The sequence below is a fragment of the Oncorhynchus masou genome, chromosome 6 (assembly GCF_036934945.1).
Source record: "Oncorhynchus masou masou isolate Uvic2021 chromosome 6, UVic_Omas_1.1, whole genome shotgun sequence".
Taxonomy (NCBI): domain Eukaryota; kingdom Metazoa; phylum Chordata; class Actinopteri; order Salmoniformes; family Salmonidae; genus Oncorhynchus; species Oncorhynchus masou.
In genome coordinates this window covers 17,045,011-17,333,368 of record NC_088217.1, presented here as the reverse complement: position 1 = coordinate 17,333,368, position 288,358 = coordinate 17,045,011, and the positions used below count along the sequence as shown (strand labels likewise).

At 42.5% G+C, this 288,358-nt stretch overlaps 4 protein-coding genes and 1 pseudogene across 7 annotated transcripts; 2 read left to right on the top strand and 3 right to left on the bottom strand.

The window, feature by feature from the left end:
• Positions 1-20,929: 20,929 nt before the first annotated feature.
• Positions 20,930-92,588, top strand: quo (quattro). 3 transcript variants are annotated; one of them, XM_064967683.1, is made up of 24 exons: positions 20,934-21,312; positions 49,988-50,185; positions 51,193-52,792; positions 54,705-54,911; positions 55,089-55,212; positions 57,496-57,589; positions 62,511-62,597; positions 62,857-62,973; positions 63,485-63,580; positions 63,664-63,812; positions 64,072-64,210; positions 66,403-66,525; positions 70,618-70,815; positions 71,265-72,274; positions 73,541-73,790; positions 77,572-77,661; positions 77,976-78,200; positions 83,376-83,546; positions 84,342-84,519; positions 87,769-87,885; positions 88,157-88,432; positions 91,481-91,695; positions 91,933-91,983; positions 92,177-92,588. In XM_064967683.1, the coding sequence occupies exons 1-23, from the start codon at positions 21,310-21,312 to the stop codon at positions 91,969-91,971; spliced, it is 5,706 nt and encodes a 1,901-aa protein (XP_064823755.1). In that variant the 5' UTR covers positions 20,934-21,309; the 3' UTR covers positions 91,972-91,983; positions 92,177-92,588. The 3 variants fall into 3 exon arrangements, with proteins under 3 accessions (XP_064823756.1, XP_064823755.1, XP_064823754.1); XM_064967682.1 differs by having other exon boundaries at positions 20,935-21,312; positions 63,482-63,580; XM_064967684.1 differs by lacking the exons at positions 87,769-87,885; positions 88,157-88,432; positions 91,481-91,695; positions 91,933-91,983; positions 92,177-92,588 and adding an exon at positions 84,654-85,690 and having other exon boundaries at positions 20,930-21,312; positions 63,482-63,580.
• Positions 92,589-99,715: 7,127 nt separating this feature from the next.
• LOC135541432 (protein-glutamine gamma-glutamyltransferase 2-like) lies at positions 99,716-124,320 on the top strand. The gene is made up of 13 exons (XM_064967681.1): positions 99,716-99,893; positions 106,717-106,896; positions 110,423-110,641; positions 112,311-112,429; positions 114,897-115,025; positions 115,214-115,391; positions 116,800-116,935; positions 117,144-117,247; positions 117,484-117,723; positions 118,033-118,308; positions 121,596-121,756; positions 122,285-122,421; positions 123,890-124,320. The coding sequence occupies exons 1-13, from the start codon at positions 99,884-99,886 to the stop codon at positions 124,038-124,040; spliced, it is 2,040 nt and encodes a 679-aa protein (XP_064823753.1). The 5' UTR covers positions 99,716-99,883; the 3' UTR covers positions 124,041-124,320.
• Positions 124,321-136,240: 11,920 nt separating this feature from the next.
• On the bottom strand, positions 136,241-251,028 carry LOC135541430 (V-set and transmembrane domain-containing protein 2-like protein). 2 transcript variants are annotated; one of them, XM_064967680.1, is made up of 4 exons: positions 250,792-251,028; positions 146,358-146,524; positions 138,373-138,414; positions 136,241-138,229 (listed from the first exon to the last, which is right to left on the bottom strand). In XM_064967680.1, the coding sequence occupies exons 2-4, from the start codon at positions 146,466-146,468 to the stop codon at positions 137,915-137,917; spliced, it is 468 nt and encodes a 155-aa protein (XP_064823752.1). In that variant the 5' UTR covers positions 146,469-146,524; positions 250,792-251,028; the 3' UTR covers positions 136,241-137,914. The 2 variants fall into 2 exon arrangements, with proteins under 2 accessions (XP_064823752.1, XP_064823751.1); XM_064967679.1 differs by lacking the exon at positions 250,792-251,028 and adding an exon at positions 181,496-181,831.
• LOC135541012 (CD209 antigen-like protein C) lies at positions 246,522-247,572 on the bottom strand. Its single transcript, XM_064967156.1, has one exon. The coding sequence runs from the start codon at positions 247,515-247,517 to the stop codon at positions 246,705-246,707; it is 813 nt and encodes a 270-aa protein (XP_064823228.1). The 5' UTR covers positions 247,518-247,572; the 3' UTR covers positions 246,522-246,704.
• On the bottom strand, positions 248,896-249,836 carry LOC135541011 (CD209 antigen-like protein E; annotated as a pseudogene).
• Positions 251,029-288,358: the final 37,330 nt, after the last annotated feature.

Sequence of the window (288,358 nt, the reverse complement as noted above, 5' to 3'; positions counted from 1 at the left end):
TAACTCTGTCGATCACCACATCCTCATTGGCAGACTCGATAGCCTTGGTTTCTCAAATTATTGCCTGGTTCACCAACTACTTCTCTGATAGAGTTCAGTGTGTCAAATCGGAGGGCCTGTTGTCCGGGTCTCTGGCAGTCTCTATGGGGGTGCCACAGGGTTAAATTATTGGACCAGACCAACTCTCTTCTCTGTATACATTAATGATGTCGCTCTTGCTGCTGGTGATTCTCTAATCCACCTCTACGCAGACGAACTCATTCTGTATTCTTCTGGTCCTTCTTTGGACACTGTGTTAACAACCCTCCAGACGAGCTTCAATGCCATACAACTCTCCTTCCGTGGCCTCCAATTGCTCTTAAGTAAAGTAAAACTAAATGCATGCTCTTCAACCCATCACTTCCTGCACCTGCCCGCCCGTCCAACATCACTACTCTGGACGGTTCTGACTTAGAAAATGTGGACAAATACAAATACCTTCATAATAGTGTGTTGTTGTACCCTTCATAATAGTATGTTGTTGTTCCCTTCATAATAGTATGTTGTTGTTCCCTTCATAATAGTATGTTGTTGTTCCCTTCATAATAGTATGTTGTTGTTCCCTTCATAATAGTATGTTGTTGTTCCCTTCATAATAGTATGTTGTTGTTCCCTTCATAATAGTATGTTATTGTTCCCTTCATAATAGTATGTTGTTGTTCCCTTCATAATAGTATGTTGTTGTACCCTTCATAATAGTATGTTGTTGTACCCTTCATAATAGTATGTTGTTGTTCCCTTCATAATAGTGTGTTGTTGTTCCCTTCATAATAGTATGTTGTTGTTCCCTTCATAATAGTATGTTGTTGTTCCCTTCATAATAGTATGTTGTTGTTCCCTTCATAATAGTATGTTGTTGTACCCTTCATAATAGTATGTTGTTGTACCCTTCATAATAGTATGTTGTTGTACCCTTCATAATAGTATGTTGTTGTACCCTTCATAATAGTATGTTGTTGTTCCCTTCATTCTAGTATGTTGTTTTTCCCTTGTAGGAGGAGGAGAACCCTACATACCTCAATTTATTTTGCCAATTGTAAAGGATGAGTAATGGTCTGAGGCTTTTTTTCCTGGTTCTGGCTAGGCCCGTTAGTCAGTGAAGGAAATCTTAATACTACAAAATACAATGACATCCGAGATGATTTTGTGCTTCCTACTTTGTGGCAACAGTTTGGGGAAGGCCCTTTCCTGTTTCAGCATGACGACGCCCCATTGCTAAAAAAACGAGGTCCATACAGAAATGGTTTGTCGAGATCTGTTTGGATCTGTTTGACTGGCCTGCCCAGGGCCCTGACCTCGACCACATCGAACATCTTTGGGATGAATTGGAAGGAAGACTGTGCCAGACCAAATTGCCCAATATCGGTGCCCGACCTCACTAATGCTCTTGTGACTGAATGAATTAAGTCCCCACAGCAATGTTTGATCATCTACCAGACAGCTTTCCCAGAAGAGTGGAGGCTGTTGTAGCAGCAAAGTGAGGACCAACTCCATATTAATGCCCATGATTTTGGAATGAGATGTTCAATGAGCAGGTGTCCAATGAACAAAAATACAATACTGTGTTTCTCAAATCCTATCCCTGCAAAACCTATCCGGCCTACTTTAACACAAAATACCAATAGGCCAATGTTCTAAATCTGTCTCTTCCCAGCTGTAGGACCCGTTTTGCAGGCTCGGGAAAAAAGTCTAATGTTTTTAGTCTTGTCCAGCCAGAGCATGCATGGTGCATTAATCTTAATGTCGGATTCACCAAGCTCACGCATATTTCAGATATTGTTGTATCTGTATTCTTTTCCACAGGATCGTAGATTGTCTTCGACCAGAGAACCGCTCCAAAATCAGTCTTAGGTATGTAACTGTGTGACGCTAACGTAGCCATCCTCTAAATGTTGCGTTCTCTTATACTTCCTAGCATATAATGACTTTCAGATACATTGGCATTGGAGTCTGTGTCCATAACATTACAAAGACATATTCAGGGATAAACCAGAGTTGTACATAAATGATGTGTCATTATGGAATCACAGATGGGACTGAGCAGATAAACCAGATGGAAAGCAATTTAGAGTGTTGTATAACTCTCAGTGGTCTCGTTTAGCACCTATAAAGATGTAACATAACTTCTGGAACTTGATAGATTTATGGATTTACAATTACAGACAGCATACATTTGGGAAACTTTAATGTCATGGTATATCATTCAAGTCTGGTTTTTAGATAGTTGACAGTCTACTTTACCATACTGCTTAACTTAGTACATGCACACAAGAGCGAGCAGACACACGCACACACAGGCACACACGCGCGCACACTCAGAGGCGCGCACACTCAGAGGCGCGCACACTCAGAGGCGCGCACACTCAGAGGCGCGCACACTCAGAGGCGCGCACACTCAGAGGCGCGCACACTCAGAGGCGCGCACACTCAGAGGCACGCACACAGAGGGACACACACCCACGCACACGGGGGCGTGCACACACAGAGGCACACAAGCAAACGGACACACACACACAGAGATACACACGGACAGTGGTGTAAAGTACTTAAGTAAAAATACTTTTAAGTACTACTTAAGTATTTTTTGGATTATCTGGTCATTACTTTACTATTTATATTTTTGACAACTTTTACTCCACTACATTCCTAAAGAAAACAATTTACTTTTTACTCCTTACATTTTCCCTGACACCTAAAAATATTCATTACATTTTGAATGCTTAGCAGGACAGGAAAATCTAATTCATGCACTTATAAAGAGAACATCCCTGGTCATTCCTGCTGCCTCTGATCTGGCAGACTCACTAAACACAAATGCTTCGTCTGTAAATTATGTCTGAGTGTTGGTGTGCCACTGGCTATCCATGACCTTAAAAAACAAGAATTGTGTTGTCTGGTTTACTTAATATAAGACATTTAAAATTATTTTTACTTTTGATACTTACGTACATTTTAAACCAAATACTTTTAGATTTTTACTCAAGTAGTATTTTACTGGGTGACTTTTACTTGAGTCATTTTCTTTTAAGGTAGATTTACTTTTACTCAGTTGTGAAAATTGGGTACTTTTTCCACCACTGCACAGGCACACAAGCACATGCACATACATAGAGACACACACAGTTGCACAGGCACACAAGCACACACACAGATGCACGCACACCCACACACAGAGACACACACACAGCTTTGTTTTCGTGACATTTTTGGACTTTTTGGAGTGTAAAAATGTTTGACCATTAAAAAACAGATTTTCCTTAACCACAAAACCCTTCAGCTTAAAATAGCAGTTGACAAATTCAGGACCTGAAAAAAGTCCTTACTTTTCAAAAAAGTTGTTTTCTTATCTTTTCAGGACATTGGGATGAATTGTTAGGACATTAAGGTCCTGATAATGTAGGAAAAGTAGTAAACACACAGTTCCAGGATGTTTCACTCACCCTTCAGGAATGCACTTTTTAGTGTTTCCCAATACCATCTGTATTAGCTAAAGGAACACAAGTAATGACACACTAGGAGTCAAAATGGATCTTTTAGTCCCCATAAGCCCTGCTTCAAAGAGAAATGCCCCATGTGAATATCTCACACAAACACACCCAGGGTGAGGACAGATGGTGGACGATGGTCTGCTATACTGCCTGCTGTCTGTTGAGAGAGAATGTAGGGTCGTATTCATTAGGCACCAAACGGAAGATAACAGACTGAAACAGGGAGGGACTACTGGAACTTATCCAATGAGAAGCGCCTGTTTTTGTATCCGTATGGCTACAGTGTGCCCTAATAAATACAACCGTAGAAAGTCTGTCTAAATCACCACGGCGACAACCCAGGCCAGGCAGGATATGATGTCGTAGTCTATATATCTGGAGATCTCCAGACAGAGATAACAAGGCACTCTGACTGGTGAAGGGAGGAGAGGAAACAGATAACATGTTGTCCTCAGTTTCCTCCTTTCATCCTCCCTGTGCCCAGATGAAACACTTCAAACATCAAGACTGGGATCGTTGTCATATAGACACATTTAATGACATCAATGTTCTATGAAATGTTATGATCATTGCTATATTTGAGATAGTGTCTATACACATGCACACACACACACACACACACACACACACACACACACACACACACACACACACACACACACACACACACACACACACAAAAGGGAAGTGGGAGGTTTTCATTCTTAACCCTAGGGGTCACCCACTCATTGAGAAGGAATGACCAACAGGAGGGTTGGGGGATTACATTTACATTTACATTTAAGTCATTTAGCAGACGCTCTTATCCAGAGCGACTTACAAATTGGTGAATTCACCTTCTGACATCCAGTGGAACAGCCACTTTACAATAGTGCATCTAAGTCATTAAGGGGGGGGGGGGGTGAGAAGGATTACTTATCCTATCCTAGGTATTCCTTGAAGAGGTGGGGTTTCAGGTGTCTCCGGAAGGTGGTGATTGACTCCGCTGTCCTGGCGTCGTGAGGGAGTTTGTTCCACCATTGGGGGGCCAGAGCAGCGAACAGTTTTGACTGGGCTGAGCGGGAACTGTACTTCCTCAATGGCAGGGAGGCGAGCAGGCCAGAGGAGGATGAACGCAGTGCCCTTGCTTGGGTGTAGGGCCTGATCAGAGCCTGGAGGTACTGCGGTGCCGTTCCCCTCACAGCTCCGTAGGCAAGCACCATGGTCTTGTAGCGGATGCGAGCTTCAACTGGAAGCCAGTGGAGAGAGCGGAGGAGCGGGGTGACGTGAGAGAACTTGGGAAGGTTGAACACCAGACGGGCTGCGGCGTTCTGGATGAGTTGTAGGGGTTTAATGGCACAGGCAGGGAGCCCAGCCAACAGCGAGTTGCAGTAATCCAGACGGGAGATGACAAGTGCCTGGATTAGGACCTGCGCCGCTTCCTGGGTGAGGCAGGGTCGTACTCTGCGGATGTTGTAGAGCATGAACCTACAGGAACGGGCCACCGCCATGATGTTGGTTGAGAACGACAGGGTGTTGTCCAGGATCACGCCAAGGTTCTTAGCGCTCTGGGAGGAGGACACAGTGGAGTTGTCAACCGTGATGGCGAGATCATGGAACGGGCAGTCCTTCCCCGGGAGGAAGAGCAGCTCCGTCTTGCCGAGGTTCAGCTTGAGGTGGTGATCCGTCATCCACACTGATATGTCTGCCAGACATGCAGAGATGCGATTCGCCACCTGGTCATCAGAAGGGGGAAAGGAGAAGATTAATTGTGTGTCGTCTGCATAGCAATGATAGGAGAGACCATGTGAGGTTATGACAGAGCCAAGTGACTTGGTGTATAGCGAGAATAGGAGAGGGCCTAGAACAGAGCCCTGGGGGACACCAGTGGTGAGAGCGCGTGGCGAGGAGAGACAGATTCTCGCCACGCCACCTGGTAGGAGCGACCTGTCAGGTAGGACGCAATCCAAGCGTGGGCCGCGCCGGAGATGCCCAACTCGGAGAGGGTGGAGAGGAGGATCTGATGGTTCACAGTGTCGAAGGCAGCCGATAGGTCTAGAAGGATGAGAGCAGAGGAGAGAGAGTTAGCTTTAGCAGTGCGGAGCGCCTCCGTGATGCAGAGAAGAGCAGTCTCAGTTGAATGACTAGTCTTGAAACCTGACTGATTTGGATCAAGAAGGTCATTCTGAGAGAGATAGAGGGAGAGCTGGCCAAGGACGGCACGTTCAAGAGTTTTGGAGAGAAAAGAAAGAAGGGATACTGGTCTGTAGTTGTTGACATCGGAGGGATCGAGTGTAGGTTTCTTCAGAAGGGGTGCAACTCTCGCTCTCTTGAAGATGGAAGGGACGTAGCCAGCGGTCAGGGATGAGTTGATGAGCGAGGTGAGGTAAGGGAGAAGGTCCCCGGAAATGGTCTGGAGGAGAGAGGAGGGGATAGGGTCGAGCGGGCAGGTTGTTGGGCGGCCGGCCGTCACAAGAAGCGAGATTTCATCTGGAGAGAGGGGAGAAAGAGGTCAGAGCACAGGGTAGGGCAGTGTGAGCAGAACCAGCGGTGTCGTTTGACTTAGCAAACGAGGATCGGATGTCGTCGACCTTCTTTTCAAAATGGTTGACGAAGTCATCTGCAGAGAGGGAGGAGGGGGGAGGGGGAGGAGGATTCAGAAGGGAGGAGAAGGTGGCAAAGAGCTTCCTAGGGTTAGAGGCAGATGCTTGGAATTTAGAGTGGTAGAAGGTGGCTTTAGCAGCAGAGACAGAGGAGGAAAATGTAGAGAGGAGGGAGTGAAAGGATGCCAGGTCCGCAGGGAGGCGGGTTTTCTTCCATTTCCGCTCGGCTGCCCGGAGCTCTGTTCTGTGAGCTCGCAATGAGTCATCGAGCCACGGAGCGGGAGGGGAGGACCGAGCCGGCCTGGAGGATAGGGGACATAGAGAGTCAAAGGATGCAGAAAGGGAAGAGAGGAGGGTTGAGGAGGCAGAGTCAGGAGAAAGGTTGGAGAAGGTATGAGCAGAGGGAAGAGATGAAAGGATGGAAGAGGAAAGAGTAGCGGGGGAGAGAGAGCGAAGGTTGGGACGGCGCGATACCATCCGAGTAGGGGCAGTGTGGGAAGTGTTGGATGAGAGCGAGAGGGAAAAGGATACAAGGTAGTGGTCGGAGACTTGGAGGGGAGTTGCAGTGAGGTTAGTGGAAGAACAGCATCTAGTAAAGATGAGGTCGAGCGTATTGCCTGCCTTGTGAGTAGGGGGAAGGTGAGAGGGTGAGGTCAAAAGAGGAGAGGAGTGGAAAGAAGGAGGCAGAGAGGAATGAGTCAAAGGTAGACGTGGGGAGGTTAAAGTCGCCCAGGACTGTGAGAGGTGAGCCGTCCTCAGGAAAGGAGCTTATCAAGGCATCAAGCTCATTGATGAACTCTCCGAGGGAACCTGGAGGGCGATAAATGATAAGAATGTTAAGCTTGAAAGGGCTGGTAACTGTGACAGCATGGAATTCAAAGGAGGCGATAGATAGATGGGTAAGGGGAGAGAGAGAATGACCACTTGGGAGAGATGAGGATCCCGTGCCACCACCCCGCTGACCAGAAGCTCTCGGGTGTGCGAGAACACGTGGGTGGACGAAGAGAGAGCAGTAGGAGTAGCAGTGTTATCTGTGGTGATCCATGTTTCCGTCAGTGCCAGGAAGTCGAGGGACTGGAGGGAGGCATAGGCTGAGATGAACTCTGCCTTGTTGGCCGCAGATCGGCAGTTCCAGAGGCTACCGGAGACCAGGAACTCCACGTGGGTCGTGCGCGCTGGGACCACCAGATTAGGGTGGCCGCGGCCACGCGGTGTGGAGCGTTTGTATGGTCTGTGCAGAGAGGAGAGAACAGGGATAGATAGACACATAGTTAACAGGGTACAGAAGAGGCTACGCTAATGCAAAGGAGATTGGAATGACAAGTGGACTACACGTCTCGAATGTTCAGAAAGTTAAGCTTACGTAGCAAGAATCTTATTGACTAAAATGATTGAAATGAAACAGTACTGCTGGAGTAGGCTAGCTGGTAGTGGCTGCGATGTTGACACTACACTAATCAAGTCGTTCCGTCGAGTGTAATAGTTTCTACAGTGGTGCTATTCGGGGCTAGCTGGCTAGCTAGCAAGGTTGATTGCGTTCCGTTACTTAAAAGAACGACAATAGCTGGCTGGCTAACCTAGAAAATCGCTCTAGGCTACACAATTGTCTTAGATACAAAGACGGCTATGTATCTAGCTAGCTACGATCAAACAAAACAAACCGTTGTACTGTAATAGTTACTACGGTGCTGCTATTCAAACAGTAGAAGAACGACAATAGCTGGCCAGCTAACCTAGAAAGCTAACCTAGAAAATCGCTCTAGACTACACAATTGTCTTAGATACAAAGACGGCTATGTAGCTGGCTAGCTACGATCAAACAAATCAAACCGTTGTACTGTAATGAAGTGAAATGAAAATGTGATACTACCTGTGGAACGACGCGGAATGTTGACCGGGTAGTTGGAGTTCAATTCGGTAGAGGTTGGCTAGCTGTTGGCTAGCTAGCTAGCAGCATTTCCTACGTTAAGGACGACAAATAGCTGGCTAGCTAACCTCGGTAAATTAAGATAATCACTCTAAGTCTACACACTCTAAACTGCACAATTATCTTGGATACGAAGACAACTATGTAGCTAGCTGACACTACGCTAATCGAGTCGTTCAGTTGAGTGTAATAGTTACTACAGTGCTAGTGGACAGTGGATGTTAGCTAGCTGCTTAGCTGCTTAGCTAGCTGCTGGGCAGATACGTTAGGACGACGAAATACGATAATTATGCAATTGTCGTTGATACAAGGACGGCTATGTAGCTGGCTAAGAAGAAATTGCTAAGATTAGACAAATCAAACCGTTGTACTATAACGAAATGTAATGAAAAGTTATAAAAAGTTATACTACCTGCGGACCGAAGTGTAGATGCGGCCGCTCGCTCCAACCGGAACCGATTAGGGGTCTCATCCTGCTGTGTGTGTGTGTGTGTCATCTGTATCTGGCTGCCATTATCTGTGTTCTTTTACATCTCTGTTTGTCTACATTACGTCTGTGTTTATGGTTGTATGTCTTGTCTATTTCCATGAGTGTCTGTGTGTAAAATGACTGGCCCAGATCTGCCTCATCCCTCGCTGCCATGACCATCCAACTAGCCCCCAGTCTTAGGGGAGATGGACACCACATCTGGTTTTAATGAATGGAGGGGGTTGAGATTAATGTCAGCCGCTGTGGCCTCTATGATCCAGCACAGCCTCACCAGACGAGCATGTTTCATACGGAGCACCAGGGATTGTCACAATAATGAATGAAACCTAAACCAGACTCAGAATTCTTCTCTCCACATGCACATTGACCAGAGGAAAATGAAGGCATATTCAGCGAGTTAGGGAAGTGTAGAGGAATGTTTCTTATAGAACTAGAATGTATGTAATGAAATGGAAAATGGTTATCTGCCAAATGGGAGGTTATGTACAGTATGCTAAATATATAAACATTACTTTTACATACGCAGAAAGCTGACAAAGAGAGAGAGGAAGAAAAGGGAGCGCGAGAGAGTATTGTCAAATGTGTTTTTCTTCAGAGAAAGAACCTTGAGGGAGAGAGAGAGCTATATTGTGAAAGAGAATAATGGGAGTCTGAGTAACTGCATCTTCTCTTACTGCCACCCCCCTGCCTGTCACGTTCTGACCTTTATTTCCTTTGTTTTGTCATTATTTAGTATGGTCAGGGCTTGAGTTGGGGTGGGCAGTCTATGTTTGTTTTTCTATGATTTGGGTATTTCTATGTTTCGGCCTAGTATGGTTCTCAATCAGAGGCAGGTGTCAATAGTTGTCTCTGATTGAGAATCATACTTAGGTAGCCTGGGTTTCACTGTGTGTTTGTTCCTGTCTCTGCACCAGATAGGACTGTTTGGGGGTATTCACAGTTCTTGTTTTTGTATTCAGTTGTTCATGTGTACATTTACGTATTAAAAGGAACCATGGACACTTACCACACCGCATATTGGTCCTCTGATCCTTTTCGCCTCTCCTCTTCGGAAGCAGAGAACCCCCGTGTGGTTCTGGGATTTTTGCTCACTGTTCTTGTGATCACTTTGACCCCACGGGGTGAGATCTTGCGTGGAGCCCCAGATCGAGGGAGATTATCAGTGGTCTTGTATGTCTTCCATTTCCTAATAATTGCTCCCACAGTTGATTTCTTCAAACCAAGCTGCTTACCTATTGCAGATTCAGTCTTCCCAGCCTGGTGTAGGTCTACAATTTTGTTTCTGGTGTCCTTTGACAGCTCTTTGGTCTTGACCATAGTGGAGTTTGGAGTGTGACTGTTTGAGGTTGTGGACAGGTGTCTTTTACACTGATAACAAGTTCAAACAGGTGCCAATAATACAGGTAACGAGTGGAGGACAGAGGAGCCTCTTAAAGAAGAAGTTACAGGTCTGTGAGAGCCAGAAATCTTGCTTGTTTGTAGGTGACCAAATACTTATTTTCCACCATAATTTGCAAATAAATTATTAAAAATCCTACAATGTGATTTTCTGGATTTTTTTTCTTCTCATTTTGTCTGTCATAGTTGAAATGTACCTATGATGAAAATTACAGGCCTCTCTCATCTTCTTAAGTGGGAGTACTTGCACAATTGGTGACTGACTAAATACTTTTTTGCCCCACTGTATGTCCATTTAAAGGCCGCTTCTCCCCCAGTGACACACATCTGTCCATTTAAAGGCCCCCACTCCCCCAGTGACACACATCTGTCCATTTAAAGGCCCCCTCTCCCCCAGTGACACACATCTGTCCATTTAAAGGCCCCCTCTCCCCCAGTGACACACATATATCCATTTAAAGGCCCCCTCTCCCCCAGTGACACACATATGTCCATTTAAATGCCCACTCTCCCCCAGTGACACACATATGTCCATTTAAAGGCCCCCTCTCCCCCAGTGACACACATCTGTCCATTTAAAGGCCCCCTCTCCCCCAGTGACACACATCTGTCCATCTGTGGCTCTTGAGAGAGAGAGTATAGGGAGAAAGGGAGAGAGAGGGGGTAGAGAGAGAGAGGGAAGGGAGAAAGAGAGAGGGAGGGTAGTGAGAGAGAGAGGGAAGGGAGAAAGAGAGAGAGGGTAGGGAGAAAGACAGAAAGAGAGGGTATGAAGAAAGAGAGAGGGTATGGAGAGAGAGACGGGGTAGGGAGAGAGAGAGAGGGGGTATGGAGAGAGGAGCAGAGAGCAGAGCAGAGCACAGTTCAGGATCAGATGAGCTCCTGCATTTTTCAGCATTTTCTTTAAAAAAGATAGATTAGGAGTTAGATAAACTTGGATTTTTTGTCAGGAACACATACTGGATTCTACCCTCTACAACATAACCCCTACTTCAAATCAAAACTTAAAACCTACAACCTGATTTTGGATGGAATTACGGAATCACCTGGAAGGTTCACAACTACCAAGATGTATTACTCTGTACAGGAAATTCTCTGGAAAACAACAGAAACCTGAAAACACCATCCAACCTGGAACTGAGTGAGTAATGTTTAGTCTGAAACTATATTTTATTTCCAAAAGCCAAGAAGAAAAATACACAACATTACTTTATAAGGACTGAATTCTAACATAATTCTGCCAAGCTTGATGCAGCTTCAACTAGCACTGACGTGTCAAGTGAGAGGTGTCAAAGCCCATTAGCCCAACAATGGCAGGAGAGTCACACAGTCTACCCCAACCAAATGGAGAGGGCTTAGAGGCTCCCTCCCGCTGTTCAGAGGTAATTAAATACAGTACCCTGTGCATGTAAAGAATGATAAGGCAAGAAAAGATTGCACAATGAAGCTCCTCATGGAAAATCAAGAGACACTTTTTGCTGACTATTACAAAAATGGGAACATCAGCAACCTTATCTTCCACACAAACCATCCCCTGGCATGGCACAGTGCTATATTAGCACACTACCCCTTTGTTAAGAGAGGGGGGGTTAACGAGGGGTGGAAACTCAGAATACTTGACAACGAGGACTCTGAGTCAGCTAATATAAACCTCTATAAGTCCGGAACAGTACTTGTACAGGGTAACCCCAAATAGTTTCAGCTGGACTTTCACCAAATTAAAGAATCAGCCCAGCAGGAGAAGCTCTCCCTTGATAAAGATACCCCACCCCGAGCGGGTCAGACCAGACCTCTTCATTATGTAACCCCACAGACGAGCAACCCCCAGCGGAGAGTCAACATCCCAGCACAGGTTACTACTCCCCATTGAAATGAAGGATAAATTCACCCAACTGGAGGTAAGGCAGTTGGAGCTGGAACAGCAGGTGATTACACTTCAGTCAGCACAGACCCAGACAACAGTCCAGCACAACAACACCCCCTTAACCAGACCCGGAATGCTGGAGATGGAGAGAGACATATCTGCACTCTGGACAGTGGTGAGACAACTTCAACAGGAGAAAGAGCAGGATCAGGAGAAGAACAGAGCACTCGAGGAGAGGATCAGACTGCTGGTGGAGGAGAGGTTGAGGGGGATGGAGGAGAGCGTGAGGGGATGGAGGAGAGGTTGAGGGGGACAGCGTGTGACAGAGAACAACCCACTAGAGAGGTGGCCACCCTCACAGAGAAGCTAGCAGAACAGCCCCCTCAGCACCCGACAAAAGTCTCGACACCACAGCAGAACAGTCCACACCAGACCCTGACCATAGAGTTGACATCACAGCAGAACAGACAAATAAAGAACCCCAAGCCCAGTGGCTCTCACCCCCTCTGAGCACCTCCCCTGTCAGCCACCCTGATAGCCCTTCTGACAACCCCCCCACACCCACTGAGGACAAACACAAGACACAGATTGTACTACTTATGGACTCAAATGGGAAATATATAGAAGAAAAAAAACTTTTTCCCACACACAGTGTGTCTAAACTCTGGTGTCCAAACACCCAGCGCGCCCTCGACCTTCTGTCTGAGGACCAACTAGGCTCACCCAGCCACATAATACTATACACAGGCACAAATGACCTGAGAGCACAGCAGGAAAGGGTGGCCACAGCACTGAAGGGAGTAATTGAAAAGGCTTCTTCTACTTTCCCCAACGCACAAGTGGTTATCTCCACCCTGCTACCACGAAAAGACTTCCACCCTGCCACAATACAGCGGGTAAACGCAAGTATTTCCCGTGACTGTGCCTCAAAACCAAATGTTTTCCTGGCCCACCACTCCACCCTGGACTTGAACAGCCTCTATGACCAGGTCCACCTCTACAAGGCAGCAGTGCCCACCTTTGCCCAAACTCTAAAGGACATCGCTCTCAAACGTGTCCCCAACACTTCACACAGGTGCAACAGATCAATAGACACCCCACCCAGACCTACAGGACCCCACCCTGGACCTACACATAGAGGACCCACCCCAAGAGGAATTACATCCAGAACACAGCACACCCAGACACATCCACACCCCCACCCCAACCAATCAACACCCCCCCACGTCAGCCATGCCCACACCCCATTTAGGCCCCCTCAGATCAGACCTATGCCACTCCTGCCCACCCCATGCACCCCACCCCCGCAAAGAGGGCCTCAACATGGAAGCCACACATACGCCCAGGTAGTGAGTGGGCAGACAGTCCCAACCCCCACTCTCACACTCGCCCAAGTCAATGGCATGTACCAGATGCTCAGCAGGCTCTGCTCACACTTACTGGCCTGAGACCAAACCACGACCAAAAACATTGGACACTCTATGGAACAAAAAGCCTTCACTATATCATCCTGGAATATCCAAGGCCTGAGGTCATCTGCCTTTGGCCTAAAGAGCAGAAACCCGGACTTCACCAAAGAAATTGGTAATACAGACATTGTCATCCTGCAAGAAACCTGGTATAGAGGAGACGGACCCACTGGTTGCCCTCTAGGTTACAGAGAGCTGGTAGTCCCAAACTACCAGGTGTGAAACATGGAAGGGACTCAGGGGGTATGCTAATTTGGTATAGAGCAGACCTAACTCACTCCATTAAATTAATCAAAACAGGAACATTCTACATTTGGCTAGAAATTCAAAAGGAAATGATCCTAACAGAGAAAAATGTTCTCCTGTGTGCTACCTATATCACCCCACTAGAATCCCCATATTTTAATGAAGACAGCTTCTCCATCCTGGAGGGGGAAATCAATCTTTTCCAGGCCCAGGGACATGCACTAGTCTGTGGCGACCTAAATGCCAGAACCGGACAAGAACCTGACACCCTCAGCACACAGGGGGACAAACACCTGCCTGGAGGTGACAGCATTCCCTCCCACATATGCCCACCTAGGCACAACTATGACAACATAACCAACAAAAAAGGGTCACATCACCTGCAGCTCTGTTACACGCTGGGTATGTACATAGTCAATGGTAGGCTTCGAGGGGACTCCTATGGTAGGTACACCTATAGCTCATCTCTTGGCAGTAGTACTATAGACTACTTCATCACTGACCTCAACCCAGAGTCTCTCAGAGCGTTCACAGTCAGCCCACTGACACCCCTATCAGACCACAGCAAAATCACAGTCTACTTAAACAGAGCAATACTCAATCATGAGGCATCAAAGCCAAAGGAACTGAGTAACATTAAGAAATGCTATAGATGGAAGGAATGCAGTTTGGAAACCTACCAAAAAACAATTAGGCAACAACAAATTCAATCTCTTTTAGACAATTTCCTGGGTAAAGCGTTCCACTGTAATAGTGAAGGTGCAAACTTGGCAGTCGAAAATCTTAACCTGTTGATGCTCTGGGGGCGCTATTTCATTTTTGGATGAAAAACGTTCCCGTTTTAAACAAGATATTTTGTCACAAAAAGATGCTCGACTATGCATATAATTGATAGCATTCGAAAGAAAACACTCTGACGTGTCCAGAACTACCAAGATATTTTCTGTGCGTGCCCTAGAACGTGAGCTTCAGGCAAAACCAAGATGAGACGGCATCCAGGAAATGAGCAGGATTTTTGAGGCTCTGTTTTCCATTGTCTCCTTATATGGCTGTGAATGCGAGAGGAATGAGCCTGCCCTTTCTGTCGTTTCCCCAAGGTGTCTGCAGCATTGTGACGTATTTGTAGGCAGATCATTGGAAGATTGACCATAAGAGACCACATTTACCAGGTGTCCGCCCGGTGTCCTGCGCCGAAATTGGTGCGCAAAGTCACCTGCCAGTATTTTTCCATGGGATACAGAGAGGAAAGCAAGCTTCCACGAACTGCATATCAATGAAGAGATATGTGAAAAAACACCTTGAGGATTGATTCCAAACAACGTTTGCCATGTTTCGGTCGATATTATGTAGTTAATCCGGAAAAAGTTTTACGTTGTAGGTGACTGAATTTTCGGTTCAAGACGCAATGTAGAAAACGGAACGATTTCTCCTACACACAGACGCTTTCAGGAAAAACTGCGCATTTGGTATGTAACTGAGAGTCTCCTCATTGAAAACATCAGAAGCTCTTCAAAGGTAAATGATTTCATTTATCTGTTTTTTGTGAAAATGTTGCGTGCTAAATGCTACTCAAAATGCTATGCTAGCTTTGCATACTCTTACACAAATTAGTCAATTTCTATGGTTCAAAAGCATATTTTGAAAATCTGAGATGACAGTGTTGTTAAGAAAAGGCTAAGCTTGAGAGCAGACGCATTATTTTCATTTTATTTGCGATTTTCAGAAATCGTTAACGTTGCGTTATGCTAATGAGCCTGAGGCTTTAGTCACAAACCCGGATCCGGGATGGGGAGTTTCAAAAAGTTAACAGTATATTTGACCTCTCAGCTTCCCTATCAAATCTAAAAATCTCAAAAAGAAAACCAAAGAAAATTAACAATAATGACAAATGGTTTGATGAAGAATGCAAAAATCTAAGAAAGAAATTGAGAAACCAAAAACATAGAGACCCGGAAAACCTGAGTCTACGCCTTCACTATGGTGAATCACTAAAACAATACAGAAATACACTACGGAAAAAGAAGGAACAGCACGTTAGCAATCAGCTCAATGTAATTGAAGAATCCATAGACTCTAACCACTTCTGGGAAAATTGGAAAACACTAAACAAACAACAACACAAACAATTATCTATCCAAAATGGAGATGTATGGGTAAACCACTTCTCCAATCTTTTTGGCTCTATAACAAAGAATAAAGAGCAAAAACATATACATGATCAAATACAAATCTTAGAATCAACTGTTAAAGACTACCAGAACCCACTGGACAAAATAAAAACCCTCCAACCCAAAAAGGCATGTGGTGCTGATGGTATCCTTAATGAAATGATCAAATATACAGACAAGAAATTCCAATTGGCTATACTAAAACTCTTCTTAGCTCTGGCATCTTCCCCAATATTTGGAACCAAGGATTGATCACCCCAATCCACAAAAGTGGAGACAAATTTGACCCCAATAACTAACAGTAACCTTGGGAAAATCCTCTGCATTATCATTAACAGCAGACTCGTACATTTCCTCAGTGAAAACAATGTACTGAGCAAATGTCAAATTGGCTTTTTACCATATTACCGTACAACAGACCATGTATTCACCCTACAAACCCTAATTGACAACCAAAAGTCTCCCCATGCTTTGTGGATTTCAAAAAAAGCCTTCGACTCAATTTGGCATGAGGGTCTGCTATACAAATTGATGGAAAGTGGTGTTGGGGGTAAAGCAAACAACATTATAAAATCCATGTACACAAACAACAAGTGTGCGGTTAAAATTGGCAAAAAACACACCCATTTCTTCACACAGGGTCGTGGAGTCAGACAGGGATGCAGCTTAAGCCCCACCATCTTCAACTTATATATCAATGAATTGGCACGGGCACTAGAAAAGTCTGCAGCACCCGGCCTCACCCTACTAGAATCCGAAGTCAAATGTCTACTGTTTGCTGATGATCTGGTGCGTCTGTCACCAACTAAGGAGGGCCTACAGCAGCACCTATATCTTCGGCACAGATTCTGTCAGACCTGGGCCCTGACAGTAAATCTCAGTAAGACCAAAATAAGGGTGTTCCAAAAAAGGTCCAGTTGCCAGGACCACAAATACAAATTCCATCTAGACCCTGTTGCCCTAGAGCACACAAAAAACTAAACATACCTTGGCCTAAACATCAGCGCCACAGGTAACTTCCACAAAGCTGTGAACGATCTGAGAGACAAGGCAAGAAGGGCATTCTATGCCAACAAAAGGAACATAAATTTCAACATACCAATTAGGATCTGGCTAAAAATATTTGAATCAGTCATAGAGCCCATTGCTCTTTATGGTTGTGAGGTCTGGGGTCCGCTCACCAACCAAGACTTGACAAAATGGGACAAACACCGAATTGAGACATGCAGAATTCTGCAAAAATATCCTCTGTGTACAACGTAGAACACCAAATAATGCATGCAGAGCAGAATTAGGCCGATACCCCCTAATTATCAAAATCCAGAAAGGAGCCATTAAATTCTACAACCACCTAAAAGGAAGCGATTCCCAAACCTTCCATAACAAAGCCATCACCTACAGAGAGATGAACCTGGAGAAGAGTCACCTAAGCAAGCTCGTCCTGGGGCTCTGTTCACAAACACAAACACACCACACAGAGCCCCAGGACAACAGCACAATTAGACCCAACCAAATCATAAGAAAACAAAAAGATAATTACTTGAGACAATGGAAAGAATTAACAAAAAAACAGAGCAAACTAGAATGCTATTTGGCCTTAAACAGAGAGTACACAGTGGCAGAATACCAGACCACTGTGATTGACCCAAACTTAAGGAAAGCTTTGACTATGTACAGACTCAGTGAGCATAGCCTTGCTATTGAGAAAAGCCGCCGTAGGCAGACATGGCTCTCAAGACTCAGATCCACTAAGAATTCGAAAACAAATCCAATTTTGATAAACTCCCATTTTTACTGGGGGAAATTCCACAGTGTGCCATCACAGCAGCAAGAATTGTGACCTGTTGCCACCAGAAAAGGGCAACCCGTGAAGAACAAACACAATTGTAAATACAACCCATATTTATGCTTTTTTATTTTAACTTGTGTTCTTTAACCATTTGTACATTGTTACAACACTGTATGTATATATATATATGTATATATATGGCATTTGTAATGTCTTTATTGTTTTGAGCATTTTTTATTTTACCTTAATTTAACTACGCAAGTCATTTAAGAACAAATTCTTATTTTCAATGACGGCCTAGGAACAGTGGGTTAACTGCCTTGTTCAGGGTTAGAACAATAGATTTTTACCTTATCAGCTCAGGGATTCAATCTTGCAACCTTTCTGTTACTAGTCCAACGCTCTAACCACTCGGCTACCTGCCTCACCATGCCCCCTAAGTATGGTTACGTGTACACAACAGTACGATTATTGTGAATAGTCAGATTAATATAATAGTTAGATTTAAACGTTTACATGCTTTGCAAGAAGTACGATTTCCTTAATAATAATTATAATAATAAGAGAACAGCTGAAATGCTCTCCATTCCAGTTACTTAATCTACATTATTCTTGTGCGGTTGGCTCAGAGAAGTAAAATCTTCTCTCTCCTTCTTCATGAAAATGTTTATAGGCTAAGTGCAGTCAAAAGCGTGATTTTCCTGTGTATCATATATACAGTGCATTTAGAGACTGTTCAGACCCTTTACTCAGTACTTTGTTGAAGCACCTTGGCAGCGATTACAACCTTGAGTCTTCTTGGGTATGACGCTACAAGCTTGGCACACCTGTATTTGGGGGTTTCTCACATTCTTCTATGCAGATCCTCTCAAGCTCTGTCAGGTTGGATGGACAGTGTCGCTAAACAGTGATTTTCAGGTCTCTCCAGAGATGTTAGATAGGGTTCAAGTCTGGGCTCTGGCTGGGCCACTCAAGGACATTCAGAGACTTGCCTGAAGCCACCCCTGCATTGTTTGGGCTAAGTGCTTAGGGTCATTGTCCTGTTGGAAGATGAACCTACACCCCAGTCTGAGAACCTGAGAGCTTTGGAGCAGGTTTTCATCAAGGATCTCTCTGTACTTTGCTCCGTTCATCTTTCCCTCGATCCTGACTGGTCTCCCAGTGGTTTTCATCAAGGATCTCTCTGTACTTTGCATTGTTCATCTTTCCCTCGATCCTGACTAGTCTCCCAGTCCCTGCCTCTGAAAAACTTCCCCAAAGCATGCTGCCACCACCACGCTTAACCATAGGGATGGTGCCAGGTTTCCTCCAGATGTGACACTTGGCATTCAGGCCAAATAGTTCAATCTTGGGGTTTTTCAGACCAGAGAATCTTGTATGTCATGGTCTGAGAGTCCTTTAGGTGCCTTTTGGCAAAGTCCAAGCGGGCTGTCATATGACTTTTATTGAAGAGTGGATTCCGTTTCCTTCTGGAAGGTTCTCCCATCTCCACAGAGGAACTCTGGAGCTCTGTCAGAGTGACCATCAAGGTATTGGTCACCTCCCTGACCAAGGCCCTTCTCACACGATTGCTCAGTTTGGCCAGGCAGCCAGATCTAAGAAGAGTCTTGATGGTTCCAAACTTCTTCCATTTAAGAATTAAATGAGGCCACTGAGTTCTTGGGGACCTTCAATGCTGCAGAAAATTTGTGGTACCCTTCCCCAGATCTGTGCCTCGAACACAATCCTGTCTCAGAGCTTTACATACAATTTATTCAATCTGATTGTTTGGTTTTTGCTCTGACATGCACTGTCAACTGTGGGACCTTATATAAACAGGTGTGTGCCTTTCCAAATCATGTCCAATCAATTGAATTTACCACAGGTGGACTCTAATCAAGTTGTAGAAACATCTCAAGGATGATCAATGGAAACAGGATGCGCCTGAGCTCAATTTCTAGTCTCATAGCAAAGGGTCTGAATACTTACGTAAATAATGTATTTCTGTTTTAGTTTTTTTAAATAAATTTGCTAAAAATGTCTAACAACCTGTTTTTGCTTTGTCATGACATGTTATTGTGTGTGGATTGATGAGGAAGAGAGATAATTTAATCAATTTTAGAATAAGGCTGTAACGTAACAAAATGTGGACAAAGGGAAGGGGTCTGAATACTTTCTGAATGCACTGTATTTCCACACTTTGAGGTTGGAATAATACTGTGAAATTGGGAAAACTATCCTAATGCCCTTTTAGTGTAAGAGCTGTTTGAAAAGACTACCTGACATTTTTGCCTGTTTTGCTGGAATTTAAGTTTTGGTCTGCCTGGTGACATCACCATTTTTATTGAAAACAATCACAGTGAGGTACTTAATTGTTACCCAGATTTGATTTGACATTGAGATAAAAATGGCTGCATTGGTCCATTGAGGAATGTTTAGTCAGTCCTGATGTTCATCGCTCTCGACGACTGGAGAGAGAGAGCAGCCATATAAAATTTTGCCATATTCAAAGTACTTCACTTCCATTCCTTGTAGCTTTAAGCTGCGAGAAATAAACACTATTCTCTTTCTCTGTCTGTCTCTCTCTCAACAAAAACACTCAAGGAATGTTCAAGCAACCGCCGCTCACACACAAGCTCTTGAGTTTCATTCACCATACCAGCAACCCCTCAGAAGTAGGCTACAGACCAGAGAGGGTGTAACCTTACATTCCCTCATTCTGCTGTGGAAGCAGCTAGCTGTAGCTAGCCTATCACTCTGCTAATGCCCTGCTGGTGCACTGGGCCATTTTCATTTGGCACTAAACGTAAGAAAAAAGGTTGGAAACATGGAGGTACGACCTGGTCCAAAAACGTTTTGCAAAGGTGTGCCATAATGAACTGGACCCTGGACGTCTCCTCTATGTCTTCTCTTCCAAGTGTTGTAACACTGGACAGTCTCTTAGAGCAGAGGCTCTGTGCAGAGGAAATTAAAGAGATTGCGTCCTAAAAAAATCACCCTATTCCCTATTTAGTGCACTACTTTTGTCTCTAACCCTATGGACCCTGGTAAAAAGTTATACATTATGTAGGGAATAAGGTGCCATTTGGCAGGCAGTTTAAGCCTGCAGCAGCCAATATCCAGTAAAAAGAGGATACTCTAAAGGGGACTAAGCTATGAAGCTACCCTCCCAAAGCGTGCGTGTGCGTGTGTGTGCGCGTGCGTGTGTGTGTGTGTGTGCATGTGTGTGTGCGTGTGTGTGTGCGTGTGTGTGTGCGTGCGTGTGTGCGTGTGTGCATGTGTGTGTGCGTGCGTGCTTGCGTGTGTGCGTGTGTGTGTGCGTGTGTGCGTGTGCGTGTGTGTGTGTGCGTGTGTGTGTGCGTGCGCCTGTGTGTGTGTGTGAGAAAGAGAGAGAGAGCGAGAGAGAAAGAGAATCCCACACTGGTCTGAAGCTACTGCTTCCTCTGAGAAAAAGCCTGAAAAGCCTTGAGGGATTTTCTTCTGAAAGGAAAAGCTTTTCTCCTCCCCCTTCTCAGGCATTTTCTTTTGCTCCCTCTTTCTCCTGCGCTCCCACTTGCTCCAAAAACACAGTGCTGCCAGAGAAGCTGAAACGTGGAGCCAGTGAAGCATAGGCAGCTAGACACTTCACAGCTCTGAGCTCAACTCACTGAAACGGGAAAGCCACTAACGAATGGGAGTTTTCCTTCTTATTCTGGGTCGCAGACTACTAACTGTCATGTGGACCTTCCTTTATTGAGGGCAGGAACTTAGCTATTGAGAAACATGGCAAGAAGACCCCTCTCTCTCTCGAGTCCAATGGAATTTATCTGGACTGGATTATAAAGAAAAATGTGAAGAAAAATTCTGCTGGATAGAAGAGATACTGTCAGAAAGATGGTAATGAAAGGCACTTTTTCTATTGGGCTGTCATGTGCTTTTGTTTCAGTTGTCTCATGTTACAGTACTTCTCCAGGTCTATGAGTTGTGGTGCTCCACTGACCTACTGAGTCAATAACCTGCGGGTTTGAACGAGTCCGTGTTGTCTTTCTCAGTGGCTTCTTCTCTAATGCATGAATGGAGAGTGTTCTGTATGCATTTTATTATTCAAAGCATACTGTTGGCAAACTAAGATAGAGTACAGTATGGATTTCATAGATGAATAGCAAAGCAAGTTAGCCTACTAACGCAGCAGGTGCTATGTTTTTGTATCGCCTTGATAATGTTGATTAAAAACGTATAATCTGAAAGAAATAAGTGAACGCTCACTAAGTATTTACCAATTTCGGTCTCCTAAAACAGTTGCACATATTACATGTATTGTCCCTAAAGCACAATGTACTGTATGTTGTTAGGGACACTATTTCATGCAGCTAACTGAACACATCATCTCAAGCCCCTCAGGTGTCCTCCACTACTTAAGAGAGAGAAAAGAAGCTGCAGTACCGTGTCTTTGTTATGTTGCGACGGCAAAACTTAAGCCCTTTGATTCAAATTGAATTGATATGAATTGCACTCATCAACGGGATAACCAATGACAGTATAGGGGCGAAGCAGGAGTATTTCTCACACTGGGCAGTATACAAGGCAGAGTGCTTTGCATTTTGGAATAATGTGATTCTTCAGTTCAGTGAGCTGCTTCTATAAACTCTGTCAAAGTCCGGCCCAGAACCCCACAGAGTCCTTTCTGTCTGTTAGGGACTAATCCTGGTAACAATGGGGACTAATTAATGACAGCGGTTCAACCACATGAAGAAGCCGAAAGTGGTGCGACCACTGAGACATGAATGGGGTTTTGGAAGGATGTGGCCTTTTTAAACTTTTCTGGAGATGTTTTTGGCTCTATAATGTTGGAAGGAGGAAGACATAGCGGATAGCTTTAGTGGACCAGCGCTGAGATTGGAGTCAATCAAACATGTGCCAAGATCCTGGAATCTGAGTAAACAAAAGCTGCAGACGATGATTGTTTTCAACGCATTATCAAAGCAAAAACATACTGTGCCTGTTCTGGTTTTCCATTTTCCATTTTTTTTAAAGCTCAATGCTGTTATACAGTAATACTGCATGTTAGTCATTCACTACTTACTTGTCTGTTTGTTCAATACATGACAAAATACCATGTCAAGTAAACGATTGACTAAGAAAATATAAAAATTCCTATCAAACTTCCTTGGGTCTAGATGCCACATCAGCATGTGTGCACCAGTCAAACACAACTTGGAGGTCTGATGCCGGACAGATTGGATTTGGGACGCCACGCCAAAAGGGTTTGTCATGGGATTCAAACTTTATTCAAACTTCATGTAAATGATCAACCCCAGGGCCTGAGCAGCTCTTTTGGACCAATTCTCAACAGTTCAAAGTCAACAAATGTTTATTGACAGCTGAACACGTCTCTCCATTGCTCATAAATGACTGTGACACAAACAACAGAGAGTACAACATACAGTATGAGAAGGTCATGAATTTGACAGGAATACAGGTCAATGATTTGGTTGAATCTCAAATTGTTGGCTATAGTATATCATACATTGTGGAACACTTTCTTGGCATGTGCCAACACCACTTGACTCACTGAATCAACCCTATTGATACAGTAAGTTATCTGAGAACTACTTTGTCCATTAAGGATATTTCACAATACCATGGCACAATACCACAACATGATGCTCATAAAGTATGAAGTTGTGGGAACGTATGTTTTTGTTTTTATATTGGTTGTGGGAACGGAGCCATATGTTTCCTTAATTAATCGGAGAGTGTTTTAAACACTCTGAGAACAGAAGTGAACATTTCACCTGTTCTGGAGACGTTTATTTTTAGGTTGCAGGGAGGTTTTTAGAACATTTTTACTCTGGTTCCTTGAAAGATTTCCTGGGATCTCTTTTATTAAGAGGTATTGGAATAACTTATTTAAAACTTTCACTGAACGTTTCAATAAAACACTATTAATAACACTGCTAGTTTATTTTGGATTCACTTTTTTGTACTTTTTTTACGTCAAGCACGTATAGGACACATAGAAATTCAGTTCCTTAGGCATTAATCCAGCCTGGTCAATAGAAACAGTCTTCTATTTCGGATGTTTGAAAAGGACTTGAGGACGTCGATATATGCCTTCCTTGGTGCTCAACCCCCAAAACAAACACAAACAAGAAAACAATGACACAACACTGGGCACCAACTCTTGAGACTTGGCACTGGAGCATGCTGCTTGGCACTAGAGCATGCTGCTTGGCACTAGAGCATGCTGCTTGGCACTAGAGCATGCTGCTTGGCACTAGAGCATGCTGCTTGGCACTAGAGCATGCTGCTTTGACCATTGCGCCACAGCAGTTCACAAGGCTCTAGCAAGCAGGAAGAGTACATGATGATACATGATGGAAACAGGGCATTGTTTTAAATATTTTGTCTTAAGACTTCCCAAACCATAGCCCTAACCTTAAACTTGAAATAAATGCCTAAATTTAACCCTTTGAGTTGTTTCTATTTTAACCCTGCAACCACACGGAATTAACCCTATAACCACGTGGAATTAATGCACCCAAAAATCGACTTTCATCCATAATAAAGCAAATTGCCTTGGTTTTTCTAATGACTGCCTCGCCTGGTTCACCAACTACTTTGCAGACAGAGTTCAGTGTGTCAAATCCGAGGGCATGTTGTCTGGGTCTCTGGCAGTCGCTAAGGGGGTACCACAGGGTTAAATTCTCGGGCCGACTCTTCTATATATATATATCAATGATGTCGCTCTTGCTGCAGGCGATTCCCTGATCCACCTCTACGCAGACGACACCATTCTGTAAACTTCTGGCCCTTCCTTGGACACTGTGCTAACTAACCACCAAATGAGCTTCAATGCCATACAACACTCCTTCCGTGGCCTCCAACTGCTCTTAAACGCTAGTAAAACAAAATGCATGCTTTTCAACCGTTCGCTGCCCACACCCGCCCGCCCGACTAGCATCACCACCCTGGATGGACTATCCTACCGATCCTCGACTTCGGCGATGTCATCTACAAAATAGCTTCCAATACTCTACTCAGCAAACTGGATGCAGTCTATCACAGTGCCATCCGTTTTGTTACCAAATCACTGTATACCACCCACCACTGCGACCTGTATGCTTTAGTCGGCTGGCCCTTGCTACATATTCGTCGCCAGACCCACTGTCTCCAGGTCATCTATAAGTCTATGCTAGGTAAAGCTCTGCCTTACCTCAGCTCAGTGGTCACGATAACGACACCCACCCATAGCACGCACTCTAGAAGGTATATCTCACTGGTCGTCCCCAAAGCTAGCACCTACTTTGGCCGCCTTTCCTTCCAGTTCTCTGCTGCAAGTGACTGGAACGAATTGTAAAAATTGCTGAAGTTGGAGATTTATATTTCCCTCACTAACTTTAAACATCAGCTATCTGAGCAGCTAACCGATAGCTGCAGCTGTACATAGTCCTGTAAATAGCCCACCCAATCTACCTACCTCATCCCCATACTGTTTATATTTGATTTACTTTTCTGCTCTTTTGCACACCAGTATCTTTACTTGCACATCGTCACCTTCTCATTTATCACTCCAATGTTAATCTGCTAAATTGTAACTATTCACTCCTATGGCCTATTTATTCCCTACCTCCTCATGCCTTTTGTACACACTGTATATAGACTTTATTTTTTCTACTGTGTCATTGACTTGTTTATTGTGTTATTGGCTTGTTTATTGTGTACTCCATGTGTAACTCTGTGTTGTTGTCTGTGCCACACTGCTTTGCTTTATCCCTAGCCAGGTCGCAGTTGCAAATGAGAACTTGTTCTCAATTAGCCTACCTGGTTAATTAAAGGTGAAAAAAAATCCGAAGTGAAACGATGAGACCAACACATGTATTGTGACTCGAAGTCTTCATAGATCTGGGTCCAAAATTCTAACTTTTCCATTGGGTCCAGGTCATGCCCTGTTTAAGTGTCATCTGGTCTCGGGTCTTCAGTATGTAACTACAGCTAATAGACTTGAGTGGACCTAAACACGTCTCTGCATAGCCTATAGCATATTTATTTTACAATAATAAGGTGAATTTATTGGCTTTTATAAGTCCTATTCAACATGCAGTACCAGTCAAAAGTTTGGACACACCTACTCATTCAAGGGTATTTCTTTATTTGTACTATTTTCTACATTGTAGAATAATAGTGAAGACATCAAAACTATGAAATAACACATATGGAATCATTAAGTAACCATAAAAGTGATAAACAAATCAAAATATATTTTATATTTTTTGATTATTCAAAGTAGCCACCCTTTGCCTTGATGACAGCTTTGCACACTCTTGGCATTCTCTCAACCAGCTTCTTGAGGTAATCACCTGGAATGCATTTAAAATAAGAGTGCCTAAATAAATGCTTCACAAGAGTTCAAGTAACAGGCACATGTCAATGTCAACTGTTCAGAGGAGACTTAGTGAATCAGGCCTTCATGGTCAAATTGCTGCAAAGAAACCACTACTAAAGGACACCAATTAGAAGAAGAGACTGGCTTGAGGCCAAGAAACACCAGCAATGGACATTAGACTGGTGGAAATCTGTCCTTTGGTCTAATGAGTCAAAATGTATGATTTTTGGTTACAACCGCCATGTCTCTGTGAGACGCAGAGTGGGTGAACGGATGATCTCCACATGTGTGGTTCTCACTGTGAACCATGGAGGGGAAGGTGTGATGGTGTGGGGGTGCTTTGCTAGTGGCACTGTCTGGGATTTATTTAGAATTCAAGGCACACTTAACCAGCATGGCTACCACAGCATTCTGTAGCAATACGCCATCCCATCTGGTTTGCGCTTAGTGGTACTATAATTTGTTTTTCAATAGGACAATGACCCAACACACCTCCAGGCTGTGTTAGGGCTATTTGACCAAGCAGGAGAGTGATGGAGTGCGGCATCAGATGACCTGGCCTCCACAATCACCTGACCTCAACCCAATTGAGATGTTTTGGGATGAGTTGGACCGCAGAGTGAAGGGAAAGCAGCCAACTAGTGCTCAGCATATATGGGAACTCCTTCAAGACTGTTGGAAAAGCATTCCTCGTGAATCTGTTTGAGAGAATGCCAAGAGTGTGAAAAGCTGTTACTGGTATACTTTCAGAGATTGTTGAATTATTGCTGTCTATCCCAGTTTTAAGTTAACGTGGCGTAATGGATCCCCATGAATCCTGTGCTCTCCGTCTTGTGATAATAGAAATGTTGTAGCCAGCCAAATGCACTTCACAGCTCGCCCACCTTTTAGCCGCAGAGAGATCTTGGCATTAGCAGAGAACAAGAAAAAAACACAGCAACTGTCAGTGCCGTTCACCCACATAAACATACACACACATACCACCCACCAGTGTCTCCACACTCAGTGTTTACTGAAGGCAAAATCATTCACTGTGATACCTGGAGTGTAAAGAGTAAATGGGATGCCTTACGGGCTAAGACTACCCCTATTAGCGCTGCGTCCAACACTTTGGCCTATTTAACTAGGTGAAGGGTACTCTGGGAACCATTACTTACAACTCCCCAAAAACAAAAAAAACAATTATTTTTCCTGATGTTTTTCTCAGAAAAAAAGCTCAGAGAATAGCTTGGAGATGAACAAAATACATAGTTTTTTCATGATAAGTGGGTCGTCAGTATTCAGCTGTCGAAAAAGTGCCCGGAAAAAAAACACATGAACAATTTCGTGGTAAAGGAATCGGAGTCTCAGAGTAATTCTGGTAGCGTGGAATTGCCCAGATATAAAAAAAACATATTTTTAAAAGCTGCCTGCTGTTCCTCTCACAATAGGATATTTTTCTTTGGGTTGGGTTGCCAGAATTGGCATGTGAACCAGTTCCACAGGTGTGCAACTTCGCCAGGCATTGGTGAAGGGGTTGAGGTGTAAGGATAATCCTTCCTCCCTTCAAATTATAAATCAATATGATTCGATAGATGAAAGCTAGGTTAAACTTGAACTTTTACCTATCAAAGCATTTCAAGATATTCAAGGAAAGGAGGAATTAACAATGCAATGTCAAACTATTAAGGATTTTTCATTTAAATCATAAGCATTGTTGCTTTTGGCCATTGTCCTCAGAGGCATGGCACAATACAGTATAGGGCTTCATGTATTTTATTCATCTGTAACTCCAGATTCAGATCATTTGTATTTTCCCTTGAATCCCAGCACACCCACAGGCACCTCCTTTTAATAGCGGCCCTTCCGAGGACAAAGACAAACAAAACATCAGACACCGCTAACACTACCGGAGAGTCTTAGAGGCTTGTTAATTAAAACTAGTGCTGTATACAGTAGGCCAAATCCATTTGCTAGCAACACAACATACAAGACTTCGGTAAAGCTAGATAGATGGATGGATGGGTGGGTGGATGCATGCAGGGACGTGTCTTGTTGGGGGCCTTCTTTATTAGGCGGGTTCAGCTTTAAAAGAATTTAAAATGGCTTAGTTCAATTGTGTGCCCCTTTGCCAAAGCCCTGAGCCGTGGTTTTACAACAGGGCCTCAGACAAAGACAGTACTGTCCCAACAACCAACGAGAGTAGCCCTCTCCTGAAGAAATAGAGGAAAAAGAGAAAGAAAGGAGGGGGTGGGGTAACCTGCTGGGAACAGGGAGCATGCTGGGAACAGAGAAAGAGTTGTTGCACATTGAAAGCTTGAAATACAGACCTTCTTATACCTTAAAGCAGTTTGTTCTTAGTTTATTTGCAAATGTGTTGCCCATGTATTATACATGTGTTCGCTAAAACAAGTATCTTGCCCTCTTTACAGCCCATTTACTGTATATCGTACTGTCCTAAGTTGCTCTAAATGCTCATACATGAGGGATACGGCACAAGTGACACAAAGTGCATAACTCAAAAATGAGCCATACACCCCGAGTAGGGCTCCAGAGTTGCGCAGCAGTCTAAAGCTAAGCATCTCAGTGCTAGAGGTGTCACTACAGACCCTGGTTCAATTCCAGGCTGTATCACAACTGGCTATGATTGGGAGTCCCATAGGGCAGTGCATGATTGGCCCAGCATCGGCCGGGGTAGGCCATCATTGTAAATAAGAATTTGTTTTTAACTGACTTGCCTGGTTAAAGAAATTAAATACATTGAAACTGAAATTGCGTTTCAGTTATATGATCTCTCTAAAGGTTATTTTATCTATCGCTTGTTTTGGGAACAATGTGGAATTGTCCTGCCCACCACCTTGTGTCCACACAGACATAATAATGTGGTTTTGGGTAGATGTGTCATCTGGGATTTGCTGTCTACCTGTCTGTCTGGCCAGACAAGCATGTTGAGTCACTAGAGTTTACAAATGGTTCACTGCTCTTTCTCTAAAACCACAAACCATCACTTCTAATCAAAAGTGACATTCCTTGGAGAATTGGAGAGTTTGTAGCCTACTTTCCCTGCGTAGTGGTTAGGGTTGTGGTCTTTACCCCAGAGGGGCTATTGACTTGCCTGTCCATCCCTCACGAGGGTTTGTGGAAAAATGTGATGATTAGTTCTTGAAATCATGAGCCCATGGCATGTCGCACAAAGGGATAGGGGGGTCATTTGGTTGGAGGTCAGAGATGATCTTTACGCTACGGACATTTGCATTTGTTTTACACGCCTTTAAGCTTTTGACCTTGCTGCTGATTACAGGGTTAAACACTGCCAGTCTACACATGGCGTGACACACACCTTGACAGGTTGTTTACATAGTCGATGAAATCCAAGAGCAGTCCTGCCTTCGTTGACCAGTGCCCAAGGCATTAGAAGGAGGGAGTGAGGGAGGGAGGGAGAGAGAGAGAGAGAGGTAGTCAGTGAGAGGGGGGGTATGTAGAGAGAAAGAAAGAGTAGGTAGAGTGAGGGGGTAGGTAGAGCAAGAGAGAGGGGTGTAGGTAGAGCGAGAATGAAAGAGGACTATAAACGAATGTCAAAGCTGACGCGCATACCTACAGTGCCTTGCGAAAGTATTCGGCCCCCTTGAACTTTGCGACCTTTTGCCACATTTCAGGCTTCAAACATAAAGATATAAAACTGTATTTTTTTGTGAAGAATCAACAACAAGTTGGACACAATCATGAAGTGGAACGACATTTATTGGATATTTCAAACTTTTTTAACAAATCAAAAACTGAAAAATTGGGCGTGCAAAATTATTCAGCCCCTTTACTTTCAGTGCAGCAAACTCTCTCCAGAAGTTCAGTGAGGATCTCTGAATGATCCAATGTTGACCTAAATGACTAATGATGATAAATACAATCCACCTGTGTGTAATCAAGTCTCCGTATAAATGCACTTGCACTGTGAGTCTCAGAGGTCCGTTAAAAGCGCAGAGAGCATCATGAAGAACAAGGAACACACCAGGCAGGTCCGAGATACTGTTGTGAAGACGTTTAAAGCCAGATTTGGATACAAAAAGATTTCCCAAGCTTTAAACATCCCAAGGAGCACTGTGCAAGCGATAATATTGAAATGGAAGGAGTATCAGACCACTGCAAATCTACCAAGACCTGGCCGTCCCTCTAAACTTTCAGCTCATACAAGGAGAAGACTGATCAGAGATGCAGCCAAGAGGCCCATGATCACTCTGGATGAACTGCAGAGATCTACAGCTGAGGTGGGAGACTCTGTCCATAGGACAACAATCAGTCGTATATTGCACAAACTGGCCTTTATGGAAGAGTGGCAAGAAGAAAGCCATTTCTTAAAGATATCCATAAAAAGTGTCGTTTAAAGTTTGCCACAAGCCACACCAAACATGTGGAAGAAGGTGCTCTGGTCAGATGAAAACAAAATTGAAGTTTTTGGCAACAATGCAAAACGTTATGTTTGGCGTAAAAGCAACACAGCTCATCACAATGAACACACCATCCCCACTGTCAAACATGGTGGTGGCAGCATCATGGTTTGGGCCTGCTTTTCTTCAGCAGGGACAGGGAAGATGGTTAAAATTGATGGGAAGATGGATGGAGCCAAATACAGGACCATTCTGGAAGAAAACCTGATGGAGTCTGCAAAAGACCTGAGACTGGGACGGAGATTTGTCTTCCAACAAGACAATGATCCAAAACATAAAGCAAAATCCACAATGGAATGGTTCAAAAATAAACATATCCAGGTGTTAGAATGGCCAAGTCAAAGTCTAGACCTGAATCCAATCGAGAATCTGTGGAAAGAACTGAAAACTGCTGTTCACAAATGCTCTCCATCCAACCTCACTGAGCTCGAGCTGTTTTGCAAGGAGGAATGGGAAATAATTTCAGTCTCTCGATGTACAAAACTGATAGAGACATACCCCAAGCGACTTACAGCTGTAATCGCTGCAAAAGGTGGCGCTACAAAGTATTAACTTAAGGGGGCTGAATAATTTTGCACGCCCAATTTTTCAGTTTTTGATTTGTTAAAAAAGTTTGAAATATCCAATAAATGTCGTTCCACTTCATGATTGTGTCCCAATTGTTGTTGATTCTTCACAAAAAATACAGTTTTATATCTTTATGTTTGAAGCCTGAAATGTGGCAAAAGGTCGCAAAGTTCAAGGGGGCCGAATACTTTCGCAAGGCACTGTATATAACGTAATATGACGTAAAGACGCCATGAAAAATATAGCGCTACACATGCAACACAGCATTCCTAACCTAGCCCACAATGTCTGCTGTGTGGATCGAGCAGTCAACAAGTCGAGCAGTCATTTTAAAGAGTAAGACAATTTCAGCGAGACAACTCAAAAGTGAAACTCATTAACGCCAAGATAATGGAATTCATTGCTGTTGACAATCAACCGTTCTCTGTCGTGGATGATGTTGGCTTTCACTGACTGGTCGAGCACCGGTACACACTACCAAGTAGGGGACATTTTTCAGATGTTGCCCTACCGGAGTTACACAGTATTGTTGAAACTCACATCCATGAGAGTCACTGCTATTAGCTTCACGACTGACATTTGGACCAGCGATATCAGCCCCATGAGCATTATGAGTCTGACAGCACAGTGGGTCAATGAGGATTTCATACTGAGGAAAGCCGTATTGCATGCTCAAGAATGTGCTGGTTCTCATACCACTGCTGCAATTTCAATGGCATTTGAGAACATATTTGAAACTTGGAAACATGAACAATCCTAGCTCCATTCGAATAACTGTCTCGAGAAATAAGCTCAACTGCATCTGTCATGGCTTTGAAATGCCTGCTCAACAAAAATGCTAACAAAGACCATCGGGTTAACTTTGAACAAGCGATTCGGTGGAATTCTCACTGTGGCGCCACCATGCTCGATGCTAGGTACAAGGACCGCTACATCGATGCAGAGAAGAAACAGGGTTTACGTTAAATGTTATAGACATAGCTGGACAAGATGGAAACGGGCACAGTGACAATGCGCACCGAGGAAGAGAGGCCACAGACAGACAGCTAAAATGTGACTGCTTGACAAGTACGATGAAATCCTGGTTGAAACTGAACAAATGAACAACGAAACAGCACAGCAAGTAAGTGAAAGAAAAAGGTTTTGATTATGTTTCACTGGAAATGGGGACATACGTAAATGCAAACCAAATAACTTGGTCAGTGTGTGTGTGTTTCAACTATTTAACTGTACTAGAAAAATGTAATGGTTGCAAGAATGTTATATATCGGTTATCGGTATCAGTATTGTTTTTATTGGGCAAGGAAAATATTGGATCATATTGGTCTGTCACGCCCTGGTCGAAGTATATTGTGTTTGTCTGCATTTATTTGGTTAGGCCAGGGTGTGACATGGGTTTTTTGTGGTGTGTTTTGTCTTGGGGGTGTCTAGCATAGTCTATGGCTGCCTGAGGCGGTTCTCAATCAGAGTCAGGTGATTATCGTTGTCTCTGATTGGGAACCATATTTAGGCAGCCATATTCTTTGAGTATTTCGTGGGTGATTGTTCCTGTCTCTGTGTTTGTTGTCACCAGATAGGCTGTATAGGTTTTCACGTTCCGTTTGTTGTTTTGTATTGTTAAGTTATTTCATGTCTAGTTCATTTTCATTAAAGAACATGAGTAACCACCACGCTGCATTTTGGTCCGCTTCTCCTTCGACAGACGAGAACCGTTACATGGTCATATCAGTGCATCCCTACTACATCATTTCAGTTGAGCGTACCAGAGCTTCGCCTGTCTATCGGAAGTTGATGCTGTTGCTTTGCAAACTACCAAGTAGCTTGTTAGCATAACAAATGACTAGCTAAACATTTTACGATTTCAGATGTGTTCGTAAATTCAATCTGTAGTGCCAGAGTGTGCTCTGTGCCTTCATAAATTTGGAGCATTGTCCGATTGAGTGCGTTTTGCTCTCGAAGCATTCAGTGCGCAAACTGGATGCTCTGGCCGAGGAGTAGGGTTGATCTGAGCGTTCAATGGCAATCAAGCACCCAAGCTAACTGGCTAACGTTGGCTAGCTATTTCCAGACACAATTGAGAGAACACCTCACTCTGACCATTTTACTCTCCCTAGCAGAGCTGGTTAGGCTGTTTTCATGTCATCCAGAGCATTGGTGACTGTACCTGTGCTGCTGGCAACAATTTAATTATGCTTTTTTTGCCAATGTTTACTGACACCGGCATTATTCAACGGGTGTTGTCGCGTGTTCGTAAATTCATTAGTTATTCTGCACGAGAGTGCTCTGAAATCGGAGTAGATTGATAGAATTAACAATGTTCCTTGATACGCACAATGACAATACCACTTAGCTAAGAATGATGTGAATAATCAAGTCAAAAAAGTTGGGTAGTTAGTTAGATATCTGATAGTTAATATACTGCCTGGCAAGTTAGATGTATTAGTAGCCAACTAACATTAAGTAACTAAAGTTAGCTAACATACCGGTAAAGTACATACTGTTGTAATGCTATGTGGTTTGTAAGGATAGCATAGCTAACAAATTGTCAGCAAACATAACGTGTAACATAACTTATTTGAAAAGTCATTACTTTATTACATTGCTTAACATTCTCTGAAATATTTGTCATAATTAGTTAAAGCAATGAATTTGTATCCTCTCTCGTCCGACATCGGTTGCCTATTTCATTTTCTTAAAATCTGAAAAGTTATGAAGCCACGCTCATTTTCTGAAGAATTGCATTGTGGGCCCTAAAAGAACGGAAATAGTGTCCACTGAATGTATACTTAGTATTTTGGCGAACTTAGTATGACATCCGGGAACTTTTGGCATACTAACCATTCCCATACTATCACCAATAAGCATACTATACTACTAAATTCACATCATAAATAGTACAGTTAGTGGGGTTAGTGTGAGTATTCAGCTTAACTCTTCAGTGCTTACCTCAGTGAAATACCCAGGGGTCATCCCTCTGATAGACAGGACAAAGACCCACCCATCACGACAGATGCCACAGCAGAGAACAGACAATCCATGTCAAACAATGACCTTTGATTGAAAGGCTTCAAGAGTGTGTTGAATAGGGTTAAACCTCTGGATGCACAGGACAATAGATGCCAGATGGAAAACCCCAGGATGTCTCACACACACACACACACACACACACACACACACACACACACACACACACACACACACACACACACACACACACACACAGCAGGGCTTACTTGAGTGGGCGGCAGGGTAGGCGGTACTGGAATGTTGCTGTCAGCTGGATTCAGAAGTAGTCTACTGTCTGTGTGGACTAGGGGGAATCCCAATAGTGTAATGTGCTTTCCTCTCCCTGTCTCCTCTCCTTCATTTGCACTGATCTGAAAGCATTAGATAGGTGAAAGTGATGTGGTAGATGCAAACGATTTGCTTACACCAGCTCAGTAACATCAGTGCAGGTAAAGGAGCCGAGAAGAGGAGGCTAATACTTCCTATTACATCCTCTGTTAAAATGCTTGTGGATTCAAGCTTGATTAAATATTTTGCTCTGAGTCTGTGATTCAAAAGCCTTTCAGGAAGGAGAGGTAACCCTATTCATTTGAGTTTTTTTTACATATGGAAATAGAGCTAGATACAACAATATACTGTAAAGCTGTTATGTGTTGTCGCAAGGATGTGGGGCAGTGATAGTGCAAGGGTGTAAATGGGAGTTTCCAAATTGTTATAAGCCAGAAGTCATGAGAAAGAGAAAGCGCTGAAATACAAAGCAATAGCATCAATAATATTGAAAACAATGCATCAAACAAATTCATCCTCACCCCCCTTTCCCCTACGCTATGGTATGGGGGTCATTGTTGTCAAACGGGTTTCCTATTTTCATAATCGTTTTTTGTTGCTGAGTTGCTTATACCATCGCATTTCATTTAATCACAAATCATCAGATATTAGATTAAGAGGGCTGACAAGTTGCTATGAGCCTGGCCAATGCTTAGCATGTAGTAGGAGGCCAAGAGCCCCATCTGAGACACGGCTCCTTTATGCAAATACCGGACCCATCAGCCATCAAAGACAGTGTTTTCCCTGGGAAGAAGTCATGCTGAACTGCGCACGGCTCCAGCCTGTTTGGCATGTCCTGCTGGCAGTTGGTCAAGTGTAATGGGATACAAAAGAACTCTTAACACCAAGCTCCCTTCCTCCACTCACTGCACTTGGCTTAAAGAGGCATTCTGAACTGGATCCAGCTGCGGAGCTATGTTTACTGTAGCTCAATGGGGTCTCACTCACCAGAATATATCACCAGCCAAGCCACCCATGAGGTGGAATGAGTCAGGGTGAGAGGCGAAATGTCCAATGAGTTCAGCCTGTCTGGATTGAAAATGTACCTTTTCAGGATTTGGTCATTTTAGCCAGGTGTGAAGTTAATGAAAAGAGGTAGCCATTTAAGGTTATATTTGATTTTTACCTTAATTAACTAGGCAAGTCAGTTAAGAATACATTCTTATTAATAATGGCGGTCTACCACGGCCAAACCTAGACGACTCTGAGCCAATTGTGCGCCTCCCTATGGGACTCACGGCCGGATGTGATACAGCCTGGATGTGGCGGTCAATGTGCCTGCTAGCTAGCTTCATTCATTGACAACACAGAGTTGGAACTTATGTAATATTATTTTATTTGTCCATAATAAACCATTTACAAGGTATTTTGGTAACACATTACTCAACACCCAGTGTCATAACACATTATGACACGGTCATAACCATGTCATAATGTCATAACAGCTGACATAACTTGTCATCACATCTCATAATATTGTCACAAGTCTCAACGTCAACAGTGAGGAGGCGACTCAGTGGATACTCAGCTGGAATGCGCACGGTGGAAACCTGGTCTGGACTCTCCACCGTTGTCGCACCGATGGAAACCCCTACACACCTGCCTGAACACTCATCAGACCACCCCTGGAGAGTTCCCTGTTTCCACAAAATCGTAGGATTATGAATAGCTAGCCAGAGAATCCCCAGCACCACTGGAAACGCAGGTGAATCGATAAGGAACAAACTAATTTGCTCCTTGTGATTCCCCTGCGTAATCATCTCCAACGAAATTGCGGCTTTCCTCACCAGCCCTGACCCAAATGGTCGACTATCTAAAGAGTGCACGGGAAAAGGGGGGTCTACTTTTACTAACGGAATCCTCAACCTCTGAGTTTCCAGCTGCGCCTGAATCTACCAGTGCCTTATGCTGGAGAGAAGGAGAATAATTAAGGAAACAAATTAATAAGAACATGTGACCAACAGGAAACTCTGGGAGAGTGTGGTGCTTACTCACCTGGGGTGACCGAGGAGTGTTCTGCCTACCTTCTCGATTCCCAGATGAATTCCTCCAGCACCGACCAGACGTGTGCACTCTCCGGCCACAACTGGTACAGGAGGAGCTTCCTCCTCCGATCTCCCGCGGTCCCTCCTAGCTCCATCGGGATAGGAGCAGGAGGGTCAGGAGGTAGAACTGACAGGAGCCTTTCAGAACGTCCGCGAGCAGCTAGCAGATGGTCCAACCGGATCGACAGGTCTATCAGTCCATCCAGGCTAAGTGTAGTGTCCCGACAGGCCAGCTCCCTGCGGACGTCCTCTCTCAGGCTACATCTGTAATGGTCTATCAGGGCCCTGTCGTTCCACCCTGCTCCAGCGGCCAAGGTCCGGAACTCCAGCGCGAAGTCCTGCACGCTCCTCGTCCCCTGTCTGAGATGGAACAGTCTCTCACCCGCCGCTCGACCTTCTGGAGGGTGATCGAACACGGCCCTGAACTCCGGGTAGTTGTTCTTCGCTGAGTCGGGCCCTTTCCAGACCGCATTAGCCCACTCTAGGGCTCTACCCGTAAGGCAGGTGATGAGGACCCACACTCTCTCCTCGTCCGAGGGAGCCGGCCGAACGGTGGCCAGGTAGAGGTCTATTTGAAGCAGGAATCCCTGGCACCCCGTCGCTACTCCATCGTACCCCCTCGGAGGCGTAATGCGCAGAGCGCTGGAACCGGATCCAGATGGGGGAGATGGTAGAGTTGCTGGTGGGAGGGTCGGTGGGGTAGTAGGGAGACCATTCCTCTCCCAACGATCCATCCTCTCCATCATTTGATCCATCGCTGATCCTAGGCGATGGAGGATGGACGTGTGATGAAGGACTCTCTCCTCCATAGTGGGAAGAGGAGTGGTCGCTGCTCCTGCTGACTCCATATCGTGGTGCGGGCTTCTGTTACGCATTATGAGTGAGGAGGTGTGGAGTCAGGCGCAGAGAGCAAAAGATGTGGGAAAAAACATGCTTTAATGTCCCGGAAAAATGACATGAACAAAAGTAGGAAAACAAATGATCAGAAATATAAACGGACTGCGCGAAACCCAAAATACAAACAAAATACACTCAAACATAGAACAGACGAACAAGCCTGCACGAAACGGAAGCGGGCTGAACAAACTATATATAACCCTACCCTAACAACCAAACAAGAAACAGGTGATACCAATCAGACAAAACCAAAGGAACACAGAACAACGGATCGGTGATAGCTAGTAGACCGGCGACGACGACCGCCCACCGAACAAGAAGGGGAGTCACCTTCGGTAATATTCGTGACAGTCTAAAGAAGACCAGTTTTATTGCTTCTTTAAAAATAACAACAGTTTTCAGCTCTTCTAACATAATTGAAAAAGGGTTTTCTAATGATCAATTAGCCTATTTAAATTATAAACTTTGATGAGCTAACACAACGTGCCACAGGAGTGATGGAGTGAAGTGACAGGAGTGATGTCACAGGAGTGATGGTTGCTGATAATGGGCCTCTGTAAGCATATGTAGATATTCCCTAAAAAAATCTCCTGTTTCCAGCTACTATATTAATTTACAACATGACAATGTCTACACTGTATTTCTGATCAATTTTATGTTATTTTAATGGACAAAAATGTAGATTTTCTTTCAAAAACAATGAAATTTCCAAGTGACCCTAATCTTTTGAACAGTAGTGCATGTCATTTTTAAATCAAATTTTAAATGACTTTTAGAAAACACACTTTATGACACGGTCAAGAAGCATTAAGATAATCCTGTGTCACTTTACTTAGACTAAGAAAATACACTTTATTATGCTGTTAAGAAGCATTTTGACCATCAAATCATATAAGCCAGATAGGCCTATCACATACATGCCCTTATGCCAGTCATCAGTCAAAAAGAGGGTGCCTTGTCCTGCTCCTGAAATCTGCTCCTGCATTCATCCCAGTCATCGGCAACAGAGCATTGGGGTAAGTACATGTCTGACATCAATGTGTGCAAAAATATAAATGCAATATGTAAAGTGTTGGTCCCATGTTTCATGAGCTGAAATAAAAAAATCCCAGAAATGTTCTGTATGCACAAATATCTGATTTCTCTCAAATTATGTGCAGAAATGTGTTTACATCCCTATAAGTGAGCAGTTCTTCTTTGCGAAGATAATTCATCCACCTGACAGGTGTGGCGTATCAAGAAGCTAATTAAACAGCATGATCATTACGCAGGTGCACCTTGTTCTGTGGACAATTAAGGATCACTTTAAAATGGGCCGTTTTGTCACAGATGTCTCAAGTTTTGAGGGAGCATGCAATTTGCATGCTGACTGCAGGAATGTCCACCAGAACTGTTGCCAGAGATTTTAATATTAATTTCTCTACCATAAGCTGCCTCCTATGTCATTTTAGAGAATTTGGCAGTACATCCAACCGGTCTCACAAACGCACCCCACGTGTAACCATGCCAGCACAGAACCTCCACATCCGGCTTCTTCACCTGCGGGTTCGATGAGGAGGGGTGCTGAGGTGTATTTTATTTTATTTATTTTTTATTCCACCTTGATATAACCAGGTAGGCTAGTTGAGAACAAGTTCTCATTTACAACTGCAACCTGACCAAGATAAAGCATAGCAGTGTGAACAGACAACAACACAGAGTTACACATGGTGTTATGCCCTGGTCTATATTTATTATATTTATCTTCATTTATTGGGTCAGGCCAGGGTGTGACATGGGTTTATTTGTGGTGTGTTTCGTCTTGGGGTTGTGTGGGGTGTATAGCATAGTCTATGGCTGCCTGAGGCGGTTCTCAATCAGAGTCAGGTGATTATCGTTGTCTCTGATTGGGAACCATATTTAGGTAGCCATATTCTTTGTGTGTTTCGTGGGTGATTGTCCTTAGTGTCCTTGTTCCTGTCTCTATGTTAGTTTACACTAGTATAGGCTGTTTCGGTTTTTGTTACGTTCTTTTTGTTTTGTAGTATTTGTATTGATGCGGGTTTTACGTTTTTTCATTAAACATGGATCGCAATCTACGCGCTGCATTTTGGTCCGACTCTCCTTCGCCTACAGAAAACCGTTACAGAATCACCCACCTTAAACGGAGCAAGCAGCGTGTCAGCAGGCAGGTGCAGCAAAGAGAGGAATGGACATGGGAGGATGAATTGTTCGGAGAAGGACCCTGGAATCAGCCTGGAGAATATCGCCGCCCCAAAGAAGAATTGGAGGCGGAGAGAGCTGAGAGGCGTTGGTATGAGGAGGCAGCGCGGCGACACGGATGGAAGTCCGAGAGTCAGCCCCAAAAATTTCTTGGGGGGGGCTCAGGGAAAGTGTGGCAGAGTCAGGAGTCAGACCTAAGCCCACTCTCCCTGTTTATCGTGAGGAGCCAAGGGGGACCCCAGAACCAGTGTTGGAGGTGAGCGAAGCAGAGACTGTGAAGGAGTTAATGGGGAAATTGGAGGAGAGAGAAATGAGGGAGTTGCTGTGTTGGTGCTTTTTGCATGGAATTCGCCCGACGGAACGTGTCAGGGATTTGATGGCACCTGGGTCAGCGCTCCATACTCGTCCTGAGGTGCGTGTTAGTCGGCTGGTGAAGTTGGTGCCAGCCTCACGCACCAGGCCTCCTGTGCACATCCCTAGCCTTGCACGTCCTGTGCCAACACTGCTCTCAAGATCTCCAGTACGCCTTCACGGTCTAGCCCATCCTGTGCCACCTCCACACACCAGCCCTCCGGTGGCAGCTCCCCGCACCAGGCTTCCTGTGCGTGTCCTCGGCCCAGTACCACCAGTGCCAGCACCACGCATCAGGCATACAGTGCGCCTCGCCTCTCCAGCGCTGTCGGAGCCTTTCTCCTCTCCTGCGCTGCTGGAGTCTCCCGTCTGTTTAGCGCAGCCAGAGCCTTCCTCCTCTCCTGCGCGGCCGGAGCCTCCCGCCTGTTCAGCGCTACCGGAGCCTTTCTTCTCTCCTGCGCTGCTGGAGTCTCCCGCCTGTTTAGCGCAGCCCGAGCTGTCAGTCTGCATGGAGCAGCCAGAGCTGTCAGTCTACATGGAGCAGCCAGAGCTGTCAGTCTACATGGAGCAGCCAGAGCTGTCAGTCTTCATGGAACAGCCGGAGCTGCAAGTCTGCATGGAGCTGTCAGTCTGCATGGAGCAGCCGGAGATGCCAGTCTGCATGGAGCTGTCAGTCTGCATGGAGCAGCCGGAGCTACCGGTCTGCATGGAGCTGTCAGTCTGCAAGGAGCTGCCAGTCTACAAGGAGCTGTCAGTCTGCAAGGAGCTGTCAGTCTGCAAGGAGCTGTCAGTCTGCATGGAGCTGCCAGTCTGCATGGAGCAGCCAGAGATGTCAGTCTGCAAGAAGCCGCCAGAGCTGTCAGTCTACATGGAGCAGCCAGAGCCGCCAGTCAGCATGGAGCAGCCAGATCCGTCAGTCAGCCAGACTCTTCCAGATCTGCCAGTCAGCCAGACTCTTCCAAATCTGCCAGTCAGCCAGACTCTTCCAGATCTGCCAGTCAGCCAGACTCTTCCAGATCTGCCAGTCAACCAGACTCTTCCAGATCTGCCAGTCAACCAGATTCTTCCAGATCTGCCAGTCAACCAGACTCGTCCAGATCTGCCAGTCAGCCAGGATCTGCCGGATCCAAATACCTGGCTGAGCTTCCTCTCAGTGCTGGGCTTCCTCTCAGTGCTGGGCTCCCTCTCAGTGCTGGGCTTCCTCTCAGTGCCGGGCGTCCTCTCAGTCCCGAGCTTCCCCCCAGTCCCGAGCTGCCCCTCTGCCCCGAGCTGCCCCTCTGTCCTGAGCTGCCCCTCTGTCCCGAGCTGCCCCTCAGTCCCTAGCTGCCCCTCAGTCCAGTGGGATTCTGGGTGAGGACTACTAGGCCATGGTCGGCGGCGAAGGTGGACTATCCTAGGACGCGAGGAGGGGGGACAAAGACATTTATAGAGTGGGTTCCACGTCCCGCTCCGGAGCCGGAGCCGCCACCATGGACAGAAGCCCACCCGGACCCTCCCTATTGTTTTGATGTGCGTCCGGGAGTCCGCACCTTAGGGGGGTTCTGTCACGCCCTGGTCTATATTTATTATGTTTATCTTCATTTATTGGGTCAGGCCAGGGTGTGACATGGGTTTATTTGTGGTGTGTTTCGTCTTGGGGTTGTGTGGGGTGTATAGCATAGTCTATGGCTGCCTGAGGCGGTTCTCAATCAGAGTCAGGTGATTATCGTTGTCTCTGATTGGGAACCATATTTAGGTAGCCATATTCTTTGTGTGTTTCGTGGGTGATTGTCCTTAGTGTCCTTGTTCCTGTCTCTATGTTAGTTTACACTAGTATAGGCTGTTTCGGTTTTCGTTACATTCTTTTTGTTTTGTAGTATTTGTATTGGTTCGTGTTTTACGTTTTTTCATTAAACATGGATCGCAATCTACACGCTGCATTTTGGTCCGACTCTCCTTCGCCTACAGAAAACCGTTACACATGGAGTAAACAATAAACAAGTCAATAACACAGTAGAAAAAAAGAGAGTCTATATACATTGTGTCCAAAAGGCATGAGGAGGTAGGCGAATAACTACAATTTAGCAGATTAACACTGGAGTGATAAATGATCAGATGGTCAGGTGCAGGTAGAGATACTGGTGTGCAAAAGAGCAGAAAAGTAAATAAATAAAAAGAGTATGGGAATGAGGTAGGTAAATTGGGATGGCTATTTGTCGATGGACTCTGTACAGCTGCAGCGATCGGTTAGCTGCTCAGATATCAGATGTTTAAAGTTGGTGAGGGAAATAAAAGTCTCCAACTTCAGCGATTTTTGCAATTTGTTCCAGTCACAGACAGCAGAGAACTGGAAGGAAAGGCTGCCAAATGAGGTGTTGGCTTTAGGGATGATCAGTGAGATACACCTGCTGGAGCGCGTGCTACGGGTGGGTGTTGCCATTGTGACCAGTGAACTGAGATAAGGCGGAGCTTTACCTAGCATGGACTTGTAGATGACCTGGAGCCAGTGGGTCTGGCGAAGAATATGTAGCGAGGACCAGCCGACTAGAGAATACAGGTCGCAGTGGTGGGTGGTGTAAGGTGCTTTAGTAACAAAACGGATGGCACTGTGATAAACTGCATCCAGTTTGCTGAGTAGAGAATTGAAAGCTATTTTGTAGATGACATTGCCGAAGTCGAGGATCGGTTGGATAGTCAGTTTTACTAGGGTAAGTTTGGCGGCGTGAGTGAAGGAGGCTTTGTTGCGGAATAGAAAGCCAACTCTAGATTTGATTTTGGATTGGAGATGTTTGATATGTATTTCTGTCTGTAATAAAGCCCTTTTCTTGTGAAAAACTCATTCTGATTGGCTGGGCCTGGTCCCCAGTTGGTTGGGACTGGCTGCCAATTGGGTGGGCCTATGAGCTCACAGGCACACCCATGGCTGCACCCCTGCCCAGTCATGTGAAATCCATAGATTAGGGCCGAAAGAATTTATGATTTCCTTTTCTGAATTGAAACTCAGTAAAATCTCAGTAAAATCTTAGAAATTGTTGAATGTAAACTTCCGACTTCAACTGTATATATACTGTACACAGTACCTGTCAAAGGTTTGGTCACACCTATTCATTCAAGGGGTTTTCCTTATTTTACTATTTTCTACTTTGTAAAACAATAGTGAAGACATCAAAACTATGAAATTACAGATATGGAATCATTAACATTTGTTAGCCAAAAAAGCGATAAACAAATCAAAATATATTTTATATTTGAGATTCTTCAAAGTAGCCACCCTTGGCCTTGATGACAGCTTTGCACACTCTTGGCATTCTCTCAACCAGCTTCACCTGGAATGCTTTTCCAACAGTCTTGAAGGAGTTCCCACATATGCTGAGCCCCGGTTTGCTGCTTTTCCTTCACTCTGCGGTCCAACTCATCCCAAAACATCTCAATTGGGTTGAGGTCAGGTGATTGTGGAGGCCAGGTCATCTGATGCCGCACTCCATCACTCTCCTGCTTGGTCAAATAGCCTTTACACAGCCTGGGGGTGTTTTGTGTCATTGTCCTGTTGAAAAACAAATGATAGTCCCACTAAGCTCAAACCAGATGGGATGGCGTATTGCTGCAGAACGCTGTGGTAGCCATGCTGGTTAAGTGTGCCTTGAATTCTAAATAAATCACAGAGAGTGTCACCAGCAAGGCACCCCCACACCATCACACCTCATCCTCCCTGCTTCATGGTGGGAACCACACATGTGGAGATCATCCGTTCACCTACTCTCCGTCTCACAAAGACACAGCAGTTGGAACCAAAAATCTCAAATTTGGACTCAAGGACAAATTTGACCAAAGGACAGATTTCCACAGGTCTAATGTCCATTGCTCATGTTTCTTGGCCCAAGCAAGTCTCTTCTCCTTATTGGTGCCTTTTAGTAGTGGGTTCTTTGCAGCATTTCGACCATGAAGGCCTGATTCACCCAGTATCCTCTGAACGGTTGACGATGAGATGTGTGTTTCTTGAACTATGTGAAGCATTTATTTGGGCTGCAATTTCTGTGGCTGGTAACACTAATGAACTTGTTCTCTGCAGCAGAGGTAACTCTGGGTCTTCCTTTCCCTTGGCGGTCCTCGTGAGAGCCAGTTTCATCATAGTGCTTGATGGTTGTTGTGACTACACTTGAAGTGTTCCAGATTGACTGACATTCAAGTCTTAAAGCAATGATGGACTGTTGTTTATCTTTGTTCTTGCCATAATATGGACTTGGTATTTTACCAAATAGGGCTGTCTTCTGTATACCACCCCTATCTTGTCACACGGGGTCCTGTGTGGCTCAGTCGGTAGAGCATGGCGCTTGCAACGCCAAGCGTCGTGGGTTCGATTCCCCGCTGGGGCCACCCATATGTAAAAGTAGTGGCCCCAGCCGACTTGTAAGTCGCTTTGGACAAAAGCGTCTGCTAAATGGGATATATTATTATTTATATATTATACAACTGATTGGCTCAAACGCATTAAGAAGGAAAGAAATTCCACAAATTAACTTTTAACAAGGCACACCTGTTATTAATTGAAATATATTCCAGGTCATGAAGCTGGTTGAGAGAATGCCAAGAGTGTGCAAAGCTGTCATCAAGGCAAAGGGTGGCTACTTTGAAGAATCTCAAATATAAAATATATTTAGATTTGTTTAACACTTTTTTGGTTACTACATGATTCCATATGTGTTATTTCATAGTTTTGATGTCTTCGCTATTATCCTACAATGTAGAAAATATTTAAATTAAAGAAAAACCCTTGAATGAGTTGATGAGTCCACATTTTGACTGGTACTGTATATATAACATAAATATACCATTGACACGTAGGCTATGGTGTAATGGAATGTTTTGCCTTGTGTGGTTGGTTTTGTGGGTTTCAACACTTATGTAGGTGTCATAACCAGCCACTACTACCGTAGTAGGTTTTGTTGGTTTTTCCACTCTATGTACAGTAGTTGTCATTAACAGCCATAAAATAACGCAATTTATGTCACAACAGGTCTAAATATATGTGTCATGACAGTGTTATGTCAGCTGTTCTGACATATTATGACATGCTTATGACTGATGCTTGGTGTCTAGTAAAGTGTTGCCAGTATTTATAAAGTCTGTGTTCACCATTTATGAATCATTACTCCCACATGTATAAACCATTTACTTATCATTAGTATACTTTTTGCAGCCCCAAATCTAAAGTGTGAGCTATTAATGCTTTAGAAATACTGTTTTGAGTGTCCAGTTTAATTTCTCATAAAAAGATGGGCATGCCATTGGTAGACATTCCAGCAGTACCTGGTACCCTTGTGGCGCAATGGTCTAAGGTACTGCATCTCAGTGCTAGAGGTGTCGCTACAGACCCCGTATCGATTCCAGGCTGTATCACAACTGGCCGTGATTGGGAGTCCCATAGGGCAGTGGATAATTGGCCCCGTGTCGCCCGGGTTAGGGTTTGGCCGGTGTAGGCCATCATTATAAATAAGAATTTGTTCTTAACTGACTTGCCTTGTTAAATAAAGGGTAAATAACATACACAGGATATTTAACCTCTTGGAACTACCTCTCCCGGATCCGGGAGAATTGTCATCAACTGACACTAATTAGCATAACGCAACGGATATTTAAGGAAAAAATACATTTTAACATTTACTAATATAAATGGTGAGCATTCTGTTTGTAAATGCCTTATTGTTGTTACAGACCCTTGTGGTTGTTACAGACCCTTAAAATAAATAAAGTGTTACCAGAACTTAACTAGCTAACAAGTGATTTTGGGCACTGATAAACAGTGTGTTGCTTGTGCGTTATTTACAATAGTTTGACAGTTGCAAATGATGATGTTTTAGACATGTTATTGTTCTCATTTTAGATTATTTCTGACTATTTTAAGGAAGTGACTACTTTGAAGAAGTGGCTATGTTGTTGCTACGGTGACCCAGGAGGGACCAACAACAGTACCTACCAGGGCATGATATGCAAACATAACACACCCACATCAAACTACACCCCCAAGACAGCTCTCGTTTGGCATCAGTCATAGCCACTAGCGTTTCTTAATGAGCAGTCTTAAAAACGAGGCCAAATCAGGAACTGCAGTGGCCGTTTAAAGCCGCAGTCTATAGTTTTATTTCTGGTAAAAAAGTATTGACCTCAGCAGGGTTGAATGGGAAGGCCTTTGCAAGAGTACTGATATACCGATTTGCTAATTGTTTTAAATGCATGTGTGTCTTGTTTGTCTAAATATTTGCTTAATTTTGTCCTGAGCCCATAGGGGACAAATAATGTATAGACTGTCTAGCAGCAAATATAGGACAATGTGTTGGCTCAGTCTGGTATAACTTCAGAGTACTTTTTATTGAACATGGTGCTAAGTCTCGGTCAGTGGACATATAGTAGAACTCATTATTGAATGATGACTCATTCACAGCTGTTATACATTAACATCTGATGACCGGCCTCAAAGGCAGTTCTGTTCTTCAACTCCTGATGTATTGTAACAGATGTGCACAATTAGCAGAAATAAGCATTCTTTTCAGTTGAGGACATAATCTTTCTAACAGACACAAAGATTTCATGTAATTAGTAAACTATCGATGGAGGTTCAATACAACCATAAGTGTTATTATTTTATTTTATTATCCACGTCCTGTTGGTGTAATGTACTAATAATGTGAGCACAACCGCAAAGCCATACCTCGACCTACATTAACATAATGGTTAAAGTAGAACAGTGTTTTTAGATGATTCCTGAGGGACAGACTCATGTTTGTTTGAGCCCAGCACTAACAAACCTAATCCACAGGTGTTAGTCCTAGGCTAGAACAAAACATTTGAGCACTGTGGCAAAAGGATTCTGAAATGCTGCTGTATAATGCACAGTGTTGTTAATTATTAGTTATTTAACCAGGCAAATCAGTTAGGAACAAACTCTTATTTTCAATGACAGCCTAGGAACAGTGGGTTAACTGCCTGTTCAGGGGAAGAACAACAGATTTGTACCTTGCCAGCACGGGGGCTTGAACTTTCAACCTTCTGGTTACTAGTCCAGCGTTCTAACCACTAGGATACCCTGCCTCCCTAGTGTGTTTTGCTCCAGAGGGAAGTTCATTAGCGGGTTATCATACATTAGCATTTAGCATATCTTTTGAGTCATCTGTCATATATTAGCATAGCATATGTTAGCGTGTCTCTCCCTCAGCCAGTGTGAGGCCTTTGAAGATGTTGGAGGCCTGTTTACCCTAGACCTCCCAGTGGCCTTGGCTAAGCCAGAGAGCTAAATCAGGTCAGGTCTAAAAACAGTCATTGCGGGATTGGAGATCAACACAGAGGGGATCTTTGAACCGACTGTGAGAGCGAGCGTGCTGAGATATCCTATCCAATCCAATATACAGTACACTGTGCAAGTCTGAAACGTGGACCAAAGCTGCCAACTGACTGTGCAAAACATGCAAGTTCTCTCTCAGTCCTAGACAAAGCCAATAGCATAATCAAGTCAAATACACATGACAGACCTACAGACCTAGAGCTCAGCTGCATTCAGATGAAATAGGAATCCAGTCTTGAAAATCCATGTAATTTCCAGGTAACTGTTTTCAGGTGGCGTGTTCACGAATCCTCACAAAAACCAACAATTAGGCTGCATTTACACAGGCAGCCCAATTCTAATACTTTTTTCAATAATTGGTATTTTAATCAATCAGATCAGCTCTGAAAAAGATCTGATGTGAAAAGATCTGATGTTATTGGTCAAAGAACCAATTAGTGGGAAAGAAGATCATAATTGGGCTGCATGTGTAAACGCAGCCATAGCAATCCAAATAGTAAACAAGCTAAGTAAATCTGACCAATTGTGTCCAATTGTCTGAAAACATTTGGTCAGATTTATGTAGCTCATCACCAATCACATCATGTTATTCTATATTCTGGTTGGTCCTTGAATCCATAGGAAGCCCATTTGTAAAGGTATAAAGCTTTTTGTCTGTAAAAAGGATATGGGCTACATGTTTGACAATGAAGAAGCATTTCTCCAATAGCAAGCATTTTGCTACACCCTCAAGAACATCTGCTAAATATGTGTATGAGACCAATAAAATGTGATTTAATTTGATTTAAATAGATGAATATCCTTCTCTTCAGTTTGCTCCTCTTCCTTGGTTGGAGAAGGAGTGTTCCTTTCACTATATTCAACAAAATGATCCGTCTTTGGCTTTTTGGATATGTCAAGGCTTCTAAAGGCTTAACAATATTAGGTTTAACAATATTCAAAGCTTCTGTCAACGATCTACACAAAATACTCTGTCAAAGTTGAAGAAAAATTCCAACATTTGTAAAATAAGAATGAAAAATAAAACACTAATATACTATATCTCGATTAGATATGTATTCAACCCGTGTAGTGGAGGGTATACACACGTATTTTTCAGTGGGCATTACATATACTCACTTCTTAATCCCCACGATGCGTATCAAAGTAGCCATATCATTTAATAAGGCTGGTAACAAAGTTTAGAATGTTTAGCTTAAAATGTTGATCAACTATTCTTTCTTCACATTTTAGGCGCAGCAATGTGCACACAGGCATTAGGCCTACACGCAAATGTTCCAAAAAACAGTTTGTGGATAAACACTGTTCTAAAATGCGCAACGCACATGCAAGCAGTTTCATGGACAGATATCAGAATATCCATTAGAAATTTAGAAAGAGGGGCGATCTAAAGATGCAACAACTATCATGGGTTGCTAATATGACATTTGTTGTCACAGGCCTACACATGATAACACATAATGTCAAAGTGGAATTATGTTTAGAATTTGTTTGGTTGAAATTTCGTCCCAAATTTCGACCAGCTGAAGGGCGAACTCCACAGAATATCGTCAGAGTAAGTTCAAAGATAATGTTATTCAACATTTGTGATAGAAAAACACTTAAACATTCCTTGTCTATCTAAATGTATATGGCTATCCAGTGCACCAGTTGTTCCCAACCTTTTTGAGTTAATGTACTGTACTGCAACTGAATTTTGCTCTGCCTGGAGTACCCCTGAAGTACCCCTAGTGTGCATTTTACCAGTATGCTGGTAAATGAGTCTTCTCAAGTACAGTCTGTGGATAGGCCAATACCCGCAGGGTTCCTAGTACCCCTGGTTGGGAACCACTGCTGTACACAATGGAAAGCATCACCACATTCAGGACTATTTGACAGTATACTACTTTCTCAGGTGGGACAATATCTAACAAACTTTGATTTTGGCGTGCAATATCCCTTTTAAACTCCCCCGATTGCTTCTGTGTGTTTAGTTTGTGCTATTCTCCACAGGTGGTCCAAGGAGCAGAATGCAGAGCACATCCCTGAATAAATATGGTCTAGTTCTTATTGCCGTGACTATCTAAAACAGACATATGTAGCATAGCATATACTGTATGTAGTAAAACTACCTTCATGCCTGACGCTAGTGCACAATGGTGTCCGTTTACACAACTTCTTCTCTATGGGGACCTGTGATGTGAAGGAGACCATACATTTCTTTGTTCTCTCACTCAGACCATGACTCTTCCCCTGCTTGAAGAGTACCAGCTTAAATTAGGTGCATTTTGGAAGGACATGAAACACAGAGCTAAGCATATCCAGAGCATGCCAAAGACTTTCTGATTAGTTTAGTTCCCCACTCAAACAAAATAAAACATTTCCCTGAAACTAAAAATGAAGTCAGAGAGTGAAATGATTACATTTTAGAGGAATGTTTTGGCTTTGGGGCATTGTTCCTTCTTTTCAGCGTTCCAATCACGTTTTGACGATGTTGATGATTATGCTGAATATGAAGACACAACTAGAGGCTACAATGCCCCTAAAATTATATCCATACAGTTTACTTCAAAGTTCAACATTCTTGTGTTGCTGACTCTCAAGTGATATTGCTTTGAGGCATTCCAGAGGGCCCAGAGCAGGGGTGAAAGCCAAGGAAGATATCGCTCCTGTGGCTTTACGTTAACAGATGATCTATCTTTTTGGACGTTCTATGGTTATAGGGACTTTCTTCAAACAAACCGGCGCTGTCAACACTAGTGGAGGTCAAAATATACACTCACCTCTGAAACTATTCACATACACACATACGCGCGCACACACAGGCACACACACACATATTTTGGAATTTGCACTCTGGCAAACATACCTGCATTGCATTCCAATGGCTGCAATGAAAAGGGTCAGGGTACAATTGCATTATCGTTCACTCTTTGGTCATGCGTTCCAATCTTATATGAATGTGAAATGAAATTAATTTGATGTTTGAACTTGTTGATGTGGAAGTTGACTTGACTTGAAACTAAAACATTCCTCTATCGCTCCCACTCACTTTCTTTCTTTCTTTCCTCACTAGAATCCAGAATCCCTGGACTCGTCCATTCAGAGTGCCCTGTCGGCCCTGTTCCCGCCCTTCGAGGCCACAGCGCCCACTGTCCTCAGCCAGCTGTTCAGGACCATCGAGGAGCGATACCGCGGTGATGCTCTGCACTGCCTGCTGGACTTTCTCATCCCGTCCAAACACCTCCTGGAGATCGTGCAGCAGGCGGCGTGTGTGAGTACACACACACACACACACACACACACACACACACACACACACACACACACACACACACACACACACACACACACACACACACACACACACACACACAGACACACAAAAACACACACCTCTCTATCTCTCTCAGACAGACACATACACACACATACACACACAGAGAGAGATAATAGATGGAGCAACTTGACAGTAACAGTAAAACCGCACAGGTTCTGAGGTTCTAACTGTATCTCAGCAAAAAGAGATCAACAAAAGGTGTACTTGTCCATCAGGGGTTACATCCAAGCTGTTCTTTATACTTCATCAATTCCGAATTCTATTATTTTCTGTGGTTGTAAGCCAGATACGCAAATGAGCTGACATCGCTCAGCAAAGTATTATATTTGATTGTTTTTATTGTACAAAAGAAAACAGTCTAGAATACCAGGCATTTGTCTTATTGGAGGCTCAATAAGAGTCTGGTTTAGGCCAGAATCAGTTTTCCATAACCACAGCTCAGTAGTGTACTGACATAAAGGTGAATTTGAGCTGAAATGAATGGTGAATCTATCCTTCCCTCATTGCATTCCAGTCTGTCAAATGCAATTTAAAGTAGACATAAGCCTGCTTTGTTTAGGATTCTAGTCTCCTCACATGGCACATGTTACATAGCTTATGTGCACCCCTAGTGGGCACCCCGGGAATTTAAATGATGGATAATTTAGTATTGTTTCTTCTAGTACAGCATTAACACACCTGATTAAACTAATCAAGGGTGTTGATAATTGGTTGCTGGGCAAAAAATAGTGCGGTACTACCGCAGGATTAATGCCGAAAAAACACTGACCTAAGAAAAATCGTAAATCCATGCAATTTAACCCCCTCTCCCTTCCTCTCCCTTCCTCTCCCTTCCTCTCCAACCCCTCCCTTCCTCTCCCTTCCTCTCCAACCCCTCCCTTCCTCTCCCTTCCTCTCCCTTCCTCTCCCTTCCTCTCCAACCCCTCCCTTCCTCTCCCCAGGCTGCGTACTCGGATGTGCTTTTCCTTTATGAGGGCTGGCCCCTATGCCTCCGCGACAGGACCGTGATCCAACTGGCCTCACTCAACCCTCTTCTGCTGCGCCCCGGAGACTTTTACCTGCAGGTGGAGCCCTTTGGAGAACAGGCAGCCCGCATCGTTCTCAAAAGTCTCTTGGAGGAGGGCTGCCGTGAGGTGGAGGAAACCCCCATCCCCGAGACCTCTTACCCGTGCATCTTCACCCTTGACTGGCTGAGGGAGGTGAACGACGGCCGCCATGGCACCCCACTCTCCCGCTGTCTGCTTTCCACCGACCAGGGAGTGATGAAGGTGCCCTGGGCACAAGTTGCCATTCCAGAGTTTCTGGACAAGCCCAAGACCATGACTACACCGAGTGTTATCCGTGACGTTCCGTTTGTGCCGAAGCCGTTGCAGATTCCCTCCTCTTCCGACTCTACTTCTTCCGCCCTTTCCCTAGAGACCATGATCCTTCCTGCCAGGGACGGGATCTCTGTGTCTTTGAGACTCATGGATGGTACCTCAAAACTAATCAAGGGGGACCATGAAAAACCCGTTCCCAAACCGCGTGCCAAACCACTAGTCAAGCCTGTGGGCTGGGTGTCGCCTAACACCTGGGACACCAGTCGGAACTACCGCGAGGTCGAAGGTGACTACGTGGATTTAGTGGATTTTGCAAAGGAGAAAGAGTCTCTTACGGGATGCAGTAAGACTCCCAACTCTTCTACTCCCCATTTGTTCAAACCAGTCAGGCCCCCTCCCCCTGTACCGCTCATGAACAGCACCCCCTGTGGGCGCAGCCTCAGATTTTCAGAAGAGCCTTGCATGCCATGCAGCCAGAGGAGGCTAGGTCAGGAGCCTAGTGGACAGGAACTAAAATGCAGGTACAGGGACTCCTACCTGGCAGCTCTGCGCAACCCAGTTCCCTTTGAAAGGGGGAGCATAGGTCTGCTCGCTGCTCTGGAGGAGTCTGGCCCCTGTGAAGGGGAGGAGATGGGCTTCAGGGGTCTCGCCAAAGGTCCGGGTCAGGACCCCGGGGAGTGCTGTAACCACTATAAGGAGCCTATTGTAGGTCACGAGCCACACCAACATGGACACTTCGGTAAAGAACCCCCATTGGACCTAAATCACATACCACACAAATCCATTGAACCTGCCATAACTCACAAACCAGGAAAAAATACTATAGAAACACAAATCATCCATAAACTGTGCCAAGGGGAACCCTATCTTCAGACACACCACGTGGCCCATCAATCGGGACCTGACTCAAAGGTAGTGTTACCTCCAGCAATCTCTCACCCGGTCATGGTTGATGCATGCGAGTGTGACTACACCTCCAAGCCAATTTGGAACCCTGAGGCGGTGAAAACCATAGGTAAACACAAAACCAAGCCCAGGTCACTGTCCACCGTGTCTGAGAAGGCCAGAGGAAGTCCTCTGGTCCATAAACTGAACAACAGGAGCCACAGTGACATCTGCCCAGAGATGATTCCCCCCAGTTCCCAGGTGGTGCAGTGTAAGAAAGGCAAGGCCTTTGGGCCGATGTCCCCCAAGCTGGACAGACAGCAGTCTGCCAAGAAAGGTAATGGTGACTATGTACAGCATCCATATTAGAACATCTCTCATTTGTCAGATGAAATTTCCTGAGTTATCAGTTTTCAGATGAAACAACTGGCAGTTTCGTCTGACAGCTGACTTCAACATATGAATGCCCTATCTGTTACCACTGTGAGAACTAACCGTTTAATAACATGTTTAAAGGGACGTTGATGTTGTTTGGGATAACAACAGATTTAGAATTCAATGAGCCTATACTTGCATTGAGTTGGCAATGAATTGAATCCTAGATACAGTGTCAGTAGATTTTTACTGCTCTGCTATTGTATGAGATTAATGTTTTGTATTTCCCGAGGGTCGAAATACCCCACAGACAGAATTGCAACATTTTGGCTATAGCATTGTTGTACCACATCCAGCGTACTGTCTTGCTTCATAAAAAGTGAATGTTTCAAATGGACATTGAAAGCATCTCTGTGTGCACCAACTAATTTAAACTCAACATTGACCCTTTCTACTGAAGAGAGTGTGCTGTGTCAAAGGCCAGAGGATGCCATAAAGAGGCTCCCTATGATGTAGGGGTCTGGGGGGGGGGGTACAATTTCCCCTCTCCTGCTCTCTGGTCTGTTCTCCTGGGCAGAATGGCTGCAATCACTTCACTCCAAATACCAAGGGAGAAGGACAGAAATAACTCTAATAAGGCTGTACTCTGAGAAGGGGCCATTAGGCCAGTGTCCATTGGCTATGGTAGTAAACATGGCATTCCTTTCATGGATTGAAACAGTTCCTGTTCCCTAAGCACTCACAAGGGCCCTAACAAGGACACTCAGAGGACTGTCAGTGAGCTAGGGAGGAAGGAGAGTGCACTGTCCCCATTTCTTATTACATACTTCCTCCCTACACCCTAACAAGGACACTCAGAGGACTGTCAGTGAGCTAGGGAGGAAGGAGAGTGCACTGTCCCCATTTCTTATTACATACTTCCTCCCTACACCCTAACAAGGACACTCAGAGGACTGTCAGTGAGCTAGGGAGGAAGTAGAGTGCACTGTCCCCATTTCTTATTACATACTTCCTCCCTACACCCTAACAAGGACACTCAGAGGACTGTCAGTGAGCTAGGGAGAAAGGAGAGTGCACTGTCCCCATTTCTTATTACATACTTCCTCCCTACACCCTAACAAGGACACTCAGAGGACTGTCAGTGAGCTAGGAAGAAAGGAGAGTGCACTGTCCCCATTTCTTATTACATACTTCCTCCCTACACCCTAACAAGGACACTCAGAGGACTGTCAGTGAGCTAGGGAGAAAGGAGAGTGCACTGTACCCATTTCTTATTACATACTTCCTCCCTACACCCTAACAAGGACACTCAGAGGACTGTCAGTGAGCTAGGGAGAAAGGAGAGTGCACTGTACCCATTTCTTATTACATACTTCCTCCCTACACCCTCACAGGGGCACTCAGAGGTCTGGAGACATGTTTGTCAGAGACTATTGGACTGGTGAGGGAGAGGGAGCACAGACAAGCCTTTGTTGGCTCTGGAAGAAGTTAGAATGCTAGAAATCAAAGCCAGGCTTAACAGCCTCAAAGTGTTTGGCTACAGGGAGAGAGCATGTCCAATGCAAGGCTGTGAATTGCGTAAATATGGTGCATAAGGATAAAGTTTGCATGAAAGACTCCATTGAGATTTATCTTGGAAAAACTAAATGCTCCCAGTGCTAAAAGACCAAAGGTCACTGAACAGGATATACAGTGAATACAGTACAGAATAGTGTCAGAATTGCTTTGAAAATGCTGATCTATTGTTTCTTCGAAACAGCAAGGAAGACTTTACAGTAGAGCATTGTTCTTCAACCCTGTGTGTTTCACAAACCGTGTCTATCTTCCTTGTTAAATTGAAATTCATATGATCTGTCATTTCTTTTCACCACAAGATCCCCAGCCTGGCAAAGTTGAAACGCTGGCTATTGCACCACCCAACAGACCTGACACCAAACCCCAGAGCCCAAAAACGAAGCCCTCAGCTCCCCTCATCCAACCCCCCTCCCCCGTATCCAGTTCTCCTCCATCTCCCTCCACCCAACACTCCATTTTCAGAAGCATCAGTGGCCTGCTTCACCTGGGCATTGTCAGTCTGCCAGGTACAGTGTTTGTTCTGCATTGCGTTTAGTGTTATCCAGAGTTGTCCAATAACAAACACTCATTTTCGTTTTCAGTTGCAAAGCGTGTTGCTACGGTCTGCCCTTATGAATACGACCCTGGTCCACACTTTTCTCCATCTAAACTCTCCATGACACCCTTGTCTCCTCAACCTCCAGGGAGCAGAGACAGGGTGGGCAGGGCCGTGCTGGAGGTCCATGGGGACAGGCAGGGCTGGACATCTCCTCTGCTGTACGCCCATGAGGTGTGCAAAGTGCTACTCTACCTCCACTCCATCCCCAGGTAATACCAATCAATCCCTAATCATCTTCGGTGATAATTCAAGGGAGTTTACTGTATGTGATTTGTATAGGGTTTAGGTGATCAACTAGTCTGGTCTGCCCTTACCTTACTATAATATCCAGTCATGCATGTGAAATTAATGACATGGAAATTAGTATTTCACATTGTTTGTAAATAATTTAAGTGACCCTCTCAGCACTTTCTAGTGCAAGTTGTCAAAACATTCCAGTCATGGATTTTTGGTTATATTTTTTAACCAAAGGGGGGCAGTAAAACATTACTGTACATGCCTCATACACAGGCCTTGTGCTTGAGCCCTATTTGAATACTCTATTAATGCATCCTTCCTTCTTTACCTCCTTCCTTCCTTCCTTCCTTGAAGTAATCACTGTCCTGACATGGTTTGTGGATTCTACATTTACATTTTTGCCATTTATAAGACGCTCTTATCCAGAGAGACTTACAGTGCATTCATCTAACAGTAAGCTAGCTTTTTACATTTATTTTAAATGTATTTAACCTTAAGTCAGTTAAGAACAAATTCTTATTTACAATGACTGCCTACCAAAAGGCAAAAGACCCCCTGCGGGGACGGTGGCTGGGATAAAATATATAACAAAATTTAAAAAAGAACATAGAAATATAGGACAAAACACACATCACGACAAGAGAGACAAAACAACAAAACAACACTACATAAAGAAAGATCTAAGACAACATAGCAAGGCAGCAACACATGACAAGACAGCATGGTAGCAACTATAGCTAGGTGAGACAACCACATATCACAGTCATAGTAAATACATTTTTCCTCAATAAAGAAGCTATCAGCAATGTCGGTGCTAGTAGTGCATGTTTTTATTTTTATTTTTTAAATCTTCTAGCTTTATCCCCAGCTGACATGGTCTTGGAGCTGGGACTGTTTAAAAGCCAAATGTCCTCATAATACACATATTACAGTCTAATCTGTTTACACAGCTTTAATAATGGACACACTTTGAAGTTCAAGGTGACGGCTGCCTGGTTAAACAGATAGGCCCTTTAATGTTGTTGCCTTTATGTCCCTCATTTAACCCTTTATGATTCATCCAATCCTGACAAACCACAATGACTGCCAACTGTCTGGTATGCATGCTTTAAAAGAACATACGGGAAGGTGGGGGCTTGAGTGGGGGGGTACTCTCTCTGTGTGTGAGAGCTAATTATCAAAATCCAGAAAAGAGCCGTTCAATTCTTCAACCACCTAAAAGGAAGCAATTCCCAAACCTTCCATAACAAAGCCATCAGCTACAGAGAAATAAACCTGGAGATAAACTTGCCCCCTAAGCAAGCTGGTCCTGGGTCTCTGTTCACAAACACAAACATGCCCCAGGACTGCAACAAAATTAGACCCAACCAAATCATGAGAAAAGAAAAATCTAATTACTTTAAACATTAGAAAGAATGTACTAAAAAAACAGAGCAAACTCGAATGCTATTTGGCCCTAAACAGAGAGTACACAGTGGCAGAATACCTGACCAATGTGACTGACCCAAAATTAAGGACATCTTTGATTATGTACAGGCTCAGTGAGCATAACCTTGCTATTGAGAAAGGCCTCTGAAGGCAGAGCTGGCTCTCAAGAGAAGACAGTCCATGTGCACACTGCCCACAATATGAGGTGGGAACTGAGCTGCATTTCCTAACCTCCTGCCAAATGTATGACCATATTAGAGAGAGAGATTTTCCTCAGATTACACAGACCCACAAAGAATTTGAAATTAAATCAAATTTTGATTAACCCCGATATCTATTGGTTGAAATACCAGTGTGCAATCACAGCAGCAACATTTGTGACCTGTTGCCACAAAAAAAGGGAAACCAGTGAAGAACAAACACCATTATAAATACAACCTATATTTATGTTTATTTATTTTCCCCTTTGCACTTTAACTATTTTCTAATCCTTACAACACTGTAGATACAAATAATATGACATTTGAAATCTATGTATTCTTTTGAATCTTTTGGAAGTGTAATGTTTACATTTATTTTGGTATTGCTTATTATCTATTTCACTTTCTTTGGCAATGTAAACATATGTTTCCCATGCCAATAAAGCCCTTAAATTGAATTGAGCAAAAGACCCTTTGAATTGAGGGGGGGGCAGAGGCAGAGGGAGAGGAGAGGTGAAACCACTAAAACCACTGAAATGACACCTCAATCAGGTAAAGTGAGAGAATGCCAAGATAGTGTGAACAACTTTCTAATATGCCCCAACTCACTTCCCTGTATTTCCCTAGAAAAGAGGTGCGGGACCTGGGAATGACAGTGGTGATCGATGCCAGGAAGAAACCTCCTCCCTCTTTCTTCTACAAAGCCCTACTGATGGTTCAGGTTAGGAAAATAAGAGCCATTCCTTTACATTAAGAGTCAACTGTCAAACTATAATCCATCTGCCGATCTAGATTCTGAGATAAAGAGTTGATAGTGGGGTGTCATACCATGAGTTATCTAGTTACAGGGTGTTAAAGGTCAGGAACAGTCTTGTGAAGGGAACCAGATTAAAGTATGATGACCAAAGTATGAAAAATGACAGTTGCTTCTACAGTATATTGATAAAGTTTGACCATAAAGTTACTTGTCCCTTCCCCCATGCCAAACACTTGGATTCATTTTAAAGAAGACAAGGTGACATCACCTTAACTGTCATTAATTAAGGTACACCAATGGCAAAATGATATTCGCTTACCTAATTGAAATAAGTACCGCCTTGTGAACAACATCAGAGAATTATTGGTTGCAGAGGGGTGTGGTTTATATAGCTAGATAGCTATTCTACTGGTGCAAAAATTTGACTGTAGGATGTCAGCCTTTGACTCGTTTCAGGAAACTAGGCGTATGTCGCGGGTTACTACTTCACAGGAGAGCCGTTTGAATGTAAATTTTTCTTTTAAATCAAAATGCGTTTTTTGGGGCAGAAATGCCTTCTGGAACATGTGAACTTTCATGTGCCTTAATAACAAACGTATATTTCATCTGTAAATACAAATACAATTGTTTAATTAAGAGCCTAGTTGGTTTTGCCACAGAAAAATAAAGAAACCTTCCTGCTACCCATGATTGGCTGAGTTAATTAGTGGGCTGGACATACCGAGAGATGAGTTTGGATTGGTCTGCCATATAGCATGCTTCTGTCTATTTGAGCTGGTCTGTATGTCTAGGTAATCCTCTCTAGCACAGCTTTTTTTTTAAATTGTATTGCGTAGTAAAACTGCATACGCCAAATGTGAAGTTAAAGTGTCCTGTTAGCTAACTAACGTTAGCTGGCTGGCTCACACGCTAACAGTACGTGTATGGTCTCCACTTTCTGGAGGACCGAGTTTTGAAATCAGTGGAATTTGAGTATGATAGCTAAGGAGATGGAGAAAACATGTCTCTGGATTACATCTCAAACTAAGGGCAACCATAGCATCCGACAGGAGATGCGTACATCAATGATGTACAAGGGTAAGATAGTCTAGCTAGCTACATTTTCAGATATTACACGTTTTTAATTTTGACAGAAAGTGGTTCAATTTCAAGTTAAAGTGTACTGTTAGAAAACTAACGTTAGCTGGCTGGCTCGCTAGCTAACGTTACTTGTAGGATCTTATTATTCATATCTCAGTCCTATTTACTTGACTAGTTATAGCCTAATGTTAGCTAGCTAACATGGAACCTGGTTGGTTAGCTACCTGCAGATTCTTGCAGGGTTGGGATTAGCGTTCATTGTTTACCTAGCTAGCTACATGTCTTAACAAAAGACTCTCGTCTGAGTGTGCCAGAGTGTAGAATAACTGATGAATTTACAAATGTTCAACACCTGTTGAATATGGCCGGTGTCAGTAAACGTCGGCAAAAAGGCGTAATTAAATTGTTGCAAGCAGCACAGTTACAGTCACCAATGCTCTGGATAACATGAAAACAGTCTAACCAGCTCTGCTAGGGCGAGTAAAATAGTCAGAGTGGGGTGTTCTCTCATTAAGTGTCTGGAAGTAGCTAGCAAACTACTATTAGCCAGTTAGCTTGGGTGCTTGACTGCCGTTGTGAAGTCAGAACGACCCTACTCCTCGGCCATAGCGTCCAGTGGTGGCTTGAATGCTCCGAAAGCAAAACACTGAATTTACGAACAGAAAATCTGATAGCACATTTGCAGTCACCAATGCTCTGGATAACACAACAGCCTAACCAGCTCTGGTAGGGTGAGTAATTTTCAGTGAGCTGTTTTCTCATTTGTGTCTGGAAGTAGCAAGCAAGTTTGGTTGCCTGACTACTTTTTATATTTAATTTTTAATTGTTGTATTATTATTATTATGAACAAAACAAATACAAAATCAAACTATATACAAACAAGAGATACATTTTGTTCAATTTGTTAGAAAGTTTTATGATACATATTGCTTTTTTGTTTTTACACTTACTGATCATTACAAAACAATATTTAAATTCTGTCTTAAACAATGCGAAGAGGGGTTTGTAAGTTGCCATCTTCATTTTATGGATAAAGAATCTGCCATGAAAAATAAACAAATTAACAATGAAAGTTAAATCAGGGTCCATATAATTTGGATCAAAATAAACATAATATTATAACAAACAAATATAATTAAAAGCTTACCCTGTTCATCTATGGCAAAGATACTTATATGCAATGTTCCCTCACATTTTCTGGGGCACTGAGCTAATTTCAGATATGCTGAGTGCAAACTTGAACATTGTAAAAATCTATGCAACTTCCAGCATGTGTTTCCTGTGAACACTGATGCTGTAACCGCTTTAAGTTACAGTTTTAACAGTGGTCAACTAGGCTCTGTGGCTATTTGATCATTATGTAAGCCTACCAGTGTAGCCTACCATCAAAAACAGTGGAGAAAATGCATTGCGTAACATTTTAACATGAAAATAGCTGTTCTATCATTCATCCTACAGTAGCAGCCAATGTGTGTTGTTCAATGTAGGCCTACATTCCATGAGACTTCTGGGGGAAAAATATGTAGGGTTTGACTTTAACCTGCTTATTCACTTGTCCCTCAGACAAGGAGGTGACTGAAAATGTTGTTGTGTTGTTTGAGAAAGAAACCACTTTGCAAAATAAAATGCATTATTATTCCCATACCATTATTACAAAGAATCAGACAAATTATGCTACCCTCTGCCTATTGGCTACTTAGCTTATTCGAGCCTGTCTCAAATTGACCCATTGAGACAAAAAAAGCTATTTACCTGACTAGCATTTCAAAGATAGAAATGCACACCTGTGGTGCTCTCGTAGGAAGCAATCATTCCCCAATTGATGACTATAAATTATGTATAGCTGGGCTAATAACTCGCCAACTAATTCAAATCAAATCAAATTGTATTTGTCACATGCACCGAATACAACAGTGAAATGCTAACTTACAAGCCCTTAACCAGCAATGCAGTTTTAAGAAAATACCTCAATTATGGTAAGAGATAAGAATAACAAATGATTAAAGAGCAGCAGTATATAATAATAGTGGGGCTATAAACAGGACGTACCGGTACAGAGTCAATGTGCGGGGGCAACGGTGTCGAGGTAATTGATGTAATATGTACACGTAGGTAGAGTTATTAAAGTGACTATGCATAGATAATAACAGAGAGTAGCAGCAGCTTTCCAGGGGGGGGGGGGGGCTTGGACCTAGACTTGGCGCTCCGGTACCGCATACCGTGCAGAAGCAGAGAGAACAGTCTATAACTAGGGTGGCTGGAGTCTTTGACAATTTTTGGGTCCTTCCTCTGACACCGCTTGGTATAGATGTTCTGGATAGCAGAAAGCTTGACCCCGGTGATGTACTGGGCCGTACGCACAACCCTCTGTAGTGCTTTGCGGTCGGAGACCGAGCAGTTGCCATACCTGGCGGTGATGCAACCCGTCAGGGTGCTCTCGATGGTGCAGCTGTAAAACCTTTTGAGGATCTGAGGACCCATGCCAAATCTTTTCAGTCGCCTGAGGGGGAATAGGTTTTGTCGTGCCCTCTTAACGACTGTCTTGGTGTGCTTGGACCATGTTTGTTGGTGATGGAGACACCAAGGAACTTGGAGCTCTCAACCTGCTCCACTACAGAATTTAGGTAGAACTGATTTAAGTTCCCTGCATTAAAGTCCCCGGCCACTAGGACTGGATGAGCGTTTTCCTGTTTGTTTATGACGTAATACAGCTCATTGAGTGTGGTTTTTGTGCCTAGCAAATGATATGAATAAAATGTGCACACGTGGCTACATGCAGCTCTCGCTTTGATCTCAAAACAAGCGCATCTACTCAGGACTGCTCATGCTGTAAACACAGTCCATTTCAAAGTGAATGGCACAGATCCATATGTGGCAATGGTCGAATTGCATATAAGCCTACTGCAGCTCTGATTGTTTATGCCGCATCGGTCTGTGTGTCAATACAATAGAATACTACTCTGAAGTGTTCTGCCTCCCACAAAATCTCTTGCATAGTTAGTTTGCATACTAAGTCTTGCATAGTTTGTTTTATTATATTGCATTGAAAGTGACTATTATTGCGTTCATTCGATCACAATTGTCCCAGTAAAGAGAAACGCTGATAGTTTTAACTGAAAGGGAAAAGTCTAGAAAGAGTGAAGTTCAATCTTGTGCTTCTCACTGGTCCTGATATTTTTTCTGTGCAGCTTAGAGGGAACATTGCTTATATGTTTCCCCTTTCATCTGTGTCTGGTGTAAGCTAGTTACTGCCTCGCTTGGTCTTCATGCAGCATGGAACAAAAGGGGGGGACTGGTCATTCAAAACTCTAACGCAGTTGTTAAATCAACACATCCATCAGTGCTGCTGTGAACAGCATTACTAGACATGCCAAACGGAAGATGTATAAACAATCTATATATAATTGATGCATTTCAATGTTTGAGTTGCTTTGTGTATCCCCAAATTTGCTTGAGATTACTTTACTGTGACAGTGTTCACTGCATCCAAGTTACTTGAAATAGTTGTTTCAAAGAGCTGTCAGTCAATATAAGCTCCCTGCCCGCTCAGCCTGTCTTTTCAAACTTCCTGGTAGTTAGCTTAGAGAGAAAAAGTACTTTTCATAATGACTGTTCAGGACCTTTAAAATGCAGTATGAAGTCATCTAGTTACCGGACGCTAAATTGCTAAACAACCAATCCGTCTGTACTGAAGAACAATCTATGCAAACATTTTTCAATGGACCCTATATTCATATTGCGTACATTGTGATGATCTGCAATGATGTCTTGTGCTGACATGTTTCCTTAATGGTCGTCTCCATAGGAACAAGCCCTGCATGCAGTCCGCATTGTGCTGATGCTAGTAGATAAAGAATCAAGCCCTCGCCCTGAAAGACACCCTGGACTACAGGTCAGAGGGCATACAGACACACATGCGCATGCACACACACCCATAATTCTGTTTTGCAAGACACCATGGATTTGTCTAAAGGGGGGGGGGGTCCTCCTCTTGTCTCCTCTCCTTCATATACACTATTCTGAAAGCAATACGAGGGATACTTCCTTTCCTCATTTTCAATCCTGCAATCTGGACTATTGAGACATGTCCACACAGAGTCCCTTGCTCTGTAATATGACTGACCCCTCCCCACATGCCTCCTGTCAATCAGATGGACATGGTGACTTCTCTGAAGGCCCTGCACAAGCTGGTGGAGGGACAACAGCTGACCTCTGATTTGGGCGGGACCTTCCCCTACAGCCACACTGATTGGCTGCAGTTTCATCAGGTGCAGTATAATATTTATAAATGGTTTCAACATATGTCATGGCCTCTTTAAATCATTTGTATGGTCAAGATTTCTAGTAGATTTCTAGTAAATCGGATATACAAGTGTCATCAAATTAATTTTAAATTGTTGTTGACAGATGTAGGATCTTATTTCGATCAACCTGTTGCAGGAGTACTGTCCTGCAAACCAGGAAATGTAAAACTTGTAGTGTCGTTGAGGTTTAAAAAGGCCTCTTAAGTTTATTAATTTCCACTAAGAAATTTCAGACTACGAAAATGTTTTAAATCAACCCCTACATGTCCATTAATTATAATCCACATAATAATTCAAATTTCCTGTTGTTGCAGGATTAGTCATCAAGGATCTTCTTAGGATAGTGGGCGAGTTTGGGCTTGTTTGCATAGCTGTTGTCATTGGTATTCCAAAGCATAAATCTCCCCCAATCTATTGCATTGATTTTGTTTTGAGTCTGGATCCTAAAATCTATTTTCTTAATCCGTTTCAGAAGCTAATTTCCTTTGTGACGGACTTGCAAGGGGCAGCCCATATACTACATAGAGCAATCAAGAAAATTGATGGCAATCCAAAAATGGACACCGCCCAGGTAGTTACAGTTTCATGAAGTAACTTAAATAAAACATTATTTTTTTTAGCTTTAGGTTGTTGTTGTTGTTGTTTTTTGTTCAGGACGTCCAGCTATCTATTCAAGATCAGAAGACCTCAATGAAAGAGGTACTGCAGGACATCCGATTGGTTACTTTACAGAGAGAAGGTGGGGCCATCCTGGCCAGAATGAGGAGGGAAGAGTTTCGATTTGCCAAGTCCGATGACTACAGGTATTGGTCTTCATCAAATTCATGATTTGTTGTGGATAACTGATGTGTAACACCCATACAATTGTGAAAGCCCTCCATGACACTGCCCAAGCTAAAACGGGCTATGTGGCAAGTGACCACAATTCATCCATCTCTATGGTATCAACCATCTAGGTGATGCCACGACAGCCATTTTGTGCCAGAACTCCATAAACCATCTATCATTGTGAAGTGGTGAGGACAGGAGTGAATGTTTGCTAACGTCCACCTCTTATTACAGTGACGCTTTGGAGTCAGTGACGGTCCTGTATAACCAGGTGGAGGAGAGTGTTCATACGCTGGTGATGAGGTCCAACGAGTCACTGCGGCACCTGGACTTCCTGCTCAAACTCAGGGAGGCGGAGTCAGATCTCGACACGGTAGGTCAGGAGGTTGCAACTTTACAGGACATTCAGATAGAAGTACAGTGTCTTCAGAAAGTATTCACACCCCTTCCCTTGACTTCTTCTACATTATTTTGTGTAATAGGCTTGATTTCAAAATGGACTAAATAGAGATTTTTCTGTCAACTGCCTACACATAATACCCCATAATGTCAAAGTGGAATTATGATTTTTTATATTTTTACAAATACGTTTAAAAATGAAAAGCTGAAATGTCTTGAGTCAATAAGTATTCAAACCCCTTTGTTATGATAAGCCTACATAATTTCAGGAGTAACAATTTGCATTTTGACATGTATTTTATTTAACCTTCATTTAACGAGGTTCTTATTTACAATGATGTCTTACCAAAAGGCAAAAGGCCTTCTGTGGGGACAAAACACATGGCAGCAACACATGACAACACAGTATATGTTGTGTTGCTACCATGCTGTCTTGTCATGTGCAGCTGCTATGCTATGTTATTGTCTTAGGTCTCTCTTTATGTAGTGTTGTGGTTTCTCTCTTGTCGTGATGTGAGTTTTTTCTTATAGATTTTATTTTATTTTATTTTTTTAAATCCCAGCCCTCGTCCCAAAGGAGGCCTTTTGCCTTTTGATATACCATCATTGTAAATAAGAGTTTGTTCTTAACTGACTTGCCTAGTTAAATAAAGGTTTAAATAAAATACAAATAAAAGCATGGCAACAACACCACATAACAACAACATGGTAGCAACACAACACAGCAGCAGCACAACATGGTAGCAGAACAAAACATGGTACGAACATTATTGGCACAGACAACAGCACAAAGGCAAGAAGGTAGAGACAACAATACATCACACGAAGCAGCCACAGCTGTCAGTTCCAGTCGCTAGCTGCGGCGAACGGAAAAGAGGAGCTCAACCAGTCACAAAATAATTTGCATGGACTCTGTGTGCAATAATAGTGTTTAACATGATTCTTGAATGACTACCTCATCTCTGAACCCCACACATGCAATTATCTGTAAGGTCCCTCAACATTGTAGTTACTCCACAATAGTAACCTAATTGATAGAGTAAGAAGAAGGAAGCCTGTACAGAATTAAAATATTCCAAAACATGCAATTTGACAGAGCTTGAAGAATAATTGGCAAATGTTGCACAATCCAGCTGTTAATCGCTGCCACAGGTGCTTCTACAAAGTATTGACTCGGGTGTGAATACTTATGTAAATTTCTGTATTTTATTTTCAATAGATCTTTACAAATGTCTAAAAACATGTTTTCACTTTGTCATTATGGGGTATTGTGTGTGGATTGGTGAGATTATATATATTTTCCATCCATTTTGAATTCACGCTGTAACACAACAAGATGTGGAATAAGTCAAGGGGTGTGAATTTGAAAGGAAACACTTTGAAGTTTGTGGAAATGTGAAATTAATGTAGGAGAATATAACACATTAGATTCCATCATCTTTGAAATGCAAGAGAATATAGAGGATTGCCACCAGACAGTAGCAGTGTGTGTGCCAAGTTTCAGATTGTTTCAGTGAAGCATTACATTACTACACTATATATATTGTATCAAGTCTGCCAGGAGTTTGTCCAATTAAGCCGAATTTGTCAATTTATACATTTTCAAGTACATAACTACAGAGAACATACATTTTTTATTACCATAGCATTTTTGTAAGTTTAGACACTCTAAGGAATGTCATACATGTTGGATAATTAGCTTCCCTACAGAAAAGACACTAACCTTCACACATCTAGATGGTCGGGCGGGGTGGGTGTGGAGCCAAAGACAGCAGGGCCTCAAACTGAAGAACCCAGTTCCTACATTTGAAAATAAAAATTGATTTTTATCAAACACAACCATGCTACCTGTTATCTCTGGCATAGCATGGCATTTTTCCAATGTAATAGCTACTGTAAATTGGACAAGGCAGTTAGATTAACATGCTCTCTGTAATATGCTTTCTGCCGATATAAGACATGTCTATGTCCTGGAAAGTTGGCTGTTACTTACAACGTCATTCTAGTCACATTAGCAACAACCTTCCCAGTTTAGGGAAACCAATCCCTTAGAGGTTAAATCAAGGGCACCTAAAATGATTGAAAGAAAACTAATACTCTATTCACGTAGGTCTGATTAGTATGCCTTATGATATATATTTTTCTATCTGAATGTGTACTTCATAGGCCAAGATGTGGTTTAATACAGAAGGAGAGCAACAGCTAAAGGTTTCCAACTCAACGGAGGACACCCTGGAGAGTGTGAGCAAAGCCCTTCAGCACTTTGGCTCCTTCCTCACTCAGGCCAAGGTACAGCTGGGTTGGGGTTAGACTGTTAATTAAGATTATGAGGTAAATTCAAGTCAATGATCGAAAATGTTTGTAAAACTCACAGAGTGGGCCTTTAAGGCCTTTAAGGGCTGATTCCTTCGTTGAGATCTATAGATGTGATTCACATTTCTCTGCTGACCCCCTATTGTCCTTAGTGGAGGCTATTCACAAAGGTCTGGTTTATATAGAAACAGTTTTACTAGTCGGAAGTTTACATACACCTTAGCCAAATACATTTAAACTCAGTTTTTCACAATTCTTGACATTTAATCCTAGTAAAAATGCCCTGTCTTAGGTCAGTTAGTTACACCACTTGATTTTAAGAATGAGAAATGTCAGAATAATAGCAGAGAAATGTCATGTTCTGACCTTAGTTCTTTTGTTATGTCTTTGTTTTAGTATGGTCAGGGCGTGAGTTGGGTGGGTTGCCTATGTTCGTTTTTCTACGATTTGGTATTTCTGTGTTTGGCCTGGTATGGTTCTCAGTCAGAGGCAGCTGTCAATTGTTGTCCCTGGTTGAGATCCATACTTAGGCAGCCTGTTTTCACCCTTGAGTTGTGGGTGATTATTTTCTGTTGAGTGTTTGTATTCTGCACCAGACAGAACTGTTTCGGTTTCGTTCGTTCACTTTGTTGTTTTTGTTCAGTGTTCAATTTCATTATTAAAAATTATGAACACTTACCACGCTGCGCATTGGTCCTCACCTTCTTCCACCAACAATGGTCGTTACAGGAAAATGATTTACTTCAGCATTGAATTATTTCATCATGTTCCCAGTTTGTCAGAGGTTTACATACACTCAATTAGTATTTTGTAGCATTGCCTTTAAATTGTTTTACTTGGGTCAAACGTTTCGGGTAGCCTTTCACAAGCTTCCCTCAATAAGTTGGGCGAATTTTGGCCCATTCGTCCTGACAGAGCTGGTGTAACTGAGTCAGGTTTATAGGCCTCCTTGCTCACACATGCCTTTTAAGTTCTGCCCACAAATTGTCTATAGGATTGAGGTCAAGGCTTTGATGTCCACTCCAATACCTTGACTTTGTTGACTTTGTTGCCGGATTATTTGCAAACTGTAGTCTGTATTTCTTTTGGCGGTTTTAGAGCAGTGGCTTCTTCCTTGCTGAGCGGCCTTTCAGGTTATGTCGATATAGGACTCGTTTTAATGTGGATATACAGTGGGGAGAACAAGAATTTGATACACTGACAATCAATTTTGCATGTTTTCCTACTTAAGTATGTAGAGGTCTGTAATTTGAAGGTACACTTCAACTGGGAGAGACAGAATCTAAAACAAAAATCCAGAAAATCACATTGTATGTTTTTTTAAAGTAATTGATTTGCATTTTATTGCATGGCATAAGTATTTGATACATCACAAAAGCAGAACTAAATATGTGGTACAGAAACCTTTGTTTGCAATTGCAGAGATCATACATTTCCTGTAGTTCTTGACCAGGTTTGCACACACTGCAGCAGGGATTTTGGCCAAGTCCTCCATGCAGACCTCCAGATCCTTCAGGTTTCGGGGCTGTCGCTGGGCAATACAGACTTTCAGCTCCCTCCAAAGATGTTCTATTGGCCACTCCAGGACCTTGAGATGCTTCTTAATAAGGAGGCACTCCTTAGTTGCTCTGGCTGTGTGTTACGGGTTGTTGTCATGCTGGAAGACCCAGCCACGACCCATCTTCAATGCTCTTACTGAGGGAAGGAGGTTGTTGGCCAAGATCTCGATATACATGGCCCCATCCATCCTCCCCTCAATACGGTGCAGTCGTCCTGTCCCCTTTGCAGAAAATAATCCTCAAAGAATGATCTTTCCACCTCCATTCTTCACGGTTGGGATAATGTTCTTTGGGGTTGTACTCATCCTTCTTCTTCCTCCAAACACAGCGAGTGGAGTTTAGACCAAATAGCTCTATTTGTGTCTCATCAGACCACAGGACCTTCTCCCATTCCTCCTCTGGATCATACAGATGGTCATTGGCAAACAGACAGGCCTGGACATGCGCTGGCTTGAGCAGGGGGACCTTGTGTGCGCTGCAGGATTTTAATCCATGACAGAGTAGTGTGTTACTAATGGTTTTCTTTGAGACTGTGGTCCCAGCTCTCTTCAGGTCATTGACCAGGTCCTGTCGTGTCGTTCTGGGCTGATCCCTCACCTTCCTCATGATCATTGATGCCCCACGAGGTGAGATCTTGCATGGAGCCCCAGACCGAGGGTGATTGTCCGTCATCTTGAACTTCTTCCATTTTCTAATAATTGCGCCAACAGTTGTTGCCTTCTCACCAAGCTGCTTGCCTATTGTCCTGTAGCCCATCCCAGCCTTGTGCAGGTCTACAATGTTTTCCCTGATGTCCTTACACAGCTCTCTAGTCTTGGCCATTGTGGAGAGGTTGGAGACTGTTTGATTGAGTGTGTGGACAGGAGTCTTTTATACAGGTAATGAATTCAAACAGGTGCAGTTAATATGGGTAATGAGTGGAGAACAGGAGGGCTTCTTAAAGAAAAACTAACAGGTCTGAGAGAGCCGGAATTCTTACTGGTTGGTAGGTAGGTGATCAAATACTTATGTCATGCAATAAAATGCACATTAATTACTTAGAAATCATACAATGTGATTTTCTGGATTTTTGTTTTATATTCCGTCTCTCAGAGTTGAAGTTTACCTATGATAAAAATGACAGACCTACATGCTTTGTAAGTAGGAAAACCTGCGAAATCGACAGTGTATCAAATACTTGTTCTCCCCACTGTAGATACCTTTGTACCTGTTTCCTCCATCATCTTCATGAGGTCCTTTGCTGTTGTTCTGGGATTGATTTGCACTTTTCACACCGAAATACATTAATCTCTCGGAGACAAAACACATCTCCTTCCTGAGTAGTATGACGGCTGCGTGGTCCCATTGTGTTTATACTTGCGTACTATTGTTTGTACTGATGAACATGGTACCTTCAGGTGTTTGGAAACTGCTCTGAAGGATGAACCAGACCAGTGGAGGTCTACAATTTGTTTTCTGAGGGCTTGGCTGATTTATTTAAATTTTCCCATGATGTCAAGCAAAGAGGCACTGAGTTTGAAGGTAGGCCTTGAAATACATCGACAGGTAAACCTCCAATTGTGTAAGGGGTGCGGAACTGGTGGCAGGGATGTCAGACGCAGGAGAGCAGAACTAGGTAATAGCCGGAGCAGTTTAATACAAAAACCCAACAGCATAAAGAAATAACCAATATGGGCACAAAATCCAACGCGCACCAGTAATCATGTGCACAAGCACTTACAACAAACAATTCAAAGACATGGGGGGAACAGAGGGTTAAATACACAACACTTAATGAGGGAAATGAGAACCAGATGTGTAGGAAAACAAGACAAAACAAATGGAAAATGAAAAGTGGATTATGGATGGCTAGATGACCAGTGACGCCGACCGCTGAATGCAGCCCGAACAAGGAGAGGAACGTCTACGGTGGAAGACATGACAAATTGACAAAATTATGTCAATTAGCCTATCAGAAGCTTCTAAAGCATGGCATCATTTTCTGGAATTTTCCAAAGCTGTTTAAAGGCACCGTCAACTTAGTGTATGTAAACTTTTGACCCACTGGAATTGTGATACAGTGAATTATAAGTGGAATAATCTGTCTATAAACAATTGTTGGAAAGATTACTTGTGTCATGCACAAAGTAGAGTTTTAATGACTCCAACCTAAGTATATATTAACTTCCGACTTCAACTGTATGTAGGCCTTATCTCAAGTTAAGATTTGACTCTGAAGAGAGGAAAAACTACATTCAATACATCCAGATGAGCCAGGTTAATAAATTCCATCTCTTTTTTCATAGATGTATGTTTCTTCGACCGGTTTATTTTGAGATATCCATTTCATAATTTATTTCCTCTTACACCACAGCTGCAAAGAAAAACACAGTTGGAGCATATTTCCTCAGAATAAATAATGAAAAACCTATTCATCACAATGAATTGCGCTTATCAGATCTTACTCAATGTGCAGATGGGGAGGAAAAGCAGGAGTTGAAGGAATTTAAATCTTTGTTATTCATCATAGGAGAAAAAACAGCAGACCTTGACACTGATGATGGAGGTTGAGAAGATTCTGGGTCCCAACAACTCTAACACTGAGATGGAGGTTTTTCGGACCGTGATGAACACTTTCAAATCCTATATGGCCGACTTTCTGTTACGAGCGGAGAAAAGGCATACCGAGCTTGACAACATGGTGTGTGTCTATCGCTTCTGTGAACAGGTTAGTCGAGCAATACCCTGGTTCTTTCAAAACCTCTTCTCTTTTTACTCTTTTATTGCTTCCTTTCAGCCTTCATTCTGGACCAAGTCCACTTACATTTCAGTCAGCTTCAGCATATGTATTACACTTTGATGGAGGACTGACAGGAATCAAAATTGAATTGATTCTAACTCCGTGTCATTTCTCCCACGATATTACTTTTACCATCACCACCACCATGTTTCTATGTTGTAAATCATATCATGTATGAACTGAAGGAAGGAAGGATAAATGCATTTATGGACATTTCCCCCTCTTTAACCCCTAGCCAGTCATCAATCCCTCCCATCAATCTTTTCTGAACTCCAACTTCTCATCCAAGTAATACACAACAAAAATACTTAACTTCTAACACTTCTGAAATAACACTATGACACTAACAAATCTGCTCTCTGTATTGTTTCCTGTAGGTTGCTTCCCTAGCCAAGGAATGCAGGCAATATCTTGAGCAGATAGAGACAGGGTGTTACCCTGCCAAAGCCAATCTAAGTACACTTAAGACCTACAAGGAGAGATTGGGTGACTGCTTCTCTGCTCGACACTTCCAGACTGTGAAAGCCAAAGCCTACAGTGCGAGGGGCTCTGGGGGGATGAGGCTGTGGAATGCAGCCTGGATCCAGTGCCAAGAAGTCAGCCAGCGGCTGGGGGAGAGATTGCAACGGCGCGGAGGAGCAGCCGACAAAGACCAGCAGCAGCCCACAGCTGGCGGAGCTCAAGTGAAGAGCAGGGAGCTAGAAGCGGGAAAGGAGAGTGAAGAGGAGAAGGAGGAGGGGGCCACTTGCTCCCTCGCTCCGGCCTCAACTTCCCCTCCAGGGGTGGCCGATAACTCGGGGAGGGCCTCTCAGGACCAGATGGAGAGCAATGAAAGCAATACTAGGGACAGCGCTCACATCACATGTTTTAACCTCCCTTTCAAAGCGGACTCGAAAGGGGGCAAAGGAGCCAAAGAAGTGTCCCAGTCACCGAAATCCCCAGGCAAAGAGGGGAAACTGATGCCAGTGGTGCCTCAAGATGGAGGAGGTGGACCAGGGAGGCGCCTCAGCGAGGCGGACCTCAAGAGGGGGGATCCGAAGTGTGAGGCGTTTCCATGGAAACACAGTGCCTTGGGGCGATCACTGAGTGAGGGTTCCTGTATGAGCTCTCTCCTGTACTCAGAGTGTGGCTCCTCCCCCTTATCGGCAAGGCACTCCCATAGCCGGCACCTAGTAGTGGCACTGCAGTCACCCCAAAACCCTTATGATATCTCCCGTAATGGAAGTTTCTGCTCTGGCCACTCCTGCTGTAAGTCAAATGGGGATAGGGAAGGTGGTGACCCCATACAGGTGTCTTCAGTGTCCTTGACTGACCCTAGTGGTGACAAGACACAAGAAGCCTCGTCATTAGCCGACACACAAGCTAAAGAAAATGACAGCAATGTCCTGTGAGTGATGCACCTCCTCCTTCTCAACAGCTATCAGAAAAATGTTTTCCCAGAAATACTCAGCATAGATGCGATACAGAGGTCAATGCAACGCAGTGGGGGATAGAAGAAGGATACCGGCTTGGCGCACGTCCAACAAATCTGCTCTTGCGCTCTTAAAATCCATCATGACGGATTTATTGTAACAGGCCCACAATGTGGTTACGAAAGTCTGATTTGGGTGTATTTGGCTATTTTTGCTGCATAACATTTAGAAGCAGTCCCTTTTCAGGTTTAGAAGAAGTGACTGCTAAATGCTAACTCCTGTTCGTATAATCTGGTAGCATAGAGAAATCAGAGGTGTTAGTCAAAGTCATTTTTAACTGTAATGGAGTTGATTGGTAATGTGGACATGAGCATGTATTCGGTTTGACATCCATACAAGCATTACACTCCGATTTTTACCTCAACATGGTGTGACATACACATTTTAACAATAGCCTAAATGTAGGCTAAATTTGCTGGTGGACAATGAGGAGATTCGGGATCTTTTCCTCACTGCATCATTCCCCTACGCGTTTCCATGGCATTTCCATTGTTTTGGTCGAGTTCCATTGACCTCTTTACAGCAGCTATGCCATTAGTCACACAAGCTATTATCAATCTGTAATTGTTATGGGAATGGGTTTATGGGAAATACGTCTTAAATAAACAAATGAGTGACAAAGGACATTTACAGCATCCAGTGTTAGTAGAAATGCATCATCGAGATGGTTTCTCTTTGGGTCTTTGTTAGATTTCAGATTAAGATTAGTTGCCTGTAATCTTTACAATAACTACATACTGCACAGCAAGCGGTACCGGAATGCCAAGTCTTGGTCCAAGAGGCTTCTAAACAGTTTTTACCCCCAAGCCATAAGACTCCTGAACATCTCATCAAATGGCTACCCATACTATTTGCTTTGCCCCCCCCCCCTCCCTTTACACTGCTCCTACTCTCTGTTATTATCTATGCATAGGCACTTTAATAACTCTACCTACATGTACGTATTACCTCAATTACCTCAACTAACCAGTGCCTCCGCACATTAACTCTGGACCGGTACCCCCTGTATATAGCCTATAATTTTACTGCTACTCTTTAATTATTTGTTACTTGTATTTCTTATTTGTTTAGGTATTTTTCTTAAAACTGCATTGGGTGAAGGTAAGGGGTCAATTAGAGAAAGCAGTGTCCAAATTCCTCCTCTATTAAAATTCCCAATTTCCTGTTTCCTGTGTGGACAGGAAGTTGCAGAGGATCATGGAGGAGCTGTTGTTGACTGAGAGGGAGTATGTACGATCTCTAGGCTACGTACGAGAGCACTACTTCCCTGAGCTGGAGAGGCTTGATGTGCCTCAGGACCTAAGGGGCCAGGGGGGGAACATTTTCGGCAACCTGGAGAAGCTCCATGACTTCCACCGCCATCACTTTCTGAAAGAGCTGGAGGGCTGCCTCCGAGAACCCTTCAGAGTCGGACGCTGCTTCCTACGACATGTGGGTTCACATGGTTACAAACCTTAACCGTGTAATAACTAAACCTAACTTGAAAGGGATATTTCAATATTTTGTTCATAAATCCACTGTTAATACAATCCCAAAAGTCAGCAGTCAAGTTTTCAAAAGCGTTTTTACTACAGAGCAAAAACTCTGAGGATGCACTGTATTTGGTATAACAGTATTTAGTAACACTCTATTTATTAACACTGGTATAACAGTATTTAGTAACACTGGTATAACAGTTTAAGTGAAGGATAACAGTATTTAGCACCCTTTCCAGGGTAGTGTCCTCATCACTTCACAGAGAAGTTCAAATAGACCGTTAGTAACACTGGTATAACAGTATTTATTAACACTGGTATAACAGTATTTAGTAACACTGGTATAACAGTATTTATTAACACTGGTATAACAGTATTTAGTAACACTGGTCTAACACTATTTAGTAACACTGGTATTACAGTATTTACTAACACTGGTATAGCAGTATTTAGTAACACTGGTATAACAGTATTTAGTATGACAGTATTTATTAACACTGGCATAACAGTATTTAGTAACACTGGTATAACAGTATTTAGTAACACTGGTATAACAGTATTTAGTAACACTGGTATAACAGTATTTAGTAACACTGGTATAACTATTTATTAACACTGGTATAAGAGTATTTAGTAACACTGGTATAACAGTATTTAGTAACACTGGTATAACAGTATTTAGTAACACTGGTATAACAGTATTTATTAACACTGGTATAACAGTATTTATTAACACTGGTAACAGTAAGTAACACTGTACACTTATAACAGTATTTAGTAACACTGGTATAACAGTATTTAACACTGTATACACACTGATATAACAGTATTTAGTAACACTGGTATAACAGTATTTAGTAACACTGGTATAACAGTATTTAGGTATAACAGTATTTAGTAACACTGGTATAACAGTATTTATTAACACTGGTATAACAGTATTTAGTAACACTGGTATAACAGTATTTAGTAACACTGGTATAACAGTATTTAACACTGGTAAACACTGATAACAGTATTTAGTAACACTGGTACACTGGTATAACAGAATTTATTAACACTGGTATAACAGTATTTAGTAACACTGGTACACTGGTATAACAGAATTTATTAACACTGGTATAACAGCATTTAGTAACACTGGTATAACAGTATTTAGTAACACTGGTATAACAGTATTTAGTAACACTGGTATAACAGTATTTAGTAACACTGGTATAACAGTATTTAGTAACACTGGTATAACAGTATTTAGTAACACTGGTATAACAGTATTTAGTAACACTGGTATAACAGTATTTAGTAACACTGGTATAACAGTATTTAGTAACACTGGTATAACAGTATTTAGTAACACTGGTATAACAGTATTTATAACACTGGTATAACAGTATTTAGTAACACTGGTATAACAGTATTTAACACTGGTATAACAGTATTTAGTAACACTGGTATAACAGTATTTATTAACACTGGTATAACAGTATTTATTAACACTGGTATAACAGTATTTAGTAACACTGGTATAACAGTATTTAGTAACACTGGTATAACAGTATTTAGTAACACTGGTATAACAGTATTTAGTAACACTACACTGGTATAACAGTATTTAGTAACACAGTATTTAGTAACATTAGTATAACAGTATTTAGTAACACTGGTATAACAGTATTTAGTAACACTGGTATAACAGTATTTAGGTAACAGTATTTAGTAACACTGGTACACTGGTATAACAGTATTTATTTAGTAACACTTATAACAGTATAACAGTATAACAGTTAGTAACACTGGTATAAACAGTATTTAAACATTCGTAACACTATAACAGTATTTAGTAACACTGGTATAACAGTATTTAGTAACACTGGTACACTGGTATAACAGTATTTAGTAACACTGGTATAACAGTATTTAGTAACACTGGTATAACAGTATTTAGTAACACTGGTACACTGGTATAACAGTATTTAGTAACACTGGTATAACAGTATTTAGTAACACTGGTACACTGGTATAACAGTATTTCGTAACACTGGTATAACAGTATTTAGTAACACTGGTACACTGGTATAACAGTATTTAGTAACACTGGTATAACAGTATTTAGTAACACTGGTATAACAGTATTTAGTAACATTAGTATAACAGTATTTAGTAACACTGGTATAACAGTATTTAGTAACACTGGTACACTGGTATAACAGTATTTAGTAACACTGGTATAACAGTATTTAGTAACACTGGTATAACAGTATTTAGTAACACTGGTATAACAGTATATAACACTGGTATAGTAACAGTATTTAGTATAACAGTATTTAGTAACACTGGTACACTGGTATAACAGTATTTAGTAACATGGTATAACAGTATTTAGTAACATTGTATAACAGTATTTAGTATAACAGTATTTAGTAACTGGTATAACAGTATTTCGTAACACTGGTATAACAGTATTTAGTAACACTGGTACACTGGTATAACAGTATTTAGTAACACTGGTACACTGGTATAACAGTATTTCGTATAACAGTATTTAGTAACACTGGTACACTGGTATAACAGTATTTCGTAACACTGGTATAACAGTATTTAGTAACATTAGTATAACAGTATTTAGTAACATTAGTATAACAGTATTTAGTAACATTAGTATAACAGTATTTAGTAACATTAGTATAACAGTATTTAGTAACACTGGTACACTGGTATAACAGTATTTCGTAACACTGGTATAACAGTATAAACAGAGTAAACATTGGTATAACAGTATTTAGTAACATTAACAGTATTTAGTAACATTAGTATAACAGTATTTAGTAACACTGGTATAACAGTATTTAGTAACACTGGTATAACAGTATTTAGTAACACTGGTATAACAGTATTTAGTAACACAGTATTTAGTAACATTATAACAGTATTTAGTAACATTAGTATAACAGTATTTAGTATAATAACAGTATTTAGTAACATTAGTATAACAGTATTTATTTAGTAACACTGGTATAACAGTATTTAGTAACACTGGTATAACAGTATTTAGTAACACTTATAACAGTATAACATTATTTAGTAAACACTGATATAACATTATTTATTTAGTAACACAGTATTTAGTAACACTGATATAACAGTATTTAGTAACACTGGTATAACAGTATTTAGTAACACTGGTATAACAGTATTTAGTATTTAGTAACACTGATATAACAGTATTTAGTAACACTGGTATAACAGTATTTAGTAACACTGATATAACAGTATTTAGTAACACTGGTATAACAGTATTTAGTAACACTGGTATAACAGTATTTAGTAACACTGGTATAACAGTATTTAGTAACACTGATATAACATTATTTAGTAACACTCGTATAACAGTATTTAGTAACACTGATATAACAGTATTTAGTAACACTGATATAACAGTATATTTGAATCCAACTGCTCTGAAACAAACAATCAACAAGTGTTTTACAATAACATTGCTTTACTTTTTGGGGTGAGAGACATTTCAGTCTTTTTATTATAACTTGTCTTTTCATCTGTTTGGCACTCACCCACAACGAGTGATGTGGACTGCATGCCACAAGTCAGGTCAATTATAATCTTGAGAAATCAACAGGCACGTAGGTTCTACAGCTGTGTAAAACAGAATACTATAAAAATACTTTAGATTTTATTTATTTGTATTTTCTATTGAATTCTTTACTTCTACCCCTATCCAGAGAGAGAGCTTTGGTCTTTACGCCCTCTTCAGCAAAAACAAACCCCAGTCAGACTGCTTACTCATCAACCACGGCCATGACTTTTTCAAGGTGAGGACGTCAAATAAACTGTCAGAGTACACTGATATTACAGCATATAATGCTATACTCATCCTTATGTGAAGTATTTGTAGTGCAAGTGCTCCCGGAACAATGTTGTTTGCAAAAAAAAAAAAATAAAAAAAAAACTTTATTATAAGTTGACTGAGTTTAAATAGAATTGACCACAACCCTGTTAGCACATGCATGTTAAACAATCAAATTCCAATTTTAGAAAAAAATGCAAATGGAATTTCAGTTTTTAATTTCTGATTTGAATGAATTGATATGGAATTGTCCCAAACTCTGTTTTCCTAACACTCCAGCAAAAACAGCTGCAGCTGGGGGACAAGATGGACCTGTCTTCTTACCTGCTGAAGCCGGTGCAGCGGATCAGCAAGTACAGCCTACTGCTGCAGGACATGGTGAGGGAGTGCGGGCCCCACAGGAGCCGTGAGGAGGCCGAGGTCCAGCACGCCCTGGAGGTCATCCAGTTCCAGCTAAGGCATGGCAACAACCTGCTGGCCATGGACGACATCCAGGACTGTGATGTGAGTGAGGAATGGGGAAGAGGGGATTGGAGGGAGAGGTATTAAAGGAGGACTGAAGAGTAACAATGTAAATAATGGCGCCGGAGGAGATGGCTGCCGTTTTACGGGCCCCGAACCAATTGTGCTATTTTGAGTGTTTTTTCACATCTTTTGTAACTTATTTTGTACATAATGTTTCTGCCACCGTCTCATATGATCAAAAAGAGCTTCTGGAAATCAGAACAGCAATTACTCACCTCAAACTGGACAAAGATTTTTTGTTTAACTAGTCGGACACGAAGGATTTACCGGACCAGGCCCAAATCCCTGTCATTCGCATGAAGAATAGATGCAGATACAGGGGACGCAAGTCTAGGTGCCTTGTGAGAATTAGTCAGCGAGTGGGTAACCCGCCTCTACCATACTGGCCAATGTGTAATCATTGGAGAATAAACTGGATGAGCTCCGTTCAAGACCTATCCTACCAATGGGACATTCAAAACTGTAATATCTTGTTTTTCACAAAGTCGTATCTGAACGACGACATGGATAATATACAGTTGGCTGGGTTTTCCGTGACAGAACAGCTGCCTCCGGTAAGACGAGGGGTGGTGGTCTGTGTTTAACTGATCAATAGCAGCTGGTGTGCAACATCTAATATTAAGGAAATCTCAAGGTTTTGCTCGCCTGAGGTGGAGTATCTGATGATAAGCTGTAGACCACAGTATTTACCAAGAGAATTTTCGTCTATATTTTTCATAGCCATCTATTTACCACCATAAACCGATGCTGGCACTAAGATCACACTCAATGAAAGGTACAAGGCCATAAGCAAACAATAAAATGCTAATGCAGAGGTGGTGCTTCGAGTGGCTAGGGACTTTCATGCAGGGAAACTTAAATCTGTTTGACCTCATTTCTACCAGCATGTCACGTGCAACCAGAGGAGAAAAACTCCAGACCACCTTTACTCCACACACAGACGCATACAAAGCTCTCCATTGAGCAAATCTGACCATAACTCTATCCCCCTGATTCCTGCTTACAAGGAAAAAAAAATAGAAAGTACCTGTGACTCTTTCAATACGGAAGTGGTCAGATGACGCGGATGGTACGCTACAGGACTGTTTTGCTAGCACAGACTGAAATGTGTTCCGTGATTTATCCAATGGCATTGAGGAGTATACCACCTCAACCATCAGCTTCATCAATAAATGCATCGACGGCATCGTCCCCATAGTGACCAAACGTACATATCCCAACAAGAAGCCATGGATTACAGGCAACATCCGAATTGAGCTAAAGGCTAGAGCTGCCGCTTTCAAGGAGCGAGACACTAATCCAGACGCTTATAAAAAATTCCGCTACACCCTCTGATGAACCATCAAACAGGCAAAGCGTCAATACAGAATTCAGATTGAATCCTACTATACCGGCTCTGGCGTTCGACAGATGTGGCAGGGCTTGAAAACTGTTACAGATTAAAAATGGAAACTCAGCCGCGAGCTGCCCAGTGACGTCAGCCTACCAGTCGAGCTAAATGCTTTCATGCTCACTTAGAGGCAAGCAACAATGAAACATGCTTGAGAGCACCAGCTGTTCCAGACGACTGTGTGATAACGCTCTCAGTAGCCGATGTGATCAGGTCAACATAAACAGGTCAATTATTCACAACCTCTCCCTGACCGATTCAGTAATACCTACATGTTTCAAGCAGACAACCATAGTCATTGTGCCCAAGGAAGTGAAAGTAACCTGCCAAAATGATTACTGCCCCGTAGCGCTCACATCGGTAGCCATAAAGTGCTTTGAAAGGCTGGTCATGGCTCACATCAACAGCATTATCCCGGATACCCTGGACCTACTCCAATTCGCATACCGCACCAACAGATCCACATGCGCAATCTCAATCACACTCCACACTGCCCTTTCACACCAGGACAAAAGGAACACCTATGTGAGAATGCTGTTCATTCACTACAGCTCAGAGTTCAACACCACAGTGCCCTCAAAGCTCATCACTAAGCTAAGGACCCTGGGAATAAACATCTCCCTCTGGAACTGGATCCCGGACTTCCTGACGGGCTGTCCCCAGGTGCTGAGGGTAGGCAACAGCATGTCTGCCATGCTGATCCTCAACGCTGGGGCCCCACAGGGGTGCGTGCTTCGTCCCCTCCTGTACTCCCTGTTCACCCAAAACTGTGTGGCCAAACACGACTCCAACACCAAGTATACTGACGACACACCAGTGGTAGGCCTGATTACCGACAACAATGAGACAGCCTATAGGGAGGAGGTCAGAGACCTGGCAGTGTGGTGCCAGGAAAACAATCTCTCCCTCAATGTGAGCAAGACAAAGGAGCTCATTGTGGACTACAGAAAAAGTCCCCATTAACATCGACGGGGCTGTAGTGGAGCGGGTCGAGAATTTCAAGTTCCTTGGTGTTCACATCACCAATTAACTATCATGTTCCAAAGACACCAAGACAGTCGAGAAGAGGGCACGACAACAACTTTTCCCAACCAGGAGCGTGAAAAGATTTGGCATGGGTCCCCAGATCCTCAATAAGTTCTACAGCTGCACCATGGAGAGCATCCTGACCGGTTGCATCACTGGGGCCAAGCTTCCTACCATCCAGGACCTACAGTAATATACTAGGTGGTGTTAGAGGAAAGCTCAAAACATTGTCAACGACTCCAGTCACCCAAGTCTTAGACTGTTCTCTCTGCTACCGCACGGCAAGCGGTAACGGAGCGCCAAGTCTAGGACCAAAAGGCTCCTTAACAGCTTCTACGCCCAAGCCATAAGACTGCAGAACATTGAATCAAATGGCCACCCGGATTATTTACATTGACCCAACCCCACATTTGTTTTTACACTGCTGCTCCTCGCTGTTTATTATCTATGCATACTTTACCCCTATCTACATGTACAAATTACCTCGACTAACCTGTACCCCCCCCCCCCCCGCACGTTGACTCAGTACCAGTACCCCTGTATACAGTGGGGAGAACAAGTATTTGATACACTGCCAATTTTGCAGGTTTTCCCTACTTACATAGCATGTAGAGGTCTGTAATTCTTATCATATCACACTTCAACTGTGAGAGACGGAATATAAAACAAAAATCCAGAAAATCACATTGTGTGATTTTTAAGTAATTAATTTGCATTTTATTGAATGACATAAGTATTTGATCACCTACCAACCAGTAAGAATTCCGGCTCTGACAGACCTGTTAGTTTTTATATAAGAAGCATTCAAATTCCCCACTCATTACCTGTATTAACTGCACCTGTTTGACCTCGTTACCTGTATAAAAGACACCTGTCCACACACTCAATCAAACAGACTACCACCACTCCACAATGGCCAAAGACCAGAGAGCTGTGTAAGGAAATCAGGGAAAACATTGTAGACCTGCACAAGGCTGGGATGGGCTACAGGACAATAGGCAAGCAGCTTGGTGAGAAGGCAACAACAGTTGGCGCAATTATTAGAAAATGGAAGAAGTTCAAGATGACGGACAATCAACCTCGGTCTGGGGCTCCATGCAAGATCTCACCTCGTGGGGCATCAATGATCATGAGGAAGGTGAGGGATCAGCCCAGAACTGCATGGCAGGGCCTGGTCAATGACCTGAAGAGAGCTGGGACCACAGTCTCAAAGAAAACCATTAGTAACACACTACACCGTCACAGATTAAAATCCTGCAGCGCATGCAAGGTCTCCCTGCTCAAGCCAACGCATGTCCAGGCCCATCTGAAGTTTGCCAATGACCATCTGGATGATCCAGAGGAGGAATGGGAGAAGGTCCTGTGGTCTGATGAGACAAAAATAGAGCTGTGTTTGGAGGAAGAAGAAGGATGAGTACAACCCCAAGAACACCATCCGTGAAGCATGGCGGTGGAAACATCATTCTTTGGGGATGCTTTTCTGCATAGGGGACAGGACGACTGCACCATATTGAGGGGAGGATGGATGGGGCCATGTATCTCAAGATCTTGGCCAACAACCTCCTTCCCTCAGTAAGAGCATTGAAGATTGGTCGTGGCTGGATCTTCCAGCATGACAACGACCCGAAACACAGCCAGGACAACTAAGGAGTGGCTCCCTAAGAAGCATCTCAAGGTCCTGGAGTGGCCTAGCCAGTCTCCAGACCTGTACCCAATAGAAAATCTTTGGAGGGAGCTGAAAGTACGTATTGCCCAGCGACAGCCCCGAAACCTGAAGGATCTGGAGGAGGTTTGTATGGAGGAGTGGGCCAAAATTCCTGCTGCAGTGTGTGCAAACCTGGTCAAGAACTACAGGAAACGTATGATCTCTATAATTGCAAACAAAGGTTTCTGTACCAAATATTAAGTTCTGCTTTTCTGATGTATCAAATACTTGTGTCATGCAATAAAAGGCAAATTAATTACTTAAAAATCTTACATTGTGATTTTCTGGATTTTTGTTTTAGATTGCATCTCTCACAATTGAAGTGTACCTATGATAAAAATTACAGACCTCTACATGCTTTGTAAGTGGGAAAACCTGCAAAATTGGCAGTGTATCAAATACTTGTTCTCCCCACTGTATAGCCTCGTTATTGTTATTTTATTGTGTTACTTTTTATTATTTTTTACTTTACTTTATTTGGTAAATATTTTCTTAACTCTTTCTTGAACTGTTTTGTTGGTTAATTAAGGGCTTGTAAGTAAGCATTTCGAGGTCTACACCTGTTGTATTCGACACGTGACAAATGAAGTTTGATTTGATTTCGTTCAGCCGATCCACATTGGAAAAATTGTCTAGACCCAAATCACCATCTGTAGCCTATACTGTAAACCACAATTGTGAATTTGTTCGGATATTAATATGTTCTCCCTTTTTGTGTTAACCTCCGTTGTCAAGTTTGTAAGATAAAGATACAAGTTTGACTCTTCCGGTCATACAGTACAGTGCAGGGGTTTTGAAACTTATTTTCGGGTGACCCACTTTGGCCAAATGATTTACCCACCTTACCCAAATAACATTGATCTACTACATTCGTGAGGTCGTTCGGAACCTATAACACTTCTTAGTTTGTTCCTATCAGGGGATGAATACAGTATAAGGTAAAATGTAAATTTACTAAAAAGGGTTCATCTTACCACAGATGCACCCTGACAGAATACAGCCTGCCCTCAATGTAATTTCTCTTCTCCTGTAGGTCAACTTGAAGGAGCAGGGGCAGCTGATTCGTCAGGACGAGTTCCTGGTGTCCTTCAGAAAGAAAAAGTGTTTCCGCCACATCTTCCTCTTCCAGGACCTTGTCCTCTTCAGCAAGACTAAGAGGACCGACGTGGGCAACGACACTTATGTATATAAACAGTCATTCAAGGTATGCAGGTATACAAAACACAGCACAATATACCTCAATGTAAAACTTGAGCCAAAGTTACCTGTCACGGATCCCTCCGGATCTTTCATTACCCACACCTGTCCCCTATTCCCACTGATTTGTATTTGTATATATGTGCCCTGTGGTTTCCATTGGGCGGTCAATTAATGTTACAATGTCCGTTGGTTGTGTGGGCACCTGTGCTGTCTGTTTTGTGCTTTCGTGTCATTGTGGATTGCACAGACAATTACGCGTCTCGTCCCGTGTCTTAATCATTGTGCGCTTGTGTTATTTATTCGAGGTACTCCTCACTCTTTTGTTTGGGTTTCACCCTGTGTTTTTGTCTAGTGTTTGTTTGGTCGTCATCCCTGTGCCTTTACATGGCCGTAACTTGGGGTAAAATAATAAACAACTATTGTGCATTCCTGTGGCTGTCTCACAGATCATTTATTCAGCATGACACTACCTTCCTGGGAAATCATTGGAACACATGCTTACGTCAAATAAGGGTCATGTGGAGGCCTTGAGCTACTGTAGCTACCCTCCAAAAGTTTCACTTCCAGGCCCACTTCCTCTATTGCATGGAGAACTGTATATGATTCACTGTACGTTAACACATACCCTGTTTGTAAATGGAGAAGGAAACCTGTCTGTCTAGGTTGATTACTTTCAAAATATAAATACACTGTTATATCCACGTATCGTCCTTTATAGGCCTTATAAAGTGTTTATGAACACTTCAAAACCTTTTACAAGCTGTAGTTTGTTTAAAGACCATGTTTTCTGTTCTGACAGACCTCTGACATTGGGATGACTCACAATTCAGGGGACAGCGGGCTGTGCTTTGAGATCTGGTTCCGAAGGAGGAAGTCCCAGGACACTTACACCCTGCAGGCTGGAAACAGAGAGGTGAAGGATGCCTGGACCAAAGACCTTGAGCGCATCCTCTGGGAGCAGGCTGAACACAACAGAGGTCAGAGTTACCCCTGAGACTAACCAACCAATCAGATCTCTCGTGTCCTAAAATTATCTGGTCTGTATCTGAAAACATTACTAGCAGTCAAATCCTTGCTTGCTCTGTTCTTATTTCCTCAATTCCTCTCAAAGGGCATTAGAGGTGACGGTCCCATGGAAAGACTATGAATCATCCCCTCCAATGCACTTTGAGAGGAATGGAAAACACAAGGACTGAAGAAGAAAGGATTTGCCAGCTTGGAAAGTATTCAGATACAGCCACAGAGGTCAACCTACTATATTTTCCCACACTACCACTGATCTGAAAAGAGTTGATGGATTAAAGCAATGACTTTTAAACCAACGCTTTCAACTGTAATCATGTGGAACAGACAATGTTATAAGCAATTTCAGGCTACTGGTATCTGGTATACAGCTCCCATCACTTGCCAATACTTGGCAAGCAACCAATCAGATTGTAGGACTAAGTGGAAGAAGGGAGGGTCTTGACGGGAAGCTCTTGCAGCAAAGATCTATATTAAGCACTGATATAATGTCCAAGACACACTGGTGGGATTGAGACGAGCACATACCCATAGATTTGTTGGTTCTATGTTTGAGTTTTCTTATTGTGTTCCTCCCGTAGTAGGTCAATTACTTGCTTACTAAATCCTTATTTTCGTCCCCTTTGGGACATAGGTAAGGCCATAATGAACTCTCTCTACTTCAGGGCTCTCCAACCCTGTTCCTGGAGAGCTTCCCTCCTGTAGTTTTTCAATCCAAACCTCAGTTGTAACTAACCTGATTCAATTTATTAACCAGCTAATTATTAGAATCAGAAAGTGTAGTGAGTGTAGTGAACTTGTTTATTTGCCCATTATTAAAGACCAAAATTGGCATAGCTTTATTTTATGTAAATACAAACTTATACCAGTTTTACTTCATGACCAAAATGTCGAAATCGGCACCATACAGGTTGAAAAATAGTTAGGAAGATATTTTTGATGTGCTGATTCTGTGGCGCATGGTTTATGAATTGATACGAAAAACAACTCTTGGTTAAAAGCATAGTATTGTACAAAATTCTTGCCACAAACAGAATGTTATGAATATGGGGAGTACAACCATCTCAGCTCTGCAGATTTTGCTACGAAGAGACAATCATTTGATCACTTATTTTGGTATTGCCCATTTGTGGTCACAGGTTCAAGAATGGCTGAAAAATCACAACATTTATCTAAAATGAACCCTACTGTTACGGCAAATGAGTGAGGAGGTGTGGAGTCAGGCGCAGAGAGCAAAAGATGTGGGAAAAAACACACTTTAATGTCCCAGAAAAATAACATGAACAAAAGTAGGAAAACAAATGATCAGAAATATTAACGGACAGCGCGAAACCCGAAATACAAACAAAATACACTCAAACATAGAACAGACGAACAAGCCCGCACGAAACAGAAGCGGGCTGAACAAACTATATATAACCCTACCCTAACAACCAAACAAGAAACAGGTGATACCAATCAGACAAAACCAAAGGAACACAGAACAACGGATCGGTGATAGCTAGTAGACCGGCGACGACGACCGGCCGAGCGCCACCCGAACAAGAAGGGGAGTCACCTTTGGTAACTGAGAGTAGCTGAGGGGTGGGTTTACAGAGATAGGTGGGATGGACTGAGAGTTACTAAGGGGTGGGTTTACAGAGATAGGTGGGATGGACTGAGAGTTGCTGAGGGGTGGGTTTACAGAGATAGGTGGGATGGACTGAGAGTAGCTGAGGGGTGGGTTTACAGAGATAGGTGGGATGGACTGAGAGTAGCTGAGCGTTGGGTTTACAGAGATAGGTGGGATGGACTGAGAGTAGCCGAGGGGTGGGTTTATAGAGATAGGTGGGATGGACTGAGAGTAGCTGAGGGGTGGGTTTACAGAGATAGGTGGGATGGACTGAGAGTTACTAAGGGGTGGGTTTACGGAGATAGGTGGGATGGACTGAGAGTAGCTGAGGGGTTGGGTTTACAGAGATAGGTGGGATAGACTGAGAGTTGCTGAGGGGTGGGTTTACAGAGATAGGTGGGATGGACTGAGAGTAGCTGAGGGGTGGGTTTACAGAGATAGGTGGGATGGACTGAGAGTAGCTGAGGGGTGGGTTTACAGAGATTGGTGGGATGGACTGAGAGTTGCTGAGGGGTGGGTTTACAGAGATAGGTGGGATGGACTGAGAGTAGCTGAGGGGTGGGTTTACAGAGATAGGTGGGATGGACTGAGAGTAGCCGAGGGGTGGGTTTATAGAGATAGGTGGGATGGACTGAGAGTTGCTGAGGGGTTGGGTTTACAGAGATAGGTGGGATGGACTGAGAGTAGCCGAGGGGTGGGTTTACAGAGATAGGTGGGATGGACTGAGAGTAGCTGAGGGGTTGGGTTTACAGAGATAGGTGGGATAGACTGAGAGTAGCTGAGGGGTTGGGTTTACAGAGATAGGTGGGATGGACTGAGAGTAACTGAGCGTTGGGTTTACAGAGATTGGTGGGATGGACTGAGAGTTGCTGAGGGGTGGGTTTACAGAGATAGGTGGGATGGACTGAGAGTAACTGAGCGTTGGGTTTACAGAGATTGGTGGGATGGACTGAGAGTAGCTGAGGGGTGGGTTTACAGAGATAGGTGGGATGGACTGAGAGTAGCCGAGGGGTGGGTTTACAGAGATAGGTGTGATGGACTGAGAGTAGCTGAGCGTTGGGTTTACAGAGAAAGGTGGGATGGACTGAGAGTAGCCGAGGGGTAGGTTTACGGAGATATGTGGAATGGACTGAGAGTAGCTGAGGGGTTGGTTTACAGAGATAGGTGGGATGGACTGAGAGTTGCTAAGGGGTGGGTTTAAAATCTCATGTTCTGTAATAGTTATGACTGAAAACACTATGTATAATGTATTAGTACTATCTATCTAGATGTAATGTATATCAAAGTATCAAATTACTTTATTCTTACTCTGTATCTACTGTAAAAAAAAAGTGACATTTAAAATGTCTGTAGAATGTCCATAAAATAAAATCAAAGTTGGGGGGAGGTGGTGTATGGGTAAATATTAATAATAATAATAATATTATAATCAGGAGCGCTAGATTAGGGTTGGAATAAAACCTACAGGGTTGGTGATCCCTGCAGTCTACTTATTTCTGTCTATGGTATCATATTGTGCCTCGCTCCAAGAATGGTTGACCTGTGACAGTTTATCTAGGTCAATGTTATTATTGTGGTTGCTTTATTCCAGAGATCCATATGCAGGAGAGGGTGTTCATGGGTATCGGGAACAAGCCCTTCATGGATATCCAGCCTAGCGACGCGGCCATCAATGACAGGGCAGTCAACTGTGCTCTGATGGGAAGAGGTACAAATCCATAGCATACTATAGAGATTACATTAGGACAAGTTTAATTCCATTGGTATTCAATTTATCCCATTATTATTACCCATTCATTCATCAAACTCATCTAATATTGTAATTAAATTCTGAATGGAATGGATATTCAGATTAAGAAATTCACACCACCATAGATGTTTTTGCCCAATCCTAGTTGTTCCTACTTTGGCAATTCTCTTGTTGTCTCAATCACGTCCAGTCCCATCTCATACAATTTGATCCTATCTGGCCCTCCCAGAATCCAAGGCGTTGGCCTCCTCGGGGACGTCTGGCTTGCAGGGCGGGTTTCCGGTGAGGCGGCCAAACTCCTTTGGCTCGGGGAGCTGTTTGTCAACCTCCGGCAGCCACTCCTCTTCCTCCTCGGGGAGAGGGTCCCTGTCCTCCCCTACGGGGGTGTACATGTGCGGCCCGAAGCTGAGGGGGGTTGCTGGGGGTCAAGGGGGGTATTCGGAGCGCCCTGGGGTCCTGGATGAGGATGACATGGACCAGGAGAGCGGGAGTCAGAATCTACTGAGTGAGTGGCTTTAATAAGGAAGGTAGCATGTTTGAAATGTAAAGCATGCCACTTTGAGGGATATTGACTTGTATTGGTCTTTTGATGGAAATGCTTATCATTTTGTGACACCAACCGGGTAAAGAAAACCAAAGCATGAATGGTTGTCTTTCCTTGTCCAAATCCTGTTTAAAGAGTAAGGAAACAAATGGAATTTTGTAATTTGGGTGGACTATCAGTTTAAGTCTCATATGTTAGACTCTCTTCCTCGCATCAAGCTGAGGCATCTGATGTCAACAGCGCAATATTTCTCTTAAAACAGAGGTGGAAGATGGCTGTAGATGCCTGGGTAACTGCTGTTTGACTTCACATGAAACTAAACTACGGTTTTTAATCCTAGTGCTAAACTTGTGCATAGCAGCTAATGTTTGTAGAATGATAAGTCTAATATCGACTCAGGGGAATGAAGCAAAAGCAGTGTCATAACTCTCCTGTGACGATCTGAAGGACCAGGTCACAGTGGGTCCGCTCTACAGCCGTGCTCTCTCTCGTAGAGGGGGATTTCATGACTCTCCTGTGACCATCTGAAGGACCAGGTTACAGTGGGTCTGCTCTACAGCCGTGCTCTCTCTCGTAGAGGGGGATGTCATGACTCTCCTGTGACCATCTGAAGGATCAGGTTACTGGGTCTCCTGTGACCATCTCCTGTGACCATTTGGACCAGGTTACAGTGGGTCTGCTCTACAGCCGTGCTCTCTCTCGTAGAGGGGGATGTCATGACTCTCCTGTGACCATCTGAAGGACCAGGTTACAGTGGGTCAGTGGGTCCGCTCTACAGTGGGTCTGCTCTACAGCCGTGCTCTCTCTCGTAGAGGGGGATGTCATGACTCTCCTGTGACCATCTGAAGGACCAGGTTACAGTGGGTCTGCTCTACAGCCGTGCTCTCTCTCGTAGAGGGGGATGTCATGACTCTCCTGTGACCATCTGAAGGACCAGGTTACAGTGGGTCCGCTCTACAGCCGTGCCGTGCTCTCTCTCCTGTGACGATCTGAAGGGGGATCCGTCATGACTCTCCTGTGACCATCTGAAGGACCAGGTTACAGTGGGTCCGCTCTACAGCCGTGCTCTCTCTCGTAGAGGGGGATGTCATGACTCTCCTGTGACCATCTGAAGGACCAGGTTACAGTGGGTCCGCTCTACAGCCGTGCTCTCTCTCGTAGAGGGGGATGTCATGACTCTCCTGTGACCATCTGAAGGACCAGGTTACAGTGGGTCCGCTCTACAGCCATGCTCTCTCTCTGAAGGACCAGGTTACGTCCGAGGGGGATGTCATGACTCTCCTGTGACGATCTGAAGGACCAGGTTACAGTGGGTCCGCTCTACAGCCGTGCTCTCTCTCATAGAGGGGGAGAGCGGGAAGTCAGCTGTTTTATGGTCAGTCATAACATACGCTGCTCCTACGCTCTGTAGTGCTGGAGATTGGAATGTAAACTGTGGAACACAGAGAGTCCCTTGGACATCAAAAGTTTGAATAAGTTAACAATATTTCTATGTTTGAGAATGTGGGAGTGGTCGGTGGACAATTAAAGGACAGTCATGACGAGTGTGTTTTATTTGGTGATCATTACTGTGTCTTTGGTTGTGTACACTTCTTAATTATGGGGTTTACATCTAAACATTGTGAAACGTATGTGATTAAACATGAAATTATTTGTGAAAAGATGTAATGTGATGTTAACCTTCTAAATGAGAAATTATGGGTTTTCATATAAAGTTAACCAAATCAGGGGCCATGCCCAAGTGAGCATAGACATTATGTCGGTGTCATGGACCGCCTTTTCCTCAGAATTGTATAAAACCCGCTCCTGATGAAATTTACATTAGACCAGAAAATATGGAGCTGACACTACATGTTGAAATGGTGATGAACTACAACTCTATAGGCCCAGGAGACCAGGTTACAGCCGGGGTCAACTCTGCTATCAATCACTACAGAATAAGAGTAAATCCTAGACGTGCTCTCTGGAAATTACTAAATCTAGTATGAGAATACTGACAACCGGAAGTGTATTCTATGACTCTGTCCTGTGACCATCTGACAGTATCCAGATCAGGTTACAACCACGTACATGGTCCGGGGAAGTTAACTAGAGACTTTGATGAACTGAATCTCCAGCAGACGGGTGATTCCAACAGACAACTCCTGTGTTAATATATACATTGCAATGAAGGATCAGGTTCATGTGCAAAGGATTAGCATTTCAATTCATATAATTATCAACTGTGTGTAGTGAATCAATTTTGTCTCTCCCACTCTTTCGCTGTCTCCATCCCTCTCCATTGTCTACCAAGCTGTCATCCGGTTTAGCCCACTACGGACTTATCAATGCATTGAGTTAGTAACCAATAACTATGTTTGTTTCTGTATTTCTGTGGTCATTTAGTTAGTTAGTAAATAAATAATTAAGCAAATTTGTATATCGCTGATTCATCATTTAGGCTAGGGTTCGTGCAGATATCCAAGGGTTTGCGTTCTTCAGTAATGACAACTGTTTACTCACGTAATAATAATTACACAGAGAATTGTATTTGATAATACAACAGTCTTCACATTAATGAATAGTCACAGACACGACAGCAGCAAAAGGTTATCATGGCTGTAGTCAATTTTGCTTGTTTTTGCTGTTTTCAAAATAGCATTTTAGTGTTTAAATTGTGAAGAAATGCATTAAATTAGCTTTAACTTGATTAAAATGAATTGGAACGGGGTTGTGGAGGGTCTGTCTGTTTTACTGTCTGGCTACTGTGGATGCCTCAACACAGACCAGATCTGGTCAAATGGGCTTTTGCCAGACAGGCAATAAATTCTGTGTGCTTTCTTATTAACATGGGAGGGGATCTATGTTCCACTATATGACGGAACTAAAGACAGAGAACTGCCAGGCACAAAGCGGATCAGTTAATTCTTTGAAATCAGAATGAGTAAGCACTCCTACTCTGAGATGGTTTATGATATGGACCCTGGTGTATACAGCCCCTCCATCCTTAAGTTTCCCTTCCTTTTCCAGTGGACAGCTCCGAGTCTTCGGGAGAGAGTGTGAGCGGCTTCAGCAGCTCTGCCTCCTCTGTGTGCGCCTCCATCGTCTGCCTGAAGGAGCCTCTAGCCCGCAGACCTGACGACAACGACCTCTATAAGGCTAAGAGTCCCATCTGGTCTACAGTAAAAACCACCTCACCCTCGCTCCCACCCAAACCACCTGGCCTGACTAAGGATCCTCCCAAGGTGTGTTGATACTAACCATGAGCTGTTCATTTTCCCATGAATATCATGCGATTAGGCTAAGTCATATGTTCACTGAACCATGCATTGATGTCTCCTGTGTCCCCCCTCTTCATCTCTATCCCCAACTACATCTGTACAGTTTAAATAAAGCATTAAAAAAAGTTGACCTTTAAAAAAGAATCATGCTGTGATGTCAATGGGAGGCATGAACTGATGTTCTGGTCATTTTCCCCACAGGTTCAAAATGCGGTCATTGGGAAGTCAACTGAGGTTTGAGCTCTGAGTTTGGTAAGTTTGTCTGTAACGATGACATCACTCTGCACCATCTACAGTTGGCCTGTATATATGTCTGGCTATTTTCTAATATGATTTTATGTATGTTTGTGTTGATTGTAACTATTTTACACATGGATGTTATTTGTTTTCTGTCATGTTCCATAGGTTATCAAATTCAATCTTATTCGTGTATTTTTTTTCACAGATTTGGAATTATCCAGAACAGAAGGAAAGCATGAACTGTGTTACTGTATAAAGAGGAGTGTTATATGACTCTGTTATATGACAGTTACTGCACTACTTGTACCATTCTGTTTTTTTGTTTTGTTTTTATTTAACCTTTATTTAACTAGGCAGGTCAGTTAAGAACAAATTCTTATTTACAAGGATTTGATCATTTCTCATTAACAGGAAGTTTTGTATTTTGTAAAAAAAGTTTTAAAAAATAAGCATTTCTGATTTGTTTCTGATGTCAACACTTTCACCCATGATCATGTTGTTGTGTGTCTTATTGGACCATTCAATATGTAGTTAATATTCTTAACACAGAAAACCTGTGTTGGTGTGCATTACTTGTACTTATGCTATGTTTCCATTAAAATGTATTTTTAAATCTTTGAGGACCAGAATGTCTGGATTACCAAAGTGTTTTAGTATGTAAGGGTTTGGAAGTGACTCCCAAATAATCTGTCACTGTTAAGTCAACATAAACCAGTCTGTGTCTTTCATATGAAGTTCAAAAATGATCTCCAAAAAGAATCTCTTTCATAATGTCAGGTCTGATGACTTGCATGTGTCACAGAGAAACAGGGAGGTTGTCTTCTATGGCTGTGGGTTTTGGCATAGATATGGAAATATAGCACACGTTCTATCCTGGCAAATGGTGTCTTCAGTTATACCATCGGGCAGAACCATCAGAGAGTAAGAAGCGAAGCGATATGGTTCTGTCCATTGCCATGTTAAGCAGATCATTCAATATTAAGCAAGTAAGGAGTTTTTGTATGGGAGGCAATGAGAGAGTGTTGAATATAGTCAAGATAATAATGTATTGCTGTTATGGTATGTGATGCTTATTTGATCTAATAGAAGTTTTGTAATGCTTAGGTTGTTACGAGTGTACTGATATAAGTGTGATGCACGTGACATATCAGCAGCTTTGAGAAAAAATGCTTTATATCGAAGTTTGAAATTAGAGACGGTCTATGCATATTCATAGCATCTCACTTTCCACTGATTACAGGCGGTTGACGTCAACGCCCCTCATCGAATATTCAAAAAAGTATTCAAATTACTAAATGTGTCCACCAATCCAAAGAGAGGGATAGGCAGGAGCATGACAGCTTGCTGTTCCCGCTATGTGGACAACGAATTCCGTTGTTAGGGTGGAGACACATGATTCTCATCATTCTATACAGTATCTCTTCCGCTTTTCATAATTTTAAAGTAGTAAATGTTTTCTTCTTCTACTTCTACTAGTGTATTGGCATTTCGTAAATAAACTGGAAAAGTGCATACCTAGTCTGCTGGAGTGTGTATAGTCTGAACAGGTATCTAGTCCACGCAAATCTGCAGTTATGGAATGTTTGCTCAGGGTTTCATTTAATTGGATGACCCCTCCTGCTGACCTCGATGGAATTTAACCCATAGCACTTTCCACCCAGTTGATGACACTATCCATGCTAAAATGGGCTCTATCTATCCAGAGCCCTCTTTCTCTATGGTTTAGGGAGAATTTATGATAGCGTCAGAGGAGATGGCTGCCGTTTTACGAGCTCCTAACCAATTCTGCTGTTGTGTGTGTTTTTTCGTGTTATTTGTAACTTATTTTGTACATACTGTTTCTGCCACCGTCTCGATCTCAGACGGACCTTCTAGGCAGAGTTATTCTGTCCAGTGTCTGTGTTCTTTTGCCCATCTTAATATTTTATTTTTATTGGCCAGTCAATATCAACAAAAAACTTGCATCATGGTCTACAAGGTAGACAGTGGCAGATCATTTAAAACAGCTTATCATGTTATGTTTTTGCTTCCTAAAATAAATACTTCCTTGCAGGACTGAGCCATATGCCAGAATATGTATCAAAATATTTGAAGCATTTAGAGGATTTCAATATTACCTTAAAAGGCTGGTGAACAATTGATTTGTTTAGAAAAAAAATCTCAAAACTAAAGAGCAAAGTAAAACCTGATCCATCCCTTCACTATGGACCAGGGTTTTCCAAACTGGTCCTCGGGAAACCCTGGGTGCACGTTTTGCTTTTTGACTCAGCACTACACAGATAGAGCTTGGGACACCCTGCTATGGACAAATTATGGCAAATAACTTACCGGTAGCTGTTTCTTTTACGCCTGCTACATTTGGTTAGGTTGATGACCTTATCCAGCGGTGTCAATCACAATTTGCCTGGGTGGCACATGTGCACAATTTTTTTAACATAGTTCCTCGCCATCAAAATTTACCCAAAATTGTTATTTTTCATTATTTTTGAAAAAATGTATTCTCCCTGGCTGTCTAGCTTTCATTGAGGTGATTATCAGCGAGCTGGACACAGGCAAGAAACTGTATGAATGTAGATCCATGATTCTTTCTACACAGTTTCAATTTGGTTTTAGTTATTTAAAGGTATATTGAGTTTTTTTATCCCTCAAAAAAAATATATATATATGTATATTCTACATAGCCAAAAGTATGTGGACACCTGCTCGTCGAACATGTCACTCCAAAGTCATGGGCATTCATATGGAGTTGCCCCCCCCCCTGCTGCTATAATAGCCTCTAATCTTCCGTGAAGGCTTTCCACGAGATGTTGGAACATTGCTGCGGTGACATGCTTCCATTCAGACACAAGAGCATTAGTGAGTTAGTGGTTTCCAATTAATCTCAAATGTGTTTGATGGAGTTGAGGTCAGGACTCTGTGCAGGCCAGTCAAGTTCTTCAACACCAATCTCGACAAACAATTTCTGTGTGGTCCTCGCTTTTTGCACGGGGGCATTGTCGTCATGCTGAAACAGGAAAGGGCCTTTCCCAAACTGTTGCCACAATGTTGGGAGCACAGAATCGTCTAGAATGTCCTGGCATCCGCCAAACTCCGATTCGTCCATCAGACTGCCAGATGCTGAAGTGTGAATCATCACTCCAGAGAATGCATTTCCACTGCTCCAGTCCAATGGCGGCGAGCTTTACACCACTCCAGCCAAAGCTTGGCATTGCGCATGGTGATCTAAGGCTTGTGTGCGACTACTCCGCCATGGAATCCCATTTTCATGAAGCTCTCGACGAACAGTTCTTAGGCTGATGCTGCTTCCAGAGGCAGTTTGTAACTCAGTAGTGAATGTTGCAAACAAGTACATACAATGTTTACTCGCAACGCACTTCAGCACTCGGCCGTCCCGTGCTGTGGGATTGTGTGGCCTACCACTTCACGGGTGAGTCGTTGTTGCTCCTAGATGTTTCCACTTCACAATAACAGCACTTACAGTTGACCTGGGCAGCTCTTGCAGTGCAGAAATTTGATGAACTGACTTGTTAGAAAGGTGGCATCCTATGACGGTGCCATGTTGAAAGTCACTGAGTTCTTCAGTAAGGCCATTCTGCTGTTTGTCTATGGAGAATGCATGGCTGTGTGCTTGATTTTATACACCTGTCAGCAACGGGTGGGGCTGAAATAGCTGAATCCACTAATTGTGATGCTTCTACCAAGTATTGACTCAGGAATAGTTATGTAAATTACTCTTTCTGTATTTCATTTTCTAAACATTAGCAAAAATGTATAAAAACGTGTTTTCACTTTGCCAGAATTGGGTATTGTGTGTGGATGAGTGAGATTCTATTTTATTTTAATCATTTTTGAATTCAGGCTGTAACACACAACATGTGGAATAAATCAAGGGGTATGAATACTTTCTGAAGGCACTGTATTCAGTAAAACCTGCAAAACGGCTAATGTAAACCAGGGGGACAATACACACTATCCTCGCCTGTGCCCAATAAAAAAACACACACCCCTCACCAAAGCAAAACAAAACGTTAGACAACGCTCTATTTTGGATGCTATGCTGTGATGCGTAAACACTTTGCCTAGCTGCCAACCTGATTGCACCAATCCGCTATAATTACAGTAAAATACTGAAATGTAAAACCTTCCCCTCAATGAATTTCAGGTGAGGTACACTGTAATATGACATACAGAATTTTCCTTGCCACTGAGCTGCCTGTAAGTTAAATTCACAGCAGCCTCTTTACAGTGCATGTTATAATGGTGTGAAAGTTCTAGTATCAAGTTTTAATGTCACATGCACAAATACAGTGAAATGCCTTTCTTGCAAGCTCTAAATCCGACAATGCAGTAATCAATAACAATGTAACAATGTACATTTAACAATGTACATTTAAAAATAACAATACATTTAAATAAGAAATAAGAACACAAGAAAGTAAGTAAGCATACTATGTATAGGGTTAGTCAGTTCCAGTAGCAAAATACAATGTGCAGGGATACTAGCGTGATAGAGGTATATACTGTATGACTAGGTGACTTGGGATCAGGATATATGATAAACAGAGTAGCAGCAGTGTATGTGATGATTGTATGTGAGTGTGTGTGTGTGCATAGTCAGTATAAAGGTGTGTGTGTGTGTGTGTGTGTGTGTGTGTGTGTGTGTGTGTGTGTGTGTGTGTGTGTGTGTGTGTGTGTGTGTGTGTGTGTGTGTGTGTGTGTGTGTGTTGGAGTGTTAGTGTGCGTGAATATGTAGGGTCCTGTGTGTGCATAGAGACAGTGCAAAAGTAAAGGGTCAACTCAGATAGTTCGTGTGGCCATTTTGTTAGCTATTTAGTTAGCTATTTAGCAGTCTTATGGCATGGGTATAGAAGCTTTTATTTGGCCTGTTGGTGTCAGACTCGATGCAGCGGTACCACTTGCCATGCGGAAGCAGACAGAACAGTCTATGACTTGGGTGGCTGGAGTCTAACAATTTTCCGGGCCTTCCTTACACACCGCCTGATATAGAGTTCCTGGATGGCAGGGAGCTCAGCCCCAGTGATGTATTGGGCTGTATGCACCACTCTTTGTAGTGCCATGCGATCGAGGGCGGTGCTGCTGCCATACCAGGCATTGATGCAGCCAGTTAAGATGCTCTCAGTGGTGCAGCTGTGTAACTTTTTGAGGATTTCAAGGCCCAAGCCAAACCTTTTTTGTCGCACCTTCTTCACAGCTGTGTGGCCTCCTAGTCATGTGTAAACAGTGAGTACAGAAGGGAGCTGTGCATGCACCCTTGTGGGGCCCCTGTGTTGAGGATCAGCGTAGTGAAGGTGGTAAGGGTAGGCAACAACAAGTCTGCCATGCTGATCATCAACACTGGGGCCCCTCAGGGGTGTGTACTTAGTCCCCTACTGTACTCCTTGTTCACCCACCACTGCGTGGCCAAATACAACTCCAACATCATCATTAAGTTTGCTGACAACACAACAGTGGTGGGCTTGATCACCGACAACGATGAGACAGCCTATAGGGAGAAGGTCAGAGAACTGGCAGTGTGGTGCCAGGACAACAACCTCTCCCTCAATGTGAGCAAGACAAAGGAGCTGATCGTGGACTACCCCAAGCCATTAGACTGCTGAACAATTAATCAAATTACCACAGGACTATTACATTCACCCCACCCTCCATTTGTTTTGTACACTGCTGCTACTCACTGTTTATTATCTGTGCATAGCCACTTCACCCTTACCAACATGAACAAATGACCTCTAACCTGTACCCTCGCACACTGACTCGGTACTGGTACCCCCTGTATATAGCCATGTTATTGTTATAGCCTAGTGGTAAGAGTGTTGGACTAGTAACTGAAAGGTTGCAAGATCAAATCCCCAAGCTGACACAGTAAAAATCTGTCCTTCTGCCCCTGAACAAGGTAGCTAATCCACTGTTCCTAAAATGTCATTGAAAATAAGAATTTGTTCTTAACTGACTTGCCTAGTTAAATAATGGTAAAATTAATATTATTGTGTTACTTTGAATAATTTTTAACTTTAGTTCATTTTCTTAACTCTTCTTGAACTGCCCTGTTGGTTAAGGGCTTGAATGTTGGCATTTCACGGTAAGGTCTACACTTGTATTCGGCGCAAGTGACAAAAAAAGTTTGATTAGATTTGATTTGATTAGTTGCCTACCTTCACCACCTGGGGGCGGCCCGTCGGGAAGTCCAAGACCCAGTTGCACAGGGCAGGGTTCAGACCCAGGGCTACAAACGTAATGATGAGCTTGTAGGGTACTGTGGTGTTGAAGGCTGAGCTGTAGTCAATGAACAGCATTCTTACACAGGTATTCCTGTTGTTCAGATGGCATAGATACAGTGCGATGGCGATTGCATCATCTATGGATATATTGGATTGGTATGCACATTGCAGTAAGTCTAAGGTGTCGGGTAAGGTGGAGGTGATATGATCCTTAACTAGCCTCTCAAATGACTTCATGATGACAGAAGTGAGTGCTACTGGGCGATAGTCATTAAGTTCAATTACTCTTGCTTTCTTGGGTACAGGAACAATGGTGGACATCTTGAAGCTAATGGGAATAGCGGCCTGGGATAGGGAGAGATTAAATATGTCCGTAAACACTCCAACCAGCTGGTCTGCACATGCTTAAAGGACGCTGCTAGCGATGCCGTCCGGGCCGGCAGTCTTGCGAAGATTAACACGCTTAAATGCCTCGGGAACGGCCCGTGTCGTTGGCGATATGTTCTCCTCAAAATGGGCGAAGAAGGTGTTTAGCTTGTCCGGGAGCAATACGTTGGTGTCCGCGACGTGGTTGACATTTCTCCTTTGCCAATGTAATCCATCCACCTGAGAAGTATGGCATATCAAGAAGCTGGTTAAACAGCAAGATTATTACACAGGTACACCTTGTGCTGGGTACAATTAAAGGCAACTCTTAAATGTGCAGTTTTGTCACACAATGCCAAAGATGTCTACATTTTGAAAGAGCACACAATTGGTATGCTGACTGCATTAATGTCCATCAGAGCTCTTGCCAGAGAATTGAATGTTAATTTCTCTACCTCCAAAGTCATTTTAGAGAATTTGACAGTACGTCCAACCAGCCTCACAACCGCAGACCACGTGTAACCTCGCCAGCCCTGGACATCCACATAGGGCTTCTCACCTGTGGGATCATCTGAGTTTAGCCACCCGGACAACTGATGAAACTGAGGAGTATTTATGTCTCTAATAAGTCCCTTTATGGGGAAAAACTTATTCTGATTGGCTGGGCCTTGCTCCCAAGTGAGTGGGCCGATACCCTTCCAGGCCCAGCCATGGCTGCACCCCTGCCCTGTCATGTCAAATCCATAGATTAGGGCCTAATTAATGTATTTCTATTGACTGATTTCCTTATATGAACTGGAACTCAGAAAAATTGTTAAAATTGTTGATTGTTGAGTTTAAATTTTTGTTCAGTATATTTCCTAGAAGTAAATTGTATTTTGACATTGATGTACATTTTATTCCTGACATGATGACTAAATGAAAATGTCTTCCCCATTCCCTATTGTCACACAAATGTATGCAGGAAATTGTGCAACTATTGTATAGGACGAGGTCGCTACAAGGTCAATAGAGTGTATGTGGATGTTTCTGTGTGAGTGCGTGCGTGCTTGCTCATGCATGTGAGCACGCGCACGTGGGCGGTCGACGGAAGAAAACCAACACGCCCAGATGACTTCCCAGCGCACATTATGCATTACACCGTCAGCCTCCGCAAAATTGTGAAAGGTGTCAACAACCAATGGATTTTGGTGACGCAAATGACCACTACAAATATCAACTTTCGTTCACAGTCAGAGTAGCTGCGCAGAGTAGAGAATACTTTCAACAGCCTAATACAGACTGTTACCCAGCAGTACGTCAACGCGATAATGGCTCACGGTAAGAATTTAATAACTGTTTGAAATGTGTTTTTTTTGCAATGTTTTATTGAATGTGTTGGATCTCTGTAAATCTTCTCTCTAGTACGTGCATAGCATTATTGAACATTTGAACATAACTGTGAATTACATTTTTGAGTTTCATCAGTAGTATAACAACTAATGCATTTTTTTCAATATCAACGATAAACTTGCATCATTGTCTACAAAGTAGACAGTGGCAGATAATTTAAAATAACTTAATCATGTTATGTTATTGCTTCCTAAAATAATTACTACCTTGCAAGACTGAGCCATATGCCAGAATATGTATCTAAATATTTGAAGCATTTAGAGGATTTCAATGTTACCTTAAAAGGCTGGTGAACAATTGATTTGTTTAGAAAAAAAAAATCTCAAAACTAAAGAGCAAAGTAAAACCTGATCCATCCCTTCATTATGGACCAGGGTTTTCCAAAATGGTCCTCAGGACACCCTGGGTGCACGTTTTGCTTTTTGACTCAGCACTACACAGATAGAGCTTGGGACACCCTGCTATGGACAAATGATGGCAAATAACTTACCTGTAGCTGGTTTCTTTTACGCCTGCTACATTAGGTTAGGTTGATGACCTTATCCAGCGGTGTCAATCACAATTTGCCTGAGGGCCACATGTGCACAATTTTTTAAATATATTTCCTCGCCATCAAAATTTACCCAAAATTGTTATTTTCCATTTTGAAAAATTGTTTTCTCCCTGGCTGTCTAGCTTTCATTGAGGTGATTATCAGCGAACTGGACACAGGCAAGAAACTGTATGAATGGAGATCCATGATTTTTTTTACACAGTTTCAATTTTGTTTTAGTTATTTTAAGGTATATTGAGGGTTTTTTATCCCTCAAAAAAATAATACAAAAATAAATATACTACATAGCCAAAAGTATGTGGACACCTGCTCGTCAAACATTTCATTCCAAAGTCATGGAGTTGTCCCCCCCCCCTTGCTGCTATAATAACCTCCAATCTTCTGTGAAGGCTTTCCACTAGACGTTGGAACAGATCATTTGGCCCAAGCCAAACCTTTTTAACCTTTTGAGAGGGCAGAGGTGCTGTCGCACCTTCTTCACAACTGTGTGTATGTGTGAACCATTTTAAGTCCTTAGTGATTTGGACACAGAGGAACTTGAAGCTCCACTGCATCCCTGTCGATGTGGATGGGGGCATTCAGTTCCTTGGTCTTACTGACGTTGAACGAGAGGTTGTTGTTCCGGCACCACACTGCCAGGTCACGGACCTCTTCCCTATAGGCTGTCTCATTGTTGCCAGTGATCAAGCCTACCACCGTCTTGTTGTCAGCAAACTTGATGATAGTGTTTGAGTCATGCGTGGCTACGTAGTCGTGGGTGAACAGGGACCACAAGACGAGACTAAGCACACACCCCTGTGGGGCCCCCATGTTGAAGGTCAGTGTGGCGGAGGTGATGTTGCCTACCCTCACCACCTGGGGTCGACCTTAAGGAAGTCCATGATCCAGGTGCAAAGGGAGGTGTTAAGTCCCAGGGTTCTCAGCTTGGTGAAAAGTTTAGAGGGGACAATGGTGTTGAACGCTGAGCTGTAGTCAATGAACAGCATTCTGACAACTGCACCAACCAAAACTGTCATCCAACATCCAACTGTCCAACATTCTCTGGCTCACTGATGACACAAGTGTTGTCTCCCAGCTTGCCAGCTAACCATAAGCTTTAGCCTAGTCGTATGCATCTTTAATGCATCTGAGGAATGTGTTTCAGAGGGAGTTAAATGTTGCTCAGGGAACTTTGGGCTTTTAATAGCAGACAGCAGCTGTAACTGCAACCAGAAACTGTGGCTAAATTAATTTGTCCTTGGAATGATTTTGCAAAGCCCCTATGAACCCTTTCAAACCTTTTACACCTTGCACACACACACACACACACACACACACACACACACACACACACACACACACACACACACACACACACACACACACACACACACACACACACACACACACACACACACACACACAAACCTTGCACACACACACACACGCACACACACAAACCTTGCACACACACACACGCACACACACACACACACACACACACACACACACACACACACACACACACACACACACATAAAAACACACACACACAAGCACACAGACACATACTGACAACGCTGAGAAGCACGCACACACATACAGACAGAGAAAGAGATGTTTATTGTTGTTTTGTTTATTATCTATTTCACTTGCTTTGGCAATGTAAACATGTTTCCCATGCCAATAAAGCCCCTTAAATTGAATTGAATTGAGAGAGAGAGAGAGAGAGCTCTTGCCTCTTCATTCGTGACTAGGCTGGATAGGTTGCTGTTAATAGCTGAGAGAACGTATCTATTTTTTCCTGGGATTTACTGTACCTGCTTCTGTGCATTTTTCCCTGACTAGGATCTTTCATTGCCCCAACCTTATTTGGTTTATTCTGGCCCAGTAATTCTGCTTGGCCTATAACAGGACACTTGATGTGGTGTTGTTCAAGTTTAGTAGACTGGAAGCAAAACAAGGGAGTGTAAGTCTAGAGTGATGGCATGGTGGAGATGGTGACCTCATGGTAGTAGCCTGCTCAATGGAAGACACCCCCCCTACACACATAGCTCACTTAGCTCTCTGTCCGTAAATGTATTTTTGCACTATTCATGTTTGTGACAGACTGTAATACATTGCTGTCTTCCCAGTGCAATAGAACAAAGAAAAACAACAATAACTACACCTTAATTACAGAAACCGTTCCGTGTAAATTCAGACTGCACATTATCTTACATCAGCTTTCATTCCGCAATGCGAGAGTGTCTAATAAAAATGCATTTTATTTGATACCAACTGTGTAGTTCAAGAATGAAACGCAGCAATAACTACACTTTACCATTACATTGATTGAGCATGCGTTGTTTGGACTGTGTTGTCGAAAACAACATTTTGGTTGTTTATCTGCTATGAATCTGCCTAATGGTCTCCAGATTCTAGGTTTGTAGTCCTGTTGCCTCTAGCTGTGGAAAAGCACAAGTTCCCAGACGCTTTATGACTGAGTAAAATAGGCTTATTGACAACTTAATTTATCTTTAGGATGAAAGAGCTGGACTGGAGACTTAAGTTTGTCTCCTTTGAAAGACCACTTTTCTTCAATTACAAGGTGTAAAACACATGCAAAATTCCCCATGGTTGGTCAAATGTAGAAGATACACTATCCAGATGTTCCTACAGAAATGGATTTGTGATACATGTAGTCAGGGTTGGGTAGGTTACTTTTTACATGTAATATGTTACAGTTACTAGTTACCTGTTAAATTATAATCAGTAATGTAACTTTTGGATTACCCAAACTCAGTAACATAATCTGATTACTTTCATGTACTTTCCATTTACTTTTCCCTTAAGAGGCATTAGAAGAAGACAAAGAATCTTTTTGTGTGCTATCATAGAGGTCTCTGACTTGTGGTCAGACTCACTCAGATGGAACAAATTTAAACACCTTTTTTCAATTCTGATTGGAATGTCATTGAGAAAACAGAACTGTGGCATAATGTATTTTTTCTCTCGCAAACATTTTTCTCTCGCAAACACATTATGAAATTAAAGTAATCCATTAAATACAAATTGAGTTTTTAAAAAGTATATGTAATCAGAGTTTTGTTGTTATAGTAACTGATTAGTTTGTTTTTTTGTAATCAGATTGCATGTAAGTGATTACATGTAATCAGGTACTCCCCAACCCTGCATGTAGTTCCAAGTAGCACTCTAACATTATTCAAGAAGTAGTACACTGGAAATAGGGTATATAAACACTCTAGGGCAAGCAACCTTTTAAAGCTTGAACAATATTCCTTTGATTGCGTAATATGGCAATCAGAGGTAACATAATTACATATAAGCCGTTTGATGTTAAATTCTTTCTGAAATATACGTCTTTTTGTCCTATAAGAAATTGGGATAAGTGAGTGTTGACAATGCAGCTCTAAAGTGATTGGTGAAACAAGATGGTGTACTACTTCTTGAATAATGTTAGAGTGCTACTTTTAACAACAACTTGTCGTGTCTTAAAGAAGCCAGATGACTGTAAATAGGAAATCAGGGGTGGGATCTTATTCACACACCGAGCCCTGGGGACAAGGAGGTGTACAGTATTTGCTTGCTCATTCACTGCTCATTCATGTTTTCTTGTTTTCTCTCTTGTGAAATACTTCCCTTTTTTTTATTAATCAATGAAAGAGTTCAAGTCTGTGTCTCAATGGATTAGTGTAGTATTTACCCACTAGTGGTACTTGAGTAAATATAGTTCCCAAGATAGTTATTTGCTAAGCAGCATTTCCTGTCTGAAGGATTCCTATGATTTTTACGGCAATACAAGTCTTTCTGTTACACAACAGGTAAGATTTTTTTCTCTTTCCACTCAACAACAGGAAGTGACCTCTTATGGTAAGTTTAAATAACAATGAATGTCCTTGTATTCATGCCTGCTGCCAGAGATAAGATGGCAGAAGGTCTGAAAATGTCTGGAAACAATTTGCAGCAGTCCTTTAACCATTTGTCTAAGGCCTATGTACCACAAGTTAATTCGACACCCTTAATGATTTAGCCATGCATACGTTTTATTCTATAGGCTATAACACTTATTAATATGATTAAGTATACCATAGCTTATGTACATTTTCTTTCAAACTAAAACCGCTAAAGCAGTCATTTTGACAGCTCATGTATAAGAAAAATGTAAAGTCATGCCCCCCTCCGTCCTTGACACTTGGTGCTTATAATGATGTTTAGGCTTTACTGAAGTTTTCATCATGTGACCGCACGTCTTGCGTCTTTGTGGTTGGGGTGTTTTATTTATTTTGTTGTTATAAAAATAAACTGTTGCCGTGTTCCAACATATATGCTTTTAGTTTCATAGTGGTAATAAAGGCATTCCCCAAACAAAATTGATTGAACATATGAAATGTTGTAAGGTACTGGGTGTCGTGAGTGGGAAGTCAGGCGCAGGAAAACAGAGAGTTCAATATAGTGCTCTTTTAATGCACGCACGGTGAACCACGGACATCCCACTAAACACTGGGTGCTCAAAACAAAACAGTCCAGCACTATACACGAACATAACCCAACACGTTCGTCTGTATCAAACACCAGGGTTACCATAAACAATCCCGCATAAAGAAACGGACGGGCCGGCTGACTAATAAAGCCCAACTAATACAACCAACTCAAAACAGGTATAATCAATAAACACATAAGGAGGGGGAGGAAAGACATCAGTGGCAGCTCGTAGGCCGGCGACGACGACCGCAGAGCGCCACCCGAACGGGAAGGGGAGTCACCTTCGTCGGACTCGTGACAAATGTTGTGTTTTTTGTGTGTTTATCAAATCAAATCAAATCAAATTTATTTATATAGCCCTTCGTACATCAGCTGATATCTCAAAGTGCTGTACAGAAACCCAGCCTAAAACCCCAAACAGCAAGCAATGCAGGTGTAGAAGCACGGTGGCTAGGAAAAACTCCCTAGAAAAGCCAAAACCTAGGAAGAAACCTAGAGAGGAACCAGGCTATGTGGGGTGGCCAGTCCTCTTCTGGCTGTGCCGGGTAGAGATTATAACAGAACATGGCCAAGATGTTCAAATGTTCATAAATGACCAGCATGGTCGAATAATAATAAGGCAGAACAGTTGAAACTGGAGCAGCAGCACGGCCAGGTGGACTGGGGACAGCAAGGAGTCATCATGTCAAGTAGTCCTGGGGCATGGTCCTAGGGCTCAGGTCAGTTGAAACTGGAGCAGCAGCACGGCCAGGTGGACTGGGGACAGCAAGGAGTCATCATGTCAGGTAGTCCTGGGGCATGGTCCTAGGGCTCAGGTCCTCCGAGAGAGAGAAGGAGAGAATTAGAGAACGCACACTTAGATTCACACAGGACACCGAATTGGACAGGAGAAGTACTCCAGATATAACAAACTGACTGTTTATGTATTTACATACAGTATATCCTATAGTTAAATAAACTAATGGAAATGCTATGGTGTTCAAATGTTTTACAATTATATTCCAACGTTACCTACGACCTTCATAAACACAACCAAATTATTGTTTTTGCAATAGCATATATGAAATGTTCTCAATTACACTGTTAGAATGTTGGAGTCAGAATGACTGCTCATTAGCTTGACGCCCAGTGGTTCTAGTGTTAACAGACATTTAGAAGATGCTCTTTCTGTAAAAGCACATAGTCAAAGAGCTAGACAGCTAGCATAAAAACAAGCAACTCTCTCTTTAGAGGTCAGTAGAATACTTCATTGTAGTGCTAAAAATATAATTAAGTACCAGAATTGAAATGCAACAATACAATGTAAAGCAACTATTATAGACATTTCCAGAGTAGTAGTGCCATTGGTGGTGAGAGGAAGGGGTGGTCTACTTGGAAGGAAACAGCGTTGAGAGTTGGGGAGACAGTTTGAAGAGGAAGGTCATCAGTCTATCTAAAAACAGGTATAGACACAATTGTCTTAATAAAAGCAATGGGGGAGTTTGGTCCACCACTGAGGCACCATGAAAGAGTAGACAATCAATCGATAAAATAATATTTGTATAGCACTTTTGACGAACACATTTGTCAGAAAGTGTTAAGCCTTATTATACTGAAGACTGGACTGACACCCCCAAAGAGCAAACAGAGGAACTGTGGAGCAGGATTGTATTCCCTTGTAACTGGCTGGGTAGATGGTCAATCCTGAGGTAATTCTACTCACTGTTTCCTTTCTCTCTCTCATCCATCTCCCAGCACTGGACATTGCCCGATGGGACCTGGAGTGTGAGTTCAACAACACAGACCACCGCACGGAGCTCAACGGGGTGGAGCGCCTCATCGTGAGAAGGGGCCAGTCGTTCACCATCAACCTGCACCTCCGCTCGGGCGTCTACCAGCCTGGTGGCAGCGCCCTCGACCTCATCGTAGAGACAGGTACTGTGTTATCCCTGGGTTGTCGACTAATCAATTCCATGTGAAAAGCACTAGATAAATGTTGTTGAATTTGTATTAAATCCTAAAGGTTAATCTTTATTAAAACACAAGATCATTTCAGTGTTTCCCCGAGATATTTCCAAAAGCATGACACAAAGGTTCCCAAAACAAACATCTATGGTTCCGGACAACAGAAACCGAAGCCTGAGCAGGGTGAGTAATGGTAAACGAGGCAGGGTAGAGTGTCAGCTAGCTAACTGTTCTGTAAGAGTCAATAGTCTTATCACTGATAATTGGAGCAAACAGTCTCCCTATCCTTTAAACAACATTAGACCTCAACATTATCTTTTCGTATCCCTATCTCCCTATCACTGGAAACAAGTTCCCTGTACCAATAGAAACACACAATTAGGCGTTGCCATGGTACTTTTAACATTTCCTAACAGACACGAACCAGTAAAATAATGCTTTCCATTCTCTACTCAAAATCGAAACAGAAACCCAGTTCCAAAATCTTTGCCATGAGCTCCAGTGAATACTTACTTCAATTATTCCTTGATTGAATGAAGACAGTCTATTGGGCTGTGACCGATAAATCTCAAGTCTAAATCTTAACTTCCCTGCAAGTTTGAAAATACCTCATGCATGTGCTGCTGCATAGTGTGTAACACTATAACAACATACTCTATGCTATATTTTTCTATTGTTTTAACCCATTTTTTTCACTACCTGTACATTTTTGGCTCCTACAAGCATTTCTGTAATAGGAAACATCCACATGTATTCACTGGAGCTATCCAATAAGTCGATTTTGGAACTGGCTTGCTGTTTAGATTTTGACCAGAGACCCAGTCTGTAATACCTACATGTTTCAAGCAGACCACCATAGTCCCGTGCCCAAGGACGCCAATGTAACCTGTCTAAATTACTATCGCACCGTAGCACTCACATCTGTAGCCATGAAATGCTTTGAAAGGCTGGTCATGGTTCACATCAACACCATCATCCAGGACATCCTGGACCCACTCCAAGGCACATACCGTCCCAACAGATCCACAGATGACACAATCTCTATTGCACCCCACACTGTCCTCTCCCACCTGGACAAGAGGAACACCTATGTGAGAATGCTGTTCCTCGACTACAGCTCAATGCTCAACACCATAATGCCCTCCAAGCGCATCACTAAGCTGAACACCTACCACTGCAACTGGATTCTGGACTTACTGACGGGCTGCCTCGAGGTGGTGAGGATAGGCAACAACACATCCACCACGCTAACCCTCAACACGGGGGCCCCTCAGGGGTGTAGTGGAGTAGGTCAAGACCTTCAAGTTCCTCCTTGTCCACATCACTAAGTAATTAACATGGACCAAACACACCAACACAGGCATAAAGAAGGCACGACAACGCCTCTTCCTCCTCAGAAGGCTGAAAAGATTTGGCATGGGCCCTCAGATCCTCAAAGTTCTACAACTGCACCATTGAGAGCATCTTGACTGGCTGCATCCATGCTCGGTATGGCAACTGCTTGGCATCCAACCACAAGGCGATACACAGGGTAGTGTGTACGGCCCATTACATCACTGGGGCTGAGCTCCCTGCCATCCAGGACCTCTATACCAGACGGTGTCAGAGGAAGGCCATGAAAATTGTCAAAGACTCCAGACACCCAAGTTATAGACTGTTGTCTCTGCTACCGCACAGCAAGCAGTACCGATGCACCAAGCCTGGAACTAACAAGACCCCGAACAGCTTTTACCCCCAAGCAATAAGACTGCAAAATAGTTACATGGAATATCTGTATTGGCACTTTTTGCACTGACTATTTTGACTCATCACATACGCCAGTGTTTCCTAACTCCAGTTCTCCAACAGCCCAAACACACCTCATTCAACTCATCGAGGGCTTGATGATTAGTTGGCAAGTTTAATCAAGTGTGCTTGTCCAGAGTTACAACAAAAATGTGTACTGTTGGGGTGTACTGGAGGACCAGGGCTGGGAACCACTGACATATGCTGCTGCTGCGGTTTGTCCTGATGCCTAGGCACTTTACCCCTACCTATATGTACATGCAGTGCATTCGGAAAGTATTCAGACCCCTTCCCCTTTTCCACATTTTGTTATGTTACATCCTTTTTCTAAAATGTATTACATTGTCATTCTAAACACAATACCCCATAATGACAAAACAAAAACAGTTTTCATTTTTTATTTAAATTGGGCCAATTTATATATATATATAAAAATGAAATATCACATTTACACAAGTATTCAGACCATTTACTCAGTACTTTGTTGAAGCACCTTTGGCAGCGATTACAGACTCAAATCTTCTTGGGTATGACGCTACAAGGTTGGTGCACTTGTATTTGGGGTAGGTATTATGGCAACGCCTACTTGAGTGTTTCTATTGGCATTGGGAACTTGTTTATTTTCCCCAATGGTCATTGTGATCTACGAAGTGATAAGGAGTAAGAAACGCTTATGGTGAGGTCAAATGTTGTTTCAAGGAAAGGGAAACCGTTTAAGCATGTTCAAATTTTCAGTGATAACGCTATTGACTCTTACAGAATAGTTAGCTGACACTCTACCCTGTCTCCTTTACCATTACTCACCCTGCCCAGGCTTTGGGCTTTGGTTCTGTTGTCAGGAACCATAAGTGTTGTGTTTGGGACACTTTCTGTCCCGCCTTTGGAAATATCTAGGGGAAAACACTGAAACGATCAGATGTTTTAATCAAGATGAATGTGTCAGATGTAAGTAACAGTCATAAGAGGGGTGGAGTGGCCATTGTACAGACCACAGCAGTTTGTACAGTATCCACCAGTTTGAGAACAGGAAGAGGATCATTCCACTCCACAGGAAAGCATGTGTCCTATCAAAGATAAGGCTATCACAGTGAAAGTTAAACTAGTTTTTCATGGGCTGTAATATAACCTTTAATACACAGAACAGCCAAGGAAGGAATCTAAGTTGTTTCAGCATGCTGCTGAAAGCAAAGGGATTAAAAGGGGTGATTATTTGGCGTTATGCCCAGTCTGAACACAATGGAATTTCAGTTCAAGCAGGTTATTTTAATGGAGGTCACTTGAAGGAAGTTTCCATCGTCTTTGATCCCTGTGGAATTGTCCACCATTTTCCAATGTTCTCGCTGAAGGGTTTGGGAATAGTATGTCAATTGTACAGTCTGAATTATGAAAATGTTTCATGTGTGACCTGAAAGCATCTGTGTGCTTCATATTTTTCATAATACAGTAAAGAACATAATTGTTATAAAGGACAGCAACTTCTGTCGAGGTCGTGACTTTTGTCAAGGCCTATTTAAAACCCCACTTTAGAGTATTGAGATCCATTGACACATCTCATGACAAAGAATGACAGAATAGCTATGGCCAATATTACTTTCCCTCCAATGGTAAAATAAGTAGGTAAGCTCTAGTGTTTTGGCATTGAAGTCCTTTACATCATCCCTAGTCAAGTGTTCCATTTTTAACCATTTCTCTTCTTCATGTCCTCTACTAGGTCCCCAGCCCTCTGACCAGTATGGTACACAGGCCTCCTTTGGGCTGACAGACCAAATTGATACCTCCCGCTGGAGCGCCGCCATCACCAGTCCCCCCGGGAACATGGTGTCCCTGTCCATCTGTTCCCCCCCGGACGCGCCCATCGGACGCTGGCGCCTGACTCTGGGTCAGGGGGGCAGGGTGGACTTTGTGCTGCTCTATAACCCCTGGTGCACCGGTAGGTAAACATTCCATACATCATTCTGTCTGCGAGTATAGTAGGGGCTATGCATAGTTGAGTGGAATGCCTTAAGAGTAAATCACAGACGCAGGCTTACAGGAAGGATCCCATAGTGGCATGGACAGGATGGCATGGATGGATGGTAGTTTGAGAGAATATGAAGATCATGCAATGGAGAATGGGATGGATTTTCCAGTATCTCTAAATGTTTAGCCCTATCATGTGCTGTATTTACAATACATCATACCTTAGACATTTTGTTACCTTAAACATCAAAGTAAATAGACAGCAGATGGTCTCATTAAAGATGTACTCTCAAACTTTTGTATAATTTCAGCCAGTAGATTTGAAAGTGGTGCTGACGAGCCAAAAGTGGTATCCATTTTTTTGTGTACTAATTCATCCAATTGCTTACTACATCCACTCCGTATGATATGTAACATCCTGAAAAAAACAATACGTTTTATTTTTTGGCAATTTGTATTATATGTTACAAATCCAAATGAATTTGTTGTACTGTGTTAGAAAAACAACAAATAACGAAACAACTAACCGTAACTAACTCAAAACAATATCCCATAAAACCTGAAACAAATGGGAGGGTAGGGGGGTGATTAGTGTCGGTGGCGGCTCTGTTGCAGGTCGTAGCCCCCACTCAGCTCGCGGATCCACCATCTTTGGTGGTGGCTCTGGTGCGGGCCGAAGAACCATCTCATCCCGTGGATTGCATGAAGCTCTGGACTGGGGACCGTCGCATGAAGCTCTGGACTGGGGACCGTCCCCTGAAGCTCTGGACTGGGGACCGTCCCCTGAAGCTCTGGACTGGGGACCGTCCCCTGAAGCTCTGGACTGGGGACCGTCGCCTGAAGCTCTGGACTGGGGACCGTCGCCTGAAGCTCTGGACTGGGGACCGTCGCCTGAAGCTCTGGACTGGGGACCGTCGCCTGAAGCTCTGGACTGGGGACCGAAGCCTCTGGACTGGGGACTCTGGACTGGGGACCGTCCCCTGAAGCTCTGGACTGGGGACCGTCGCCTGAAGCTCTGGACTGGGGACCGTCGCCTGAAGCTCTGGACTGGGGAAGCGCACTGTAGGCCTGATGCGTGTGGCCGGCACAGGTGGCACCGGACTGGTGACACGCACCTCAGGGCGAGTGCAAGGAGCAGGCACAGGACGTACCTGACTGGGAAGGCGCACTTGAGGGAGAGTGCGAGGAGCAGGCACAGGGCGTACCGGACTGGGGACACACACTTCAGGGAGAACAATATCCCATAAAACACAAGTGGAAAAAATGCTACTTAAATATGATCCCCAATTAGAGACAACGATAGCCAGCTGCCTCTAATTGGGAATCATACCAAATTCCAACATAGAAAAAGTAAACTCGAACCGCACATAGAAAATAATACTAGAAAACCCCCCAGTCACGCCCTGACCTACTATACCATAGAAAAACAAAGGCTCTCTATGGTCAGGGTGTGACAGTTTCATAGAAAGTTATATTGAAATGAAAATGTAATTTAATAAGCCCAATGCATTTTGAAATACTGTTGCCTACTGCAAGCAGATAATGAGGCATCCTTTATTCCATTCAGCCTTTTGAGACCTTGTCTTTTTCTATGGAGGACGATACTTTATCCCTGTATTATTTACGTCTCTCGTCAACAGGTGATGCGGTGTACATGGACAGTGAGGAGAAACTGAGGGAGTACATCTTGGCTCAAGATGGTATCATCTACCGAGGCGGCTGGAAATACCCCATCCCTACACCTTGGAACTATGGCCAGGTACCAACAACAGCACAGCTCTGATCGTTGTATAAACAACCAGAATTTGGCGGTGGCAGTGATAAAGTCCTGGCTTTTGAATTTGGCTTACGCTTACCTTGATAAGGGAGAAATAGCCATTCATCAAGAGATGTATGTTGAACTGCATTCCATTGTAACTACTGTACTGTGCACTTTCAAAGGTGAGATCATGCTGCCGCATAGTACTGTATATTTATAGATGTAGGATCTTAATTTGATCACCTTGTTGCAGGAGAACTTTCCTGCAATGCAGAACATTAAAAACTTGTAGTGTATTTGAGGTTTAAAAGGCTTCTGAAGTGTATAATTTCCATTTTATTCTTATGAAAGAAATGATCAACCCCTACAAAAATGTCCACTAATTATAATCCACATAATAATTCACATTTCCTGTTGCTGCAGGATTATTTTCCTTCTGTAGGAAACCGGCTCAAATTAAGATCCTACATTTGCATGAGTGGCCTGACAAGTTTGATAAAGTGAGAAGATAAATTATGGTTAAGAAGAACTTGTGATGAGTGAACTTGTCACGTCCTGACCTTAGATCCTTTTGTATGTTTCTATTTAAGGTTGGTCAGGGCGTGAGTTGGGGTGGGCATTCAATGTTTTTGTCCTATGGTATTTTTTTTGTTTGGTCTGGTATGGTTCCCAATCAGAGGCAGCTGTCAATCGTTGTCTCTGATTGAGAACCATACTTAGGTAGCCTGTTTTCCCACTCTTGTTTTTGGGTGATTATTTTCTGTGTCCGTGTTTTCCACACGGAATTGTTTTGCTTTCATTTTGTGTAGTGTTCAGTTTTAATAAAAAATATGACTAAAACTTACCACGCTGCGTATTGGTCCGATGGGGGGCACACGGGGAGTGTGGCTAAGTCAGGTAGGAGACCTGAGCCAACTCCCCGTGCTTACCGTGGCGAGAGGTGGACCGGGAACGCACCGTGTTATGCTGTGAGGCGCACGGAGTCCCCAGTGCGCAGGCAAGGCCCGGTGTGCTACATCGCAGCACCTCGTATCGGCCGGGCTAGAGTGGGCATCGAGACCAGAAGAAATGAAGCTGGCTCAGCGCATCTGGTCTCCAGTGCGTCTCCTCGGCCCGGGGTATATGACACCAGCCCTACGCAGTGTCCCCAGTTCGCCAGCACAGCCCAGTGTGGTCTATTCCACCCCGCCGCACTTGCCGGGCTACAGGGAGTATCCAGCCAGGACAGGTTGTGCTGGCTCGGTGCTCGAGACCTCCAGTGCACCTCCACGGTCCGGTCCATCCGATGCCTCCTCCACGCACCAGGCCTCCAGGATGTCTCTCCGTCTCCTCCCTCCAGGTGCTCCCTCCTGTCCAGCGCTGCCGGAGTCTCCCTCCTGTCCAACGCTGCCGGAGCCACCCGTCAGTCAGGAGCTGCCGGAGCCTCCCCTCAGTCAGGAGATGCCGGAGTCGCCCTTCATGCCGGCGCTGCCGGAGTCTCCCGCCTGTCCAGTGCTGCCTGAATCTCCCGTCTATTCGGGGCCCGCTGTAAGGGTCGCCAGTCCGAGGTCGGCGGCGAGGGTCGCCGCTCCAAAGGTGCCACTTAAGTAGGCCAAGACTATGGTGGAGTGGGGTCCACGTCCCGCGCCAGAGCCGCCACCGCGGCTCTGGCGTGGGACAGATGCCCACCCAGACCCTCCCCTGTGGGGTTAGGTTTTCCGCACCTTTGGGGGGGTAGTACTGTCACGTCCTGACCTTAGTTCCTTTTGTATGTTTCTATTTCAGGTTGGTCAGGGCATGAGTTGGGGTGGGCATTTAATGTTTTTGTTCTATGTTTGGTATTTCTATGTGTTTGGCCTGGTATGGTTCCCAATCAAAGGCAGCTGTCAATCGAACCATACTTAGGTAGCCTGTTTTCCCACTCTTGTTTGTGGATGGTTGTTTTCTGTTTAGTGTATGTCACCTTGCAGAACTGTTTTGTTTCTTCCATTCACTTCGTTATTTTGTTTTGTGTGTTCAGTTAATAAATTAACATGGACACTTACCACGCTGCGCATTGGTCCGATATTTCATACTCGTCGTCAGATGACGAAGAGATCCGTTACAGAACTGTTGACTGGTAAAATCCAATTTAGGCTATTTTCTTTCCACATCAAGATTCTTCCATTGGTTCAATCTGTGTATAATTTACAGATCTTGATAATCCTACTGAGATGGTGAGACCAAGGTTCAATTGTTGATACAGCTCATTATCTAATTGGTGTGTGTCATAGTTGCATATCGTGCACACTGTTTATGCATATGACTGGCATTCAGCTTTACTAAACGTTTGCACATGATATTTTCAGGAGAGAATCAAAGACGAGAAGCAAACTTCTAATCCTTTGATCTTTATTCGATCTTTTGCTCACCTTTGCATGCTTAGTTCCCTTTTGAAAATAAATAGCAGGTTGATTTGAACTTGTGTGGTTTTCTCTGTGTGATGTAGTTTGAGGATGGGATCCTGAATGCCTGTCTGAGAATCCTGGATATGAACCCGAAGTGTCTGCGTAACCCTGGGAAAGACGCTTCAGGGAGGAGAAACCCAATCTATGTATCCAGAGTTCTCAGTGCCATGGTGAGATCACATCAATCGGTTTCACATCCTGTCATGCACTGCATTACACAGCATTGCAGTTCATACAGTAGAATAGAATATAAAATATACACTTGAACATATAGTAGATGGCAAATAGCAAGTCTCAATATAACAACAAAGCTGAATGTGAAATGAAGAGCCTGACCATTGTTTTCCATGTCCCTCAGGTGAACTGCAATGACGACAAGGGAGTCTTGCTGGGCAGGTGGACTGATGACTATGACGGCGGGGTGAGCCCTCTCTCATGGAAGGGTAGTGTGGAGATCCTCCGGAACTGGGACACAAATGCCTGTCAGCCTGTGCGCTTTGGCCAATGCTGGGTGTTTGCAGCAGTGGCCTGCTCAGGTTAGACATGAATGCATAGACATTAAGACTGAGTTTTTTACATTCTGTATCGTTATATTATGTAAGAGACATTCTGTCCCCTTTTTGTATTGCACAAGACACCTTTAGTAACACATTCATCACTAAGATAAGGGCTCTGGGACTAAACACCTCCTTCTGCAACTGGATCCTGGACTTCCTGACGGGCCACCCCCAGGTGGTAAGAGTAGGCACCAAAACGTACGCCACGCTGATCCTTAACACTTGGGCTCCTCAGGTGTGTACTTAGTCCCCTCCTGTATTCCCAGTTCACCCACGACTGTGTGGCCAAACATGACTCCCAAAACCATCATTAAGTTTGCTGACGACACAACAGTGGTTGGCCTGATCACCAACAACGATGAGACAGCCTATAGAGAGGAGGTCAGCGACCTGGCAGTGTGGTGCCAGGACAACAACCTCTCCCTCAGTGTGAGCAAGACAAAGAAGCTGATCGTGGCCTACAAGAAAAGGCGGGCCGTACCGGCCCCCATTAACATCGACGGGGCTGTAGTGGAGCGGGTCGAGAGTTTCAAGTTCCTTGGTATCCACATCACCAATGAACTACCATGGTCCAAACATACCAAGACAGTCGTGAAGAGAGCACGACAAAACCTTTTCCCCCTCAGGAGACTGAAAAGATTTGGCTTGGGCTCCGAGATACTCAAAAGTTTCTAAAGCTGCACCATCGAGAGCATCCTGACCGGTTGCATCACCGCCTGGTATGGCAACTGCTCGGCATCTGACCGTAAGGCGCTACAGAGGGTAGTGCGAATGGCCCAGTACATTGGGGCCAAGCTTCCTGCCATCCAGGACCTATATAAATTATTAGGTGGTGTCTATCAATAGGCGAAAGCCCATAACATTGTCAGAGACTCTAGTCACCCAAGTTATGGACTGTTTTCCCTGCTATCGCACGGCAAGTGGGTACCGATGCCCCCTGTATATAGCATCGTTATTCTTATTGTGTTACTTTTTATTATTGATTTTTATTTTAGCCTACTTGGTAAATATTTTATTATTCTTGAACTGCGCTGTTGGTTAAGGGCTAAGGGCTTGTAAGTAAACATTTCACAGTAAAGTCTACACTTGCTATATTCGGCGCATGTGGCAAATAAAGTTTGATTTGTTTTGATCCTATGAATAGGGGGCAGGTAGCCTAGCATTTAAGAGCCTTGGGCCAGTAACCAAAAGGTTACTGGTTCAATCCCAAAGCCAACTAGGTGTCCCCTTGAGCAACTTTACCCAAATTGTTTCTGTACATGACTGGATAAGACTGTCTGCTAAATGACCTAACTGTAAAATATTTACAATGCCATATGTTAGACCTGTAGTAGAATAGTTGATGAGTAGTATTGGCTAACTGTACATGATTTATGTGCCCTCTCAGTTTCACGAGCCCTGGGCATTCCTTGTCGACTGGTCACCAACTACAATTCAGCCCACGACACCAACAGTAACCTGGTGATAGAGCGCTACGTGGATGAGAACGGACAACTTGTTCAGAAGTCCAGAGACATGATATGGTGAAACCTCAGGAGGACTATCAAATTGGTGGATTTCCACTCAGACAAATTCAATACAGAGCTAGCCATGTATTTGTTCATGATTTTTGCCAACAATCTGGAAATAGTCAAGGCATTCCGGAGGTTGGGTATATGAGCAAATGTCCTTCTCTTGTAGCAAACCGTCTGGAAATGGTTAAGGGGTTACTATGGTTGTATGTCTTTGTAGGAACTACCACTGCTGGGTCGAGAACTGGATGACCAGACCTGACCTCAAACCAGGTTTTGGAGGCTGGCAGGTCATGGACCCCACACCACAGGAGAAGAGTGAAGGTGAGGCCTAGATGGTATTGACAATAACCCAAACTACAAAAACCCTGACTACAATAATCCCAACAATTTCAGAATAGCCCATAAAATGGCATGACCCCAATTCAGATGTGTATTGATTCCAGAAAACTCCTGAATTGCTAATCATCGGATTTTACTAGAAGTGATGAGGATATGGCTTCAGATATGTCATAAAAACATGTAATTTTCAGTTCGCTCACAGATTGTCCTTCTTTCAGGGGTTTACTGCTGTGGCCCTATCCCACTGAAAGCCATCAAGGAGGGCGAGCTCACCGATAAATATGATGCCCCATTTGTGTTTGCGGAGGTCAATGCTGACGTGCACACCTTTATGAAGCGCAAAGATGGCAGCACGAAGAAGATCATCAGCTCCGTCCATGTGGGGCTGAAGATCAGCACTAAGAGCGTGGGCAGTGATAGGAGAGAGGACATCACACACCTGTACAAGTACCCTGAGGGTAGGGAGATTCACTATGACACCACTGTAACATGCCACCAGGACACACCAATGTCACATTACACCACAATATGCAACCAAGAGAGCAGATAGGAAAGTCACATATTCTTTCTTAAGTATTTGAAGTAGTCTGTTCATTATATGTACAATCAGATAAAGTATGGAGCTTCAAAATAAGAAATAAATGGTGAAGATCACTAAAGACTACTTTGGAAACAGGGTCTTATTCTTCCCTAAATGTGTCAGAATGTATCAGAGTTAATTTACAGTATATGAAAGCATGTATAACGTTTGCTTTCTGTGCCCCCAGGTTCTGATGAGGAAAGGGAGGCCTTTACAAAAGCCAACCACCAGAACAAACTACTGCAGCAGCAAGACAATGCTGGCCTGCTTATCGTCATCAAGGTTTCCACGGAGATGAGAAAGGGCTGTGACTTTGACGTGTTTGCCGTGATTACAAACAACACGCCCAATGAGAAGAAGTGCCGTCTGGTGTTCGGCTCCAGAGCTGTGTCCTACAACGGTATTCTGGGAGAGAACTGTGGGTTCAAAGACCTGCTCAATGTACAGTTGGCACCTGGAGAAGGTCAGTTGGCTTTGTATAATGGAAAGATTTGTGTATATATACACTGCCTTTGGAAAGTATTCAGACCCCTTGACTTTTTCCACATTTTGTTAGTTTACAGCCTTATTCTAAAATTGATTACATAGTTTTCCCCCCTCATCAATCTATACACAATACCCCATAATGACAAAAAAAAACTTAAACATCACATTTACACAAGTATTCAGACCCTTTACTCAGTACTTTGTGGAAGCACCTTTGGCAGTGATTACAGCTTAGTCTTCTTGGGTATGACCCTACAAGCTTGGCACACCTGTATCTGGGGAGTTTCTCCCATTCTTCTCTGCAGATCCACTCAAACTCTGTCAGGTTGGATCTGGAGCATTGCTGCACAGCTATTTTCAGGTCTCTCCAGAGATGTTCGATCGGGTTCAAGTCCGGGATTTGGCTGGGCCACTCAAGGACATTCAGAGACTTGTCCCAAAGCCACTTGTGCATTGTCTTGGCTGTGTGCTTAGGGTTGTTGTCCTGTTGGAAAGTGAACCTTTGCCCCAGTCTGAGGTCTTAAGCGCTCTGGATTAGGTTTTCATGAAGGATATATCTATACTTTGCTCCGTTAATCTTTACTTATATCCTGACTAGTCTCCCAGGCCCTGCCGCTGAAAAACACAGCATGATGCTGTCACCACCATGCTTCACCGTGAGGATGGTGCCAGGTTTCCTCCAGATGTGACGCTTGGCATTCAGGCCAAAGTGTTCAATCTTGGTTTCATCAGACCGGAGAATCTTGTTTCTCATGGTCTGAGAGTCTTTAGATTCATTTTGGGAAACTCCAAGCGGGCTGTCGTGCCTTTTACTGAGGAGTGGCATCCGTCTGGCCACTCTACCATAAAGGCCTGATTGGTGGAGTGCTGCAGAGATGGTTGTCCTTCTGAAAGATTTTCCCATCTCCACAGAGGAACTCTAGAACTCTAGTCAGAGTGACCATCGGGTTCTTGGTCACCTCCCTGACCAAGGCCCTTCTCCCCCAATTGCTCAGTTTGGTCGGGCGGCCAGCTCTAGGAAGAGTCTTGGTGGTTCCAAACTTCATCAATTTAAGAATGATGGAGGCCACTGTGTTCTTGGGGACTTTCAATGCTGCAGAAATGTTTTGGTACCCTTCCCCAGATCTGTGCCTCGACACAATCCTGTCTCAGAGCTCTACGGACAATTTCTTCAGCCATTCTGACATGCACTGTCAGCTGTGGGAACTCATATAGACAGGTATGTGCCTTTCCAAATCATGTCCAATCAATTGAATTTACCACAGGTGGCCTCCAGTCAAGTTGTGGAAACATCTCAAAGATGATCAATGGAAACAGGATGCACCTGAGCTCAATTTTGAGTCTCGTAGCAAAAGGTCTGAATACTTTTGTAAATACATTTGTTTTTAATAACATTTGCAAAATATTCTAAAAACCTGTTTTCGCTTCGTCATTATGGGGTATTGTGTGTAGATTGATAAGGAAATTGTTTTATTTAATCCATTTGAGAATAAGATTGTAACGTAACAAAATGTGTAAAAAGTCAGGGGTCTGAATACTTTCCAAAGGCACTGTATATGTGAGAGGGATATACTGTAGCTCATTTAGAGTTTAAGACCTTGTATGGAGTTATATTTTTATGTTATTTCATGTCTAATGCTAATTCGTGAATGTGTGTCTGTGTGCATTGAAATCATACTGTCCAGTGTTCTATGTACAGTGCCTTGCGAAAGTATTCGACCCCCTTTAACTTTGCGACCTTTTGCCACATTTCAGGCTTCAAACATAAAGATATAAAACTGTACGTGCAAAATTATTCAGCCCCCTTAAGTTAATACTTTGAAGTCGCTTAGTGTATGTCTCTATCAGTTTTGCACATCGAGAGACTGACATTTTTTCCCATTCCTCCTTGCAAAACAGCTCGAGCTCAGTGAGGTTGGATGGAGAGCATTTGTGAACAGCAGTTTTCAGTTCTTTCCACAGATTCTCGATTGGATTCAGGTCTGGACTTTGACTTGGCCATTCTAACACCTGGATATGTTTATTTTTGAACCATTCCATTGTAGATTTTGCTTTATGTTTTGGATCATTGTCTTGTTGGAAGACAAATCTCCGTCCCAGTCTCAGGTCTTTTGCAGACTCCATCAGGTTTTCTTCCAGAATGGTCCTGTATTTGGCTCCATCCATCTTCCCATCAATTTTAACCATCTTCCCTGTCCCTGCTGAAGAAAAGCAGGCCCAAACCTTGATGCTGCCACCACCATGTTTGACAGTGGGTATGGTGTGTTCAGGGTGATAAGCTATGTTGCTTTTACGCCAAACATAACGTTTTGCATTGTTGCCACAAGTTCAATTTTGGTTTCATCTGACCAGAGCACCTTCTTCCACATGTCTGGTGTGTCTCCCAGGTGGCTTGTGGAAAACTTTAAACAACACTTTTTATGGATATCTTTAAGAAATGGCTTTCTTCTTGCCACTCTTCCATAAAGGCCAGATTTGTGCAATATACGACTGATTGTTGTACTATGGACAGAGTCTCCCACCTCAGCTGTAGATCTCTGCAGTTCATCCAGAGTGATCATGGGCCTCTTGGCTGCATCTCTGATCAGTCTTCTCCTTGTATGAGCTGAAAGTTTAGAGGGACGGCCAGGTCTTGGTAGATTTGCAGTGGTCTGATACTCCTTCCATTTCAATATTATCGCTTGCACAGTGCTCCTTGGGATGTTTAAAGCTTGGGAAATCTTTTTGTATCCAAATCCGGCTTTAAACTTCTTCACAACAGTATCTCGGACCTGCCTGGTGTGTTCCTTGTTCTTCATGATGCTCTCTGCGCTTTTAACGGACCTCTGAGACTATCACAGTGCAGGTGCATTTATACAGAGACTTGATTACACACAGGTGGATTGTATTTATCATCATTAGTCATTTAGGTCAACATTGGATCATTCAGAGATCCTCACTGAACTTCTGGAGAGAGTTTGCTGCACTGAAAGTAAAGGGGCTGAATAATTTTGCACGCCCAATTTTTCAGTTTTTGATTTGTTAAAAAAGTTTGAAATATCCATTAAATGTCGTTCCACTTCATGATTGTGTCCCACTTGTTGATTCTTCACAAAAAAATACAGTTTTATATCTTTATGTTTGAAGCCTGAAATGTGGCAAAAGGTCGCAAAGTTCAAGGGGGCCGAATACTTTCGCAAGGCACTGTATCTGCTTATGTCAATGTATCAACATCCTGAGGAATTGGATGGTGTCTCACTTTCTCTGCTTTATGGCTCGCTCCAGAAAAGAGTGTTGCTCTTAGGATGAACTACTCCAAGTATGCAGAGAATCTCACTGAGGACAACCTGATCCGTCTGGCGGCTCTGCTCCTAGACTACGGTACCCAAGAGGCTTACCTCGCTGTGAGGAATGTCGTACTGGTTAACCCTGAGATCAAAGTCAGGGTATGCCCACTACTCTCACTACTTTAACACTTTACAAAACACAAGAATACATTGATTAACATGAGTAATAAGTATACTTATTGCAGCAACCTCAGTGGAGTACTCTGACTAGGGAATCAAAAACGTTCAAGCATTTGGTCCCCAGCCAAGGACGCTAACCACAGCTCCAAGAGAACTAAGTTGCTTGGAAGTACTCATGCCAGGACAGAGTTCACAATGTGAAAGAACAGTACCAGCTGGCATTGCAAGCTTGAGTGTGATTATCAGATATATCAAATTAAAATCCTACATCTGTTGCTAAAGACATCCATAGATAGTCAAGATATTTATCTAAACTTTCATAAAACAATTATCAACTGTCTTATGTCAACATGTGTCAACATCTGATAAATTGTTTGAAAGAACCGTTCCAGCTGGCATTGCAAGCTTGAGTGTGCTTATCAGAGATGGAGCGTTCTCCATGTTCGCCTAGCCGATGAAATGCAATATGTCAAAGCATTAAGAGAATTTATGTTCCCTGATATATAGATCCTTGGGGAACCCAAAGAGAACCGTAAGCTGGCGGCTGAGATCACCCTGCAGAACCCTCTCCCAGTACCGCTGCAGAACTGCTGCTTCACCGTGGAGGGGTCCAATCTCACTGGAGGACAGGTCGTCACTGAGAGGTAGGAGGGAACCAGGGTGACTTTTATTTCCAAACGGGACTGTTTACAGATCAAGTGCATTGACCACTAAAAGTAACAACAGGAGTGTAAATAGGACCTATTAGTGAGGATCAAAGCAACAATTTCATGTAATGTGTGTCAGGGATGTCTAAAAGGATATGCATAATTCATAGACCAATAATCAATCATGTTTTAGTCACCAAGTGGTGCATGTCCATGCCTTGGTGGAGTTGGAGGTGTTCATGACAAAGGAAATGTATGTTTTGTAGCAGACTCACAATGGTGCTTACATGTCAAAAGCAGACTAAAAGTCTTACTAATGTTAAGTGGGATACTGAATTCCCAGCCGTGTACAATTCAAGCACACTTAAACTATCCAAAGTTTTGCCAAGACCACAATTTCATGAATCTTCTCAAAAAATGTTTTGGATTTGGAAATTCACACTTTCACATCAAAGACTAGGAAGTTCGCTGGACGGAAGCTGACTGTTTCACCAGGTCGTGAATGTTTGTCTGGATTTATTCAGTATTTATAATTATCATTTGATGGTGAGAGTATCATTTTGTCAGAGTTGGTTTTCCAAGCATTCAGATGGTATAAGGGCACAAGGCGCGACCCAGATGCAGACTGTTGGCTTGAACATACTGGCACAGAGAGACAGGAAACACAGGGATAAATAAACCGGGGAAAATAAGCAACACCTGGAGAGGGTGGAGACAATCACAAGGATAGGTGAAACAGATCAGGGCGTGACAGATGATTGTGATGAGTTGTGGGTTTGGTTGGCATGTGACTCCTAGATGTTTGGCTCAATGTGGTGTTAAACAATCGAGACGAGAATATGAATGGATTTGTTCATAAAAACAGTTTTGAATGAGTTTGTCAAGCTTCTAAAACATAATTAAATATCCTATACTATAATATGGTTATTTAGCACATGCTTTAATCCAAAGTGTTTTCTGGTTCAGACATATATCTATGTAGAGAACTATGGCTGATGCAATACATACACAGTCCTTGCTAGTCAGCTCAGCAAAATCATTACAATCACACTATCACACTAGGATCTAAAATTTGAGCCAGTTTACTACAGAGGGAAAATAATCCTGCACCAACAGGAAATGTGAATTATTATGTGGTTTATAATTCATGGATATTTTTTGTAGGGGTTGATCCATTTTTCATTAGGGCAAATCAAGTCAAAAATTACAAAATGGACATTGCAAACTTTATAAGCCTTTTTAAAACTAAAATACACTACAGGTTTGCATTTCAAGGCTCAGAAACAAAAGAGTGATCAAATGAAGATCCTACATATGTAGCTAAAGACATCCATATATAGTCAAGTTATTTAACTAAACTTTCATTAAAAATAATCAACTGTCTAAATATGTATGCTGGGAATGTAGTGTGATAGTGTTACTGTAAATGTAGATAGAGTAACGTCTAAATATTTACCCTTCTTAGACTTAACTCCACGGTGGAACCTGGGCAGGATGCCAAGGTCAAAATCTACTTCACGCCCACCCACTCGGGCCTAAGGAAACTGGTGGTCGACTTCGATAGCAATAAGTTGTGTCACGTCAAGGGCTACAGGAACGTCATCATCGGAAAATAGAGGACCCACCCTGAGCCTACACTCCATAAAACCTGATGAGAACGAAGCCTTGTTACGAAATCTTTGCAAAGCAACATATTGCTGTTCTCATAGATATATCTCACTTATCACCTATAGTTTTATGCATTTATACATTTTATAGGATGTATAAATATTTTGCATGGAAAGCTTTGAGTTGTAATACTTTCACATTTTTGCATATTGGTGTCAACAAATGTATATTGTAAATGTACAATATAGTGCTACAGACCTTTTTAATAAATACATGGAAAATAACTTATTTATATTTTTCGGGCTCTTTTTTTGTCAAGAAAATCCACAATTTGTTGGGATTAGAAATCTGTTCAAGTAAAGCTTATTAATGTAAGATTTGTGTTATGGTTATTGATACAGTAAGTGGCCTATGTTCTAAATGATGTATTGACAATGCATACATTTTCCATTAGGGCAAATCAAGTCTGACATTTTATAGTGGAAACTACACATTTTAAAAGCCTAATTAAATCTTGAATACACTATCAATTTGCATTTTCTAATGTGCAGGAAAATTATCAGTAACAAAAGAGTGATCTTTTAAGACACTACATCTGTATGAAATGGCATCATGGTTACTATTTGTATACTTAGTTTTCGGTAACTGCAATCATTAACAGCTATTGGATTATACTATATACAAATATATTTGGATACCCATAAAAGGTATTTGATATGCCCCATTTATTATTTAGATAGACACAACTTTACAGAAGTTGCCCGCTCTAAGTTGCCCGCCAGCTCTAAGCCTATGAACCCTGTGTCAACAATTGTGCAAGGAGAAAAGTATTAAGCAACATGACCAAATAGGACTGATAAGTAATCTTTTGGCAAATACTTTCCTTGAGGACAAAATGTTCACCTCCATCTTCTTGCCAGCTCTGAAATATAAGAAGACCGTGTTCTGTATTAAGGAGGTAAATAGTTGGCAGTAGCTAGAGATACAAATTGGAACTTCCAAGATGCGAACGCATTGTAGCGTAAAGAGTAAAAACAAAGAGATTGCCAACACCCTTTATCTGGAAAATAGTCAAGTCTATCATGAATGGACAAGCCACAGGTACATCTTATCCAGCTTGCACATTTGGTTCCTTGGAAGTTGTGGGAACATATGTTTTTGGTTTCACATTCATTGTGGGAATGAAGCCATGTGTTTCCTAACCGGTAAAACGTAACATTTTTTAAATGTTCTGAGAACAGAAGTAAACATGTTGCCTGTTCTGGGAATGTTTATTTGTAGGTTTCAGAGAGGTTCTGAGTTGTTTTACTCTGTTTTACTCTCGTTCCTTGAAAGTTTGCCTAGGAGGATTTATTAACACACTGAAAAGGATTTTTGAATAACTTCTTAAAACTTTCACTGAATGTTTCAATAAGACTTTTCATAGCACTGCTGACTTATTTGGGGTTAACCTTTTTGAACTCCAAGCACAGATTCCAAGATGGTGTAGCAGTCGGACGTGTGTTTTGTCTTGTCCCGTCCTGTCCCGTGTAAATATTGTTTTTCCTTGGGTTTTTTCATATATATTTTAATATCACTTTCCCTCTACGGACTGAATATACTCTCCTGCAACCCGTCTCGCCCAATGTGGTATGGATCTGCTATTTTTATAAGAACCCGAACCCCCATCAAAAGCTACCAGCCAGTAGTCAGTAAGCCACTGCTAGCGGTCATCAGCTACCTTTAGCCCGGACAACTCTCGCCAGTCTGCACAGCGCGACTCAAACCAGAGCAAATCTGACATATTGTTCTCCATATCACCGGATTCCTAACGCAAGCTCTGAACCTTTTTTCACCTGGAACATCACAGCTAGCTAGCTGCTATCCGAGTGGCCACTCCTGGCTAACATATCTGTCCTGAGGCAAGAACCAATTAGCCTTGAGCTAACCTTGCTAGGCCCATCTGCTTGGCCCATCTCCCGGCTAGCCGAAGAGGTCCATCCGCCAGTCCTTGGGCTACAATACCTATTTTGCCAATTGGCCTGGACCCCCGCCGACCCATCACGACTGGGCTAACGACGTAATTCGCCCAAGGGGGTTTTTCAACTGGCTCCTTCATTGCGACGTCCCCTGAATGCCCATCGGCTATCCTGCTAGCCACGGCCTGCTAGCTGTCTAGAGGACATCAGACTGTTAGCTTAAGAGGCCCATTGGACAAATTCTTTGGCCACTATACCTATTTTGCCAATTGGCCTGGTTTTTCAGACGGAGCCCTGCTGATCCGTCTGCCGATGTGAAAGCATGAGGGGGCCACAACAAACTTTCTTCCGTCGCAACGTTCCTCTAAGGCCCTGATGCTAGCTTGCTAGCCCCGGCCCGCTAGCTGCCTGAAGCATTTCACTGGACTCCTATGATCACTCGGCTACGCATGCCTCTCCCTAACGTCAATATGCCTTGTCCATTGCTGTTTTGGTTAGTAAGTATTGCCTTATTTTACTGTAGAACCTCTAGCCCTGCTCAATACACCTTAGTTAACACTTTAGTTCCACCTCCCACACATGCGGTGACATCACCTGGTATAAATTATATTTCTAGAGACAATATCTCTTTCACTATGCACAGGTTTACCCCCACTGTATTCATATCCTACCATACCTTTGTCTGTACATTATGCCTTGAATCTATTCTACCATGCCCAGAAATCGGCTCCTTTTACTCTCTGTTCTGAACGTACTAGACGACCAGTTCTTTTAGCCTTTAGCCGTACCCTTATCCTACTCCTCCTCTGTTCCTCTGGTGATGTGAAGGTTAATCCAGGCCCTGCAGTGCCCAGCTCCACTCCCATTCCACCGGCACTCTCATTTGTTGACTTCTGTAACCGTAAAAGCCTTGGTTTCATGCATGTCAACATTGGAAGCCTCTTCCCTAAGTGTGTTTTATTCACTGTCCTAGTACACTCTGCCAAGCCGGATGTCCTAGCCGTGTCTGAATCCTGGCTTAGGAAGACCATCAAACACCCTGAAAATTCCATCCTTAACTATAACATTTTCCGACAAGATAGAACTGCCAAAGGGGGCGGAGTTGCAATCTACTGAAGAGATAGCCTGAAGAGTTCTGTCTTACTATCCAGGTCTGTACCCCAAAAATTTGAGCTTCAACTTTTAAAAATCCACCTCTCCAGAAACAAGTCTCTTACCGTTGCCGCATGCTATAGACCACCTTCTGCCCCCAGCTGTGCCCTGGACACCATATGCGAATTGATTTCCCCCCATCTATCTTCAGAGCTCGTGCTGTTAGGTGACCTAAACTGGGACATGCTTAACACCCCGGCCATCCTACAATCTAAGCTTGATGCTCTCAATCTCACAGAAATTATCAATGAACCCACCAGGTACAACCCCAAATCCGTAAACACGGGCACCCTCATAGATATCATCCTAACCAACCTGCCCACCAAATAGACCTCTGCTGTCTTCAACCAGGATCTCAGCGATCACTGACTCACTGCCTGCGTGCGTAATGGGTCTGCGGTCAAGCGACCACCCTTTATCACTGTCAAACGCTCCCTAAAACACTTCAGCGAACAGGCCTTTCTAGTCAACCTGGCCCGGGTATCCTGGAAGGATATTGAGCTCATTCCGTCATTCCGTCAGTAAAGTATGCCTGGTTATTCTATAAAAGAGCTTACCTCACCATCTTAAATAAGCATGCCCCCTTTCAACAAATTTAGAACCAGGAACAGATATGGCCCTTGGTTCACTCCAGACCCGACTGCCCTTGACCAGCACAAAAACAATCTGTGACGTACTGCATTAGCATCGAATAGCCCACGCGATATACAACTTTTCAGGGAAGTTAGTAACCAATATACACAGGCAGTTAGGAAAGCAAAGGCTAGCTTTTTCAAACAGAAATTTGCATCCTATAGCGCTAACTCCAAAAAGTTCTGGGACACTGTAAAGTCCATGGAGAATAACAGCACCTCCTCCCAGCTGCCCACTGCACTAGGAGACTAGGAAACACTGTCACCACCAATAAATCCGTGATATTTGAGAATTTCAATAAACCTGGCTACCCCTACCCCGGTCAACAGCCCTGCACCCCTCACTACAACTTGCCCAAGCCTCCCCTTTTCTCCTTCACCCAAATCCAGATGGCTGATGTTCTGAAAGAGCTGCAAAATCTGGACCCCTACAAATCAGCAGGGCTCGACAATCTGGACCCTCTCTTCCTAAAATTATCTGACAAAATTGTTGCAGACCCTATTACTAGCTTGTTCGACCTCTCTTTCGTATCGTCTGAGATTCCCAAAGATTGGAAAGTTGCCGCCGTCATTCCCCTCTTCAAAGGGGGAGACACGCCAGACCCAAACTGCTACAGAACTATATCTATCCTACCCTGCCTTTCTAAGGTCTTCGAAAGCCAAGTTAACAAACAGATCACCGACTATGTCGAATCCCACCGTACCTTCTCCGCAATGAAATCTGGTTTCAGAGCTGGTCATGGCTGCACCTCAGCCACGCTCAAGGTCCTAAACAATATCATAACCTCCATCGATAAGAGACAATACTGTGCAGCTGTATTCAACGACCTGGCCAAGACTTTCGACTGTCAATCACCACATTCTTATCGGCAGACTCAACAGCCTTGGTTTCTCAAATGACTTACTCGCCTGGTTCACCAACTAATTCTACAGTGAGTCAAAATAGAGGGCCCGTTGTCCGGACCTCTGGCAGTCTCTATGGGGGTGCCACAGGGTTCAATCCTTGGGCCAACTCTTTTCTCTGTATACAGCAATGATGTCGCTCTTGCTGCTGGTGATTCTCTGATCCACCTCTACGCTGACAACACCATTCCGTATACTTCTGGCTCTTCTTTGGACACTGTGTTAACAAACCTCCAGATGAGCATCAATGTCATGTAACTCTCCTTCCGTGGCCTCCAACTGCTCTTAAATGCAAGCAAAACTAAATGTATGCTCTTCAACCAATCGCTGCCCACACTTACCCACTCGTCCAGCATCACTACTCCGGACGGTTCTGACTTAGAATATGTGGACAACTACAAATACCTAGCTGTCTGGTTAGACTGTAAACTCTCCTTCCAGACTCACATTAAGCATCTCCAATCCATAATTAAATCTAGAACCTATTTCGCAAAAAAAAGCATCCTTCACTCATGCTGCCAAACATACCCTAGTAAAACTGACTATCCTACCGATCCTTGACTTAGGCAATGTCATTTACAAAATAGCGTCCAGCACTCTACTCAGCAAATTGGATGCAGTCTATCACAATGCCATCCGTTTTGTCACGAAAGCCCTGTATACTACCCATCACTGCGACCTGTATGCTCTCGTTGGCTGGCCCTCGCTTCATATCCGTCGCCAAACCCACTGGCTCCTGGTCATCTTTAAGTCGTTGCTAGGTAATGCCCCGCCTTATCTCAACTCACTGGTCACCATAGCAGCACCCACCCATAGCACACGCTCCAGCAGGTATATTTGACGTGTCATCCACAAAGCCAATTCCTCCTTCGGCCACCTTTCCTTCCAGTTCTCTGCTGCCAATGACTGGAACAAACTGCAAAAATCACTGAAGCTGGAGACTCATATCTCCCTCACTAGCTTTAAGCACCTGTACATAGCCAATCTGTAAATAGTCCATCCAACTACCTCATCACCATATTGTTATTTATTTTACTCCTTTGCACCCCAGTATCACGACTTGCACACTCATCTTCTGCACATCTATCACCCCAGTGTTTCATTTGCCATACTGTAATAATTTCGCCACTATGGCCTATTTATTGCCTCACCCCCTTATCCTACCTCATTTGCACACACTGTATATATACTTTATCTATGTATTATTGACTGTATGTTTGTTTATTCCATGTGTAACTCTGTGTTGTTGTTTGTGTCGCACTGCTTTGCTTTATCTTGGCCAGTTAGCAGTTGTAAATGAGAACTTGTTCTCAACTAGCCTACCTGGTTAAATAAAGGTGGAGTAAAAAAATAAAAAATGAAGATAGGACACGTGGAAATTCCTTTCCTTAGCCATTAATCATCCACTGAGTCCACTGAGCCACCAGGATGGAGCAAATGTGCCAGGTATTTTTACGCAAACAAACCTGTTAATTTCAGTCTATTCACACAGACTCCATTTCAAAGGAAACAAGAACTCATTAAAATCAGGTGTTGCCAATTAGTGGGCGTGGCCAACACACCTGAACACACTCAACAAGATAGAGGATATAGAGCATTTTGTAGACGCTGAGAATGGAATGTATATGTTTTTAAATAACATTCTTAAAACATTCTCTGAGTTCTTGTAGTTTTTATGGAATATGTTTACATTCTCAGAACAATTTGAGAACATGACTAGAATCATAATGAAACCTGTTGGAAATGTTATGCTGAAGTACTGAAATTCTTAACGTTCTTAACGTTCTCTGAACTATTTGAGAAAATTTCCAAAGTCAAACTAGAATGGAGAACGTTCCTAAAACATTACCAAAATTGAAATGAAATGTAACCATGTTTTAACTTTTAGGAAACGTTATGTTAAAGAAATGAAATACCAAGAATATTAAATTATTTTTGTAAAATTCGTTAAATGTGCTGAGAATGTTCCAATGCCAAGCTACTATTTTGCACGATTTCCAGAAAGTTTTGGAAAGGTTGTATGCAAAATAACCATATGATAACCACTCTCTCAAAAAGCTCTAAGAAACATATGGTTCTCAGAACATTATGTGCTAGCTGGATAATGTCCGTCATTGGATGATGTTGCCATAAAGAATAGGTGTGCCATTAAGTACATACAGTTGCAGCAAAGCACCCCCACAACATGATGCTGCCACCCCCATGCTTCATGATTGGGATGGTGTTCTTTGGCTTGCAATCATCCCTCTTTTCCTCCAAAAATAACGTTAGTCATTTTGTCCAAACAGTTATATTTTTGTTTTATCAGACCAGAGGACATTTCTCCAAAAAGTACGATCTTTGTCCCCATGTGCAGTTGCAAACCATAGTCTGGCTTTTTTATGGCAGTTTTGGAGCAGTGGCTTCTTCCTTGCTGAGCAGCCTTTCAGGTTCTGTCGATATAGGACTAGTTTAACTGTGGATACAGATACTTTTGTAGATGTTTCCTCCAGCATCTTCACAAGGTAATTTGCTGTTGTTCTGGGATTGATTTGCACTCCAGTATGTTCATCTCTAGGAGACAGAACGCGTCTCCTTCCTGAGCGGTATGACGGCTGCGTGGTCCCATGGTGTGTATACTTGCAGACTATTGTTTGTACAGATGAATGTGGTACCTTCAGGCGTTTGGAAATTGCTCCCAAGGATGTACCAGACTTGTGGTGGTACACCATTTTTTTCTGAGGTCTTGGCTGATTTCTTTTGATTTTCCCATGAGGTCAAGTAAAGAGGCACTGAGTTTGAAGGTAGGCCTTGAAATACATCCACAGGTACACCTCCAGTTGACTCAAAGGATGTCAATTAGCCTATCAGAAGCTTCTAAAGCCAATATATAATTTTCTGTAATTTTCCAAGCTGTTTAAAACTTCTTAGGGCTGCAATCCCGTTAACGGGATCAATATGACAACAGCCAGTGAAAGTGCAGGGCGCCAAATTGAAAACAACAGAAATCTCAGAATTAAATTTCCTCAAACATAGATGTATCTTATACCGTTTTAAAGGTAATCTTGTTGTTAATCCCACCACAGTGTCCGATTTCAAATCGGCTTTACAGCGAGAGCACCACAAACGATTATGTTAGGTCACCACCAAGTCACAGATAAACCCAGCCATTTTTCCAGCCAAAGATAGGAGTCACAAAAAGCACAAATAGAGAGAAAATGAATCAATAACCTTTGATGATCTTCATCAGATGACACTCATATGAATTCATGTTACACAATGCATGTATTTTTTGTTTGATAAAGTTCACTAGTTCCAAAACCATCCTGTGATATTGCATAGCCCCATCAATTTGACAGAAATACTCATCATACATGTTGATGAAAATACAAGTGTTACAAATGGAATTATAGATATACCTCTCCTTAATGCAACCGCTGTGTCAGATTTCAAAAAAAGCTGTACGGAAAAAGTAAACCATGCAATAATCTGAGAACGGCGCTCAGAAAAAGAAAAATTATCTGCCATGTTGGAGTCTACAGAAATCAGAAATAACATTATAAATATTCCCTTACGTTTGATCATCTTCATCAGAATGCACTCCCAGGAATCCTAGTTCCACAATTAATGTTTGATAATGTCCATTATTTATGTCCAAGTAGCTACTTTTGTTCGAGTTTACTACACAAATCCAAACGCTCGTGCAGGTCCAGCCGAACGTCTGACGAAAAGTTCAAAAGGTTATATTACAGGTCGTAGAAACATTTCAAACTAAGTATAGAATCAATCTTTAGGATGTTTTTATCATAAATCTTCAATAACGTTCCAACCGGAGAATTCCATTGTCTGTAGAAAAGCCATGGAACGCAGGTCGCTCTCATGTGAAGTGCGCGTGACCAGGAGCTGGCTCTCTGCTAGACCACTGACTCAAAGAGCTCTCATCCGGCCCCACATCACAGTAGATTCAAGTTTCTAAAGACGCTTGACATGTAGTGGAAGCCCTGGGAAGTGCAACTTGAAACATATCCCACTGTGTATTCGATAGGGCTGAGTTCAAAAACTCCATACCTCAGATTTCCCACTTCCTATTTAGATTTTTTCTCAGGTTTTTGCCTGCCATATGAGTTCTGTTATACTCACAGACATAATTCAAACAGTTTTAGAAACAGAGTGTTTTCTATTGTTTACTCTGGGCACCTTATTCATCCAAGCTACTCAATACTGCCCCTGCAGCCATAAGAAGTTTTAATTAAAGGCACAGTCAACTTAGTGTATGTACATTTCTGACCCACTGGAATTGTGATACAGTGAATTATAAGTGAAATGATCTGTCTGTAAACAATTGTTATAAAAATTACTTGTGTCATGCACAATGTAGATGTCCTAACTGACTTGCCAAAACTATAGTTTGTTAACAAGAAAATTGTGGAGTGGTTGAAAAACAAGTTTTAATGACTCCAACCTAAGTGTATGTAAACTTACGACTTCAACTGTATGTAGGACCTTATTTTGATCACCCTGTTGCTGGAGACCTTTCCTGCTAAAATGTGTATTTGTGGTTTAAAAAGGCTTCTGATGTTTGTATTTCCACTTTGACATTTTAGACTTGATTTTCCCTGACGAAAAATGTATCCATCAAATACATATGGGTTTCAGTTTGTGGTGGCACTGTGGTAACACTCAACCCACACACAATATCATAAAAAATATCCCCATGCTTCTGAACTTCTGTTCTACCAGACATCTCTAAGAAGAATTCGGGGAATTTTATCCCGGGAATATGCTATGTGGGGAAGGTTTGGTGATACTACCTGTTAAATACTACCACTAAACCTTTGCACTGGGTAGAATCCATTCACTTCCATTGATTCTACACCACCAATCTCCTACAGGACTCCAGCTAAAGAAACATTAAGAGCAGGTTAGAAGGCATAAGCAGGCTATGATGGGAAGTGTTGGTGAGGGGACCAAGGTGCAGTCCGAAGAAACAGGTCTCCAGTCTTGGCTGTAAAGCTCAGTTGACCTCAGTGAGAGGAGCTAGTAATCCATCGGTTTCATATAGTACCATGCAAAAAGCTGAGGGAAATCAAATCCATGGGGGAAATGCACAAACAAATTCCAAAATGTTGATGTAACGGTCTGGTTCTGGTTAGGTTCAGCTCTATGCTTTTTACGAGTGGACCTCCATTTTGTGGTGCACAGCCAAGTTAGCCACAAGAAAGATTCTATGCCCTGATTGTTCATTTTATTGTTAACTTTGACAAAACATTACGTTGTATTTATAAAATGTCAGATACCATAAAATCTACTGCTACCAAGAGATGGTGACAGGTTTACAAAACCACTCTCCCAAGAAATTCTGAATTATTTATCTCTTACTTTATGATTTCCTGTTTTTACGAGTGGACCTCCATTTTGTGGTGCACAGCCAAGTTAGCCACAAGGAAGATTCTATGCCCTGATTGTTCATTTTATTGTTAACTTTGACAAAACATTACGTTGTATTTATAAAATGTCAGATACCATAAAATCTACTGCTACCAAGAGATGGTGACAGGTTTACAAAACCACTCTCCCAAGAAATTCTGAATTATTTATCTCTTACTTTATGATTTCCTGTTAAATAATTTGATTGTTTGAAAACAAGCTAAACAAGTACAAGTATAAGTTGTAAAGCAAATGTGCAAACACAAACATACTATTATTCTGAAGGTAGTTTTACCAATGACCTCAGACAACTCTAACCTGGCCTTGGCATATTCTCAACATTGCAGCTGTTGTGTCATGTTGATGCATTGATCACTTCAGCGTGTTCATCTGGGCTGGAATTCCTACAGCATTTCCAGACACGCTTAAAGAGACAATCAGCAGTTGAAACAATAACAAAACATCCTCCCCTTCCATTTCAGTAAAAAACTGAGGGATGGAGCTGGAGAAATATAACCACTCTCAAATTCATATACAGAGTTATTGATGCAACGACTGACCATCCCTGGTAATAAAATTATAGTTTTAACCATGTTTTGACGCTATATGGTGCTTCTTTACATTGGCTTTGTTTACAAACATTGTAATAAACAAGCTTGTATTTTTGGTTCTGATGGGATATAATGGTTGGACTAAGCTCATGATTCTTCCAAGAATCAATGGCTACATGTAATTGATGTGGTAACTGCAGATTGCCTCTTTAAGAGCACTACAGTGAACTAGCTCTGCTGAAATGAAGCATGTTTCCAACCATCTGAAAATATCTGAACTGCCTCACATCCATGCGGGAATTACCTCACATGCAAACGAGAAGACAATATGGTTCCCCCTTATCTACGAGCATCAGCAGAACCTCATGAACATAACCATACTTTTCTAAGTTAGGAAGACAGAGAGTTGACTGCATGGTTCATGGTGCAACCTTTTGTTACTGTGGTCCATAATTGTAAAATCCCTCCACTGAAAACTGCACCAGAGTCGTTACTGAGAACTTACTTTTCAAAGGGATAAGTAGTCTCAGATACATGTAATGGCAGGTTAAGGTCCTGTTTTTGTTATGGTCAATATGGTCAGCAGGTGATAGGATGTGTAACACGGACCTCTATTGTTTAAACAAGGAAGTGCAATGAAGCAGGCTGAGGAGCACTGGTCATTGTAATCCAGTGTTAGGACTGTGTGTGGCAGTAGTGCACTGCAAATAGAGGATAAGAAGATAGGAAGAGTGAAAAAGGGGGATGTGTAACACTTTATGTTCTGTTGTTGTGTCCTCAAACCAACATAGACCAATTGAAGGGACCAAGTATATATATTAATAAATATGACAGGAATAGTTCCATATATTTCCTAAAATATTTCACAATGGCAGCATAACATTGATGATGTTGCATTCCACATCCCATCTTTCCTTTTAAATGTTCAGAGTATATAACCATCACCTTACCTTCCAATGATATGTAATGAATGGTTTAACTTTAAAAAAAACATAGAACTCTGTCCTTCAGTGTACAGTGACAACTTCATTGTACTCCAAAGCAACTTTTAAGAGAAGCGTAAAAAAACTATCAATTGATCCACACCTCGTATATTTGAATGCACTAATTGTAAGTCGCTCTGGGTAAGAGTGGGTGCTCATTGTAATTTTCAGGATTGTATAGTTAATATATCATTCATGGATTCTTCAGGGTTTTGTTAAATATATACCTGTCTGTTTATCTTGTAAATACTAACAGGTGGTACATCGTCTGTCCTAAAATCTCAAAACACTGCAATAATGAATTTCTATTCTCCTTACATGTAATTCATGACAACTATATCTGACAGATGCTTCAAAAGGTGTTTGCTGGTGTATTCCTGATCACAGCAAAGCAGATGAAGAATAATACAAGCATCCAGGGTCCTGTTGTGCATTTAAAACCTCTCTTTCCTTCGCACAGTTCAAACAGCGCACTCCGCCTATTGAGAATCAACTGTTTCATCAACCATCAAGTTCAAATGTTTTGATTTCTGTGAATTACTTTTTTTCCCTCTGACAGGAGATCATGCAGACATAACATTACTTAACTGAAACAATAAAATAAATAATCTAAAGACCAAAGGTTTCCCATCAAATTAATGTATTTAACAGAATAGATATCAAACAGCAGCATTTAGATTGAAGAACAAACACTGTCAAGAAGACGAACATGAAAAGAGTTGAAAAAAACATACCTTAACTGTCATTTTACCTCTACTGATGAAATAGTTGCACAAAAAAGCCCAACACTAGTTGGAAATAGAATGACAAAAAAGCAAGGATTAACATTCTCTGGGGAGGTTTCTCTGACACAGATTAAGCCTAGTCCAGGACTAAAAATCATTCTCAATGGGGAATTTCCATTGAAAGTGCATTTTCGTCCAGCACAGGCTTAATCTGGGTCCAGAAAGCCAACCCACTATGTGCCATATGATTCATTTGGTTACTTAGCACTGAATAAATTGTGTGGTGTTGATAGGAAAAGTGTGTGTGTGTGTGTGTATTGTGAAGACAATATTATACCATTTATTCCAAGTAATGAAGGCATACATGTATGTTTGGATTTCCATTAGACATTCTAGAAGTGGTTTAAATAGTTCCATTTTGCTTTATCGAAAGGGTGTAAGTACAAACCAAAAAACAACTCTCAAAAGTACTTACACGGACCTGATGAAATAAAAAGTGTAGTTTGCATGTAAATACTGTAGCTTTTTTTGGCATACATTTCCATAAAACACCACTGAGGAACGAGGCATTTCAATGTATACATCACTGAGAGCAAAATCTCCCTATCCAATCAATCTATCATGGGGTGTGTTTTTCACTCCTTGTCTCCTTTACTTTATAACTACAAATAGAAAAGATCTGGATTGGTTCCTACTATATTGCCTTGTCCCTTTCCAGTCATTTCATATCAGTGCTTAAGAAGGAAAGGAGACAAGGGAAGGAAGGAAATTCAGACTTTTGAGACACAGGCCTTACCTCCATCTCCTCTCCAGCCAACAATATCCTCATCTTCACCCATCACAACCCCAGAGTCAGAAATCATGGACAAAGCATTTAAAGGTCAAATACAGACATATTTATCTCAATGTCAAATCATTTTGGGGTAACAATTAAGTACCTTATTGTGATAGTTTCCAAATACAATTGTAAAAAATAAACAACAATAGGTTCTTAGCAAAGAGCAATTTCTAAACCAAGAATGTTGATAGGACTGTCTGGGAGTGGTCCGAGTGGGGAGGGGAAACTATCTGCCAGAGAGGTCTGGAACTCTCTTTCTTATTGGTCCATTATGATGTCACAAGGCAGGCCAAACTCCATCCCACCAAAACAGGCAGAAATTTCAGTCAATCTTTTCAAACAGCTATTACACTAAAAGGGCACAATCATCATTTTGACAATTTCACAGTATTAATCAAACCTCATGGTGTGGAAATATATATAAAACACAGGAAAACACGTTTTTGACTGCACTGGGGCTTTAACGAAAGCATTGAGAAATAACATTACATTGAGAACCAAGATAACATACGATCATGCCCTCTGGTGGTCTCTGACAATCCTAATCCAAACAATCATAAATAAATGTAAGACAAACAAACAAGCCAAACAAATCGATTCATAAATGAACATATAAATTAAGCAGAAAGAGTCCTGTTTTTGTCCAGGCCTCTCTGTGGGTGTTAAAACAATCATCCTTCTTATCATAATCGGGAACATGCACTCCTGTTCTTCCCATCTGGACACAATAACCTCTAGAGCACACAGCTCTCAGTGCAGTCCGTGGTGCTGTCATCGGCCGAACGCCTCTTCAGTTTCCGGCCCTCTGTTTGTTGTAGGTCCGCCTGGCTCCCCTGTCCCCTGTGCCGAGGCTCCTGAGGCAGGGTGTCTGCCGAGATGTGGCCCAGGCTTCGTTCAGCCTCCACCTGCAGGTAGGCCCGGACGCGGTGGTGTTGCGCCACGCTGCCGCTGAAGTCGATGACACGGCACTCGTACGTGCCCTCGTCCGACCGCTTGATGTTGGAGAGACGAAGCTTGTGGGAGATGTTGCTCCCGGCTACTTTTACCACCTGTGGCAGAAGATAATGTATTTGTAAATCTTAAGCATATTAATCCTATTCCTCGGTATCAATAGTATGTACGTTGACAATGAGTTTAGCTTACAGTCAATTTAGTTTCCAGTGCAGTACTGTACACTGATGTGTCTACTCACACTTATTTTGGCGGCATCTTTAGACATCTCCATGGGAACCACCTACAAGGAATTGATGGAAAGAAGTCAGGCACATGGCTGAAATAACAATAGCAAGTGACATACAGTATCAGTATAGATAAGAATCAAATATCACTTGAAATATGTCAACCCTTTCAAATATGTTACACGTCAGATCATCAACAAATGAAAAAGTGTTACAGTCCACCACCTAAAAATGGTATGTAGTACTGTGTACATATTCACACATCTGCAATTCATAACCTTTAGTACTGTGATTAAATAAACAATTTCCTATCCACACTGGGAAGTCTAATATCTTGGTTGTTATGTCACTGGGTAGCCTAATATCTTGGCTGTTATGTCACTGGGTAGCCTAATATATTGGTTGTTATGTCACTGGGTAGCCTAATATCTTGGTTGTTATGTCACTGGGTAGCCTAATATCTTGGTTGTTATGTCACTGGGTAGTCTTATATCTTGGTTGTTATGTCACTGGGTAGCATAATATCTTGGTTGTTATGTCACTGGGTAGTCTTATATCTTGGTTGTTATGTCACTGGGTAGTCTTATATCTTGGTTGTTATGTCACTGGGTAGCCTAATATCTTGGTTGTTATGTCACTGGGTAGTCTTATATCTTGGTTGTTATGTCACTGGGTAGCCTAATATCTTGGTTGTTATGTCACTGGGTAGACTAATATCTTGGTTGTTATGTCACTGGGTAGCCTAATATCTTGGTTGTTATGTCACTGGGTAGTCTTATATCTTGGTTGTTATGTCACTGGGTAGCCTAATATCTTGGTTGTTTTTATGTCACTGGGTAGTCTTATATCTTGGTTGTTATGTCACTGGGTAGCCTAATATCTTGGTTGTTATGTCACTGGGTAGACTAATATCTTGGTTGTTATGTCACTGGGTAGCCTAATATCTTGGTTGTTATGTCACTGGGTAGTCTTATATCTTGGTTGTTATGTCACTGGGTAGCCTAATATCTTGGCTGTTATGTCACTGGGTAGCCTAATATATTGGTTGTTATGTCACTGGGTAGCCTAATATCTTGGTTGTTATGTCACTGGGTAGCCTAATATCTTGGTTGTTATGTCACTGGGTAGTCTTATATCTTGGTTGTTATGTCACTGGGTAGCCTAATATCTTGGTTGTTATGTCACTGGGTAGTCTTATATCTTGGTTGTTATGTCACTGGGTAGTCTTATATCTTGGTTGTTATGTCACTGGGTAGCCTAATATCTTGGTTGTTATGTCACTGGGTAGTCTTATATCTTGGTTGTTATGTCACTGGGTAGCCTAATATCTTGGTTGTTATGTCACTGGGTAGACTAATATCTTGGTTGTTATGTCACTGGGTAGCCTAATATCTTGGTTGTTATGTCACTGGGTAGCCTAATATCTTGGTTGTTTTTTTGTCACTGGGTAGTCTTATATCTTGGTTGTTTTTATGTCACTGGGTAGCCTAATATCTTGGTTGTTATGTCACTGGGTAGCCTAATATCTTGGTTGTTATGTCACTGGGTAGCCTAATATCTTGGTTGTTATGTCACTGGGTAGCCTAATATCTTGGTTGTTATGTCACTGGGTAGTCTTATATCTTGGTTGTTATGTCACTGGGTAGCCTAATATCTTGGTTGTTATGTCACTGGGTAGTCTTATATCTTGGTTGTTATGTCACTGGGTAGTCTTATATCTTGGTTGTTATGTCACTGGGTAGCCTAATATCTTGGTTGTTATGTCACTGGGTAGTCTTATATCTTGGTTGTTATGTCACTGGGTAGCCTAATATCTTGGTTGTTATGTCACTGGGTAGACTAATATCTTGGTTGTTATGTCACTGGGTAGCCTAATATCTTGGTTGTTATGTCACTGGGTAGTCTTATATCTTGGTTGTTATGTCACTGGGTAGCCTAATATCTTGGTTGTTTTTATGTCACTGGGTAGTCTTATATCTTGGTTGTTTTTATGTCACTGGGTAGTCTTATATCTTGGTTGTTTTTATGTCACTGGGTAGCCTAATATCTTGGTTGTTATGTCACTGGGTAGCCTAATATCTTGGTTGTTATGTCACTGGGTAGCCTAATATCTTGGTTGTTTTTATGTCACTGGGTAGTCTAATATCTTGGTTGTTTTTATGTCACTGGGTAGTCTTAATATCTTGGTTGTTATGTCACTGGGTAGCCTAATATCTTGGTTGCTATGTCACTGGGTAGTCATATCTTGGTTGTTATGTCACTGGGTAGTCTTATATCTTGGTTGTTTTTATGTCACTGGGTAATCTTATATCTTGGTTGTTTTTATGTCACTGGGTAGTCTTATATCTTGGTTGTTTTTATGTCACTGGGTAGTCTTATATCTTGGTTGATATGTCACTGAGTAGTCTTATATCTTGGTTGTTATGTCACTGGGTAGCCTAATAACTTGGTTGTTTTTATGTCACTGGGTAGTCTTATATCTTGGTTGTTTTTATGTCACTGGGTAGTCTTATATCTTGGTTGTTTTTATGTCACTGGGTATCCTAATATCTTGGTTGTTTTTATGTCACTGGGTAGTCTTATATCTTGGTTGTTTTTATGTCACTGGGTAGCCTAATATCTTGGTTGTTTTTATGTCACTGGGTAGTCTTATATCTTGGTTGTTATGTCACTGGGTAGTCTTATATCTTGGTTGTTATGTCACTGGGTAGCCTAATATCTTGGTTGTTATGTCACTGGGTAGTCTTATATCTTGGTTGTTATGTCACTGGGTAGCCTAATATCTTGGTTGTTATGTCACTGGGTAGCCTAATATCTTGGTTGTTATGTCACTGGGTAGCCTAATACCTTGGTTGTTATGTCACTGGGTAGCCTAATATCTTGGTTGTTTTTATGTCACTGGGTAGTCTTATATCTTGGTTGTTTTTATGTCACTGGGTAGTCTTATATCTTGGTTGTTTTTATGTCACTGGGTAGTCTTATATGTTGGTTGTTTTTATGTCACTGGGTAGTCTTATATCTTGGTTGTTTTTACGTCACTGGGTAGTCTTATATCTTGGTTGTTTTTATGTCACTGGGTAGTCTTATATCTTGGTTGTTTTTATGTCACTGGGTAGTCTTATATCTTGGTTGTTTTTATGTCACTGGGTAGTCTTATATCTTGGTTGTTTTTATGTCACTGGGTAATCTTATATCTTGGTTGTTTTTATGTCACTGGGTAGTCTTATATCTTGGTTGTTTTTATGTCACTGGGTAGCTAAAATATCTTGGTTGTTATGTCACTGGGTAGCCTAATATCTTGGTTGTTATGTCACTGGGTAGCCTAATATCTTGGTTGTTATGTCACTGGGTAGCCTAATATCTTGGTTGTTATGTCACTGGGTAGCCTAATATCTTGGTTGTTATGTCACTGGATAGTCTTATATCTTGGTTGTTTTTATGTCACTGGGTAGCCTAATATCTTGGTTGTTATGTCACTGGGTAGCATAATATCTTGGTTGTTATGTCACTGGGTAGCCTAATATCTTGGTTGCTATGTCACTGGGTAGCCTAATATCTTGGTTGTTTTTATGTCACTGGGTAGCCTAATATCTTGGTTGTTTTTATGTCACTGGGTAGTCTTCTATCTTGGTTGTTTTTATGTCACAGGGTAGTCTTATATGTTGGTTGTTTTTATGTCACTGGGTAGTCTTATATCTTGGTTGTTTTTATGTCACTGGGTAGTCTTATATCTTGGTTGTTTTTACGTCACTGGGTATCCTAATATCTTGGTTGTTTTTATGTCACTGGGTAGTCTTATATCTTGGTTGTTATGTCACTGGGTAGTCTTATATCTTGGTTGTTTTTATGTCACTGGGTAGCCTAATATCTTGGTTGTTTTTATGTCACTGGGTAGTCTTATATCTTGGTTGTTTTTATGTCACTGGGTAGTCTTATATCTTGGTTGTTTTTATGTCACTGGGTAGTCTTATATCTTGGTTGTTATGTCACTGGGTAGTCTTATATCTTGGTTGTTATGTCACTGGGTATCCTAATATCTTGGTTGTTTTTATGTCACTGGGTAGTCTTATATCTTGGTTGTTTTTATGTCACTGGGTAGCCTAATATCTTGGTTGTTTTTATGTCACTGGGTAGTCTTATATCTTGGTTGTTATGTCACTGGGTAGTCTTATATCTTGGTTGTTATGTCACTGGGTAGCCTAATATCTTGGTTGTTATGTCACTGGATAGTCTTATATCTTTGTTGTTTTTATGTCACTGGGTAGCCTAATATCTTGGTTGTTATGTCACTGGGTAGCATAATATCTTGGTTGTTATGTCACTGGGTAGCCTAATATCTTGGTTGCTATGTCACTGGGTAGTCATATCTTGGTTGTTATGTCACTGGGTAGCCTAATATCTTGGTTGTTTTTATGTCACTGGGTAGTCTTATATCTTGGTTGTTTTTATGTCACTGGGTAGTCTTATATGTTGGTTGTTTTTACGTCACTGGGTAGTCTTATATCTTGGTTGTTTTTACGTCACTGGGTAGTCTTATATCTTGGTTGTTTTTACGTCACTGGGTATCCTAATATCTTGGTTGTTTTTATGTCACTGGGTAGTCTTATATCTTGGTTGTTTTTATGTCACTGGGTAGTCTTATATCTTGGTTGTTTTTATGTCACTGGGTAGTCTTATATCTTGGTTGTTTTTATGTCACTGGGTAATCTTATATCTTGGTTGTTTTTATGTCACTGGGTAGTCTTATATCTTGGTTGTTTTTATGTCACTGGGTAGTCTTATATCTTGGTTGTTATGTCACTGGGTAGTCTTATATCTTGGTTGTTATGTCACTGGGTAGCCTAATATCTTGGTTGTTTTTATGTCACTGGGTAGTCTTATATCTTGGTTGTTTTTATGTCACTGGGTATCCTAATATCTTGGTTGTTTTTATGTCACTGGGTAGTCTTATATCTTGGTTGTTTTTATGTCACTGGGTAGCCTAATATCTTGGTTGTTTTTATGTCACTGGGTAGTCTTATATCTTGGTTGTTATGTCACTGGGTAGCCTAATATCTTGGTTGTTATGTCACTGGGTAGCCTAATATCTTGGTTGTTATGTCACTGGGTAGCCTAATACCTTGGTTGTTATGTCACTGGGTAGCCTAATATCTTGGTTGTTTTTATGTCACTGGGTAGTCTTATATCTTGGTTGTTTTTATGTCACTGGGTAGTCTTATATGTTGGTTGTTTTTATGTCACTGGGTAGTCTTATATCTTGGTTGTTTTTACGTCACTGGGTAGTCTTATATCTTGGTTGTTTTTACGTCACTGGGTATCCTAATATCTTGGTTGTTTTTATGTCACTGGGTAGTCTTATATCTTGGTTGTTTTTATGTCACTGGGTAGTCTTATATCTTGGTTGTTTTTATGTCACTGGGTAGTCTTATATCTTGGTTGTTTTTATGTCACTGGGTAATCTTATATCTTGGTTGTTTTTATGTCACTGGGTAGTCTTATATCTTGGTTGTTTTTATGTCACTGGGTAGCCTAATATCTTGTTTGTTATGTCACTGGGTAGCCTAATATCTTGGTTGTTATGTCACTGGGTAGCCTAATATCTTGGTTGTTATGTCACTGGGTAGCCTAATATCTTGGTTGTTATGTCATTGGGTAGCCTAATATCTTGGTTGTTATGTCACTGGATAGTCTTATATCTTGGTTGTTTTTATGTCACTGGGTAGCCTAATATCTTGGTTGTTATGTCACTGGGTAGCATAATATCTTGGTTGTTATGTCACTGGGTAGCCTAATATCTTGGTTGCTATGTCACTGGGTGTCATATCTTGGTTATTATGTCACTGGGTAGCCTAATATCTTGGTTGTTTTTATGTCACTGGGTAGTCTTATATCTTGGTTGTTTTTATGTCACTGGGTAGTCTTATATGTTGGTTGTTTTTATGTCACTGGGTAGTCTTATATCTTGGTTGTTTTTACGTCACTGGGTAGTCTTATATCTTGGTTGTTTTTACGTCACTGGGTATCCTAATATCTTGGTTGTTTTTATGTCACTGGGTAGTCTTATATCTTGGTTGTTTTTATGTCACTGGGTAGTCTTATATCTTGGTTGTTTTTATGTCACTGGGTAGTCTTATATCTTGGTTGTTTTTATGTCACTGGGTAATCTTATATCTTGGTTGTTTTTATGTCACTGGGTAGTCTTATATCTTGGTTGTTTTTATGTCACTGGGTAGTCTTATATCTTGGTTGTTATGTCACTGGGTAGCCTTATATCTTGGTTGTTATGTCACTGGGTAGCCTAATATCTTGGTTGTTTTTATGTCACTGGGTAGTCTTATATCTTGGTTGTTTTTATGTCACTGGGTAGTCTTATATCTTGGTTGTTTTTATGTCACTGGGTAGTCTTATATCTTGGTTGTTATGTCACTGGGTAGTCTTATATCTTGGTTGTTATGTCATTGGGTAGCCTAATATCTTGGTTGTTTTTATGTCACTGGGTAGTCTTATATCTTGGTTGTTTTTATGTCACTGGGTAGTCTTATATCTTGGTTGTTTTTATGTCACTGGGTATCCTAATATCTTGGTTGTTTTTATATCACTGGGTAGTCTTATATCTTGGTTGTTTTTATGTCACTGGGTAGCCTAATATCTTGGTTGTTTTTATGTCACTGGGTAGTCTTATATCTTGGTTGTTATGTCACTGGGTAGTCTTATATCTTGGTTGTTATGTCACTTTAATATCTTGTTGTTATGTCACTGGGTAGCCTAATATCTTGGTTGTTATGTCACTGGGTAGCCTAATACCTTGGTTGTTTTTATGTCACTGGGTAGTCTTATATCTTGGTTGTTTTTATGTCACTGGGTAGTCTTATATCTTGGTTGTTTTTATGTCAATGGGTATCCTAATATCTTGGTTGTTTTTACGTCACTGGGTAGTCTTATATCTTGGTTGTTTTTACGTCACTGGGTAGTCTTATATCTTGGTTGTTTTTATGTCACTGGGTAGTCTTATCTTGGTTGTTTTTATGTCACTGGGTAGTCTTATATCTTGGTTGTTTTTATGTCACTGGGTAGTCTTATATCTTGGTTGTTTTTATGTCACTGGGTAGTCTTATATCTTGGTTGTTTTTATGTCACTGGGTAGTCTTATACCTTGGTTGTTTTTATGTCACTGGGTAGTCTTATATCTTGGTGGTTTTTATGTCACTGGGTAGTCTGATAGCTAGCTATTTCGGGGCATCAAGTGAATAAAATATCTGGGAAAGTTGGGGAGGGGAAGGAATTATTTTGGGGCATAGGTATGCATTATGCATCGAACAGAGATGTAGAAAATCTATTTCTTCCTTTGTGCCAATTATAGTGTCTAGTACCACAGCAGGAGCTCTAAGATTCCCTAAGTTAGAGAAGTCAACCTGCTCCCACAGTGCTAGAAAAATGCTAATCAGCAATTATCTATTCTTTCCTGTGCCAAGGGCTGCAGCTAACGTTTTCCTCTGCCTGCTGTATTGTAGGCTAATGTGGATTCAGTCAATTCAGCTCTGTCCACAGTCATGTACATTATATCTTTGTATGGTAATTGTGCATTAACAAAGTCTATGTGAGCTTAATGAATGTTTTTTGCATGATGATGATAATCAGATACAGGGCTCCTCTTTTAAGAAACAAGCACATAAGTCAAGTGAATAATGCATTGACCTGTAAGGGAGGAGGTTATACACATGCCGACAAACATATCTCAAATTAGGATTTAGTGCTTAATTTGTAACCTTTCAACAGACAAACCAGGGTTGACAGTTACTAATGTCTTATTGGCTTGGTCTACATTGTTTCATTGTGCTCATCAAGTCCTGAGCAAACACAAGCACTGCTACTCTATGTCGAGCAAAATCACAGACAGTTACTCGGATTCAATAACTCATAGATGTCACCCCCAGGCCAATAAAACTCTCCCTTAAATAAAATTCTCCCTGCGACCATGACATTTCTCTCAGCGGCTCACCTGATTGGTGGTCCAGGTGGGTTTCTCTGGCCAGTCTCTGTGGTTCTTCATGTACCACCACTGGATCTCCAGGGAGTAGGAGGGGCCCGCCCCCCGGAACGAACAGGCCATCTCCACGTCTTGACCGCTCTGCGTCGTGATGTCATGAGGAACCTCCGTGAAGACAGCTGAGTGAAGAGAGAGGGAATGAAAAGAGAGAGAAGAGTATTTATGCACCTGAAAAGTGACTCAAAAACGTGACCGACCAATCAAGCAATCAATGAACCAAATGACTCTAACATCTGTACAATCTGTAACTTTCCTTCCCAGTGAAGAAAAGCCACCCCCAAAGTTTACAAACAGGTGATGGTGTACCACTGGAAATAACGGTTATAGATCAAAGGTTAAAAATCCAAATCTTTCTCCTGAGACGGCCTGTGAATGTTAAATGTTGCCAAAGATTTTGCTACAGAAAATGAAAAAGACTGTTTCTTATTGGACAAGTCCGGATAGTCCCTTCATATTTCAGTCCCCTTTCTTCCATTTGGTGCCTAATGAATAGGACCCAGCTCTGTTGACTCAGACAACGTCATGTGTGGGCTTTTTTTGTTTTCCGTTCCTAATCCTTCAGGGGGCCAAAGTAGCCTGGGACATTTCTCAAACGAAAACATCACTCCCCCATATCCCTCATCTATCCTCACACATCTAGCTATTAGGCTAAATCCTCTTGCCAGTTCTGTTTAAAACACATTGCTAATTCAAGAGACTAATCCTCCTTTATAACTTCACCACCACAGAGACTTCCTCCACCGAGAGCTTCAGTCTTATAGACAAGTCTATGAAAGATAAAGTAGTCAATGGTATTTTGTTTAAGCAATATGCTGTTGTTTAAGATGCACCATCTGCCGACTATTACGAGGATAAAACTTCAGCAAGAAACAACAGGCGGATGAAGATAATTAAGTTGAAGGGCACTTTGGGGATTTTAGGGAGGATTTTTTTGCATGTGGTTGGGAGATGTGTCTTCAAGAAATGGAGATATGTTTTGTGTGTCTTAGTTAATTTGTATAGACATTGGAAATGTATCAGACAAATGTTACTTTACTGGATAATCTAATTATATTTTTGAATCATGCTTGTTATGGATGTTGTCCTTCAGTTAATGAGAAGCATGAGTACAAAATGTATCATAATACATAACTACTTCCATAGATTGTGAGAGGTGGTGTCAGAGGAAGGCCCTAAAAATGGCCAAAGACCCCCGCCACCCCGCCACCCCACTCATAGACTGTTATCTCTACTGCCGCATGGCTAGCGGTACCAGAGTGCCAAGTCTAGGACAAAAAGTTTTTACCCCAAGCCATAAGACTCCTGAACCGGTAATCAAATGGTTACCCTGGACTATTTGCATTGTGTTCCTCCCCCCAACCCCTCTTTTTACGCTGCTGCTACTCTCTGTTAATCATATATGCATAGTCATTTTAAATATACATTTATGTACATACTACCTCAATTGGCCCGACCAACCAGTGCTCCCGCACATTGGCTAACCGGGCTATCTATCTGCATTGTGTACCGCCACCCACCAACCCCTCTTTTATGCTACTGCTACTCTCTGTTCATCATATATGCATAGTCACTTTAACCATATCTACTTGTACATACTACCTCAATCAGCCTGACTAACCGGTGTCTGTATGTAGCCTCACTACTGTATGTAGCCTCACTACTTCTATAGCCTCGCTCTGTCTTTTTACTGTTGTTTTTATTTCTTTACTTACCTATTGTTCACCCAATACCTTTTTTGCACTATTGGTTAGAGCCTGTAAGTAAGCATTTCACTGTAAGGTCTACACCTGTTGTATTCGGCGCACGTGACAAATAAACCTTGTTTTGAGATGTGTCTTATCTAAAAGATATAGCATGATCGAAGTGTTACATCGCACAATCCTTCTCCTTGAAAGCCTATTGTTTTCCTAACTGTCATACAGCTACCCCTTGTATTGGAACATGTAAGGAAACATTATACCTGTCATATAGCATCCTTCCACACAGTATCACTGTATCAGGCCTCTATCAATTCAAGGTATTTTCCAGGGGTCTCCAAATCATCATTTGAATGTACTTCCGGCGCCGACAGAGATGGCCGCCTCGCTTCGCGTTCCTAGGAAACTATGCAGTTTTTTGTTTTTTTACGTGTTATTATTAGTACCCCAGGTCATCTTAGGTTTCATTACATACAGTTGAGAAGAACTACTATATATAAGATCAGCGTCAACTCACCATCAGTACGACCAAGAATATGTTTTTCGCGACGCGGATCCTGTGTTCTGCCTTACAAACAGGTCAACGGAATGGATCGCGTGCAGCGACCCCAAAAAACGACTCCGAAAAAGAGGGAAACGAGGCGGTCTTCTGGTCAGACTCCGGAGACGGGCACATCGTGCCCCACTTCCTAGCATTCTTCTTGCCAATGTCCAGTCTCTTGACAACAAGGTTGATGAAATCCGAGCAAGGGTAGCATTCCAGAGGGACATCAGAGACTGTAACGTTCTGTGCTTCACGGAAACATGGCTCACTGGAGAGACGCTATCCGAAGCGGTGCAGCCAAGGGGTTTCTCCACGCATCGCGCCGACAGAAACAAACACCTTTCTGGTAAGAAGAGGGGTGGGGGTGTATGCCTTATGGCTAACGAGGCATGGTGCGATGAAAGAAACATACAGGAACTCAAATCCTTCTGTTCACCTGATTTAGAATTCCTCACAATCAAATGTAGACCGCATTATCTACCAAGAGAATTCTCTTCGATTATAATTACAGCCGTATATATTCCCCCCCAAGCAGACACATCGATGGCTCTGAACAAACTTTATTTAACTCTTTGCAAACTGGAAACCATTTATCCGGAGGCTGCATTCATTGTTGCTGACGATTTTAACAAGGCTAATCTGAAAACAAGACTCCCTAAATTTTATCAGCATATCGATTGCGCAACCAGGGGTGGAAAAACCTTGGATCACTGTTACTCTAACTTCCGCGACGCATATAAGGCCCTGCCCCGCCCCCCTTTCGGAAAAGCTGACCACGACTCCATTTTGCTGATACCTGCCTACAGACAAAAATTTAAAAAAGAAGCTCCCACGCTGAGGTCTGTCCAACGCTGGTCCGACCAAGCTGACTCCACACTCCAAGACTGCTTCCATCACGTGGACTGGGACATGTTTCGTTTTGCGTCAGATAACAACATTGACGAATACGCTGATTCGGTGTGCGAGTTCATTAGAACGTGCGTTGAAGATGTCATTCCCATAGCAACGACTAAAACATTCCCTAACCAGAAACCGTGGACTGATGGCAGCATTCGTGTGAAACTGAAAGCGCGAACCACTGCTTTCAATCAGGGCAAGGTGTCTGGTAACATGACTGAATACAAACAGGGCAGCTATTCCCTCCGTAAGGCTATCAAACAAGCTAAGCGTCAGTACAGAGACTAAGTAGAATCTCAATTCAACGGCTCAGACACAAGAGGCATGGGGCAGGGTCTACAGTCAATCACGGACTACAGGAAGAAATCCAGCCCAGTCACGGACCAGGATGTCTTGCTCCCAGGCAGACTAAATAACTTTTTTGCCCACTTTGAGGACAATACAGTGCCACTGACACGGCCTGCAACGGAAACATGCGGTCTCTCCTTCACTGCAGCTGAGGTGAGTAAAACATTTAAACGTGTTAACCCTCGCAAGGCTGCAGGCCCAGACGGCATCCCCAGCCGCGCCCTCAGAGCATGCGCAGACCAGCTGGCTGGTGTGTTTACGGACATATTCAATCAATCCCTATACCAGACTGCTGTTCCCACATGCTTCAAGAGGGCCACCATTGCTCCTGTTCCCAAGAAAGCTAAGGTAACTGAGCTAAACGACTACCGCCCCGTAGCACTCACTTCCGTCATCATGAAGTGCTTTGAGAGACTAGTCAAGGACCATATCACCTCCACCCTACCTGACACCCTAGACCCACTCCAATTTGCTTACCGCCCAAATAGGTCCACAGACGATGCAATCTCAACCACACTGCACACTGCCCTAACCCATCTGGACAAGAGGAATACCTATGTAAGAATGCTGTTCATCGACTACAGCTCGGCATTCAACACCATAGTACCCTCCAAGCTCGTCATCAAGCTCGAGACCCTGGGTCTCGACCCCGCCCTGTGCAACTGGGTACTGGACTTCCTGACGGGCCGCCCCCAGGTGGTGAGGGTAGGTAACAACATCTCCTCCCCGCTGATCCTCAACACTGGGGCCCCACAAGGGTGCGTTCTGAGCCCTCTCCTGTACTCCCTGTTCACCCACGACTGCGTGGCCACGCACGCCTCCAACTCAATCATCAAGTTTGCGGACAACACAACAGTGGTAGGCTTGATTACCAACAACGACGAGACGGCCTACAGGGAGGAGGTGAGGGCCCTCGGAGTGTGGTGTCAGGAAAATAACCTCACACTCAACGTCAACAAAACTAAGGAGATGATTGTGGACTTCAGGAAACAGCAGAGGGAACACCCCCCTATCCACATCGATGGAACAGTAGTGGAGAGAGTGGCAAGTTTTAAGTTCCTCGGCATACACATCACAGACACACTGAATTGGTCCACTCACACAGACAGCATCGTGAAGAAGGCGCAGCAGCGCCTCTTCAACCTCAGGAGGCTGAAGAAATTCGGCTTGTCCCCAAAAGCACTCACAAACTTCTACAGATGCACAATCAAGAGCATCATGGCGGGCTGTATCACCGCCTGGTACGGCAACTGCTCCGCCCTCAACCGTAACGCTCTCCAGAGGGTAGTGAGGTCTGCACAACGCATCACCGGGGGCAAACTACCTGCCCTCCAGGACACCTACACCACCCGATGTTACAGGAAGGCCATAAAGATCATCAAGGACATCAACCACCCGAGCCACTGCCTGTTCTCCCCGCTATCATCCAGAAGGCGAGGTCAGTACAGGTGCATCAAAGCTGGGACAGAGAGACTGAAAAACAGCTTCTATCTCAAGGCCATCAGACTGTTAAACAGCCACCACTAACATTGAGTGGCTGCTGCCAACACACTGACACTGACTCAACTCCAGCCACATTAATAATGGGAATTGATGGGAAATGATGTAAATATATCACTAGCCACTTTAAACAATGCTACCTTATATAATGTTACTTACCCTACATTATTCTTCTCATATGCATACGTATATACTGTACTCTATATCATCAACTGCATCCTTATGTAATACATGTATCACTAGCCACTTTAACTATGCCACTTTGTTTACATACTCATCTCATATGTATATACTGTACTCGATACCATCTACTGTATCTTGCCTATGCTGCTCTGTACCATCACTCATTCATATATCCTTATCTACATATTCTTTATCCCCTTAGACTGTGTATAAGACAGTAGTTTAGGAATAGTTAGTTAGATTACTTGTTGGTTATTACTGCATTGTCGGAACTAGAAGCACAAACATTTCGCTACACCCGTATTAACATCTGCTAACCATGTGTATGTGACAAATAAAATTTGATTTGATTTGATTCGATTTGATCTGATCTCATCCAGGGTGTGCAGGCTTTTACTCCAGCCCAGCATAACACACCGGTTTCAAATAATCAATTAATCATGATCTTCGATGTGGACCATGATTAGGTGAATTAATTGAGTTAGTGTTGGGCTGAAACAAAAGCTTGCACACCCTGTAGCTCTCCAGGGCTGGATTTGAGTTCCCTGGTCTATGCAACGCAATGCAGGGCAACCGGTTAATTTTGTGCCACATCCATCATGTTGATCTATTATCATACTGTACTAATGAAAGTGGTTAACAATGTGTGGTGAAACTATATGCATGTTCAGTGTCACAAATATTACCAAAGGTGACTCCCCTTCTTGTTCGGGTGGCGCTCGGCGGTCGTCGTCGCCGGTCTACTAGCTATCACCGATCCGTTGTTCTGTGTTCCTTTGGTTTTGTCTGATTGGTATCAACTGTTTCATGTTTGGTTGTTAGGGTGGGGTTATATATAGTTTGTTCAGCCCGCTTCTGTTTCGTGCGGGCTTGTTCGTCTGTTCTGTGTTTGAGTGTATTTTGTTTGTATTTTGGGTTTTGCGCTGTCCGTTATTATTTCTGATAATTTGTTTTCCTACTTTTGTTCATGTTATTTTTCCTGGACATTAAAGCGTGTTTTTTCCCACATCTTTTGCTCTCTGCGCATGACTCCACACTTCCTCACTCATTTGTCGTAACATTCAGTACATTCAGTTCCTCATCTACAAAGTGTAGAAGTTGAGCCTGAGGTCATGTGGTGGTAATCTCTTCACACCCCATTGAGTCTTACATTTTAGACTGTAAATGTCTCTATTTTGCTCTCTCTCTCTCTTTCGCCATATTGATTTTATATGACTATGTACTTACAGTGGTGAAGTATTGTGGAAGTGAGTGCTTTGTCCTGTATAAGTGGGTCTCTTCTATTTGTTCACCTTATACTCTTGCACAAATGTTGTTTTTCATTAAAAGAGACCTTGCAGAGTAGCTCTAAGCAAATAACATTTTGCAAAGGACACAAAAGGATGACAAAAGTAAAAAGGTCTGTAAGCTAAAACGTACAGAACCACTGCTGTAATTCAAAAGCCAAATGTTTTAATCCTGAGAGGAAAGCATGTGTTCTGAATTCCATGTCCATCTGGGACCATAAAACAGACAAGTGTGAGAGTGCCACAGCAGCAGCCAATGTGTGGTGTTCAAATTAGGCCGACACCATTCAGTTAGGCCGACACCATTCAGACGACACCATTCTGTATACTTCTGGCCCTTCCTTGGACACTGTGCTATCTAACCTCCAAACGAGCTTCAATGCCATACAACACTCCTTCCGTGGCCTCCAACTGCTCTTAAACGCTAGTAAACGCTAGTAAAACCAAATGCGTGCTTTTCACAGGCTCGCTGCCTGCACCCGCTGCCTGCACTCGCACACCCGACCAGCATCACCACCCTGGATGGTTCCGATCTAGAATATATGGACATCTATAAGTACCTAGGTGTCTGGCTAGACTGTAAACTCTCCTTCCAGACTCATATCAAACATCTCCAATCCAAAATCAAATCTAGAGTCAGCTTTCTATTTTGCAACAAAGCCTCCTTCACTCACGCCGCCAAACTTACCCTAGTAAAACTGACTATCCTACCGATCCTCGACTTCGGCAATGTCATCTACAAAATAGCTTCCAATACTCTACTCAGCAAACTAGATGCAGTTTATCACAGTGCCATCCGTTTTGTTACTAAAGCACCTTATACCACCCACCACTGCGACCTGTATGCTCTCGTCGGCTGACCCTCGCTACATATTCGTTGCCAGACCCACTGGCTCCAGGTCATCTACAAGTCCATGCTAGGTAAAGCTCCGCCTTATCTCAGTTCACTGGTCACGATGGCAACACCCACCCGTAGCACGCGCTCCAGCAGGTGTATCTCACTGATCATCCCTAAAGCCAACACCTCATTTGGCAGCCTTTCCTTCCAGTTCTCTGCTGTCTGTGACTAGAACGAATTGCAAAAATTGCTGAAGTTGGAGACTTTTATTTCCCTCACCAACTTTAAACATCTGATATCTGAGCAGCTAACCGATCGCTGCAGCTGTACATAGTCCATCTGTAAATAGCCCACCCAATTTACCTACCTCATCCCCATACTGTTTTTATTTATTTACTTTTCTGCTCTTTTGCACACCAGTATCTCTACCTGCACATGCCCATCTGACCATTTATCACTCCAGTGTTAATCTGCTAAATTGTATTTATTCGCCTACCTCCTCATGCCTTTTGCACACAATGTATATAGACTTTTTTTAATACTGTGTTATTGACTTGTTTATTGTTTACTCCATGTGTAACTCCGTGTTGTTGTCTGTTCACACTGCTATGTTTTATCTTGGCCAGGTCGCATTTGTAAATCAGAACTTGTTCTCAACTATCCTACCTGGTTAAATTTAGGTGAAAAAAATAATAAAATAATCCTCAGACCCTATTGGAGGAGAAGGTCAGAGGGGCGTGACCTCTGGCTTTCTCATCCGATGGCATTTGAGAAGTAGATGAGGAGAGAGGGCTCGAGGAGTATGCAACTGAGATCTTGGCCTTGACCTCAAACCAAACCCTCATGCATTTATGAAAGAGAAGTGAAGTTTGAAATGTGAAATTCTGTTAGCCTGCTGCTGTTAGCTAAGTTAGCTAATTGGTGATAATTAAGTTTGCTAATTGGTGTTAGCTAAGTTGTTTGCTAATTGGCATTATCAAAGTTTGCTAATTGACGCTAGTCATTCAAAAGAATTGCATTACCCATGCAATTAGATCACTACAGATGCTAGTGTTATGAAGCTGTAATGATGGTTATTTTTTGGTGGATATAATTTCTGTTCCGTAATTAAGACAATTAGGACATGCTTGTTTGCCAGCTGTATTTTATACAGGCATAATCAAGAGCAGGCATAATCAACATAACACTGAATCAAGGTTGAGACAAGCAGTTTCTTAACTTGATGTTAAAATATCTAGTGTTACGATATAAAAATGTCAATTTGTTCACCATTTAGAAAGAATTTTAGCAGCAATCAGGTCTTCAGAAAGGGATTGATCTATGGACACACCAATATAAGTTACAATTCGTTTAGATTCAATCTGCTTGCCTGCACAGTTTATCTTCATCTTGTGAGCCCTAAGCAATCTACGTTTTGTTCCAAACAAAATCGATTCAGTTTTTCCTAAATGTAGCAACAATTTGTTGTCAGAACCAATCTCTAACAAAACACATTTCCTTACTCAGGGTCTCCTCTATGTAAACTGTATCCTTCCCTGATATGCCTTTGCATTTGCATTTTAAAGTCTGATGTTACTGAATAGAGTCTTTTTGTGTAGCCATTACATAACCTGATCAAATTTAGGACACACATTCCACCCCACGTGCACTTATTAAGGTGCACTTATTTTATCATGTCCGTTAACTAAGAGTAAGTACCATGTCATAAACAGCAACAATCGGGGAAGAGTTGCAGGGGAGTGGAGAGAATTTGAATGAGCCAACTTGAAGCTATGGATGATTAGAAGGCCATAGTAAGTGAGTGGTCAGGTTCGGAGTTTCAGACAGGTAGATCTTGAGATGCATTACAACAAAAATATATAGGCCATATACCGGCCTTAATCCTCAAATGAATGGGAGAGCTTGGCACCATCTAATAACACGGCCATAAGATTGAAAGTTTGGCTCCAGTATGGTCCACTATAGTTAACTTATAGGTGTATAAACATTAGACAAACTCAGATTTTGGGGTGCACTTTCCCCTTTAAAATGACAAACTGTATATTTAAAGGTGATTAGAGGGGTGGTGAATCAGGACAGCTGTATTTCTCATCCTCATTCTCATCAATAATAATCTTTCTGAGAGCCTCTACTGATCAAAAACACTAGAATCTTTAGGCTGCGGGAGAGAGAGAGAGAGAGAGAGAGAAAGGCCTAAATGTGTAATTGATATTCCATCAGGCCTGTGGATCTGTGACACAGCTGGGAGGGTGGGAGTTAAAGAAAGAAGGAAAGAGAAAGGGGTGGGTGAGGACTGACTGACTGACTGACTGACTGACTGACTGACTCACTGACTGAGCTCTCACGAGTCGTGCCCTGGATGCTCCGCTGCTCACGGCCAGGCAGTGGCCTCATTGGTGAGGAGAGAGAGAGGGAAAGGGACAGAGGGCGAGGAGAGTGGGAAAGATGAGATACACCCAACAACACTTATTGAGGGCATTGTGCACAACGACTGTATAAAACTGTGTGAAAACGGTTCACACATGAATAAGGGGTGCCTACACACACTGGACATACTCAAAGGGTGTATAACACAGAACAGAGTGACACAATCATTCTCGTCTTCTGAATCATGAGCAGTGTGCAGGCAGGTACCTTCCTTTTGAAAAGATGTTTAGCGGGACATTCAAATTCATGTGTAGCCTAAACCCAAGATAGGAACAGTGATTGTGGCAGTCTACTGACAAGAGCGTTTGTTCCACAATACAGACAGTAGGCTTAGTATATCCATTTTACTAACTGGCTGTAAGCTAAACATTAACATGAATAAACAGGTGAAGGATGGTGGTTGAACGAAAGAGAAGATTAACAATAACATTCATAGCAAAAACAGACACAGTGTATAACATGTTTTTAAACAACAAATTACATCTTGGGTTTGTGATCATTTTCATATGAGCAGAGAAAGAAAAGCAATGAATGTAGTTTTGATCGGATTTCAGAAATCGGATAGAATTAAATGCATAGAAATATAATGAATTGAAAGGACGTACCATTGACTTGAATTGGGACGTCCGTTCTATTGACATATTTCTATGCATTTCATCCTATCCGATTACCGAAAACCGATCAGATCATTTTTGAAAAACTGGACCCTGATGGTATAGCCAAACAGATAAAACTCTAAAGCAAGGTCATCTCAAGGACAGCGCTATACATGGAGCCCTGTGTGAGGCTTAGATATGGGATTCCGCACCACAGTAGGATGGTCTTATGAGATCCTGTACTTTCAATTCCCACAGCCCAAAAGAGACGTTCCAAAAAGACTCATTCTGCAGACTCAAGCTTTTTCACTCTATTTCCCCTCCCTCTCTCTCTCTCGCTTCCTGTCTTTCACTCTCTCATTCTGTGTATCCTTTTCTTGTTCCTGATCATTTCTCTCCCTCTCCATCTTTCTCTCTCTCTCTTCCTCTCTCCCTACTCTAAAGTTTCAAAACTCACACGCGTTGCTGTCTTCCTCTCAAAAAGACCTGATAACATTATTTTGCATGACCTACATTCTCTCATGACCTACAGTCTTCATAAGCCAAGTTAACAAACAGATCACCGACCATTTCGAGTCCCACCGTACCTTCTCCGCTATGCAATCTGGTCTCCAAACTGGTCATGGCTGAACCTCAGCCACGCTCAAGGTCCTAAATGATATCATAATCATCGATAAAAGACCATTTTTTTATTTTACCTTTATTTAACTAGGCAAGTCAAAGAAATTCTTATTTTCAATGACAACCTAGGAACACTGGGTTAACTGCCTGTTCAGGGGCAGAATGACAGATTTGTACCTTGTCAGCTCAGGATTTGAACTTGAAAACTTCCGGTCACTAGTCCAATGCTCTAACCACTAGGTTACCCTGCCGCCCCAATACTGTGCAGCCGTATTCATCGAGCTGGCCAAGGCATTCGACTCTGTCAATCACCGCATTCTTATAGGCAGATTCAACAGCCTTGGTTTCTCAAATGACTGCCTCGCCTGGTTCACCAACTACTTCCTAGACAGAGTTCAGTGTGTCAAATCAGAGGGCCTGTTGTCCGTTGTCTGGACCGCTGGCATGCTCTATGGGGGTGCTACATGGTTAAATTCTCTTTTCTCTGTATACATCAATAATGTCGCTCTTGCTGCTGGCGATTCTCTGATCGACCTCTACGCAGTATACTTCTGTATACTTCTGGCCCTTCTTTGGACCCTGTGTTAACCAACCTCCAGACAAGCTTCAATGCCATACAACTCTCCTTCCGTGGCCTCCAACTGCTCTTAAATGCAAGTAAAACTAAATGCATGCTCTTCAATCGATCGCCGCCCGCAAATCCAGCATCACTACTCTGGACAGTTCTGACTTCTGAATATGTGGACAACTACAAATACCTAGGTGTCTGGTTAGACTGTAAACTCTCCTTCCAGGCTCACATTAAACATCTCCAATCCAAAATTAAATCTAGAATTGGCTTCCTATTTCACAACAAAGTATCCTTCATTCATGCTGCCAAATATACCCTCATAAAACTGTCTATCCTACCAATCCTTGACTTTGGCGATGTCATTGGCGATGTCATTTACAAAATTGGATGCAGTCTATTGCCGTGCCATCCGTTTTGTCACCAAAGCCCCATATACTACCTACCACAGCGACTTGTATGCTCTCATTGGCTGGCCCTCGCTTCAGAGAGAGAGAGAGGTTGATATTATATTATAATATATATATATATATATATATATATATATATATATATATATATATATATATAAACTTCTCTACATATATATATATCAACCTCTCTATATATTTCTCAACCTTTCTCTCTATATATATATATCAACCTCTCAATATATATATTAACCTCTCTCTATATATATATTAACCTCTCTCTATATATATATTAACCTCTCTATATATATATATTAACCTCTCTATATATATATATTAACCTCTCTCTACATACACTGCTCAAAAAAATAAAGGGAACACTAAAATAACACATCCTAGATCTGAATTAATGAAATATTCTTATTAAAAACTTTTTTCTTTACATAGTTGAATGTGCTGACAACAAAATCACACAACAATTATCAATGGAAATCAAATGCATCAACCCATGCAGGTCTGGATTTGGAGTCACACTCAAAATTAAAGTGGAAAACCACACTACAGGCTGATCCAACTTTGATGTAATGTCCTTAAAACAAGTCAAAATGAGGCTCAGTAGTGTGTGTGGCCTCCACGTGCCTGTATGACCTCCCTACAACGTCTGGGCATGCTCCTGATGAGGTGGAGGATTGTCTCCTGAGGGATCTCCTCCCAGACCTGGACTAAAGCATCCGCCAACTCCTGGACAGTCTGTGGTGCATTGTGGCATTGGTGGATGGAGCGAGACATGATGTCCCAGATGTGCTCAATTGGATTCAGTTCTGGGAAACGGGCGGGTCAGTCCATAGCATCAATGCCTTCCTCTTGCAGGAACTGCTGACACACTCCAGCCACATGAGGTCTAGCATTGTCTTGCATTAGGAGGAACCCAGGGGCAACCGCACCAGCATATGGTCTCACAAGGGGTCTGAGGATCTCATCTCGGTACCTAATGGCAGTCAGGCTACCTCTGGCGAGCACATGGATGACTGACCCACCGCCAAACCGGTCATGCTGGAGGATGTTGCAGGCAGCAGAATGTTCTCCACGGCATCTTCAGACTCTGTCACATCTGTCACATGTGCTCATTGTGAACCTGCTTTCATCTGTGAAGAGCACAGGGAGCCAGTGGCGAATTTATCAATCTTGGTGTTCTCTGGCAAATGCCAAACATCCTGCACGGTGTTGGGCTGTAAGCACAACCCCCACCTGTAGACGTCAGGCCCTCATACCACCCTCATGGAGTCTGTTTCTGACCGTTTGAGCAGACACATGCACATTTGTGGCCTGCTGGAAGTAATTTTGCAGGGCTCTGGCAGTGCTCCTCCTGCTCCTCCTTCCACAAAGGTGGAGGTAGCGGTCCTGCTGCTGGGTTGTTGCCCTCCTACAGCCTCCTCCACGTCTCCTGATGTACTGGCCTGTCTCCTGGTAGCGCCTCCATTCTCTGGACACTACGCTGACAGACACAGCAAACCTTCATGTCACAGCTCGCATTGATGTGCCATCCTGGATGAGCTGCACTACCTGAGCCACTTGTGTGGGTTGTAGACTCCGTCTCATGCTACCACTAGAGTGAAAGCACCGCCAGCATTCAAAAGTGACCGAAACATCAGCCAGGAAGCATAGGAACTGAGAACTGGTCTGTGGTCACCACCTGTAGAACCACTCCTTTATTGGGGGTGTCTTGCTAATTGCCTATAATTTCCATCTGTTGTCTATTCCATTTGCACAACAGCATGTGAAATGTATTGTCAATTAGTGTTGCTTCCTAAGTGGACAGTTTGATTTCACAGAAGTGTGATTGACTTGGAGTTACATTGTGTTGTTTAAGTGTTCCCTTTATTTTTTTGAACAGTGTATATATATATATCTCTGTGTGTTAATCTCTCTCTCTGAGTGTAAAGCCCCTTGTTCTGCTCTCCTGTTTTGGCATACAGTGATGCTCCCACACTACCAGTGGCACACTAGAGCTGGGTTTCCCAAACTCCATCCTGCCCCTCCCCACTGGGTGCACGTTTAGGTTTTCACCCCTGCACTACACAGCTGTATATGTGTGTATGTGTGGGACTGCAATGTGTGTGTGTTAGGAGGTGTGTTTGTTTGGAGGGTTTGTTGGTGTGTTTGTGTTTGTACGCGTCTGCGTTTGTGTTTGTGTAGGTGTGTGTCTGCGCAGAGTGGGAAGGAAGTCTCTAGGTAGGAATGCCATCCATGATGTCCTTTTAAACTGTGAGAGAGGATGGATGTATGCAGCCATGGCCTTGCCAATTTACACCCCCTCCTCTTCCCACCGACTCCTATGACTCTGTACTCGCTAATCCCACAACATGCTCCCACTCCACAACTCCCCCAGCCCCACAAACAATCCTGGATTCAGGAAGCTGGCAGATACAGTGCCTTGCGAAAGTATTCGACCCCCTTGAACTTTGCGACCTTTTGCCACATTTCAGGCTTGAAACATAAAGATATAAAACTGTATTTTTTTGAACCATTCCATTGTAGATTTTGCTTTATGTTTATGTTTTGGATCATTGTCTTGTTGGAAGACAAATCTCCGTCCCAGTCTCAGGTCTTTTGCAGACTCCATCAGGTTTTCTTCCAGAATGGTCCTGTATTTGGCTCCATCCATCTTCCCATCAATTTTAACCATCTTCCCTGTCCCTGCTGAAGAAAAGCAGGCCCAAACCATGATACTGCCACCACCATCTTTGACAGTGGGGATGGTGTGTTTATTGTGATGAGCTGTGTTGCTTTTACGCCAAACATAACGTTTTGCATTGTTGCCAAAAAGTTCAATTTTGGTTTCATCTGACCAGAGCACCTTCTTCCACATGTTTGGTGTGTCTCCCAGGTGGCTTGTGGCAAACTTTAAATGACAATTTTTATGGATATCTTTAAGAAATGGCTTTCTTCTTGCCACTCTTCCATAAAGGCCAGATTTGTGCAATATACGACTGATTGTTGTCCTATGGACAGAGTCTCCCACCTCAGCTGTAGATCTCTGCAGTTCATCCAGAGTGATCATGGGCCTCTTGGCTGCATCTCTGATCAGTCTTCTCACAGGTGGATTGTATTTATCATCATTAGTCATTTAGGTCAACATTGGATCATTCAGAGATCCTCACTGAACTGCTGGAGAGAGTTTGCTGCACTGAAAGTAAAGGGGCTGAATAATTTTGCACGCCCAATTTTTCAGTTTTTGATTTGTTAAAAAAGTTTGAAATATCCAATAAATGTCGTTCCACTTCATGATTGTGTCCCACTTGTTGTTGATTCTTCACAAAAAAATACAGTTTTATATCTTTATGTTTGAAGCCTGAAATGTGGCAATATTCATCCATAATATATTCATCCAAGCACAGAGAATTATAGCCATTTCAAAGATCAAAGATGAAAACAAGAACTGTATCCTCTGTGCAGAGAAAGGAAGGGAGACAGGGAGAGTACATCTGAGAAAAAAGTTACATGGAAGAGTGATTCTCTACGCAATGACTACATGCAAGGAAAACAGTGTATTCCTTTGCGAAAACAACAACACGGTTAAGTTCTTAATTAGAGTCGTTGTTTTTCTTAATCATACAGTGGTTGAGAGTGTTGTCATGTGGTGTTGTTTTTAGTCAGCGAATTAGCTGTTTCTCAGTGTTCTTTGTCCTTGTTTATGCCTGTTTTAGAAACGTGAAAATACCTGGGTTTCATATAAATATAATTCAAAATGTCAATACAGAGTAAGAAAGAAAGAAAGACTATAGATCTATAGATCTATCCAGATAGAAAGACAGACAGACACACACAGACATGGTGATGATAGAAAGAAAGACTATAGATCTATAGTATCCAGATAGAAAGACAGACAGACACACACAGAGACACATGGTGATGATAGAAAGACTATAGATCTATAGTATCCAGATAGACAGACAGACACAGAAACACACAGCGATGATAGACAGACAGACAGACACAGAAACACACAGCGATGATAGACAGACAGACACAGAGACACATGGTGATGATAGATAGGCAGATAGACACAGAAACACACAGCGATGATAGGCAGGCAGACAGACACAGAAACACATGGTGATGATAGACTGGCAGACAGACACAGAAACACACAGCGATGATAGACAGACAGACAAAGAAACACATGGTGATGATAGACAGGCAGACACAGAGACGCACGGTGATGATAGACAGGCAGACAGACACAGAAACACACAGCGATGATAGACATGCAGACAGACAAAGAAACACACAGCGATGATAGACAGGCAGACAGACACAGAAACACACAGCGATGATAGACAGACAGACAGACACAGAAACACACAGCGATGATAGACATGCAGACAGACACAGAAACACATGGTGATGATAGACAGACAGACACAGAAACACACGGTGATGATAGACAGGCAGACAGACACAGAAACACATGGTGATGATAGACAGGCAGACAGACACAGAAACACACAGTGATGATAGACAGGCAGACAGACACAGAAACACACAGCGATGACAGACATGCAGACAGACACAGAAACACATGGTGATGATAGACAGGCAGACAGACACAGAAACACATGGTGATGATAGACAGGCAGACAGACACAGAAACACACAGTGATGATAGACAGGCAGACAGACACAGAAACACACAGTGATGACAGACATGCAGACAGACACAGAAACACATGGTGATGATAGACAGACACAGAAACACATGGTGATGATAGACAGGCAGACAGACACAGAAACACACAGCGATGATAGACAGACAGACACAGATATGTCACAGTGGCTGGGAACAGACCTGGTTCAAAGTAGTATTTGCTTTATTTTATTTTATTTTTTATTTAACCTTTAACTAGGCAAGTCAGTTCTTATTTACAATGATGGCCTCAGTTACTATATGTGCGCTTGGGTGGGCAGGGTTTGTACACTTGGGACTATTCCATTGGTGTAATTGCACCAGGGAAGCTAAATCAAGGGCACCTAAAGTGTTTGGAAGGCAATAAATACTATTTTGACCTGGTTGTGAAACCTAGCCTAAATACTAACAGAAAATGTAGCTTGATGTACACTGTCAGTCATAGTTGGCTAGGGGTTTGCTTCATTCTATACCATTATGTTCAGTCGTGGCCAAAAGTTTTGAGAATTACACAAATATTAATTTCCACAAAGTTTGCTGCTTCAGTGTCTTTAGATATTTTCATCAGATGTTACTATGGAATACTGAAGTATAATTACAAGCATTTCATAAGTGTCAAAGGTTTTTATTGACAATTACATGAAGTTGATGCAGAGTCAATAATTGCAATGTTGATCCTTCTTTTTCAAGACCTCTGCAATCCGCCCTGGCATGCTGTCAATTAACTTCTGGGCCACATCCTGACTGATGGCAGCCTATTCTTGTATAATCAATGCTTGGAATTTGTGGGTTTTTGTTTGTCCACCCACCTCTTGATGATTGACCACAAGTTCTCAATGGGATTAAGGTCTGGGGAGTTTCCTGGCCATTTACCCAAAATATCGATGTTTTGTTCCCTAAGCCACTTAGTTATCACTTTTTCCTTATAGAAAGGTGCTCCATCATGCTGGAAAAGGCATTGTTCGTCACCAAACTGTTCCTGGATGGTTGAGAGAAGTTGCTCTCGGAGGATGTGTTGATACCATTCTTTAATCATGGCTGTGTTCTTAGGCAAAATTGTGAGTGAGCCCACTCCCTTGGCTGAGAAGCAAACCCACACATGAATGGTTTCAGGATGCTTTACTGTTGGCATGACACAGGACTGATGGTAGCGCTCACCTTGTCTTCTCCGGACACGCTTTTTTCCAGATGCCCCAAACAATCGGAAAGGGGATTCATCAGAGAAAATGACTTTACCCCAGTCCTCAGCAGTCCAATCCAAATCAAAGCAAAGTTTACTTACAGGCTCTAACCAATAAAAAAGGTATGTGTGAAGAAAAAGGTATGTGTGTGTGTGTGTGTGTGTGTGTAGGTAAGTAAAGAAATAAACAACAGTAAAAAGACAATTGAAAATAGAAGTAGCAAGGCTACATATAGACACCGGTTAGTCAGGCTGATTGAGGTAGTATGTACATGCAGATATGTTTAAAGTGACTATGCATGTTTAAAGTCACTATATATGATGAACAGAGAGTAGCAGTAGCGTAAAGAGGGGTTGGTGGGTGGGGGGTGGGACACAATGCAGATAGCCCGGTTAGCCAATGTGTGGGAGCACTAGTTGGTCAGGCCAATTGAGGTAGTATGTACATGAATGTATAGTTAAAATGACTATGCATATATGATTAACAGAGTAGCAGCAGTGTAAGATGAGGGGTTGGGGGGGGACACAATGCAAATAGTCCGGGTAACCATTGGTTACCTGTTTAGGAGTCTTATGGCTTGGGGGTAAAAACTGTTGAGATGCCTTCTTGTCCTAGATTAGGCACTCCGTTACCGCCTGTCATTTAAAAAAGGGGCAGAACGACAGATTTTGTACCTTGTCAGCTCGGGGATTTGAACTTGCAACCTTTCGGTTACTAGTCCAATGCTCTAGCCACTAGGCTACACTGCCTTCATGCATTAGTAGAGAGAACAGTCTATGACTGGGGTGGCTGGGGTCTTTGACAATTTTTAGGTCCTTCCTCTGACACCGCCTGGTGTTAAGGTCCTGGATGGCAGAATATCAGTCTGTCCCTGATGTTTTTCCTGGAGAGAAGTGGCTTCTTTGCTGCCCTTCTTGACACCAGGCCATCCTCCAAAAGTCTTTGCCTCACTGTGCGTGCAGATGCACTCACACCTGCCTGTTGCCATTCCTGAGCAAGCTCTGTACTGGTGGTGCCCCGATCCCGCAGCTGAATCAACTTTAGGAGACGGTCCTGGCGCTTGCTAGACTTTCTTGGGCGCCCTGAAGCCTTCTTCACAACAATTGAACCGCTCTCCTTGAAGTTCTTGGTGATCCGATAAATGGATGATTTAGGTGCAATCTTACTGGCAGCAATTTCCTTGCATGTGAAGCCATTTTTGTGCAAAGCAATGATGATGGCAAGTGTTTCCTTTCAGGTAATCACTGTTGACAGAGGAAGAACATTGATTCCAAGCACCACCCTCCTTTTGAAGCTTCCAGTCTGTTATTCAAACTCAATCAGCATGACAGAGTGATCTCCAGCCTTGTCCTCGTCAACACTCACACCTGTGTTAACGAGAGACTCACTGACATGATGTCAGCTGCTCCTTTTGTTGCAGGGCTAAAATGCAGTGGAAATGTGTTTTTGGGATTCAGTTCATTTGCATGGCAAAGAGGGACTTTGCAATTAAATTGCAATTCATCTGATCACTCTTCATAACATTCTGGAGTGTGTGCAAATTGCCATCATACAAACTGAGGCAGCAGACTTTGTGAAAATGTATATTTGCGTCATTCTCAAAACTTTTGGCCACGACTGTACAGTAAGTACAAACACTACCCAATAGCAACAGATGATGCCAAACACTTTGCTATTAATGCATGACCCATGTGTGTATCTATAAACACTTTTTTTGTCATTGTTTTGTCCTACAGCAGGGTTTCCCAAACCTGGTCCTTGTCTCTTTACTATTGTGCAGGAAACCAGGAGACCAGAGGAGGTTATTAGTGAGTTCAATATATTGGCCACTATGACTGACTGAGAAGGCTAACGCTAACCATGAGGCCAGATACTATAGGTGCTCTGGTGTTACATTAATTAGCATTAGTCTGCCACAATCCACTCATTCCTACTAATGGCTGACTGAGATAAGTGGTAGAGGCTATTAGTGAGTTTATAATACTGGCCTCTAAGACCGACTGAGATAAGTGGTAGAGGCTATTAGTGAGTTTATAATACTGGCCTCTAAGACCAACTGAGATAAGTGGTAGAGGCTATTAGTGAGTTTATAATACTGGCCTCTAAGCCCGACTGAGATAAGTGGTAGAGGCTATTAGTGAGTTTATAATACTGGCCACGAAGGCTGACTGTGAAAAGTGGTAGGGGTTATTAGTGCTGTCTTCAACTGATCAGAGATCAGATACTGGCCACTAAGGCTGACTGAGATGAGTGGAGGTTATTAGTGCTTTCTTCAACTGATCAGAGATCAGATATTTGCCAGAGAGGCTAACGCTAACCATGAAGCCAGATACTATAGGTGCTCTGGTGTTAGATTAATTAGCATTAGCCTGCCACAATCCACTCATTCCTACTAATGGGAGCTAGGTGGCTTTAACTAACACTGCTACTGTGTGGGGTCAGAGCAGAGGAAGTTAGGAAGGAGTTACATGTGCTTTAAGCTCTGTTTTGAAATAAGCTCTTCTGGTCATTATTGGTTTTGTCGTGATCAATATGGTTATTGTATTTCATAGCAATGTAAAACACCATGTAGGTGGGTCCAATGGAAAAAATAAGCAGGGTTGGGCCTGGTTAGTACTTGGATGGGATGACCACATGTTATTATAGTTTGATTATGGTGTAAGGCTCTTGATTGTAGCTAATATCTAACCTAATATTTTTCAATCAAAATAGCACTGCCTACACACCCACACATAAATACATACAGTGCATTCAGAAAGTATTCAGACCCCTTGACTTTTTCCACATTTTGTTACGTTACAGCCTTATTCTAAAATGGATTAAATAATTTTCCCCCTCATCTATCAACACACAATACCCCATAAGGAAAAAGCAAAAACAGATTTATAGTCATTTTCGCAAATGTATATAAAACAAATAAAGATCGCATTTACATAAGTAATCAGACCATTTACTCAGTACTTATTTGAAGCACCATTGGCAGCGATTACACCCTCGTCATACCCAAGTCTCCTTGGGTATGACGCTACAAGCTTGGCACACCTGTATGTCGGGAGTTACTCCCATTCTTCTCTGCAGAGCCTCTCAACCTCTGTCAGGCTGGATGGGGAGTGTCGCTGCACAGTTATTTTCAGATCTCTCCAGAGTTGTTCAATCGGGTTCAAGTCTGGGCTCTGTCTGGGACACTCAAGGAAATTCAGAGACACCACTTCTGCATTGTCTTGGCTGTGTGCTTAGGGTTGTTGTCCTGTTGGAAGGTGAACCTTCGCCTCAGTCTGAGGTCCTGAGTGCTCTGGAGCAGGTTTTCATCAAGGATCTCTCTGTACTTAGCGCTGTTCATCTTTCCTTCGATCCTGACTAGTCTCTCAGTCCCTGCCGCTGAAAAACATCCCCACAGCATTATGCTGCCACCTCCATGCTTCACCGTAGGGATAGTGCCAGGTTTTCTCCAGACGTGACACTTGGCATTCAGGCCAAAGAGTTCAATCGGTTTCATCAGACCAGAGAATCTTGCTTCTCATGGTCTGAGAGTCCTTTAGGTGCCTTTTGGCAAACTCCAATGAGTCTGTAATGAGCCTTTTATTGAGGAGTGGCTTCTGTCTGGTCAATCTACCATAAAGGCCTGATTGGTGTAGTAAGTAAGTTAAGAACAAATTCTTATTTACAATGACGGCTACTTCGGCCAAACCCGGACGCCGTTGGGTCAATTGTGGGCCGCCCTATGGGACTCCCAATCATGGTAGGTTGTGATACAGCCTGGAATCAAACCATGGTCTTTAGTGACGCCTCTAGCACTGAGATGAAGTGCTGTGCCACTCGGGTGCCCCAGTGCTGCGCCCTTCTCCCCCCGATTGCTCAGTTTGGCCAGGTGGCCAGCTCTAGGATGAGTCCTGATGGTTCCAAAATTCTTCCATTTAAGAATGATGGAGGCCACTGTTCTTGGGGAGCTTCAAGTCTACAGAAATGTTTTGGTATCCTTCCCCAGATCTGTGCCTCAACACAATCCTGTCTCAGCGCTCTACAGATAATTCCTTTGACCTCGTGGCTTTTCCTCTGACATGCACTGTCAACTGTGGGACCTTATATAGACAGGTGTGTGCCTTTCTAAATCATGTCCAATCAATTTAATTTATCACAGGTGGACACCAATCAAGTTGAAGAAACATCTCAAGGATGATCAATGGAAGCATGAGCTCAATTTCGAGTGTCATTTAATTTTTTATGAATTTGCTAAAATTACAAAAAAAACAACGTTTTTTGCTTTGACATTATGGGGTCGTATGTAGATTGATGAGGGGAAAAATAATTGACTCCATTGCAGAATAAGGCTGTGACGTAACAAATGTGAAAAAAGTCAAGGGCTCTGAATACTTTCCGAATGCACTGTATACCCACAAACACACCCACTCACCCACCCACCCACATCAACACTTCTTCATGCTGAGCACACACACTCTATCTACAACACATGCCCAAATCATCACCACTAGCAAATCATGCTCGGACAAGGAGCTCTGCCTCTTTCTCTCTACCAGTCTCCCGGCCTTATCGACCTGACAGTTGTCAAATTGCCTTGCAGCTCAGTATGCAGGCTTCTCTTCCAGCTGCCTATGAAACATGACTTGTTGACAAACAGGCTATATCCCAAGGTGCTTTGTGCCAATATTAGGTTCTGACAGGCCTGCTCAGCAAATATCTGACATGTTCATGACTTAAATCAAATTAGTGTGGTGGGAAAATCAATCCGCTAAACTTAGCTGGACGTTAAAACAACATGGCTCATACATCCAGTCTGCTTCAATGGCAACACGCCGCTGAAAACGAGCACAGAAAACAAGCGGAAACATTTGAATTTTAATACTGTTGAAGGAAAGTCTGCACTCATGAATTTGAGATTTTAAAAAACACCACCTTTGTGGTATTTTGTACCACCAGAAAAATAATCCAAGGAGGGAGAGCATTGTCTAACTTGACCCATTCTTTTTCAGTTAACTTGAAAATTGCAATACTCAGCCTTGCTAGCCAACAACTTTAAATTTGATAGATGGTGCAGATCCGAGCATGAAACTAATAAAGGCAGTGGTGTCATAATCCTCCCCCGGCAATGGCAGACGATGCTCGTTTGAAGATGCAGCACATGCATTTTTAAACGCCCTACGCACACATGTAGTTGTTCACTGTATTGCTTGGAGTGCTATGATAGAAATGTGGTTGTGTCACACAGACTGCCGGCTGCTGTCGACTGAACCCTCATTAAAAATGAGAAGTCGAGAAATAATGAAATAAAATGGAAAGTGCCGTAGGTACATAAATATATAAACAAATTAATATATATATAGCGCAATCTCAAGAGACCCTACTCCATATATTCGCTTCCTCCTCCCAGTGAGTTCAACATGAAATGAGATGGATAAATGCAGATAGTGATCTGTCAATCTTTTTTCTTTCATTCTCTTTCATTCTCTTTCTTTCTTGTCTCTCTCTCTTTCTCTGTCAGACTCTCCAAAGGGAATTGAATGAGTTTGGCCGAATCACAGGAGTCTAATTAGCATGGGCAAAAGCCCATGGCTAATAAGTGTCTCACCACAGCAAAGAGAGAGTGTGTGTTTGTGTGTGCGTGTTGTTTGGTCGAGTGGGAGTCTGGAACTGAGAATCAGATGCCTAATCGGGCTAAAGACAGACAACAGTGGGGTTGGGGGAGGGGGGGTTAGCACCGTGTTGTCCACTCATTCTCTCTATCCATTCACCACTCCCCGTTCTGCTTCCTTTCTCACACTTGCTTTCTGTCTAAAGGCCTAAATAGTCCCCCGCAGCCAGAAGAGTGTAGGGACTGAGTCACTGGGCCGTTCCAATCTCTTCGCCTTTGTGTGTAGTTACTGTGCTTGCAACTTTATAACTGAACTGCCATATCATGGAAAAAAGCACTTTTAAACAGTCGTTTTAGAAACTTGAAGAATCTCTGAAGCTTAATTTGCATGCAGATCCTGTAGTAATATGACATAATAAGTAATGACTTATTACAGAGGTAGTTACCATATTATGCTAACTACCGCTGTAATAAGTCATTACTTATTATTACATAGTCGTCAGTCTTATACCTGCAGAGAGGGATTTAGGAGCACCATCATCCCACACTTAAATACACTGAGAGGCTGTGAGTGATAGACGGCGTAAAGTATTTGATGTAAGAGCAGTGCCTGGAAACAGTGGGGGAATCAATCTCGCCATTAAGTGAAGAAAAAAAATGATATTGAAATGTACCAACCTGAGGTGAAAGACTATAAAATCAAAGGGTCATTGAATCATTGCTTTGTGTCACATCCAGAGGGTGAGAGACAGAAAATAGATACATGAAGCTATAAGAAAAGAGATATACACTGAGTGTACAAAACATTCAGAACACCTTCCTAAAATTAAGTTGCACCCTCCTTTGCCTTCAGAACAACCTCATTTCGTCGGGGGATGAACCCTACAAGGTGTCGAAAACGTTGCACAGGGATCCTGGCCCATTTGGGTGGTGGACCATTCTTGATCCACATCGGAAACTGTTGAGCGTGAAAAACCCAGCCGCATTGCAGTTCTTGACACACTGGTGTGCCTGTCACCTATTACCATTACCCCGTTCAAAGGCACTTCAATATTTTGTCTTGCCCATTCACTCTCTGAATGGCACACGTACACAATCCATGTTTCAATTTTCTCAAGGCTTAAAAATCCTTCTTTAATCCGTGTCCTCCCCTTCATCTTCACTGATTGAAGTGGATTTAACATGTGACATCAATAAGGGATCATAGCTTTCACCTGGATTCACCTGGTCAGTCCATTAAATGGAAAAAGCAGGTGTTCCTAATGTTTTGTACACTCAGTGTCTATCCCAGTTTTCCAGCACAAAGAAACCCTACGTAACCCTGCACCCAGGCGAATGCATATATCCCTTGAGTAGCACCCTTTGGAAATGAAAAATGTGCATTAAAGTGATTAATGAGTTACGGTAGTCAGAAGGGAATAGTTGCTGTAACAAGCTGTTGTTTCTTGTAGATGGGTATTTTATCATATTCAGTGTAGTGTAGTGTAATATTGTGAGGTAAAATTAACATACACTGAGCTTACAAAACATTAGGAACACCTTTATAATATTGAGTTGCACACCATTTTGTCCTCAGAAAAGCCAAAATTAATCGGGGCATGGACTGTACAAGGTGTCGGAAGCATTCCACAGGGATGTTGGCCTATATTGACTCCAATACTTCCCACAGCTGTGTGAACTTGGCTGGATGTCCTTTGGGTGCTGGACTATTCTTGATAAACACGGGAAACTGTTGAATGTGAAAAGCACTTAAATATTATGTCTTGCTCAATCACTCTCTGAATGGCACACGTACACAATCCATGTCTCAATGTCTCAAGGCTTAAAAATCCTTCTTTAACCAGTCTCCTCCCCTTCATCTATACTGATTGAATTGTTAACAGATGACATCAGTAAGGGATCATAGCTTTCACCTGGATTCACCTGGTCAGTCTATGTCATGGAAAGAGCAGGAGTTCCTCATGTTTTGTATTCACAGTGTACATTATATTGTCTATAAACACTTCAAATAGATAATGTATTTAAATGTATTTGTTGGTGTTAAAGACCAAGAGAAAAACTCCCCTAAAGTACGTTATCAACTTGTTATTGTCAATAAACCTTTGGATAGTAGAAAAATCTCAATATCACCCTTCTCTAATGTGTTGAGGGATTTCACTGGAATACAGTTGCTGTCGGACACTCATAACCAAAATATGAGAAAAAGTCATAATACTGAGAAATAAAAATCTAGTCTGGGAATTCGCTGAGAAGCCAATAAATGCCAAGGCAGCTTAAGGTCACCGTCGGGTCGAGCTGGCAGAACCTCCTTGGGGAAATAATGGCTTGTTGCAAGACCTTCAGCCTCCATTCAAGCTGGAAGTTAAAATAATGAAATAAGAATGAGCCGGTAATCAACCGAGGAGCTGTCTGTCTGTAGTTGCCGATACTCAGGCCTCGGGAGTGAATTTTTCATAGCCTTGGGGACAGGTGGCTCAGAGGCTATTTCCTCCCTCCTTGCAGTGTATGTGTGTGCTGCGGGTGTGCGTGTGTCATGCACAGATGTAGCTGCCTGTGTTGACAAGAGTGGCTGGGAGCTAACTGCAGCTCCACATCAGTTTTCTCCATCAGAAGACCCTGGGGTACAATGCTGTTGGACTTCATCTCTTCATCTCAACACTCTGCCCCTGAGAGGGTTTTTCTGGCACACCTTTTGATGAGCTTAATGGTTGTGCAGTGCAGAATGGTTATACTGCTAGTAATGGACTTAGCATCTAAGTGATGTCTGTCTCTATATCCTTTCCATTGCCTAAGCTCACATGGTTGTTGAACTCAAATCAGGGTTTGATATTCCGGAATTATTCAAAACTTGGATGCCAAGTCCCATGTTCCTCCAGTAAATATCATGCACAGGTATCAGAGAGTCAAATATGAAGAATTCCATCTCATGGAACTCCTTTAGTTTATACAACTATCTCTTTACAAGATGCACGTGAAGGCTTTGGAATAATGGAGTCTTCAAAACCCCTATTTTTGCGAGAGATTCACCAGTTTTGCACAGCGAACCTCTTGAGTTTTGAACCTCAAGGTGAAGCTTGCTACAGCCACAGTGTGAATGAGAATAGATAAGACCTTGCACAAAGCTCAATCCCCCAGGCTCCCTGCTAACTGTCACGCTATATGGACCTATTCTTCAAAATGTTATACTGCCTGTGATCTTGATTTGCCTAAGACTCCTCTCAACAGATCAAAGGCTCAGAGCATTTCTTTTGATTTTCCCCGCCATTATTCCACTGCCATGTCTAGCCCATACAACTCCTCAGGAACCATAATGTTGCTACGCCACATTCAATTGGTAGAGAAGGTGGAGAAGCACCTGCATATTTCAGAATATGTGTATTGGTCCTACAATACTTGGATGTAGTGGTGTAAAGTACTGAAGTAAAAATACCTTAAAGTACTACTAGAGTAGTTTTTTTTAGGTATCTGTACTGTACTTTACTATTTGTATTTTTGAACACTTTTACTTTTACTCCACTACATTCCTCAAAAAATTATGTACTTTTTACTCCATATATTTTCCCTGAAACCCAAAAGTACTCATTATATTTTCCATACTTAGCAGGACAGAAAAGTGGTTTACTCACTTATCAAGACAACATCCCTTGTCATCCTTACTGCCTCTGATCTGGAGGACTCACTAAACACAAATTCTTCGCTTGTAAATTATGTCTGCGTGTTGTAGTGTGCCCCTGGCTATCCTTAAATAAATAAAAACAAGAAAATTGTGCCATCTGATTTTCTTATTATAAGCAATTTGAAATGATTTATACTTTCACTTTTGATACTTATGTATATTTAAAACCAAATACTTTTAGACTTTTACTCAAGTAGTATTTTTATGGGTGACTTTCCCTTTTACTTTGTCATTTTCTATGAAGGTATCTTTACTTTTACTCAAGCATGACAATTGGGTACTTTCTCCAAGGCTTCATCACTGTGCCACACACCACTTTGCAATGAGCTGGAGGCAGTCTGCATTGAGAAAACATAGACTTCATTGTTTGAAACCTGAACGTTTTACTACATATTATGAGGCTTGCTGTTTCAAAGTCTCGCCAAAATCGTATCAAATTAATTATTTTATATAAACGTTCATTCATTGTCCAGTAGCCAAAGGCACAATCCTAGTAATATAAGCAACCCATGCTAGTTGTTACATATTAGATCTCCCCTCCCTCTTTTCAAAATGTTATAATGGATATTTAAATCTTTGTCACATTTAACTGCTGGCATGTGCTGTGCTCTTTTGACAAAGGTGTATCCCACTAATTACATTAGTGAATGGACATTCACACGTAGCCTATTGCCTTGTACGCATTGCTGCACATATAATGTGAAGAAATAATAGTTGATCAACATTTTGAGCTAAACATTCTGATCTGTTGCATCAGACTCATTACTTCTTAACTTGGCAGCCTAGGCCTACTGGTTGTATGAATGTGGGATCTATCGTCCCACAGTTGTCCCAGAGTTGGTTAGAGATAGGCCATTTCTTTCTCCACAAGCTGTCCAATAGAATAGGTCAACTTTTCTACTATGGGGAATAGTAGATTGACATAGGCAAATTATTTTGCTGTTTGTTACTCTTCTTATTGGCTGAGGAAAAGTACATTTTATTCTAAAATGTTCAAAGTACGCATCAGAATTCGGCAAGAAGGACCGCACATTGTTGCATCCGCGACTTGCATGTTCTGTTAATAGGAATTACCATAATCTAAATGTGATTTCTGTCATTCTGAACCCTTATCAGGTTACGTAACTTCTCAAATGTCCGGTAAATTAAAATGCTGCTGGTCAAATGTCTGGCATCACATTTTCCTAAGAGAAAACCTATATCATACAGTCATATAGTCTTAGAGAACTATTTGTGTGTAGAATTACTGTTGATTGATGCTTTAAAGTTCAGTCTTAAATACAAAGCAAAGCTCTCACTTCCTGTCATTCCTCTCCACTCACCCACCAGGTCTCTGACATCACCCTCTGCTGTGACAGTGGGAGTGTCCAATCTGTTGGCCCCTCCCTCACAGCCAGAGTCATATTCAATTAATGCCAAAGAAAACTGCATTATGAATTCATACAGTATGCCCAGACTGTGAATTTAGTGTAAATACCGATTACATGGTGAAACCATGGTGGTCCTGTGTGGCTCAGTTGGTAGAGCATGGCGCTTGCAACACCAGGGTTTGATTCACATGGGGGCCCAGTAAGGAAATGTATGGACTCACGACTGTAAGTCGCTCTGGTCAGGTTGTAAGTCGCTCTGGTCAGGTTGTATAGGCCTACAGATGTTTTTTTGAGATACCTCTACATTATACATCTACATTTTTGCAGTGGCTGCCACGATTTAGCAGCGGCGGTGCGCCACTGCTTCATGCAAATCGGGGAAACTGCTTCCAGGTACACATGGAGATGCACTCTATATTGTTTTCTACCTTGCTTGTCTCTATACAACCTTCCGAGACCTGAACCTGTGAGATTGACAGGGTTAAAGCAGAGCTAGACACGTGTCAAAGAAACCAGGTGTTGTTAGACCTGACCACTTCACCTTGCCTTCCAATGCCAGACAATGTTCCACCTAGCTGCACAGGTGTTAGACCTACATATCTGTACATGGGCTGAGCAGGGGACCATGCAGGGGCAACGGCACCACGGACAAATGTTCTTATCTGGGGCTGAGCCTGGGCCAAGTATAACAAGTGCTTTCTGGAACACTGCATGGGCTTCTGTAATCTACATGAAGGCACAACTCCCAAGCATCTGGGGAATATATCAACCCACCAGTGTATGGGCTGATAGAAAACCTCCCATGGGGATTACTTAACCCCAAAGGGATGCAGCTCTATTTTCTGTTGAGAGAGACAATCTCATCCAGGAGGGAAACAAAAGGCTATTTTTCCAGGTCTCCAAACGGAGAACATCATTCACGCAAAACTGAAAGCGAGAGCCACCGCATTTAATCATGGAAAGAGGTCTGGGAATATGGCCGAATACAAACAGAGTAGTTATTCCCTCACAAGGCAATCAAACATGCAAAATGTTGGTATAGGGACAAAGTGGAGTCGCAATTCAATGGCTCAAACAGGAGACGTGTGTGGCAGAGTCTACAGGCAATCACTGACTACAAAAAGAAAACCAGCCACATCAGACACCGACGTCTTGCTTCCAGACAAGCTAAACACCTTCTTTGCCTGCTTTGAGGATAATACAGCGCAACCAACGCTAAGGACTGTGGACTGTGGGCCCTGCCTCTCCTTCTCCATTGCTGACGTGAGTAAGACATTTAAACGTGTTAACCCTCGCAGGGCTGTCGGCCCAGACGGCATCCCTAGCTGCGTCCTTAGAGCATGCGCAGACAAGCTGGCTGGTGTGTTTATGGACATATTCAATCTCTCCTTATCCAAGTCTGTTGTCCCCACATGCTTCAAGATGGCCACCATTGGTCCTGTACCAAAGAAGGCAAAGGTAATCGAACAAAATGACTATAGCTCCATAGCACTCACTTCTGTCATTATGAAGTGCTTTGAGACTAGTCAAGAATCATATCACCTCCACCTTACCTGCCACCCTAGGCCCACTTCAATTTGAATACCGCCCCAATAGGTCCACAGACGATGCAATCGCCATCATACTGCATACTGCCCTATCCAATCTGGACAAGAGGAATGCCTATGTAAGAATGCTGTTCATTGACTATAGCTCAGCATTCAACACCATAGTACCCTCCAAGCTCATCATTAAACTTGAGGCCCTGGGTCTTAACCCTGCCCTGTGCAATTGGGTCCTAGGCTTCCTGACGGGCCGCCCCCAGGTGGTGAAGATAGGACCCCCCTTTCCACATCAACGGGACAGCAGTGAAGGTGGAAAGTTTTAAGTTCCTCGGCATTCACATCACAGACAAACTGAAATGGTCTACCCACACAACAGCGCCTCAGGAGGCTGATGATATTTGGCTTGTCACCTAAAACCCTTGTCACAAACTTTTACAGATGCACAATTGAGAGCATCCTGTCAGTCTGTATCACTGCCTGGTACGGCAACTGCACGGCCCACAACCGCAAGGCTCTCCAGAGGGTGGTGGGGTCTGCACAACACATCACCGGGGGCAAACAACCTGCCCTCCAGGACACCTACAGAACCCAATGTCACAGGAAGGACAAAAAGATCATCAAGGGAAACAACCACCCGAGCCACTGCCTGTTCACCCTGCTACCATCCAGAAGGCGAGGTCAGTACAGGTGCATCAAAGCTGGCACAGAGAGACTGAAAAACAGCTTCTATCTCAAGGCCATCAGACTGTTAAACAGCCATCACTAACATAGATAGGCTGCTGCCTACATACAGACTTGAAATCATTGGCCACTTTAATAAATGGATCACTAGTCACTTTAATAATGTCACTTTAATAATGTTTACATATCTTGCATTACTCATCTCATATGTATATACTGTATTTTATACAATCTATTGCATCTTGCCTATGTCGCTCGGTCATCGCTCATCCATGTATTTATATGCATATATTCTTATTCCATCCCTTTACTTAGATTTGTGTGTATTAGGTAGTTGTTGTTGAATTGTTGGATTACTGTTAGATATTACGGCACTGTCGGAACTAGAAGCACAACTATTCCGCTACGCTCGCAATAACATGTGCTAACCATGAGTATGAGACCAATAAAATTTGATTTGATTTGAGTACAATCTGAGTTATAGCTATGCCCTTTTATGAAATCCCCCCCTGAGCCATTCTCTTTTGTGGATGGTAAGATGTAGACTGTGGAGAGAACATCACAGTTAAACTCCATTTTAATTAACTCCCTCAGGGAGTGATGCGTGCTAATTGATTTTTCTACCCGTCCAAGATAGTCAATCCATCCAGCGCCAGTATACGTCACACTCATTCTTATTGATTTGGCTAAAGCTAACATGCTAAGGAGAGAGAGCTCCTGGGACCAGCTGGGGATGCACAATGATAAAGTGTTTATCGCACACGATCAAATGAAATCTTATAGCAGCCTGCAGATAGAGACAACCTCCTGGATAAACCTCTTTGTGACAGGGAAATGGCAAAAATGCTGTGCCACAAATACCAATTAGTAAGCTTCTACGGAACTCCATTTTATACTACATGAACAGAAGTATAGAGACACCTGGTCCTTGAACATCTCATTCCAAAATCATGGGCATTGAAATGGAGTTGATTCTCCCTTTATTGCTGTAACAGCCTCCACTCTTCTGGGAAGGCATTCCACTAGATGTTGGAACATTGCTGCGGGGACTTGCTACCATTCAGCCACAAGAGCATCAGTGAGGTTGGGCACTGATGTTGGGCGATAAGGCCTGGCTCGCAGTCTGCGTTCAAATTCATCCCAAAGGTGTTTGATGGGGTTGAGGTCAGGGCTCTGTGTAGGCCAGTCAATATCTTCCACACCAATCTCGAAAAACCATTTCTGTATGGACCTCGTTTTGTGCGCAGGGGTAGGAAAGGGCCTTCTGCAAACTGCCCCAGACTATTATTCCTCCTACACCAAACTTTACAGTTGGCACTATGCATGGGTTCAGGTAGCGTTCTCCTTGCATCCGCCAAACCCAGATTTGACTCATCACTCCAGAGAATGCGTTTCCATTGCTCCAGAGTCCAATGGCAAGCTTTACACCACTCCAACTGACACTTGGCATTGCGCATGGTGATCTTAGGGTTATGTGCCACCCATTTCATGAAGCTTCCAACGAACAGTTCTTGATGTTGCTTCCAGAGGCAGTTTGTAATTCGGTAGCGAGTGTTGCAACCGAGTACAGACGAATTTACGCGCTACAAGCTTCAGCACTCTGCAGTCCCGTTCTGCTAGCTTCTGTAGCCTACCACTTTGCGGCTGAGCCGGTGTTGCTCCTAGACGTTTCCACGACACAATAACAGCACTTACAGTTGACCAGGGAAACTCTAGCAAGGCAGAAATTTGACGAACTTACTTGTTGGAAAGGTGGCATCCCATGACGGTCCCACGTTGAAAGTCACTGAGCTCTTCAGTAAGGTCATTCAACTTAAGGCCAAACTACCAATGTTTGTCTATGGAGATCGCATGGCTGTGTGCAAAATTTTATACATCTGTCTGCAGCAATGGTTGTGAGTGAAATTTGAAGGAGTGTCCACATACTTTTGTATATATAGTGTATGTTTAAGCATGTTGGTAATACTGCTGATAGAGGAATACATCAACAGATCAGGAAAGTCCATCAATCTTGAAAATATAGATTTGTTTATTCATTTGTTTCTTACCTACTTTTTCTCTATTTTAACAGTGCAATAGGAGCAGCGGTCAGTTGTGATTTAATGTATACGTGTCTCTATGTTTTTAGAATACGCAGTGTGATGGACTGACTGGATTAAATGTTTGTTATGTGACAATGTATGTGATCCTTTTAATGGAAGGTGATGCTTAGGAAAAATATCCCTCCTAGATGAACAATATACTTGTATTCTATTCTAACCTAACTTCAGGGTTTCAGGGTAGTGGCCCATGAACATTTTGAAAAAATAACATTGATTTATAAAGATGTAAAACTATTGCTTTCTAGAAATAATGGGGCCAATTGTGTGACATTGGGATAGAAATGTCAAAAACAAAAACATGGCCCATAACTCCATATATAAAGTTGAAGTCGGAAGTTTACATAAACCTTAGCCAAATACATTTAAACTCAGTTTTTCACAATTCCTGACATTTAATCCTAGTAAAAATTCCCTGTCTCAGGTCAGTTAGGATCACCACTTTATTTTAAGAATGTGAAATGTCAGAATAATAGTAGAGAGAAGGATTTATTTCAGCTTTTATTTCTTTCATCACATTCCCAGTGGGTCAGAAGTTTACATACACAAATTAGTATTTGGTAACATTGCCTTTAAATTGTTTAACTTGGGTTAATCTCTAGGAGACAGAACACGTCTCCTTTCTGAGTGGTATGATGTCTGCGTGGTCCCATGGTGTTAATACTTGCGTACTATTGTTTGTACAGATGAATGTGGTACCTTCAGGCATTTGGAAATTGCTCCCAATGATGAACCAGACTTGTGGAGGTCTACCATTTTTTTCTGAGGTCTTTGCTGATTTCTTTGGATTTTCCCATGATGTCAAGAAAAGAGGCACTGAGTTTGAAGGTAGGCCTTGAAATACATCCACAGGTACACCTCCAATTGACTCAAAAGATGTAAATTAGCCTATCAGAAGCTTCTGAAGCCATGACATAATTTTCTGGAATTTTCCAAGCTGTTTAAAGGCACAGTCAACTTCTGACCCGCTGGAATTGTGAAACAGTGAATAATCAGTCTGTAAACAATTACTGTTAAAATGACTTGTGTCCTGCACAAAGTAGATGTCCTCACCGACTTGCCAAAACTAGAGTTTGTTAACAAGACATTTGAGGAGTGGTTGAAAAACAAGTTTTAATGACTCCAACCTAAGTTTTGGTAAACCTCCGACTTCAACTGTATATATATATATAACTTCCCAAGCAAGTCAGAGTAATTCTCAACATATCATACCAAGTGCATTCACACCTGCCATATCTGGGTCTGAACCACCTAACAAGCTGGTTCTGCACCACCTGCCATATCTGGGTCTGAACCACATGCCAAATCTGGGTCTGAACCACATGCCAAATCTGGGTCTGAACCACCTGCCATATCTGGGTCTGAACCACCTGCCATATCTGGGTCTGAACCACCTGCCATTTCTGGGTCTGAACCACCTGCCATATCTGGGTCTGAACCACCTGCCATATCTGGGTCTGAACCACCTGCCATTTCTGGGTCTGAACCACATGCCATATCTGGGTCTGAACCACCTAACAAGCTGGTCCTGAACCACCTAACATATCTGGGTTTCATACCACCTGCCACAAATCTACAACTCCCTTCCAGAAATATTCTCCTGCCACCAATGTACACCCTTGCCATCCTCGATTTCACAGCAGACAAACTAAGTAAATGTTGGCATCCAGTGTCTCTAGACAATCAATGTACTGTATATCCTCCAACAAACATAAAATGACATGGTTGATTCATAGCTTTGGGACATGAACATCGATTTTCCTCTTACCTGTATTGTTCTGTCAGTAAATTGGCCCAAGATGCACTGCTACCCAACTGGTAATACCATTTACAAAAGCCAACAGCAATTGCTCAAAACAGTTGAGCCAAGTAAAGCATTGTCAGATATGATCTAGCTTGAACTGCCCCTCACAAATGGCCATTGAGTTCATAAAATTGTATTTTACTGTAGGATACATGTAACAGTTGTTCCAGGTTGATGTCAACTCTTTCACCTTTCAGTACAAAAACTTGCCATACAAATTATTATTGCATTAATGAACACATCATTCATTTTATAATAACCAAGCAATGATCACAGAGATAACTTCCCGAAACAGTTAAGCCTATTTACAAAGCCAATTTCATTTTTTTTAAACAAGTTAATATTGCTGATCTTGTATTTCATTCATGAAATGTGTTTTTTTAATATTCTACTGATATTCATTATTGTAGGGACAAAATGATCTTGTCATAACTTCGTATTCGAAACAATAGCCGCAGATATCATCTCGGCATCAGTCAACTCTGCCCAATCACTCTAGTCGTGAATAATGTATGGGATACATAATTACCGCGACAGTAAACCTACCATTTCCAGATATATGATTGTCCACCTCTGCGGGCACAGCCAGTTTGGAAGCAGCGTTAAGTTGACTATAGAGTCCCATATAATGTAAAATCCCTATTATCAGTCGAAATGATCCCATTGCTGTTGTTCTTGTTTCAAGTGGCGGACGAAAATCTCACATTAGGCAGAGCACGTTTACTAACTTGTATCCAATCCGTCCTGGATGACAGTCCCCTCCGAAATGCAAAATAACCCCCGGACAAAAAAGTGCGCTTTACTGCGCAAGGTGTAGACTGACAGTAGCCTGCCCAAATGTATCAGCACTGTTGGTTCCCTGTGCTTCCGCTAGAAAGCATCTCCAGTTGAGGCGGACGGAGAAAGGCATGGAGGTACGTGCAGCGGCTTGCTGAGAAAGTAAATTAGGCGGAGGGATCTAGAATAATGATACTGTTCTTAACTTTTATGACAAGTTATATTTAGGTATCAGGCTGTTTTACATCTCATTTTATGAATACTCATTATACAAAATATATGTTCAATAGTCAAATCTCCTGTATTGTATTCTTACCTGTCTATAAGTCTTTCTGAATTTAGTAGCTAGGCAACTCTCAAGATGGGCAAGGTTTACAATTGCATTTTGCAATTATAGTTGATCGTTATGATCTGTACTACATCGCGTATAGATAAGATTGCATATAGCAATCTATTTATCCATCAGTTTATTTAAGAAGCACCACAACATATCTTCAAATCTGCCAAAATCATTGAGAAATCAAAAGCATTTGAAAATCATTCCACTATGGTAAGATATACACTGAGTGTACAAAACATTATGAACACCAGCTCTTTCCATGACAGACTGACCAGGTGAATCCAGGTGAAAGCTATGCAGTGTAGATGAAGGGGAGGAGATGGGTTAAGGAAAGATTTTTAAGCCTTGAGACAACTGAAACATGGATTGTGTATGTGTCATTCAGAGGGTGAATGGGCAAGACAAAAGATTTAAGTGCCTCTGAACATGTTAGCTGGTTTGTATGAAGAACTGCAACGCTGCTGGGGTTTTCACGCTCTACAGTTTCTCGTGTTTATCAAGAATGGTCCAACACCTAAAATACATCCATCCCACTTGACACAACGGCAAAAGGTGTGTGTGTGTATGGGGGGGGGGGGGGAGGAAGGTGTTCCTGATGTTTTGTACACTCACTGTATATGTGCTTATATGTGATGGTTTTATTCTCAGCCATACTGTAAGTGGTTTGATTCCATATGTTACTGTCCTTTTCTGAACCACTGGAGGATTGTGTCAACTAACCTGCTGCCATCATAATTACCACAGGGCATTACAGCATTATTAACCTAGGTCTCTGTGCTACAGCTGTTAGCCTAGCACTGCATGTCCTCCTATGGGTCTCGTATTGGCATGCAGAGAGCTCACAGGCTCTTAATGGACATCAAGATTAAATTAATGCCCTGGAATTTTAATGGTCAAGCTGGCTGGCTACTACTCATAGTGTGGTTGAACATCCACACAGGGCATTAGAAAATTACACGAGCCTCCTTCATCATACTGAATGAGGTACATCTGGCGAAGCCATCCTCTATACATGTGAATCAAGGAGGAAATCATTTCTGGTGTAGAAAATACAAGTGTTTGCTGGTTACTATAGGCTACTATATAGCCTTGGATGTGTGTGAAAGGTTTAGCAATCTACAGTATGGCTGACAGAACTGCTCAAGCAAACACAATTCCTACAGTCACACACAATGCAAGATTGAGCTTTGAGTGTAGGCCTGCTTACATTACAATTGGAATGTATTGAATGGCCCAACTCTCACTGCAGCAGGAGTGACCTTGGATAACATAGTTTCCTCACAAGTGGCCCAGCCTCTTTATTCCATCTGGCATGACATGTGCTATCTGTGAAAGCTTTAAAGCATATTGCGAAGAGAAATGTTCCTTGAGTTTTGTCCAGTTTCAGTATAAGAATTCATTCTAGTTTTTTTATTTTGTTATTTTATTTTTTTATTTCACCTTTATTTAACCAGGTAGGCTAGTTGAGAACAAGTTCTCATTTGCAACTGCGACCTGGCCAAGATAAAGCATAGCAGTGTGAACAGACAACACAGAGTTACACATGGAGTAAACAATTAAGTCAATAACACAGTCGAAAAAAAAGGGGAGTCTATATACATTGTGTGCAAATGGCATGAGGAGGTAGGCGAATAATTACAATTTTGCAGATTAACACTGGAGTGATAAATGATCAGATGGTCATGTACAGGTAGAGATATTGGTGTGCAAAAGAGCAGAAAAATAAATAAACAAAAACAGTATGGGGATGAGGTAGGTGAAAATGGGTGGGCTATTTACCAATAGACTATGTACAGCTGCAGCGATCGGCTGCAGCGATCGGTTAGCTGCTCAGATAGCAGGTCTAGTTCAAAGCGTTTCAGTATAGGAGTTCACTGAAGAGGTCTAGTTCAAAGCGTTTCAGTATAGGAATTCACTGAGGAGATCTAGTTCAAAACGTTTCAGTATAGGAATTCACTGAGGAGGTCTAGTTCAAAGCGTTTCAGTGATCAAAAGGGTCGTGGTCAATAGGCAGGCACGAAAACAGAAAAAAAGCTCTCTCATTGGACAAGATTAGATATTGATTGAGGCTTGGATACAATATGTGAAAATTCAAATGTATCTGTGTATCAGAGGAGACTGGTGGGAGGAGCTATAAGAAGACATGCTCATTCTAATGGCTGGAAAGGAACTAATGGAACGCAGTGGTGTAAAGTACTTAAGTAAAACTACTTTAAAGTACTACTTAAATCGTTTTTGGGGGTATCTGTACTTTACTTTACTATTTATATTTTTGACTACTTTTACTTTTACGTCACTACATTTCTAAAGAAAATTATGTACTTTTTACTCAATACATTTTCCCTGACAACCTAAAATACTCATTACACTTTGAATGCCTCGCAAGACAGGAAATGGGTCTAATATATACACTTATCAAGAGAACATCCCTGATCATTGCTACTGTCACTGATCTGGAGGACTCACTAAACACATGCTTCATTTGTAAATTATGTCTGAGAGTTGGAGCGTGCCCCTGGCTATCTGTAAATAAATAAAAACTAGAAAATGTGTCCATCTGCTTTGCTTAATATAAGAAATTTGACTTTACTTTTGATACTTAAGTACATTTTAGCAATTACATTTACTTTTGATACTTAAGTATATTTAAAACCAAATACTTTTAGACTTTTACTCAAGTAGTTTTTTACCTGGCGACTTTCACTTTTACTTGAGTCATTTTCTATTAAAGTTATCTTTACTTTTACTCAAGTATGACAATTGGGTACTTTTTCCACCACTGATGGAACGGAGTAAAAAATGTGGTTTCCAAATGTTTGATGTGTTTCAAACCGTTCCAAATATTCCATTTCCAGCCATTACAATGAGCCCATCCTCCTATATCTCCTCTGCTGGTTATTTCCAGGTGCTGTGTGAGGACTCAACATTCTCTTTTTAAAAGTTCAACAAATTCAACAAACAAACCTGCTTGTAGGCCTAACATGACTTTAAACGCGTTTAGCTCTACACTTTTCTAATTATACCACAGTTGATCAAATGAACAGTTAATAACTAATAATGAGACTAATAGCCAGCTATGTGGCTGGGTCTTCAAAAGAGTGTAATCTAGCCTCACTTAATATTCAGACCTCGCACTGATTTGTTTTGCTTGAGAGGGTACTTAATTAACATTAGCAGTAAGGGGGACTATTTCTCCTGTTGACAAAGCTCCACAATGTTCCACTCAGGGGCAGACTGCTAGGAACATAGTTGTGGAGTTCCGGAAAATGCTGCAGTTGGTAATATTATTGGCACATGAAGATGATTCGTCATTTTACCAATCCAATTTTCTATATTGAACTTCCAATTTTATATGAGATTGAACTTTAGAGAGCAATATGAAGATATTACTGGCGTCGAGAGTGAGAGGTCTTTATTTCTATTTATTTATTTCTAACATTTAGCTTTATCAAATGAAATTTTTCGGTTTGAATATCATCTATTTGAGTATTAAACATACATCTGTCTATGTTCTATGAAACCTGAAAATGTGTTTTTCTCTCTCAATAAGTCATACAGAAGGACTGAATCTTTTCAAGACCTTAAAAAGCAGTTAACCTTTAGGATCTCGTAGAAACTCTCCCTTTTTGACTTTGTGTCAGGTGCAAAAGCATCTCAAACTCCATGTATTTTCTTCTCCCCAGGAGCTCCACTCCTCTGCTCTCTCCCTATAGAGTTGTCAGCTCCAGGCTGCAGCCGAGGAGCTTTGGGGGAAAGTGAAGCTAATGTATGCAGACTTGAGTCGCTGAGAAGGACATCACCTGCCTGGCAGCCCTGAACTCCACACCTCCCGGCACTAAGTGCTTGAGACAGCCCATCCAGGGATGGAGTGTGTGTGTGTGTGTGTGTGTGTGTGTGTGTGTGTGTGTGTGTGTGTGTGTGTGTGTGTGTGTGTGTGTGTGTGTGTGTGTGTGTGTGTGTGTGTGTGTGTGTGTGTGTGTTTCATAACTATGATTATAGTCAATTTAGTTAATGGTTTAACAATAAAGCTGGAGTATTTAATTGAAACAATGACCAAGTGTCACCTTGCCTCTGTTTTGGTCAAATGCTAAGGGAAGGGTTTTCTATGGTTTGTTGTGCCTCTCCCTCTTTATATTTACAAACATATTTATTGTAGAATCCTCCCCATTGGTAGGTCTCCTTGGAGACTGAGTTGGCCCAGGTCTGCAAACCTGGACCTCATTGCCTGGCTAACACCTAACTCTCGAAGTCCTCCTGACTTCAGAGTCTAGAATGGCTCTTTGATGTTGTTGGCAAAATCCATTGTTAATGAAGGGGGATGTGCTTTTACTGGTTGGCTCTCCTCTGTGTCTTTCTCGATCAAACACCCACACGCACAGCAAACACCCACAGCCACTCACATCCCCCAGTGCTGACCACTTCCATTACAACGAGAGGCCTCAACTCCCAAGGAAAAAAACACATTTGAGAAAACCAATCAAACCCATTGCTTAATTTCTAAGAAAATATTGCATTAACAAACAACCTCCTTTCTAGACCAGTGTGGTCATAGCGCTCCCTGTTGCCACAGTATGATTCACATGGGTCAAGTCAGCCAGGCTATTATCAAGCTACCAAACAAATGAAAAAGGAGCTTTCAGGTTCCAGCTTTGGCCTGTTGCTGGAGGGAGAACACCACTGCCGTACAGCTGTTGGCGCCACCACTACCACCACCACCTAGTCCACGTCACACCAAGCCACCAATGGCCTACTGCCAGAGGGGGACCAAACGTGTGAGTTTGGTTGAATACTTCTGTTCAGAAGGGTTCCCTGCTCATGCATGTTATCCTCTCCCCCTCTATTGTCTGCTTGGACCAGACCATGGGCTGTGTGCCATAGACGCCTGATGACAATGGACAACAAGGACCGACTGCCGAACGACTACTGACAAACGAACAAACAAACGTACCAACAGCAGATGGTACAGCCATTTGGCGACAGCCATTTTGACAACCCTCCAACAGCATGGACATTATTCACTTGGACTGAGTTTGTTGTGCGCGTGTGAATGTTTTTTTTTTTTACATGTACTCCCTTAAAAACCTTTACAACCTAGTCTGTCTGGTGGCCTGTGATTTAAAAAACATGTACTTGATGTTTATATGTACAGTTGAAGTCGGAAGTTTACATACCCTTATGTTGGAGACATTACAACTCGTTTTTCAACCACTCCACAAATTTCTTGTTCACAAACTATAGTTTTGGCAAGTTGGTTCGAACATCTACTTTGTGCATGACGCAAGTAATTTTTACAACAATTGTTTACGGACAGATTATTTCACTTATAATTCACTGTATCACAATTCCAGTGGGTTAGAAGTTTGCAAACACTAAGTTGACTGTGCCTTTAAACAGCTTGGAAAATTCCAGAAAATGATGTCATGGCTTTAGAAGCTTCGGATAGGCTAATTGACATCATTTGAGTCAATTGGAGGCGTACCTGTGGATGTATTTCAAGGCCTACCTTCAAACTCAGTTCTTATTTCCTTGACATCATGGGTTACATTAAAAGAAATCAGCCAAGACCTCAGATAAAAAATTGCAGACCTCCACAAGTCTGGTTCATCCTTGGGAGCAATTTCCAAATGCCTGAAGGTACAGCGTTCATCTGTACAAACAATAGTACACAAGTATAAACACCATGGGACCACGCAGCCGCCATACTGCTCCGGAAGGAGACGCATTCTGTCTCCTCGAGATGAACGTACTTTGGTGCGAAAAGTGCAAATCAATCCCAGAACAACAGCAAAGGACCTTGTGAAGATGCTGGAGGAAACAGGTGCAAAAGTATCTATTTCCACAGTAAAACGAGTCCTATATCGGCGTAACAGTCAGACGTCTTTGTTTTTGTCTTGTCTCGACCCATGTGTATACATCTTTTTCTTTGCGTTCTTTTTAATATTTTTCCTAAATCTGAACTTCAAAATACTCTCCTTCAACCCGCCTCACCAAATGTGCTGTGGATCTGTTTTTTTCCTAAAGTATTTCTATTTACCTCCGAACTGGAATACCTCAACTGAAGCTAGCTAGCTAACTAGCTACCAGCTATCAGTCAGCTAACCACTGCTAGGGGTCATCAGCTAACCTTTAGCTCGGAAAGCTCTCGCCAGTTCGGTATGGGGCACGGAACCCTGCCGATACTCTACGACTGTAATACTTACATAACCTGCGCGAGGATTCCAACTGGCCCCTCAGGCGCGACGCCCGCTGAAGGCCCATTCTGCTAACCTGCAAAGCCTGCTATTTGCCTAGAGCTACCTGGTACCCTACTAATTCCACGACTGGTCTATCGACGTTACTGCACGAAGAGGCAAAAACAGACTTACTCCCATCGCAACATCCCCCAAAGGCTAACTTGCTAGCCCCGGTCTACTAACTGCTAGCTTGCCTGCCCCGGTCTGCTAAATGCTAGCCCCTGCTAACTGCTTGCTTGCTAACCCGGTCTGCTAACTGCTAGCTTGTTTAGTCCTGGCCTACAAACTGTTAGCATGTTAGCATTGGCCTGCTAACTGTCTGAATCGCCGTGGACCCATATGTTCATTTGGCTACGCATGCCTCTCTCTAATATCAATATGCCTCGTCCATTAACGTCCTGGTTAGTGATTACTGTCTTATTTCACTGAGGAGCCTCTAGCCCTGCTCAATATGCCTTAACCAACCATGTCGTTCCACCTCCTACATATGCGATGACATCACCTGGTTTAAACGTCTCTAGAGACTATATCTCTCTCATCATTACTCAATGCCTAGGTTTACCTCCAATGTACTGCCATCCTACCTTACCTTTGTCTGTACACTATGCCTTGAATCTATGCTATCGTGCCCAGAAACCTGCTCCTTTTACTCTCTGTTCCGAACGTGCTAAACGGCCAGTTCGTATAGTTTTAGCCAAACCCTTATCCTACTTCTCCTCTGTTCCTCTGGTGATTTAGAGGTGAATCCTGGCTTAGGAAAACCACCAAAAACCTTAATCTCCATCGCTACCTATAACATTTTCCACCAAGATAGAACTGCCAAAGGGGATGGTGTTGCAATCTACTGCAGAGTGAGCCTGCAGAGTTCTGTATTAATATCCAAGTCTGTACCCCAAAAAATTGAGCTTCTACTTCTAAAAATTCACCTTTCCAGAAACAAGTCTCTCACTGTTTCCGCTTGCTATAGACCTCCCTCTGCCCCCAGCTGTTCCCTTGATACCATAAGTGAATTGATTGCCCTCCATTTATCTTCTAAGCTCGTGCTACGAGGTGACCTAAACTGGGACAGGCTTAACACCCCGGCCATCCTACAAACCAGGCTTGATGCCCTCAATCTCACACAAATTTTCAATGAACCTACCAGGTACAACTCCAAATCCGTAAACACGGGCACCCTCATAGATGTCATCCTAACTAACTTACCCTCCAAATACACCTCTGCTGTTTTCAATCAAGATCTCAGCGATCACTGCCTCATTGCCTGCATCCGTAATGGGTCTGCCACCAAACGACCACCCCTCATCACTGTCAAACGCTCCCTAAAACACTTCTGCGAGCAGGCGTTTCTAATTTACCTGGCCGGGGTATCCTGGGATGACATTGACCTCATCCCATCAGTAGATGATGCCTGGCTATTCTTTAAAAGTGCCTTCCTCACCATCTTAAATAAGCATGCCCAATTCAAAAAATGTAGAACTAGGAATAGATAGGTCTGGAGTGAACCAAGGACTATGTCTGCCCCTGACCAGCACAAAAACCTCCTGTGGCATTCTGCATTAGCATCAGGGAAGTTAGCTTTCCTAACTGCCTGTGTATTTTTGTTGCTAAGGCTAGCTTTTTCAAACGGAAATTTGCATCCTGTAGTACTAACTCAAAAATGTTGTGGGACACTGTAAAGTCCATGGAGAATAAGAGCACCTCCTCCCAGCTGCCCACTGCTCGGAGGCTAGGAAACACTTTAACCACCGATAAATCCACTATAATTGAGAATTTCAATGAGCATTTAAATAAAGGTGAAAATAAAGGTGAAATAAATAAAAAATAACCTGAAAGGCCGCTCAGCTAGGAAGAAGCCACTGCTCAAAAACCGCCATAAAAATGCAAGACTACGGTTTGCAACTGCACATGGGGACAAAGATCATACTCTTTGGAGACATGTCCTCTGTTCTGATGAAACAAAAATAGAACTGTTTGGCCATAATGACCATTGTTATGTTTGGAGGAAAAGGTGGGAGGCTTGCAAGCCAAAGAACACAATCCCAACCGTGAAGCACGTGGGTGGCAGCATCATGTTGTGGGGGGTGTTTTGCTGCAGGAGGGACTGGTGCACTTCACAAAATAGATGGCTTCATGAGGGAGGAAAATTATGAAGATATACTGAAGCAGCATCTCAAGACATCAGTCAGGAAGTTAAAGCTTGGTCGCAAATGGGTCTTCCAAATGGCCAATGACCTCAAGCATACTTCCAAAGTAGTGGCAAAATGGCTTAATAAGGACAACAAAGTCAAGGTATTGGATATGCCATCACAAAGCTCTGACCTCAATCCTATAGAAAATGTTTGGGAAGAACTGAAAAAGCGTGTGCGAGCAAGGAGGCCTACAAACCTGACTCAGTTGCACCAACTCTGTTAGGAGGAATGGGCCAAAATTTACCCAGCTTATTGTGGGAAGCTTGTGGAAGGCTACCCGAAACATTTGACCCAAATTAAACAATTTAAAGGCATTGCTACCAAATACTAATTGAGTGTATATAAACTGCTGACCCACTGGGATTGTGATGAAAGAAATAAAAGCAGAAATAAATCCTTCTCTCTACTATTATTCTGACATTTCACATTCTTAAATTGAAGTGGTGATCCTACCTGACCTAAGACAAGGAATTGTTACGAGGTTTAAATGTCAGGAATTGTGAAAAACTGATTTTAAATGTATTTGGCTAAGGCGTATGTAAACTTCTGACTTCAACTGTGCATTGTTTACAAAAGATTGAAGTAAAACAAGCTTATATTTTTGGTTCTGATGGGGTACGACAGTGCAACTATGTTCATGAGTTATTTATTTTAAATTCTTCAAGAATCAATGGGTATATTGTTCATTTATCATTCCTAAAAATGGATTTAGCAAGTAAGAATTCTAGCATTCAATCAAGTTGAGGCATTGGTCACAATAAATCGACCGCTTTCTCAAAAACAGTTTGTCAGTATGTGTAGGCAAAAAAATTGCCTGGCAAAAAAAATGCCTGGCAATATGCTCTTTGCAAATTATTGTAAGTAGTAAGGGTTTTCTGGGGGTCTTTGCAGTTCTATGACATCTGTTGATATTCCAAAAAGGGAATTGGAAATTTATCTTGAAAATGCCATCTTTTGATTGTAGTTACTTTTTTCACCACTCTTGTTTACCTCCTCTTCCATTTTAATGCCGCTAGAACAAAATATATTTTAGCTCCTTCTCGCCTAGAGATCTCAACACCTTCATGAATATTAAAGTGTGCTTCGAGCCTCAGAGTCTTGGAGAAACCAAATAACCAAAGCTTTACTGCACATGGTAACAGCTTAAATGTGGGCAAAGCCATTTGCATGCTCGATCGTTCCCAGTGTTTTCAGGCTGTTTTGGGAAGCTGATGCTATCCTTTACACGATCTGCAGGGATTTAGCTCCGGAGGTGTTTAAGTTCATGGGCTTCTATTTCTCTGATGGCTGAGGCTTTTTAGCATGTATATAACATGGTTATTTATTTACAACATTTTTGAGTCATGATGTAGGGAGTGGGAAATGTAGATTTGCATAGCTAAGGACATGAAGGGATTTACACTTTGAGGATAGTTTCTCTCGGGGTCAGCGAGAGACTGTACAACGCAATGGAATAGAAACAGGTGTAAATGTGTTGAGGCCTGCTTTTGTCTTTTAGAACCTAGGAAAGTGTCAGTACATTGTTTTGACGGCACTAAAATAGCACTTGTAACAACTCATTTCTCATGTTATATTGTAACACAAGTTATAAACAGAAGAAATACATGTTTTTTCACACCCCAACAGTCCCATCAATTTTCAGTCAGCCGTTTCTCTGGCCAGCCCTTTCCTTTCTCTCCACCTGTCATCCGGCTGACCGTCCAGGAAAATGTATATGATTCTAAAATCTCTCCACCATTTCCTGGTTCACTGACTACGGCTTCCTGCTCCAGTAAATCTTTCGCTGTTCATTTCCAGAGCAATTCCAACCCGGCTACACCGGAGAGCGGAGATGTCAAGAAGCCACCCAGCAGCTGGAGGTTCTGAACATTAACTTGCTCTAACATTCACTGCCTTCCTCCCAGGGGCTAACGTGGCTTGACAGAGTAATGAAATGAATATGGATGCAGGTATGGAGAGAGGCCATTGGCTGTGATGAATGCACCGCACATGACACGCATCAGGCATGATGTCTCTGGCTGTTCGGGGAACATTATGCTATCACATTTGGCATTCCATCACATCAACTGCATTGGGGAGACATGCATGGTCTTGTTTGTCCATATATGAATAGTCAAACACTTTAGGCTCTGTTGAAGCCTTGCCGCAGATCATCCCTTGGGCAGTGTATCCCTATCCATTTAGCAGTGGGAGGGATGGATAACTGTCAACAGACACAGACTCTCACAAAATTTGACAAGCAGAAGACAGATGCACTAATACAGGCGGTGCATTACAGTGGTAGTGGTCTACGAAGGTCCATGGTAGGCTGCACCACAGGGAAAGAAGTTGTTTCTACACTGGTGTGCTTGATTACAGCACCTAATCTACACTTGGCAATCAATTAAGCTTCGTAAGCACCCATTTAAAATCTCTTCTCTGTGGATTGTCTGTGCAGGGTAGTCTATGGGGAACTCGACCAGCACTTAAAGGACTATTCGCGCTATTAACACATGCGGTGTTAACACACCATTATTAGAGTTAGCATTTTGCACAGGAGGTGATGCAATTTCATTCGCATCCCCACTTTTAGCAGCCTGTGGCATTTCCACACAGTGGGCGCTGATTGCAGCAAACTGCTTTTTAATCTACAACCACTTTTAATCAGGGTATCTCACCCTTCTCTCTTTCTCTCTTCTGCTTCTGTCTTTTCTTCAACCTCCCTCTAGTCAACTGCTTCAGTGACACTTCATGGCAAACGTGGCAGTTGACAAAGAGATCTGCTTCACATTGTGCGCAGCATCAGGGAGGGACGGGGGGTGGGCTATTTTATAATAAGAGGAAAACATCAGCTCATCCTCCATCTTAAACTTGCCATTTAATCTTCCAGGACTGCCTCAGTCTTTAACATGAGTATCCCTGCAATACTCAACACTTCAATTCACAATAATGTGGTTCAACCAAGGGAATGTATATTTTACCACATACTTTCCCCTGTTCACCCCCCGGTTCATCCCCCGGTTCCCCCCACTGTTCAACCCCCGGTTAATCCTCCTGTTCACCCCCCGGTTCATCCCCCGGTTCCCCCCACTGTTCAACCCCCGGTTCACCCCACTGTTCACCCCCCGGTTCATCCCCGGTTCACCCCACTGTTCAACCCCCGGTTCATCCCCCGGTTCACCCCACTGTTCAACCTCCGGTTCATCCCCCGGTTCACCCCACTGTTCAACCCCCGGTTCATCCCCCGGTTCACCCCACTGTTCAACCCCGGTTAATCCTCCTGTTCATCCCCGGTTCACCCCCGGTTCACCCCACTGTTCATCCCCCGGTTCACCCCACTGTTCAACCCCCGGTTCATCCCCCGGTTCACCCCCCGGTTCACCCCACTGTTCATCCCCCGGTTAATCCTCCTGTTCATCCCCCTGTTAATTCACCCCATCGTCCCTTTCATCCAGAATAGGCCTCATTCCAAGAATGCAAAGTGAAACGCACACAGATATGTGTAACAACATTCAATATCTTCACAAGTATGTACATAGGAATTCAAGAGATGGATGTTATTCAAATAGCTTTGAGAAGCAGACCCACACAAAATGAGGTGTAGCCCAATGTGGAATAATGAGGGGATAAGAGAAAGATGGTATATACAGTGCCTTTGGAAAATACTCAGATCACTTGACTTTTTCCACATTTTGTTACGTTACAGCCTTCTTCTAAAATTGATTACATAAAAAAAAAATCTCATCAATCTACACAAAATACCCCATAATGACAAAGTGAAAACTATGAGAGCTCAGGTGAGCTCAGGTGCATCGTGTTTTCATTGATCATCCTTGAGATGTTTCTACAACTTAATTGGAGTCCACCTGTGGTGCATGTCAGAACAAAAACCAAGCCATGAGGTCGAACGAATTGTCCGTAGATCTCCAAGACAGGATTCTGTCGAGGCACAGATCTGGGGAAGGGTACCAAAACATTTTTGCAGCATTGAAGGTCCCCAAGAACATAGTGGCCTCCGTCATTCTTAAATGGAAGAAGTTTGGAACCACTAACACTCTTCCTGGAGCTAGCCGCCTGGACAAACTGAGCAATCGGGAGAGAAGGGCCTTGGTCAGGGAGGTAACCAAGAACCCGATGGTCACTCGGACAGAAATCCAGAGTTCTTCTGTGGAGCTGGGAGAACGTTCCAGAAGGACAAGCATCTTTGCAGCACTCCACCAATCAGGCCTTTAGGGTAGAGTGGCCAGACGGAAGCCATTCCTCAGTAAAAGGCACCACAGCCTGTTTGGAGTTTGCCAAAAGGCACCTAAACACTTTCAGAGAAACAAGATTATCTGGTCTGATGAAACCAAGATTGAACTCTTCAGCCTGGATGAAAAGTGTCACTTCTGGACACTTGGCACCATCTCTACTGTGAAACATTTTTTTCAGTGTCAGGGACTGGAAGACTAGTCAGGATCGAGGCAAAGATGAACGGAGCAAAGTACAGAGAGATCCTTGATGAAAACCTGCTCCAGAGTGCTCACGACCTCAGACTGGGGCCAAGGTTCACCTTCCAACAGGACAACGACCCTAAGCACACAGCAAAGACAATGCAGGAGTGGCTTCGGGACACATCTCTGAATGTCCTTGAGTGACTCAGCCAGAGCCCAGAATTGAACTCGATAAAACATCTCTGGAGAGACCTGTGCAGCAACGCTCCCCATTCAACCTGACAGAGCTTCAGGATTTGAGACAGGAATATGAGAAACTCCCCAAAAACAGTGATGCCAAGCTTGTAGCGTCATACCCTAGAAGACTCAAGATTGTAATTGCTGCCTAAGGTGCTTCAACAAAGTACTGAGTAAACTTATGTAAATGTGATATTTCCATTTTTTTATGTTAAGACATTTGCTGAAAATTCAAAAACCTGTTTTGCTTTGTCATTATGGGGTATTGTGTGTAGCTTGACAAAGAAAAAAACAATTTCATACATTTAACAAAAGGTGGAAAGATCAAGGGTCTGAAAATTGTCTGAATGCACGGCATCGTATACTGAAAGCTAATGGCATTTAAATACAAAGTAGAATCATGCATTTGTTCCTGAAATTCCATGTCCGTTTTCTAGCATCCACAATGGGAGATCCAACACAGTATGAATAGTGGCCTCTAAGTATGAATGCAGTATGATTTTAGAGCCAATCAATTTGGATTGTTAACCGTAGTGAGTTATAGGCCCCCATCCTTCCGCGTCATATATGCAGTTGCGCGGTTGACACACACACACACACACACACACACACACACACACACACACACACACACACACACACACACACACACACACACACACACACACACACACACACACACACACACACACACACACCAGGGTTAGTTCTAATTAATGTCACTCAATTCAGGAAGTGATTAGAACATCAAATTCAAAAAGGTTTGAAATAAATAGCTTCTCCTTTTCAGTTTTGAGAATTCATTGAAAGTTAATGCAATATTTTCAATTCTGGAATTGGAATTTCAGTTTATTTCCTAAATGAACTTGATCCCATCTCTGATACGCACGCATGCGCACACACATAAATAAATATCACCTGTCACCTAAAATCCCTTCAAAATAACAGAAAGTTGGCCACCCTTGGATAGAAGATAGGTTAAGAGAGGAGTCTTTAAAGTGCTGTCAGCCAAATCCTCAAGCACACAGGCTCTGTTCTGTTGGCTCAGCTTCAGTCTTCCAACAGATGGGTTTTTATTACACTGTTTCATGTTCGACAGTGCCAGCCTGGCCCAATGAACTGGCATCCTCTCCAACACCCCTAGCCAACTCCTTAGGGGATTCATGTGTCTTTTGAAAAACAAGGGCCTGGTGTGATGTGCCAAGCTGTAAAAATGCATCACTGGAGAGGAAATGAGTACCGTAAGTATGGCCCAGCTTTCTAAAAAACAATCATAAAAAAGGGTCAACCCTGTTTACAGAGGCCAAACTTTTTCCCCAGGCCAAACTTGACTGATTGCTAATTAGGTGACGTGACTATGATAATGAAAGTGAAAAATGCTATATGAAGGTCAATCTCTCTTTTTTCAAGCACACATGGCTGCAAACTCTAATGCTTTATTAGGCTATGAGTAGTTATTTAATTAAACAAATTCTTCATTGTGTGTGCTCTACTCTTTTGTGAATTATGACCTATATGTTTTGTTGTGCTGGCAGACCAATGTCTCTCTATTTTACCATGCTGAAGACTGAAGACCATTGCTTTATAGGATTTTCTCTAGCTTGTATTTCCGTTATGTACAGTAAAACAGCAAACGATGAAGCCTGGCTCTGGCAAAGGTAATCAATCCAGGGTCTTCTGTCAGCTGTATGTGGGCAGGCATAATGAACACAACCATGGCTGAGTGCAGAAACAGATGACACAGAGACGTGAGACGCCAATAGCACGGAGAGTCTTTGCTGTCCACCCACTCAAAGCCCTTCTCCTCCAGAGTCCTACTCTCTGATTCTATAGCGCTTAGATAGACACATTTTGTACACATAGGGGGAGGGGGGATTTGTAATTGGCCACAGTTCCTTTTTCTTGGCTGGCTGTGTGATCCCATGCAGATCCACTCTGTTATATATGTGATCCCATGCAGATCCACTCTGTTATATATGTGATCCCATGCAGATCCACTCTGTTATATATGTGATCCCATGCAGATCCACTCTGTTATATATGTGATCCCATGCAGATCCACTCTGTTATATATGTGATCCCATGCAGATCCACTCTGTTATATATGTGATCCCATGCAGATCCACTCTGTTATATATGTGATCCCATGCAGATCCACTCTGTTATATATGTGATCCCATGCAGCTCCTCTCTATTATAGAGTTGGCAGCTGTAGCACCACACGGGACAGGTTGTCCACATCTGGCTGCCGCCCCTGACAGGAACATGGAACTTGGCATGTCTGAGAGCATGTAATTGTTCTTCCAGAGGTTCTGTGCGACAAAGCGCTTTCTCTTCAGGATGAAAGTAGCAGGTTGCTGATCCCATTATGCGGGAAAGGCTACAGGTTCATTTATATTGTAGCAGAAACTCTACCCATAGAACAATACACAACCAGGAGTTTTAAAATATGCCCTTTGATGTGTAGGTCTTCTGTGACATTTAACACAAAACAATGTTTTATTATTAAAATACAGTAGACAGTGTACACTATATGGTATTTAGAAATGTATTTATATTTCTGAGGTAAAATGGAAGTTTTGTCAGCCAAAGAGGATAATGTGTGGGCTTGTGCGTATGCTACATCAACACATTCTGAGGAAGCTAATGAAAGTCTTCATTAAAATTTTCAAGACTGTGGGATTGCAATGGAGGAGAATTTAAGACATAGCAACAAAGAGGCCAAGAACACATTAAAATGTCTGCAGCTATTAGGCATAGTTTGGACTAGTTAAGTAGATACAAATGGTTGCACTTGTATCTGTGATAGGTGAAACTGATTGGACAAGACAACAAGAACGTATTCAGCGCTTCTTCATCAAAAGACAAAAATACATAGCAATGACATGTTGGTACTATATATACTGAGGACTGGAACGTTTTATTCTTCTTCCTGTGGGTTTGTCAATGCTCAACCACAGATAGAACCTTGAAAATGACATTGATTCAGTATCTTATTGTACACTACTGTATTTTCATTAGCAAGGATTCATGCAAGGATTTGTGCAGAATTTAAGTGACCCCTACAAACACATGCATTTATCAGACATATCTCATATTGTTATTTTAAAGTACTTGGAATAGTTTTCAGCATTTTCTCTTAATCCAGAAGTCTGAGGATCAGTTTGCCTTCAAGGGACTTAACTCAGTGCTTGACGCAGATCCCAGGAGTCTGAATCTGTATTGACAATGACGTCCATGCGAAGAAGAATTACTCTGACACTTGCCAGTTATTTATTTCTCAACAGGGAGTTTCTCTCCATTTAGGTCACTGCTTTTATCTGCAGTTTTCTAGTGCTTAGCACTCTGTGTTTACACGCCCCGTCGCATCTGTTTACTACTGAGACCTCAGCGTTTCCATGCTAGAAAGAAACTGAGGCAAGAAGAAATGGGCAGAGTGGAGAGGGAGAGTTCCTCTGAAGGGGTACAGGCAGAGTGGAGAGAGAGAGTTCCTCTGAAGGGGTACAGGCAGAGTGGAGAGAGAGAGTTCCTCTGAAGGGGTACAGGCAGAGTGGAGAAGAGTTCCTCTGAAGGGGTACAGGCAGAGTGGAGAGAGAGAGTTCCTCTGAAGGGGTACAGGCAGAGTGGAGAGGGAGAGTTCCTCTGAAGGGGTACAGGCAGAGTGGAGAGAGAGAGTTCCTCTGAAGGGGTACAGGCAGAGTGGAGAGAGAGAGAGAGTTCATCTAAAGGTATACAGGCAGAGTGGAGAGAGAGAGTTCCTCTGAAGGGGTACAGGCAGAGTGGAGAGAGAGAGTTCCTCTGAAGGGGTACAGGCAGAGTGGAGAGAGAGAGTTCCTCTGAAGGGGTACAGGCAGAGTGGAGAGAGAGAGAGAGAGTTCATCTAAAGGTATACAGGCAGAGTGGAGAGAGAGAGTTCCTCTGAAGGGGTACAGGCAGAGTGGAGAGAGAGAGTTCCTCTGGAGGGGTACAGGCAGAGTGGAGAGAGAGACAGAGTTCATCTAAAGGTATACAGGCAGAGTGGAGAGAGAGAGTTCCTCTGAAGGGGTACAGGCAGAGTGGAGAGAGAGAGTTCCTCTGAAGGGGTACAGGCAGAGTGGAGAGAGAGAGAGAGTTCCTCTGAAGGGGTACAGGCAGAGTGGAGAGAGAGAGTTCCTCTGAAGGGGTACAGGCAGAGTGGAGAGAGAGAGAGAGTTCATCTAAAGGTATACAGGCAGAGTGGAGAGAGAGAGAGAGTTCCTCTGAAGGGAGAAAGGCGGAGTGGAGAGAGAGAGAGAGTTCCTCTGAAGGGGTACAGGCAGAGTGGAGAGAGAGAGAGAGTTCCTCTGAAGGTATACAGGAAGAGTGGAGAGAGAGAGTTCCTCTGAAGGGGTACAGGCAGAGTGGAGAGAGAGAGAGAGTTCCTCTGAAGGGAGAAAGGCGGAGTGGAGAGAGAGAGAGAGTTCCTCTGAAGGGGTACAGGCAGAGTGGAGAGAGAGAGTTCCTCTGAAGGGATAAAGGCAGAGTGGAGAGAGAGAGAGAGTTCCTCTAAAGGGGTACAGGCAGAGTGGAGAGAGAGAGAGTTCCTCTGAAGGGATACAGGCAGAGTGGAGAGAGAGTTCCTCTGAAGGGGTACAGCAGAAACAAGTGTTGAGAGGTACCGGGAGCTGAGATGTGAGAAACTCCACATACGTGAGTGGCATTTTAAGGCCATCCTAAATTATAGTGATCCAGCCACGCTAAAATGATCCAGAGGTAGGAATACAGCACTTAGTTCCCTGTCAATCAGTCAACAAGACATTTTGTTAGTGGAATACAGACCTAACATTACCACTGTCAGTCGATAAGAATTGATTGAGTTGGGGGTTAATTACTTTTTAATTCCTACAGTTCAGGATATTTACAGAATCTGATTAACGGATTAGAAAATGTTTATGCTTATTTTCAATGAGGGCTGCTTCAATTAAGCGACTCAACATTGGTCCATTTACTGTGATCGTGTAAAACATATCAATGATCACTGGGAACATATTTAATAATGTTGTTCAAGATTACCCCACAAGGGATACCAGTAATAGATTGGCCAATCAGAAAGGACGAAGGATGTCAATATCCCTGGTACACAGAGACTGGCCTAATAGAGGACTGAACAACAGGCTCACTTGGGTGATTATGCCTTGAAGCGAGTTAGCATAAAGGATCCCTAGCAGGAGCTCCCGCCAGGCGAGAAGTCAGAGATACAACGTCTCGGTATTTGCTCAGTAATTAAATAAAGCTATTTTCCCACCACATGAGGGCTCAGATAAACAAGAGTCAGAGGTCTGGAAGGGATTAGGATGAATAGGAGAAAGGAATGTCTAAATCAACAGCTGAAATACATTAACATGATATCAGTTTTACTGAAATGTCCACAGCTTTTCAGAAAGCCATCTCCAATGAGAGTAATATAGGTCACAGAACTCGTCACATGCGTGGCAGAATATCATAATGTACCCATGAGTATTCATATCAGCTCTAATTAACTGCCATATCGTGTAATGATGATACCTGCATGCCTTATATCAGCATGGCCACGTATTGTCTATGTCTGCAAGCATTTAAATGGCTAGAAGACCTTCTACTGTAATAACATCCACTTCTGCGCTTTCCATGTAGTAAAAATACATTTTCTAAAAGGTTCAGCACTAGCTCATGTTCCCCATTTTATGTTGGTATTGTAAAACTTCTGAATAAGGGAAAGACCTTTTCAACCGTTCGCTGCCTGCACCCGCACGCTCGACTAGCATCACCACCTTGGATGGTTCCGACCTAGAATATGTGGACATCTATAAGTACCTAGGTGTCTGGCTAGACTGTAAACTCTCAGTCAGACTCATATCAAACATCTCCAATCTAAAATCAAATCTAGAGTCGGCTTTCTATTCCGCAACAAAACCTCCTTCACTCACGCCGCCAAACTTACCCTAGTTAAACTGACTATCCTACCGATCCTCGACTTCGGCGATGTCATCTACAAAATAGCTTCCAATACTCTACTCAGCAAACTGGATGCAGTTTATCACAGTGCCATCCGTTTTGTTACTAAAGCACCTTATACCACCCACCACTGCGACTTGTATGCTCTAGTCGGCTGGCCCTCGCTACATATTCGTCGCCAGAACCACTGGCTCCAGGTCATCTACAAGTCCATGCTAGGTAAAGCTTCGCCTTATCTCAGTTCACTGGTCACGATGGCAACACCCACCCGTAGCACGCGCTCCAGCAGGTGTATCTCACTGATCATCCCTAAAGCCAACACCTCATTTGGCCGCCTTTCGCTGCAGCTGTACATAGTCTATCGATAAATAGCCCACCCAATTTTACCTACCTCATCCCCATACGGTTTCTTTTTATTTACTTTTCTGCTCATTTGCACACCAGTATCTCTACCTGTACATGACCATCTGATCATTTATCACTCCAGTGTTAATCTGCAAAATTGTGATTATTCGCCTACCTCCTCATGCCTTTTGCACACAATGTATATAGACTCTCTTTTTTTCTACTGTGTTATTGACTTGTTAATTGTTTACTCCATGTGTAACTCTGTGTTGTCTGTTCACATTGCTATGCTTTATCTTGGCCAGGTCGCAGTTGTAAATGAGAACTTGTTCTCAACTAGCCTACCTGGTTAAATAATGGTGAAATTAAAAAAACATTTAAAAAAAGATATACAACTGAATTGTGTCCTCCACATTTAACCCTCAATCAGAGGGGGCTGCCTTAATCAACATCTTCGGCACCTGAGGAACAGTGGGTTAACTGCCTTGCTCAGGGGCAGAACGATAGATTTGGACAGTTTTGGTCAGTTTAGGGATTCAATCCAGCAACCTTTTGGTTACTAGCCCAACACTCTAAACAGTAGACTACCTGCCGCCCCAATTATGGACTGCTCCAAATGCGCACAGCCATAAAACGGCAGTGCTGTGACAACGCCATTAGCACAGATGAGTGTCGGGAGTTAAGACACTCAGGTGATCAATCCCAAGGACCCGCTGCCCTGCAGACAGACAGATTAGCTTTAGCAGTGGTGCAGCTATAATGACCTATATCGGGCTCTAATCCATTTGCACTCTACCTGGCACTGATACCATCTGGGCAGAGGAGCAGTCACAGGAATAGACACTGACCTTGTGACCCTGTGTTTGGGTTTAAACACAAGGTCGTGACCCTGACATGTTTCCACCAAATGTGAAGTGGCCGGGTTTCATATTTACAAACATATGTCGTAATCCCTGGGTCAGCTTTGATTGTATACGTGTGCACAGACACACCTGCACACACAGTCATTATCGGCAATACTTTTAGGTTCAAGGATGATCACTAGATCAAAGGTTGTTTAGTTGTTGGTTGTTGTGTCTGCAATAGCTGAGCAGCAATGTTCCCTAAAAAAAAAATTGCTACTGTGCAAATTTATGAAAATAACTTGAACTTTGTGAAAATTCAGTGCAACTTCCAGCGCATGTTTACCATGAACACCGTTTTACAGTAGGCCACTGTGGCTATTTGATCATAACGTTGGTCTAAATGATTAGTCTACCATAAAAACAATGGAGAAAATACACCCCATAACATTTTAACATGGAAATAGCTGTTGTATAATTCAGCCTACATTACCCAGATAGCAGACATTTACAAACCACTTGCATCAACTGTTTGGCACTGCTGGTTTGCCCTGGCAGCGGCCGGTCCTACGTGGGCCAACAGTGGGACAAATATGACAAATTATTCTGTAGTCATTATGGCAGGTCAAATTTGGCCCGATTGTGGCTTGCGATATAATGCCAACATATATTACATTTTTCTTAAATTAAATATGCACTGTACATCTTCTTGCACTCAACATTGTATCCCTCTCATATGTACATACCAATTTCACAGTTCTATTTCATTTATTTTAACTGCCTGTTTGCACATTCTCTGTACCCTTTGATCCATTGTTATTAATCTTTTAGATTGTGCATTAATACATTTTGTACTTGCTGTTGTTGGCCGACATGCAAGTAAGCATTTCATTGTAAGGTATTACTCTAGTTCTTGCATATGACAATAAACGTACTTGACTTGACAATGGATTGCAATTAACCCCGTTCTTTTGTGCTGTACAAAGTTTAACCTATTGTAATGACCTGGCTAAATCATGAATGAACAACTGTCCAGACAGGTTTGAGTGTACGAATTCCCGGTTTATTAACCAAACTCAACACATCATACTGTTTGGCCATAGCACACGCCAAATAAATCAAGGATATCCGTATAAAACAACCGTGACCATCTCGTTAAGACCAGACGTAAGAGAGACTTAAACCTGTAATGCTCCACCCCCCTCAGCTAGCTAACCTCACGAAGTCGTCAAGTTAGTTATTTTTTTCCTACCTGACCTTTATATAACTTAGCTAGCTAGCTATCAAAAATATACGTGTGCTAGCTTGGCAAACATTAGCATGTAGCAGACATTACTGTATAGATGAGAAGGCAGAAAGAATTTCTGCCACTTGCGGTTTTTAAAAATCTCTAAGGATCGGACCCTTCTTTTCAATTTCCACCTAAAATGACATACCCAACTCGAACGGCCTGTAGCTAAGGACCTGAAGCAAGGATATGCATATTCTTGATACTATTTTAAAGGAAACACTTTGAAGTTTGTGGAAATGTGAAATTAACTTAGGAGAATATACGGCCTAGGAAAGCTGAGTTAACTGCCTTGTTCAGGGGTAGAACGACAGATTTTTACCTTGTCAGCTCTGGGATTAGATCTTGCAACCTTTCGGTTACTAGTCTAACACTCTAACCCCTAACCACGAGGCTACCTGCCATGTGTGTGTATATGCATGTGTCTGTGCCAATGTTTGTGTTGCTTCAGTCTCTGCTGTTTTTTTAATCTGTTATTTAAATCTAATTTTACTGCTTGCGTCAGTTACTTGATGTGGAATAGAGTTCCATGTAATCATGGTTCTATGTAGTACTGTGTGCCTCCAATAGTCTGTTCTGCACTTGGGAACTGTGAAGTGACCTCTTGTGGCATGTCTTGTGGGGTATGCATGATGTGTGTCCGAGCTGTGTGCCTGTAGTTTAGACAGGCAGCTCGGTGCATTCAACATGTCAATACCTCTCATTAATAAAAGTAGTGATGACGTCAATTTCTCCTCCACTTTCAGCCAGGAAAGATTGACATGGGGCGGCAGGGTAGCCTAGTGGTTAGAGCGTTGGGTTAGTAACCGGAAGGTTGCAAGTTCAAATCCCCGAGCTGACAAGGTACAAATCTGTCATTCTGCCCCTGAACAGGCAGTTAACCCACTGTTCCTAGGCCATCATTGAAAATAAGAATTTGTTCTTAACTGACTTGCCTAGTTAAAAAAACATGCATATTATTAAAATTAGCTCTCTGTGTACATCCAAGGCCAGCCGTGCTGACCTGTTCTGAGCCAATTGCAATTTTCCTAAGTCCTTTTTTGTGGCACCTGACCACACGACTGAACAGTAGTCAAGTTGTGACAAAACTAGGGCCTGTAGGACCTGCCTTGTTGATAGTGTTGTTAAGAAGGAAGAGCATAACTGTATTATTGACAGACTTCTCCCCATCTTAGCTACTACTGCATTAATATGTTTTGACCATGACAGTTTACAATCTAGGGTTGCGCCAAGCAGTTTATTCATCTCAACTTGCTCAATTTCCGCATTATTTAGGGTTTAGTGAGTGTTTTGTTCCAAATACAATGCTTTGAGTTTCAGAAATATTTAGGGCTAACTTATTCCTTGCCACCCACTCTGAAACTAACATCAGCTCTTTTTTGAGTGTTGCAGTCATTTCAGTCACTGTCGTAGCTGACGTGTATAGTGTTGAGTCATCCACTTACATAGACACTCTGGCTTCACTCAAAGTCGGTGACATGTCGTTAGTGAAAATGGACAAAAGCAAGGGGCCTAAACAGCTACCCTGGAGAATTCCTGATTCTATCTGGATTATGTTTGAGAGGCTTCCATTGAAGTCTAACAAGACAGCCCCCACAATCATTTTATCATCAATTTCTCTCAGCCAATCATCAGTCATTTGTGTAATTGGCTCCTATCCAAGATGGCATAGCAGTTCAGAAGTATTTTGTCCTCGTCTTGTCGTGTCCCGTATATATATATATATATATATTTACAACTGTTTTCACATACCTTTTTATATATACTTTTTAATTTTCCATAAACACATCTTCAAAGCACTCTCCTGCAACCCTCCTCACCAATTTATATTTATAAAAAAAGTATTATTTACCTCAAATCTGTAATCCTCCAAGAAGCTAGCCAGAAGCTAGCCAGTAACTAGCCAGAAGCTCGCCAGAAGCTAGCCAGAAGCTAATCAGAAGCTAATCAGAAGCTAGCCAGAAACTAGCCAGGAGCTAATCCAGATGCTAGTTCAGAAGCTAGTTCCGAAGCTAGTTCAGAAGCTAGTTAGCTTCTTTACTGGCAAATCGTTAGTATTCAGCTAACCACGGTTTGTGGTCATCAGCTATCCTTTAGCTCGAAAATCTATCGCCAGTTTTGTACGGCGCATTGCGGCTCGGAATGGAACATACCGGACCAAATTTTCTCTCCATGTCCCTGGATTTCAACCGCTAACTCTGGACATTCATACCTGGATCTCAGAGCTAGCTAGCTGCTATCCGTGTGACTATTGGCTTTCGTCGATTCCGGAGCAAACATCAATTATTCCAGAGCTAGTCAGCTGAAGAGTTCCATCAATCACTCCTGGGCTGCAGTCACCTATCCGAACCCGTTTTACTGCCTACGTGGAGCCCCACCGGGTCTTCACAACTGGACTGCCGACGTTATCTACCCAAAGGAGTTATCTGGCTGGCTCCTCCGTCGCGACGTTACCTGAACGCCCATCTGCGGCTTGCTAACCGTTAGCTGTCTTATCGGCTGCTATCTGAATAGACAATCGGTCAATTTATTTATTTATTTTTATTATCATTATGATTATTTTTTCTTCTTGGGCCTCTATAACTATATCTATTGTTTTTTTTGTTGTTGTTGTGTGATTTGGTTAATCCCCTCTACCACACAGAACCCCACTAATCTACTGACGGAACACAAGAGGTGGCTAACAACAGACCTCCATCCTATGCTAGCTTGGTACCGATGACCTGGCCAGCTGTCTAAATCGCCGTGACCCCCAACCAACCTCGCCACTCTCCGGACCCCTTTGATCACTCGACTAAGCATGCCTCTCCTTAATGTCAATATGCCTTGTCCATTGCTGTTCTGGTTAGTGTTTATTGGCTTATTTCACTGTAGAGCCTCTAGTCCTGCTCACTATACCTTATCCAAACTATTAGTTTCACCACCCACACATGCAATGACATCTCCTGGTTTCAATGATGTTTCTAGAGACAATATCTCTCTCTTCATTACTCAATACCTGGGTTTACCTCCACTGTATTCACATCCTACCATACCTGTGTCTGTACATTATACCTTGATGCTATTTTATTGCCCCCAGAAACCTACTTTTACTCTCTGTTCCAGACGTTCTAGACGACCAATTCTTATTGCTTTTAGCCGCACCCTTATTCTACTCCTCCTCTGTTCCTCTGGCGATGTAGAGGTGAATCCAGGCCCTGCAGTGCCTAGCTCCACTTCTATTCCCCAGGCGCTCTCTTTTGACGACTTCTGTAACCGTAATAGCCTTGGTTTCATGCATGTTAGCTATGGTTGAAAAGCATATTTTGAAAATCTGAGATGACAGTGTTGTTAACAAAAGTCTAAGCTTGAGAGCAAATTTATTTATTTCATTTCATTTGCGATTTTCATGAATAGTTAACGTTGCGTTATGCTAATGAGCTTGAGGCTATAAATAGAATCCCGGATCCGGGATTGCTCGACGCAATTAGAAGCCTCCTCCTTAAGTTTGTTCTATTCACTGCTTTAGCACACTCTGCCAACCCGGATGTTCTAGCTGTGTCTGAATCCTGGCTTAGTAAGACCACCAAAAATTCTGAAATTTTAATTCCAAACTACAACATTTTCAGACAAGATAGAACTGCCAAAGGGGGCGGTGATGCAATCTACTGCAAAGATAGCCTGCAGAGTTCTGTCCAACTATCCAGGTCTGTACCCAAACAATTTGAACTTCTACTTTTAAAAATCCACCTCTCTAAAAACAAGTCTCTCACCGTTGCCACCTGCTATAGACCACCCTCTGCCCCCAGCTGTGCTCTGGACACCATATGTGAACTGATTGCCCCCCATCTATCTTCAGAGCTTGTGCTGCTAGGCGACCTAAACTGGAACATGCTTAACACCCCAGCCATCCAACAATCTAAACTTGATGCCCTCAATCTCACACAAATTATCAATGAACCTACCAGGTACCTCCCCAAAGCCTTAAACACGGGCACCCTCATAGATATCATCCTAACCAACTTGCCCTCTAAATACACCTCTGCTGTCTTCAACCAAGATCTCAGCGATCACTGCCTCATTGCCTGCATCCGTAATGGGTCAGCGGTCAATCGACCTCCACTCATCACTGTAAAACGCTCCTTGAAACACTTCAGTGAGCAGGCCTTTCTAATCAACCTGGCCGGGGTATCCTGGAAGGATATTGATCTCATCCCGTCAGTAGAGGATACCTGGATATTTTTTTTAAATGCCTTCCTAACCATCTTAAATAAACATGCCCCATTCAAGAAATTTAGAACCAGGAACAGATATAGCCCTTGGTTCTCCCCAGACCTGACTGCCCTTAACCAACACAAAAACATCCTATGGCGTTCTGCATTAGCATCGAACAGCCTCCGTGATATGCAGCTGTTCAGGGAAGCTAGAAACCATTATACACAGGCAGTTAGAAAAGCCAAGGCTAGCTTTTTCAAGCAGAAATTTGCTTCCTGCAACACTAACTCAAAAAAGTTCTGGGACACTGTAAAGTCCATGGAGAATAAGAACACCTCCTCCCAGCTGCCCACTGCACTGAAGATAGGAAACACTGTCACCACTGATAAATCCACCATAATTGATAATTTCAATAAGCATTTTTCTACGGCTGGCCATGCTTTCCACCTGGCTACTCCTACCCCGGTCAACAGCACTGCACCCCCCACAGCAACTCGCCTAAGCCTTCCCCATGTCTCCTTCTCCCAAATCCGTTCAGCTAATGTTCTGAAAGAGCTGCAGAATCTGGACCCCTACAAATCAGCCGGGCTAGACAATCTGGAACCTTTCTTTCTAAAATTATCTGCCGATATTGTTGCCACCCCTATTACTCGCCTGTTCAACCTCTCCTTCGTGTCGTCTGAGATTCCCAAAGATTGGAAAGCAGCTGCGGTCATCCCCCTCTTCAAAGGGGGGGACACTCTTGACCCGAACTGCAACAGACCTACAGTGCCTTGCGAAAGTATTCGGCCCGCTTGAACTTTGCGACCTTTTGCCACATTTCAGGCTTCAAACATAAAGATATAAAACTGTATTTTTTTGTGAGGAATCAACAACAAGTGGGACACAATCATGAAGTGGAACAACATTTATTGGATATTTCAAACTTTTTTAACAAATCAAAAACTGAAAAATTGGGTGTGCAAAATAATTCAGCCCCTTTACTTTCAGTGCAGCAAACTCTCTCCAGAAGTTCAGTGAGGATCTCTGAATGATCCAATGTTGACCTAAATGACTAATGATGATAAATACAATCCACCTGTGTGTAATCAAGTCTCCGTAAAAATGCACCTGCACTGTGATAGTCTCAGAGGTCCGTTAAAAGCGCAGAGCATCATGAAGAACAAGGAACACACCAGGCAGGTCCGAGATACTGTTGTGAAGAAGTTTAAAGCCGGATTTGGATACAAAAAGATTTCCCAAGCTTTAAACATCCCAAGGAGCACTGTGCAAGCGATAATATTGAAATGGAAGGAGTATCAGAACCCTGCAAATCTACCAAGACCTGGCCGTCCCTCTAAACTTTCAACTCATAAAAGGAGAAGACTGATCAGAGATGCAGCCAAGAGGCCCATCATCACTCTGGATGAACTGCAGAGATCTACAGCTGAGGTGGGAGACTCTGTCCATAGGACAACAATCAGTCGTATATTGCACAAATCTGGCCTTTATGGAAGAGTGGCAAGAAGAAAGACATTTCTTAAAGATATCCATAAAAAGTGTTGTTTAAAGTTTGCCACAAGCCACCTGGGAGACAAACCAAACATGTGGAAGAAGGTGCTCTGGTCAGATGAAACCAAAATTGAACTTTTTGGCAACAATGCAAAACTTTATGTTTGGCGTAAAAGCAACACAGCTCATCACCCTGAACACACCCTCTCCACTGTCAAACATGGTGGTGGCAGCATCATGGTTTGGGCCTGCTTTTCTTCAGCAGGGACAGGGAAGATGGTTAAAATTGATGGGAAGATGGATGGAGCCAAATACAGGACCATTCTGGAAGAAAACCTGATGGAGTCTGCAAAAGACCTGAGACTGGGACGGAGATTTGTCTTCCAACAAGACAATGATCCAAAACATAAAGCAAAATCTACAATGGAATGGTTCAAAAATAAACATATCCAGGTGTTAGAATGGCCAAGTCAAAGTCCAGACCTCAATCCAATCGAGAATCTGTGGAAAGAACTGAAAACTGCTGTTCACAAATGCTCTCCATCCAACCTCACTGAGCTCGAGCTGTTTTGCAAGGAGGAATGGGAAAAAATTTCAGTCTCTCGATGTGCAAAACTGATAGAGACATACCCCAAGCGACTTACAGCTGTAATCGCAGCAAAAGGTGGCGCTACAAAGTATTAACTTAAGGGGGCTGAATAATTTTGCACGCACAATTTTTCCGTTTTTGATTTGTTAAAAAAGTTTGAAATATCCAATAAATGTCGTTCCACTTCATGATTGTGTCCCACTTGTTGTTGATTCTTCACAAAAAAATACAGTTTTATATCTTTATATTTGAAGCTTGAAATGTGGCCAAAGGTCGCAAAGTTCAAGGGGGCCGAATACTTTCGCAAGGCACTGTATATCTATCCTACCATGCCTTTCTAAGGTCTTCGAAAGCCAAGTCAACAAACAGATTACCGACCATTTCGAATCTCACCATACCTTCTCTGCTATGCAATCTGGTTTCAGAGCTGGTCATGGGTGCACCTCAGCCAAGTTAAAGGTCCTAAACGATATTTTAACCACCATCGATAAGAAACATTACTGTGCAGCCGTATTCATTGATCTGGCCAAGGCTTTTGACTCTGTCAATCACCACATCCTCATCGGCAGACTCGGCAGCCTTGGTTTCTCAAATGATTGCCTCGCCTGGTTCACCAACTACTTCTCTGATAGAGTTCAGTGTGTCAAATCGGAGGGTCTGCTGTCCGGACCTCTGGCAGTCTCTATGGGGGTGCCACAGGGTTCAATTCTTGGACCGACTCTCTTCTCCGTATACATCAATGAGGTCGCTCTTGCTGCTGGTGAGTCTCTGATCCACCTCTACGCAGACGACACCATTCTGTATACTTCTGGCCCTTCTTTGGACACTGTGTTAACAACCCTCCAGGCATGCTTCAATGCCATACAACTCTCCTTCTGTGGCCTCCAATTGCTCTTAAATACAAGTAAAACTAAATGCATGCTCTTCAACCGATCGCTACCTGCATCTACCTGCCTGTCCAACATCACTACTCTGGATGGCTCTGACTTAGAATATGTGGACAACTACAAATACTTAGGTGTCTGGTTAGACTGTAAACTCTCCTTCCAGACCCATATCAAACATCTCCAATCCAAAGTTAAATCAAGAATTGGCTTTCTATTTCGCAACAAAGCATCCTTCACTCATGCTGCCAAACATACCCTTGTAAAACTGACCATCCTACCAATCCTCGACTTTGGCGATGTCATTTACAAAATAGCCTCCAATACCTTACTCAACAAATTGGATGCAATTTGTCTATCACAGTGCAATCCGTTTTGTTACCAAAGCCCCATATACTACCCACCATTGCGACCTGTACGCTCTCGTTGGCTGGCCCTCGCTTCATACTCGTCACCAAACCCACTGCCTCCATGGCATCTACAAGACCCTGCTAGGTAAAGTCCCCCCTTATCTCAGCTCGCTGGTCACCATAGCATCTCCCACCTGTAGCACTCGCTCCAGCAGGTATATCTCTCTAGTCACCCCCAAAACCAATTCTTTCTTTGGCCACCTCTCCTTCCAGTTCTCTGCTGCCAATGACTGGAACGAACTACAAAAATCTCTGAAACTGGAAACACTTATCTCCCTCACTAGCTTTCAGCACCAACTGTCAGAGCAGCTCACAGATTACTGCACCTGTACATAGCCCACCTATAATTTAGCCCAAAAAACTACCTCTTTCCCTACTGTATTTAATTTATTTCTTTATTTTGCTCCTTTGCACCCCATTATTTCTATTTCTACTTTGCACATTCTTCCACTGCAAATCTACCATTCCAGTGTTTTGCTTGCTATATTGTATTTACTTCGCCACCATGGCCTTTTTTTTGCCTTTACCTCCCTTATCTCACCTCATTTGCTCACATCGTATATAGACTTGTTTATACTGTATTATTGACTGTATGTTTGTTTTACTCCATGTGTAACTCTGTGTCGTTGTATGTGTCGAACTGCTTTGCTTTATCTTGGCCAGGTCACAATTGTAAATGAGAACTTGTTCTCAACTTGCCTACCTGGTTAAATAAAGGTGAAATAAATAAATAAAAAAGTACTGTGCTTGTTTAGTGTCCTTCCCTATTAGCATGCGGAAAATCTGTTGTCAATTTGTTTACTGTAAAATAGCATTGTAGCTGGTCAAACACCATTTCTTTTAGAAGTTTACTAAGGGTTGGTAACAGGCTGATTGGTCAGCTATTTGAGCCATTAAAGGGGGCTTTACTATTCTTGAGTCGCGGAATGACTTTAGCTTCCCTCCAGTTCTGAGGGCACACACTCTCTAGTAGGCTTAAATTGAAGATAAATAGAAGGCAAATAGAAGTGGCAATATCGTCTGCAATAATACTCAGGAATTTTCCATCCAGATTGTCAGACCCCGGTGGCTTGTCATTGTTTATAGACAACAATAATTTTTTCACCTCTTCCACAAAGACTTTACAAAATTCAAAAGTACATTTCTTGTCTTTCATAATTTGGTCCAATATACTTGGATGTGTAGTGTTAGCGTTTACTGCTGTGATGTCATCCCTAAATTAGCTTATCTTGCCAATGAAAAAGTCATTAAAGTACTTTGCAATATCAGTGGGCTTTGTGATGAATGAGCCACCTGATTCAATGAATTTTCCCAAAATGTAATTTAAGGCCCCAAAGCTTTTTACTATATTTTTTTATATAATTTATCTTTGTTTCATAGTATAGTTTTTTTTTCTTTTTCTTTAGTTTAGTCACATGATTTCTTAACATTTGAATCACTACAAAACTTCTTGTATGGCCTCTTATACACTATTTGAGACCCAGCCTTTGGAACTTTGGTTTTCCTAGATATGGCTATGGTATTGTTATCACTAAATCCTATGGATTTGGATACTGCTTTAAAGCAAATATCTGCAGCGTTAGTAAAGATGTGAGCAATAAATGTTGAGGATTTCAGTCCTGTGCTGTTTGTAACTACTCTGGTAGGTTGACTGACAACCAGGTTGCAGGCACTGGTTACAGTTTGATATTGCAGGTGCAGTTAGAGGGAAAAGCAGTCATCCAATGATTTTGTTTTAGTCTTTTGTCCTCTATTGTTTTTCTTAAAGTACTACTTAAGTAGTTCTTTGGGGTTTCTATTTTTTGACAATTTTTACTTTTATTCCCCTACATTCCATACATTTTCCCTGACACCCAAGAGTACTCGTTACATTTTCACAGGAAAATGGTCAAGTTCACACACATCAAATCAAACGGTATTTGTCACATACACCGTCAAAAAATAGTCTGGGTGGCCATTTGTTTAATTGTTCGGCAGTCTTATGGCTTGGGGGTAGAAGCTGTTAAGGAACTTTTTGTTCCTAGACTTGGCGCTCCGGTACTACTTTCCATGTGGTAGCAGAGAGAACAGTCTATGACTTGGGTGACTGGAGTCTTTTTGGGGCTTTCCTCTGACACCATCTAGTATATAGGTCCTGGGTGGCAGGACGCTCGGCCCCAGTGATGTACTGGGCCGTACACACTACCCTCTGTAGCGCCTTACGGTCAGATGCCGAGCAGTTGCCATACCAGGCGGTGATGCAACCGGTCAGGATGCTCTCGATGGTGCAGCTGTAGAAATTCTTGAGGATCTGGGGACCCATGCCAAATCAAGAGAACATTCCTGGTTTTCCCTACTGCCTCTGATCAGGCAGACTCACTAAACATAAATGCTTTGTTTCTAAATTTTGTCTGAGTGTTGGAGTGTGCCCGACAAAATAATACTAATAATAATATAAGGAATTTGAAATGATCTGTACTATTACTTTTGATACTTAAGTATATACAAAACCAAATACTTTAAGACTTACTCAAGTAGTATTTTACTATGTGGCTTTCACTTTTACTTGAGTCATTTTCTATTAAGGTATCCCAGTGGTTAGAGCGTTGGGCCAATAACCGGAAGGTTGCTGGATCGAATCCCAGAGCTTACAAGGTAAAAATCTGTCATTCTGCCCCTGGGCAAGGCAGTTCACCCAATGTTCCCCGGGCGCCAAAGACATGGATGTCGATTAAGGCAGCCCCCCGCACCGCTCTGATTCAGAGGAGTTGGGTTAAATGTGGAAGACACATTTCAGTTGAATACATTCAGTTGGACAACTGACTACGCATCCCCCCTTTCCCCCCTTAACTTTTACTCAAGTATGACAATTGAATACTTTTTCCACCACTGCGTGCACATTAATAGTTGCATAACAGAAGGCTACAACAACAATAAACTGAAGTTATAGGCTATTTATTCAATCCGTTTGCCAGCTCCAGGCACTGTAAGTTACACAAGTGACACCAATTGAATCATAATGACCCCAGTGATATCTTCATTTCAACATATTTATTGTATAAAATGGTAACCTACAATGCCATATAAATTAGTAGGCTACTTAAAGGCCAACACAGGCAAATGTATCATGTATCATGTCAGTTTCATTTTCATTTTCTTAAGAGAAATACGATGTTGGCCTCAGTGCAACTTTGAAATAGCCCAAAAACCAAAACATTTTCATCTGCCACATTGTTTTCAATGTAGCCAAATGTGGAAATAAAACGGTGGACATGGCAACCCTGCGGACAGGGTGGGTTTGGGTGGACACCTACTGCACAGATCCACAGCCTCTGCTTTTATTCATTAAGATTTCAGTTTAGAACATCCCCCATCCTCACATATTTGGATTTCAATCATTTCAATATTTCCCACTAATCCTTCAATAATTAAACAACTTTGTTGAGGACTGTCCATTTGTCTGTCTGTAGATATCAAGCCCTTTTCTGTTAGTGTCACTTTGTCTATTTCACACAGATGGGGGAGAGAAATCTAGGAGCACTCAGGTGAGGAACCACAGACTTGGCTTTGGATCATTTGAAATGATACTCGGATATAAATGACTGAATCTCTGCTCACACGTCCTTGAAATTTAGTCACCCCGTGAAATCACTTTTCATTAGTTGCACAGCTAAATTGTTTTCAGAGCCTTCTGGAAGACTTATCAGAAGTAACACATTTAAGTTACATTCTGACATCATTACAATTATAATTTAACTTTGTATTATTATGATTCACACACAATTTTGGATGGAAGAAAAACATTGAATATATTAATTACCAGTAAAAAAAGCTGGTAATAAGCAAGGAATGATATGGGGACAGAGAGGAAAAAAACAAAGAAAGATTTGGGGACCGAGTGGTAAAAAGCAAAGAAAAATGATGGGGACAGAGAAATAAGGAAGATGGGGAACAGAGCAACAATGAAACTGTAGGAAAATGACCTCTGCTGCACTAAAACATCAATCTAACCAGATAGTTGTGGATAGAGAGGGGAGAAAGAAAGAGACGGAGGGATGAAGCAAGAGAGAAATATAGCTGGATAATAGAGACTGATGTAGAGAGCTGGTAAGAGAAAGAAGGGTTGGAACAGAGAAATGGACTGAGTGACAGTGCTATCTAACGGTACGAGGAGCATAAACATTCACCAACACATGAGATGGAAAGGAAATCGATTGCGCTTTAGGGCTAAATAGGTAATGCATGCAAGCCAACTGGGGAAACCATGGTGAGCTGGAGAGAAACTCACATACGATGTCTGCTGACAGAATGTCCACAAGGAGAAGGTTGCCTTTACACATGCAATGACCAAGAAGGGCTGAAAATGCTTTTCATTGGTTGTGTAGGTGAAAATACAAGCTTAATACCACAATTCAATCACTCAGGCAAAGTACCATAAAAAATGTAATAAAAGTTGTTTGACAACACACCCTTGGCTCCTCCCGATTGCACACCTATTTACCTATTCATTGTTCCTGCTCCCCTTCTGTGTCAGCCCAGCCAAGGTCAAATGGAGATATGGGGTAAAGCAAAGACCCTGCTGGGGCCTATTAAACAAAGTAACTTGTCATAAATCCCACAGGGTGACATCATAGGAAAGGTGAAGTGGGATTGAGCTCCACAGAGCCTTCAGCAGCCAGCGATACTTTTTAAAGGCTTGCCTATAAAATGTGCAGTCAAGGCACTAAATGTCCACCCGGACCGCATAACTCATTACCTTTTTGTCCTCCTATCGGAGCTCACCCTAGTGCAAACACTAAAAAAATATAGATTTTTTATTGAACCCTTAAAGAAGAATGTGTGTCTGTGTGGCACGTAGCTTCGCAAGAGGGGATTTTTAAAAATGTCACAGTGATCCTTTACAGCCTTCAAAGGGAAAGAAGTAAAAACATAGGGATGGATATGAAGCCATGCAGCCTTTAATGGTGGAGGAGTTGGATGGGGCTAGCAGTTTCACAGGGCAAACATTAATATTACAAAGCTGTCTCAGACCATTGATGTATCAATCAGAGAGAGAAATATGTAGAGAGAGAGGAGGAAGGGAAATGCAATCAGTCCCACTCAAGAGGACTTCATCATGCTCTTGAGATGAGCCAATCTAGTTCTTTAAAAAGAGCCTGCTTTTATTGAATACTTTTTACACTGACACAATGTAATTAATGCGTGTATAATAAATTAAAATGTACATGTTCCCTGTTCCTATTTGATCATTGACAGAATTGTCAGAATATCTTATATTCCCTTATTTGTAAATGAGAGGTATGCTCATCCTATACCAGAGAGGTTTTGTGTAAAGGTTGTCACAGGTTAGAAAAGAAACAGATCTGTCTAGGCGTCTCAGGCTGGACACACGGGGATGCCGGGTGAAATACACAATGACTTCTGTTGAGACTGTTGAGCACATCTCCATGTAGATATGCACAAAGCACAGTAGCCGTCAAAGGAACAATAGCCTGCAGATAGACTTACCAGAAAACAAACGGTGAGATAAGCTTCCAAGGGGAATGAAGACGTACTAGCTACAATCACAGTGGTTATGTAAACAAAACGATAACGTACATGCCGTTGACAACTAGGAGAATGGTAAAGTGACTGGCTGTAATTAAAATTGTAAGTTTGCAACGGTGTGACCCGGAATACAATTCTGAGATGTGTTGCGGCCTTTAATCACATATTTGTTATGAGGAGCACATCCCTGCTCGGTCGTGATGAACCAAACGGATTAGGGATTTGAGAGAGAGCCGTGTGGTGCCTCAATTGGAATGTGGTGCCTGTCTGCATACGAAACAACTATTGCTCCTCTGTAGGGCGGCTGGGATAAACTGTTTCAAATATCAGCTTCAATCACTGTAGCGCTCTAAAGTCATTTCTGGGTAGGCACTGAAAATATCAAAGGTTAGGTGAGTGGAAACCATGCAAATAATGAAGGTTTAGTATTTTTGAGAAAATGCCATGCAAGGAACATAGGCCACTCTTTCAATCCATAGTTTATCAAGCAATATGCAAATGTATGTATGCAATAAACAGGCTGATCCAAAATGCTGTGCTTTTAGAAAGGCACACAGCACATCACCCACAGACACCTTGCAAAAAAAAACAGGCAGAACGGAATATTTGTATGCAAGCAGAATTTGCAAGATCACTTAAATCACATCCAGCCGTGCCTGAATATCTCCCAGCTAGTCAGTCAGTCAGTCAGTCAGTCAGTCAGTCAGCTAGTACGTCAGCACTGCATCAGCACAACTCTGATCTGTTCATTTGAGATAAAAAAAAAGACAGCAGGCCATCTCTCCAGGACATTAGCAAGCACTCCTACACCTTCTCACCTCGCAATCCACCTCAATGAACATCTCAATCCTCACTGTGTCATTTCAGTTAGAGACAACTCCGGAAGAAAATACAGCTATGTGCCAACTTTATAAAAGGAACTGCAAATGAACATAACTTCGGCTGTCCATTTTTTGGGTGTCCTTGAATAATAAAGAATAAACTTTCAAGATGGAATATGAAATAATCAGTGTATTCTGAAATCATATACAGTTTTGACAGGGCTTTAATCTACCTCTGGAAAACTAATTAATCTGGGTTTGAAAGAAATACGAAGTGGATATGAAGAAGGCCTCCAACTATAGAGGGGACTAGGAGTTGATCACTAACCTACAGTCATACACATGTATTTAGTTCTTATTTAGCTCTTGATGTTTCTAGCTGAGGAGCCTGGGTACTTTCCAAATCGACAAGGAGCTACCACAGCTCTTATTTTACAGCACAGTTTTCCATAATGCTTCATGCTGCACTGTAGGTGTAAACCATGCTATGGCCAACCCAGTTCCAAAGCTGCTTCAGACTATCAAATTCATCGGTACTAACATATACACTATTGTTTGACGAGCAGGTGTCCACTTACTTTTGGTCATGTAGTATATATCGTGGACATTTAAGCCACTGCGTCTTAAAAATATTTCAAGTGAATCCAAACCGTGGAAGGGGAGGTCGGCTTTATTGTTTACTCTTACTGTGCACTTCTCGACATAGTCTCTCTGACTCTCTGTGTCCCAACACATCACTAGTACTACTTTGCATGCAACCAAGCATACCGCCAACCCTGACTTTACTCAATACCACAAAGTCATTAGCCTTCCAGCTCATTTGAAAGCAATATTACATCCAATTTTCTGTTTGTCTCAGAAAGAATGCAATCACGAGTTTCGATTCTAAGTTTCGCTATCTAAAGGCTGGGGGGAGGGAGAGGGGGAGGGGGGTAGAGATATAATTGAAGCGTTCTGGCTATTGTTATTTAGTAAACATTTATAATAACATTAGGTTTCATTCTGAAAGTCATTTTCCCTCCTGTTCTCTGTAAAGGAATATTGTGGGCCAATGAAGTGAAAAAGCATGATGAAGCCATTACTACACTATTATTATTCCATAATGATGACTGCATTATGAGTCACACATTTCAGAATTACTACTGAATTCTATAAAGATTCTATATGCCAATCTCAATAATGTTGAAATACATTTATATATCTCTTGACTAAGAATCTACTCTACCGAGTCATTATACTTTAACATTGTTGAATCAAGTCAATTTGTTGATTCAATTTCACTTAAATCACCTAAATGTTATGATATATTTGTACTTCAGCTATATAAATTCAGTTTACACTTACATTTGAGTCATTTAGCAGACGCTCTTATCCTTGCTCAAGGCCTGTTGGTCACTGGCCCTACGCTTTTAACATCTAGGCTACCTGCCGCCTGTAGGTAGTTCACAGTACAACACATATAGCTCAGCCATATACCGATAGTCAGTCGAGTTAGATCCTAAAGGGCCTCTTACTATGGAAAACAAATCTTGAACTTCTTCTGGTTCAGTATATACCCACTACCCAGCATATCTTGGTGTGACATGAAACACTTTATTCTAAATGTACTACATTATGAAAAAGTGGCGATTTTAAGACCTCAACCAAACGGAAGTCTATAGGTAGAGATTAAAAACACATGACAGATACAGGTATTAAAACAATATGAAATTATTAAATGCTCATATACTGTAAATGTCAAATCTTGATGCCATGGAAACAACTGAAGGCATTCATTTATTTTCAGTCTTTGCTCTGACTAGCTTGTACTTCACAGCTCTGTATTTCCGTTATACTATAGCTAGTGTGCAGCACACAGTAAATTTAACAAATAGTGAGTTACAACTGACATGAAGACGGCATTATATGTGTTGCCTCTCAGATTTGAATAGAAAATACATTCAATGAATCTTATAAACATGGTGGAAATCTTCATTTCTTGGATAGCTTTGCAGGTTTTGTGTTAGGAAACAATCTCTTGTTCCACCAATAGGTCATGAGACACAGCCAGCTTAGTCACTGCACATAATTGTATCTACTAGCCTAAGGTCAGTACTGGTACCCTTGTAGATTTAAAACTTAAAAGTAACCTTTTTTCTTTGAACAGAATTGAATGTTAAGTCCTCTTCTGGACTTTCTTATATCAATTTAGCAAAGCAAAACACAAAGCCTTCTTTTCTGGAGTAGTTACCAACAAGGCTTGTCAGGGAGGCAGAAAATCCCCTTTTCAAGTGTGTCATTTCAAGTTTATGAGCACTGGCTGGCAGTGCCTGCTCTGGTTGTCACCTTCGATTAGTCACAGGACGCACAGCAGCAACATGCAAACAGAAGACGATTGGCAAAGCAGCCATCCCAGAGAGAACATAGAAAACGGGAAGGGTAGAGAGGTAGAAAGAGAGAGACAGAGAGAGGGTGGGGTGTAGAGAGAGAGAGATAAAGAGAGAAATACAGGAGTAACTGTGAGAGAAGGGGAAGAAGAGGCATAAGACTTCCTCCCATACAGTGTATTCAGGAAGTATTCTAGACCCCTTCCTTTTTTGGACATTTTGTTACGCTACAGCCTTGTTCTAAAATGGATTAAATATTTTTTCCCCCTAATCAATTTACACACAATACCCCATAATGACAAACAAAAACTGTTTTTTGGAAATGTTTGTACATTTACAAAATAAAACTTAAGTATTCAGATCCTTTGCTATGAGACTCAAAATTGATCTCAGGTGCATCCTGTTTCCATTGATTGTGCTTGAGATGGTTCTGTGGTAAATTCAGTTCATTTGAATTGATTTGTAAAGGCTCAGAAGACTCTATATAAGGTCCCACAGTTGACAGTAAACGTCAGAGCAAATGAGCTGATGTTCTGAAAGAGCTTCAAAATCTGGATCCCTACAAATCAGCTGGGCTAGACAATCTGGACCCTCTCTTCCTAAAATTATCTGCTGCCATTGTTGCAACCCCTATTACTAGTCTGTTCAACCTCTCTTTCGTATCGTCTGAGATTCCTAAAGATTGGAAGCATGGTGGTGGCAGCATCATGCTATGGGGATGTTTTTCAGCAGCAGGGACAGGGAGACTAGTCAGGATTGAGGGAAAGATGAACAGAGCAAAGTATGTGCAAAATAAAACGGGTCTGAACACTTTCTGAAAGCATTATAATTATAATTACGTTTTTTTGTTGCTTTTGCTGTATGGATGCATCTTTTATCTGCATCAGCTACAAGTATAACCATGGTAACCATTGAAATTGAAGTTCTAGATTAGGTTTGTGTAGGATCACATGACCCACACATGACTCCTATTCAATAGCCAAATCGATGTACCAGTAACAGACAAAAATAATCTTGTCTTCATTTACGACACATACAGTGCCTTGCGAAAGTATTCGGCCCCCTTGAACTCTGCGACCTTTTGCCACATTTCAGGCTTCAAACATAAAGATAGAAAACTGTATTTTTTTGTGAAGAATCAACAACAAGTGGGACACAATCATGAAGTGGAACGACATTTATTGGATATTTCAAACTTTTTTAACAAATCAAAAACTGAAAAATTGGGCGTGCAAAATTATTCAGCCCCCTTAAGTTAATACTTTGTAGCGCCACCTTTTGCTGCGATTACAGCTGTAAGTCGCTTGGGGTATGTCTCTATCAGTTTTGCACATCGAGAGACTGAAATTTTTTCCCATTCCTCCTTGCAAAACAGCTCGAGCTCAGTGAGGTTGGATGGAGAGCATTTGTGAACAGCAGTTTTCAGTTCTTTCCACAGATTCTCGATTGGATTCAGTTCTGGACTTTGAATTGGCCATTCTAACACCTGGATATGTTTATTTTTGAACCATTCCATTGTAGATTTTGCTTTATGTTTTGGATCATTGTCTTGTTGGAAGACAAATCTCCGTCCCAGTCTCAGGTCTTTTGCAGACTCCATCAGGTTTTCTTCCAGAATGGTCCTGTATTTGGCTCCATCCATCTTCCCATCAATTTTAACCATCTTCCCTGTCCCTGCTGAAGAAAAGCAGGCCCAAACCATGATGCTGCCACCACCATGTTTGACAGTGGGGATGGTGTGTTCAGAGTGATGAGCTGTGTTGCTTTTACGCCAAACATAACGTTTTGCATTGTTGCCAAAAAGTTAAATTTTGGTTTCATCTGACCAGAGCACCTTCTTCCACATGTTTGGTGTGTCTCCCAGGTAGCTTGTGGCAAACTTTCAACGACACTTTTTATGGATATCTTAAAGAAATGGCTTTCTTCTTGCCACTCTTCCATAAAGGCCAGATTTGTGCAATATACAACTGATTGTTGTCCTATGGACAGAGTCTCCCACCTCAGCTGTAGATCTCTGCAGTTCATCCAGAGTGATCATGGGCCTCTTGGCTGCATCTCTGATCAGTCTTCTCCTTGTATGAGCTGGACGTTTTGAGGGACGGCCAGGTCTTGGTAGATTTGCAGTGGTCTGATACTCCTTCCATTTCAATATTATCGCTTGCACAGTGCTCCTTGGGATGTTTAAAGCATGGGAAATCTTTTTGTATCCAAATCCGGCTTTAAACTTCTTCACAACAGTATCTCGGACCTGCCTGGTGTGTTCCTTGTTCCTTGTTCGCTTTTAACGGACCTCTGAGACTATCACAGTGCAGGTGCATTTTTACGGAGACTTGATTACACACAGGTGGATTGTATTTATCATCATTAGTCATTTAGGTCAACAATGGATCATTCAGAGATCCTCACTGAACTTCTGGAGAGTTTGCTGCACTGAAAGTAAAGGGTCTGAATAATTTTGCATGCCCAATTTTTCAGTTTTTGATTTGTTAAAAAGTTTGAAATATCCAATAAATGTCGTTCCACTTCATGATTGTGTCCCACTTGTTGTTGATTCTTCACAAAAAAATACAGTTTTATATCTTTATGTTTGAAGCCTGAAATGTGGCAAAAGGTCGCAAAGTTCAAGGGGGCCGAATACTTTCGCAAGGCACTGTATACTGTACTGTGCACATCCAATCACCAACAGTAATGAAATAACTGTATCTGAAACACATTATTGCTCTCCTCTTGGACAGGGTCTAGATGTGAGTCTTCTTGGAGGAAAATGTGGATGTATGCTTACGAAAAGAGAGCGAGAGAGGGGGGGAGGGGAGAAAGAGAGAAGTGAAGAGGAGCTCGAGAGAGAACGAGTAAGCCTCCCACCCAAACTGCCACTCTCTCGAATGGAACTAACTCAATTACTGGCACTACTATGTTCCAAGGACTCCACGGTGTTCCATCTTCTGATTGAATAGCACAGGAAATTCCATCAGCCTGCTCCATCTCAGAAATGAAATGAGAGCCTTCATTCTCCCAACCCTCACTTTTGTGTGAGAGGTACATCACTTAAAGGTTGGTGTCGCCTCACAAACTCAGCCAGTCCAGGTAATAGAATGTGGTGTTGGTGAATTCAGCCAGCTTGGCGGGTTATTCCATCTCTCACGCATTAATATGGAATTGACGATATTGAAGAAGATTATATTTGGATGGTCGAAAGCCACTCATTCATGTACATAACAATAGATTTGAATATTTTTTTTTTTTTTACTCTGATCAAGTGTCCAAAGCTCAGAGTCTTAGCACTTTGTTTTTTTTAATGATCAATGCCCTTTTTGGACTCAACTGTCAAGATATTTAGCATTTAAATGCATACGGTCATAACTACACTTAACAAAAATATAAACGCAACATGTAAAGTGTTGGTCCCATGTTTCATGAGCTGAAATAAAAGATCACAGACATTTTCCATATATACACACAACTTTTTTCTCTCAAATGTTGTGCACAAATTTCTTTACATTCCTGTTAGTGAGCATTTCTCCTTTGCCAAAATGGCATATCAAACAGCTGATTAAACAGTATGATCATTACACAGGTTCACGTTGTGCTGGAGACACTAAAAGGCCACTCTAAAATGTGAAGTTTTGTCACACAACAATGCCTCAGATGTCTCGAGTTTTAAGGAAGTGTGCACTTGGCATGCTGACTGCAGGAATGTCCACCAGAGCTGTTGCGAGATAATTTAATGTTAATTTCTCTACCATAAGCCACTTGCAATGTCATTTTAGAGAATTTTGCAGTACATCCAATTGGCCTCACAACCGCAGACCATGTGTATGGCGTTGTGTGAGCGAGTGGTTTGCTGATGTCTACGTTGTGAACAGAGTGCCCCATGATGATGGTGGGGTTATGGTATAGGCAAGCATAAGCTACAGACTACGAACACAAATGAGTTTCATCGATGGCAATTTGAATGCACCAAAATACAGTGAGGAAATCCTTAGGCCCATTCTGCCATCCCAAGCAAAAAGGCAGGAACTGCTCCTAGAGTGGAACGGAGAAAAATGTCTTCATTTTTTTTTAAATTGTCCAGCCAAATTAATTCTAGGGAGATCATTGGAGATGTAATGATCTGTTGCCTTACTACGAGTACATTTTTTATTCATGTTTACCCTGACCTCTGACATAACCTTTGACCTTTAAACGGCAGTTACTGTCTTCTTCCTTGGCATGTTATGTTAAAAATTGCAGGGTAATACCAAAGAGCAGTATCTGCCATTTTCATTTGTTAGTTTACTATACTTCTCATTTATGCTATTAATACAAGAGCAGTGTAACAGAGTTGAAACTGCATCCTTTGTGTGTCTTCCACTAAGATACCAGTTGTATTTACATAGGGATGTATGTCCTGCGTCAGTCACATTACATACTGTGTTTGACAAGTATCCCATGTCTTGTTATAAGAATAAATGTGAAAAGGAGCACTGCAATTGTTTGAATTACATGAAATAATGACCTGTCTTGTAATATATAATGATGGAACATGATAGAAGTATGATGTAGGGTAATACTAATTACAAACAATGACCATGAGATTGCTAATCAAAAAAAATATTTGTATTTTTTCAAATGACACTTTTGAATTAATGAATAAATAACAACTTTAAGAATACATTTTTAAAATATTTACATGTTCATAAGAGGACCCAAATGACATTTAGCTACAATTAATAAAATGTTGAATAGTTACATTACATTTTTAAGTAACATTTCATTTTTAAGTAAAACTTCTTCAGTGCTCTTCCATATCACTCTTCATCCTCAGCAATGCTGTTCACAGCCAAGGCATTCCAGAACTGCCTTCGATTTGCAGGCATCAGAGGACACAGCATGGTGATTATGTTAATCTTCTTGGACTCGTCTATCCCTCTATCCTGTGTACGTAGAGTCAAATGTGTCTCTAGAGTGACTTTCTTCATGATGAAGTCAAGCTCTGTGAAGTCCTTTTCTTCATGGGAGACTTTGTAGAAGAGGCTCCTGGATCCACGCCTCAACTGGATCTCAGCCATCTCTGCCAGCTTTGGTGCTGCTCCCTACTTCAGCTTGACGATGGAATGGCCAGCTTACCATGCCAGGATGATTTCCTTTTTCATTTCAACCACCTCCACCTTGCCTGCATTGGAAGAGGCGACCACATGGAGGAAGTCCCCGAAGTCGTACACCACACCTCCAGGTCGAGCTCTCATTTCCTGTTCCACGCCATGGTGGAAACTGTCTGCACTCATGAAGATGTGTCCTGGCTTGAAGAACTTGAGGGAGATGTCCGCCATCAAAGTTGAGTCAGCATTAACATTACTCACCAGCAATGTTAGGAGGCACAAGTTTTTGTTTTGAGAAGTGTAGTTATCCACCCAATACACTGCATGCTTGACATCTCTCTCCCCCTCCAGTGATGTTACATAAGATGAAGTAATCTCCTCTGTCTTCTGACCAGCTGTTCCTTCATGCCATACCACTGAGATTGTTTTCTTCTTCTTTTGAGACATCTTTCCAAGGGTTGCGAATATCTCATTATAGGTAACGATTCCTCGTGAACAATGCTGTTTTCACACCTGACATGTGATGGAGAATGATGACTTTTTGCATATCAACGCTCCTCACAGACCAGTCCTCAGGCCAATCTTTCTGTGCATCAGCCAGGTAATGGCTTCTGCTCTGCCCTGCAGACTTCTTATGTTCCTCATATTTCCTACATTGCATGCAGTTGGGGTTAGGGATGGAGAGTTCAGGTGCTGCATGGCTGTTGTCTTGGCAGGCTTGGGTTTCCACAGCCTCATTCTCCCTGTGCTCCATCTTCAGATGATGACCCTGCACCAAACAGAGCTCGCACTCCTCCTCTCCAAGCTTCACAAAGCTGATGTTCCTTCCCTTTACCGCCTTGCGATAGGTTTCATAACCACAGCTGGCATCTTTGTTCTTCTCCTTGTAGTCATTATGCATTTACTGAATGTTGACGTCATTATGGAGGTAGAGGCGATGTGGGACATGCTCTCGTCTGTCGTGGCTGATTTGGGGATGGAAGGACTCAATGTGTTGCAGGATTGGATTCATGTTCAATGTGCTCGTTGAAGCTTTATTTCCCCTCTGATCCTTTGGTGGAATCAGTTTGGTGGTGATTGACTTGCCCACCATCGTGACAATCAGCCTGTCATTTTTGGGGTGGTAGCCCAATGTTGTCAGAAAAAACACTTTGCACACCTATTGTGCAGAACCGCTCTGTTTTGGAAGATGGTACAGATACGACCTGCTGCGTTGTCAGCGCCAACAGTGATATTTTTCTTAGATTGCTGTGCCACCATGTGGAAGATCCATGTCCTCTTCTCCTTATACTTCATCTTCCAATACTTTTTCCATATTTCCTTTTGCCTACCCTCTGAAATATTCTGAGTGCATTGCCTCTTGCATTTGGGACCCATTGGTGGAATCTTGGATTTATTGTTTGATAGGTTGTCTGGAGTTGTGTCCACGGGCTCAGCTGCCACCTGTGCTGGAACATCCATCTCTGAAGCTGAATGATAATCTTCATCATCATCATCATTGGCAATTGATTTCTCATCTGATAGTCTGATGTCTAAGGAGTCAGAGACCACCCACTGGTTCTCTATTTCTTTAAATAGTGTTGACACTGTGACTTCAGTTAAAAGGGGGTAGATCAGGAAGAGGAGAGGCGAAATATGGACCAATATGCGGCGTGGTAAGTGTCCATGGTTCTTTTTAATCCGTAAACGTGCACATGAACAACTGACTACAAAAACAAGAAATGTGGGGGTCCTATCTGGTGCAGACACAGAGACAGGAACAAGGACAATCACCCACGACACACTCAAAGAATATGGCTGCCTAAATATGGTTCCCAATCAGAGACAACGATAAACACCTGCCTCTGATTGAGAACCACTTCAGACAGCCATAGACTAAGCTAGAAAACCCCACTAAGCTACAATCCCAATACCTGTGAAAAACCCCAAGACAAAAACACACCACATACCAAACCCATGTCACACCCTGGCCTGACCAAATAAATAAAGAAAACACAAAATACTAAGAGCAGGGCGTGACAATGTGGCCCTCAAACTCAACTAAAATAAATAGAGCAAATAATCAGGGACATGCATCCTAATGATTCTATTCTGTCATGGATGATGATAATTAACACTGACATTCTGTGGTGTGCAAACATACGATCATAAATAATCCTTTTCAGTTATTCTATAATATAGGATATAATCAATGTTGATTTTATGTTTTGCAAACATTATAATAACAATTCTCACTGTCATAACTCAGTTCATCTATTAATGTCATACCTGCTCGCAAAAAGGCTATTAAATGTTCATCTTTATTTACAAATACAAAACAATTGCATGGGTGGACATTGACAGGAATAAAACCTAGTGTTGACATGGTTGTACTGTTTTAATACACCCTCACATGGCAACTTCTATCTGCATAGATACTAATCATCTAGACCACATGGATTGGTGGAAGTCATGCAAAACTGTTTTTTTTCTGCATTCATGTAATGATGGCACTGAAGCAGACACATTGAGCACACTTTGGAATGTCAAAAGTTGTTGTACTAATTACATACATGTATGCCACCAACAAAGGTGAAGGATACAATTTGGGATTCTAACTTTCCTGACCTGGACAGTCACGCAATATTGGAATATAAAAGACAACCAGAAACCCTGAACATGTGAGTAGATATATTATTCATGAATGAATGAATGCTGTGTGTGTGCTCATCCGGAAAACGAGTGTGCGTGGCTTTTGACAATTCAGTATGGGATGCACGTCCAACTGACCGTCAGCTGGCTAGAGATTGTGTGTGTGGTGTAATGTTAGGGATTCAAATAACCCATTGAATGTCAGAATACAACTAGGGATTATATTAATTCTAGGTATAATAGATTGAAGCTAGTATAAACTGCTGATTGTCTCTTATGGGACCATGTAGCACAAATCTATTGCTTCATGCTAATGCTAGCTAGGTAGGTTTTGACATTTTGGTAGGGGTGCGTCAGTTTTAGCTAGGTGGCTGTCACTGGCTAGAAATCGTGTGTATGGTGTACTGATTCAAAGAAACCATCAGATGAAATTTCAGAATATATTTGATTATTTGGCTAATAGATTGAAGTTAGTATCAATTACAGATCTCCTCTTATGAGAGCAGGTAGCATTGTTAGTCTATGCTCGCTAGCTAGTTAGCTAATTCATTTAGATCGCAGATCTACTTAGCTGGCTAGTTCTTACCAGTGTCTGGATGTCGGCATTTCAGAGCAAGTTCAACCATCATTTTCCCCTGGGAATGCTGTGCCATGGGGTTGTATCCCTAAATTAGCAATGTATGTGTGTGTAGCTGTCAGTCAGTGTCATACAGGTTCAATTGCATCACTATCAGAATAAAATGATATGAAACCAAGGTAAAAAGCAGTAACTGCAGCCAAGGGCAAGTTGAAACCAAGCTAAGAGGCAGTAAGTTCAGTTACAGCCATTTACCTTGGTTTCACAGTAACGTTTTGCAGTTACTGCTAATACGACCCCCATTTTCTCCAAAACACAATACAAGAGAGGCAGGATACTTGTCCACATGATTAAGTATGCGTTTATTGTGACAAAAATGACATTAACTCATTATCGACCAAATGAGCAGTTACTGCCTTCATTACTTTGGGTGGGGACCAATAAATGTGTGACCAATAAATGTATATATGTATTCCCAGTCATGTGAAATCCCCAGATGAAGGCCTAATGAATTTATTTCAATTGACTCATTTCCTCATATGAACGGTAAATGTTAATAACTTTACAGATCACAAGTTTGTTCCCAGATGAAGATAATTATTTCTCATGAAGACAATGTCACTACGTTGGTATCAGAAGTGATATCTTTCAAACTAACGAATCTCATTAAAACGGTATAGCATTCTGACTTTTTTGCAAATAGGCCTACAAATAACCTGCAATAACCTACAATATGCAAAAAACAAGATCTCCCTTTTTCTTGCTTGAAATACACTCCGATGAGACACTTAAGAACATTTTTCTTTAACCAACAGTATAAAAACCATCCTCTCTGCTTGCCAGTAGTAGAGGCGGGCCATGAGCTATGAGGAGGGAACAAATTTGAGCAGGCCCATTGCTGCCAATTGGCCTGGTCAACACTTTGGTGAAAATGGAAATACCAAATCTCATGGTGCTCCTATGGGGCTCTGTTTCAAGCAGCCAATAAAGATGTGATAAATTGTATACATTTTAATAAGGCTGCCAGCGCTCCCTCTCTTCTCGGCTGCCCCGGTTCCAGACCGTCCCCTGTCCAGCCACATCAGCTGGAGAGCGACAGACACCCCGGGGTTAATCAGTGTCACTAATGGAGGCCCGGATGCCTAGAGCCTTGGCGAATATCAATGGAGTGAGGGCTACGGAATGGTACAGTCAAAATGATTTGAAATCGCTGAGAATGGAGAATGGAAATGTCCACTTCTCACTAAATTACTTTTTTTTGGAATCAATTTGTTTCATGGAAGAAAATTGTCCAGGCTCAATTTAGGTATAATGTTATCTATTCATTGAAATATAAAGATGATTAAGATGTCTCTCCAAGAGATCAAATACAGTAAAACCAAATACATAAAACATAATATGATTTTTAATACTGTACAGTGATTAACAGAGCCATAATGACAGAGCCATATTTTGATTTATTAGCTTATTTTAGTTACAGTTCAGTTACAGGTAGACCATTTTCTCATACAGCATTTCCCCAGAAATATGGTATGATCTCAAAAAGGGCTTATGTAGAAAAATCAGAGGAAAAACTAAACTCCAGCCCCGTCTGCTGCCCTGTTACCTGTTTAAAGATTGCAAAAGGTCAGATTCAGATCTATAAAATTGTATATGCATACACACTATATGCATACACTGTGATTGGCAGAAGCACAGGAAATTCATGCTGCTTTAAACATTAATAAACTAATCACACTTAGGAGACAAGTAGGAAAAAATCTTCCATGGACCCATGCATCACTGTAATAATTCACATGCAAACGCCCTCCATTATCTGAGCCAATTATGGCTAGCCAGGAAGGATCCCGAATGTCTCCCTATATAGCTCAAGTTCTTTCTCCGTGACTAAACTAGGCTCATAATTTAACATATAACGTATATTGCTTCTTGAAATGCCTTCTTGAACATGTGAACTCTCATGTGCCTTAAATACAAACCTGTATGGGTCTGTAAATAGTTGTTTTTTTAAGTGGCCACCATATGGCATACAAGTGAAATACTTGGTCTTGAACTGGTCTCTCAACCCAGAGCTGGTCCTTCTCTTTTGTCATGGTGTTGTACCTGGTCTGGAACTCGGCTCTCAACCCAGAGCTAGTCCCTCTCTTGAGTCATGGCGTTGTACCTGGTCTGGAACTCGGCTCTCAACCCAGAGCTAGTCCCTCTCTTGAGTCATGGCATTGTACCTGGTCTGGAACTCGGCTCTCAACCCAGAGCTAGTCCGGTTCCGGGTTGGAGCGAGCGGTCACATCTACACTTCGGTCCGCAGGTAGTATAACTTTTCATTACAATTTCATTACATTTCATTATAGTACAACGGTTTGATTTGTCTAATCTTAGCAATTTCTTCTTAGCTAGCTACATAGCCGTCTTTGTATCAAAGATAATTGCGTAATTATCGTATTTCGTCGTCCTAACGTAGTCTACACTGCTATCTGCCCAGCAGCTAGCTAACGTCCACCATCTACTAGCACTGTAGAAACTATTACACTCAACTAAACGACTCGATTAGTGTAGTGTTAGCTAGCTACATAGTTGTCTTTGCTGTCTTCGTATCCAAGATAATTGTGTAGTTTAGAGTGTGTAGACTTAGAGTGATTATCTTAATTTACTGAGGTTAGCTAGCCAGCTATTTGTCGTCCTTAACGTAGGGGATACTGCTAGCTAGCTAGCCAACAGCTAGCCAACGTCTACCGAATAGAAAGAACTTCAACAACCCGGTCAACATTCCGCTTCGCTCCACAGGTAGTATCACATTTTCATTTCACTTCATTACAGTACAACGGTTTGATTTGTTTGATCGTAGCTAGCTAGCTACATAGCCGTCTTTGTATCTAAGACAATTGTGTAGTCTAGAGCGATTTTCTAGGTTAGCTAGCCAGCTATTGTCGTTCTTTTAACGTAACGTAACGTAATCAACACTGCTAGCTAGCCAGCTAGCCCCCGAATAGCAGCACTGTAGAAACTATTACACTCGACGGAACGACTTGATTAGTGTAGTGTCAACAACGCAGCCACTGCCTGCTAGCCTACAAAGTCAACAACGCAGCCACTGCCAGCTAGCCTACTCCAGCAGTACTGTATCATTTCAATAATTTTAGTCAATAAGATTCTTGCTACGTAAGCTTAACTTTCTGAACATTCGAGACGTGTAGTCCACTTGTCATTCCAATCTCCTTTGCATTAGCGTAGCCTCTTCTGTAGCCTGTCAACTATGTGTCTATCTATCCCTGTTCTCTCCTCTCTGCACAGACCATACAAACGCTCCACACCGCGTGGCCGCGGCCACCCTAATCTGGTGGTCCCTGCGCGCACGACCCACGTGGAGTTCCAGGTCTCCGGTAGCCTCTGGAACTGCCGATCTGCGGCCAACAAGGCAGAGTTCATCTCAGCCTATGCCTCCCTCCAGTCCCTCGACTTCTTGGCACTGACGGAAACATGGATCACCACAGACAACACTGCTACTCCTACTGCTCTCTCTTCGTCCGCCCACGTGTTCTCGCACACCCCGAGAGCTTCTGGTCAGCGGGGTGGTGGCACCGGGATCCTCATCTCTCCCAAGTGGTCATTCTCTCTTTCTCCCCTTACCCATCTGTCTATCGCCTCCTTTGAATTCCATGCTGTCACAGTTACCAGCCCTTTCAAGCTTAACATCCTTATCATTTATCACCCTCCAGGTTCCCTCGGAGAGTTCATCAATGAGCTTGATGCCTTGATAAGCTCCTTTCCTGAGGACGGCTCACCTCTCACAGTCCTGGGCGACTTTAACCTCCCCACGTCTACCTTTGACTCATTCCTCTCTGCCTCCTACTTTCCACTCCTCTCCTCTTTTGACCTCACCCTCTCACCTTCCCCCCCTACTCAAAAGGCAGGCAATACGCTCGACCTCATCTTTACTAGATGCTGTTCTTCCACTAACCTCATTGCAACTCCCCTCCAAGTCTCCGACCACTACCTTGTATCCTTTTCCCTCTCGCTCTCATCCAACACTTCCCACACTGCCCCTACTCGGATGGTATCGCGCCGTCCCAACCTTCGCTCTCTCTCCCCCGCTACTCTCTCCTCTTCCATCCTATCATCTCTTCCCTCTGCTCATACCTTCTCCAACCTATCTCCTGATTCTGCCTCCTCAAGCCTCCTCTCTTCCCTTTCTGCATCCTTTGACTCTCTATGTCCCCTATCCTCCAGGCCGGCTCGGTCCTCCCCTCCCGCTCCGTGGCTCGACGACTCATTGCGAGCTCACAAAACAGTGCTCCGGGCAGCTGAGCGGAAATGGAGGAAAACTCGCCTCCCTGCGGACCTGGCATCCTTTCACTCCCTCCTCTCTACATTTTCCTCCTCTGTCTCTGCTGCTAAAGCCACTTTCTACCACTCTAAATTCCAAGCATCTGCCTCTAACCCTAGGAAGCTCTTTGCCACCTTCTCCTCCCTCCTGAATCCTCCTCCCCCCTCCTCCCTCTCTGCAGATGACTTCGTCAACCATTTTGAAAAGAAGGTCGACGACATCCGATCCTCGTTTGCTAAGTCAAACGACACCGCTGGTTCTGCTCACACTGCCCTACCCTGTGCTCTGACCTCTTTCTCCCCTCTCTCCAGATGAAATCTCGCTTCTTGTGATGGCCGGCCGCCCAACAACCTGCCCGCTTGACCCTATCCCCTCCTCTCTTCTCCAGACCATTTCCGGAGACCTTCTCCCTTACCTCACCTCGCTCATCAACTCATCCCTGACCGCTGGCTACGTCCCTTCCGTCTTCAAGAGAGCGAGAGTTGCACCCCTTCTGAAAAAACCTACACTCGATCCCTCCGATGTCAACAACTACAGACCAGTATCCCTTCTTTCTTTTCTCTCCAAAACTCTTGAACGTGCCGTCCTTGGCCAGCTCTCCCGCTATCTCTCTCAGAATGACCTTCTTGATGCAAATCAGTCAGGTTTCAAGACTAGTCATTCAACTGAGACTGCTCTTCTCTGTATCACGGAGGCGCTCCGCACTGCTAAAGCTAACTCTCTCTCCTCTGCTCTCATCCTTCTAGACCTATCGGCTGCCTTCGATACTGTGAACCATCAGATCCTCCTCTCCACCCTCTCCGAGTTGGGCATCTCCGGCGTGGCCCACGCTTGGATTGCGTCCTACCTGACAGGTCGCTACTACCAGGTGGCGTGGCGAGAATCTGTCTCCTCGCCACGCGCTCTCACCACTGGTGTCCCCCAGGGCTCTGTTCTAGGCCCTCTCCTATTCTCGCTATACACCAAGTCACTTGGCTCTGTCATAACCTCACATGGTCTCTCCTATCATTGCTATGCAGACGACACACAATTAATCTTCTCCTTTCCCCCTTCTGATGACCAGGTGGCGAATCGCATCTCCGCATGTCTGGCAGACATATCAGTGTGGATGACGGATCACCACCTCAAGCTGAACCTCGGCAAGACGGAGCTGCTCTTCCTCCCGGGGAAGGACTGCCCGTTCCATGATCTCGCCATCACGGTTGACAACTTCATTGTGTCCTCCTCCCAGAGCGCTAAGAACCTTGGCGTGATCCTGGACAACACCCTGTCGTTCTCAACTAACATCAAGGTGGTGGCCCGTTCCTGTAGGTTCATGCTCTACAACATCCGCAGAGTACGACCCTGCCTCACACAGGAAGCGGCGCAGGTCCTAATCCAGGCACTTGTCATCTCCCGTCTGGATTACTGCAACTCGCTGTTGGCTGGGCTCCCTGCCTGTGCCATTAAACCCCTACAACTCATCCAGAACGCCGCAGCGCGTCTGGTGTTCAACCTTCCCAAGTTCTCTCACGTCACCCCGCTCCTCCGCTCTCTCCACTGGCTTCCAGTTGAAGCTCGCATCCGCTACAAGACCATGGTGCTTGCCTACGGAGCTGTGAGGGGAACGGCACCGCAGTACCTCCAGGCTCTGATCAGGCCCTACACCCAAACAAGGGCACTGCGTTCATCCACCTCTGGCCTGCTCGCCTCCCTACCACTGAGGAAGTACAGTTCCCGCTCAGCCCAGTCAAAACTGTTCGCTGCTCTGGCCCCCCAATGGTGGAACAAACTCCCTCACGACGCCAGGACAGCAGAGTCAATCACCACCTTCCGGAGACACCTGAAACCCCACCTCTTCAAGGAATACCTAGGATAGGATAAAGTAATCCATCTCACCCCCCCCCTTAAATGATTTAGATGCACTATTGTAAAGTGGCTGTTCCACTGGATGTCAGAAGGTGAATTCACCAATTTGTAAGTCGCTCTGGATAAGAGCGTCTGCTAAATGACTTAAATGTAAATGTAAATGTAGTCCCTCTCTTGAGTCATGGCATTGTACCTGGTCTGGAACTCGGCTCTCAACCCAGAGCTGGTCCCTCTCTTGAGTCATGGCATTGTACCTGGTCTGGAACTGGTCTCTCAACCCAGAGCTAGTCCCTCTCTTGAGTCATGGCATTGTACCTGGTCTGGAACTAGGCTCTCAACCCACAGCTAGTCCCTCTCTTGAGTCATGGTGTTGTACCTGGTCTGGAACTCGGCTCTCTACCCAGAGCTAGTCCCTCTCTTGAGTCATGGCGTTGTACCTGGTCTGGAACTGGTCTCTCAACCCAGAGCTAGTCCCTCTCTTGAGTCATGGCGTTGTACCTGGTCTGGAACTGGTCTCTCAACCCAGAGCTTGTCCCTCTCTTGAGTCATGGCATTGTACTTGGTGTGGAACTGGTCTCTCAACCCAGAGCTAGTCCCTCTCTTGAGTCATGGCATTGTACTTGGTCTGCAACTGGTCATGTTCAGCCGACGGGTTGGTTTTACAAACTAAGATGTTCTCTTCAAAACTGCCCATCTCTCCATTATAATAGACAAACAGGCCTGTGATCAAAGCCAGTAGGAGAACACACAGCAGCCCCAGACACACTGCAGCAACTCTAATTTTATTTATTTAACTCGGCAAGTCAGTTAAGAACAAATACTTATTTTCAATGACAGCCTAGGAACAGTGGGTTAACTGCCTTGTTCAGGGGCAGAATAGCAGATTTGTACCTTGTCAGCTCAGGGATTTGATCTTGCAACCTTTCGGTTACTATTCCAACGCTCTAGCCAATAGGCTACGCTGCCACCCTTTGGGTCTCTTCTCAGAACCTGAGTTTGTAGCCTGTGGTCTGCTCTTTGGGGAGATGTCCATTGTCTTGCTTCTGGGGTCATGAGTGTCTTAGCTGAATCAGAATTAGTTAGGTAACATTGATAAATAAGATGCTTTATCTACTTTCATAATATGCTTCTCTAGGGAAAAGTCACTTGGGGCCCAGTGAGGGGAGAGGTCAGGCTTGTCTTTTACATGTCTGATAATCGGCAGAATATCAGAAAGGGTGAAGTCAGGTTTGAACATTGTCTTCATAATGAATTTATCTGTGAAACTATGTGAAGGGCTCCACTATGTCTGTACTCCAGTCACTCCCTCATTTTCCAATTGGGGGGAGGAGTATGGCAGTGGCTTGAACCATTGTATGTCCCCTCTGATGTTGCCCTTATCTTGAGATAGTATATGACCTAGAGGCTCATTACTCTCCGGGAGTTTGTCCAGGAGGGGACAAACTCCACAATGCCAAACTCCACATTGGCATATATCTCATCAGACATCTCCACGTTCTACCACTGTCTCCATGATTTTATCTGACAGATTCAGTACTCTGTCAGAGCTGTACAGTGTTTCTAGCATTACTACATACTGTATGTGTCACTTAAACCCAATGGACACGAAACTGTCACAGGAAGTCTAATGAATTACAATGAATCATAATTCATTTAAATTCATTACAATCAAAAAAGAAGTGTGACATCTCACATTTGTGTATTCAGCTGTATTGTTATAGCTGTTTCCTCTGTGCTTTGTGATATTGATTAGACTTTTTGTAACACTTCATTTTTCTTGTTTCTCCAGTTTTGCATTTTGCCTCCAGCACCGTCACTAATGGGTTTTTGGGTGTGCAGTAGTTTCTGCCTATTATGTAACTTAATTTTAAATAAAGAATCAGAATATAGGAACAGTATTATGTTCTAGTGATGGATTAGGAAGTTGTCAATGCGTTTATTAATGTGCTGAATGATTATCTGTCACGCCCTGACCTTAGAGCTTTTTATGTCTCTATTTTGGGTTTGGTCAGGGTGTGATTTGGGTGGGCATTCTATGTTCTATTTTCTATGATTTTGTATTTCTTTGTTTTGGCCGGGTATGGTTCTCAATCAGGGACAGCTGTCTATCATTGGGAACCATTCTTAGGTAGCCCTTGTCCCTCCTTTCTGTGTTGGAAGTTGTCTTTGTTTGTGGCACTATATCCCTTAAGCTTCACGGTCGTTTTGTATGGTTTATTGTTTTGTTGGCGTCATTTCAAATAAAGGAGAAATGTACGCCCACCACGCTGTGCTTTGGTCCAGTTCTTTCGACGGCCGTCACAGAACTTCCCAATACCAAAGGACCAAGCAGCATGGTGAAAGGGACTCCCGGACATGGGAGGAGATCCTGGACGGTAAGGGACCCTGGAGGCAGGCTGGGGAATATCACCGTACAAGGGAGGAACTGGAGGCAGCTAAAGCAGACCACCGGTGATATGAGGAGGCAAGTCAGCGAAGTAGGCATGAGAGGCAGCCCCCCCACAAAAAAATTGGGGTGGCACACGGGGAGATTGGTGGAGTCAGGTTATAGACCTGACCCAACTCCCCGTGCTTACCGTGGGGAGAGAGTGACTAGTCAGGCACCAGGTTATGCGGCTCTGCACTGTGTGTCTCCAGTGCGCTCTCATAGCCCGGTGTGCTCTCTGCAAGCTCCCCGCAGTTGCCGTGCTAGAGTTGGCATTCAGCCAGGAGGGATTGTGCAGGCCCCGGTGCGTCTCTTCGGCCCGGGTTATCCTGCACCAGCTTTATGCACGGTATCCCCAGTTCGCCTGGAGAACCCAGTGTGGCCTGTTCCAGCTTCCCGCAGGTGCACGTGGTAAGCACCAGATTTCCAGTGCTCCCCCACAGCCCGGTCCAACCTGTGCCTGCGTTCGGGAGGTGCCGCGCTAAAGTGGGCATTCAGCCTGGAGGAGTGGTGCCAATGCTACGTACCAGATCTCCAGTTGTCCCCCACAGCCCGGTTCATCCTGTGCCTCCTCTAAGGACCAGGCCTCCTGTATGTCTCCCCAGCCTAGTGGGCCCTGTGGCAGCACCAGGCTGTCTATACGTCTCCTCCCATCAGTGAGGGTCCCCAATCCGGAGTCTCCAGCGACGGTCTCCAGTCCAGAGCTTCCAGCGACAGGCCCCAGTCCGGAGCCTCCAGCGACGGTACCCAGTCCGGGGCCCGCAACGAGGGTTCCCAGCCCGGGGTCGGCGACGGGGGTCCCCGCACTAGAGGTGCCACCAAAGAAGGGTAAGCCAGGGATGGAGCGGGGTCTACGTCCCGCATCAGAGCCGCCACCGCGGATAGATACCCACGCAGACCCTCCCCTATAGATTTAGGTTTTGAGGCCGGAACCCGCACCTTTGGGGGGGGGGGGGATACAAAAACATAGAAAATAGAATGCACACCCAAATCACACCCTGACCAAACCCAAAACAGAGACATAAAAGCTCTAACATCAGGGCGTGATTTGGGTGTGCATTCTATTTTCTATGTTTTTGTATTTCTATGTTTTGGCCGGGTATGGTTCTCAATCAGGGACAGCTGTCTATCGTTGGCTTTGATTGGGAACCATACTTAGGTAGCCCTTCTCCCTCCTTTCTGTGTGGTAAGTTGTCTTTGTTATTGTTTTGTTGGCGTCATTTTAAATAAAATAAAAATGTATGCTCTCCACGCTGCACTTTGGTCCAGTTTTTTCAATGACCGTGACATTCGCTTTCGCCCCCCATACACGTAGAGGTCGACCGATTTTTCAGCGCCAATACTGATTATTGGATGCCTTAAAAAAAGCCAATACCGATTAATCGGACAATGTATATATAAAGTATTTAGTCAGCCACCAATTGTGCAAGTTCTCCCACTTAAAAAGATGAGAGAGGCCTGTAATTTTCATCATAGGTACACTTCAACTATGACAGACAAAATTACCAAAAAAATCCAGAAAATCACATTGTAGGATTTTTTATAAATTTATTTGCAAATTATGGTGGAAAATAAGTATTTGGTCACCTACAAACAAGCAAGATTTCTGGCTCTCACAGACCTGTAACCTCTGTCCTCCACTCGTTACCTGTATTAATGGCACCTGTTTGTAACTTGTTATCAGTATAAAATAGACCTGTCCACAACCTCAAACAGTGACACTCCAAACTCCACTATGGCCAAGACCAAAGAGCTGTCAAAGGACACCAGAAACAAAATTGTAGACCTGCACCAGGCTGGGAAGACTGAATCTGCAATAGGTAAGCAGCTTGGTTTGAAGAAATCAACTGTGGGAGCAATTATTAGTAAATGCAAGACATACAAGACCACTGATAATCTCCATTGATCTGGGGCTCCACGCAAGACCTCACCCCGTGGGGTCAAAATGACCACAAGAACGGTGAGCAAAAATCCCAGAACCACACGGTGGGACCTAGTGAATGACCTGCAGAGAGCTGGGACCAAAGTAACAAAGCCTACCATCAGTAACACACTACGCCGCCAGGGACTCAAATCCTGAAGTGCCAGATGTGTCCACCTGCTTAAGCTAGTACATGTCCAGGTCCTTCTGAAGTTTGCTAGAGAGCATTTGGATGATCCAGGAGAAGATTGGGAGAAAATCATTTGGTCAGATGAAACCAAAATATAACTTTTTGGTAAAAACTCAACTTGTCGTGTTTGGAGGACAAAGAATGCTGAGTTGCATCCAAAGAACACCATACCTACTGTGAAGCATGGGGTGGAAACATCATTCTTTGGGGCTGTTTTTCTGCAAAGTGACCAGGACAACTGATCCGTGTAAAGGAGAGAATGAATGGGGCCATGTATCGTGAGATTTTGAGTGAAAACCTTCCATCAGCAAGGGCATTGAAGATGAAACGTGGCTGGGTCTTTCAGCATGACAATGATCCCAAACACACCGCCCGGACAACGAAGGAGTGGCTTCGTAAGAAGCATTTCAAGGTCCTGGAGTGGCCTAGCCAGTCTCCTGATCTCAACCCCATAGAAAATCTTTGGAGGTAGTTGAAAGTCAGCCCCAAAACATCACTGCTCTAGAGGAGATCTCCATGGAGGAATGGGCCACAATACCAGCAACAGTGTGTGAAAACCTTGTGAAGACTTACAGAAAACGTTTGACCTCTGTCATTGCCAACAAAGGGTATATAACAAAGTATTGAGATAAACTTTTGTTATTGACCAACTACCAGGACCTAGAATCAAGGGAAACACTCAAGTGTTTTAGTACTATATCTTTTTACACAATGATGAAAATAATCATGGCCTCTAAAACTTCAAGCTGCACACTGGACACTTTTCCAACTAAACTACTGAAAGAGCTGCTTTCTGTGCTTGGCACTCCTATGTTGAACATAATAAACGGCTCTCTATCCACCGGATGTGTACCAAACTCACTAAAAGTGGCAGTAATAAATTATTTCTTGAAAAAGCCAAACCTTGACCAAGAAAATATAAAAATCTATCGGCCAATATCGAATCTTCCATTCCCCTCAAAATTTGTATAAAAAGCTGTTGCACAGCAACTCACTGCCTTCCTGAAGATAAACAATGTATACTAAATGCTTCAGTCTGGTTTTAGACCCCATCATAGCACTGAGACTGCACTTGTGAAGGTGGTAAATTACCTTTTAATGGCGTCAGACCAAGGGTCTGCATCTGTCCTCGTGCTGCTTTTGACACCATCGATCACCACATTCTTTTGGAGAGATTGGAAACCCAAATTGGTCTACATGGACAAGTTCTGGCCTGGTTTAGATCTTATCTGTCGGAAAGATATCAGTTTGTCTCTGTGAATGATTTGTCCTCTGACAAATCAACTGTAAATTTCGGTGTTCCTCAAGGTTCCGTTTTAGTACCACTATTGTTTTCACTATATATTTTACCTCTTGGGGATGTCATTTGAAAACATAATGTTAACTTTCACCGCTATGCGGATGACACACAGCTGTACATTTCAATGAAACATGGTGAAGCCCCAAAATTGCCCTCGCTAGAAGCCTGTGTTTCAGACATAAGGAAGTGGATGGCTGCAAACTTTTTTACTTTTAAACTCGGACAAAACATAGATGCTTGTTCTAGGTCCCAAGAAACAAAGAGATATTCTGTTGAATCTGACAATTAATCTTGATGGTTGTACAGTTGTCTCAAATAAAACTGTGAAGGACCTCGGCGTTTCTCTGGACCCTGATCTCTCTTTTGACAAACATATCAAGACTGTTTCAGGGACAGCTTTTTTCCATCTACGTAACATTGCAAAAATCAGAAACTTTCTGTCCAAAAATGATGCAGAAAAATTAATCAATGCTTTTGTTATTTCTAGGTTAGATTACTGCAATGCTCTACTTTCCGGATAAAGCACTACCCGGATAAAGCACTAAATAAATTTCAGTTAGTGCTAAATATGGCTGCTAGAATCCTGACGAGAACCCACATTTTTTATCATATTACACCAGTGCTAGCCTCCCTACACTGGCTTCCTGTTAAGGCAAGGGCTGATTTCAAGGTTTTACTGCTAACCTACAAAGCATTACATGGGCTTGCTCCTACCTGTCTTTCCGATTTGGTCCTGCCATACATACCTACACGTACGCTACGGTCACAAAATGCAGGCCTCCTAATTTTCCCTAGAATTTCTAAGCAAACAGTTGGAGGCAGGGCTTTCTCCAATAGAGCTCCATTTTAATGGAATGGTCTGCCTACCCATTTGAGAGATGCAGACTCGGTCTCAACCTCATCTCTTCAGTAAGTCCTATGATTGAATGTAGTCTGGCCCAGGAGTGTGAAGATGAACGGAAAGCCTCTGGAGCAACGAACCGCCGGTGGTCTTCCTGTCTGGGTTGGCGCCCCGCCCCCCCCCCCCTCCTAGTCACCATGTTTCTACACCTGCATTGCTTGCTGTTTGGGGTTTTAGGCTGGGTTTCTGTACAGCACTTTGATATATCAGCTGATGTAAGAAGGGCTATATAAATACATTTGATTTGATGTTACAGGATGCCCTGTTGCACTGTGCATCATGCCAACTCTGGTCTGGGGTAGAATCCTTGAACAGAATTGTACAGAACAATCCTCCTCCATGTCATTATAACTATCTGTGCTGTGCCATCCACCACCCACTTCCAGACCTTCTCTTCAACTCTTGTCAGTCAGACCGATACAGAATGTCTCCTTTTTCAATCTGTGTACAAGCATGACTTGTAATACCTCCATCCCTGTTGTACATGTTGTTCTACCACCGAGAACTTTGCTTAGAGATTGTGTCTCTTAACCCGGAGTTGGTCCCTCTCAACCTGGAGCTGCTCTCTCTCAACCTGGGGCTGATCTCTCTCAAACTGGAGGTGGTTCCTCATAACCCGGGGCTGGTCTCTCTCAACCCTCAGCTGGTCCCCCTCAACCCGGAGCTGGCCTGTTTTCAAACTGGAGCTGGTCTATCTCAAACCAGAGGTGATCCCTCTCAACCAGAAGCTTGTCCCTATCAACCCTCAGCTGGCCACTCTCAACCAGGAGCTGGGCCCTCTCAAACCTCCGCTGGCCCCTCTCAACCAGGAGCTAGCAACTCTCAACCCAGAGCTGGTCCCTATCAACCCTCAGCTGGCCCCTCTCAACCAGGAGCTGGTCCCTTTCAACCCTCATCTGGCCACTCTCAACCAGGAGCTGGACCCTATCAACTCTCAGCTGGCCTCTCTCAACCAGGAGCTGGACCCTATCAACTCTCAGCTGGCCCCTCTCAACCAGGAGCTGGTCCCTATCAACTCTCAGCTGGCCCCTCTCAACCAGGAGCTGGCCCCTATCAACTCTCAGCTGGCCTCTCTCAACCAGGAGCTGGACCCTATCAACTCTCAGCTGGCCTCTCTCAACCAGGAGCTGGACCCTATCAACTCTCAGCTGGCCTCTATCAACCCGGAGCTGGTCCCTATCAACCCTCAGCTGGCACCTCTCAACCAGGAGCTGGTCCCTATCAACCCTCAGCTGGCCCCTCTCAACCAGGAGCTGGTCCCTATCAACCCTCAGCTGGCCCCTCTCAACCAGGAGCTAGCAACTATCAACCCTCAGCTGGCCCCTCTCAACCAGGAGCTAGCAACTATCAACCCTCAGCTGGCCCCTCTCAACCAGGAGCTAGGAACTATCAACCCTCAGCAGGCCCCTCTCAACCAGGGGCTGGTCCCTCTCAACCCTCAGCTGGCCCCTCTCAACCAGGAGCTAGGAACTATCAACCCTCAGCAGGCCCCTCTCAACCAGGGGCTGGTCCCTCTCAACCCTCAGCTGGCCCCTCTCAACCAGGAGCTAGCAACTATCAACCCTCAACTGGCCCCTCTCAACCAGGAGCTAGCAACTATCAACCCTCAGCTGGCCCCTCTCAACCAGGAGCTAGCAACTATCAACCCTCAGCTGGCCCCTCTCAACCAGGAGCTAGCAACTATCAACCCTCAGCTGGCCCCTCTCAACCAGGAGCTAGCAACTATCAACCCTCAGCTGGCCCCTCTCAACCAGGAGCTAGCAACTATCAACCCTCAGCTGGCCCCTCTCAACCAGGAGCTAGCAACTATCAACCCTCAGCTGGCCCCTCTCAACCAGGAGCTAGCAACTATCACCCCTCAGCTGGCCCCTCTCAACCAGGAGCTAGCAACTATCAACCCTCAGCTGGCCCCTCACAAACCAGGAGCTAGCAACTATCATCCCTCAGCTGGCCCCTCTCAACCAGGAGCTAGCAACTATCAACCCTCAGCTGGCCCCTCTCAACCAGGAGCTAGCAACTATCAACCCTCAGCTGTCCCCTCTCTTTTTTTTTACAATTTGTTTTGTTTTTCTACTTCACAAACAGCATAACACAAACACAAAAACAAGACACTCACTGCACAAAACATACTCCAATGTGATCAACATACAGTATGTCCTCAAAATTCCTACATAATGAAATGATAGCACATACCTTATCCCAAAATGTTGTCAATTTGTCACAGGACCACAGCTTTTGGTGCTTTTTCCCCAACAGAGATGTAACATTTATGGGTGCATTACATGCATTCTGAAGGGAGTGGAGTAACTCATGAATTATCTTAAATAACAGTATTTTATGTTTTAGATTGTAGGTGCAGGTATGAGCATTTTCACAGATCTGTGTCCATGGTTCCCCTTAAGTTCTTCCTTTAAATCGTTTGTCATTTTCACCTTGGTGCAGTGTTTCCCAAACTTGGTCCTGGGGACCCCAATGGGTGCACGTTTTGGTTCTTGCTCAAGAGTTTCACAGCTGATTCAAATAATCAAAGCTTAAAAATTTGCTGATTATCTGAATTGGTCCACTCACACAGACAGCATCGTGAAGAAGGCGCAGCAGCGCCTCTTCAACCTCAGGAGGCTGAAGAAATTCGGCTTGTCACCAAAAGCACTCACAAACTTCTACAGATGCACAATCGAGAGCATCCTGGCGGGCTGTATCACCGCCTGGTACGGCAACTGCTCCGCCCTCAACCGTAAGGCTCTCCAGAGGGTAGTGAGGTCTGCACAACGCATGACCGGGGGCAAACTACCTGCCCTCCAGGACACCTACACCAACCGATGTTACAGGAAGGCCATAAAGATCATCAAGGACATCAACCACCCGAGCCACTGCCTATTCACCCCGCTATCATCCAGAAGGCGAGGTCAGTACAGGTGCATCAAAGCTGGGACCGAGAGACTGAAAAACAGCTTCTATCTCAAGGCCATCAGACTGTTAAACAGCCACCACTAACATTGAGTGGCTGCTGCCAACACACTGACACTGACTCAACTCCAGCCACTTTAATAATGGGAATTGATGGGAAATGATGTAAATATATCACTAGCCACTTTAAACAATGCTACCTTATATAATGTTACTTACCCTACATTATTCATCTCATATGCATACGTATATACTGTACTCTATATCATCGACTGCATCCTTATGTAATACATGTATCACTAGCCACTTTAACTATGCCACTTTGTTTACATACTCATCTCATATGTATATACTGTACTCGATACCATCTACTGTATCTTGCCTATGCTGTTCTCTACCATCACTCATTCATATATCCTTATGTACATATTCTTTATCCCCTTACACTGTGTATAAGACAGTAGTTTAGGAATTGTTAGTTAGATTACTTGTTGGTTATTACTGCATTGTCGGAACTAGAAGAACAAGCATTTCGCTACACGCGCATTAACATCTGCTAACCATGTGTATGTGACAAATAAAATTTGATTTGATTTGATTTGAATCAGCTGTGTAGTGCTAGGGCAAAACCCCAAATGTGCACCCGTTGGGGTCCCCAGGACCGAGATTGGGAAACAGTGCTTTACAGGTTCTGAACCATCTGGCCGAGTTTCAGTCATCCCTTGACATAACTTGGCAATCATATTCTTTGGCTTAGCAGCTTCTTTCAGTATTTCTTCTATGCTATATGCCTTAGGTTCATCCACATTTTGTTGAAGCGATTGACTAAGATTTCTGAGTTGTAAGGATATACAGAAATTGGCCTTGAATAATCAAAATCTTTCTTGGAATTGATTGATTGACAGTAGAGATCCATCAGAATGCACATGTTCATGGTATTGTACATGGTCTGCAACTTGTCTTGTTCAGCTGAGCAGTTGGTTTTATAAACTAAGGTGTTCTCTTCAAAACTGCCCATCTCTCCATTATAATAGACAAACAGGCCTATGATCCCAGCCAGTAGGAGAACACACAGCAGCCCCAGACACATTGCAGCATCTCTGGTGGATCTCCTCTCTAAGCTCTCTGTACCTTGGTTTGTAGCCTGTGGTCTACTCTTTGTGGAGACGTCCTTTGTCTTGCTTCTGGAGTCATGAGAATTGATGGTCTCTTTATTGGTATAAATATCCTCAACGTTGTCATTATCAAACTCTACGTTGGCATAGATTTCATTAGACATCACAATAGTCAATAACAGTTTCTGGGATTGTACCTGACAGAATTTGTGCTCTAGTTTCAAGCTGTACAGTGAATCTGAGACTTAACATATGGACAGGAAAGTGTCTTATCAGGAAGACTATAAATAGCAATGTTTGTGCAGTCAAACAAAAGTGTGACTTTCTTCAGATGTCTTGTGTAACTTCTCTGTTGTCTTTTAATGTCTGATTCCTGTATTCTGTTGTAGTAATGGACTGAGATGTTGTCAATGCATGTGCTTTTGTAACACTTCATTTGAAATTAATAAATGTTATTCTGTTGTAGTAATGGACTGAGATGTTGTCAATGCATGTGCGCTTGTAATTCATTGCTGTATGATTGCCTTGCTCCCTCCATAGTTCTTTTTAAAGCTTCAAAATAACTGACAGTAGGCCAAGTCAGTTGTCTCTATAACAATATTTGCCATTGCAGTATTTGCAGTATTTGCCATATTTGTTGTTGATATCACTTCATCCGCTTTAATTATCATAAATTATCCTTAAGTTTGACTTACAAAACTTTAGCTTCAGTGGGGGTGGCAGATAACCTTGAAGTTAGAGCGTTCGGTCGGTAACCAGCGACTCGCTGGTTTGAATACCATGGCCGACAAGGTGAAAAATCTGTCGTTGTGCCCTTGAGCAAAGCATTTAACCCATTCCCTGCTGGTGTCTTAGGGGGAGTTGGTATATGCAAGACATACTTGTACAAGTGTGTAACTGGAAAAAAATAAGCTCCCCTGTGTCACACCCTGACCTGAGTATTCTTTGTTTTCTTTATATATTTTGGTTAGGTCAGGGTGTGACATGGGAGATGTATAAATTTTTTACTGTCTAGGGGTTTTGTAAGTTTATGGGGTTGTTTACCATCTAGGTGTTTATGTATGTCTATGGTTGCCTAGATTGGTTCTCAATTAGAGGCAGCTGTTTATCATTGTCTCTGATTGGGAACCATATTTAGGCAGCCATCTTCTTTGGGTATTTTGTGGGTTATTGTCTATGTCTAGTTGCCTGTCTCTGCACATTTGTAGTATAGCTTCACATTCGTTTTATTGTTTTTGTAGTTTGTTTAGTGTCCGTCTTCATTAAATATTCAACATGTATTCAAATCACACTGTGCCTTGGTCTCCTCCATTCAACAAACGTGACACCCTGAAATTATTATTATTACATGAAAATCAAGGATCTGACGATTGTTGTAGTTGTAGTAAAAAATTAATAAGTTGACATCAGACATATTTGTTTAGATAAGAAAAGTGTCCAGACTCAATTTTTGTATATTTTTTAATTGAAAGAATAAAATGAGTAAGATGTCTCTCCAAGAGATCCAATATAATAAAACCAAATACATAAAACTTTAAATCATTTTTGATTAATGCGAAAACATAAGCACTGGTATTTTGTAATGGAAATCAATGTGACAGAGCCATAACTTTCCTTTTGGCTTATTTTAGTTATAGTTCAGTTACAGGAAGGCAATTTTCTCACATATCCAAAAGTGCAATTCGTTGCAAGGTGCATCATGCCAGCCGTTGTCTGTGATAGAAAGAACGGACCATCGCGCAGCACAATCCTCCTCCATTCCGTTCTGATTATTAGGCTGTTCTCTGCCCCAGTATGCTGTGGTCAGTGCTGTCCTGTCCACCCACTTCCAGATCCCCTCTTCAACTTGGTCAGTCAGACCAATCCAGAACGTCTCTTTGGTCAATCCATGGATAAATACATATTCCTCTCTGCTGTTTATTACCACCAGATCTGCTTCTCTTCCCCGACAGTCCTCTCGGCTCCCCTCCCAGGTTTTCTTCTCAGTAGAGGTAAAGTAAAAAGTGGACTTGTAATACCTCCATCCCTGTTGTGTGTGTTGCTCTACCACAGAGAACTTTTCTTGAAGATTGTCTCTTTCAACCTGTAGCTGGTCCCTATCTTTAGTCATGGTATTGTACTTGGTCTGCAACTGGTCTTGTTCAGCTGAGCAGTTGGTTTTATAAACTAAGGTGTTCTCTTCAAAACTGCCCATCTCTCCATTATAATAGACAAACAGGCCTATGATCCCAGCCAGTAGGAGAACACACAGCAGCCCCAGACACATTGCAGCATCTCTGGTGGATCTCCTCTCTAAGCTCTCTGTACCTTGGTTTGTAGCCTGTGGTCTACTCTTTGTGGAGACGTCCTTTGTCTTGCTTCTGGAGTCATGAGAATTGATGGTCTCTTTATTGGTATAAATATCCTCAACGTTGTCATTATCAAACTCTACGTTGGCATAGATTTCATTAGACATCACAATAGTCAATAACAGTTTCTGGGATTGTACCGGACAGAATTTGTGCTCTAGTTTCAAGCTGTACAGTGTATCTGAGACTTAACATATGGACAGGAAAGTGTCATATCAGGAAGACTATAAATAGCAATGTTTGTGCAGTCAAACAAAAGTGTGACTTTCTTCAGATGTCTTGTGTAACTTCTCTGTTGTCTTTTAATGTCTGATTCCTGTATTCTGTTGTAGTAATGGACTGAGATGTTGTCAATGCATGTGCTTTTGTAACACTTCATTTGAAATTAATAAATGTTATTCTGTTGTAGTAATGGACTGAGATGTTGTCAATGCATGTGCGCTTGTAATTCATTGCTGTATGATTGCCTTGCTCCCTCCATAGTTCTTTTTAAAGCTTCAAAATAACTGACAGTAGGCCAAGTCAGTTGTCTCTATAACAATATTTGCCATTGCAGTATTTGCAGTATTTGCCATATTTGTTGTTGATATCACTTCATCCACTTTAATTATCATAAATTATCCTTAAGTTTGACTTACAAAACTTTAGCTTCAGTGGGGGTGGCAGATAACCTTGAAGTTAGAGCGTTCGGTCGGTAACCAAAGAGTCGCTGGTTTGAATACCATGGCCGACAAGGTGAAAAATCTGTCGCTGTGCCCTTGAGCAAAGCATTTAACCCATTCCCTGCTGGTGTCTTAGGGGGAGTTGGTATATGCAAGACATACTTGTACAAGTGTGTAACTGGAAAAAAATAAGCTCCCCTGTGTCACACCCTGACCTGAGTATTCTTTGTTTTCTTTATATATTTTGGTTAGGTCAGGGTGTGACATGTGAGATGTATGAATTTTTTACTGTCTAGTGGTTTTGTAAGTTTATGGGGTTGTTTACCATCTAGGTGTTTATGTATGTCTATGGTTGCCTAGATTGGTTCTCAATTAGAGGCAGCTGTTTATCATTGTCTCTGATTGGGAACCATATTTAGGCAGCCATCTTCTTTGGGTATTTTGTGGGTTATTGTCTATGTCTAGTTGCCTGTCTCTGCACATTTGTAGTATAGCTTCACATTCGTTTTATTGTTTTTGTAGTTTGTTTAGTGTCCGTCTTCATTAAATATTCAACATGTATTCAAATCACACTGTGCCTTGGTCTCCTCCATTCAACAAACGTGACACCCTGAAATTATTATTATTACATGAAAATCAAGGATCTGATGATTGTTGTAGATGTAGTAAAGGATTAATAAGTTGACATCAGACATATTTGTTTAGATAAGAATAGTGGCCAGACTCAATTTTTGTATATTTTTTAATTGAAAGAATAAAATGATTAAGATGTCTCTCCAAGAGATCCAATATAATAAAACCAAATACATAAAACTTTAAATCATTGTTGATTAATGCGAAAACATAAGCACTGGTATTTTGTAATGGAAATCAATGTGACAGAGCCATAACTTTCCTTTTGGCTTATTTTAGTTATAGTTCAGTTACAGGAAGGCAATTTTCTCACATATCCAAAAGTGCAATTCGTTGCAAGGTGCATCATGCCAGCCGTTGTCTGTGGTAGAAAGAACGGACCATCGCGCAGCACAATCCTCCTCCATTCCGTTCTGATTATTAGGCTGTTCTCTGCCTCAGTACGCTGTGGTCAGTGCTGTCCTGTCCACCCACTTCCAGATCCCCTCTTCAACTTGGTCAGTCAGACCAATCCAGAACGTCTCGTTGGTCAATCCATGGATAAATACATATTCCTCTCTGCTGTTTATTACCACCAGATCTGCTTCTCTTCCCTGACAGTCCTCTCGGCTCCCCTCCCAGGTTTTCTTCTCAGTAGAGGTAAAGTAAAAAGTGGACTTGTAATACCTCCATCCCTGTTGTGTGTGTTGCTCTACCACAGAGAAATTTTCTTGAAGATTGTCTCTTTCAACCTGTAGCTGGTCCCTATCTTTAGTCATGGTATTGTACTTGGTCTGCAACTGGTCTTGTTCAGCTGAGCAGTTGGTTTTATAAACTAAGGTGTTCTCTTCAAAACTGTCCTTCTCTCCATTATAATAGACAAACAGGCCTATGATCCCAGCCAGTAGGAGAACACACAGCAGCCCCAGACACATTGCAGCATCTCTGGTGGATCTCCTCTCTAAGCTCTCTGTACCTTGGTTTGTAGCCTGTGGTCTGCTCTTTGTGGAGACGTCCTTTGTCTTGCTTCTGGAGTCATGAGAATTGATGGTCTCTTTATTGGTATACATATCCTCAACATTGTCATTATCAAACTCTACGTTGGCATAGATTTCATTAGACATCACAATTGTCAATAACAGTTTCTGGGATTGTACCTGACAGACTGTACTCTAGTTTCAAGCTGTACAGTGTATCTGAGACTTAACATATGGACAGGAAAGTGTCATATCAGGAAGACTATAAATAGCAATGTTTGTGCAGTCAAACAAAAGTGTGACTTTCTTCAGATGTCTTGTGTGACTTCTCTGTTGTCTTTTAATGTCTGATTCCTGTATTCTGTTGTAGTAATGGACTGAGATGTTGTCAATGCATGTGCTTTTGTAACACTTCATTTGAAATTAATAAATGTTATTCTGTTGTAGTAATGGACTGAGATGTTGTCAATGCATGTGCGCTTGTAATTCATTGCTGTATGATTGCCTTGTTCCCTCCATAGTTCTTTTTAAGCTTCAAAATAACTGACAGTGGGCCAAGTCAGTTGTCTCTATAACATTATTTGCCATTGATCTAGTTTATATTTCAGTTGTTGATATCACTTTATCTACTTCAACTTCTTACGGATAGTTGGGACAGTCGCGCCCCACTTGGGCAAAAAACAGTGAAAATGCAGCGTAGCAAATTCAAAAAAGAAGGCTTTTCGGCGAAAGCAGAAGAAGCTATTATCTGATGATAGCACAACCGGTAAACAAAGAGGGTAGCATATTTCAACCCTGCAGGCGCTACACAAAACGCAGAAATAAAATATAAAACATGCATTACTTTATTTTATTTATTTATTTGTATTTATTTCACCTTTATTTAACCAGGTAGGCAAGTTGAGAACAAGTTCTCATTTACAATTGCGACCTGGCCAGGATAAAGCAAAGCAGTTCGACACATACAACGACACAGAGTTACACATGGAGTAAAACAAACATGCAGTCAATAATACAGTATAAACAAGTCTATATACGATGTGAGCAAATGAGGTGAGATAAGGGAGGTAAAGGCAAAAAAAAGGCCATGGTGGCAAAGTAAATACAATATAGCAAGTAAAACACATTACCTTTGACAAGCTTCTTTTGTTGGCACTCCAATATGTCCCATAAACATCACAATTGGTCCTTTTGTTCGATTAATTCCGTCCATATATATCCAAATGTCAATTTATAAAGCGCGTTTGATCCAGAAAAAAACAGCTTCCAAGAAACGCAACGTCACTACAAAATATTTCAAAAGTTGCCTATATTTCAAACTACTTTTGTAATACAACTTTAGGTATTTTTAAACGTTAATAATCCATCAAATTGTAGACGGGTCTATCTGTTGTTCCATACAGGAAGACAACCAACCAGCGCTACTTTTCACGTCTTGCGCAACTCGCAACAGTGTTACCCAGTTCCTAGTTGGCCTACTTCTTCATTGCACAAAGAAATAACCTCAACCAAATTCCAAAGACTGGTTAAATCCAGTGGAAGAGGTAGGAACTGAAAGCCAACGAGAATTCACTGAACAGACAGAGACCTCCAAAACAAATTCTGAACGGTTAGTCCTCGGGGTTTTGCCTGCTACATAAGTTCAGTTATACTCACAGACATGATTCAAACAGTTTTAGAAACTTCAGTGTTTGCTATCCAAATCTACTAATAAAATGCATATCTTATATACTTGGCATGAGTAGCAGGAAGTTGAAATTGGGCACGCTATTTATCCAAAAGTGAAAATGCTGCCCCCTTGCCCCAAAAGGTTTTAGCTATCAGCGTATTTGATATGTGAAAAAGCTCTGACGAAGACCAAAAAGCTAACAAGTAAGCTTAAATAAAATAAACATATACTAGCAAGAGCAGTCTGCGGGTTTGGCATTGTTGCACCTGTAACGAGATAACTCAGATGTGAGAGTGCTTGTTTTAATTGTATATCTGACACTTATTTTAAGTTCTGTAAATGGGGAAATTGGAAAAATAGAGAGGGCCTCCAAACCAGCTGGTTGTAATTAAAACATTACTCTTCTCAATTAAAATCCATTCATCCGATGGTGATGGTATGCTCTAGGCATTCACTGTTGTCCCTATTAAAAAGTTCCGGAGATGAGTCCTTCATCAGCCATGACAATCACAGTGTTGCACGTTGAATGTTGAGTAAGTACCAGGGCCTTCATTGAAATGCAGGGTAGCTGGCTACTACTGCTTTGGAGCAGCTAAAACAGTTGTTTGCTGGCTGCAGCTGTTGTGCGCGGGGCTCTGTATTAATCTAAATCAGTTTGTGCCAAATTAGCTTCACCGCAGTGAGCAAAACCACTACGTTCAAGAGAACTGGTTACAGATAAGGGATGAGATACAGATACAGACATGTATAGTAGCACGCATAGTAAAAATGTAGTGCTGCAATTTATTGCCGTTGTCGACAAAGGTACAGATAGGCTTGACTAAAAGTTAAGAAGTCATGTAAATCTTCAGACACAAGTGCTGTTACTATCGTCTACCATCTCAAACCCCAGATATTTGACGTGTCTTGGCAAGTCACATTTAAAATGTCTGTCTCGTGGCCTGAGTGGGTGGGTGTCTGAGAGCTTTAAGTTTAATTAGGTTCTCCTTCACAACACACACACACTCCACCCCAATGATAGGCTATTGATATGCTCGGTAATTAAAATGAATTGACCTGTGAAAAAACGTAGGTGGCCTTCAGCAGGCCTGAGATGGATGGGATGAGATCAAAACGCTAATATGAAATGAGAGAGTGAATAGATGAGAGATAGTGTAGTTATGGAAAGATTGGCAGGTAACCTAGCTGTTAAGAACAATGTGCCAGTAACCAAAAGGTTGCTGGTTTGAATCCCCTAGCTGTCCAATGCACTTTACCCTAAATGCTCCTGTAAGTCGCTCTGGATAAGTGTGTCTACTAATTATTAAAATGTGTAAATGGTTATGGAAAGGTAATTAACTCTCCTGTGGTCATGCTGCCAATTAATCCAAGATGTATACAATTTTAGAAATACAGTATATAGTTGAATATTTTTTTCTTTGACCTTTATTTAACTACGCAAGTCATTTAAGAACAAAATCTTATTTTCAATGACGGCCAAGGAACAGTGGGTTAACTGCCTGTTCAGGTGCAGAACAACAGATTTGTACCTTGTCAGCTCGGGGATTTGAACTTGCAACCTTCCGGTTACTTGTCCAACACTCTAACCACTAGGCTACACTGCCTCCCATCTTCTGTAATGTTTGCTGTATCATCTTGATGTCTATTTGATGTCTAAGATTTACCAAAGAGACGCATGAAATCAAGCTCAACAAAAACTCTATTCAGGTATGATTTGAAATTGAGCTACTTGGTTATGTAACCGAATTCTGTGTCTTGAGGGGAGAAACACACAGGTTTCTGCTGCTTCTCCACTAAGGCTAACATTGTGCTTGAACATACACACACACACAAACAGACACACACACACACACACACACACACACACACACACACACACACACACACACACACACACACACAGAGGAGAGCAATTATTTTTACACTACAGTGGAGACCTCCCAGAGAGTTGGACCAGAGGCTTAGGCTGCCCATATGATTGATGCTCTGTAGTTGAAGAAGAACAAATTAACTTTCTATATTTGTTGCAGGACCCAAAACTGTTCTCTGTCTCCCAGGTATACAAGACAATGGGAAAGCAGCCTTTGTGGCTAGGCTAAGCTATTGGCATGTCATGCACAGAGACTTCATGACATTGACAGAGATCCCACTTCTCTTTCTGACCCTGGGCTAGATCTTCGCATCTTCTCTTGCTGTTTTATTAGTTCCTGTGCTGAGGGGAGTTTAATACTACTTTATTACATAGTTTCATTAGAAATAGTGACACTTAGTTATATTGCCACCTATGCAGATGTATTAGACAGCTCTAATTCAACAGTGGCCCTTTTATTGCATCACACCGCACTAGGAGGCTATTTCAAAATGATGCATTAATCAGTCAGGACCTTGAAGTACACAGCAAATGACTGTGTTATAGACCAGTGTTACACCGTTGAATGTGAACAGTGTGAAAAACATTAACGTGCATTTCAATTACATGAATCATACAAACACATGTCAGGTATATCCTAGGTTAGAGATAATCAACTAGATTCAGCCATGGGCCGATGTTTTTTCTTGAGCGGATGGTCAGGGGGCTGGAACATAATTATAGACCCAACAATAGTTGGTTGAAGCTCATTGGTAGACCCACATACCAGATTTTTTTAACTGTGTCATTAGCAATTGAGTTTTAAAACCTCCCGGGGATAGAGGTCCAGTTAGCGGGACAACTTCCGGTGAAACTGGAGGGCGCGCTATTCAAATAAATAATCATAAAAATTATGGATATTAAACATTTAGGTACATACAGGTGTCTTATATCAGTTGAAAGCTTAAATTCTTGTTAATCTAACTGCACTGCCCGATTTACAGTAGCTATTACAGCGTAAACATGCCATGCAATTGTTTGAGGACAGCGCCCCACATCAAATAATTTTTTCACCAGCACAGGTTTCATAAATTCACAAATTGCGAAAAAATATTCACCTACTTTTTGAAAATCTTCCTCTGAATTGTCATTCAAAGGGTCCTAGTTATAAAATGTAGTGTCATATTGTTAGATAAAATCCTTTATATCGCAAAAAGTTTAGTTGGCGCCATTGATTTCAGTAATCCACTCGTTCATGCAGAGAAAGGAATCCGAAAGTCTACCCATAAACTTTGTTTCAACAAGTCTAAATACGTTTCTATCTACTCCTCAGATACCCTAAAATGTAATCACACTATAATATTTCTTACGGAAAGAAGTATGCTCAATAGGAAAACGATTTAAGCAGGTGCAGCTTGTCTTCATCTCTCGCCCAAACACGAATTTCCAAGACTGTGTCCCTGTACTAAAACTGATATTTCTTATTCATTTTGGAAGTTACAAGCCTGAAACCTTGAACATAGACTGCTGACACCCTGTGGAAGCCATAGGAATTGCATCCTGGTAGCTAGAATTCAGTATGCCCCTATACTTTCCATTGTAAGAGCATGGTTTCTCATAAAAGAAAAAGGCAAAAGGCCTCCTGTGTGGACTTGGGCTGGGATAAAGAAAATATATAGGACAAAACACACATCACAACAAGAGAGACAACACGACATAAGAGAGAGCAAAGACAACAACATAGCATAGGAGCAACACATGACAACACAGCATGGGAGCAACACCACATGACAACAACATGGTAGCAATACATCATGGCAGCAAGTGACCATTGGACTTAAAAAATGCTGGATTGACAAAATGTGTAGGTGCAACAATTTTTATTGCATTTATAATTTATTGCTCTCACAGGCACATTTCCATCGACTCAAAAACAACGGTGCTAACATATTTTCTAGACAAAGCAATACAGCTGCTTGCACCACGCTGCCAGTCAGAAGTGTATGCAAACAAACCTAGGACACTGTATGCAAGCTAAGGTTAATCAATAAATGAAAGCATTTATTTTGATTAGCTAAGTAGCTAGCTAATGTAAAATTATACCAGATAACTTTAGCTAGGTAGCTAACCAACAAGTATATTTAGCCAAGTAAGGTTTTTCACATAAGGCTGAAGTGATCATGTGTAAACTGTTGATCTAGACACTTGTGTGTAATCAGAGGACAAACAAATATGCACAAACTTAAATTAGCGAACAGCCTAGGCTGCTATGAGAGCCAATTAAGCTTAGCTAGCTAAGTAACCTGAGATAACGTAAGACTGTAGCATTAGCTAATGGGTATGCCCAGGATTCTGCCCTCACAAAGTGTAAGCTACATAGCGTGGCAGACAGTTTACAAGCTTCCAATAAAGAATCAGTAGGCATTGGTACCATTAAGAATCTTTAGTAAAATATATTTTGTTTGTAAAACTGTAACAGATACAGAAAGGGGAGAATGTATGAGAAAAAGTCACTATTTACATTCACACAATATAAGTGTCCATATATCTTAATAAATATGTTTTAGCTCTGTCACAAGAGATATCTGAACACTTAAAAAAGCTTGATACATCCAAAAACAAAATAAGCCAAATTCTGTCACGAAATGATAGCTAGCATGCGAACACATAATGTTAAGTGAATGAGCACAACTAGCTTAGCATCATCAGAACTTACACTTTTTTTTATTTAACCAAAAAAAATCTAATCAAATTTTATTTGTCACATACACATGGTTAGCAGATGTTAATGCGAGTGTAGTGAAATGCTTGTGCTTCTAGTTCCGACAATGCAGTAATAACCAACAAGTAATCTAACTAACAATTCCTAAACTACTGTCTTATACACAGTGTAAGGGGATAAAGAATATGTACATAAGGATATATGAATGAGTGATGGTACAGAGCAGCATAGGCAAGATACAGTAGATACAGTAGATAGTCAAGTCAGTTAAGAACACATTTTTATTTACAATGACAGTCAACCGGGGAACAGTGGGTTAAATGCCTTGTTCAGGTGCAGAACAACTGATTTTTACCTTGTCAGCTCAGGGATTCGATCCAGCAACCTTTCAAGATACTGGCCCAATGCTCTAACCACTAGGCTACCTGCCACCCCTGTTCACATTCAACAGTTATTCTAAAAAACTAGAATAAACATGTAAAAAAAATATATTCTGGAAACACAATTTGAATTAGCAAAAGCATGTTCTAATAACTCAAAACGACTTACAGACTTATCTGGTCTCCCGGATTGTTCTGACAGGAAATAGCTCTGAACCGAAAATTAGCTAATTAAAAGCTACAGTACCCATATTCGCCACTAGATGACAACATAGGGCAATATAATACTTTGTACAGAATCACTAGCTTTAAGCACCAGCTGTCAGAGCATCTCACATATTACTGCACCTGTACATAGCCCCTCTATAATTTAGTCCAAACAACTACCTCTTTCCCTACTGTATTTATTTATTTATTTTTGCTCCTTTGCACCCCATTATTTATATCTCTACTTTGCACATTCTATATTGTATTTACTTTGCCACCATGGCCTTTTTTGCCTTTACCTCCCTTATCTCACCTCACTTGCTCACATTGTATATAGACTTATTTTTCTACTCTATTATTGACTATGTTTGTTTTACTCCATGTGTAACTCTGTGTTGTTGTATGTGTCGAACTGCTTTGCTTTGTCTTGGCCAGGTCGCAATTGTAAATGAGAACTTGTTCTCAACTTGCCTACCTGGTTAAATAAAGGTGAAATAAATAAAAAAATCAAATAATCAGGACAGCCAGTATATCATACTTTCTTACGCAAGACATAACTAGCTAGCTAATGTTACATTTAAAACCAAACATTTTGGGAAACTGCACAGATCAAACTAAGTAAAACGTAGTCAGGGGGCTGCAAATGCTGCACCAACTTGCAGACTTATCTATTTCTGTTCAGTAGGGACAGAAATAGATATGGGGGTGGAGTTGCAGATTACATTCAGAGTCATATTCCAGCAAAACAACGTAAGGACTTAATGTTGAATGGATCAGAGGCGCAATTGGTACAGGTGTTGAACGTTGAATGCTATTATGGGTAGGAATTACTCTTTCGTTGAATCACCGGGTATATTTACTACAAAACCACACAACATCGCAAACAATTTTATTAATTAATACTTTACAGGCAATGTGGATAAGTTGAGGAATGTTATGATTCCAACTGATGACTTCATGTCATAAACCCTTATAAAATGTTGTATCATGAAGGAGAGGCAATGCATGTTTGAATTTCACGAAGTAAAAAGGGAAGAGGTATCAGATGACAAGTCACCTGGTACAGATGATCTCCACCCAAATTTCTCAGAGTTACAGCTAACCAAATATCTACCCCATTCTCTCATATTTTTTTATAAGTGCTTGATATATGGGGTGTGCCCAGAAGTCTGGAAGTCTGGGTTGATATGAACAAATTGGTGTTGAACATTTCTATAATGAAATGTATTGTATTTGGTTCAAGATATATGCTTGCTGATGATCACTAATTGAATTTGTTGATGAATAGAACGCACTAGGAGCCCAGAGGTGCCCAGAGTCAACGGCCTGCTCCTCAATCGCAGTTGCTAATATATGCATATTATTATTCGTATTGGATAGAAAGCACTCTGGGGTTTCTAAAACTGTTTGAATGATGTCTGTGAGTATAACAGAACTCACATGGCAGGCAAAAACCTGAGAAGAAATCCAAACAGGAAGTGGGAAATCTGAGATTGGTCAATATTCAACCCAGCCCCTATTGAATACATAGTGGGATATGGATAAAGGTGCACTTCCTAGGGCTTCCACTAGACGTTAACCGTCTTTAGAAATTTGAATGAGGCTTCTACTGTGTTGTGGAGCCAGATGGGAGCTCTTTGAGTCTGGCAGAGAGCCAGTTCCTGGTCACGCGTTCCATGGCTTCTCTACAGATATAGGAATTCTCTGGTTGGAACTTTATTGAAGATGTATGATAACAACATCCTAAAGATTGATTGACAAGTTTCTTCGACCTGTAATATAACTTTTTTACGTTTTCGTCCGACGTTCGGTTGGACCTGCACGAGCGTTTGGATTTGTGGACTAAACGCGCTAACAAAAGTAGCTACTTGGACATAACTAATGGACATTATCGAACTAATGGACATTATCGAACAAATCAAGTATTTATTGTGGAACTAGGATTCCTGGGAGTGCATTCTGATGACGATCGTCAAAGGTAAGGGATTATTCATAATGTGATTTCTGATTTCTGTTGACTCCAAAATGGCGTATAGTTTTATTTATTTTCTGAGCGCCGTCTCAGATTATTGCATGGTTTGCTTTTTCCATACAGTTTTTAAAAAATCTGACATAGCGGTTGCATTAAGGAGAGGTACATCTATATTTCCATGTCTAACAATTGTATTTATCGAAATTTATAATGAGTATTTCTGTAAAATTATGTGGCTCTCTGCAATGTCACTGGATGTTTTTGGAACGCGCCAATGTATAGATTTTTTATATATATATATATATATATATATATGAACTTCATCAAACAAAACATATATGTATGGCTGAATTATTCTGTGAGTTGGTGTTGACCTAAGATAATCGTTTGTTGTGCTTTCGCTGTAAAGCTTATTTGATATCGGACACTGTGGTGGGATTAATAACAAGATTACCTTTAAAACGCTATAAGATCAATGTATGTTTGAGGAATTTTATTTATGAGATTTCTGTTGTTTTGAATTTGGCACCCTGGACTTTCACTGGCTACTGTCATATTGATCCCATTAACGGGATTGCAGCCCTAAGTAACATTAATGTTAGCAACATAAAATTGGAATTTGTAAATTCATAAATTATATTGTACGTATTGAAATTTGTAACATTGTCATACGAATTGCATTTCGTAACATTAAAATACAAATTGCAATTCATAACATATCATTGTCCGGTCCTCTGGCAGTCTCTATGGGGGTGCCACAGGGTTCAATTCTTGGGCAGACTCTTTTCTCTGTATATATCAATGATGTTGCTCTTGCTGCGGGCAATTCCCTGATCCACCTCTACGCAGATGACACCATTCTGTATACTTCCGGCCCTTCCTTGGACACTGTGCTATCTAACCTCCAAATGAGCTTCAATGCCATACTATACTCCTTCCGTGGCCTCCAACTGCTCTTAAACGCTAGTAAAACCAAATGCATGCTTTTCAACTGTTCGCTGCCTGCACCCGCACGCCCGACTAGCATAGCCACCCTGGATGGTTCCGACCTAGAATATGTGGACACCTATAAGTACCTAGGTGTCTGGCTAGACTGTAAACTCTCCTTCCAGACTCATATCAAACATCTCCAATCTAAAATCAAATCTAGAGTCGGCTTTCTATTCCACAACAAAGCCTCCTTCACTCACGCCGCCAAACTTACCCTAGTAAAACTGACTATCTTACCGATCCTCGACTTCGGCGATGTCATCTACAAAATAGCTTCCAATACTCTACTCAGCAAACTGGATGCAGTTTATCACAGTGCCATCCGTTTTGTTACAAAAGCACCTTATACCACCCACCACTGCGACCTGTATGCTCTAGCCGGCTGGCCCTCGCTACATATTCGTCGCCAGACCCACTGGCTCCAGGTCATCTTCAAGTCCATTCTAGGTAAAGCTCCGCCTTATCTCAGTTCACTGGTCACGATGGCAACACCCACCCGTAGCACGCGCTCCAGCAGGTGTATCTCACTGATCATCCCTAAAGCCAACACCTCATTTGGCATCCTTTCGTTCCAGTTCTCTGCTGCCTGTGACTGGAAAGAATTGCAAAAATCCCTGAAGTTGGAGACTTTTATCTCCCTCACTAACTTCAAACACCTGCTATCTGGGCAGCTAACCGATCGCTGCAGCTGTACATAGTCTATCTGTAAATAGCCCACCCAATTTTCCTACCTCATCCCCATACTGTTTATATTTATTTACTTTTCTGCTGTTTTACACACCAGTATCTCTACCTGTACATGACCATCTGATCATTTATCACTCCAGTGTAAATCTGCAAAATTGTAAATATTCGCCTACCTCCTCATGCCTTTTGCACACAATGTATATAGACTCTTTTTTTTATACTGTGTTAATTGTTTACTCCATGTGTATCTCTGTGTTGTTGTCTGTTCACACTGCTATGCTTTATCTTGGCCAGGTCGCAGTTGTAAATGAGAACTTGTTCTCAACTAGCCTACCAGGTTAAATAAAGGTGAAAAAAAAAAAGCCTCAAGAGATACTCAAAAACAAAAACAGAATTCCACAAGAGCATCCACCGGAATCGACAAGAATACACAGAACACTAGGGCTGGGTGCTAACATACAAACACAGAGCACAGAGCTGAGGGAAACTAAGGGTTTAAATACAATATGGGGAAAACGAGGCACAGGTGCAAATAATAATGGGGAACAAGGGAAAAAACATAAGGTCAAAAAGCACAATGGGGGCATCTAGTGACGAAAACCCGGAACAACCCTGGCCAAATCCTGACACAAGGTGGATGAAAAATAAAGGAAATTTGCAGCAGCACCACAATGCCTATTCCACTCATGCTGTACCATGGTTTTCCAGCACACAGCGATGACTTACTACAGTAGCTATGTTGGTATTTTACTTCAAACTATGTGTAGGCAGGTTGCTTAGGATTCAAATCTTAATTCATACTCTTCGGAGGGGAGGAATAATGGACTTTACAGTGTCTTGCTATTAAAATTATGTAAACAGGGGTCTCCCGATTTGCGCAGTGGTTTAAGACACTGTATCGCCGTGCTTGAGGCGTCACTACAGACCCAAGTTCGTTTCCAGGCTGTCACACTGGCAGTGACTGGGAGACCCATGAGGCGGCGCACAAATGGCCCAGCGTCTTCTGCGTTAGGGGAGGGTTTGGCCGGCAGGGATTTCCTTGTGTTACGAATCCGTTTTGGCCCGACAGTCTAGGGGGGGATGGTAATGAGACTCGTAACATAACTCATGCAAATTATTATTGTGACAAAGGAAAAGTGTGAACGAAATAAGCACGACAACTGAAATCTACCGTCAAACTCTAGGTTTATTTATAAACACACGGTAATGGGGGGAGCAGGAAAAGGGGCTGAGCTGGACCCAAGGAAAGAAACAATAAGTATTCAAAAACACCCTAAGCTAGACTAGCCTACTTTAACAACAGCTAACTAACTAACCAAAAATACAGTGGGTGGTCCGCCCAGTTCTAACTAGTGTATTTAACAAAGTTCACCTACGGGTAGTGTATGCCCATGGGCGACTTGTCTTGGTTTCCCCCTTTTCCACCAGCAATCAAACACAAACACCATAACCAAAAACAATACTCACAGGTGATGACAAAGTGCTATGAGGTGCTTAAACAAAAGAGAGGTTACGACACAAAGCGAGAGTGAAACACAGAGACCTACAGACATGGCATTTACAGAGAGATTGAGCTGAGCTGAGCTGAGCTGGGCTCTAGAACAAACAAATGATGGGGTTTTTAAACCATGGGGAAGGAACTGTGATAGGTCAGGAAATAGGAGGAGGTGTGTCTTCTGATTGATGATTGATTGTTGACTGATTGGGGAGTGATGATTTTCACCTGTGAGGGGAGAAGGAGAGAAAAGAAACACACACACAGGATACACACACAGGATAACTGTATCCGTAACACTCCCACCCTTAAAAGAGCAACCCTAGGGGTTGCAACTACAGTATTTCAATGAATACTCCCAACAAAGCAACAACCTTGCAAAACATGCAGAAATCATTTTCACACACGAGACAAAGCATCTGCCAACACATTATCAGAACCCTTTTTGTGGCGGATCTCCAAATTATAATTTTGTACAATCAGCGCCCAACGCATAAGGCGCTGGTTCTGGTTGTACATTCATAACTAAGGGGTTATGGTCAGTATATACAATCACGGGTAGGGCACTGGAACCAATATATACTTCAAAGTATTGCAGAGCCAACAACAAAGCAAGAGCTTCTTGTTCTATTGTCGCATAGTTTGTTTGACATTTATTAAATTTACGTGAAAAATAACAAACGGGATGATCCACTCCACTCTTGTCCTGCTGCAGTAGAACAGCACCAGCACCTCTGGCACTAGCATCTACCTCAAGTTTGAACGGTTGTTCAAAATCAGGAGCAGCAAGTACAGGTGTACTACATAAGAGTGCTTTCGCTGATTCAAAAGCTCTCTTACAATCAGGGGACCACTCAAATGATCTAGCCGGACTAAGCAAATCGGTCAATGGAGCAACTACCGCAGAGAAATTTTTACAGAAGCTACGGTAGTAGCCAACCATCCCTAAAAAGCGGCGTAGCTCTCGTCTGGTGGTAGGTGCAGGGAATGCAGTTATAGCCAAGACCTTGGCATTAACAGGGCGCACCTGTCCATGGCCAACCTCTTTACCGAGATAGGTAACAGTAGCCTTCCCAAACTCGCACTTTGCCAAGTTCACGGTTAGAGAAGCAGCTGCCAACCGTTCACATACTACCCTTATCGAGTCAACATGATCTGACCACTCAGACGAATAAATCACTAGGTCATCAAGGTATGCACTACAATTAGGAACGCCAGCTAATACGGAGTTAACCAGTCGTTGGAAGGTGGCTGGTGCATTTCGCATCCCAAAAGCCATGACTGAGTACTGTAGGAAGTTGTCTGGGGTCACAAAGGCAGAAATCTCAGAAGCACGTGAAGTTAACGGAACCTGCCAGTAACCTTTTAAGAGGTTTAACTTAGTTACATACTTAGCAGCACCAATAGTGTCGATACAGTCGTCCAGTCGGGGTAACGGCAACGAATCTGGCATAGTGACAGAATTTACCTTTCGATAATCCGTACATAACCTGGACGTACCATCAGGTTTAGAACCAAAATGCAAGGAGAACTCCAAGGGCTTGAACTTGGCTTAGCCAGGTCATTCTCCAACAAATATCTCACCTCATCCCTCATTATCTTCCTCTTGGAAGCGTTGATACGATATGGGTGTTGCTTGATAGGTGTAGCATTTCCAACATTAATGTCATGTTCCAACACATTTGTGCGAGTAGGAACGTCATTAAAGAGACATGGAAAACTGTGTAGTAGCCTCACAACATCATTGGCCTGTCCATCCGTTAAATGAACCAGACCGGATTGGATAGACAGCAGCATTTCTGAGTTGGGCAATCTAACACACTGCTGCTGAGTATTGCGCAACTCCAAGCCATCAACATCATCAATATGACAGTCCACTATCATAGCAGTAGTAGCAGAGGAGACAGCAGTACCTTCCTCTGTTTTTGAACTCTCTAACTGTGTGATGGGTCGGGTGTGGTAAGCTTTCAACATGTTAATGTGACACACACGAGATTGGCGTTGTCTATCAGGAGTTTGAAGCACATAGTCAGTTTCACTTATTTTCTTTTCAATTAAATAAGGACCCGAGAAACGAGCTGACAGTGAAGATCCTGGAACAGGTAATAACACCAGTACTTGGTCACCTGTCTGTAGTGGACGAGAAACAGCCTCTTTATCATATTGTCTTTTCATGCTCCTCTGTGAGGAAGACAGAGCTTCCTTTGCGAGAGCACAAGCTTGGTGTAGGCGCTCACGAAAGCGACTAACGTAGTCCAACACATTCTCATCTCTGGTACACAACTCTTGGGACAAGAACTGTTCTTTAAGGACTTTCATTGGTCCTCTCATTGTGTGACCAAACACCAGTTCAGCCGGGCTGAAACCTAGGGACTCCTGCACAGTTTCACGAGCAGCAAACAAAACTAGAGGAACTCCCTCATCCCAATCTTTCTCAGATTCCAAACAATATTTACGTAGCATAGACTTCAGTGTCTGATGCCATCTTTCAAGTGCACCCTGAGACTCTGGGTGATAGGCGCTTGACACACGGTGCGTAATTGACAAGGATTTTAACACCTGCCTGAAGAGCTTGGATAGGAAATTGGTACCTTGATCGCTTTGTACCACCCTAGGTAACCCGAATGTCGTGAAGAATTTTATTAAGGCTTTACTCACTACCGGGGCTGTAATCCTTCTCAGAGGAATGGCCTCGGGGTATCTTGTAGCCATACACATTATCGTTAACAAAACTGGTTACCCGATTTTGTCTTCGGTAACGGTCCGACACAATCAACCACCACATGCTCGAATGGTTCACCTATGACAGGTATGGGACAAAGAGGAGCGGGAGGAATAACCTGATTTGGTTTTCCTATTATCTGACATGTGTGGCATGTCCGACAGAACTGAGCCACATCTTGTTTTAAACCCGGCCAAAAGAAATGTCGAAGGATCCGATCATAAGTTTTTGTGATTCCTAAATGACCAGACCACTGGTGATCATGAGCAAGGGATAACACATTTTGTCGAAAGGCTGTAGGAATTACTATTTGGTAAACAGCATTCCAATCTCCATCCGCGTCAACATGGGATTTCCATTTACGCATGAGGAGATTACCATCAATGAAGTAAGCCACGTTCTTCTTCTTTTTACATCTTCCAATGAGACAACACTAGAAAAACATTTAGCAAGCTTGTTGTCAACCTTTGGTTAGCAATCAGCTGCTCACGAGTGACTGGTAACTGTATTGCATCAGCAATAAGTTCAACGTTCTTTGATTCTTTCCTAGGCTGTTTGTCAGAGGTGATCAGCTTCTCAGAGGTATCACACAATCCATCCTCTTGATCAACCTCTTTGAACAGAACAGTGTTCGACAAATCTATCTCATCACCCTCTTGTCGTGCCTGAGCACGAGTGACAGCACAAGCGGGGAACACATGTGGATAATTCTGTGCCAGCTCATTCGAGAGAGAGTGGTCACTTTTATCCAACACTTCCAATACGGGTACTACATTTCCTCCGGCAATATCGTTACCCATTATGAAGGTCACACCTTTCACTGGCAACGTAGGGCGTACCCCCACTCTGAATATTCCACTGATTAACTCAGAGTGTACTTTCACAAAGTGCAATGGCACTGGGACAAAACCCATTTCAATACCCTGCACTAACACACTGGAACCACAGTATGTATCATCAGATAAGGGCAACACATCAGACAATATAAACGACTGCGCCGCACCAGTATCTCTAAGGATTTTAACCGGACGCTGAGACGCTTCGTCATTCGTTAGGGACACAAACCCCTCGAAAATGAATGGTTCATAACTGCGGTCGGGGACTGAGACTTTCAAACTACAGTTACCCTGAGGCACCTGTTTTGTTGCAGACCTCACAACCGTACGAATTAGAGCAACACCTGTTGGTGGCTTGGCACGAAGAGGCATCCCTTGTTTGCGTTTAAGCAGGAAGCAATCATTAATCATATGTCCTACTTTATGACAATAGAAACATGGACGCTCATTCTTCTGGCGTGCTTGACATACTACTGCTGGCCGACTAGGACTAAAGGTAGGAAACTCAGTGGCTCTACTCTCAGTTTGAGCCGAAAAACACACTCTTGTGCGTCAACACAAACTCGTCTGCCAACACAGACGCTTCTGCCAGGGTGGATACTTTCTGTTCGTTTAGGTAAACTACAATGCGTTCGGGTAAGCAATTTTTAAACTCTTCCAACAAGATTAACTCCCGGAGAGAGTTGAAATCAGTTACCTTACTAGCAGCATGCCATTTATCAAACAGATTTCCCTTGTCTCTAGCAAATTCCACATAAGTCTTACTAGAAGACTTTCTATGAGACCTAAATCTCTGTCGGTATGCCTCAGGCACAAGCTCATAGGCACGAAGAACAGTAGCTTTGACCACTTCATAATTCAAACTGTCCTCCAGAGGTAGCGCTGACAAAACCTCTTGGGCTTTACCAGTTAATTTACACTGAAGTAATAGGCACCAAACCTCTTCAGGCCATTTCAATGCTACGGCTATACGCTCAAATACACAAAAATAGGAGTCAACCTCTGACTCTCTGAACAAAGGTACTAAGGCAATCTGCCTACTAATGTCAAACGGGTTTGAGGACACAGCAGGTGAGGACGGCTCACAAACAGGCACAGTAGGACCGGAGGCTAGCCTCGCTGTCTCTGCCTCAAGTTCCATCTGGCGCATTTTGAACTCCAACTGCCTTTGTTCTCTGTCTGCCTCAATTTTACACATCTCTAAATGCCGTTGTTCTCGTTCTTTTTCTGCCTCTATTTTACACATCTCCAACTGGAGAGTCTCTCGCCTAATTTGGGCTCTCTCTTCCACCTCCAGTTGGAACTGTGCTAAACAGACATCCCTCCTGGCATCACCATTTGACAGTGGGGAGAGTGGATCAAAATGGGACAATGTGGCTGATGTTTTAGCCTCTCCCTCATTATCAGACACCAATGGTCTTACAGGAGCAGCAACATCCGCTACAGGGGTAGTAGGCTCAGGCAGCGGTAACACAAGCACCTGCTCTTCCAACAATACATTTAATACTATCCGTTTCACCTCCGCCTTAACTAAACTCTGCGGAATCGATACTGAATAATGGTCAGCCAAGGTCATTAAATCAACTCTACGACATTTGTCAAAAACCTCCCACGAAGGGTTATCCAAAAAGATTTCAAATCAAAAGTAGTCATTTTTACACTACTTCACAAGTGCCAAAGAAAATAGCAAACACTAAGGCTACTTCAGCTATGACGCTCAACACTGAACTATACCACTATAACAATCTACATGAGCGGCATGGGTGTCAGTTATGACAGATCCCGGATGAGCCCCCACTTATGTTACGAATCCCTTTTGGCCCGACAGTCTAGGGGGGGATGGTAATGAGACTCGTAACATAACTCATGCAAATTATTATTGTGACAAAGGAAAAGTGTGAACGAAATAAGCACGACAACTGAAATCTACCGTCAAACTCTAGGTTTATTTATAAACACACGGTAATGGGGGGAGCAGGAAAAGGGGCTGAGCTGGACCCAAGGAAAGAAACAATAAGTATTCAAAAACACCCCTAAGCTAGACTAGCCTACTTTAACAACAGCTAACTAACTAACCAAAAATACAGTGGGTGGTCCGCCCAGTTCTAACTAGTGTATTTAACAAAGTTCACCTACGGGTAGTGTATGCCCATGGGCGACTTGTCTTGGTTTCCCCTTTTCCACCAGCAATCAAACACAAACACCATAACCAAAAACAATACTCACAGGTGATGACAAAGTGCTATGAGGTGCTTAAACAAAAGAGAGGTTACGACACAAAGCGAGAGTGAAACACAGAGACCTACAGACATGGCATTTACAGAGAGATTGAGCTGAGCTGAGCTGAGCTGGGCTCTAGAACAAACAAATGATGGGGTTTTTAAACCATGGGGAAGGAACTGTGATAGGTCAGGAAATAGGAGGAGGTGTGTCTTCTGATTGATGATTGATTGTTGACTGATTGGGGAGTGATGATTTTCACCTGTGAGGGGAGAAGGAGAGAAAAGAAACACACACACAGGATACACACACAGGATAACTGTATCCGTAACACCTTGTCTTATTGCACTCTAGCAACTCCTTGTGGTGGGCCGGGCACCTGCATGCTGACTTTGGTCGCCAGCTGGACAGTGTTTCCTCCAACATATTGGTGCAGCTAGCTTCTGGGGTAAGCGAGCAGTGTGTCAAGAGGAGGGGGGTCTCCACAATGTATCACCGGAAGCAAACTACCTGCCCTCCAGGACACATATACCACCCGATGTCACTGGAAGGCCAAAAGATCATCAAGGACAATAACCACCCGAGCCACTGCCTGTTCACCTCGCTATCATCCAGAAGGCGAGGTCAGTACAGGTGCATCAAAGCAGGGACCGAGAGACTGCAAAACAGCTTCTATCTCAAGGCCATCAGACTGTTAAACAGCCATCACTAACATTGAGTGGCTGCTGCCAACATACTGACTCATCTCTAGCCACTTTAATAATGGAAATATTGATGTAATAAATGTATCACTAGCCACTTTAAACAATGCCACTTTATATAATGTTTATATACCCTACATTACTCATCTCATATGTACAGTGCCTTGCGAAAGTATTCGGCCCCCTTGAACTTTGCGACCTTTTGCCACATTTCAGGCTTCAAACATAAAGATAGAAAACTGTATTTTTTTGTGAAGAATCAACAACAAGTGGGACACAATCATGAAGTGGAATGACATTTATTGGATATTTCAAACTTTTTTAACAAATCAAAAACTGAAAAATTGGGCGTGCAAAATTATTCAGCCCCTTAAGTTAATACTTTGTAGCGCCACCTTTTGCTGCGATTACAGCTGTAAGTCGCTTGGGGTATGTCTCTATCAGTTTTGCACATCGAGAGACTGGATTGGATTCAGGTCTGGACTTTGACTTGGCCATTCTAACACCTGGATATGTTTATTTTTGAACCATTCCATTGTAGATTTTGCTTTATGTTTTGGATCATTGTCTTGTTGGAAGACAAATCTCCGTCCCAGTCTCAGGTCTTTTGCAGACTCCATCAGGTTTTCTTCCAGAATGGTCCTGTATTTGGCTCCATCCATCTTCCCATCAATTTTAACCATCTTCCCTGCCCCTGCTGAAGAAAAGTAGGCCCAAACCATGATGCTGCCACCACCATGTTTGACAGTGGAGATGGTGTGTTCAGGGTGATGAGCTGTGTTGCTTTTACGCCAAACATAACGTTTTGCATTGTTGCCAAAAAGTTCAATTTTGGTTTCATCTGACCAGAGCACCTTCTTCCACATGTTTGGAGTGTCTCCCAGGTGGCTTGTGGCAAACTTTAAACGACACTTTTTATGGATATCTTTAAGAAATGGCTTTCTTCTTGCCACTCTTCCATAAAGGACAGATTTGTGCAATATACGACTGATTGTTGTCCTATGGACAGAGTCTCCCACCTCAGCTGTAGATCTCTGCAGTTCATCCAGAGTGATCATGGGCCTCTTGGTTGCATCTCTGATCGTTCTTCTCCTTGTATGAGCTGAAAGTTTAGAGGGACGGCCAGGTCTTGGTAGATTTGCAGTGGTCTGATACTCCTTCCATTTCAATATTATCGCTTGCACAGTGCTCCTTGGGATGTTTAAAGCTTGGGAAATATTTTTGTATCCAAATCCGGCTTTAAACTTCTTCATAACAGTATCTCGGACCTGCCTGGTGTGTTCCTTGTTCTTCATGATGCTCTCTGCGCTTTTAACGGACCTCTGAGACTATCACAGTGCAGGTGCATTTATGCGGAGACTTGATTACACACAGGTGGATTGTATTTATCGTCATTAGTCATTTAGGTCAACATTGGATCATTCAGAGATCCTCACTGAACACCTGGAGACAGTTTGCTGCACTAAAAGTAAAGGGGCTGAATAATTTTGCACGCCCAATTTGTCAGTTTTTGATTTGTTAAAAAAGTTTGAAATATCCAATAAATGTCGTTCCACTTCATGATTGTGTCCCACTTCTTGTTGATTCTTCACAAAAAAATACAGTTTTATATCTTTATGTTTGAAGCCTGAAATGTGGCAAAAGGTCGCAAAGTTCAAGTGGGCCGAATACTTTCGTAAGGCACTGTATATGCTGTACTCTATACCATCTACTGAATCTTGCCTATGCCGTTCGGCCATCGCTCGTTCATATATTTTTATGTACATATTCTCATATTCTCATATTCATTCCTTTACACTTGTGTGTATAAGGTAGTTGTTGTGAAATTGTTAGGTTAGAGTACTTGCTAGATATTATTGCATGGTCGGAACTAGAAGCACAAGCATTTCGCTACACTCGCATTAACATCTGCTAACCATGTGTATGTGACATATAAAAATTGATTTGAATTCTCCGTAGAGACCTAAAAATAGCTGTGCAGCGACGCTCCCCATCCAACCTGACAGAGCTTGAGAAGATCTGCAGAGAAGACTGGGAGAATCTCCCCAAATATAGTGGTGCCAAGCTTGTAGCGTCATACCCAAGAAGACTCGAGGCTGCAATCGCTGCCAAAGGTGCTTCAACAAAGTACTTAGTAAAGAGTCTGAATACTTATGTACAGTATATGTGGTATTTCAGTAGTTTGTTTATAATAAATTACCAAAAATATCTAAAAACCTGTTTTTGCTTTGTCATTATGGGGTATTGTGTGTAAAATGATGAGAGAAAATATATATATTTTAGAATAAGGCTGTAAAGTAACAAAATGTGGAAAAAGTCATGGGGTCTGAATACTTTCCAAAGGCACTGTATACGTAGAAAATAACCTCATACCTACTGTAAAATATGGTGGTGAATCTTTGATAATATGGAGCTGTTTAACTTCCACTTGTCCTGGTGACACCTCCCAATGTTTTCTCCATTCTCATAAAACATTATAGACAAAGGCTATGTCCCGTCATCCTTACAAGTGTTGAAAACAGCATTGATAGTGATTCTGGCACCTATATTCTAGCATTTTTTGTATTACTTGTTAAACAAAATATTTGTTTCTAAGCAATTGTATTAGTATAAAATAATATAATTTCCCCATTTTTTTGGAGCATACAATATAGCTCAGTATTTGTATTACTTGTTTTATAAAGTATTTTTGTCTCATCTTCATCAATTGTGCCAATAATTTTGGAAGTGACTGTATTTGCTTACAACCAAAATACTGAAAGATAGTAAATATACAGTTACAGTGATTTCCAGTTTGTGTGCTATACTCTGGATAATGAATAGTGCATACTCCGAATACTGCATATTCTGATTCAATCTTACTCCACCAAAGACTACCAGAGTGCTCCTGTGTCTCTGTGGTCTCCAACAAGCAGCATCCTAAATCACTATAAAATGTTTCCCTCGTGTGTGTGTGTGTGTGTGTGTGTGTGTGTGTGTGTGTGTGTGTGTGTGTGTGTGTGTGTGTGTGTGTGTGTGTGTGTGTGTGTGTGTGTGTGTGTGTGTGTGTGTGTGTGTGTGTGTGTGTGTGTGTGTGTGTGTGTGTGTGTGTGTGCATGCAAGTCCATGTGGTAGGGTGTGAAATGTTGATGCTGTGTGCATGTGTTTTGGGGTGAAATGCCTGTGTCGGGGTGAAATGTTGATTACGTGTGTGTGTGTGTGTTTGGGTGAAAAGTTGAAACAGAGTGTGTATGTATTGGGGTGAAAGGTTGATGCTGTTTGTTGGAGTGAAAGGTTAATGCTGTATGCATGTGTGTTGGGGTGAAAGGTTGATGCTGTGTGCGTGTGTATGTTGGGGTGAAAGGTTGATGCTGTGTGCGTGTGTATGTTGTGGTGAAAGGTTGATGCTGTATGCGTGTGTATGTTGGGGTGAAAGGTTGATGCTGTGTGCGTGTGTATGTTGGGGTGAAAGGTTGATGCTGTGTGCGTGTGTATGTTGGGGTGAAAGGTTAATGCTGTGTGCGTGTGTATATTGGGGTGAAAGGTTGATACTGTGTGTTTGTATGTTGTGGTGAAGAGGCGTGGGGGGAATGGGATGTTAACCTCACCTCCCCTCTCTTCAATGTTCTCATTTAATAGAGGTAATAATTTCTCCCTGATGAGTGTCGACACAGCGTCCCGCCACGCTCTGCTTTACGACCCCTCCACCATCGACACCTCCCCCGCTGGCTGCCGCCACAGTATTTTCCCCTCCAGCAGTTTTCAATTTAGATTGTAAAAACTAGTGTGTTCTTTTTTTACCACGCTGGGAAGTAAATCTGAGGACAGCTGTGAAGTCACGGACAGTGTGGAACCTTATGGGCCCGCGCCTTTTTCAATCTGATCTCAACTCAGGTGGGTGTCAGACCCGTTGTGTGGACAGGGGTGAAAGTTGTTACCGTAGACTTTTGAATGTCAATGGCTTTTATTGAACTTTTCAATTTCCTTGTTAGTTCTATATTCAACCGTTGCAACCTTTCTTTATTTAACCTACAAGCAAATATAATATTTGGGGATATTAAGTTAAATTAATAACCAATATTTGTATTTAAAGATATTTACTTCTTAATCGACAACGAGGGGTGGCAGGGTAGCCTAGTAGTTTGAGCGTTGGACTAGTAACTGAAAGGTTGCAAGTTCAATTCCCCGAGCTGACAATGTACAAATCTGTCGTTCTGCCCCTGAACAGGCAGTTAACCCATGGTTCCTAGGCCGTCATTGAAAATAAGAATTTGTTCTTAACTGACTTGCCTAGTTAAATAAAGGTAAGAAAAAAAAGAAACCGAGCTAAATAACAAATGGAACTGTAAAGATCCTCCAGTAAAAGAGCCTTCTGCCATAAATAAACATCCCAACATTCATATCACACACTACTTTTATTGACGGTGTATAATTGAAAAATGTGGCCAAGGAAATGGTGTCTGACCTGCTGCTTTCTTTTGGGTGATTTTCATTTTCTATTGATTTCGATTGAAAGAGGCATTTGCTAAGCAAATAGCTTTGATTCATTGCACAGCCGCCTGGAGGAGTTGCATTTCCGAGGCCAAAAATGAGTTGCAGTTCCATGGCCTAAAATTAGTTGCAGTTCCATGGCCTAAAATGAGTTGCAGTTCCATGGCCTAAAATGAGTTGCAGTTCCATGGCCTAAAATGAGTTGCAGTTCCATGGCCTAAGATGAGTTGCAGTTCCATGGCCTAAAATTAGTTGCAGTTCCATGGCCTAAAATTAGTTGCAGTTCCATGGCCTAAAATTAGTAGCAGTTCCATGGCCTAAAATTAGTTGCAGTTCCATGGCCTTAAATTAGTTGCAGTTCCATGGCCTAAAATTAGTAGCAGTTCCATGGCCTAAAATTAGTTGCAGTTCCATGGCCTTAAATTAGTTGCAGTTCCATGGCCTGAAATTAACAGAGATGGAGAAACCTAACATAAATGCACAAAGGCACTAAGTGTCCGTGGAGGTAGGGAATCGGGGGAAACAGAGTTCTATCACCCACTATTTTAATATGTTACCTTTAAAGGCTAGTAAAGGAGCTTAGCCTAGATTTACCCACTAAAGTTGAACAGCTGAGGTATTGCGAGAAGAAATGTGGCAATATAGCCTAGCAGCCGCATAATTCAATATAAAACTATGTAAGTTTATTGTTTTGCCCCACAGTTAGCCTAATGGTTAACTAGCGAGCTAAAGTAATTTACATTTAGTTAACAACAATAATAAGTGATGCATTCCAGTGAAGCTGTGGTTCAAATGAGACCTACACATACTAATATTCAAGCATCAAGCCATGAAGAAGTGCTGTATACTATTGCCTACCCATGTAAATATAATGACACAGTTCATACTTTTCCCCATGTGTATAATTGCAGGCCAGTTTGTGCCATATATCAGTTACCCTTTGAATATAATTAATATCACTTCCAAAGGTTAATTTCATAATCCTTTGGAAAGGAGGTAGCACTATTAAGGCTAAATGCTAATAATCACTATTCATAGAACAAAAGGTAAACTCACTTAGTAATAAGAATTGAATGTGAATAGGTCAGGTGACCAGCTGACTGGTTGCCACCATACATTCCACAACAGACACATTTTGACCTTTAGCTAATGTGATCAAGATGCTAATCTGGAATGAGACATTATTTTCGCTCTGATGAAGGTGAATTGGAATAAGCGACATCTATTCAAGGCAATGATCCTGAAAGCATTAATCTCAACTACACTCTTAGTAACTTAAACTTATCAAGAACTTAAAAGGGTCCCCATAGGGGAACCCTTTGAAGAACCCTATTGGGTTCCATGTAGAACTGTTTCCCAGAGGGTTCTACATTGAACCTAAAAGAGTTCTACCTGGAACTCAAAAGGGTCCTACCTTGAACCCAAAAGGGTGCTCCCATTGTATGAGAACAACAGAAGAACCCTTTTGGAACCCTTTTGTTCGAAGTGTGCATGTACATTAGACCATACATTGTGATATTATTAGTTTAAATCCAGGTGAATAATGCTTCTTGAAAATATATTTGTTACTACTGAACAATACTGTGGCATATTTGGAATATCTCATGCACGCCGAATAAAGATATGAACGCAACATGCAACAATTTCAAAGATTTTACTGAGTTACAGTAACAGAAATCAATCAATTGAAATAAATAAACTAGGCCCTAATCTATGAATTTCACATGACTGGGAATAAAGATATACATCTGTTGGTTACAGATACAGTTGAGGTCAGAAGTTTACATAGACTTAAATTGGAGTCATTAAAACTCATTTTTCAGCCACTCCACAAATTTCTTGTTAACAAACTATCGTGTGCATGACACAAGTCATTTTTCCAACAACTGTTTACAGACAGATTATTTCACTTATAATTCACTGTATCACAATTCCAGTGGGTCAGACTATGGTTTGCAACTGCACATGGGGACAAAGATCGTACTTTTGGAGAAATGTCCTCTGGTCTGATGAAACACAAATATACCTGTTTGGCCATAATGACCATCGTTATGTTTGGAGGAAAAAGGGGAGGCTTGTAAGTCAAAGAACACCATCCCAACCGTGAAGCACGGGGGGTGTTAAGCATCATGTTATGGGGGTGCTTTGCTGCAGGAGGGACTGGTGCACTTCACAAAATAGATGGCATCATGAGGTAGAGAAAATGTTGTGGATATATTGAAGCAACATCTCAAGATGTCAGGAAGTTAAAGCTTGGTCGCAAATGGGTCTTCAAATGGACAATAACCCCAAGCATACTTCCAAAATTGTGGTAAAATGGCTTAAGGACAATCCTATAGAAAATATCTGGGCAGAACTGAAAAAGTGTGTGCGAGCAAGGAGGCCTACAAACCTGACTCAGTTTCACCAGCTCTGTCATTGTGAATGGACCAACATTCACCCAACTTATTGAGGGAAGCTTGTGGAAGGTTTCCCGAAACATTTGAACCAAGTTAAACAATTTAAAGGCAATGCTACCAAATGCTAATTGAGTGTATGTAAATTTCTGACCCACTGGAAATGTGATGAATTTAAAAAAAGCTGAAATAAATCATTCTCTCTACTATTATTCTGACGTTTCACATTTTTAAAATGAAGTGGTGATCTTAACTGACATAAAACTGAATTTTTACTAGGATTAAATGTCAGGAATTGTGAAAAACTGATTTTAAATGTATTTGGCTAAGGTGTATGTAAACTTCCGACTTCAACTGTACCTTAAAATAAAGGTATGTCACTGGATCAGAAAACTAGCCTGTATCTGGTGTGACCACTCCCTCAAAACTAGATACATCTGTGGTGTTGTGTGGTGTGACAAAAGTGCACAATATACTGCAACTCAAGTTTTTTGTGTGTATGGAACATTTCTGAGATCTTTTATGTTTTATTTCAGCTCATGAAACATGGGACCAACACTGTACATGTTGTGTTGATATTTTTATTCAGTATATGAAAGCTAGGCAATCGAAAGTCTCTGGAGTGCTTGAGAATAGTAAAATAGTAAAGATACTGCTTTAAATCGTCTGTTTCCTCTCCAAGTCTTTGGGACATAGGAATAGAGGCCGCTTGAAAATACTGTGAGGAGTTGTTTTTTTTCTACGGACAGGGCTGAAGTGATGACCACAGAACAATATTTCAGGCACCACTGTAAAAGCTACGGCAAAGAGGGTCAAAATGAAAGCCCAGCACAATAACCCACACTTCCTCCACGGGATATCTTTTACCTTCGGACTCCATCCTAGCTGGAGGGGTGCTCTCATCTTATCTACCAACATAGACAGGGCTCTAACTCCTCTAGCTCCACAATGAAATAGGGTGCAGACTACGCAGTAGGCTGTTAGCCAGCTTGCCAGCATAGTGGAGTCTGCCACTAGCACAGTCAGTGTAGTCAGCTCAGCTATCACCATTGAGACCGTGTCTGTGCCTCGACCTAGGTTGGGCAAAACTTAACATGGCGGTGTTCGCCTTAGCAATCTCACTAGGATAAAGACCACCTCCATTCCTGTCATTATTGAAAGAGATCATGATACCTCACATCTCAAAATAGGGCTACTTAATGTTAGATCCCTTGCTTCAAAGGCAATTATAGTCAATGAACTAATCACTGATCATAATCTTGATGTGATTGGCCTGACTGAAACATGGCTTAAGCCTGATGAATTTACTGTGTTAAATGAGGCCTCACCTCCTGGCTACACTAGTGACCATATCCCCCGTGCATCCCGCAAAGGCGGAGGTGTTGCTAACATTTACGATAGCAAATTTCAATTTACAAAAAAAAATGTTGTTTTCGTCTTTTGAGCTTCTCATCATGAAATCTATGCAGCCTACTCAATCACTTTTTATAGCTACTGTTTACAGGCCTCCTGGGCCATATACAGCGTTCCTCACTGAGTTCCCTGAATTCCTATCGGATCTTGTAGTCATAGCAGATAATATTCTAATCTTTGGTGACTTTAATATTCACATGGAAAAGTCCACAGACCCACTCCAAAAGGCTTTCTGAGCCGTCATCGACTCAGTGGGTTTTGTCCAACATGTCTCTGGACCCACTCACTGTCACAGTCATACGCTGGACCTAGTTTTGTCCCATGGAATAAATGTTGTGGATCTTAATGTTTTTCCTCATAATCCTGGACTATCGGACCACCATTTTATTATGTTTGCAATTGCAACAAATAATCTGCTCAGAACCCAACCAAGGAACATCAAAAGTCGTGCTATAAATTCACAGACAACACAAAGATTCCTTGATGTCCTTCCAGATTCCCTCTGTCTACCCAAGGAAGCCAGAGGACAAAAATCAGTTCACCACCTAACTAGGGAACTCAATTTAACCTTGCGCAATACCATAGATGCAGTTGCACCCCTAAAAACTAAAAACATTTCTCATAAGAAACTAGGTCCCTGGTACACTGAAAATACCCGAGCTCTGAAGCAAGCTTCCAGAAAATTGGAACGGAAATGGCGCCACACCAAACTGGAAGTCTTCCGACTAGCTTGGAAAGACAGTACTGTGCAGTACCAACGAGCAGCAGTAAGGGCTCTATCATCCTATTTTTCTAACTTAATTGAGGAAAATAAGAAAATCTGAATTTCCTTTTGATACTGTCGCAAAGCTAACTAAAAAGAAGCATTCCCCAAGAGAGGATGACTTTCACTTTAGCAGTGATAAATTCATGAACTTCTTTGAGGAAAAGATTATGATTATTAGAAAGCAAATTACGGACTCCTCTTTAAATCTGCGTATTCCTTCAAAGCTCAGTTGTCCTGAGTCTGCAAAACTCTGCCAGGACCTAGGATCAAGAGAGATGCTCAAGTGTTTTAGTACTATATCTCTTGACACAATGATGAAAATAATCATGGCCTCTAAACCTTCAAACTGCATACTGGACCCTATTCCAACTAAACTACTGAAAGAGCTGCTTCCTGTGCTTGGCCCTCCTATGTTGAACATAATAAACAGCTCTCTATCCATCGGAGGTGTACCAAACTCACTAAAAGTGGCAGTAATAAAGCCTCTCTTGAAAAAGCCAAACCTTGACCCAGAAAATATAAAAAACTATCAGCCTATATCGAATCTTCCATTCCTCTCAAAAATTTTAGAAAAGGCTGTTGCGCAGCAACTCACTGCCTTCCTGAAGACAAACAATGTATACGAAATGCTTCAGTCTGGTTTTAGACCCATCATAGCACTGAGACGGCACTTGTGAAGGTGGTAAATGACATCTTAATGGCATCGGACCAAGGCTCTGCATCTGTCCTCGTGCTCGTAGACCTTAGTGCTGCTTTTGATACCATCGATCACCACATTCTTTTGGAGAGATTGGAAACCCAAATTGGTCTACACGGACAAGTTCTGGCCTGGTTTAGATCTTATCTGTCGGAAAGATATCAGTTTGTCTCTGTGAATGGTTTGTCCTCTGACAAATCAACTGTAAATTTCGGTGTTCCTCAAGGTACCGTTTTAGGACCACTATTGTTTTCACTATATATTTTACATCGTGGGGATGTTATTCGAAAACATAATGTTAACTTTCACTGCTATGCGGATGACACACAGCTGTACATGTCAATGAAACATGGTGAAGCCCCAAAATTGCCCTTGCTAGAAGCATGTGTTTCAGACATAAGTGGATGGCTGCAAACTTTCTACTTTTAAACTCGGACAAAACAGAGATGCTTGTTCTAGGTCCCAAGAAACAAAGAGATCTTCTTTGTTTGAATCTGACAATTAATCTTAATGGTTGTACAGTCGTCTTAAATAAAACTGTGAAGGACCTCAAGCGTTACTCTGACCCTGATCTCTTTTGAAGAACATATCAAGACCATTTCAAGGACAGCTTTTTTCCATCTACGTAAAATTGCAAAAATCTGAAACTTTCTGTCCAAAAATGATGCAGAAAAATTAATCCATGCTTTTGTTACTTCTAGGTTAGACTACTGCAATGCTCTACTTTCCGGCTACCCGGATAAAGCACTAAATAAACTTCAGTTAGTGCTAAATACGGCTGCTAGAATCCTGACTAGAACCCAAACATTTCATCATATTACTCCAGTGCTAGCCTCTCTACACTGGCTTCCTGTCAAAGCAAGGGCTGATTTCAAGGTTTTACTGCTGACCTACAAAGTATTACATGGGCTTGCTCCTACCTATCTCTCTGATTTGGTCCTGCCGTACATACCTACACGTACGCTATGGTCACAAGACGCAGGCCTCCTAATTGTCCCTAGAATTTCTAAGCAAACAGCTGGAGGCAGGGCTTTCTCCTATAGAGCTCCATTTTTATGGAACGGTCTGCCTACCCATGTCAGAGACGCAAACTCGGTCTCAACCTTTAAGTCTTTACTGAAGACTCATCTCTTCAGTGGGTCATATGATTGAGTGTAGTCTGGCCCAGGAGTGGGAAGGTGAACGGAAAGGTTCTGGAGCAACAAACCGCCCTTGCTGTCTCTGCCTGGCCGGTTCCCCTCTTTCCACTGGGATTCTCTGCCTCTAACCCTATTACAGGGGCTGAGTCACTGGCTTACTGGGGCTCTCTCATGCCGTTCCTAGGAGGGGTGCGTCACCTGAGTGGGTTGATTCACTGATGTGGTCATCCTGTCTGGGTTGGCGCCCCCCCTTGGGTTGTGCCGTGGCGGAGATCTTTGTGGGCTATACTCAGCCTTGTCTCAGGGTGGTAAGTTGGTGGTTGAAGATATCTCTCGAGTGGTGTGGGGGCTGTGCTTTGGAAAAGAGGGTGGGGTTATATCCTTCCTGTTTGGCCCTGTCTGGGGGTGTCCTCGGATGGGGCCACAGTGTCTCCTGACCCCTCCTGTCTCAGCCTCCAGTATTTATGCTGCAGTAGATTATGTGTCGGGGGGCTAGGGTCAGTTTGTTATATCTGGAGTACTTCTCCTGTCCTATTCGGTGTCCTGTGTGAATCTAAGTGTGCGTTCTCTACTTCTCTCCTTCTATCTTTCTCTCTCTCGGAGGACCTGAGCCCTAGGACCATGCCCCAGGACTACCTGACATGATGACTCCTTGCTGTCCCCAGTCCACCTGGCCGTGCTGCTGCTCCAGTTTCAACTGTTCTGCCTTATTATTATTCGACCATGCTGGTCATTTATGAACATTTGAACATCTTGGCCATGTTCTGTTATAATCTCCACCCGGCACAGCCAGAAGAGGACTGGCCACCCCACATATGCTCTCTCTAATTCTCTCTTTCTTTCTCTCTCTCGGAGGACCTGAGCACTAGGACCATGCCCCAGGACTACCTGACATGATGACTCCTTGCTGTCCCCAGGCCACCTGACCGTGCTGCTGCTCCAGTTTCAACTGTTCTGCCGTATTATTATTCGACCATGCTGGTAATTTATGAACATTTGAACATCTTGGCCATGTTCTGTTATAATCTCCACCCGGCACAGCCAGAAGAGGACTGGCCACCCCACAGGGCCTGGTTCCTCTCTAGGTTTCTTCCTAGGTTTGGCCTTTCTATGGAGTTTTTCCTAGCCACTGTGCTTCTACACTGTCACGCTCTGGTCGATATATATTGTGTTTATCTTCATTTATTTGGTCAGGCCAGGGTGTGACATGAGTTATTGTGGTGTGTTTTTGTCTTGGGGTTTTGTGGGGTGTCTAGCATAGTCTATGGCTGTCTGAGGCGGTTCTCAATCAGAGTCAGGTGATTATCGTTGTCTCTGATTGTGAACCATATTTAGGTAGCCATATTCTTTGAGTATTTCTTGGGTGATTATTCCTGTCTCTGTGTTTATATTCACCAGATAGGCTGTATAGTTTTTTCACGTTCCGTCTGTTGTTTTTGTACATTTCAGTTATTTCATGTCTAGTCATTTTTCATCAATAAACATGAGTAACCACCACGCTGCATTTTGGTCCACTCCTCCTTCAACAGAAGAACGTCGTTACATACACCTGCATTGCTTGCTGTTTGGGGTTTTAGGCTGGGTTTCTGTACAGCACTTATATCAGCTGATGTACAAAGGGCTATATAAGTAAATTTGATTTGATTTGAGTTGTCGGAGAGGGAGCTGAGAGGCTGACACAGGAAGAGCCCTAGGGGATCAGTGCTGCATTCACAACATCTAATAAATTTGCAAATACCAGCACGCCACTGGGAAAAATCCACTTGAATGCCCCTTCAACAGATAATTTCTAGTGGGAAACTTGTCTATAATCTCTGAGCTCTGCTGAACTCTGATGTGACATGCTAAGGAAACAGCATTTTCGGCAGTTAAATGCATCAGCAAAACATGATTAAAAAAAAAATATCTGTTCAGTTTTTTTAACACTATACATTTTTCTGTGAGCTTTATAGCTGCACTTTTACTTTATGGTTGATGCAGCTTGTTTGCCATTAGCTCATCAGCATTCTCAATGAGTACAAAGCGCTTGAACGCACACAACGTGTTGCTCACAGTTTATAAATAGTAATTCCCCAGCTTCCCACTTGTTATGAACAGCATACAGAAATATGTAGGATCTTAATTTGATCAATCTGTTGCAGAACTTTCAAATGTGTAGTGTGTTTGAGGTTTCAAAAGGCTTCTGAAGTGTGTATCTTGATTTTCCCTGACAAAAATGTATCAACCCCTACAAATATGTAAATTAATTATAATCCACATAGTATTTCACATTTCCTGTTGTTACAGGATTATTGTCCTGCTGTAGCAAACTGGCTCAAATCCTGAACTGCTCCTTAAACTGTGGACTGTTTGGATCATCACTTGGCAGGCCTGGACAACAGGACTTACGGTATGATTTTCACTGCCTCTATTTATTTACCTTCCGGTCATAGATGTATTGTAGATGTAGGTAAACACTGGTATTTGTATACTGTTTCTAGTCCTAGTAGCAACAGGCAGCAAACACTAAGGACATTCCGGAATCAAGCAAGTGATTTGCCCTTCGATTAGTTTTGCTTTAGCAGTGTTTCAATACCAGGATATCATTAGCCAACATGAGTGTAATAATACATCAGAAGTACCATATGTGGTGTTCATCTGGAGCTCAGTTGATAAAGCATTGTGATTGCAACGCCAGGATAGTGGGTTTGATTCCGGGACCACGCATACATAAAATGTATGCATGCATGACTGTAAGTCTCTTTGGATGCAAGCGTCTGCTAAATGGAATACGCTGAGTGTACAAAACGTTAAGGACACCTGCTCTTTCCATGACATAGACTGACCGGGTGAATCCAGGTGAAGCTATGATCCTTATTGATGTAACTTGTTAAAGCCAATCAGTGTAGAGGACACAGGTTAAAGAAGGATTTTTAAGCCTTGATACAATTGAGACGTTTTATGTGTGCAATTCAGGGGGTGAATGGTCAAGACAAAAGATTTACGTGCCTTTGAACAAGGTATTGAGTACCACAGCATGAGTCACAACACCCATAAAAAAACCTAGCGGTCAAACATTTTAGAGTCACTTCGAATAAGGGCTGTGTTTCGTGTAGGCTTACCTTGGTGTGACGTGTTTCTAATCGTGCAACTCTCTCTAGGATGAGGTGACTTGTATCAATATATTGGCCTGTATTCTCCTACCATATCAGAACTGAAACTAGACCGATCTGGGGGTGGTTGATGGCTGAAAACACTGTCCTGACCAGGCCAAACATTGAATACAAAGTGATTTGTTTGGCAGACAGCAAATTAAGCCTGTCTCCTCTCTCCATTCAAGCCACCACACACTGCATTTTCCATTCTCTAACTTCAGGGGCTTCTAACAGATTTGTTTTGTCTTTTATAGAAGTCACCTAGCGTGTCGCCATTGATTTCATCTCAGGAATTTTCCCTTTGTAAATATTTCTCAGGCAGTTGGTACTGCATCTGTTTTGCAAATGAAAGTGGGACTGTGGATACACAAATAGCAAAGCACTTGATACCTCTGGGCTATATATGGTCAAAATGTATAAGGATGAAATATTGCATTCAATCGTCAATCATTTTTTTCTCCCATGGCTATATAAACATTGTTTAGACAAATACACTGAAGGTGTTGTTTTGCAGAACAATATTTATTGGTTTTGGAGGAAGTGAGAGCTCTTTCAACACACACCTACCACTATTTTGAGACAGCGTGATAGATTGAGGTGTTTTATAAAATGCCACAGATTCACAGTAGCATAATACTGCTGGTGTCAATGGAGCTATTGATTTCCTGAATGCATTTCTCCATGTTATTGTTCGGTGACCTCCCTCAAAATCATGTACATAAGATTGTTAACGCATGCAAATACAAGGGCATACTCATGTAGGTGTTAGCGCCTCAGTAGCACTTCTAAATCAATTATCAATTTCTGGTGATTGTATATTATTTCTTGATCCTTTTAAGACCGACACAGCAACCTCTGCGTCCCAAAACTAGCACACTATATAGGGAATAGGGTGCCATTTGGAACACAAGGCCTTGTGTTCTTATCATTACATATGTTGCCCGGGGTTGTAATAATATTCACTAAATGTAACGGCTGTCATGGGTTGAAGAAGGTGAGGACCAAGGTGCAGCGTGGAAACACAACAAAAGAGCATGAACGAAAACGAAACAGTTCTGTCTGGTACAGAATACAAAAACAACTACCCACAAACACAGGAGAGAACAGGCTACCTAAGTATGGTTCTCAATCAGAGACAACGATAGACAGCTGCCTCTGATTGGGAAACATACCAGGCCAAACACAGAACTACAAAACATAGAACTAAACAGAGTGCCCATCCCAACTCACACCCTGACCAAACCAAAATAGAGACATAAAAAAGGAACTAAGGTCAGGACGTGACACTAAAATGTATGCGTAAAACAATCCCCCAATTATAATTTTTCAAGTAAGCATATTAGTTTTCAATCAGCAGAAGTGAGCGTAATTACAGAGGTGGCAGCCGTTTTGTGTCTGCCATTTGTCATGCGGAGCCGCCCTTCTGAAAGCTGCCGACAGAGCACAGGAGGTTGGCATGGGTCCTGAGATCCTCAAAAGTTTCCTCAAAAGCTGCAACATCGAGAGCATCCTGACTGGTTGCATTACTGCCTGGTACGACAATTGCTCGGCCTCTGACCGCAAGGCACAAAAGAGGGTAGTGGGTAAGGCCCAGTACATCACTGGGGCTAAGCTGCCTGCCCTCCAGGACCTCTACACCAGGCAGTGTCAGAGGAAGGCCCTTAAAATGGTCAAAGATCCCAGCCACCCCAGTTATAGACTGTTCTCTCTACTACCGCATGGCAAGCGGTACCGGAGTGCCAAGTCTAGGACAAAAAGGCTTCTCAACAGTTTTTACCCCCAAGCCATAAGACTCCTTAACAGGTAATCAAATGGCTACCCGGACTATTTGCATTGTGTCTTTCCCCCCCCAACCCCTCTTTTACGCTGCTGCTACTCTCTGTTTGTCATATATGCATAGTCACTAACTATACATTCATGTACATACTACCTCAATTGGGCCGACCAACCAGTGCTCCCGCACATTGGCTACCGTGCTATCTGCATTATGTCCCACCACCCACCACCCGCCAACCCCTCTTTTACGCTACTGCTACTCTCTGTTCATCATATATGAAAAGTCACCTTAACCATATCTACATGTACATACTACCTTAATCAGCCTGACTAACTAGTGTCTGTATGTAGCCTCGCTACTTTTATAGCCTCGCTACTGTATATAGCCTGTCTTTTTACTGTTGTTTTATTTCTTTACTTACCTATTGTTCACCTAACACCTTTTTTGCACTACTGGTTAGAGCCTGTAAGTTAGCATTTCACTGTAAGGTCTACACCTGTTGTATTAAGCGCACGTGACAAATAAACCTTGATTTGATTTGTCCCTTCATCATGGAAACTAAATGAGCAACATCAATAAACATCAGCAGCAGAAAACCCTGGGCGTGACCTTAAAACATTGTTGCATGTACACTAGTTACTTCTCCAGGTCAATGTATGCAGGTTATGCTGTTGATTAACTGATCATGAACTACAAGTACTCTGTAAGGACTTTATTATGCTGTTGATTAACTGATCATGGACTACAAGTACTCTGTAAGGACTTTATTATGCTGTTGATTAACTGATCACGGACTACAAGTACTCTGTAAGAACTTTATTATGCTGTTGATTAACTGATCACGGACTACAAGTACTCTGTAAGAACTTTATTATGCTGTTGATTAACTGATCATGGACTACAAGTACTCTGTAAGGACTTTATTATGCTGTTGATTAACTGATCATGGACTACAAGTACTCTGTAAGGACTTCATTATGCTGTTGATTAACTGATCATGGACTACAAGTACTCTGTAAGCATCCTGAAGATACTAACTCAGTCACCATCTGCAGTTTTCATTGATACAAGCATATCAAATCAAGCAACTGCAAAGTTCATGTTTAACTGATCATCTGTAATGTACTTCCAATCAGTGTGATATTCTTCTATTCTAGACTGGCATGCATGGATCAACCGAAGTAGCCAACAGGGATTTTAATGCAATGGATAACAATGTCACAGACACCAATCAAAATCTGAGAGCATATTGATATGTGGGATAATGAGGCCCCGGATAAAAGTTTTGTAAAAGCAAGCAAACAAACTCAAGAAATCAATGGTACTTTAATTAATTTGTCATAAGTATTTCATTGTTTTACATTCTGCCTATAGTCAAATCAAACCAGTCTACCAGCACAGCTCAGCTCGGATCCGCTCAGCTCAGCCCGGTTTGGTTTAGCTCTGCTCAGTAGAGTGAAAAGGTTAAAACTCTATTATCCATGATATGATATAATCTGATGAAAGAGTCAGAGAGATTATTATCTTCCCCACTCTGTCTCAATCTCTGATGTAGCCCATCAGACCTGTTTTGATTTTTTTAACGTTTTATTTCACCTTTATTTAACCAGGACCTGGTTAAGATAAAGCAAAGCAGTGCGACAAAAAACAACAACAGAGTTACACATGGAATAAACAAAAGTACAGTCAATAACAATAGAAAAAAATCTATATACAGTGTGTGCAAGTAAGGAGTAAGGAGGTAAGGCAATAAATAGGCCATAGTAGCGAGGTAATTACAATTCAGCAAATTAACACTGGCGTGATAGATGTGCAGATGATGTGCAAGTAGAAATGCTGGTGTGCAAAGGAGCAAAAAAGTTAAATTAAAACAATATTGGGATGAGGTAGGTAGGTGGATGGGCTATTTACAGATGGACTGTGTACAGCTGCAGCGATCTGTGAGCTGCTAAGATAGCTGATGCTTAAAGTTAGTGAAGGGGAACAGAAGTCTCCAACTTCAGTGATTTTTGCAATTTGTTCCAGTCATTGGCATTAGAGAACTGGAAGGAAAGTAGGCCAAATGAGGAGTTGGCTCTTTTAAATATACCTGCTGGAGTGCGTGCTACGGGTGGGTGCTGCTATGGTGACCAGTGAGCTGAGATAAGGCGGGGCTTTACCTAGCAAAGACTTACAGATGACCTGGAGCCAGTGGGTTTGGCGACGAATATGAAGCGAGGGCCAGCCAACGAGAGCATACAGGTCGCAGTGGTGGGTAGAATATGGGGCTTTGGTGACAAAACGGATGGCACTGTGATAGACTACGTCCAATTTGTTGAGTAGAGTGTTGGAGGCTATTTTGTAAATGACATCGCCAAAGTCAAGGATCGGCAGGATAATCAGTTCTACGAGGGTAAGTTTGGCAGCATGAGTGAAGGAGGCTTTGTTGCGAAATAGGAAGCCGATTCTAGATTTAATTTTGGATTGAAGATGCTTAATATGAGTCTGGAAGTAGAGTTTACAGTTTAGCCAGACACCTAGGTATTTGTAGTTGTCCACATATTCTAAGTCACCATTTGCCTTCATGACACCATTGCACACTCTTGGCATTCTCTCAACCAGCTTCATGAAGTAGTCACCTGGAATGCCTTTCCAACATTCTTGAAGGAGTTCCCGCACTTGTTGGCTGCTTTTACTTGACTTTGAGGTGCAATTCATCCCAAACCATCTCAATTGGGGAGGTCGGGTGATTGTGGATGATGCAGCACTCTAGCATTCTCCTTCTTGGTGAAATATACCTTACACTGCCTGGAGGTGTGTTTTGGGTCATTGTCCTGTTGGAAAACATATGATAGTCCCACTAAGCGCAAACCAGATAGGATGGCGTATCGCTGCAGAATGCTTTGGTAGCCATGCTGATAAAGTGTGCCTTGAATTCTAACTAAATCACTGACAGTGTCACCAGCAAAGCACCCCTACACCATAACACCTCCTCCTCCATGCTTCAAGGTGGGAACCACACATGCTGAGATCATCCGTTCACCTGCCCTGTGTCTCACAAAGACAATTGCAGTTGAAACCAAAAATTTCACATTTGGACTCATACTAAAGGACAGATTTCCAATGGTCTAATGTCCGTTGCTCATGTCTCTTGGCCCAGGCAAGTATCTTCTTATTGGTGTCCTTTAGTAGTGGTTTCTTTGCAGCAATTCGACCATGAAAGCCTGATTCATGCAGTCTCTGAACATTTGATGTAGAGATGTGTCTGTAATTTGAACTCTGTGAAGCATGTATTTGTGCTGCAATCTGAGGTGCAGTTAATTGCCAATTTCTGAGGCTGGTAACTCTAATGAACTTATCCTCTGCAGCAGAGGTAACTCTGTGTCTTCCTTTCCTGTGGCGGTCCTCATGAGAGACAGTTTCATCATAGTGCTTGATGATTTTTGCGACTGCACTTGAAGAAACTTTCAAAGTTCTTGAATTTTGTCTGAAAGAAATGATGGACTGTCTTTTCTCTTTGCTTATTTGAGCTGTGCTTGCCATTTTATGGTCTTGGTCTTTTACCAAATATGGCTATCTTCTGTATACCACCCCTACCTTGTCACAACACAACTGATTGGCTCAAACGCATTAAGAAGGAAAGAAATTCCACAAATTAACTTCAAACAAGACACACTTGTTAATTGAAAAGTATAGTGACTACCTCAGTAAGCTAGTTGAAAGAATGCCAATATTGTGCAAAGCTGTCATCAAGGAAAAGGGTGGTTACTTTGAATAATCTCAAATATAAAACATATTTGGATTTGTTTAACACTTTTTGGTTACTACATGATTCCATACGCTATTATTCTACAATGTAGAAAATAGTATAAATTAAGAAAAACCCTTGAATGAGTAGGTGTGTCCAAACTTTTGACTGGCACTGTATATATACATATTTAATATATATAAACTCAGCAAAAAAAGAAACGTCGTTTCTGCGTTTTTCTCAGCAAACTTAACATGTGTAAATATTTGTATGAACATAATAAGATTCAATACCTGAGACATAAACTGAACAAGTTCCACAGACATGTGACGAACAGAAATTGAATTATCTGCCCCTGATCAAAGGAGGGTCAAAATAAAAAGGGTATGGCCACCAGCTGCATTAAGTACTGCAGTGCATCTCCTCCTCATGGACTGCGCCAGATTTACCAGTTCTTGCTGTGTGAGATGTTACCCCACTCTTCCACCAATGCACCTGCAAGTTCCCAGACATTTCTGGGGGGAATGGCCCTAGCCCTCACCCTCCGATCCAACAGGTCCCAGACATGCTCAATGGGATTGAGACCCGGGCTCTTCGCTGGCCATGGCAGAATACTGACATTCCTGTCTTGCAGGAAATCACACACAGAACGAGCAGTATGGCTGGTGGCATTGTCATGTCAGGATGAGCCTGCAGGATGGGTACCACATGAGGGAGGAGGATGTCTT

Coding starts and splice junctions, on each gene's coding strand:
- quo (XM_064967682.1), top strand. Junction 62,598..62,856: donor AAAGACACCCTGGACTACAG/GTCAGAGGGCAT, acceptor CCTGTCAATCAG/ATGGACATGGTGACTTCTCT. Junction 73,791..77,571: donor GACGCTGCTTCCTACGACAT/GTGGGTTCACAT, acceptor ACCCCTATCCAG/AGAGAGAGCTTTGGTCTTTA.
- LOC135541432 (XM_064967681.1), top strand. Junction 116,936..117,143: donor AAGTCCAGAGACATGATATG/GTGAAACCTCAG, acceptor ATGTCTTTGTAG/GAACTACCACTGCTGGGTCG. Junction 118,309..121,595: donor ACAGTTGGCACCTGGAGAAG/GTCAGTTGGCTT, acceptor GGCTCGCTCCAG/AAAAGAGTGTTGCTCTTAGG.
- LOC135541430 (XM_064967679.1), bottom strand. CDS start 181,613: ATGGGATCATTTCGACTGATAATAGGGATTTTACATTATATGGGACTC. Junction 138,415..146,357: donor CCACCTGGACCACCAATCAG/GTGAGCCGCTGA, acceptor AATTCCTTGTAG/GTGGTTCCCATGGAGATGTC. Junction 138,230..138,372: donor AAGATGCCGCCAAAATAAGT/GTGAGTAGACAC, acceptor CTTCTGCCACAG/GTGGTAAAAGTAGCCGGGAG.
- LOC135541012 (XM_064967156.1), bottom strand. CDS start 247,517: ATGTCTAATGAAATCTATGCCAACGTAGAGTTTGATAATGACAACGTT.